The sequence below is a fragment of the Trachypithecus francoisi genome, unplaced genomic scaffold, assembly GCF_009764315.1.
Source record: "Trachypithecus francoisi isolate TF-2019V2 unplaced genomic scaffold, Tfra_2.0 Lachesis_group20, whole genome shotgun sequence".
Taxonomy (NCBI): domain Eukaryota; kingdom Metazoa; phylum Chordata; class Mammalia; order Primates; family Cercopithecidae; genus Trachypithecus; species Trachypithecus francoisi.
In genome coordinates this window covers 11617776-11901565 of record NW_022681466.1, presented here as the reverse complement: position 1 = coordinate 11901565, position 283790 = coordinate 11617776, and the positions used below count along the sequence as shown (strand labels likewise).

General features: G+C 52.1%; 5 protein-coding genes across 24 annotated transcripts; 1 reads left to right on the top strand and 4 right to left on the bottom strand.

The window, feature by feature from the left end:
- Window positions 1-10996: 10996 nt before the first annotated feature.
- ENDOV (endonuclease V) lies at window positions 10997-29650 on the bottom strand. 5 transcript variants are annotated; one of them, XM_033182525.1, is made up of 10 exons: window positions 29539-29650; window positions 28963-29134; window positions 24338-24472; window positions 24055-24094; window positions 22596-22708; window positions 21132-21200; window positions 20615-20743; window positions 17527-17591; window positions 16406-16461; window positions 10997-13155 (listed from the first exon to the last, which is right to left on the bottom strand). In XM_033182525.1, the coding sequence occupies exons 1-10, from the start codon at window positions 29592-29594 to the stop codon at window positions 13067-13069; spliced, it is 924 nt and encodes a 307-aa protein (XP_033038416.1). In that variant the 5' UTR covers window positions 29595-29650; the 3' UTR covers window positions 10997-13066. The 5 variants fall into 5 exon arrangements, with proteins under 5 accessions (XP_033038416.1, XP_033038415.1, XP_033038417.1 ...); XM_033182528.1 differs by lacking the exon at window positions 10997-13155 and adding an exon at window positions 15901-16196; XM_033182524.1 differs by lacking the exon at window positions 10997-13155 and having other exon boundaries at window positions 15863-16461.
- A 20239-nt stretch (window positions 29651-49889) lies between these two features.
- Window positions 49890-192142, bottom strand: RNF213 (ring finger protein 213). Of its 8 annotated transcripts, none has more exons than XM_033182516.1 (69): window positions 191943-192142; window positions 188679-188901; window positions 178230-178393; window positions 169191-169337; window positions 160083-160631; window positions 159701-159823; window positions 158609-158787; window positions 157503-157661; window positions 156377-156579; window positions 152758-153038; window positions 151944-152203; window positions 149200-149397; window positions 140748-140970; window positions 140035-140090; window positions 137392-137545; window positions 133770-133925; window positions 131230-131319; window positions 128909-129031; window positions 122031-122211; window positions 119219-119392; window positions 118728-118877; window positions 113949-114574; window positions 111972-112137; window positions 109868-110085; window positions 108514-108654; window positions 108243-108407; window positions 104995-106150; window positions 101904-102097; window positions 101233-101391; window positions 96969-100571; window positions 95322-95458; window positions 94838-94933; window positions 93428-93546; window positions 92208-92327; window positions 91612-91757; window positions 91110-91257; window positions 90704-90839; window positions 86981-87172; window positions 85378-85523; window positions 83758-83912; window positions 82332-82544; window positions 81860-82041; window positions 81092-81212; window positions 77823-77923; window positions 77531-77713; window positions 76008-76177; window positions 75812-75911; window positions 73409-73520; window positions 72754-72967; window positions 72323-72513; window positions 70987-71109; window positions 69661-69771; window positions 68989-69231; window positions 68570-68651; window positions 67753-67787; window positions 65847-65941; window positions 64600-64756; window positions 63836-64016; window positions 62500-62591; window positions 61657-61908; window positions 60404-60536; window positions 59913-59996; window positions 58726-58906; window positions 58263-58464; window positions 56467-56544; window positions 55710-55904; window positions 55171-55260; window positions 54898-55076; window positions 49890-51819 (listed from the first exon to the last, which is right to left on the bottom strand). In XM_033182516.1, the coding sequence occupies exons 2-69, from the start codon at window positions 188773-188775 to the stop codon at window positions 51666-51668; spliced, it is 15744 nt and encodes a 5247-aa protein (XP_033038407.1). In that variant the 5' UTR covers window positions 188776-188901; window positions 191943-192142; the 3' UTR covers window positions 49890-51665. The 8 variants fall into 8 exon arrangements, with proteins under 8 accessions (XP_033038407.1, XP_033038408.1, XP_033038409.1 ...); XM_033182517.1 differs by having other exon boundaries at window positions 188679-188813; XM_033182518.1 differs by lacking the exon at window positions 191943-192142 and adding an exon at window positions 191367-191876 and having other exon boundaries at window positions 188679-188813.
- Window positions 192143-201068: 8926 nt separating this feature from the next.
- On the bottom strand, window positions 201069-237693 carry SLC26A11 (solute carrier family 26 member 11). 4 transcript variants are annotated; one of them, XM_033182509.1, is made up of 18 exons: window positions 237559-237693; window positions 236941-237151; window positions 236263-236509; window positions 235329-235521; window positions 232935-233020; window positions 229623-229702; window positions 227595-227737; window positions 216353-216528; window positions 215870-215942; window positions 213086-213136; window positions 209535-209595; window positions 208600-208655; window positions 208163-208303; window positions 206954-207081; window positions 206526-206645; window positions 205932-206065; window positions 203184-203256; window positions 201069-201910 (listed from the first exon to the last, which is right to left on the bottom strand). In XM_033182509.1, the coding sequence occupies exons 3-17, from the start codon at window positions 236494-236496 to the stop codon at window positions 203220-203222; spliced, it is 1713 nt and encodes a 570-aa protein (XP_033038400.1). In that variant the 5' UTR covers window positions 236497-236509; window positions 236941-237151; window positions 237559-237693; the 3' UTR covers window positions 201069-201910; window positions 203184-203219. The 4 variants fall into 4 exon arrangements, with proteins under 4 accessions (XP_033038400.1, XP_033038399.1, XP_033038401.1 ...); XM_033182508.1 differs by having other exon boundaries at window positions 206546-206645; window positions 237559-237692; XM_033182510.1 differs by lacking the exons at window positions 215870-215942; window positions 216353-216528 and having other exon boundaries at window positions 206546-206645.
- Window positions 237661-247901, top strand: SGSH (N-sulfoglucosamine sulfohydrolase). Of its 2 annotated transcripts, none has more exons than XM_033182513.1 (8): window positions 237661-237822; window positions 240987-241147; window positions 242056-242161; window positions 242429-242579; window positions 242865-243021; window positions 243307-243388; window positions 244892-245095; window positions 246112-247901. In XM_033182513.1, exons 1-8 carry the CDS (start codon window positions 237735-237737, stop codon window positions 246669-246671), a joined length of 1509 nt encoding a protein of 502 aa, XP_033038404.1. In that variant the 5' UTR covers window positions 237661-237734; the 3' UTR covers window positions 246672-247901. The 2 variants fall into 2 exon arrangements, with proteins under 2 accessions (XP_033038404.1, XP_033038405.1); XM_033182514.1 differs by lacking the exon at window positions 246112-247901 and adding an exon at window positions 245241-245862.
- CARD14 (caspase recruitment domain family member 14) lies at window positions 247850-282019 on the bottom strand. Of its 5 annotated transcripts, none has more exons than XM_033182505.1 (21): window positions 281124-282016; window positions 277673-277903; window positions 276520-276657; window positions 275230-275555; window positions 270894-271061; window positions 269571-269690; window positions 268547-268672; window positions 267976-268125; window positions 266517-266633; window positions 263825-263967; window positions 263526-263620; window positions 260677-260740; window positions 260248-260440; window positions 255987-256113; window positions 255441-255678; window positions 254307-254373; window positions 253493-253607; window positions 252616-252786; window positions 252179-252300; window positions 250119-250234; window positions 247850-249035 (listed from the first exon to the last, which is right to left on the bottom strand). In XM_033182505.1, the coding sequence occupies exons 2-21, from the start codon at window positions 277881-277883 to the stop codon at window positions 248828-248830; spliced, it is 3015 nt and encodes a 1004-aa protein (XP_033038396.1). In that variant the 5' UTR covers window positions 277884-277903; window positions 281124-282016; the 3' UTR covers window positions 247850-248827. The 5 variants fall into 5 exon arrangements, 4 of the variants coding, with proteins under 4 accessions (XP_033038396.1, XP_033038395.1, XP_033038397.1 ...); XM_033182504.1 differs by having other exon boundaries at window positions 254307-254370; window positions 255438-255678; window positions 281124-282015; XM_033182506.1 differs by lacking the exons at window positions 247850-249035; window positions 250119-250234 and having other exon boundaries at window positions 253483-253607; window positions 254307-254370; window positions 255438-255678; window positions 281124-282018.
- Between the last annotated feature and the right edge of the window lie 1771 nt (window positions 282020-283790).

The window sequence follows — 283790 nt, the reverse complement described above, 5'->3', positions numbered from 1 at the left end:
GTCCCAGTACTCCTGAGGGGTCTTGGATAGTGTGATGGGCTTTGGGGGCAGCAGGGGCAGGGCAGGATCTTCTACCCCGACCAGCATCCTGCCCAGTCTGGCAGGTCCCCTCACCACGGGGCTCCTGCTGTGGCCAGGCAGGGCCTGGGGAAAGCTGGCAGGCTCCAAAGTGGCCTCACTTAACACACAGCATGGCCCCAGCCTTTCCGGGAGCCACAGTCTTGGAGCAAGGGGCGGAGGTGTAGCCCACGTGCCCCGGATCAGTCTGGCAGGGTGTGCTGGCGTCCCCTGAAAGGAGGCCCCTGCAGATGGCAGGCATCTGTGCGTGGAGGATGCCTTCATCCTGCCAAGGCACAGGGCTCCGGAGCGGGAAGGCACCCTCCAGACCATCCACACACACTCCTGGGGCCCGAGGCCTGGAGAAGGAAGGGACTTGCCCAGGGCCACCTGGCCAGGGGTGACAGGTCTCCCAGCTCTGATCAGGACCTCTAAGGCTCTGCATCCTCCGAGGCTGAGCCCAGGTCCCCTGAGCCTCTGGTCCAGGAACCCGCTGCACCGGCCTCTCCCCAACCCTGGAGCCCATGTGATCCCAGCCCCCCTCCCTCTGATGGCTCCCGGCTCCCCCACCGGCGGCGGGTGCCTGCCTGTCCCGCCCCCGCGCTCCCGGCGGGGAGGGGTTCCTATGGCACCCCTTCCCCCGCACACACTTAGCTCACTGGCAGCCCATCTGCCCCGAGACGGCAGCAGCAGATGCTTGGATGCACAGCGGTGCCTGCAACTTGGTCGGCCCAGCGCTTGTGGCGGGTGTGCACGCTGCCAGCCACGGTGGGGGCCTGGGCCCTGAAACGCCCACCCAGCTGGGGCAGAGGCCCCTCATCCAAGGCCAGGCTATAGAAAGATTAGGACACCCAGGTGCTTGCCAGTGCTGGGGACAGGGTGTCGGCAGAGCTGGAGGCAGAGCCGCCCTTGCAGCCCCTCCCCACCAGCTGCACCCTCACCTCCCTGACTCCCTGGGGAAGGCCCAAAGCATGCAGATTCTGCTCCCAGGCCTCAGCCACAAGGAGGAGGCTGGTGGGCACCACCCCACAGGGCCTGCCACTGCCCGAAGTGCATGCCAAGGTTGGTGGCGGAGGGTCTGGAGCTTCCCAGCAGCACAGAGAGTTAGACCCTTAGCTGGGGCTCAGGGAGCAGGCCCCTTACCCTTAGCCTGCCTGAGGTAGGTACCACCTCAGGCTCTGGTACCCCAGACCCACCCTCCAGGTTCTGTTCAGCGCCCTTCCTCTCTCTCCTGACTTCTCACTCCCACGAATGGGGGTGGGGGGGCAGAGCTGGGTGCTAGGAGGTGGTGGCCACAGCCCCTGGATGCACATGGCCAGTGGGCGGATAGGCCTGGTTTCCATGGCAGCAGCCTCCAGTCCTGGGTTGGAAGAGGAGGGTGCTGAGGCCCCCAGAGCCTGACCTTTGGCCGGACTCTCCCCACGCCCTCCCCTGCCGCAGCAGCAGGGCTTTTCATGCGTGGGTCCCCAGCTGGGCATAGGAGGGCGAGCCCAGCATGGGGCAGGGGCCTAGGGGGCCATGCACTGGTGGCTGCAGTGCCCCCAGTGATATGGGGGTGGCACCACCTCCAATAAAACAAGACTCTGGCTAAGCCTGGAGCCCTGGGGACTTGGGCTTGACACTGGGTGGAACGTCCTGATTCCAGAAAGAATGAGAGCATCGCCAGGATCTGCTCCCAGGGCTGTTCACAGCCTCCAGCCCAGAGTCCCGGGTAAGAGGTGTGGGGAGGTGAAAGAGGCCTCAAGACGGGAGAGGTACAGCCTGCGGGGCGGAGTGAGGGGGGCAGCTCGCCTCCTTAGGACCCCAGTAGCCGAGCCCCCAGAAGCGTCTGAAAGCCACAGACTCCCAAGGAGCGGGCAGCCTCCCCTCCTCCCGGCACCCCCGCGGTGTGAGCTGCAGACACACAGGCACACCCGCACACATGCGCACGCCCCCGGGCCGCCTCTGCTCCCCTCCCGGCTTGCGTTTGTTTTGCTCAGGCAGGGCTGGAATGGGGACACGCTGCACTCTCGCAATTGGCAGTTTCCTCCAAGCCCCCCATGGAGGTGCCATATGTCCGCATCATGAATAGGCTTGAGGATCCATGCCATGGCCTGGGGGGCTGGGAAGAGGCAGCTGCCAATCACCCACAAGTAGGCAAGGGGAGGGGGCTACCAGAGGGGCAGGGTGGGGGCACAGGCAAAGGCCAGGGGACAGGGTAGGGCCAGGGCTTGGTCACTGGTTCTCACCAGGGTGGGACACATCCCAGGTGACCCAAGGGCCTTTGCTGAAAACAAAGCAAAGCGCAAAAAGTCCTGGGCTTTGACCTTGATAAGTGACCAAAGTCCCCGAATCCTGCCCCTCAGCCTCTGGCCCGTCCATGTGCCAGCCATCAGCCCAAGCCACCTCCTCCAGGATGCCTCCCTCCTCCCTGCGCCTCTGCGCTGGCATGTGCACCCTGTGAGCCTTCACCAGTGAGGTGGATCCAAGGCCTCCCTTGTAGGGGGGAGGAGGAGGAACCGGGTTCAGCCAGCACCAAATGGGGGCCACACTGTTAATTCTCACAACACTCCGAGAACTGGGGATTATTATCTCCATTTTATAGATAAGAAAACAGAGGTTCAGCAAGGTTTTACTAAACTGTTTCAAGATCTCCCAGTGCAGCGATGGCAGAGCCGGATTCTGCTCAGGTCCTGACAGTGCGTGGTCAATGGTCCCTTGCCCCAAGCCTGGAGCAGCCCCGTCCCCTGCTGTGCCTGGGCACCCTCTGCCGGTGGCCATCCACCCTGCCCCTCGTCTAGGGGACCTGGTTCCTCCTCCTCCACCTCCCAGCTCGGTGATGCACTCTCTGTCCTGCCCCCACCCCCTCACACCCACTTAGAATGAACTCTTCTCTCCTCCCAGCTCTGTGATGCTGTCACAGTCTCTCTGTGTCTGTGTCCCCCTCCCTTAGAATGAACTCTTCTCTCCTCCTGGCTCTGAGACACACTCTGTCCCCCCATCTTAGAATGAACTCTTCTCCCAGCTCTGTGATGCTCTGTCCCCCTCTTAGAATGAACTCTTCTCCTAGCTCCGTGATGCTGTCCCACCCTTACCCCCTTAGAATGAACTCTTCTCTCCTCCCAGCTGTGATGCTCTCTCTGTCCCCCCACCATCTTTAGAATGAACTCTTCTCTCCTCCTCCCAGCTCTGCGACGCTGCACCCCACCCCCACCTTTAGAATAAACTCTCCTCCCTGTCCTGAGGGTGCTGTTACCCACCTTGCTCACTGCAGAGACCACATGAGACAGGGTCACCTGTCTGCAGTCTGCACGTGTGTCCCTCCCTAACCCCAGCCCGCAGTCACCTCTCCCACCTGTGCCCGGTCCAGGTCTGACATGCAGGTGACTGTGGAATGAATGAACAGACACAGGCAGGTACAGGCAAGAGTGGTGCGCCGAGCCTGAGAGGCACGACTGCAGAAGCCTCCATCAGTGTAGCCGCAGCCAGCGTCACACTGTCCCTGTGGGGTGGAGGGGCCGCCCCGCTCCGGACTCCACACGTCCTTTCTCTCATTCCTGGCCCTGCTGGACGCAGCGACGGTGGGTCGGACGAGCTGCTCTGGGTTAATTGGCTCTCTCTTCCTGCCAGCATGATGGATCCTGCTTGACATTTCCCCAGATAGTTACTTGATAACCAAGTAATTTGTCATGGAGACCTCGTTATATGCCAACTGGGTCCCCTAAGCCGTTAGCGTCTGTGCCCCAGAAACAAGATTGGCAAGTTAATAATGGAGCCTTAATCACGCTGTTCCCTGCTGGCACTGGAATAGAATTACCTGGAGACAAGATGGGACGCTGTTGCTCTCCTTGGGCCTTGCAGATGAAGCTTCATGAGAGATCCTGAAGCCACTGACCCTTCTTGAGAGGGTCCCCTGACCTCGGTGTTCTCAACCAGGTGTTCCTTCTCCTGGCAAGAGTGCCGTTCTACTGAGAAGTCCCCCTCCACAAGGTGCGCTGAGGCTGGTTCACGCTCTAGCTCTGCACTGGGCACTTGGCCCCCCGGCTCCAGGCCATAGTGAGGGGTTCAGGGGAAGGCATGTGACTCAAGCCTGGCCAGCCAACAAGTGTCAGTCTCGGGCCTTTGCTGGGGCTGCTGAGGCTGCTGGGACAGCAGGGCTCACTCTGCCGAGGATTGTTATGTGGGTGAGGAAGCAAGGTTGGGCTGATGAGGGAGCAGCCTCCCGGAGAGGAAGGGAGCCAGGGCCAGGCCGTGCAGGGCAGTGCTGCCTCCTGGAGTGAACTGACGAGGTCCCAGCTTTGCTTAAGTTGGTTTTTGTCACATGTAACCTGGAGAGTTCTGATTATACACAAGGGATCACTACTCAGACATCCACCTGCTGCAACTCCAGGATTCAAGCTGTCTGCCAGGGCTACATGGAGGAGCCCCCTGGGGAGGAAAACCACGTGGTACAGAGAGGCAAGGCCTGGGAGAGACGGCCTAGGCTGGGACGAGGGCTGGGATCGGCAATCTTGAGGAGGGCCTGAGGTCTGCTCCCCAGGTGGTCTTGGGCGGGAATGGAGGGGAAGCCTGGTGGAAGCTGAAGAGGAGTGAGGCTGGAGGAGAGGCTCCGGCCCCAGCCTTGACTTCAGCACCAAGGACAGCAGCAGCGCAGTCCCATACAGTGAGGCAGGCCTGGTGCAGCCCCCTACAGTGAGGCAGGCCCAGCGCAGCCCCCTACAGTGAGGCAGGCCCAGCGCAGCCCCCTACAGTGAGGGAAGCCCAGCGCAGCCTGGCCTGGATGTTTTTAATTTTAAAAATCTTTTATTTAAAAGTAAATAGTGATGGAGATGGGGTTTCACTATGTTGTCAAGTTGGTCTTGAACTACTGGGCTCAAGCAATTCTCCCACCTCGGCCTCCCAAAGTGTTGGGATTACAGCGTGAGCCACTGTGCCCAGATGGGCTGGATGTCTTTAATGAACCAAAAGGAGATTTATACTTCCATGGCAGGGTTTGGGATAAATAAGTAATGGGTACACAGAATATCAACCCAATCCCCTAAATGAGGCAGTTATTAAGTCCAGGAAAAATAAGAGGTTGTACAAGAAAGGAAATGTAATTACAATACATTACTCAGCTGGGAAGAGTGTATGCTGAGAAATAATAGTGCATACATTGAATTCTGATTCAATCAAAAGGAGAAGCTGGTGGGAGAGTGTTGGGGGGGCATGTGTGAGAGAACAAGCCTTCAGCCGCCATCGTGGGAAGGACATGGGTAAATTTCTCAATCTGAAAAGGAGAAAAAAAACAGCAGCAGCAGCAACATGAGCATGGCTATTCAGAAGTAAATACCAAAAAGAATCAGCTACAGTCACAGAAAAGTTTGCCTCTGAGAAGGGGGAATCAGGAAAGAGGTGCTGGTTTTTCATCAGAAGCTTTGCACTGTTCGATTATTCAAACTGTCAATTTATGATGTTGATTAAAAGCATACATGAAATGTAGGCTGGGAGCGGTGGTTCACGTCTGTAATCCCCACACTTTGGGAGGCTGAGGCGGGTGGATCATTGAAGTCAGGAGATTGAGAACAGCCTGGCCAACACGGTGAAACCCTATCTCTACTAAAAACACAAAAATTAGCTGGGTGTGGTGACACGCCTGTAATCCAAGCTATTCAGGAGGTTGAGGGAGAAGAATCACTCGAACCCAGGAGGCAGACATTGCAGTGAGCCGAGATTGCGCCACTGCACTCCAGCCTCAGTGACAGAGCAAGACTCCAACAAAAAATACATGAATGTAAGTAAAAAACCAAAAATTCTCAAGCTGCTCCCCGCTCCCAGCTCTCTGTCAGGCCCACACAACTCCAGGGTAGGGCCCCGAGGCCTGTCCTGTCTTCCTGGATTCTGCACCTCCTCCCCTGGCCCTCTCGGCTCTCCTGTGCTCCCTTCATACCCCTCTCTGGGCTGCTATGGGTCTATCTGCGGATCTGTCCTGCTCCTCCTCCCTCCTGCCTTAGCCTGCCTCCCACCTTGCCTGCCTCTTTCTGCACTTTACTCCCTTTTGGGTTCTACCCATGGCAATCGGAGGGCAAGGGGTGCCTGTCCTTGGGGGAGGGGCCCAGCCCTGTCTACAGGGCCTGTGGTACCCGCAATAGCTGTCAGCTGGCTACTTTAGCCGCACCCGCAACTGGCCCGACACCAGCCGCCCATGGTGGTAGGACGCGGAGAAGTTGCTCCTGCTTGCTGGGGAGGTGAATCGGGGATAGCAGGCGGCGCTCCATCATCTCCATGACACCTCGCCTAATTACACCGCGTGCTATTCATTTGGATGTCAGCGCTGCCGCATGGCTTTGCCCTTAATTAATAATTTGGTAAAACTCCACTCGGGGCCTGGCCAGGGAAGTTCAGCGGGGACTGCTAAGGCTGGGCTGCCGCCGGGGTTGGGGGCCAGGCTGGTGAGCACCTCCCCCACCAGCCAGTGTGGGCTCCCCCAAGCATTCCCAGGTAGCACCCCTCCACCCAGAGTTCCTGTTTGAAAGACCAGAGCCTGGGGGAGACAGGGATGGGTGAGGGGTGTCTGCAGCTTGGGCACTGTCCCTGGAGAGGGTGACTGAGGCCTCAGGGCACCTGTCGGATACACCTTCCTGCCCCAAACACCATGGCTTATTCTAAAAGCATTGGTCACAATCCATCCCACCGATAAGAGGCTCAGAGAGGTGAAGTGGCTTACCCAAGCACACACAGCACACAAGGACAGAGGCCTTGGTCTGGAACCCAGGGCCCTGGTTGCCTGTGCACAGCCACTTCCACCAGGACAAGGAGCCCCAGGCCAGGCCCTTCAGGGACTCTTCCGCAGAGGAGGCAGGACACAGGCCCTGGGGTGGGCGTGTACCAGCCACCGGGGTGTGAGGGGCAAGGCTGGCTCTCCTGGAGCCCATGCTGCCCTTGGCCCTGGAGGACAAGGTCCCCATGAGAGGTGCGTGGCTCAGGTCAGATGCTGTGCAAGGGGCCAAGACCCAGCTCAGATCCAGATTCAAACAGTCCAATGCCTGTGGCCAGAGTAGGGGTAGGGGTGGGGCTTGGGACAGCTAGGACCACCAGAGGGGCCCCTCCCTACGGCCTGACCTTGGCCAGATCCTAAAGGACCACTCCAGTCCTGGTGTGTCTTCTGATCCTGAGTGCCATAGGAGAGGGGACGCAGGACCGGCTGGGGTCTCAGAGGCTCCAAAGGCCAGGCCCATCCAATTCTTGGAGTGTCTCCCTCCCAGCCTCCAGGCAGGGTGGGGGCCTGGGAAAGGGACACAGAGGCCCACAAGTGAACAGGAAAATCTATTTGGATCCGACTTGAATTATTAAGTGGTTCAAGAATATTCTTAGCTCTGGGAAGGCTGTGGTCTGTAGAGACGGACTTTACCACGGCCCTATTTTTAAAGTTCTGTGGGTAGGAGTGGAGACGCCACTGCACTTAGAGCCCCCAGCACGCCCCTCTGCCTGCTGCCAGGGAGTAGGGTGGGGACCGGGCAGGGGGGCACATGCCAACCCTGCAGACCCCCACCCTGCAGGGGAAGGGCGTGTGACGCAGGGATGGGAAGTTGGGGTTCCCCCACGTACCAGGTGCCCAGGTCCACCCCTGCCCAGCCCCTGGCCCGTGAACCTGCTCCCCCAATTCTAGCCCCCCTTGACCCGCACACCCTGTTTCCCCTGCTTCAGTCCCCTGCACTCTACTCCCAGCCCTGGGCTGGGCCAGCTCAGGGCTGCCACTGTACATCCCCAAGGTGGGCTGGCGTCTCAGCAAGCTACTTTTGACTGAAGGAAAAAGAATCATGCTTTTCAAGAATTCAAGTTAGTTTTATTCAAATGTCTTACTGAGAATCCTAGACCCAGGCCCCAGCCCGGGAGCAGCCTTAGAGAGGTCCTGTCTGACTGCCCGGCTCAGTGTCCCAGCCCACTGCTTGGATGTGGGGGCCGGGGCTCAGGACCTGCACAGTCAAATCCATCCAGCTGGCTCTGAAGTTACATGACAGCAGAATCACACCAAGGCTTGGGCGTAACAGCACTTCTGGTTACAGATTACAGACGCATAATCGCTAACCTCAGCCAACATTTTCTCATGTGCAGGAAAAGCCAAGGACCAGGGTCCTTCATCTTTTAAGGAATACAGTGACTCAGGCAAAAGACGCGGGACCATATGTTCTTTCCTGTTTTGTTTTCAAAGCGTCCCTCTGGAGAGCCGCAGTGTCACCGAGTCAGGGCCCACAGAAATGAGCACACACTTACGGTTGTTGCTGACATGCCCTGCCTCTCCTCACGCGGTTCATGTGGCCATCAGCCGGGGCTGAGGACCCCTGGCACGCACCTGCACCCCAAATGGACTACAGATGCCACTTCCATTTCAACTCTCACCCCTTTAGGGTTCAGAGCTCCACACCCACTTAACCCCAAGCCAGTGGCAAAGCTTCCTGAGAGGCCCGGAACCGCCAGCCATGAGTTCCACACCACCTCCGCTATCCTCCTGAGACCCTGCTCCCCCAAAGACAGGCCTTACTGAAGACTTGGTGGGGTGCTGGTCAGGAACTGCCCAGTCTTTGGGGAGGAGGCGCTGGCTGTCTATATGGGGAGAGCCTGGGAAAGGCATGCAGGTGGATGTGGTTGGAGCCCTGACTCTCTGAATCTTGGGCTTAGGTGAGTCCTCAGCAGGTGCCCTGCACTCCCGGTCCTCTTTCCCAGCCAGGTCACTGCTCAGCATCTGCATGGTCAAGGAGGACTCCCCCAAAACCATGCACAGCCAGACGGCCCAAGCTAAAAGAAGATGCCAGTGACTAAAAGCAGGAGTGAAGGCAGAGATGTTCTCAGAGACCTCACACACATCAAGAACAACAGTATGCCAACAGATTAGATAACATGGACGAAATGGAAAAATTCCTAGAAACACACAAGCTAGCAACTGACTCAAGAATAGACAATCCGAACAATCTATAACAAATACATAGACGGACTCAGAATCAAACCTCTCCCAAAGACCCGAGACCAGATAGGCTCACTGGCAAATTCTACCAAAGGTTCTAACAAGAATTAACACCAATCTCTCTCTTCCAAAAAAACAGAGGAGGGAACACTTCTTAACCCAATCTATGAGGCTAATATTATCCTGATATCAAAACCAGAGGAAGACATCATAAGAAAACGCCAGACCAATATCCCTTATAAATACAGATGTAAACATCCGCACCAAAATACAAGTAAATCACATTCAGCAGCAGAGTCAATGGATTATGCACCATGACCGAGTTGGATGTAGTCCAGAAACGGAAACTGGCTCAACCTGTGAAAATCAATCAATGTAACACCTCACACTAACAGAAGAATACAGGATCTTTTCAACAGAGGCCAGAAAAGCATTTGACAACATCCAGTACCCTTTAAGGACAAAAACACCTAACGAATTAGAACTAGAAGGGAACGTCTTCAGCTGGATAAAGAGCATCCTTGAAAATCTAACAGTTCACATCATATATAGTGGTGAAAGGCTGAAAACTTTTCCTTAAGATCAGGAACAAGACAAAGATATGTGCTCTCACCACTGTGTTCAACAAAGTGCTAGAGGTTCCAGCCAGAGCAATTAGGTAAGAAAAAGAAAGAAAAGGCATTCAGATTGGAAAGCAGGAAGTAAAAACAGGCTGGGCACGGTGGCTCGTGCCTGTAATCTCAGCACTTTTGGAGGCCGAGGTAGGAAGAAAGCTTGAGCCCAGGAGTTGGAGACCAGCCTGGGTAACATGGTGAGACCCTGTCTTCACAAAAGAAATCTTAAAAAATTAGGCCTGGTGTGGGGGCTCACACCTGTAATCTCACCACTTTGGGAGGCTGAGGTGGGTGGATCACGAGGTCAGGAGATTGAGACCATCCTGGCTAACACAGTGAAACCCTGGCTCTACTGAAAAAAAAAAAATACAAAAAATTAACTGGGCATGGGGGCGGGCACCTGTAGTCTCAGCTACTCAGGAGGCTGAGGCAGGAGAATGGCGTGAACCTGAGAGGTGGAGCTTGCAGTAAGCCGAGATCGCGCCACTGCACTCCAGCCTGGGCGACAGAGCAAGACTCCATCTCAAAAAAACAGAATTAGCCAGGCATGGTGGTGCATGCTTGTAGTCCCGGCTACTTTGGAGGCTGAGCCAGGAGGATTGCTTGAGCCCACGAGGTCGAGCCTGCAGTGAGCCGTGATCACATCCCTGCACTCCAGCCTTGGCAACAGAGCAATATCCTGTCTCAACAACAACAAAGCAAAATGGTCTGGGACAACTGGCTACTCAGAGGTATGACATGGGACCTGCTCCTTCACACCATACACAAATTCAAGTCAAAATGGATCAAAGACGTAAAGGTAAGCACTAAAACTATACCTGTCTTAGAAGGAAATACAGGTGTAAATTTTCATGGCCTTGAATTAGTCAATGGCTTCTTAAATATAACATCAAAAGCATAAGCAACAAAATAGATAATGGACTTCATCACATTTCAAAACTTTCATGCATCAAAGGACACTATCAAGAAAATAATGACAATCCACAGGAGAAAGTATTTGTAAACTACAGAGGTGATCAATATCTAGGATTCAGAACATATAAAGAACTTCTGCAACTCAAGAAGACGACAACCCAATTTTAAAAATGGGCAAAGGATGCTTTGCTCATGAGGATATACAAATGGTGACTAAGACATGAGAAGGCGCTCATCATCGTGAGCCATTAGGAAATGCAAATCAAGCGCACGATGAAATATCACATTTTTATTTTATTTTATTTTTTTTGGAGACAGGGTCTCATTGTCACCCAGGCTGGAATGCAGTGGCGCAATCACGGTTCACTGCAACCTCGACCTCCTGGGCTTCAGTGATTCTCCCACCTCAACCTCCCGAGTAGCTGTGATCATAGCAGTGCATCACCATGCCTGGTTCATTTTTTAGTTTTCTGTAGAGATGAGGTCTCACTATGTTGCCCAGCCTGGTCTCAAACCTCAAACTCCTGGGCTTAAGTGATCCTCCTGCCACAGCCTTCCAAAGTGCTGGGATTACAGGCATGAACCACTGTGCCCAGCCGAAATACCAGCTTCTACTCCATGGAATGGCTGGAATCTAAGTGGCAGATAATAACAAGTGGTGGCAAGGGTGTGGAGAACCTGGAACCCTTGGGCATTGCTGGTGGGAATGTGAACTGATGGAGCTGCTATGGAAAAGTCTGGCAGTTTCTCAGAAAGTTAAACACAGGGTTACCACATGACCCAGAAATTCTACTCCTAAGTATATGCCCAAGGCAGCTGAATACATGTTTACACAAAAGCTTGTACATCAGTCTTCCCTGAAGCATTATTCACAACAGCTCTGAATAGAAAAAAACCCAAATATCCACCAAGATCAACAAAATGTTTATCCTGATCCATATGATGGAATATGACTCAGCCATAAAGAAGAAGGAGGTTCTGACACCTGGCACGATGCAGGAGCATCTTGAAAACATTATGCCAAGAGAAGGAAGCCAGACAGAAAAGACTACATGGTGATTCCACGTCCGCATGGCGCCCACAGCAGGCCTGTCCAGAGACACACAGTGATTCCACGTCCGCACGGAGCCCACAGCAGGTCTGTCCTGAGACACACGGTGATTCCACTCCTGCACGGAGCCCACAGCAGGTCTGTCCTGAGACACACGGTGATTCCACTCCTGCACGGCGCTCACAGCAGGTCTGTCTCCAGAGGCACAGTGATTCCATGCCCGCACGGTGCCCACAGCAGGCCTGTCCAGAGACACACAGTGATTCCACGTCCGCACGGCGCCCATAGCAGGCCTGTCCAGAGACACACGGTGATTCCACGTCCACACGGAGCCCACAGCAGGTCTGTCCTGAGACACATGGTGATTCCACTCCTGCACGGCGCTCACAGCAGGTCTGTCTCCAGAGACACAGTGATTCCATGTCCGCATGGTGCCCACAGCAGGTCTGTCCAGAGACACACAGTGATTCCACGTCCGCACAGCGCCCACAGCAGGTCTGTCCTGAGACACACGGTGATTCCACGTCTGCACCGCACCCACAGCAGGCCTGTCCTGAGACACACGGTGATTCCATGTCTGCACGGCGCCCACGGCAGGCCTGTCCTGAGACATGGTGATTCCATGTCTGCATGGCTGCAATGGAGAGTGACTGCTAATGGGCATGGGTTTCCCTTTGGGGTAAAAAACCGTTCTGGAACTAAACAGTAACGATGGTTGCACATGATTGTGAATATACCAAAAGCCAATGAGTTGTAGTGGAAATGGTGACTTTCATCTCAAAACAAACATAAACGACTCACATAAAAATTGTCTGCAAACTTACCTCCAGGCTCTGGCCTGCTCCTCCTTGCAAGGGGAGGGGAAAATGGGAGCACCCCCTGGCCAGGCCCTCAGCCGGGGAGGCCCACCTGGCACCCCTGGTCCTTGAGGAACCAACGGTTTGAAGCAGAGCCTGACCTCCAGTCTCAGAGGAGCCCAGAGCCATCTCTGCCCACTCTCACACAGGTGGGTCATTGGGTTGAAGCTGCGGCTCTTTGTGCGAAGCCTACCACGTGCCAGGCAGTTGTGGGCATTTCTTCTGAGTCCCCCGGCCCCCTGGGAAGCTCCCCTGTTGGAGTGAAGCCTCAGGGTGCAGGAGGCGTGGTCCTGTCTGGCTCCAGAGGAAGGGGGCAGCCAGGCCTCCCTTGGAAGGCCTGAGTTCTGATGGCTTGGGATGATGTGAGGAGCTGCCAGCCCAGGTGGAAGCCTGGTAGATGAGACCGCCCTGACCTGGCTTCACCCTCTCATCACGGGTTGGCACAGCATGGCAGACTGACGGCCTTGTGGGCCTCACCTCTCCAAACCAGCAGCCTTCCCTCATCAAGGACTCACTATGTGCCCAGGCTCCCTGCTGAGCCCCCTACACACTTCACCTGGTGGAATGTCCCCCACCACATGGGCAGGTATTGTCCCCTGTGGGACAGGGTTGGAGCTTTGCTCAAAGCCGGCCTGGAAGAGACAGTGGGATCTCAGCCAGTTCTGCCCAGCTTCCACGCTGTGCTTCCAATGCCTCTAATTCCCTGCCACCTGTGGTCCTGGAGCTCCAGATGGGGAAGCTCTAGAAGTCAGGAGGGAATGCCAGTGAGTGTGGAGAGGGGAGCAGCATTTGTTTGGGGCACGGGGTGCTGAGCCTCCCAAGGGTCCTACTGGCTTGGGACACACACATGGCATCCTGGACGCCAGGCTCTGCGTGTATCTGTGGGGGGTGGAGCCCTTTGACTCAGGAGGTAGGTGGAATGAGGCACCAGCTGGGTGCCACGTTTCCCTTTCCCGCGAGTGCCCTCGGGGAAGTGGAATGGGAGCGAGCAGAAACCTGGGGACTGCTGGGCCACCTGCAGTCAGCAGCTCCCCTGCCTGGATCCCCACCGCGCCCCCCATGACTCCGTCTCCCATGACTCCACTTGGGGCAAGGCCCCCCATCGCCAGCATCGGCTCTGTCCACTCTTTGCCTGAGGAGCCCCGTTTTTCCAAGGACCATGCAGTGGTCTCACCTATGCCTCAGTGGGCCTGGGGGCCGGCATGAGGGTCCCCAGAGCGATGCCTAAGCCCTGGACTCATGGGCAACAACGTAGGACCTCGGATTCCGTCCCCCAACCCGGGCGGCATGCCCTGGGACCACGGCTGTGCTCGGGTGGTGTTACCCCTGGGGGGACCCTGCCCGGCCTGCTGGTGCCGGTGACATTCAGAGACTTTAGGGGGACACCTCTGGAGGCTGTCCACGGCCCTGCTCTCCCTCCCATCCAGACAGGACTCCACAGGGGTGCTGGGAGGCAGATCCTTGCCAAAGATGCTAGTGGGCAGACGCCCTCCCCTCCGACCACTGATGCCTTGTTCCTGGGCCCAGCCTGGTGCTGGACTCCACACCCCATGCCTCATTTATCAGGAATGTACTGAGTGTCCACCGCTGGGCAAGAGACCTCACGCGTATCCCCACCTTTAAACCCCAACGCTTCTGAAGCAGGTGTTCACGTTCCTGGTGAGGAAACAGGTTCCAGGTGGACACGGCTGTGGCTCTCAGCTTATCAGGTGCTGCCCTGGACTCTCCCAAGGGGACCTTCAGCACCCACCAGACAGGCACATCTAGACCAGTCTGGACCCCACGCGTGGCTGTCCCTGGGGCCCACATGGCTCCACGGCTGACACCTCTCAACTTGAGCTAGAGGTAGACAGGGTCCACACAACCTCAAAGCCGGCCTCGCCCGCTGTCAACTCCACCCCTCTCCCACCTCAAGGACTCTCTGGGGACACTCTCCCCACACTGGCCCGAGTTCCAAGGCCCTTTCTGTCTGTCTCCCTTCCCAAGGCAGGTGGAAAGGGAGGGCCGTGAGCCGTCCCCATCCACTAGCTGCTGACCCTTTCGGTGCGAAGGGCAGAGATCCCTCTGCCACGGTGAGGGGAGCCTCGGTCCACTGGTGGGGTCCTCAACGAAAGCTAGATCCCCGACAGGCCCAAGTGCCTAGGGCTGGGTGAGGCCAGTCCGGGTCCACTGACGCCCTGAGGCATGGAGGGCCGGAGGGGCTGTGCTGGGGCTCCCTCTCGCCCCACACTGCTCATCTGGTCTGGCCAGCATTGCTGACAGACGGCAGCCAGAACAGTCCACCTAGTTCCTGCACTCTCCTGTGCTCCCCGTGACTTCAGGCACAACACCAAGGTGCCCGCAGAGCCCCTCGGCATCTGTGCCTCCCAGCCCCACTTGTCTTGGAGTGGGTCTACTTCTTATAGAAATTTCTAGACTGCAGTCTGCTCCATCAAGGAAGGGCAGCTCCACAGCCTGGGCCTCTTTTCCGGAGCCTCCGTCCCTGCAGCCCAGCCCTCCAAAGCAGCTTTCGAGTGAGAGCAAGCAGGTGGGGCTGGCACTTCCAGGCCCTGAGTGCTGCTGCCTGTGCACCTGTCCTCTCAACTGTGCACCTGTCCCAGGCCCAGGCTCGCACTGCTCCTCAGGAACACCAGGACAGCACCGTCTTGGAGGGGCATGGAGGGGCACCAGAGACCCGCCCTCCCTGGATTCTTGTCCCAAGCTGTCAAATCATGATCACCGGCCCCTTCTTGTAGAGCTCACGTGAATGGCAGGAAAGGATTCCAGGAACGTCTTCATGCTCTGTGGCAGATTCCAGCGTCCTCAGGGAGCCTGGGGTCTGGAGGCCAGCCGGCATGTCAAGGGCTGGGGGGTGCTCGGGAGGCGCCCAGGGGCTGGGGCCGGGCTGCAGGTGGGCCGTCCCCTTTGCCCCCACTCCTCAGCTGGCACCTCTAGCCCACACCAAGAGAAGAGGAAGTGGCCAGACAGGGGCCCAGGGCTGCTTTCCCACAATGGAGACAATTTTGAGGCTGTGCCTCTGGGGCAAGACAGGCAGGGACAGAGGACAGTGATCAACTCTCAGAGCCTGTGGGGGACGGGGCCACCCCCTGATCCTAGCCCTGCCGGGCGCAGAACCTGGCACCCAACCCCTCAGGCACCAGTGACGCCCTGTCTGGCCTCCCACCCCGCAGCCCAGACTGTCCCTGTGTGCTGCCCCCACCCTCAGCCCCCTCCAGGCTGAGACGAGGCTCTCTGCTCCCTCTTCCCAGGGCAGGCTGGAGGATGGCCAGGACTGGGGTCAGGGGTCATGGCAGGCAGTGGGCAGGTGCTAAAGCCCAGCTACCCCAGCTAGGACCCCTCCCATGCCAGGGTAGAGTATGGCTGGGGCTGGGGACCTGCTTTAAAAATGAACCCTGATTCTGCGAGTAAACCTTAGGGTAAAGAGATCAACGGAAATAAATAATCAAACAAATAAGTAAAATTAAAACACCCTGAGAAGAAAAAAAAAAAGAGCAAGCAAGTCCTATCTATTGAAAGGGGCGGGCAACGCAGAGGCTGCAGGGCTCGTGCAGGCTTTAGCTCTGAGTCCCCTTTGTGGGCTCCAGGAAAGCGTCTCGCGCACTCAGGGTCTGGCACTTTCCCCCATAGAGATCTGTCCTCTGAGCACCGTGACCACAGCTGAGCAGCCGATGACGGGGCGAAGAGGGGCTGTGGTCACCTCTACCCCGCCTGGCAGTGGGCTGTGCTGCGGCATCCCCCAGGGGCGGTGCGGTCAGCCTGTCTTTGGGGACTGGGTGCTCTACCTGCGGCTGAGGTGAGGTTCCCCTAAGTCCCTAGACCACCCCCAGGGGTGGTCAGTGTCCTGAGGCCAGAACGAGGTGGCCAGCGGCCTTCGTGTCTTCATGGTGCCCAGTTTCACCCTACTGCCAGTCCTTGCCCTCCTGCTCCTGGGAGCCTGGCCTTGGGGCTGTCCTGGGGCCTGGGCTGTGGTCCTGTGGGGGCCGGCCCTCACCTGAGGACTCTCCAGAGTCTCCTCTGGGGCATGCCACTGGCCTCTGCGTCAGGCTCCTGGTGATGACATTGAGAAAGGGACAGCATCAGACGCTAGCACCCACCTGACACTCCCTCACACCACAGATGGGGTCTGGAAACTGTGGCTGGCCTGGACACTCAGGGCCTGCTACAGCCCAGGGCATTGGGCTGGGTAGGGCATGCTGCTCAGACAGAGCTTGCATTCAAGCTGGCCGGTCCTCAACTCTGGGAGAGCTTGGGGGTCCCTGCCACCTGCTCTTTCAGTTCTCAAAGCAGCCTAGGGAGGCCTGGGAACAGTCCCTGGCTTAGAGGGAAAATGAGCACAGAGGAACCGCAGCCCTTCAGTAACTAATCGTGGGCGAGGGCATGGCGAATCCCAGGCCTGGGGCCTCTTGCGGTCTTTGTCCAGGGAGTGGGGGTGTCTTCTCAGCCTGGAGGCTCAGATGCAGGGCCTGGAATCCAAACTGCCCACTCCAAGAGGAGAAGAAATGGCCAGACTGAATTTGGCTTTACTCCTTATCAGCGCTCAGTGTCCCAGCTTCCTCATCTGTAAAGTGGGGTCACAGTACCTCTCTCACAGCAAGTTTGCTAGCAGGATCCAATCATCTGCAATAGTTTTAAGACAAAGCCTTGCACTGTTAGCTGTGACTGTGCCAGGCACACTGTCACTCTAACAAGAACCAGCGGGACAAGAATTACAGAGATGATCTCGACGATGAGGAAGCTGAGGCTTAAGGAGTGCAACCACCACAGCTGGCTATGCAGGGCTGGGTCATGTCTGACTCCGAGGCCACACCTTTTCTGCAGGACCCACATCCTGGTACCTCACAGGCTAAGTGGACCGAGGAAGGCTGAGGAGAGTCCCAGGACTTTGGGTGGAAGCAGTGGTGTTTCTGGAGAGTTCCCACGAGAATAGGAGTCCACCCCACTCCACTCTCCTCCCTCTCTGAAGACCTTTCCTGTGGCCCCTGCATGCCCTGGCCCTGCACTGTCTGTCCTGAGCCACAATATTGCAACAGGGAGAGGCTGAGCCACCAGAAACAGCCTATGCAGGTGTCTGTGAAATGCCCCTTTAGTGCCCCAGCCTCCTCTGGTGCTCACCTCGGTGTGGGTGGCCTGGGGAGTCCCAGCGACTTGCGGATGTGCTCTCGGGAGCAGATGTCAGCCTGGAGGAGACAGACATGCTGCTGGGTGCTGAGCTGGCCTGTGGACCAGTTTCCCACCAGGAGCTGCTGGTGGCAATGCCTCCCTCCCCCACAGAAGCCCATTCAGGACACACAGGTCACAGCCAGCTTTTCAGGCTCAGGAGCAGCGGCCCTGTTGGCGAGTGTGTGACAGGCATGCCTGGAACTTTGGGGTCAAAGTCCTGCAATGGCAGCTCTCACACCGAGCTGGGCAGTCCCTGACGGGCCTGAGTAGCTGGTGAGCGGACAGGCTGAGCGAGTGGGTCCTGGTCTCCTCCCCACCAGTGGCAGTTGGAGCTGCTCAGCCTTCACTGGTTTCCAGCCTGTGCTTCCCTGTAGGCTGTGTGCAAGCCGAGGCTTCCCTGCTAACACTTGCTTCTCTGGGGACTCCCAGCCCAGCTGCTCTGTTCCCTCCCTGACGAGATCAGCAGTGACCCCTGTCCCGCCTCCAGAATCACCAGGATAAAAGAGGGCGGTGGGCCACAGGCTGGGATGACGGCAGACCCCAGCAGGGTCTCACAGCAAGGTTGCCAGCAGGATCTAGCAACTTGAACAGGGGTAAGGTCTGAGTGGGAACCCCTGGGGGCATGGGGGGTCTGGCCCTGGGAAGTCCCCCTGATCCCAGCTCAGATGGGCTTAGATTAGCTTCAGGGCTGCACGACTCATGGAAAGCAAGGGCTAATCCCCCAGCCTGCTCCTGCTTCTATTCATGAGGGAAGAGGGGCAGCGGTAGGCGGGGCCAGCACCTCTCACCTTCCCCTGGAGCGGCCCAGCCTGGCCTGGCAGGAGAGCCTGGACCTGGCAACCAGGAGCACAGCAGCGCCTGTGACCATGGGGCCAGCAAGACGGCTCGGGGAGGAGCCAGGGGGAGAGCAGACCAACACTAACCCTGTCTGTGCTCTCCCAGAACCTTCTGGAACAGAGTCAGGAGGGGAACCTGTTGAGAGGTGAGTGACCTCAGTAAGAAAATGGACCCAGGGACAGAGCCAGCCCTGCAGGACTCGACCGTCGGCTCACGCCCAGCAGTGAGAAGCTGCGGGCTCCTGGTGTGGAACAGCTGCATATCCCATCTGGTTGCAGCTTTCCTTCCTCTGGAGGGTGGGCCCAGGATTTGGCAGGCTCTTGGCCAGTGCTAGACACAGATCCTTGTTCTGTTTCTAGATGGTCAAGGTACTCACAGGCCAGGTGTCCCCTCCCTTGCAAGGACGGGCCACTGTCCTACTCTGGGGCGTGCTGAGGTGGAAAAAGGTCTAGGAGCTCCAGGAACTGTGCTGTCTGCAGCAGCACGACCTAAAGTTCCTGGGGCTGAAGGCCTGGGAGACAGTTTCTTGGGTTCTCTCTCGGAAGACCACATGGCTGAGCTGGAATGGAGGAAGAAAGGCCTCTTTCCTGGGGGCTGGGGACACAGCTCACAGGCTTAGAGTCCACACACCTGTGCCTTGAGCAAAGCCCTGCAAGGCTGCGGAGCCCGCTCTCAGATGCCACCACTAGGCACGGCTCCCCAGGGCGAGAGCCATTGTGGTATGCGGGCTGCTGCTGCCCCCTGGAGGCCACACTGCGCGCCAGCAGCCAGAAGGCACCGGCCCCACGGTGTTGGCCTGGGGGTTTTCCACGGGTGCTGCCGCTGCCCCAGCTCAGGCTGCGGGGCAAGCAGTGGGGGTACGATGGGGAAGTGGCAGACACCAGGGAGGCTCCGGAGCTGGGCTGCTGGAAGCAGCGCGGCTGGTGCAGACCCGCGTCCCTACCTCCACCCCACAGCCTCCACAGCACGCACAGCGGCCACCTAAAAAGGCCAACCTGCGGGCATTCCGCTGCCAACTCAGCCATCCAAGTCCCTGCGGGTGACGTCTGAGACCCTGGAGCACCCCAAGATGCTCACGGGCTCCCACCCACTCTGTACTTCACTGCCCTGGCTCCAGCCACACCTTCCTGCTGAGTTTCTTTTTGTTTTTTTTTAACGTTTTTTGAGATAAGGTCTTGCTCTGTCACCCAGGCTGGAGCTCAGTGGCCCAATCAGGGCACACTGCAGCCTCGACCTCCTGGGCTGAGGTGATCCTCCCGCCTCAGCCTCCTGAGTAGCCGAGACCACAGGCGTGTGCCACCACACTTGGTTAATTTGTTTTTACATGTTTTTGTAGAGACGGGGTCTCACTATGTTGCCTAGGGTGCCCTCAAACTCCTGGGCTCAAGTGATCCTCCCACCTCTGTCTCCCAAAGTGTTGGGGTTACAGGCGTGAGCCACCCTCCGGGCCCCCCGTTTCTTGAGCACATCAAACTCCTTCCTGCCCAGGGCGGCCCTTCCCCTAGCGAGTCTCTTCTAAGACTGACTTTTCTTGAACCCTCACTCTGTGGGCTTCTCTGGGACAGCATCCACCCATGTCTTGTGGTCCCCTGGTCCTATCGAGGCTGGCTGTGGGCATCTCGTGCCAGCTGTCTCTCCCTTGGTCCGCAGGCTGAGTCCTTTCTCAGCTGAGCTGACCGTTTCAGCAGAGTTCTCCCCCGTCCTGGGGGACCGAACAGCAGTTCTGGTGCCGGGTTCTGGTGCGGGCCTACCCAAGGCTCCAGACCAGCATCTCTGGGGCCTGCACAGCTTTCCTGCAGAAGCCTCCTGGCTCAAGTTCAGCTGCTCCCTCTGGGACCTGAGGGGCTGGCTGGGAATTGGCAGGACACCTCACCACCGGAGCTAACATCACTGATTCTCCAAGCTGGCCTGTATCTGGGTGCAGGAGGCTCAGAGAGGCTGGGAGGCTGAGTGCATGGGGCACAGGGCCTGGGGATGAACTCTGGGGAGCCCTGCACCCTCCGGTCTATTGTTCTGACTGCAGGGCCCGGCGCAGGCCAACCAAGCTCTCCAGCAAGGTGTCTGTGACCTGTCCTTGGCCCAGGAACCCCTGTCCTCATGTCACTGCACTCTGACCCCAGCTGAGCTGCTGGGGAGCCCTGAACAGCAGGTGGTAGGAAGCAGAGGCGCCTGCGCTGCCTCCCCGCACCCCTGGCCCACCCACCTGGCGCACGGGCTCTGGGATCCGGAACCTGCAGCAGCAGCAAGTCAGGCGCACAGCTGCCTCCAGGCTCATCTTGTGGCCCACGGAGACGTAGAGGGGCCTGGTGCTGCGGTCGTGGCTCCTCAGGGCCTGTGACAAGGAAGGTGAGGGCTGTCCTGTGGGCCGGGCCACTGGGACCAGGGTCAGGACAGCCTCAGCGGCTGGAGCTCTGACAAAATGTCCTGGGGGCAGGAGGGAAGCTGAAGAGGGCAGTGCTCTCGGGGCCAGGGCCTGCCCATCCTCAGGGCGCCTTCCTACTGCTTGTCCCTGGGGCAGGGTGGGCTCCCTCAGCGCAGCTGGAGGAAATAAACACATATATCATGCCCCGGGCTCAGTCAGAGGCAGGAGGATGGACGGACGGGCAGGGGGGGTTGATGTGGCAAGTGTGAGTGCACACGTGTCTGCATGCACCTGTGTCTGCCTGCAAAAGATCCCCTACCCCGGGGCTTTGGAGGGGCTCAGGGTCCTGGCCACTCACCATTCCCAGGACAGTCCCAGAGTCTCCCAGCAGAGGGAACGAGTCTCCTCGAGTCTGCAGGAGTCGGATCTGGAAAATGGGAGAAAAAAAAATGGGGAAAAAAATCCTCTTTTCTTGATGAAGGGCTGAAGGCAAGTCTCTTTATTTTATTTTTTGAGACGGAGTCACGCACTGTTGCCCAGGCTGGAGTACAGTGGCGCGATCTTCGCTCACTGCAAGCTCTGCCTCCTGGGTTCAAGCGATTCTCCTGCCTCAGCCTCTCGAGTAGCTGGGACTACAGGTGCCCGACTAATTTTTTGTATTTTTAATAGAGATGGGGTTTCACCGTGTTCGCCAGGATGGTCTCGATCCCCTGACCTCGTGATCCACCCACCTCGGCCTCCCAAAGTGCTGGGATTACAGGTGTGAGCCACCGTGACAGGCCCAAGTCTCTTTATTTTAAAAACCCAAACAGTCACTGGGCCAGGACAGGAAGGGGACTGATTTTGGAGGTGAGCCACGGCCCAGGCAAAGCTGCACCACCTGAGATGACACTGAGCGTGCAGGCGGTGACGTGGTCTCACCCGAGCTGAGAGTGCTGCCCAAAAGACGCTTTCCAAACCTGATGACGCGGCTTAGAACAAGGGCAGCAATCTGCCCAGGGCCGCTGTGCCAGGCTGGCAGCCACACAGGTGCCACCGCTGCCCAGTGACCGGTGCTGAGCCCACTTCCTTCCTGTGGCTTGTCTCCTGCTTTGGGTACATCTGACTCAGCTCAACAGGCTGGTATATCTGGAGGCAGTGGACTGGCTCATTGAGTGGGTCTAAGGTCCCCATCAACTCAACAAATTTTTATTAAGCAACTGCTCCATGTAGGCACCTGAGAGCTGGGAGGAATGAAAGATGCAGTCTCTGTTCAGAGTCTGCCATCCAGTCAAACAGCTGGGGGTGTCACCAGCTGCCTCCACTGCGAGTGTCTCACTCCCAATGCCAACATGGGGTCCCAGAGGAGGAAGGTACAGGGGAAGGTGGGGTAGGAAGAGTGTGGGTGGCAGCTCCAGGCAGGCCTTGGTGGGAGGGGGGCCTGGAGGCTGGTGTACCTGAGCACACAGGGGAGGAGAGGGGGGCTGGGGCGAGGTGGGGTGGGAAAAGCACCAAGTGCGCCCGGGACAGCCTGGAAGCTCATCCTGTCCCCAGTAACTGGGGGACTCAGCCCTACATGATGTGCCACGGTGGCTCAGAGGCGAGGGGGACCAGAGAGGCAGGTACCCCCAAGAGGCGGAAGAGGAGCTGAGAGCGCCCTCGGCTGAGACAGGCAAGGCAGCGCCCAGAGGAAAGCAGGTCTTCCTTATTCCAGGCTACAAGCCAGGGACGAGGAGGGCAGCGTCAGCAGGCAAGGGCTGGTCCAGAAGCGTCCTTGTGCCCAGGGCCACTGCAGCCCCGCCACTGAGCTGCCCGGCATGGCCTGCAGCAGGCCCCTCCTCACCTTCTCCTTGTGCAGGGCGTTGTTCTCCAGCCCATCCACCTGCAGAAGTTTCTTGGCCACCCCAACGCAAGGCAGGTCTGTAAGGACGCCAAGGTGGCAGGCCACCCCAAAACCTGCCAGGGAGAAAGGAGGGTGGGGTTGGGGAGGTAGGGCTAGGGCCTGGCACAGGGATTCAGGACAAGCCAGAGTCTCACCAAAAGCTTCCCTAAGTGAGCAGAGGTCTGTGGATGGGCAGAGGGCTGGGGAAACCAGACCTAAGTCCCAAGCTGACCTGGGCCAAGGCTCCCTGTGCCCGATTTCCTGGGTGCGAGGCCAGGGAGGAAGCCTCCTTCCCTCTGACATGGCCAGCACCTCACTGGTGTGCTGGGATACTGCAGCTCAGCTCTCCGGTCATCTCCTGAACCTCCCGGCCTCCTCTTCCCTCGACAGTGGCCTGCCAGTGCTGGCACAAGGTCTCCAGTCATTTCCTGTGCCTCCCAGCCTCCTCTTCCCTTGACGGTAGCCTGCCAGCACTGATACTAGCATGTGGGTCGGCACATGACCACCCTTTGGCTCTGCACCCATATGCGAGGGCAGCAGCCCGGGCCCAATCACACTTGCTGGCCAGGAAGGTCCAACGTCACCCCTCCTGGGCCCTCTCTGGGTGCTGCTGTGCCGCCTTCAGCTCTGTATGTGGGGGGTAAAAGAGCCCATCTCCCCTGGCTGGGCACGGTGGCTCACGCCTGTAATCCCAACACTTTGGGAGGCCGAGGCAGGTGGATCATGAGGTCAGGAGATCGAGACCATCCTGGCTAACATGTGAAAAACCCCGTCTATCCTAAAAACACACAAAAAATTAGCCGGGTGTGGTGGCGGGCGCCTGTGGTCCCAGTTACCGGGAGGCTGAGGCAGGAGAACGGCATGAACCTGGGAGGCGGAGCTTGCAGTGAGTCGAGATCACTGCAAGTGCCACCACGCTCCAGCCTGGGTGACAGAGCGAGACTCTGTCTCAAAAAGAAAAAAAAGGGCCCATCTCCGTCAGTCGTGCTCCTTAGGCCAAGGTTCCCGGCATCAGTGGGGGCCTGGGTGCACCTGTCTAGCTGTGGATAAGGGCCTGACGGGCCATGCAGTGTGGGTGGCTGGCAGGGAAGGCCATGCTGAGCCCGGGCCCTGGGACATCTTTTGGTGATCAGGTCAGAACTGGATAGTGGCACCTGGAGATGAGCCAGCGCAGGGCACTGTAGGGAAGGCAGGGGCGGGCAGGAAACAGGTGAGGGGTGAAGCAAAGACAGTCCTTTTCTGGCAGGTTGGAGGAGGGGGGCAGAGCACACTGTGAGTCCCTGTTGCGCCCAGAAAGGAGCCGCTGGAGGGACTGGCGGCAGAGGCCGAGGGCCGGCGTTTTGTGTGGGGGGTGACAGAGGCATCCTCTCCCCATCTCTTCCCCACAGTGCCCTCCCGGGACCTCCGAGAGCAGGATTACCTCGGTGGTGGAGCACCCCGTTTCCATCCACAAGAAGGACCTGTGGAGCCATGGGGAGAGTCGCAGTCAGCTGAGCTGGCCCTCGGCCCTCAGGACAGGGCCATCCCTGAGGCAAGAAGGGGGCACTGTCTCTGGGGTCCAGCTTTTTAGAAACCCTCATTCCTCTCTTCCAGGAAGCTCACGAATCTCTCCCTGCCACTGCGGTGGTGCCGACCTGCAACCGCCTTCCCTCCCCCAGGGGGAAGGAGGGATCTTTCTCTTGTCCTAGGGATGAGACACCTGCCTGGGGCATGAGGCCCGGCTCCTTCTCCCGCAGCTGCTGCACCAGCTCCAGCAAGAAGGGCACCTCTCGGAAGGCCAGGAAGCCCGACACGTAGGGGGCTGTGAGGCTGACCATGCGGCTCTCCTCGTACACCACCTGCCACCAGGCACACAGCTCAGTGGGCAGCACAGCCCTCGGCCACCTGCCCCGCCGCCACTCCCTCCATGCTGCACCCCCGCCACCCCACTCTTCATCCTTCCCTCTCCCTTACCTCACCCTCATGGCTCCCCTTCTCTGCCTCACCTATGAGACAATGGGTTTGGAATAAAGAACTAGACGATGCACCCTGCAAATTGGTGGTGGGCAGTACCCCCTGTGACCTGGTCTGTAGCAGCAGCCTCCTGGGACCTGGTCCATATGAGAACCTCCCACCCTGGACCTGGTCAACTGGAGGAGCCCCTCCCACCCCCAGGACCTGGTCCATATGAGGAGCCCCAACTCCCAGACCTGGTGTGTTACAGTAGGAGCCCTGGGACATGGTCTGTAGGAGGATTCCTTGGTCCATATGAGCAGAGGAGCCCCCTGGAACCTGGTCCATATGAGAAATCCTGTCCCAAGACCTGGTCCATAGGAGGAGCCCCCTGGAACCTGGTCCATATAAGAAATCCTGTCCCGAGACCTGGTCCATAGGAGGAGCCCCTCCAACCCCGGACCTGGTCTGTAGGAGGATTCCCTGGGATCTGGTCTATACGAGGAGCCTCTGGGACCTGGTCTGTAAGAGGATTCCCTGGGATCTGGTCCTTAGGAGCCCCCCGGGACCTAGTCTCCATCAGAAGCAAGGCTAAGGTTGCTGGCTGCATCACCTCTGCCTGCCCCTTGCTTTCCTGGTGTCTCCTCCTTTGTGTATTGAAGCGGACGCCCCGCCCCACCCCTCCATGGCTTGTTGGAGGCTTAAAGAAGACACAGTGTTGGCCAAGAGTGGTGGCTCACACCTGTAATCCCAGCACTTTGGGAGGCCGAGGCAGATGGATCACCTGAGGTTGGGAGTTCGAGACCCACCTGACCAACTTGGAGTAGACCCCCATGTCTACTAAAAACACAAAATTAGTCGGGTGCGGTGGCACATGCCTGTAATCCCAGCTACTCGGGAGGCTAAGGCAGGAGAATCGCTTGAACCCAGGAGGCAGAGGCTGTAGTTTAGAGCACAACATGGCAGGCCTGAGTCTCCTAACCCTGTTTTCCTTAGTCACACTAGCCTTAATGTGGAGACGCGTTTCCCACTATATCACATTCTCCAGACCTGTCTACCTTCCTGCAATTTTGTTCCTGAATCCCCCAAATCTCTTGGTGACAGCTTTCAAATCACAACTTCCACTCCTCATTTGTGGCTGGATCAATAATTAAGCACATCAAAGAAAACGGAGTGCTCTGTATTAGCACGAGGGCTGGGGCTCCTTCTCTCAACATCTTTATCAACGACTCAATGGGGAAACTGATCAAATCTGCCCATGACCCAAAGTGGGGAGGGTCCATTCTGAGAACAGAATTTGGCTGGATCACTGACATCCCCACAGAGCAAAGTCATTTTGCACAGTGACACGCGGAATGAAAGTGTGGCCTGAGTTCCCACAGCAGGCGGGGCCTGCTTATGTCTCGATCTCTCCCGTAATTGCTGTAACTCAGGCGACGTTATGGGGTGACTATGACTTGTAATCAGCACAATAATGACACTGTGGCTGGGGAGGAGAATGTCATTCAGGACGGGCCTGCTGATGTCTTCTGAGCTGAGCTGTCAGAATCACGGGGATGTATGGTACACACACACAAACAGCACGCGCACGTGCGAGAGAGAATATTCCAGAGCGGCAACAGCTGCATGTAAGTAGAAGAAATACAGCTGTCTGATGCATCCTTTTTCAGTTTTTGGGGATGTATGTACATTTTCAAGTTAAAAATCTGGGAAAAGAAAAACCACTGTATGATTAGTGTGGGGGGCAGGTCTGGATGACCAGCAATCTCAACATAAGCCAGTGACCTGGTGCCCCTCAAAAGCTACCAGTGTTTCCAGCTGCACCGACGGAAATGGCGGTGCAGTGGAAGGTCTAGGAACTTGGGTAGACCACATCCGAGTTCCTGCGTTTGATTCTGAGTGCCAGACGGAAAGATGGACCCTGTGAACGGAGGGCATGACCAGAGGGCCACTGGCCAGTGAAGAAGCTGGACGTCATCACAGCCTCTTGGGACCATGTGGTCAAGGAGCATGCAGCTGTTTCCAGCAGCAGAAGGGCTGACAAGCAGAAGGCAGGGAAGAACTGTTCTGCTTTGCTACCTGAAGGCAGAACTGATCGATGGGAGTCACAGACAAGCAGGGGTCAGCTCCCTGCAGAGCCCGCGGAGCAGCACACACTAGCCATCACTCAGCGTCTGGCATGGAACAGGCTCCGCCAGGAGGCCTGTAGAGCAGCACACACCAGCCATGGCTCAGAGTCTGGCACAGAACGGGCTCCACCATCGTTTGTCAGGGATGCTAAGGACAGTGTTCTTCATGGTGGGAAAAACAGGCCAGTGGTTCTCCACTCCAGCTCTGCTTCAGAATCACAGGAAAGCTTATTTTAAAAAGCAGATTCCCAGGCCATACTCTGGGAGTTTTTCCCCCAGTAAGTGGGGTAGGGCTCTGGAATCTGTTTTTTTTTTTTTTTTAGACGGAGTCTTCCTCTGTCACTCTGGCCGGAGTGCAGTGCCGCAATCTCAGCTCACTGTAAGCTCCGCCTCCCGGGTTCATGCTATTCTCCTGCCTCAGCCTCCTGAGTGGCTGGGACTACAGGGGCCCGCCACCACGCCCGGCTAATTTGTTTGTATTTTTAGTAGAGACGGGGTTTCACCGTGTTAACCAGGATGGTCTCGATCTCCTGACCTTGTGATCCGCCTGCCTCAGTCTCCCAAAGTGCTGGGATTACGGGCCTGAGTGACTGCACTCGGACTTTTTTTTTTCTGACAGCTTTACTGAGATACAATTGACATACCATAAAGTTCACTTGTTTAAAACATACAATGAAATGGTTTTGGTGTTTACAGAGTTGTGCAATATTACTATAATCTAACTTTAGAACATTTTCCTTAACCCCTAAATAAACCTCACACCCATCAGCAGTCACTTCCCATCCATCCTACCCCAAGTTCAAGGCCCAGGGATCCACTTTCTGTCTTTGTGGATGTGCCTATGGAATCTGTTTCTCAACACACTTCCGGGTGATTCTGCTTCTGCAGGTCCACGGTTGGGCATTCAGGAACCAGTGGACCAGACTGTTCCAAGATCCCTTCCTAGTCTAAGCTTTCATAGCCGGAACAATGAATACCGACCAAGTAGCAGGTGCTTTGCTTGGTGCTGGGGTTATAAAAGAAACATGGTACAGCCCCACCCTTGAGAACCTACAGTCAGTGGGAAAAACGGAATCATAAATGACTAACTTGAATACAATGTGAGAAGTGCTACGATAGCATGGGCACTGAAAAGAGGCTCAGGATGCAGATAAAAGGGTGATTAATTCACAGCCAGGGAAAGTTGGAGGGGGAAGGGAATGCTGTGTTAATTGCTTTCCATGCATTTCATGTATGGCTCATCACAATTCTGTGGGCTGGATAGTAATACCACTATCATGTTTAAGTCAGAAAAAAGGAGACAGAGGCCTAGAGGGCAAAGTGGGGAGTGGCAGAGCTGGGTGTGAGCATGAGCAGTCAGGACCCTAAGACTGTGCCCCCACTCCCAATGCTAGCCTACAAAATGGCCAGGGGACCCCTGAGAGTACTTGTGTTTGGGAAAATCGGTCTGCTGGCAGTATGGAAAATGAACCACTGAGGAGGAACACTTGAGCCAGGGCACCCATGCAAATGCTGCTCAGGAACCCACGGGCGTGACAGTGGCACAGCCAGGGAAGAAGCAGAGGAGAAACAGACAAGGGGATAGATTCCAGCGCCATTTAAGAGGCAGAAAACAAGGGATCTAGTGTGCAACTGGACGTGAGAGGAAGGGAGGGACCCAGCAGGACACAGATCTCCACCTTGGGCAACTGAGGGTGTGGTGTCCAGGTCACTGAGATGAGGAACCCAAGATAACAATCAGACTTGGAGATAAAGCTCAGGAACTGATTCTTAACAGTCACAGAATTCCTTTAATTTTTGCCGTTTTTTTCCCCTTCCCAAACTCCCCGGAGTATTTTCTTTTTTTTTTTTGAGACGGAGTTTTGCTCTTGCTGCCCAGGCTGGAGTGCAATGGCATGATCTCGGGTCACCGCAACCTTCGCCTCCCCGGTTCAAGCGATTCTCCCGCCTCAGCCTCCCAAGTAGCTGGGATTACAGGCGTGCGCCACCACACCCGGCTAATTTTGTATTTTTAGTAGAGACGCGGTTTCTCCATGTTGGTCAGGCTGGTCTCGAACTCCCGACCTCAGGTGATTCGCCCGTCTCGGCCTCCCAAAGAGCTGGGATTACAGGCGTGAGCCACCGAGCCCGGCCCACTCCCCAGACTATTAATGACATCCTACAAAACGAGAAGCCGGGTTCTAGGCTTGCACTGCTCCCTGTCCCAGAGACTCCAGGCCCGAGCCCATCGAGGGTCCCGCCTCGAGCTCGGCGTCCTCCCAGGTTACCTCGAGCTCAGGGTAGCTGAGCACCACCAGGGAGGCACAAGCGCGGACACTGTCCCCTTTCACGAAGGACACGTCAACGCCCCCGACCCTCCGCAGACCCGAGAAGGCGGGGTCTCGCTGCCACGCCTCGGTGTCCCTGTCTACGACGCGGGCCTTCAGCCGAGCTTGCTCCCTAGGAGGACAGAAGCAGAAGCGTCAAACTTGGTCGGGGCCACACCCCCGACTCTGCCTCCTCCACTCGCGCGGCTGCAGCGGACAGAGCGTCTCCGCCGGGTCTTCTCTCGCTTCAGCGGAAAGCAAGGGACACACCGGCAAAGCCACAGTCCCTAGGAGCCCAGGCGGCGAAGACCCGGCAAAGCGCAGGCCAGACAAACTGGCAGGAAGCGAGAACCGCGCGCACCCGGCGGACTACAACTCCGAAGCCCCGCCCCTGCCGCGCCGGAAGCTGGGCCGTGCTTGGGCGACTCGGGCGGCGGCCGCCCTGACTCCATAGCCTGAAGACTACGAGCTCGGAGGGCCCGCGAAGGGCCGCGCGGCCTCGGCCCTCGCCTCCTGCGCGTCGCCCGACAGCATTACCGTTTCCACAGTGACAGCGTTTCCTCCGGCGGCCATCCCGCCGCCTCCTGGGCCATGGTTTCGTCCCGGGCACCCTTCTACACGTCACTTCCGGAGGTGGCTTGCGCAAGCGCCATCTGCCCTCGTTGCCATGGAGACGCTTGCGCTTTCCCTGGCCGCATTTCCCGCCCGGGTCCTCAGACGCTCCTGGCCGCTGGGTGAGCGCCTGCGTAACGCACACGCACGCTCACGGCTTCAAGTTGCCCCGCAGCGCCGCGCGCTATATCGACTCGGACCCCGAGAGGCCGTCCGCCCCGTTTTCAGCGGATAGCTGGGGCCAGGTAAGTGACCGCGCGAGGACCCGGGAACCCAGTGACGCCTGTCCCACCTCTGCTGTCCCCGCCGCGAGCGCTGCGCTCTGCACGGCACCTCTGCGCTTGGAAAAGGGTGGTCCAGCACTGCCGGTCCCACTCGGCCCGGTCAGCGTCCGCCTTTGCCGAACCCCGACGGGATTCACCAGGTCCAGGACGGCCCGGCGGTTGCCTCAGGAGCGCTTACTGGGCGCCTGTCGTTGACGCCCCCCACCTGGACGGCAGCTCAGGGGTGTTCTCAAGCTTTTGAGGGCAGCTGTCGTGTATTTAAATTCCCCACAGCCTAGCGGGCTGAACTCACGGGAGGGCTGCGAGCTTGTACTGGGTTTCATCTGGGTTGGACCTTGCTGGGCAGAAAACTTCCCCTACCAGACAAAGTACGGGCGACCTTGGGGGTCTTGGTTCGTACCTCGTGCTCCTCCATTGAACTAGTGTTGGTTCAGTGCTCTCGCTGTGCCAGGTGTTGTGCGAAGTACTGTAAGGGAGAATATTTATTTGCGGGGAGCCGACTTTAAACCGGTGGTTGGGAAAGGCCCGAGAGGCGATACTGGAGACACCTGAAGGGTGAGTGAAAGAGCGTGGCGGGTGAATGGAACAGCTTTTGCATGAAGGTCTAGGGGTGGGAACGAGGTTGGCGTATTTGAAGCACTGAAAGGCAGCCAGTGAAGTTGAAGTGTAGCAATTTATCCCGTGGTTTTATATTCTACTGGGAGGTTTCAGAAGGGTACGTGTGTATGTGTGTGTGTGTGTATATATATATGTCAAAGATGTTAGGTTTTGAAGGGAAGGTGAAGGTTAAAGGATGACGCACGGAGAGTGCGGGCGCGCGGGCGGCTCTGCAGCAACACAGGTATAGTGCAGACACCTGTGGGGGGCCCGCTTCACGCCAGAGCCCGGCAGCGATTACAGGCTGGGGTACTCATAGGCCTGCGGGAGGGACCTAGGCGGTATGGCTTGCTGTCCGGGAAGATGCTGATAACGTGTTCCCAGGATGAGGTGGTTCCGGCGGCATGTGGTGTTCCTTGCACTTTGTCCCAGCAGCATATGTTAAGAGGCAGGCTGTTTCTCATGGCTCCAACCCCCGTGGAATGGTTCCCTTTGACCAAGGTCTGCAAAATGGAAGGGGGCTTAGAAAATGGCGCAGTTTGGACTAACAAAGGGGAAAATACGGACGACGAAATTAGACTCTAATTAGAGTTTGAGGCTCAGGAAAGGCTTCATACAGCTTTAGGAATGACAAGGCTTTCGCAGGGTCAATTTTCAACGAATGAGCGTCGCCCACTGCACCCCGCGCACCCTGGTCTGCTGCTGCGACGACTTTCCCACCAGAGCACTGACAGATATTTCACAGACAAGGAAACTGAAGCTTAGAGAGGTCAAGCCGCTTGCCCACCGCCGTAGAGCTGGCAAATGGGAGAGCCGGGACCCACGCTCAGGCCCGTCTGAGCTGGGCTGTATGTGGGCTTTGTTGGCTTCCAGAGTGGTCGGGGGAAGGAGCCCTTGGATTTGGTAATTAGGAGTCACTTATGGACCCGTAGCGATGGGGCAAAGATCGTGGGTTCTGAGGAGGTGGCTGTCCTCTGGTTTGAGGTTCTTTTGCGCTTCAGGGCACAGGTGGTAGTTGGTCATGAAGGAATACTGGGGAAGGTAGTGTAGCAGGACGAGCCGCAGACAAAACTCCTCAGACACCGAGTTAAAGAAGGAAGGGCTTTATTCAGCTGGGAGCTTCGGCAAGACTTACGTCTCCAACAACTGAGCTCCCCGAGTGAGCAATTCCTGTCCCTTTTAAGGGCTCACAACTCTAAGGGGGTCCACGTGAGAGGGTCGTGATGGATTGAGCAAGCAGGGGGTACGTAACTGGGGGCTGCATGCACCGGTCATCAGATCGGAACAGAACAGGGCAGGGATTTTCACAGTGCTTTTCTATACAATGTCTGTCATCTATAGATAACGTAACCAGTTAGGTCAGGGGTCGATCTTTACCAGGCCCAGGGCGCAGTGCTGGGCTGTCTGCCTGTGGATTTCCTTTCTGCCTTTTAGTTTTTACTTCTTTCTTTGGAGGCAGACATTGGGCATAAGACAATATAAGGAGTGGTCTCCTCCCTTACTGCCCCCCTTTGAGAGTCTCACTCATTTTATTAGTGGGAGTTCTCACCTTCATTTTCACTGCCTGTGTCTTTCTGCGTGACAGATTGATAGTGATTCATGTAGCACACTTGTGCTGAAGCATTCTGGTGAACTAGAGTAGTGATGAAACCTTTTACCATTTGAATGAGTACAGGTAGTAAATAAGGGATTAGTAAGCAGGTTCCTATACTACTATAATTTTTATTACATGAGTTTTAAATCCTCTTAGCGCTGGGAACCATTTTTAAACATGGCCTCAGTGTCAAATCCGTGCCACACTTGTACAGGCACATGTGCCAGTTTCGTCATGTCTTTAACTATGTCTTTGACTACTTGCCCCGATCATCTATGTGCAGGCAGCAATTGGTAAGGTTAAATTTTCCACAGACTTCTCCTTCAGCTGCTAGCAAGTAGTGGAGAGCCAATCTGTTTTGATACATAGCATTTCTTGTCTGAGTTTCTTGCCAGGCCAGAATAGTCAAGGCTCTACTGGTCTTATTAGTGATTATTTCTAAGACAGCTTGTAACTGTATGATTCGGTTGAGCATGTAAATGGGGGTCCGGTATCCTCATGAGCCATCTTGTGCCTAAGTAGCAGGCCTATAATGTTGTATGATTTTCTCAAAGGGCCGTTTATTACTATTTTTTATATTTTTTAATAGCTATGCTTCTCTTTTCGCGGGAGGCATAGACAGAGAAGCTCAGGAGTTCGCCTGTCCTCATGGGCAGTAGGAAGAAAGATGGTTTAATAGTGCCAATACCATAACTACCTGCCCACTGGTCAAGTAATTTGGTGTAAGCTCTATGCCCACATATCTAGTATAATCCAGAGGGCTGTCCAGTCCCAGTGGGACTGCGGGTGGGTCCACACGGTTTGCAACTTTGGGCATTTACTAAATGGATTTTTCTTAGTGTGGTTTGAACTCCACTAGGTGGCTGTGTTTGTAGTACTATTACACAGTTTTTGCCCAAAGCAGCTGACTCTTCCCACAAGAAGGGTGGAGTCCTTTCCTACTCTTGCTATACAGTATTGTCTAATGATTGAGGCTTTTAGGACCTAGAAGTTATCAGGGTGATTTTTTTAAGCCAGGAATTCATTAGGAACTGGGTCTGTAGGTACTAATTCTCAGGCTTCCCATGGCCATTGATCTCCTATTACAGTTCCTCCACATACATAACATGAAGTGACATTGAGAGACTGGGCTATATGCTCGGCTAATTGCAAAAGCAAATTTCTGTTTTTCCTGCAATTTCTGGTACGGATACATTCAATTCATTGTAGAAGGTTTAAAATACTGGCTCAGGAGAGCGTTTATAAACTTCTCAAACCACGATATTTACTTGAAGATCCAGTCCAGCCTCATCAATTTTTAGGGTTACACGTTCCTCTTTTTTCTAGTGAGGATTAAAGAGGTTAGTTATTACTAGTTCTAAGGGGTTACACTGACCACTGGTATGGCTACTTTTCCCTTTCTGAAGGTGGACAGGAGTTTTAAAATTTTTTAATCAAGTAGCCTAAATGACACAAGATCAGTATCCACATTTATTTTTATACAGTCTTAATTTATCATAAATGTACTGATTTTCTGCCATATAGCCTCTTTTGTAATTAAGAGAACCACATCCTATTTTTAACTTATTACTATTAATGACAGCACAGGCATCAGATTTCAAGGTGACTTGTTTGGGCACCTCTTTTTTTTTGTTTGTTTTGGCTAACACTTTACTCGTATCATTTATGAGCCCCCACCAGTCTTCAGTTCTTAATCTTATTTTAAAAACTGTGGTCATGGGAGGCTCAGATGGGTCATAACACACATCAGGTTGGTCATTTCCTGGGCTACATATTATACAAATAAGTTCTTTTTAGAGTTCCAGTACACTTATAATAACCGTAAAATAATAGGACCATAGCAATCCTTTTGTCCTACCTCAGTGACTTGATGTATACACTGGGAACAGCCTTCAGTCTGAGGAAGGTCAGTTGAAGTCCTTATTGTACAAGTCCAAATTTTAAGGAAAATGAGTCCCGCGATGAGTTTCCTCATGCTTCGGCCTTGCGTGGACCAGTCAGCTTCCGGGTGTGACTGGAGCAGGGCTTGTCGTCTTCTTCAGAGTCACTTTGCAGGGGTTGGCGAAGCTGCTCCCGTCCACGTGCTGCTCACAGTCTACTGATGTTCAAGGATGGTCTCGGAGGCTGGGCCTGCTGGAATAAACTGAGTCCAACACCTACACAGTTATGTTCACCTGGGCTCTCTGATACCGGGAGCAAGGTGGTGGGGTTTAGGGTGTTGCAAACTTCAGTAGTTATGCGGGGATTTTCACACAGCAAGCTTTGGTACTTGGTTAATCTAGCATTTGTTAACCAGTGATGCCCTTTGGTAGTCATTAAAGTTACCACAGCATGGGGGGGCCTTTATATTCAGGTTTTGCCCAAGGGTTAGTTTATCTGCTTCTTGTGCTAACAGGGCCGTTGCTGCCAGGGCCCTTAGACATGGGGGACCAGCCTTTGGAAACCCCATCTAGTTGTTTGAGAGATGGGCCACTGGCCTTGGCCAGGGCCCCACAGTCTGGGTTAAAACTCCAACTGCCAATTTTTTTTTTTCTTTTTGACACGGAGTGTAAAAAGTTTTGTGAGGTGAGGTAGCCCCAGAGCTGGGGCCGACCTGAGTTTTTCTTTTAACTCATGAAAAGCTCGTTGCTGTTGGTTGTAATAGATGTAGTTTATCCAATCTACATTTTTATTGTCACTTACTAAAATATGACTTATATCCTGTAGCTGTTTGATTTCAAGCTTTAAATTAATCTGGTATTCCTTGTGGGGCTCCAATTGCATCTAAAGAGATGTGAGAGTCTAAAGACTCATAAGGGGCTTCTCTCGCTTTACAATGTCTTATTTTTTCTCCCTCTGGTTGATGAAATGCCAGGGTGAAAGGGATCGCCAAATGGACTAAAGCACAAGTGCCACTCCAGTTATTCGGCAGAGTGCCCAGTAAAGGTCCACCACAATATCACCACACATCCGCTCAGGGATGAACAAGGGCTGACTGATTGATAAGCTCTTGAAAATTCTTAAGCTCATCCCATCTCTTCAGGTCTCCAAGGAACGCTAAGTTTCCTCCCTGTTGTGAGAGACACAAAGTGAACTTAGTGTTGGGAGATGGAAGCTGGATGGCCCTCAGGGGCTGACCCGCAGGGTGCCAGACTTCCGGATATAGCAGAGAGAGCTTGGCATGACTTATTACTCCAGACTGTAGAATCCTGGAAAAGAACTATCATGCAGCCTACACCTGGTCGACTGGAGGACCACCTTCGTGGAAGGGGGACAGTCTGGGCCTCTGGCCTGCCACGTGCACAAGCATAACAATTGTTTTTGTTTAACATGCAGATGGAATATTTGATCCATTTTAACCAGGCATTTGCATCTTGCGCCTTAGTTGCTAAAGTCTAAGTCTTTAACTTCTGTGATTCTTTAGTAAAATGAATGTATGGTCTTAGGAAATTACAAAAAGTTGTAATTTTTGTAATTACAGAAATTACAAAATGGAGCAGTCCATCCTTGCTCTTCAGTGGTCCACAGAATGTTGGACCAACTATGGCATGAAAGCTCTACATCAGGGAACCAGACTCCTGGCTGACACTGGAGTCTTTATCGAAATTTCTCTGGATTAAATGGTCCTAATTTACTAATGCCCAATCTCAGGAGAGTCAGGAGGGACAGAAGTACTTTTCTGATGTAGAGAGCTGTCTTTGACTTGGTAAGTCCGCACAGCATTAAATGTGATAGTTTGAGGCAAAATTGACTTGGTTATGTTATTAACTAGATGGTCAGCAATAGAGTGCAGAAAGAAGAAGAGTAATAGAATAGACGAAAAGAGTTAGATTTGTCTTAGCTTTAGTTTGGTAGGGTTTTCCCCTGAGACTATGGCCCACGACTCTGGAGGGGTGGTGCTTTCTTGACTCAGGTGTGATGAGTCCATCCTTTTTTGGCTGTAGGAACAGCAGTCTTGGTCTTTAGTAGCACAAGGTAGGGTCCTTCCTAGGCTGGCTCGAGTTTCCTTTCTTTTCACCCTTTGATGAGAACACGATCTTCAGGCTGGTGCTGGTTTACCGGAAATTCTAGGGGTAGTACCTGTGCTAAAAGACTTTTAGTTTTGAGGGAAAGGAAAGTGGAAGATAAACCAAATATATAATTTCTAAGAAATTGACCTTTTGTTTTAAATGTGGGGACATCAACAGTGGACTTTATAGTCTTTGGTGCCTTCCTACTGAGAAATTTCCTTTAGCACCTATTTTTATTAGTTTTTGGACCAAAGAAGCCAAACACCTTTTTATATTTGACAATGATTCCTGTATGATTTTTATACCAGATAAGCTAAATTTTACCTTTATATTAGTGTGTTATTAACGTTAAACTTAGTTTTAATAAAATCTTGTAGACATATTTATGCAATTTTTAATGTTTGACTATAAGGTAAGATTTTATACTCTTTTTAACCTTTTCTAATTTTTGCTAAAGAGCAGGTTGGTGCTTTGAGAAAAATCCGTTATGCTTTTATTTCGATGTCCAGTTTACAGAAAAACTGGAGGATACCTTTTTTGCCATTGTTGACACACAGAATTTTCTTTCCAATTAACATTTTAAAACTTGATTAAACCTTTAAAACAAAACGTACATTTTTTAATCTTCTAATGTAGGTAAAAATTTATATTCTTATGCCTCCTCATAATCCTTTTACCAAAGGCATATTTTACTTTCCTTATGCACCTTGCACATAAACTGTGTGTGTTTTTTTTTAATAGTTTTACATTCAGGAGGACTAGTTACTTTTAAATTATACAACATTTCTTGCATAAATTATTTTCTATAACTTTTTTCTTTCACGACTTTCGCAGACAATTCTTCAACATGCCTCAACTTTTTGACTTATTAGAAACATTTCTTTCTTCCTTTCCTTCCTTCCTTCCTTCCTTCCTTCCTCCTCCCTTCCCTCCTCCCTTCCCTCCTCCCTTCCTCCCTTCCCTTCCCTCCTCCCTTCCCTCCCTTCCCTTCCCTTCCCTTCCCTTCCCTTCCTTCCCTTCCCTTTCTTCCTTTCTTCCTTCCTTTCTTTCTTGTCTTTCTGTCTTTTTGAGATGGAGTCTCACTCTGTCGCCCAGGCTGGAGTGCAGTGGCGCAATCTCGGCTCACTGCAAGCTCTGCCCCCTGGGTTCACACCATTCTCCTAGGAGCCTCAGCCTCCTGAGTAGCTGGGACTACAGATGCCCGCCACCACACCTGGCCAATTTTTTGTATTTTTAGTAGAGACAGGGCTTCACCATGTTAGCCAGGATGGTCTCGATCTCCTGACCTCGTGATCTGCCTGCCTTGGCCTCCCAAAGTGCTAGAAGCCACTGCAGCACATTACAGGCGTGAGCCACCACGCCTGGCCTAGAAACATTTCTTTAGACAACCAGTTAATGTCTCACATGTCCGTGTGAAGAGACCACCAAACAGGCTTTGTGTGAGCAACAGGGCTGTTTATTTCACCTGGGTGCAGGCAGGCTGAGTCCAAAAAGAGAGTCAGCAAAGGGTGGTGGGATTATCATTAGTTCTTGTAGGTTTTGGCATAGTCGGTGGAATTAGGAGCAATGTTTTTGTGGGCAGGGAATGGATCTCACAAAGTACATTCTCAAGGTGGGAAGAATTACAAAGAACCTTCTTAAGGGTTGGGGAGATTACAAAGTACATTGATCAGTTAGGGTGGGGCAGAAACAAATCATAATGGTGGAATGTCATCAGTTAAGGCTTTTTTCACTTCTTTTGTGGATCCTCAGTTGCTTCAGGCCATCTGGATGGATAGTGCAGGTCACTGGGGATATATGATGGCTTAGCTTGGGCTCAGAGGCCTGACATTCCTGTCTTCTTCTTATATTAATAAGAAAAATAAAATAGTGGTAAAGTGTTGGGGTGGCGAAATTTTTTGGGGGTGGTATGGAGAGATAATGGGTGATGTTTCTCAGGGCTGCTTCAGGTGGTATTAGGGCAGAGTGGGAACCTACAGTGGGAGCGATTCAACTGAAGAAAGATTTTGGGGTAAGGCATGATACTGTGGGGTTGTTAGAAGGAGCATTTGTCATATAGAATTTTTGGTGATGGCCTGGATGTGGTTTTGTATGAATTGAGAAACTAAATGAAAGACACAAGGTCCGAATAAAAGAAGGAGAAAAATAGGTATTCAAGGACTAAGAATTGGGAGTACCCAGGACGTCCAATTAGAGAGTGTCCTAGGGGTTCAATGTTATTGTTTGCTTGGTTGGCGAGTTTTTGGGCTCTATCCTTGAGTTTTTTTATGTTGTCATATACCAGGCCAGGTTGATTTAGGTAAAAACAACATTCTTCGGCCGGGCGCGGTGGCTCAAGCCTGTAATCCCAGCACTTTGGGAGGCCGAGACGGGCGGATCATGAGGTCAGGAGATCGAGACCATCCTGGCTAACATGGTGAAACCCCGTCTCTACTAAAAATACAAAAAACTAGCTGGGCGAGGTGGCGGGCGCCTGTAGTCCCAGTTACTCGGAAGGCTGAGGCAGGAGAATGGCGTGAACCCGGGAGGCGGAGCTTGCAGTGAGCTGAGATCCGGCCACTGCACTCCAGCCTGGGGGCAGAGCGAGACTCCGTCTCAAAAAAACAAAAAAAAAACAACATTCTTCATTTAAAAATATACAAAGTCCTCCTTTTTCAGCAGTGAGTAAATCGAGGCCTCAGTGGTTCTGGAGGACAACTGCAGCTAAAGAGTCCACTTGGGCTTGGAGAACAGACAAAGTTTGTGATATATCTGTAATGCTAGCAGAGAAGTCATTCGAGAGGCTGCGGAATGTTGTGGCAGTGGTTGAGACGCCTGCTGTTCCAGTTCCAAGTGCCCCTAGTGGAGGCACAAAGTCCTAGACCCACGAGTAAAAGGATTAATGGGATGACTCTTTTTTGTCATGTTGATGTCATGAGGGGGACAGGCAGTTCCCATCTGCAAACTGGGTTTTGGGGGTAAGGAAGACTACAGTACATGTGTCCGGCCAGTTGGCAGGCAGGCACATGTAGGTGGAAGAGCCACATAAAAAGAAGAGACCTTGTGCCAGGCAGAACTGGAAACGTAATGTGAAAAGGTAAGAGGGTGTGCTGAAAGAGGAGTCCTGCACCCCAAATCCTAGAGCTCCAGCAAGGGCAGCAGCTGTTAGAGGTTGTAGTGGGGATTGATGGTGCAACTGCGTAGAGGGAGAGGTTTGGTTCTCATGGTGTACAAGAAAGCATATAGTGTCTACGAGTAACCTTTCACTACTATTCATGGGGCTGGGTATCAGCCAGCAAGAGGAGGGGCCAGGAGGAGATTCAGACGAGCAGGGGGAGGGTAGCCAAGGATGGAGTGAGACGCAGGGTAGGTCTCTTCGTAAACAATAGTGACTGCCAGTGTTTTTGAGTTTGTCAGTAATGATAGAGGGCTTATCAGTCCCGTGAAGCTGGAATGCTCCCATCTGTTTGGTAATGTGTGTGGCTGGGTTCTGGAGATAAAGAGTAAAGGAACATTTGGACAGTGGAAGGTTACCTAAAGGGATTCCAGCAGGCTGTTGTCGGGAGATACATAAAGGAGCGGCAACAGGGATAGTTGTTTGTGTGGTTGGGGGCCAAATATGGAGGGGGTGGAACTGACATAAGGAGAAAGGTGCTGTAGGTAGGTGCGGAGAAGGATGGCAGCTTGTTGGTGTGAAATGTCTGGGGAGTTCTCACCAGATTTGTCTAGAAAGTAAAGAAGTTTCTCAGGCGGGTAAAGATGAGGGCTGTTAAAGGAGATTCGGAGGTGCAGGAAGACGGGAGAGGTAGCCCAGTCGGCCTGTAGAGTGGGGATGACTGTAAAAGCAGGAGGAAAGGGAAATGCATAGCCAACAATTCTTTGCTAGAGAAGGACTGGAGGCAGTGAGGAGAGTGGGCGAGATTGATAGGATGCTGGAGGTAACCAGGGAGAGGTACAGGGTGGCATAAGAATGGGAATGAGAATAAGAGTGAGTATAAAAGTAAGAATGGGACTTCATCAGGGTGAAAGTTTTGGAGTGTACTTTGTCACTGAAGATCTTCTATCCACTTAAAGAGAGACTTAAGGGTGGCAGTTTGAGGTAAAACCAGGCGCCACTGAATACAAGAGCCCGAGAAACTGCTTGGCTGATTTGACTAATAAAGGCCTGTCCATTATCGGATTGTATAGAGGTGGGAAGGCCAAATTGAGGAATTATGTCTGACAGAAGGGAAGAAATGACCACGGTGGCCTTCTTAGACCCTGTGGGAAAGGCCTCTACCCATCTGAAAGTGTGTACCCAGACCAAGAGGTATTTTAGTTTCCTGACTCGGGGCATGTGAGTAAAGTCAATTTGCCAGTCCTGGGCAGGGACAAATCCCCAAGCTTGATGTATGGGGTAGGGAGGGGGCCTGAACCATCCCTGAGGAGTAGTAGAATAGCAGATGGAACACTGAGAAGTGATTTCCTGGAGGACAGATTTCCACGATGGAAAGGAAATGAGAGGTTCTAAGAGGTGGGCTAGTGGCTTGTAACCTACATGGAAGAGGTTATGAAATGACGACAGAATAGAATGGGCCTGTGAGACTGGAAGGAGATATTTTCTTTGGTCCAAGAAGCATTTGCCTTGTGTGGGAAGAGATAGGTGGAAGTTTCAGCGGGGGAGTAGGTGGGAGTGGCCAGATGAGAAGGAGAAAAAGTGCCATGAGGGATAGAAGTTGGAATGCTAGCTGCTTTTTTAGCTCTCTTATCAGCATAAGCATTGTCCTGAGCAATGGGATCTGGAGCCTTTTGATGACCTTTGTAGTGAATGACTTCAGCTTTCTTTGGAAGTAAAGCAGCCTTGAGAAGAGTTTTTGTTAAAGAGGCATTAGTGATAAACGACCCTTGCATAGTGAGGAAACTTCTTTCTGCCTGTATAACAGCACGGTGGTGCAGGATATGGAAGGCATATTTAGAGTCACTATAAATATTGACACGTAGTCCCTTTGCAAGAGTGAGGGCCTGAGTTAAGGCAATGAGTTAGGCTTGCTGAGAGGTAGTGGAGGCGGCCAGAGCGGTAGCCTCAATGATCCATGTGGAAGATACTATAGCATAGCCTGCCTTTGCTGGTGAGTGGCGATTAGGCCTGGTGGAACTGCCATCAGTAAACCAAGTGTGATCAGGGTGAGGAACAAGAAAGAGGGAAATATGGGGAAATGGAGTGAGTGCCAGTTAGATTAGAGAGATACAGTCATGGGGGTCAGGTGTGGTGGCAAGAATAATGTGGGGGGCTAGCCTAAAACACTAAGGTCAAGTTGTTTGGGCAGAAAGGCGACAGGGCGCGATCCCGGCTCTTGTGTAAGAATTTTGACCGCACAGCCCTGCACTTCAGCTGTGTGTAATGAAAAGGGTTGGGATGAGTTAGGGAGAGCCAGTGTGGGGGCAGCTTCTAGGGCTGTTTTTAAGGAACAGAAAGAGGAGTGGCAAAAGGATTTGGGATCTATGGGGTCAGCTAGGTTTGCTTTTGGGAGTTTACATAATGGTTTAGTCAGGATGGTGAAACTAGGTATCCAAAGGCGGAAGTAACTAACCATGCCTAGGAAGGAAAGGAGTTGTTGTTTTGTAGAAGGGGTTTGGGTTTGGGAGATTAACCGGACACCATCAGCAGGGAGAGCACTTGTGTTTTCATGAAGAATTATGCCGAGATAGGTAACAGGTGAGGAAGAAATTTGGGCTTGGCTGAAATAATGGGGGCTGTCCGTGAAGCCTTGTGGCAGTACAGCCCAGGTAAGTTGCTGAGCCTTATGGGTGTCAGGGTCAGTCCAAGTGAAAGCAGAGAGAGGCTGGGATGAAGGGTATAAAGGAATAGTAAAGAAAGCATGTTTAAAATCCAGAACTTCTAGAATACTGGGTTGTGGAGAGGTTGTAGGGGGAGGTATTGAGGATAGGAGAGTAGATGGGTTTGGCACCATGGGGTGGATAGGCAAGACAATTTGGTTGATAAGGTGCAGATCCTGAACTAACCTGTAAGACCTGTCTGGTTTTAGGACAGGTAAAATGGGGGAATTGTAAGGAGAGTTTATAGGCTTTAAAAGGCTGTGGTGGCTCAAGCCTGTAATCCCAGCACTTTGGGAGGCCGAGACGGGCGGATCACGAGGTCAGGAGATGGAGACCATCCTGGCTAACACAGTGAAACCCCGTCTCTACTAAAAAAAATACAAAAAACTAGCCGGGCAAGGTGGCGGACGCCTTGTAGTCTCAGCTACTCAGGAGGCTGAGGCAGGAGAATGGCATAAACCCGGGAGGCGGAGCTTGCAGTGAGCTGAGATCTGGCCACTGCACTCCAGCCCGGGCAACAGAGAGAGACTCCATCTCAAAAAAAAACAAAAAAACAAAAAAAAGCCATGCTGTAACAGGTGAGTGATAACAGGCTTTAATCCTTTTAAAGCATGCTGTGGGATGGGATATTGGCATTGAGCGGGGGAAGGGTGATTAGGTTTTTTTTTTTTTTTTTTTTTTTGAGGCGGAGTCTCGCTCTGTCGCCCAGGCTGGAGTGCTGTGGCCGGATCTCGGCTCACTGCAAGCTCCGTCTCCCGGATTCACGCCATTCTCCTGCCTCAGCCTCCTGAGTAGCTGGGACTACAGGCGCCCGCAACGGCGCCCGGCCAATTTTTTTGTATTTTTAGTAGAGACGGGGTTTCACCATGGTCTGGATCTCCTGACCTTGTGATCCGCCCGCCTCGGCCTCCCAAAGTGCTGGGATTACAGGCGTGAGCCACCGCGCCCGGCTGTGATTAGGTTTTAATGGGATGGTAAGGGGTGACTGATCGGTCGCCAAGGAGGGAGTAGAGGTGCCCTATACTTGTGGTTTAAGGTGGGGAGATACAAGGGGAAGATGTGAAGGAGCCTTTGAACTGGGGCAAAAGGCAGCAATGAGGTGTGGCTGTAGCCCAGGAATAGTCAGGGAAGCAGATAATTTAGTTAAAATGTCTCGACTTAATAAGGGAGCTGGGCAGGCGGGGATAACTAAAAAGGAGTGCAGAAAAGAATGTTGTCCAAGTTGGCACTAGAGTTGGGGAGTTTTAAGAGATTTAGAAGCTTGGCCGTCAATACCCACAACAGTTATGGAGGCAAGGGAAACAGGGCTTGAAAAGAAGGTCATGTGGAGTGGGTAGCCTCCATATTAATTAACAAGGGGACGGACTTCCCCTCCACAGTGAGAGTTACCCGAAGCTCAGAGTCCATGATGGTCCAGGAGGCTTCCGAGGCGATGGGGCAGCGTCAGTCTTCAGCCGCTAAGCCGAGAAGATCCGGGAAGGAGTCAGTCAGAGCCTTGGGCCAGAGTTCCAGGGGCTCTGTGAGTGGCTGCCAGGTGAGTTGGACAGTCCAATTTCCGGTGGGGTCCCGCACAGATGGGACATGGCTTAGGAGGAATCCTGGGCTGTGGGCATTCCTTGGCCCAGTGGACAGATTTCCAGCACTTGTAGCAAGCTCCTGGGGAGGAGGTTCTGGAGGAATCCCTGGCAGCTGCAGTTCAGGCGTTTGGAGTTCTTGTGTGCTGGAGATGTGACTGGGGTTTGTCTCACAGTGGAGGCAAGGAACTACGACTGAGAAATACGTTGCTACTTGGCTGCCTCTACTTTGTTATTGTACACCTTCAAGGCGAGGTTAAGTCCTATTGTGGGGTTTGAGGGCTGGAATCTAATGTTTGGAGATTTTTTTCTATTGTCAGGAGCTGATTGGGTGATGAAATGCATATTAAGAATAAGGTGGCCTTCTGGCCCCTCTGGGTTTAGGGTGGTAAAGCGTCTTAAGGGTTGCTGCTAAGCAGGCCATGAACTGGGCTGGGTTTTCATCTTTACCTTTACCTAAAGAGGTAGTTTAAGTTTGTCATAGTTAACAGCTTTGTAAGCTGCCTTTTTAAGCCCTTCAACTAGGCAGGAAACCATGTAATCTCCCCTAGCTATACCTGGGGAATCTGCCTGATAGTTCCAGTGGGGATCCTCTCGGGGAACTGCTCTAATGCCTTCCTGGAGTCTGGCTCATGAAGCCGGTGGTTATCAGCGTGAGACTGGGCTAGAGAAAAAACTCTTTCCCATTTATCTGGGGAGAGGGTAGAAGTTAGGATGACATTTAAGTCACTCCAGGTTAAATTGTAGGACAGTTAGATATCGGATTTCCTGTATATATTTAGTGGGGTCTGATGAGAAAGAGCCTAAATGCTGGCTGATTTGGGAAAGGTCTGACAGAGAAAAAGGCACATGTACCCTGACTATGCCTTCAGCTCCAGCCACCTCTCTAAGAGGAAATTGTTGGGCAGATGGGGAAGGGCTAGTCGCAGAACGAAACTGTAAACCAGACCAGGTGTGAGGAGGGGAGGTGATAGAAAGATTATAGGGTGGGAGAGCAGAGGCTGAGGAAGAATTGAGACCTGGCTTGGCCTGGCGAGCAGCAGCCTGGGGAGAAGGGGAGAGGTCAGATGAGTCCGCAGAAAAGAAGGATTCAGAGGACTCAGAGCTTGGGGTGGAGACTAAAGGAACAGACAGGAGAGAAAGAATAAAGATTTGGGACAAGTCTCATTGGGGGCAGAGACTAGGGAGGGACCAGTGTGTAAAAGAATGCCTGGACGTCAGGCACCTCAGACCATTTGCCCATTTTTTGACAAAAATTATCCAGATCTTGTAGGATAGACAAGTCGAAAGTGCCGTTCTCTGGCCACTTGGAACTACTGTCGAGTTTGTATTGGGGCCAAGCGGTGTTGCAGAAGAAAATAAGACGCTTAGATTTTAGGTCAGGCGAGAGTTGAACAGGTTTTAAGTTATTGAGAACGCAGGCTAAGGGAGAAGAAGGAGGAATGGAGGATGGAAGGTTGCCCATAGTGAAGGAGGCAAGTTTAGAAAGGGTAGAGACACAGAGAAGGGAGGTGGGGAGCAGCCCTGGGCTGCAATGTGGGTAAACAGCCAAAGCAGGCGTCCCCACAATTGACTTGCCACCAAGGGAGTGTGGGTGAATGACCAAGGCAGGCGTCCCCATGGAGATCAGACACCATTGCAACGTGGGTGAATAATCAGAGAGGCATCCCCCGCAATGATTAAACACCAAGGGGAGGCTGCCTTCCCGAGTCCGTGACCGGCGCCGGAGTTTTGGGTCCACGGATAAAATGTGTCTCCTTTGTCTCTACCAGAAAATGAAAGGAATTGAAATTAAGGGAGAGATTGAAGGGTGGCGCCAAGATTGAAAGGAGGAAGAGGTTGAGGGATAGTGAGAGAGGTTGGAGAAGAGAGTAAAAAGAGGTTGCTTATCCGATTTAAAATTGGTGAGATGTTCCTTGGGCTGGTTGGTCAGAGGACCCAAGGTCGTGGGTAGATCTCTTCATGGAGTGAGGGTGAGGACAGGGGGCTGGTCTCCCGAAGAAGTCCCACTGACCAGGGTCTTCAGCACCAAATGTCTCACGCGGCCGTGTGAAGAGACCACCAAACAGGCTTTGTGTGAGCAACAAGGCGGTTTATTTCACCTGGGTGCAGGCAGGCTGAGTCCAAAAAGAGAGTCAGCAAAGGATGGTGGGATTATCACTAGTTCTTACAGGTTTTGGGGTGGGCGGTGGAGTTAGGAGGAATGTTTTTGTGGGCAGAGGGTGGATCTCACAAAGTACATTCTCAAGGGTGGGGAGAATTACAGAGAACCTTCTTAAGGGTGGGGGAGAAATACAAAGTACATTGATCAGTTAGAGTGGGGCAGAAACATATCACAAAGGTGGAATGTCATCAGTTAAGGCTATTTTCACTTCTTTTGTGGATCCTCAGTTGCTTCAGGCCATCTGGATGGATAGTGCAGGTCACTGGGGATGTGATGGCTCAGCTTGGGCTCAGAGGCCTGACAGTTAATTTATTTCAGGACAAGAATTTGCCATGTAATACTCTTTTTACATAAACTCTGATCCCCTTTTTTTCCTTTCTTTTTCCCGAAGATGATAATCATTCTTTTCCAAAGCTGACTTCTTTTACGTCTGTGAACTAGACTAAGGCCACAAGATTAGAAGTTACTATAATACATGTTACACTGTTCACTTTTAGCAAACTTTACTTTTGTTGAAAACCTTGTAAGTTTGAGATTTTAATTATCCTTTGCTATTAATAAGACTTTGTTTTATCCAAATTAACTTAGAATTGGTATAGATGGCTTTTTTTTTTTCGTTCAGTTACCTGGGTGGAACCATCAGTCGTCCTGTCCTGAAGGGAGTTCCTCCTAGGTCTGGTTGGACCTTTGTACGGTAATTAAGATTTAGATCCCCTGTTAGGAAACCTGCTGGGTTAAGGGAATTTTCAGTGATTAATGTTAAATCATCCTTTTTTTTTTTCCCCAACAGAAGAGCCCCATACTTTAAGATTTCTGACTTAGTAAGCTACTTTTTTCCTGTTTTGATCTAGGGTAGTTCTGAACTGAACCAGTGAGGTATGCTCACAATGAGGTTTCCTCTAAAAGTTATTTTTCTACTTTTTTGTTAGCAAAGCAGTTGCCGCTGCAGATTGAATGCATGTGGGCCATCCGCGGGTTACTGGGTGAAGGATTTTTGATAGGAAGGCTACGGGTTGTCAGTGGCCTCAGTGCTTTCGGGATACGCCCTTGTCTACACTGACAACGAAGTGGTATTGGAGTGTTACAGGGTGACAGCGAATACCTTCGATTATCAATGACAGGTTTTAAATTCACCTTGGCTTTTAAAGGAATAGGGTACACTGTATTTTCTTAACTACGTGTGCATCTGTCTCTATTCTTTTTCTCTTTGACTTTGTCTCTCTCTGACTTTCCTTTTGCCTCTGTCTCTTCCTCTCTGTCTCTGTCTCCTTGTCTCCCTCTGTCTCTCTGTCTCTTCCTCTCTCTCTTTGCCTCTTTTCCTCTCTCTCTCCTCTCTCTGTCTGCTCATCTTTCCTTGCCTCTGCCAGCTGCTTAGGCTGCTGTTCTCTCACCCTCTGTGGGAGGGGTCTAAAACCAGCTGTAACCAAGTGTCTCTGTACGGGAACTGGTCTGGGTGCCCTGGCTTGTAGGTTACCTTGTGTTGTACCTTTGAAACAAGGGACCTGTCCAGGCTTCCTTCTGATGGCCAACCCACCTGTGATGCTGGCCAGTCTATCTTACACAAAGTTTTAAGTTTTCCTGGTGTCATAGTACTCCATAGCCTCCCTTAAATCCTTTCTTGAAAATTTGCAACATAGTTCCTAGTGGGGTGGGCTTACTTTGTGCCTCACCCATGTCTCCTCGAGACAAAACACCATACTCACACCAGAAAACAAAGAACAGGTAAAAAGGGCACACACACACTTTTACAGTTTATGCCAAACCAGAATCAAAACCAAAATCAGAGTGTCAAGCAAACGAAGCTAGGTCAAAACCAAAACCAAAGTATCAAGCAATCCAAGTCAAGTCAAAAAGAAAAACCAAAGTGCCGGTACAGGCACACCATGGGTGATCAGGCCACGCTTCTACTCAAATGGAGTAGGCAAGTTCCCAAGACCAGTCTTACCAAGTTTTAGATGTCTAGACTCCAAGTGCCCGTTCCTTCCTGGTGTGCAGCCACTGCATTGATCCTCCATGGGGACCTGCCACACACTGCTCTGGCGAGGGGTCCCACCGGGGCAAATGCCTACCCGGGAGTGCTCTCAGGATCCGCATCGCTCGAGCTGGTTGGAGTCCCCCACAGGGATGTTCCACAGGGCAGGCTTAAGCCGCCTAAGGAGCTGCCTCGACCATGCGCCAATCACCTCGCTTCTCCGTCAGGGAACCAAGAAATGTAGCAGGACAAACTGCAGACAAAACTCCTCAGACACCGAGTTAAAGAAGGAAGGACTTTATTCAGCTGGGAGCTTCGGCAAGACTTACGTCTCCAACAACTGAGCTCCCCGAGTGAGCAATTCCTGTCCCTTTTAAGGGCTCACAACTCTAAGGGGGTCCATGTGAGAGGGTCGTGATGGATTGAGCAAGCAGGGGGTACGTAACTGGGGGCTGCATGCACCGGTCATCAGATCGGAACAGAACAGGCAGGGATTTTCACAGTGCTTTTCTATACAATGTCTGTCATCTATAGATAACGTAACCAGTTAGGTCAGGGGTCGATCTTTACCAGGCCCAGGGCGCAGTGCTGGGCTGTCTGCCTGTGGATTTCCTTTCTGCCTTTTAGTTTTTACTTCCTTCTTTGGAGGCAGAAATTGGGCATAAGACAGTATGAGGGGTGGTCTCTTCCCTTAGTAGGACCCTTTTAGTAAGTGTAGGTGTGAGGGGAAGTGCAGCAGGGCTGAAGGTGTTTTTATGGGCTGTGGAGCACCTGAGCAGGGGCAGCCTGCTGGAGCAGGTTGCCTTCCCATACACCCTCACCTGCCCAAAAGGGCTGTCCTGCGGAGAGGGTGATTAGGTGTGACCTTTGACCAAAGTTGCTCTCTTGGGGAAAATGCACTTTCCTGGTGCTTGTTTTTCCAGCTGGAAACAGGATTCATAATCTAATGGTTCAACTTAATGAATGAACGTGATGGGATGAGAATAATGCAGAATACAATATAAATGCTAATCAGGGCTTGTATTGTTATTCAGCTCGAGGCTCATGTTTTCTCTGGCCACCTCCTCAGTTATGTAACCTTATTACACTTCACACTTTATGTATCAAATCAGAGGTGTTTTCCTTAAGCACACTAGTGCGTGTGGGCATGGCTGGACTTGGGTGGCTTTACCTACCTGGCCCTGAGCTGACATTTTCTCCCCAGTGTTTATCACTGGAAGTTTGTTTCTCATTTGGAATTGCCTGAATATATAGGAATAACTGAAGTAGCTCATACCCGCCTCAGCTGACACACGACAAAGTCTTATAACTATTAATGAAAGGTAAATAATTTGCACACACAATAATGTCCTTATGTTATTTTATTTTATTCTTTTTTTGAGACAGGGTCTCACTCTGTCACTCAGGTTGGAGTGCAGTGGTACGATCATAGCTCACTGCAGCCTCGAACTCCCAGGCGCAAGTAATCCTCACACCTCAGCCTCTCAAGTAGCTGGGATTACAGGTGTGCACACTCTACTAATATTTTCACAGTCAGGTCTTGAAGAGGATATAATCAGTTGTGAAGATTTTTAGGTAAATCACCACCAAGGTAGGGCTGAAAGCAGAAAGAACTCTGCAGCAGGGAACTGTCCAGGGAAGCAGGTATAAGCAGGAGTGAGGATGAATAAAGGGTTGGGAGGGGGAAGGTCAGGGTTGGTGATGAGGCATCCATGGCGGAAACAGAAACTGCAGGGTGAGGTGAGGCTGGCGCAGGGCAGACAAAGCGAGTGTTCCCATGCAGGCCAGCATGCCTCTTCTTCTCGCCTGGAAGAGTCTTTCCTTTTTGGAAGAGAAAATGCAATTTTCCCCCTAAAGGGGCATTTTTAGCACTCAAACGTAAGTGGGCTCCTGGAAGGCTTACTGTTTCTCTCTCACCCCACAAGTGGACTCATGGGTGAAGTTAGTTAGCTCCTACCTGTACTCCTGTTAGCTGCAGCCCCGCTGTTGCCAGTGAAGTCATTTTAGGCAGGGCACGGGGGACTCCTCTCTGAGGCTGAGCTATAAGCATTTCAGTCCCAGACCGGCTGCAGGGAGTGGCGCTCAACTCCACTGTGGAGTCGCCGGGCTGCTCTCATTTTGTCCAGAGGAAAAGTTTACCATCTCACATTCGACGGCAGAGCATGTTTTCTGTCTGAACAGTCTGAACATACTTCTTCATGGGTGCTTCTAAAGGACGTTTCCACAAACAACAGAAACGATTCCCAAAAGCCTAGTTGATGTCTATGTGCCATAAATAGAAGCTCTGCCCCCAGAGAGGAGGGTTCTTTAGCAGCAAAACTCTGGTTTATTAAGACAGGTATGACAAGTAAAATAAAATTCACTTTGTTTTGCCTCTGCTAGGCCACTATATTTCTGTACAAACAAGATAATGCAAGATATGACAGTTAAGGCTTTGAAGCACAGCATACAAAATGAAACAGTTTAAAACCCTTCATAAAAATGGGGAAAAAAAAAGCCTTAACAGAAAGAGGCCGACAGTGGACTCCCCGCTGCTGAGGTGTGGCCAGTGAGTCTGGGTGTGAGCTGCCGCCTCACGGCCAGCCCTGAGGTATCAAAGGAGCTCTGAGTGCAAGTTGAAGACTTCAGCAGGCCAGCCCCCGGCCCCTACACCTACTCACAGGCAGTCGGAATGCAGATCTTGGTGGCAAGTGGCTCTGCACAGTCCAGAATGATAAAACAATCACGGATGACTAAATGCCAGGGACTGTGTAAGTCAGTTCCTGCCTGCAGTCTGGGTCACTCTGCCCTTCATCAGACACTGTGGCGGCACCATCACAGTGAGGAGAACGGAGCACAGCTCCTTCCGTGCCTCCTGCCAGCGCTGCTCAAGGTGTGCATGGCTGAGTCCTGGACATTTTGAATTTTTGTAGCTCTTACTCCTTGGGCCCAATTTCAATTTAAGTCGTTAACTCGTTTAGAATGAATATTAAGGATACTGCCTCTAACTTATCAACAGCTGGGCTGAGCTGTCTAGGAAGAGAAATTGTCCAGAGAGGTCCTAAGTATCAAAGCAGATTTTGGAAAGAAAAAAGGCAACACTGCAGTGAGAAAAGCAGCACAAGATCCGGGCCCGGGGACTCTTTTCCCTCTTTCGGAAACGTAGCTGATTTTGTACGCGCTGAGTCTTAGTTTTTATGCCTTGGCTGAGAACCACAGAAAGGACTTACATATTCATACAAGCGAGAGCACACGGCGACTGCATGTTTATTTGGCATAATGCTACAAAAAACTCCCCAAAGAACTGCCAGAACCAGGCCTGTGACCAAGTTTACAGTCATCTAGTTTTCTCTTATAATTTCAAAATATTAGATCAGAAGGGTCTTTGGCGGTGAATCCACTCAGCATTTTATGCTTGAGGAAACCAAGGCCCTGATGGTGTCCCTGGTCCAAGTCCAGTGCTTTTCACAATGAGGCTTTTGGCTCTGACCCTCTGAAATCGGTCTGGGACCCATTGGGAGGGCGTGGGTCAGATCTGGTTAGTTTGATCTTAAGGCACTCACAAAATGCTCTGATTTTTCTTGTCTTTGTGAGAAGACAAAAAACAGTCTGGCAGTTTTTCACATCATCTTGGAAACCCAGAAATATATGTACAATACTCAGAATTTAAGGGAATGGAAGAAAGAAGAAAATGAGATTCTCTTCTGTGAGTACAGAGTTAGAAAAAAAAAAAAAGGGGGGGGTGGGCAGTGCCAGAGGCAAGCGGGCACAGATCATTACTGCGAGTGTGGCTGAGCTACTTGTCTCCTGGAATGTAAACAATATTGGTTTATTTCCAATTTCATCTAATCTTCATTGTCATCTCCCAGTGAACAGTACTCATATGATGAGAAAGTTTCAGAACATGTACACACATGGTCCAGAAACAGCTCGGCCTTCAAAAAGCTGTCAGCTCACGTAGCACGCCTTGGTCTTGAATTCGGTACAATGCTGACAGCTTTCCTTCTGAATGCAAAAGCACCAGTCCGTGATGAAGTCCACACCGCAGGAGAGGAGAGGAGCCTTCTCTCCCAGGTCATCCAAAGACAGCTGAGGAAATAATTCTATCTCATTTGTCGATCCCGTTTCAGCACAGCAGCTGTTTTCCACACTGAGACACAGCTGGCGAGCAGTATCTTTTCTGGGAACTGAGATTCCATTTCCGGAAGAACTTCGTTTTCTTTAGTTTCCATGTAACTTACCAGAGTGTCTCTCAGGCTGAAAAATGAAAGAATAGGAGAGCATTTAAAACAGTCTCCTCAGCACAGTGGCTCACGTATTGTAAGCCCAGCACTGTGGGAGGCTGAGGTGGGTGGATCACTGGAGCTCAGGAGTTCAAGACCAGCCTGGGCAACATGGCGAAACCCTGTCTCTAGCAAAAATACAAAAATTAGCTGGGCACATGGTGGTGTATGCCTACAGTCCCAGCTACTCAGGAGGCTGAGGTGGGAGGATCACTTGAGCCCAGGAGGTAGAGGCTGCAGCGAGCCGAGATTGCACGACTGCACTCCGGCCTGGGCCACAGTGCGATCCTATCTCAAAAAAATAAAATAAAAAGTCTCTCATATAATATAAGGGGACCAGTCAGTCCCCTCATGTCACTTTTTCCTTTTGTCATCAGCAGAACCAAAATGCTCATTAAGACTTAAAATCCTAGGCTGGGCGCAGTGGCTCACGTCTGTAATCCTAACACTTCGGCGGGTGGATCACTTGAAGTCAGGAGTTCAAGACCAGCCTAGCCAACATGGAGAAACTAAAAATACAAAAATTAGCCAGGCATGGTGGCGGGTGCCTGTAATCCCAGCTACTTGGGAGGCTGAGACAAGAGAATCGCTTGAACCCGGGAGGTGGTGGTTGCAGTGAGCTGAGATTGCACCACTGCACTCCAGCCTGGGCGACAGAGCGAGACTCCGTCTCAAAAACAAAAACAACAACAACAACAAAAAAAACCCCAGAAATCCTGAGAAGCAGTTTAAGGTCAATCACCTGAGTTCCTGAACTGGGACTAGCATCCTGGGTTCAAGGCTCTGGTGCCTGACTGCTGCTTCCCACATGCCGTACACAAACATGACAAGCCCACGGAGCAAGCCCTGTGCCGGCCCCTTCCTGTGGCTTTAGGCCTCTAGCAAGGTGATGTTTATCCACAGCGTTGCTAAACAAGGCCTCACCATTCAAAAAATCTTGTATTATGTGTTTCACATTAACAAAAGATGGGAAGTTCTTTAGGGAAGGGATCTTTTTTATGTACATGAAAAGCACAGGCTAGTAAAGACTTGTTGAATAAGTTCAAAGAACATAATGTATATAGGTATATGCCACATAGCATAATGGAGGAAAATAGCAAATAGGAAACATATTGGTGAGGAAGACTGGCGTTTGATGATCTAGTCAGGAAAACGTCAAGTTAAATCCTTACTTCACACCTAAACTGGTGAACAAGTGTGTGAAAGCACAAAAAGAGAGAGGACAGGCCGGGTGCGGTGGCTCACACCTATAATCCCAGCACTTTGGGAGGCCGAGGCGGGCAGATCACTTGAGGTCAGGAGTTCGAGACCAGCCTAGTCAACATGGTGAAACCCGTCTCTACTAAAAATACAACGAAATTAGCTGGGCAGGCACATGCCTGTAGTCCCAGCTACTCGGGAGGCTGAGGCAGGAGAATCGCTTGAACCCAGGAGGCAGAGGTTGCAGTGAGCTGAGATCATACCATTGCATTCTAGCCTGGGTGACACAGCAAGATTCCGTCTCAAAAAAAAAAAAAAAGAAAATGAGAGGCTAGTTTATAATCCGGAGATAAGGAAGATCCTAGGGTTTTTGTATAGAGACCCTTTATAGAGGAAAATTGTGTGAGATTTGATTTCATAAAATGAAAGGCTGAGACAGAGCACTGTGGCACACGGCATAGAAGATGAACCCCTGTTTTATGCAGACAGCTCTTACAACCATTATGGAGACAAAGCGCAAAAGAAAAATAAAAATACTAAGAGGTAATTTAGGCTGGGTGTGGTGGCCAAAGCTGGTGGATCACTTGAGGTCAGGAGTTCGAGACCAGCCTGGCCAACATGGAGAAAGCCCGTCTCTATACTAAAATACAAAAAATTAGCTGGGCGTGGTGGTTGGCACCTGTAATCCCAGCTACTAGGGAGGCTGAGGCAGAAGAATCGATTGAATCCAAAAGGCAGAGGTCGCAGTGAGCTGAGATTGTGCCATTGCACTCCAGCCTGGGTGAGGGTGAGACACTGTCTCAAAAAATGAAAAATATATAAAGGCAATTCAGAGGATGATATACAAATGGGTGATGAATATAAAAAACGTGTTCAGCCTCACCGTAAATGGGGAAATACAAGTGAAAATGAGATAGCATTTTGGCCATTAGATTGGCAACACTGTAAAACATGGATAATATACAATGTTGAGTATTCTCATACACTCTTTATACATTGGTATAACTTTTTCTATTCTTTTTTTTTTTGAGACGAAGTCTCCCTCTGTTGCCCAGGCTGGATTGTGGAGTACAGTGGTGCGATCTTGGCTCACTGCAGTCTCCACCTCCCAGGTTAAAGCAATTCTCCTGCCTCAGCCTCCTGAGTAGGTGGGACTACAGGGGTGTGCCACCACGGCCTGCTAATTTTTGTGTTTTCACCATGTTGGCCAGGCTGGTCTTGAACTCCTGACCTCAGGTGATCCACCCACCTCAGCCTCCCAAAGTGCTGGGATTGCAGGGTAAGCCTACACGCCCGGCGTAGTATCAGATTTAAAATGTACCTCTCTTTGACATAGTCTACTTGTGAAAATTAGAATATATGACTTTTAGGCTGGGTGTGGTGGCTCACGCCTTTTCATTCTAGCACTTCGAGAGGCCGAGGCAGGCAGATCACTTGAGGCCAGGAGTTCGAGACCAGCCTGGTCAACATAGTGAAACTCTGTCTCTACTAAAAATATAAAAATTAGCCAGGCATGTTAGCACACACGTGTAGTCCCAGCTACTTAGGAGGCTGAGGCACGAAAATCGCTTGAACCCAGGAGGCGGAGGTTGCAGTGAGCCAAGGTTGCAGTGAGTTGAGATTGCTCCGCCACACTCCAGCCTGGGTAACAGAGCAAGACTCTTGTCTGCAAAACTTGTGTACTTGCTTAAAGAAAACCCAGCAGAGATTAAAACCAAAAAGCTAGTCCTAAGGTGCCCCGGTAATGGCAAAAAGCAGGAAATGGGATAACTACTTTTGTGTCTATGGAAGATCACAGGAGAGACAGCAGAACATTGTGTCGGCCCCGCCCCACAGGTGTGCAAATCCATACCTCCACTCAGGGTTGAAGCTCCCCTCGGCTTGGGGGTTCTTTAGTTTCAAGATGATCATTTCGTGCAGCTCTAGCAGGAAGGCGTCTAGGCCAATCTGATTTAGGAATGTGCTAAGGAGCTTAGTATCTTCTGGGCTCAGATCTGCTTTGTATCTTGAACTGATTTCCCCAAATGGCTCCTAAAACGACAGAAGAGCAAATGAAGCATTAAAGCCTGCAGGGAGAAGGGAGTGCAGTCCCTCTGTCCGGCGGAGAGGAAGAGACCAGACTTACTTTCTGCAGCCGCAGCAGCTGTTCAGACTTATGAGCAGACAGGAACTGCCAGAGGGCAATGGTGTGTTTTAACTGGCATCTGTTTAAGGCCTGCAGAAGGAACAGAATTCCTGAATGGGGGCTGAGGTCTCACACCCCGACTCATGCCATGCGCCAGGGAGCCTGAGTGCTCTCCACACAGGCATTCTTCTCTTCGTTCTGCCCTGTACTAATGTGATCTCCCTCCTTGTGAAGGCCATCTCTGTCCTATCTACCTTCCCTCCTGTGGCACCTCAGAGTCCACTAACATCACGCAGTTTGCAGGGGCCTCATGTACTCAGTCACATTTGGGCTCTATCTAGACTGCTGGCATTTCTAGCATGTGTCTGTCCCTGCTGTGTCCTGTTTATGCTGGGCTGACTGGGTGAGCGGTTGTTCTTGTCTCCCCGTCCTTTTCAGGAGCGCCTAGAGTGGCACTCCCTGAATGCCCCTATCCCTCGCAGGAAGCAGGAGACGAGGGTGAGGGGCTGTGCTGATTTCTTTTTCGGCGTGAGACCCACCTTTGACACGTGAGTCGTCTGATCACCCATGCGCAGGACGTCTTGAATGTAGATATTCAGGTGCATGTTTGGATCCCCACCAGCTGTGCTCAGAAACCCCAGAGTGACTTCTACGACGGACAGTGCTTCACAGGCATCGCTGTGGGACTGCAGCTGTCCACGGATGGCACTCATGACCGAGCTGGGGAGGGAGTCCTGGGAAATGAAAGCAGGGAGGGATGTCTGCGGGCTGGGTTTCTGGTGTCTCACCAGCTGGTAAGAGAGCTGAGCCCCTTCACTGCCCAAGCCACGTGTGGGGTCAGCTCTCTAACAGGTGACACTTGGGCGCGCTGTGTGCAGGCAGCTTTCCAGACTTTCCATAGAAATAGATATGAGGGCAGTGAATCTTCAAACAACCCTGGAGGCCGCGGAGACACACAGGTCTACCTATCAATAGGGGCCTGCCGAGAGCAGGAACAAACAGCTTCCACGGACTTTCCGCTTCCGCAGGCATGGCCATGACATCATTTCTGAGAATCGAACCCACAAGATGTCAATCTGCTTTTACTCTACAAGAAAACCTGCTGATTTGCTGTCTTGCTTGCCCTCTGCAAAGAGCACTGGGCTCTTAAGGAGCACCCTGGGGTCCTCAGGGAGGCCGCAGAAACTGTGGCTCACAGCAAACACCCGGGGCAAGGCTGGAGTAGGCCTAACATGGAGGAAAACACACTGAGAAGGCAGAAAGCCCCATGCAGAGGATAAGGTTTATCAGGATCACCTGCGCCATTTTGTTCTTGATGTCCATAAAGAGATGTTCGTAGTTCCAGTCATGTCTGTATACCAGAGTGGGTATTCCCTAAATTGAGAAAGAAAAAAGGTTTTTAAAAATTAAATCCATTGTGGACATTTCCATCAGATGACAAACAGAATCTGCAGCCGGAACTCCAGCGTAGTGCCGCACTGCCCAGTGTATCCCTCGGCAAAGAGCGCCCCTCTCTGTCATTAACCCACCATCTATGGAAACAGTAACACAACCGGGAATCCAGCGAGCCCCCACGGCCAATTACATGACAAGATATTGTCACGTGATCGTGGCCAGCTTCGCCACAGGAGGTGCTAGGGCAACAGGTATCTGTGCATATCCCATTCATTTATTCATTCAGTCACTAAAGGCACAGACCATGCACAGGCAATCACTCTGCCAGAGGACACGGCTGTGAGAATGAATTAAAAACAGCCATGGGAGGCCGGGCGCGTGGCTCAAGCCTGTAATCCAGCACTTTGGGAGGCCGAGACGGGCGGATCACGAGGTCAGGAGATCGAGACCATCCTGGCTAACACGGTGAAACCCCGTCTCTACAAAAAAATACAAAAATTAGCGGGCGAGATGGCGGGCGCCTGTAGTCCCAGCTACTTGGGAGGCTGAGGCGAGAGAATGGCGTAAACCCAGGAGGCGGAGCTTGCAGTGAGCTGAGATCCGGCCACTGCACTCCAGCCTGGGCGACAGAGCGAGACTCCGTCTCAAAAAAAAAAAAAAACAGCCATGGGCTCTCACAGTTCCTGGCCCAGTTGCGGGTGGTACCGTACATAAGTACAGTAGATTTGACTGTAGCTGGAAGGAACAAGTGCTGTCCAGGTGAAAGAGCAGAGATGGGAAAGTGCCTGCTGTGTGGCTCCAGTGCGTGAGGTCACGGGATGCAGTGCAGGGAAATGGGCTACTATGGCTGGAGGCAGGGCTGGAAGGTTGGGCTAGGCCGAGCTACAGGGCCTCCCATATCAGACAACAGTGTCTGCTTTATCCGGCATGCGGCAGGGCCATCCGGCACAGAAAGAAGAGAGGCAGATGTGGGTTTTAGGCCGTGGACTGAAGAACCTGGAGGTGGGGACCAGTTAGGAGTGGCTAGCAGTCCAACTTACAGGATGCTTTTAACTGCAGTGTGGGCTTTGGCAGTCAGGTGAGGACACACAGAAGGTACAGCTAATTGCACCTGCTGGCAGGTTACCCATGGAGGCTGAAGGAGGAGGGGCTGTGGGGGTGGTAGTGCCGTTAACTGGTAGAAAAACCTACATGATGAGGCCATCAACAGTCAGCCAGGTGCAGTGGCTCACACCTATAATCCCAGCACTTTGGGAGGCCAAGGTGGGTGGATACCTCGAGCCTAAGAGTTCAAGACAAGCTGGGCAACGTGATGAAGCCCCATCTCTACCAAAAAATACACAAATTAGCTGGGTGTATGGTGCACACCTGTGGTCTCAGCTACTTGGGAAGCCGAGGTGGGAGGATCGCTTGAGCCCAGAGGTGGAGGGGGGTTGCAGTGAGCCAAGACGGCACCACTGCCCTGCAGCCTGGGCAACACAGTGAGACCCTGTTTCAAAAAAAAAAAAAAAGAGACCTCAACAGTCCCTTGGGGGACTGAGGTGCAGATGGCCCTGCAGGAGAGGGCTCAGGAGAGCCCTGCAGACCAGACTGCGGGGTGAGGTGCTGCTTCCCCCTTGTGAGAAACACTCCAAGGGCTGCTTGTTCACAACAGACACGCCGACCAAATGAGCAGCAGTGGCGGGAGTCAGCCCTACCTTGAGGCTCAGCCGGGGCTTGCCCTGGAGGAAGCGGCTGACGATCTGCCGCTGAATCTTCTCCAGGTCGAACTCCTGTAGGGTCTCTCTGCCCTGCTCCACCTGGTACTGGCAGTTGGAGAGAATCAGTGGAGTCAGGTCCCGTTCTACTTCGTAACTGATGACGTGCAGGTCAGTGACATCGGCGGCATCCACGGAATAGCTGAGGGGCAGAAAGACAGCGTTCGGCGTCCAGGCCGGGCTTGTGGGCCGAGGGCTCCACGTGGCAGGGGCTGGCTCCTACGTGATTTCTCACAGTTGGAGCAGAGGAAACCCATACCCAAGTACAGGTGGGTCGCTGGTGGGGGCGGCTGAAGGAGTGAATGTCTGTTAGGGAAGGGGCTGAAGCTTGCTTAGGTCTGCCCACTGGGCTTAGGGACCCCAGGCTGAGCAGGCACCATTTCCTGTTGGCTCGTGCACACACCTGTTGTTTCCCTCGGAGAGTTTTTCCACCGCGTAGACAATTTCATTGTGTAGGCGAATCAAGTAGCTGACAAGAGCGGTAGCACAGAGGCCCAGGCCCCGTCGGCGTGGCAAGAGGATCTCAAAATCAGCCTCCAGATCCAAGTCAGTGCTGCAGTAGTCTTTGGGTAGGTTGATCTCACCTTTAAACGACACGGTTATTCTTAAGCAGAGAGGAGTTCCTACTCCTCACAGAATCTAGGCGTGGGGAGGAGGGTGCAGAAGCCATTAGCTCCACAGAGAGCTGGTCTCGGTTCTGCCCCTGGATACTGATAGAGTTTCAAATGCTTTCAGCTCCCTTTTGATGCCATATTTAGGGACTGAAGAGGACTGAGGGTTTATTTTCCTGACACGTTATTTTACTTATCCAGACACCACCATCAAAAGAGACACACATTAGGCCGGGCGCGGTGGCTCAAGCCTGTAATCCCAGCACTTTGGGAGGCCGAGACGGGCGGATCATGAGGTCAGGAGATCGAGACCATCCTGGCTAACACAGTGAAACCCCGTCTCTACTAAAAATACAAAAAAAAAAAAACTAGCCGGGCGAGGTGGCGGGCGCCTGTAGTCCCAGCTACTCGGGAGGCTGAGGCAGGAGAATGGCGTAAGCCCGGGAGGCGGAGCTTGCAGTGAGCTGAGATCCCGCCACTGCACTCCAGTCCGGGCGACAGAGCGAGACTCCGCCTCAAAAAAAAAAAAAAAAAAAAAAAGAGACACACATTAAGCATTAACACAGTGCTGGCTGGGCGTGGTGGCTCACGCTTGTAATCCTATCACTTTGGGAGGCCGAGGCAGGTGGACTGCCTGAGCTCAGGAGTTGGAGACCAGCCTGGGCAACATGGTGAAACCCCGTCTCTACTAAAATACAGAAAAAAGAAAAAAAAATTAGCTGGGCGTGTGCCTGTAATCCAGCTACTCCGGAGGCTGAGGCAGGAGAATTGCTTGAATCCGGGAGGCGGAGATTGCAGTGAGCCGAGATGGAGCCACTGCACTCCAGCCTGGCAACATAGTGAGACTCCATCTCAAAAGCAAAAAAAACAAACACAGTTCTGTGTGTTGACAGGGATGGGCCAAGTCAGGCTGATGAGAAGAGCCTTCAGACCAGCCTCTCCTGGAATGCTTAGTGGTACAGAGGGACAGGACACGAACCGTTCGTCTCAAGCGATCTCCTCAGTTTGTTCCATGTTGACAGGAAGATTGTGATTCTCTTCTGAAGTAGCTGCCTCAGCCCCTCTGTTGAACAGAATACTTTGTAAGAACCGTATGATAGCACCCCCTGCAAGGCCAAACCACCCTAGTTACATGCTCTGCTGAGAGCCCGTCTTTGCTGCTTTGTGCAGTCATGAGCATGGCTGAGGTGCTGTTTGAAGCCATGAGCCAAGTTTGAGGAGCTAAAGAGGGAGGTGCTTTTCAGCTCTGGTGAAGGCTTCTAATATGTTTTTGGGGTTCAAGCACCCTTCACCGCATGCTGAGAGCTTGGGCTGTAGAGCCCCCATCAGCACCTCTCTCCCCCCACCCAGCTTAGGCTGTAGATCCCCCATCAGCGCCTCCTCCCTCCTCCCCACCCTGTCCCCCATGCAGTGATCCTTTCGAACCACCAGACATGGGACAGTCCTGGTCTTGTCAGAGCAGAGCCACACCTGAGCTGTGGCTGCTCAGGAAGCCTCTGATGGAGCTGTATTCAACTTGCGGGACGTTCTGGAACCGCTTCACTAGACCTCTTTGCAGGGCCAAAATCTCAGGCAGGAACTTGACCAGCCTCAGCTCTGCTTCCTGGAGAAGGGAAGACCACCCGGTAACAATTTTTATTTACCTAAAAAATGTTATTGGGGATACAGACTTTGAGACTGGCTGGGAGACTTGTATTTGTAGTTTTATCTGGTCAGTGTCATTTCCTGTGATACAGCATGGAGCTTGAAAATGGGAAAAGGGCCCTCCTGTTCTTCCCACAAGTCTATGGACAGTGCAGTGTGTCAGAAATGGAGGACGGAGAAGAGGGAGCCCAGGCTCGATGGAGCTGACGCATCAGCAGCGTCCACCAAGGGCTGATGAAGGAAATCTGTCCCTTGGGCCCATGGTACGGAGAGAAGCAGCTGAAAGCAGAGACCCAGAGCTCAGGCAGTGAGGGCTGGCCTTACTCCTGGGTGTCCTTCCGAAGACCTAGGGTCTAAGCATCTTCGATGGAATGAAACTGCATCTCAGAGAGAGACCACAGCATTGATAGGAAGTCCTTCCTGTCATTGTGAACTAATACTCCTCAACTGACCAACAGAAGTTTCTAAATCATCTTCATCCTTGCGAGACAGCAAATACTAGTCCATGGAGAGAAATGATTAGACAGTCTATTGTAGAAAATGAAACTGCAAATGGATGAAAGTTAGAAAAGTACATTTCTAATTCCAGCAAATGCGACCAGTACACTTGACTGCTCCCCAGTACCCCACCACCGCCAGCGCACACCCACTCACTCCCATCTTCCATCTACGCCTTGATGCTTGGGCGCAGGGAGGAGTTTTGTTTGATCTGCCCATGCTCCGGCACTGCGGACAGAGAGGAACCCAGCGGCTGGGAAAGAACTGCATCCTTTTCTGTGTGGCTGAGTGATGAGGGGAGGTTCTCTCCTGGCCTCCAGCTTCCCCACAGCTCACTGCTAATCCCAACCTGGGTGTGTATTTCGTCTGTGACTTGGTGCTTCTGGCAATCGTATGGTTTGATGTGTATGAAAATCTCTAGCCCTGAGTCTTCTACATTCTATTCAAAATCAAATAATTGAAATAGTCTGTGAAGATGTTCTGTCTTTAGGAATGATTATACTACGTAAAAGCCCAGGGCCTTCAGGTCTCCCGGGGAGCTCTACCGAAAAAGGGAAGGAGCCACCGTGAGCCAGACGTACCTTCTGCAGGAAATGCCAGAGGATGGGCACTCTTTCTTTGCCATTTTTCTGTTCCACAATGTGCTGCAGGTACTCAACTGTAATTCTTTTTCTGCAGCTCCAAATCTTAGAGCAATGGACCACACTTTTCCGGGGCAGGTGGGGCAGGAAGGTCACTGGGTCGCCATAGATTATTTTGGCCACAGGGTTAGAGCTGATACGCTTATCTTGGCTGATGAGAATATTCATGGTGGGAAGGGTTTTATCTAGATGCTGGATGGAGAAAATGAAACAGAATTCTGGAAGTGAGCTATTGCTACAAACAGATTGGAACACCCAGTAACTCCACCGGTGGGCGTCTGCATATTAGGGCATTTATCCCCTGCTCTGAGCATGTAATCAGGTATTCCCTTTGATCTTCTAATTTCAGTGTTCTTTGTTTATAGATGTATGTCTCCCCAAACGGAATGAGATTCAGAACTCTCTATTACTCTTAGTAACATTCTGGCTGCGAGACGAGTAATTAATCTATGGTTGTCAGTTCATTTTTAGTGGGTATATGTGATAGTTTATTTCTCTGCCTTGTACATTACATTCTGCATGGAGAGAAAAGTACTGCCTGCACTTGCTGGATTCCCAGGAATTCCTCGGACTGACTTCATGACCAGCTGCAGGAGGGAAGAGCACTTGGGGACAGGAGGAGGACGGAGTGACTTGAGGTGGGGAGCATCAGCATCTGGGGCTCAGCCAAAGGTTCTTGCTGGCACCGCTATGAGGGGCAACAGGCAAGGAGCATTCAGCAGATGCCGGGACCCTTCCTTTCTGGTCAGAGGAGCAACACAGCTATCCCCACCTACTGCTTACCTCCAGTTCAGGAGAAAGCACAGCTGCGATTTCCTTTTCCCAGTTGTTCCTCATTTCTTTGGTTGACAATCTTGTGTCAGAATTTAAAAACCCTACAAGAAAACTCCAAATGTGTAGGTTACCCAAGGCACAAAGAACACAGCAGTCTGCATATAATAAACACTAAATAAGCGTTTAATAGAAATAACACTCATTTTGAGGTAATAGATTTCTAAATTAAGTATTTTGAAATAGTTCCTGCTGTTACCACCAACTTAATGACCTTTTGAAGATAACGTCAATCTCTAAAAATTCCTCTACCCTACATAATTGTAATCTTAGAACCATTTTGAAAAAAATTACTGAAAGAACAGAACTTAAGCTCCAAAACCCAGGGCATGGTAACAGTGGCCGGGCTACCACCAGCCATCTCGGCTGCTGCCACCCAAGCCCTGAGGCAGACCACACAGCTGCGGAGTGCTGCGGGAACCCTCCGCCTGCTTCCAGGATTCTGTCATTTCATCGATGTGACTGTGGGTGCGCTCACCTCGCTGAAATCCCACCAGAATAAGAGGCTTAAAATAAAATCAGACTGTTCAAAATGGAAAATAAATAGGAAGGCCAGTTTCGGGCAAAGAAGTAGCTGAGGTGGGAGCAGATTTTCTTGTCATGGGGCAGTACTTCTTATTGCTATTATTGTTGTTATTTTAAATTAATATTGTCCTCACAGTGGTAATTGTGATTTCTGCAGATTAGCAAAAGAAAATCACTTTTAATTCCACCACTCACAGATAACCATTTTACTAAGTTGTCTTATAGACCTTCTCTTTCTTTATGAATTTAAATTTTTAAAATAGAAAATTAGCTCGGTGAATACAATATTTTATAGCTTTCTTTTTTTTACATCACTGTGGACATATAAACATTTAATCAGCACACAACTGTGATGGTGATTGATCCTTTGACACACACGCTCTGTGTGGACAACACGCGCTCCCAGCGTGGCAGCGGGATGGCCTACGGGGCTGACTTCAGCACTGAAGACTCCCCATATATGCACACTGAACACCTGTGTGCAGACGCTCCCGAATACTGCAGGTCTTAGCCAGGCAGGGGTGAATGGAGAGAACAGAGCAGCTCCTTCAAGCCTCTGGGCAAGCAAAGTGCTTCCTTTTTTCAGCTCCAGGCATCGCCTTCCCTAGACACGATTTTATCTGTGTGTTCTCTCATTGTCTCCAGCAACAGCACAGACAGAGCTCAGACTGGCTGCATGTGGGGTGGCCCGCCAAGAGAGCAAGCCTGCTTCTGCTGTCGTTGTGCTGTGTGATCCCCGCCCAGCCCCTGCCCCTGCCCTCACTGTTGCCAGAGAGCTGGTGCTGCTCTTGGAGAAGCCTGCGCAAGACGAGGTGCACTACACTGATGGTCTCGTCGGCACTGTGTCCCAGCATCTTGGTCAACTGCTCCAGGTCCTTCAGGATGTGCTGCTGCAGAAAGCCTTTGGGATCCCTCACTGGAGGCTTAATGATGTTTATCAGAGCCTGTGGGGGCAACGGAACAGAGCATTTAGCAGGATCCCGTTTGGAGAGAAGATGGTGAGCCTGTAGAGGCCATGGGGAGTGGAGCACCAGCATAGAGGTGGAAGGCGGTTTCTAAAATGAAAACTGCGGAGTGATCCACGCGTGATTCAAACAGGTGAAAGGAAGGCTAGCAAGCGGAGCAGCTGCTGGCTTTTCTGTTATTACAGTGAGATAAAGAATCTTCAGACTGTACTGTTGGCCATCTTGGTTATGCAGTGTGTTCTTTCTTCCCTAGAGCTACAATGAAGACACAGGTAAAATAATGAAGAGGTCAGCCTCTCTACTCCCAGATGTGGACCAAAGACACAGAGTGTTAATTTGACGTGGATTTTATATAATCTGGGGAGTAGTTCCCCCATATACCGTCATGTGCCACAGGGGGAAACATGGAGATGTGTAACCTGGATATTTCTTTGTAGACTAACGAGCTTCAAAATGCATAGATGGCAGCTAGGACTTGAGACAAAAGGACTCCCTGGGAAGAAGCGAAAGCAGGTTCTTCCTAGAGTAACTCGGTACATCGTTTGGCAGCACCGGGTTATACCTGGGAACTCTGGGAAGCTCCCAGAAGCAGAGCCAAGTGAGTGAGTAGCCGGATAAGGATGAAGACCACTGGGGGCAGCCCTCGGTCACACGTCACCACGTCTCTCTGCTGCGGGTCGCCTAGCACATGGCCGGTCTGCGTTCTGTCTGTGCTGTTGCTGGAAAGAATGAGAGAACACAGGGTAGAGGCTGAGGCTGGCCACTTCGGCACGCTGCACATTCTCAGCACTCGGAGTGAGGCTCACAGCTGAGAAGAGAGTTATGTCAGAAGTACTTGCTGTTCCACTAAGCCTGGACCATGTTCCTAAGAGTCTCACGACAGACTCGCCTGTCCGGTGGACCAGACCCCACTGCGTTCTCAGCGCCAAGTGGCTGCGCTTGTGTGGTATTGATGCTGATCCCCAGGCAGGGTGTTAGGATGCAGGCCTGGACCCGTCTTTTCCACTGAAGTCTTTGTTGGGAGAGGAGTGGTTGGGCTAAGAACAGCTAGAGTGTGGGAGGACAGTCGGCATCCTATGGGTGTCCATATTGTTCTCATTTCCCCAAAGGAAAAACTAGGATCCAAAGTCCAGCAGACAGGAGATGCAGTGTGGCAGATACTTTCAATGGCAAAACTATTAGAGGTTGGAGGACACTGGGATAGTTTCTTAAGCTGTGACTGCAGGGAACAGTCAGAATATGAAGCCCCCATGCAGGTCCCACTCACTCTCTGAAAGGAGCAGTTAGAACCACACTCATCCCAGCATGGGATTGTGGGATCGGATTGTATCTGGATTCTGAAGTCTGGTATTTCATAAGACTATGTCTCCTTCATTTTTCTCAAAAAGTAAAAAATGGAGAAAGCTAAGATTGCTGGCAAGTGAGATAGCATCTGCTGAGACAGACGGATGCCCAGGTTTTGGTCCTGCAGACATAGGTGTCCCTGTGAATTAGATCATCTGTTCATTATGTCATGCATATTTCTACAGAGGCTGCACCCAAGGCCCAAAAGGAAGGCATCTGTATTCATATTAACAGATATGAATGTGTAGCCTGCTTTGCATTTCAGGGCCCAGGGAGCCAACAACAGATCAGAGGCCTCCCTGCCGTGTGACTGCTGGGACTTTGGCATTGCTCTTCAATATGACACAGGTCCACGTGTACTGGAGTAATTAGTACTATCTTGAGTATCACTTTATCAGCTGGAATAAAAACAGCCCAACGCCCCAAGGTTTGAGTACTTAGGAGATACAATCCTGACCCACATACCTGACCAGGTTAAAGCCGTCCTGAGGTCTGTGATTAATGCCTCCAATCGGCGCATGGCAGTCAATGCAGGTGCTCTGTTCCATCGGCCTGCCACACTACGGTGAAGACAGAGGGCACTCGGAACCACTTCTGGAGCAGTACCATTTTATGCACAAACGCCATCATGCAAATGAACACCTCCTTATCACTGGCGAACGTGAGCACCTTTGGATTGTCTGTTCCAGTGCGTGCTTGTTTCGGGTGGGTGGAGAGCCCATGGGGACAGGGTAGGTACTCACTAATGTTGCACATGGGCAATTGGAACTGTTTTTTTTTTTTTTAAATAAGTGGGACAATTTAAGCTTTATTCCCAGAGTGACACTTTATAGACAAATACATAAAATTCAACCTTCCTTTCTCATATTCAGCACTTTTTCTATTCCGCCATCTATCACACTAGCCTGTAGCACTTCATGATCTAATACCAAGAATACTAGAATAGCTTCCAAACTGACTTCCTTATATCCATTTGGACTTTTTCATATATTTATTTTTATGAGATGGAGCCTCACTCTGTCCTCCAGGCTGGAGTGCAGTGGCACCATCACAGTTCACTACAGCCTTGACCTCCTCAGGCTCAAGCAATCATCCTACCTTAGCCTCCCAAGTAGCCGGGACCGCATGCATGCATGCACCACCATGCCCTGCTGATGCTTTGTGTTTTTTGTAGAGACAGGGTTTCAACGTGTTGCCCAGGCCGGTCTGAAACTCCTGGGCTCTAGCAATCCACCTGCCTCAGCCTCCCGAAGTGCTGGGATTACAGGTGTGACCTACCACACCTGGGTTGGACTTTTTTATTTAAAAAAGTCCAATCATATAATCTACTTCCAAAGGCTCATTTTTCAAAATCAGATCTTGTGCTACTGTATACTGAGAGTCACAGCTGATAACACACCAAACCAGTCACAGAATTTCAGAGCTGGGATCATTCTTGGATAGAATCTATTTCAGTCTCATTTCTTGGACAAGGAAGTGGTTGAAGCTCAGAAAAGTGTATGTATCAGTTTTTCTCCCTCTGTGTCTCTCATATATGTTATTAAATGACATCTATCAGGCTGGGCACAGTGGCTCATAATCCCAACACTTTGGGGGGCCGAGACAGGAGGATCGCTCGAGCCCAGGAGTTCAGTGTTTATTGTGAGCAATGATCATGTCACTGCACTCCGGCTGGGCAAGAGAGCCAGACCTTGTCTCAACCAACTAACTAAACACGAATAACTACCACGTATCAGCTCAACCCACCAGCCTCTTGCTCTGCAAGTACAGATACCGTGTATGGAGGGCTCTGGGCTAGATGCTTGGGAATCCAGAGAGGAAGCATCAGCAGTTCTTCCCCATGGTGCACAGTCTACACGTGGCTGTTTCCTCTGGCATCTGGACCACACCTCCTCTGAGGGCTAATAATGCAGCCTGTGGTCCACGCAACACCTTGCCATTCTATCAAGAAGAGGCTCACTGACCCCATGCTGCAGTGGCTAGAACGAATGGCTAGCAGCAGTTCCCAACCAGTAGCAATTTTCTTTCCCAGGGGACCTTTGTCAGTATCTGGTTTTAGTTGTCACACGGGGAGGAGGGGGGTGCTCCCGGCATCCAGGGACTCAAGGTCAGGCATACTGCCAGACAGCCTGCAGTGCACAGGACAGCCCGCACCACAGAGCCATGTCCACAGTGCCGAGGCTGAGAAGCCCAGGGCTAGAAACCCTTAGCGCCATTGATGTTGCCCTGCTCAGAGCACCCTGGGCAGTCCTCGGCGAGCCTGTGCTCTCCTGGAAGGCCAAGAGCTTCACTCTCCTCACCTATGATCCCCTTCCTCTAACCCAGGAGTGCACGCCACCCCTCAAACCCTATCTTAAATACCAAGACTCACCTCTCCCACAGAGCAAGGATGGCCGTTGGGACAAGCTGTGAAGAGAACAGGACACACATTGGCTGATGAGGTTTCACTGAATGACCCACATTGAAAAGGGAAAGCTAACTCTACTCTCTGGCCCTGACCAAAATATGAGAATGAGTGTCCAGAGCACCCCACACTAATTTAAGTTATATGACACCTGCCTGAAGCTTAATAAGTGTATGTTGTCAGTGAAAAATGTCTCAGTCTAATTTTATGAAGTAAAAAGCAATTAGAATATAGGCCACACCAGCGGTACTTTTGGAGGCGAGGTGGACAGGATTCTAGACCTTTCTATCCTCTTTGGTTTTTTTTTTGTCATGAGCATATTTTATAACAACTTTAAAAACTAGGTTTAAAATATTTACTCAGGCAACAGCAAAATTTACATGTCATGGGTTATATGAGTCAGCCTCCCAGTTCTATATTTCATGTATTTCAGAAGAGCTATCTTTGTGTCAAAAACTTTGTTTTGTGATGGGCCTTTGAATATGTCTCTGATGTGGTTCCCAGGCCTCCCTACTCCCAAAATGGCCTATTCCAGAACACAGAAGTGCATCACAGAGCGCGTTTGCACACAACAAAGAAATGAAATGGTTTGGATCGTCCAGCCGGCAGAGTGCCAGCTCCTTCTAGCCTTTCATCTTCTGCAGATGCCACGGGTAGAATGCAGGTGGTTTTGAACCCTGAGTCACAAACCACAGGGACCCCAAGTCGAACCCAATGCTTCAAAGCATCTGGACACCTTTTGAAGCTGAGAGGAGCGTGGGGTCATCCAGACCCCAACACTTACTGTACCAGTGGACTCCCTCCAGACCCTTCCACCTCCGAGCTTGAGCCAGCAAGTCTTCAGGCATGGTTGGAAGAAAAGCATGCTGAAAAACAAGAAAACAGAGATAGCTCTAGATAAGTGAGCTTGTCGCCTGGGTGCTGCTGCTCAGCAGGAGGCCTAGAGGAAGAAAGGGAACTCTGCTTTCCTTCTACTGGACTTCTGAAGCGATCTGTGAAGAAAACAGAACAGCTCCCTGTGAAATAACAAAGGGCAAGCAAGTCTGTCACTGTCTTGTGTGCTCAAGAATCAAGTGACACAAAGGCAGAGAACTGAGGAGATAAAGATGCTCAAGGGTTCCCACGGCTGCAGCTCGGTCTCTACAGTGACAAGCTCTGGGGGGTGTTCCGGTGAAGGCTGATGGAATTGTGGCCTACTCTTACCGCCATGTTGGCTGGGGAGAAGGCCAGATTCTTTAGGGGTTCCAAGACTTTATTCTGTCCACACAGAAGGACAGCTGCAGCATGAATGGCCATTTCTGTCACTGTTCCCTGAAGGTGGTTGTCACTGGGGCCTGCCCTCAACAATGGCAGAGAATTGTCCATGAGCGATGTTGCAAAATGGCTGATCTCAGGAGGTGAAAGGATCTTGCATTCGCCAATGAATTTGCTCACAGCTTCACATTGCTGACAGGAAAAAAAACTTAACATTAAGATGTATCAAACAATATTGTGTGAACTGCTCTTAGGCATACACTGACACCAAATATACATCAAATATCGAGGTAAATAGGGAGAAATCACCACCATTTGAGGGGGAAATTTTTCAGAGAAGAGAATTGTGCATATACAAACACAGCATCCACATACGTAAGCATTAATTTTGATATTCTGTTTTGTTTTACATTATCTGTTGTTCTTGGCTTTAGTTTTCATTATAATTCTACAAGCTTTGGGTTAAACAGAAAATAGTTCCTCCACATAACGAGGTTGAAAGCCTCTATCCTAGATTAAAAAAGAATTATGGCATGATTTGTGTTGATAAGTTTCATTCTATTGAATAAAGTCCCTCCAAATACTGAGACTTTGAACACAGCCCTGCAGGTGGTTACTCACCTCTGGTGTAGGGTGGAGGCTTGCATTGTGGGATCTATACAAAATAGCCACCTCTCTGAACAGTGTTAACAGGAAGTAGGCTGACTGCTGGCTTTGGGGGGTCTTGCAGGCCTGCAAAATCAAGGGTATCAAGTGAGAATTTAAAAGCTCATCAGATTTTTTTTTTTTGAGATGGAGTCTTGCTCTGTAACCCAGGCTGGAGTGTAGTGGCACGATCTCAGCTCACTGCAACCTCTGCCTCTCGGGTTCAAGCGATTCTCCTAACTCAGTCTCCCGAGTAGCTGGGATTACAGGCGCACACCACCATGCCCAGCGAATTTTTTTTTCTTTTCTTTTAGTAGAGATGGGGTTTCACCATGTTTGCCAGGCTGGTCTCAAACTCCTGACCTTGTGATCTGCCCACTTAGCTTCCCAAAGTGCTGGGATTATAGGATTGAGGCCCGCCCCCCGCCCCAGTCCACCAGATCTACCTAAGGGCCAGAGGCCTGCGAAGGTTGCATGTGAAAAGAAAAGTGTCTCATCCCTCAACCCACTCCTCGGGGAAGGCGCCTTTTCAACCCACCCACCAGGGAAGGAGCCTGTTCAACCGACCCCTTGGGGAAGGAGCCTTTTCCAGGCCTGGACACCCGGGGTCATGCCCCACATGGGCCATCTTTTGGTGAGCAACTTTTGGGCTACAAAGTTCCTAAAATACTCTCAGATTAAACTCAATGCATATTTAGCAGCCAGCTTAATGACAGAAGCAACGGAATCACCATCTGTTCTTCTGACTCCTTCACTGGTCTTAGAAACTTCTCCTGAGCAGAAAGAGTATTTTCTATTTCCTCTTTTCCTGGCACAGGGACTCAAAAAGGAAGCAAGACCAGACCAATTTAAAGGTTAGATTCTAAAAACATCTTTATATTTTTTAACTTCCCACACTACACCAACATATGTATTTTTATTAAACACACAAGCATATCTGAACTATGAATACATATAGATATGAATTTGCTATTAATAGTTGTCTCAGCATCTTTGTTTTCCAGCAGGGTCTCAAAGGAAGTAATGGACATAAATCAAAAGACGCTGCTGATGGCCTTGGCAGATCAGCAAGACACAGCAAATTGTCAGCTCAGCTGCCGCAGCTGTCCTGTTCCAGCCACTGGTTCACGCACACCGGCCAGGTGCACCCTGGAGGCCGTGGGCACGTGACTTCCAATACAGTGTCACATGATGGGCCGCGTCAGTGGTCCACCACCCTGCATCATTTGACATAAACCAGGGAACACGCAGGCCCCAAGGGATGCCACCTGGTATCAGAGAGAAGCCAGGGGCCCACCCTACCTTCAGAGCAGTCTCAATGCCCAGCGGCTTGCACTCGAGGACAGCTTTGGCCACAGCATCACGGAGAGCCTTGTATTCATCGCCGTATACCAGGTACCTATCCATCTGGCCTGGGTGGTCCTTCTGCAGCCCCAGGAATACAGGGGTTAGTTGGGGGTGAACGATGGGAGGAATGTTTTGCAAAGAACCGTATTAATGGGTGCAGGAACCTAGTGATCGATCATTCGAGGTTTAAAGGCAGCCGAGCTGGGATTCCCCAACCTGGTCTGAGGCAGGACAGTCTGGTGCCGTCTTCACAGGGAGCTTCCTCTGCAGTAGAGGAAGAGGTGCGAGTGCAGGGAACGCCTGCCGATGGCAGTGCTACCTGGGGAGGTGCTTGCTTCTTCCATTCATGGCATCGCACCACACACCTGAGGCCGGGTGGCTCAAGTCATGTCAACTCTAAACCCCAGGTGGTCAAACAATGCCGGGGTTCTTAGTACCATTTTTGTATCCCCAGGACAATAAGAATTTGTTAATTTCTGGGCATCTGGAAAGGACCACTGAGAGGCTTTGAAGCCTTTTTTGTTTGTGTTTGTTTGTTTGGGACAGAGTCTCACTCTGTCACCCAGGCTGGAGTGCAGTGGTGCAGTCTCAGCTCACTGCAACCTCTGCCTCCCAGATTCAAGCAATTATCCTGCCTCAGCCTCCCAAGTAGCTGGGATTACAAGCACCCACCACCACATCCAGCTCTTTTTTTTTTTTTAAGTAGAGACGAAGTTTCACCATGTTGGCCAGGCTGGTCTTGACGAACTCCTGACCTCAAGTGATCTGCCCACTTTGGCCTCCCAGAGTGCTGGAATTTCAGGTGTAAGCCACTGCGCCCAGCCTAGCCTTGAAGCCTCTTATGCAATTATATTCCTTGTTCTTGCTCTTGCCTGTCTCTTGCCTGCCAGAGGTAAAAAGGTCGCACCTTGCAAGCTGAACTACATTTCATTTGCTGAAAGCAAAGGCCACAAAAATGTTCTACTTTCCTTGAGTGAAGTTCAATGAGAAGTGATGCCTAATTCAAGAAGCTCTGAGGTGAGCGTCCTTACCTTGGCCCTACAGCAGGTGGTGTAACATGGTCATAAGCTGGGGCGAATCAGCTGAAGCACAGACACAAAGGGCCAGACAGACAAGCGCAGGTTTCCCTCCTGGCTCTGGGGATGCTGAGGGCAGGCGGACGCAGAAGCAGTGGCACCATCCCTGGGTGTGGGGGGCGGTGTGGGGGTGTGTTGGTGGGTGGTGTGTGGGATTTGGGGTGTATGAGGCTGTGGGGGTGCATGTTTGTGGGCTCCCGGGCCCCACTTCTCACCTGCTGCTCAATGACTTCCTTGGGGAACACCCACTGGCACGGATGGCCGGGCTTGGAGAGGCCCTGCACGAACTCCATCCCCCGCTGGCTGCTGAGCTTCCGCACCAGGTACACCCGGTGCCAGTCGTTCTCCCCCCGGGTGCAGAAGTGCTTGACTTGCCGCAGGTAGCACTGCTTCTCCTCGGCCATCTCTGAGAGGCCAACGAGAAAGTGGGTGAGCAGCTGGTGACTTAGGGCATTTATTGTAGGACACTAGGTCAACCAGAGGGCACAGGACCTACCCACAGGCATTCACAGAAACACGTCCAGAGGAGAGGGGACGTGGAAAAGCCCAGTCATAGTCTGTTCTAGGAACCAGTTTCCCATACTTCCTGAATTTCTAAATGACAGAGTCTTTACACCCAAAGTAAAGCAAGGCAGAGAAGACTTGCCTGGGCCTCCCTCAGGCTCCGAGAGGAAATCTGAAGCTCTGTCCAGGCAGAGGCGGATCCGGGCCACCTCTTGCAGGTATTCAACTGAGGCCTCGTTGGCCGGCTCTCGGCCACGTCTTACTGGAGAATACGTGTTAAGGAAACGACCTTCCTCTCTTAGGTGGTTCAGTTCATCATTTCTGGAGCAAGCACTGGTCTTCTCATGTATTGAATCCTAAGGAACAAGAAAGAAAAGGATATTATTCTTTTCAAGCTTCTACAGTTGCCAGTGTGACTGTAGAAAAGAAGGATAAAGAATGTTGTTGTAGGTTTCAGTGTAAATTTCTTGACTCATGGAAACCTAATATCCCTTTTTATTTATATTTATTTTATCTTCATATAAAAATATGAAGATAATAAAAAAAATCCATAATGTCCCCACTCAGTGATAACCACTGTTAACTTTGGTGGTATATTCTCCTAGACTTCAATTTTGTATGTATATGCACATAAATGCCAATATATACATGGCTGAAGGCAGAAGCAGTGTCTTGGAAACCTTTTCTGCAAGGAACAGAGCATTTGTTAATTATACTGACTAAAATTATATTCTGTAAATTTTAAACCATTGTGGTTCAGTTTCCCAAAGAAATTCAGGGAAGGAGAGTTCGCTTACCTCCAGGCAGTTGATGAAGAGCATGTACAGTTCAGTTTTATCTTCAATTATGAATGCTTTCTTTTTTAACAGGGTCAAGTAGTCCTGAATATAATCTTTTACATCATCGAAGCTGCAGAAAGAGAAATATTATTCCTGGCTTTCTCAGATCTGGAGACACACCTTACTAAAAAAGCATCTATCTATCGGTCATCTGTCCTCTGTGTGTGTGTATAAACATACATACATACATATATGTAGTTTCTAAGATTTTATAGAAAACCTTTTAGCATAATACTGGAGGAGTATAAAACTCACATTTTAGACCAGCTGTCCTCAAGCTTTGGTTTCAGGACCCTTTTATAGTCTTAAAAATTGAGAACCTCGAAGAGCTTTTATGTGGGTTATATTATCAATATTTTTTTTTTTTTTTGAGGCGGAGTCTCGCTCTGTCGCCCAGGCTGGAGTGCAGTGGCCGGATCTCAGCTCACTGCAAGCTCCGCCTCCCGGGTTTTACGCCATTCTCCTGCCTCAGCCTCCCAAGTAGCTGGGACTACAGGCGCCGCCACCACCTCGCCCGGCTAGTTTTTTGTATTTTTTTAGTAGAGATGGGGTTTCACCGTGTTAGCCAGGATGGTCTCGATCTTCTGACCTCGTGATCCGCCCGTCTCGGCCTCCCAAAGTGCTGGGATTACAGGCTTGAGCCACCGTGCCCGGCCATATTATCAATATTTATGATAGGAATTATGAGACATTAAAAACAGGTTTCAAAAATATACATTCATTTAAAATAATAAAGCTGTTACATGTTAAGTAACATTTAAAATATGTTTCCAAAACATGAATCAGTGAAAAGAGTGGCTTGGCTTGGTCTTCCATTCCTGCACTGGCCCTGAGGCCTGGCTCCTGGAAGTCAGCGGCCTGCCTGCCCTGCTTCTGCTCCCCCTCGCTGCGCCATATCGGAGAATATGAGGAAAATCTGTCCTCATACACTCAGAATAGTGAGGAACATTTTAATAGTTTTTGCAGATCATTGTGGATATATTCCTTAATGCTGTGCCAACAGTGATAAATGGTCATGTCTAAAGGTTAATTGCAATGTGGAGCCTAAAACTGTATCAATGCATTTTTCAGTCAATTATGTTAAAAGGTCTGCCCATACTTTAAATAGAATTTTTTTCTTTTTTGACCCACAGATTTCGTGACATCAAGCATTGGTCATTTGGAAAATATTGGTTCACTGGGCTGTGCAAGTCTTGTAAAGGTGGACACATTTTTATTCTGCGTTTTAAAAAAAAATTCATATTCATTAATATCACCACAAATTGCCCCGAAATGTCTTTAAGTATTCGAAAGCTCACAGGCTCGTAGTGAAGAATATAAGCTTTTCAGAATTTTAATTTCAGCTTAAAAGCTTGAATGTTATCATCACCAACCAACATTGTCAGTTGTTTGGCTGAGGCCGGCTCACTTTGCTTATTTCCAGGAGAGGCCTGCCCAGCCCTGGACACCTGTATCGGGTGCATCCTTCCTCCCGGCACGAGTGGCGGTCCATGAACACAGCAGCCGGCTGATAACTCAGGGCTTGTCATGAGTGATTTTCTGCGAGGCAGCTGTCCAGCGTGTAGTGGGAGTGTTTTGTGTGTGCTTCCCATTTCCACAAAACATTAAGAAATTAAATCCTTAAGAGCCAAGATTTAGTAAAACTAATGAAACTGGCATGAAGAAAACCACGTGTGCATGGCGGTGAAGAAAACAATGTCTACAGCTACTGCGTCTTCACGTGAGGGGCCAGCAGTTTCACTCATCACCGCTTTTGTAACATCATAAGCATCAACATGTTTTTTAAAAGGCAAATTTATCTTAGTAATCTAATTTTTAAAATAGTTTTAACCTCAGAGACCCACCTCACACCCAAGGGTCCATACCAACACTTTGAGAACTGCAATATGAGATCAATACAAGTACCACAGGTGATACTATTCTTGGATGTCAGCATCCTTTCACAAGGAAATAGAGCCCATGATCAGGGGAACAGAAACTTAGAAGACGTCTAGGCCATTCAGGGTGAGCAGGATTCTAAGCTACCATCCGAAAAATCAGAAAGCTGGACCACTGTGGAACCAGGCTCAGCCCACAGATTCCGCCCTCTTGAGTTCTGTGTCCTTCACACCACCGTGGTCCCTTCACAGCACTGTTGGCTTCTTGCTAGATGTGTGCTTGTGGGAATACTAAACTCATGTGCCTACATGTGACAATGTCAGAATACATAGCCAGTACAAGTAACCAGGTCATGTCTCACCGAAAAAGCTCCCCAAGATCATGTACTACCTACTAGTCACGACAAGGAGACTTGGTAACAAAGAGAACGCCGCAATGAAAAGGCCAGGGCTTTCTAGAAGCAAGTCTCCATGTTGTTCTTACCTGTACTTCAAAAGCAGTTTCAGTATCACTGAGCGGATGACAGGAGTCTTATCCACAACATCATTGAATGGAGAGAGAGATTTTGTGTGTTCACGGCGTCCTTAAACCAGAAAGAGAAAGGCAGCTCACTGCATGAGACGTGCAGAAGTGAGATGAAGAAATGAGCTGCTAGGTTTACAGGAAGAAAGCAACCTACTCTGGGGAGCGTCTCTTAAGAGCTCCTTTTGGACGAAGAGGAGAGAGAGCAGGCTCTCAATCACTTCCTTCTCAGGCGGAGCGTTGTCCTTGAAGCACATGGCGGACACCAGGTCTACGAAGAAGCTGTTGCACATCTGCCGGAAGCGGGCGTGCTTTTCAATGGCTTCCCTTAGAACACGAGAAAGAGAAGACAGGTGGACGGTGTTTCCCAAATGCCTCCTTACAGAAGGACTTGAGATTTGACAGCATTTCATTTTTTTTTTTTTTTTTTTTTTGAGATGGAGTTTCACTCGTTGCCCAGGCTGGAGTGCAGTGGCGTGATCTTGGCCCACTGCAACCTCTACCTCCCAGGTTCAAATGATTCTCCTGCCTTAGCCTCCCAAGTAGCTGGGATTACAGGCATGCACCACCACGCCTGATTAATTTTGTATTTTTAGTAGAGATGGGTTTCACCATGTTGGCCAGGCTGGTTTTGAACTCCTGACCTCAGGTGATCCACATGCCTCGGCCTCCCAGAGTGTTGAGATTACAGGTGTGAGCCACCACGCCTGGCCAGCATTTCACTTTTAAACGGAAAGATTCAAGTCACTCCTCTCACCTATTAGAGCTAGTCTTCAGCATTTCAACAGATGATATTTAGATGCATCCCTTTCTAGAAACACTTTGATCATTTGGACCAGCCAACAGTACTCTTCAACATCCCAAAGTATGTCAACCCACCCACTGGGCTTGCCTGGTGCTCCACTTTTAGGAGGCCTGAGAAGGGAGGGAAGGGGAAGGAAAGAAAACCAACCACTCACAGAGCAGGGCTGAGGCCTGCTGAGTCCAGAGAGCTAGAGCTGCTTTTAACCACCTCCAAAAAGCTAGACAAGGAGTGGGTTGGTTCTCAGGTCAGTAACTGTGAATAATACTGATGCATTAAGACCAGTGGTGTCGGCCAGGTGTGGTGGCTCATGCCTGTAATCCCAGCACTTTGGGAGGCCAAGGCGGGTGGATCACCTGAGGTCAGGAGTTCAAGACCAGCCTGGCCAACATGGTGAAACCCCGTCTCTACTAAAAATGCAAAAATTAGCTGGGCATGGTGGTGCATGCCTGTAATCCCAGCTACTTGGGAGGCTGAGGCAGGAGAATTGCCTGAACCCAGGAGGTAAAGGTAGCAGTGAGCCGAGATCATGCCACTGCACTCCAGCCTGGGCAAGAGAGTGAGACTCTATCTCCAAAAAAAAGAGTGGCATCTAAATTCCTTGGGCCTCTGGTGGGGACCTTTGTTATGACTTTCTGGCTTAGTTCCTCCGTATTTGCGCTCTCTCAAATCTATATGTATATGTCTTGGGGAAGAATAATCTTGAGATACTAGATATTTATGAAAGTACATACAGTGGCATCTCTTTTGATAGTTCTCTGAGGTCAGGTTTTCTACCAAATGAAGGTTAATAGAGTTTATATTTCTGAATATTGTGTTTGCCAAAAAAGGAAAAAAAAAAAAAAAAGAATGCTTTCTTGAGAGAAGGGGTGTTTTACCTGTGCCCTTGGGAAACAGTTGGCGAGAATTTGTCTGGCAAGTCGGTTAAACAGTAGGGGCACATCATCTGCCCTGGGGCAAACCAGGCCCTGAGGCAGCGCAGGCAGTACACGTGGTCACAGGGCAGACAGACGGGGTCCTGTGCGTCTCCCAGGCAGATGGGGCACGGCTGGACCCCAAACCTAGAATCCAAGAAGGGCAGTCAGTTCTGAAGCAGAGAAACTGGCCAGAAGTGAGAACCACGAAAGGTTCAGAATTCTCGCCTTCATGGATCCAAACCTAAGGTCTCACCTGCTGAGGGTCTTGCTGGCTCTATCCTTGCATTCACAGAGGGTGCTCATCACGGCCTCAAAAGGCCTGTGCGTCTTGACGTCGGAGTTCTCTCGAAGACACTGAAGAAAGGCGGTGACAGGGGTCATTAGCAGTGGGGAGGGCTGAGGGCAGCCAGGGGCCAGGTCAGGCAACAGAGGGAACACCACATTCAGAGTCAGGGCTGCGACGCATGCGCGTGAGGTGCGAGGCCTTTGTGATTCTGTGTTTAGCACTTGAACTCTGAATGCCCTTTTTGTGATTATGCTGCTTGTCAGGGGACTACATTCTCAAGTTACGATTTTCCCTCTTCTTTCTCTTTTAAGGTCTCCTCCCCTCCCACTATTAAGAGATTTCATACTCTAAGTAATAATAATGACCATCTGTATACCCCCCACCAAGCTTTAAGAAATCTCAGCATTTTTGGAATATTTGCTTTAGATCATTTTGTAAACATTTTTAATTTTTTTAAGTTTTCTTTCAGCCTCCCAAGCTGCTGGGATAATTTTTTTTTTAGAGAAACTTACAATTTCACATCCCTCCCTCCCTCCCCAGAGGTAACTACATTTCTAGATTTCTAGGATATGTTAGGATAACTGTAAGCATGTCTCAACATGGGGTTGAATGTTATTTTGAATGTTTTAAAACTTGATATCAATGATATCACACTGTATTGAGGCTTCTGAAACTCATTCTCTTCATGATACCTTAGGTCCAGATCACTCCTGTACCCACGGATGAAGATACCAGTTACCCATCTGCTGGTTAATGGGCATTTAGATTTTTTCCAATTCCTGACAGTCCTGTATTCAACATTCTCGCATATGTCTGAGAGCAAATGAGTTTATCTAGGATATAGTTGGAAGTGGAAACACCGTTTTTTAGGCAATATACATCTTCAAAGGCAATACACATTATCACTGTACAAGACAGTTTAATGGCTGTGCTTACGGAATTTGATGGGCAGGCATGATGTTGGTATAGACATCTTAATATTATGTCTACCTTGGGCATTGTGAGCTCAAGGAGAGCACCTTTCTGTACCAAGTTTGACAAGGGTATTTCTTTCTAAATAATTTTATCAAATGCTTTCTCTACATTTTGAAATGATCATTTAGAGTTTATCTTTTAATTTATATAACTGATAACATTTACAGATTTTTTTCTTTATTTTGAGCCATCCTTGAATTCCTGGGATTAATCTTAACTTGGAAGTGATGTGTGTATTTTAAGTATCCTAATAACTTTGTCAGTCAACAACCCAATTCAAAAATAGGCAAAGGACTTGAATGGACGTTTCTCCAGAGAAGACAGCAAATGCCCAACAAGCATATGAAGGATGCTCACTATAACTAGTCATTAGGGAAATGCAAATAAAAACCACAATGAGTTATCACTGTGGCCATTATGAAAAAATCAGATAGGTGTTGGCCATGATGTGGAGAAATTCAGACCCTGGTGCTTGGCTGGTGGGGATGTAAGATGCTGCAGTCACTGTGGAAAATAATACAGTGCTTCTTCATAAAGTTAAACATAGAGTTATCAAATGATCCAGGAATTCCTCTTCAAGGTATATATCCAAAAGAACTAAAAACCAGGCATGCCTGCAGTCCCACCCATGCCATCCTGCAGCAGTTCCATCAACAACTTCCTGCCCGGCTGAGGGAGCCAGCCTCACGGTGAAGGGCAGGGCTTTCCCCCAAGCCTCTTGTTTCAGACGGTCCCAAGGGGCTGCCTTTCAGCTGGGGCTGGGGAGGGATACAAGTCAGGCTTCCAGCATGAAAACTAATGAGGTAAGGTCTTTGGCTGTGGTTACTTGCACAGAGAGCTGACTGGAAGGAAATAAACCAGAAACCCAGTAAGTTTCTGAGGCCATTTTATCACCAAAAAAACCTCCCCATGGTCCTAACCTCCTAAATCCTGTGAGCATGTGAGCAGGCAGGGGTCAGCTCCTTTACCTTCGGGTTTATGGGCACCTGGCCCTTAGGACCCACGCTGAACCTGGCTGAAAGCCCTGTGCATCTCCCAGAGGTCCGGGACGTGATGAGGAGACTCAGGCTACATGCTGTGTGGGTGTGGGGAAAGGGCAGCATGGGGGGCACCGGCTGTGTCCTACCCTCTCTCCACCTTTTCCTTTATCAAAGGAACTCCAAGTTCCACCTGGCACATGACCACGCCACGAAAAACTCCTCAGCTTCTTACAGCTCGGTAAGGCCGAGTGCCCAAGTTGAGGATCATGAGACACTAGCTGGCGTGGTGTGTGCGTGTCCGGGATTGGGCTCTTAAGGAAAATGGCCTGTCCTCCATCTCCCCTGCTTTTTGTCCCACAGGCTGTGACGCCAGGCCACAGGGTGGAAGCTGAACATCAGGGACACCAAAGGGACAAGACAGAAGGAGCTGGGGCACCTGACTCTGTGCCAGCCTCCGGGAACTGGTACCTTAGCCTTGGGCTGCTCACACCCGTCCTGGGTGGGAAATCAGCTGATACTGTGTCTCAGTCACTGATGTCCTGATAGGTCAGGGTCGACACATCCAGCATCTGTGCTGGCCTCCTTTTAGTAAACCTTCCTGTGCTCCAAATGTCGGACAGCCAGCGCTGCCTCTTCCAGACCCCCTGGCAGTGAGGGCTCTGGATGCGCTCACGTGAAGGTCACGGGTGCGGGTGAAGCAGAGGCCGTGTTTGGCTGAGTGGCTGTTGGTGCTGGACACCACTGCATGGCCACAGAGGTCCATCACTGTAGGGTCACAGGCTTTTTTCTGCAGGAGACCACCCCACATTAGTAGCTTTATGAAGGGCATGGTGGTTTCCCGTTCCTTGGTTCTGCTGACAGCACTGTTTTGAAGACCCCAACCCCAGTGGCATTCTCCGACATCCCTGTCTCCATGACTGTGACAATGTAACAGCTCCCACAGGCGGCCGGGTAGTGGTCTGTTCTGGGATCACTCTGAAGGCCAGGTTATCCCTCCCAAAGGTTTCACAAGCATGTTCCCTGTGTCAGCCCCTTTCTGCACACAGTTCCTGGAATCGCTTCTAAATGACACACTCTGACTTAGCAATCAGCAGAGGGTAAATAATTAATTAAACATGGAAAATATAATGGCTTAGGGATGAAATCACCTTCCTTTGCACATCTAGACAAAACGGTCAGAGCCAAAAGAGCATCTCCCGGCTGCGGGTCAGTGTCAGCGCTGTTCTTCCTTCTGGAAAAGGGTGGATCCATGCGTGTGCTGAGGCCAGCCCAGGTACTCACCTTGTCTAGTAAGAAGACGTGCTCGGTCACCAGCCTGCATAATTCGGGGACCCGGCTCTCGGTTCCTAGGAGCACATGCTCCACAAAGAGTGCGGTGGAGAAAATCCGACTCCACTGGGCTCTGTCAAAAGAGGGCGTCACTCACTCACTCAGCTCCCACCAAGGAACCCAAAGGTAAAATGAGGAGTGAGACGGAAGAGATGAGGACCCGGGGTCCAGGCCCGGCAGCTAGGATTACAAGCAAGCCCTATGTGACACTTCCTGGCCCGCCCCCAGCTCATGCCCTCAGACGCTCAGCTGGGACTCGGTGTCCCACTCGAGTCCCTCTGCATGGGGTACTGCCACAACCTGCTCACGGCACGATCCTGCGCCTGCCAGGTCCCACCTCGCCTTGACAGCCCCTCAAAGGAACTGTCTCCTTAGGGAAGTGGACTCTGGCCCCGAGGGCCTGTCCTGCTCCGTGCGCCTCCCTGCGCTGGGTGTCCTTTCTATCACAGCATTCCTCACACGGTGTCACAATATCCCACTTGTCTTTCTACGGCCTCAGTACACAGTGAGCTCCCTGAATGCACAGCTGCCGCTCGTGTCTCCAGCACCCTAATGGGATGCCTGGCACTCACTGAGGGTTCAGCAAACGTGAAGTGAGGACAGAGCCCCTCCCATGGCCGGAGCACCTGCCAGTCTTCCTCACGGACGTGCCTGGCACTTGGCAGGCTCCTGGTGAGCACGTGCCAGATGAAGCAGCGGGTGATGGCTCCTGGGTCTCACCTGACTTCCCTGATGACAGCCTGGGCCAGGCTCCCACTGCCTTGCATGTGCCCATCGGAGCAGATGAGCTCCAGTGGCATAGAAAGATTCTTCACCAACTGTAGCCACGCCTGGGGACTGGGCTTCAGGGTGTCTCTCGTCAGCATCTCCGTGCAGGCCATCGCGGCAAATGCGTCCAGGGTCTGGGGAGACAGAGCAAGGCGTGGCTGAGCGTTGCCCCTCCCACCCGCCCACCAGAGGCCCTGGCGGTTAGCTGCGTGTATACTTGTGTCCCAGGCTTGTGACCTAATCTTTCATTGTCTAGGATGTGGGAAGCGTCAGCGAGATGTGTTCTTAACATCTCTGAATTAAGCCGAGGTATGTGCCTTGTGAAGAAGTCTCCCACTAGGAACACAGCTCCCAAAGCTCTCCATTCCGAGTGGAGTTGGAAGCACCCCACGGCTTGCTCAGGGCAGGCGGAGGAGGGCCGTACCATCTCACATGCAGCCAGCTCATGGTTCTGAGGGGCTTCCATCAGGCTGTGGAGAACCTGAGGGTAGATGGTCAGGATCCTGGAGAAGTTCTGCAGCCGGCTTCTGAAACGCTGGTAGGCAAGGTGCACCCACGGTAAGGAAACCTCTTCCTCGGGCGCTTCTGACGCCGCTTTCAGTTCCCTAATGCAGGACCACAGAGCCATCTGCAGAAACTGGGATTCAAAAAGCTTTTAGAATATATTTTTAAATTCAAAAATGGTATGTTTTCCCCGTGGAAAATCAGAACTATTGGAAAACCATACAAGAGGATATTAGAAACCATGCATGCTATTCTGTCTCGTTTGCTTCTGTCTAGTTTTCTATCTGCCTCTCCTCCCACGTTAAGGTCACTGTGTCTTCTGGGCTTTTTGCCACTGAACATGACATCATGAATTCCTCTATGACTGAGTATACTTGTATACTTGAAAAACATGGTTTTAACGGCAGCTCAATAACCCATCCTATGGCCATACTTTAATTTGCCCATCCTGTATTTCTGGACAATTAATTATTTTTAGAAGCAAAGCTGAAAAGGACATCCCTGTAACCAAATATTTGTCCACGTCTCCAGGAGTTTCCTCAGGACAGAGTCAGCAGTTCAGATCAGATGAGGTTCTCGACTGCTCTGCTAGGCAGCCCTGCAGGGCGCCCGCTGTGCACACCACTGTCAGCCGCGTGGCCTGGCCCTTTCTTTGCAGCACTGGCCAGCAGCTGTCCTTTTTTAAAAAGAGCTTTGCAAAATGAATACATAAACATGGTATCTAAAAACTGTTGTGTTGATTTGCTGCTATTAGTAAGGCTAAGCAATTTTTCAAATGTTTCCTGGATGTTGATATGCTTAATGATATGATTATAAAATTGTTGTTTTATAAGGTTTACCCATTTTTTAAAACTTAGGGTATTTTCTTATTGATTCCTAAGAATATTAACCTGTAGTCATATTGGCTGTAAGGATGTTCTTCAATTTATCACTTTCCTTTTTTATGTACTGAAGTTTAAAATTTTTAGGTAGTCAAAAGTATGACTTTCTATTGAATTTCACTTATTTGTTCTTACCCTATAGAGTTAATTACACATTTACCTTAATTTTTTCAAGAGAAATTTAACATTTAAAAAGAAGATATGTCAGGGAAATTGGAGGTCTTCTCATGTTTCCGGAGAGCTCTGTGTTTTAGGAGCCCCTGGGTGGTGGGCTGAGGGTGCAGCACTGAACATTGAGAGGAGACCGGATGGCCCCTTCACCCACCAGCACCCTTCGCAGACCATGTTCTGTTCCCAGACTTCACAGCACCAGCCCCAGGCAGCTGAAGAAACGTCCTGTGTCTGCATCCAGTCCCCATTGTGCAAGCTCTACACCTGACCCTTAGCCAGTATCTAAACATCTACCTTTAACTCCTCCTCCGTTGCCACACGCATGGTCAAGAGAATGAAGTCCTTCGAGTAACACTGAAGAAGTTCCTGCTGCGGCTCTCCATGGAGCTGGGCGAGAAACCTGCCCAGAGGAGTCTGCTGAAAGATGTCCACGAACTTCTTTGGCAGTCCTGCAGAGAGGAAACCAAGGAGTGGCCTGGGGTGCGTCTAAGTCATGACACTCCCCCGCCTCCAGGGTGCTCTGGAGTGAAGGAAAATAGGGGACTTCTTGTCGAATGGGAGCTCGTAGACAAAGGGGCACCAACTGCCTGATTTTGTAGGGAACTGAAGGAATAGTCACTGTCTAGACTTTTAGGATATTTTTCTTTTTCTTTCTTTTTGGAGATGGAGTTTCACTCTGTTGCCCAGGCTGGAGTGCAGTAGGTAGCATGATCTCGGCTCACTGCAACCTCCGCCTCCCAGGTTCAAGTGATTCTCCTGCCTCAGCCTACCAAGTAGCTGGGGTTACAGGCGCGCACCACCACACCCAGCTAAATTTTTGTATTTTTAGTAGACGCGGTCTTTCGCCATATTGGTCAGGCTGGTCTCCAACTCCTGACCTCGGGTGATCCGCCAGCCTTGGCCTCCCAAAGTATTGTGAACCACTGCGTCTGGCCTGGGATATTTTTCCAGTGGAATAAAATAAAAGAAGGTGGAAGCCGTGTCAAATTTAAGTCAGAAACAGCCAAAGAGAAAAACCTGAGATAAGACTGAGTTGTATGTTGCATGGCTATAGGTCACAGCATGTTTCAGGAACCCCCAGGTCCATCCAAGTAAATCAGGAATAAGTGGGCTGCTCTTCAGGGGCTGGCGTCACAGACCATGCAAGCTGGAAAGATCTGGCTTCTAGTGGGCGGGCTATGGCCCCTAATTCGCATGCTGTCATAGAAAAGCAGGGTCAGTGGGGTACTGTCCTGAGAAAAGAATATGCTCATGAGGAGAGAGACTGCTTTGAGTTTGTTCAGAAAAAGTGGCAGAATGGTAACCTAGAAAAAAGGCCACCTGGAGTCTTCCAAGTGGTGGATAAGTAAACATGGAAGATGATTGCATGTATGAAAGATAGCTTTTGCAAAAGTGTTGCGTTGTCCTTGGTTTTTCTGGACTATGGCAAACCCTCTGGCATCCGGCAGCAGAGTCCAGCACTGTGTCTGGGCTGTGACTCCTGATGGGGCAGCTGGGAGTAGGGGATACTCCAGGCGCTCGTGCCTTCTGAGAACGCCTCCCCTGGGGGCATCTCCTGAGTCCAGTGCCCCAGTCTGAGAAGGCCCAGAATGGGAGTGACCAGCTGGTAGAGATGACAGTCCTCTTGCCAGAACACACCCCATTTCACTATATACCTGGCCATCACGGCACTATAAACCATTTCACGGGCTCCTGCTGCCATAGGACCGAAGGGTTCTGGTCCTGCTGGGGCCTCTCCTTCAACAGAAACTTTAAAATGACACAGTGACATAAATTGGATGCTACTGTACAAAGTGTGAAAACTAAAATGCAAAATTCACCTTGTGATGGTAGCCACCCACCTGCTTTTCACTGTCAGGCAATCCCTTTGTGATTGACCTGTGCTGAATCTGACCTGTCTTGAGGTAGCCTCACCTTCTGCGTCTGTGATGTACTGAGCCTGGACCCACAGCTCCTCCAGATAGTCCTTGATTCTCCAGCTGAAAGGTACGTTGTTGGAAGCGTTCTCGGAAAGGTTCATGTAGTTCTGCACCATGATGTAGGCCATCTCACCTTTATGTCTGCAGTAAGGTGAGTGACAGTACAAAGAGGGTTTGTGAGACGTCACTCAAAACACAAGACCCGCCACTGATGCCAGCTCCTCTCAGGCCTCAAAAACAAGGGGCCAACAGGCCAGGCAGACAGCGCTGATCTATTTCACAGTCCGGGGTTTCTGTTAAGACAGAACTAGGGAACTAGTTTATGCAATCTTTGTTTTACAGGCAAAACAAAAACAAACCAGGGCTGGCAGGGGTCAAGGGTGTTGCCCAAAATCTCCAGCAGAACCAAGTCTTCTGGTTCCTGAACCTGTCTTTCTTTGCTAACTTGTAACGGAGCACAACTTGTTCGACAGTCTGTTTCATGAACACAGCAGCGCCTTGTCTTTTAAATAAGTGTTTCCACTGGAATTCAAATTCCATTTCTTTCTCTCTTTCTTTTCTTTCTCTCTCCCTCCTTCTCCTTTTTTTTTTTTTTTGAGATAGGGTCTCTGTCACCCAGGCTGGAGTGCAGTGAGTGGTGTGATCATATCTCACCTCAAACTTCTGGGTTCAAGCAATCCTCCCGCCTCAGCTTCTACAGTAGCTAGGACTACAGGTGCGCACCACGTTATGCCTAATTTTTAAGTTTTTTGTAGTGACGGGGTCTCACTATGTTGTCCAAGCTGGTCTTGAACCCCGCAGGCTCAAGCAACTTTCCTGCCTCAGCCTACTAAATTGCTGGGGTTATTTCTATATTCTTTATTAATCTATATCCAGAATTGAAGCCCCTGAAAGCCGAAGTGGAAGCTGTTGGGAGCTGAGCCTCGGCCCCACAGCATCAGACCTGGGGAAGGGGGTGGGGGCTGTGCAGCTCCACCAGGGAATGAGGGACGGGGGAGGGAGCATAGATCACAGCGGGAAGCAGCACAGATCGCCGGGCTGTTCTAAGTGCAGCTTCTCCATGCCATACCACACTGGGTCTGGCTAGAACCAGTGCTCTGAAAGCAGGGGAATGAGGAGGGTGGAGATAAAAATGTCCTGGAGCTTCATAAACTTCCTATTCTTTTTTTTTGAGACAGAGTCTTGCTCTGTCACCAGGCTGGAGTACAGTGGTGCAATCTCAGCTCACTGCAACCTCCGCCTCCCAGGTTCAAGTGATTCTCCTGCCTCAGCCTCTCAAATAGCTGGGACTACAGGCACGCACCACCACGCCCAGCTAATTTTTGTATTTTTAGTAGAGACTGGGTTTCACCATGTTGGCCAGGATGGTCTCGATCTCTTGACCTTGTGATCCACCTGCCTTGGCCTCCCAAAGTGCTGGGATTACAGGCGTGGGCCACCACGCCCGGCCAAACTTCCTATTGTCACTGCAGAAAGCGCCCACATCAGCGTTGCTCTGAAGTTGAGGGCTGCGTTTCACCCAGCACTTGGGAGAGCATATTAGGGTCCTGCGGTGTTCTGATACTTTCTCTCCCCAGGGAAAGAAGCCTTCCACTCACCTTGCATTATTCATCACAAGAGGAACGTTCAGAAGCTTCGTGTCACTGAAAATAAACATCCAAAGGTCTCTTGCCCAGGGCGGAGTATCTGGCCTAGTCAGTAGCTCAAGGTTGCCGTCTCTGTCGATGAACGATATCATGCTCGCCAGCAGAGGGGTGACAGCACCTTGGACCCGCTTCCAGAGGGTGTGCCTGCAGCACAGGAGAGAGACTGGCCACCACGGCTCGGAGGAACCATAATGGCGGTCGGCCATCTTTTGACATTGTGTTCCTTCTTGAGCATGAACAAAATAACTAGTCTACTAATGACCACACTACAGCGATGGCAGGAACTTGACATTTTCATCATTTTTAAGTCCTAGAAAACAGACTCATACAAATGTCTAAGATGAGAGGCAGAACTGGAATGGAACTTAATTCTGCATCTAATCAACTGTCATCAGGTGACTGGAAGGGTGAGGCAGTGTTTATTTTTATTTTTAAAACATATATGTGAGACAGGGTCTCAGTCTGTCACCCAGACTGCAGTGCAGTGGCACAATCATAGATCGTTGTAACCTTGAATACCTGGGCTCAAACGATCCTCCCATCTCAGCCGTGCAAGTAGACAGGGCCACCACGCCCAGCACCACCACCTCCAGCTAATTTTTAATTTTATTTTTTGTTGGGATGGGGTCTCACTATGTTGCCCTGGCTGGCTGGTCTGAAACTCCTGGCCCAAGTAATCCTCCCATCTCAGGCTTCCAAAGTATTGGGATTACAGGTGTGAGCCACCACCCCTATCTGCTTTATTTTTTGCAAGGCTGCATAATTTTTGTATGTAACTATTTTTCAGAACAAGTCATCGAGGTTCTCTAAATAAATAAAATTATGATAATCCATTTGGAAAAAAAATATTTTACAAATCTGATGTGGATAGACTATAATATAGATGAAGAGACCAAAATAAATTTGTCCCAGATCAAACTAAACAAGAAGGCACATGTTTATCTGGAACTAAGTATTTGTTCCTGTTGATGTTTTTGTACACTAGATCTGGGTATCTGATAGACAGACAGGTGGATGAATAGATGGGCGGATGGACTGATGGGTGGATGGACAGGCAGGCGGATGGATAGGTGAATGCACAGACAGACAGAAAGATAATTGGTTAACTACAAGACATTTTGTTGTTATATATATTTTGTTGTATATATTTACATGTAACAATAAAAACTCTTTCAAAATTCTTGTGTAAAGGATAAGAATTAAAAGGTGGCCAGGCGCGGTGGCTCACATCTAATCCCAGCACGTTGGGAGGCCAAGGTGGGTGGATCACCTGAGGTCAGGAGTTCGAGACCAGCCTGGCCAACATGGTGAAATCCCATCTCTACTAAAAATATAAACATTACAGGCATGGTGGCAGGTGACTGTAATCCCAGCTACTCAGGAGGCTGAGGCAGGAGAATCACTTGAACCCAGGAGGCAGAAGTTGCAGTGAACCAAGATCGCAACACTGCACTCCAGCCTGAGGGACAAGACTGAGACTCCATCTCAAAAAAACAAAAAACAAAAAAAACCCACAAGGTAAATAATGTTGGGGGAAAATCAAAGCCTCTCTTTTGAAGAGAATAAAAAGAAGTACTTATATTTTAAAAATATATAGTACACAGGAAACTGGCAAGAATTTTTAAATGTCTACTGAGAAAACAAAGCATCCCAGTGACCAGAAGGAGAAAACAGCCAACTGAGAAAAGTCGCAGAACACAAAAGGCAGAAGGAAAACCCAAGCGCTGGGAGAGGCGGGAGCAGCTGAGCCTGGTTCCTGTATCTGGAGTCGCTGAGCCTGATTCTGCTGTATCTGGACAGGCAGGCAGAGTTCGGGACACAAAGGACTCTCAGGATTTGTGCTGTTTAATCCCAAGAGGACAAATGACTCTAGTCCTCCAGAACACAGGGGAGGTGAACTGAGGTAGTCAGGGCGCTGCTGGCCCTGGGGCAGCTGAGCTGAGGGTGCAGGTCTGGTCACCACTCAGCGGCTACGCAGGCCTCACGGTGACCACGGAATGTGACGAAGCCAGACCTAGTGCTGCATGAACAGCGAGCTGGGAAGAGCAGACTGAGGAGGTTCAGTGACTCAGGGCTGGTCCCGGGAAGTGGAGTCAGGGATTAAAAGCATCAACAGGCCGGGCGCTGTGGCTCACGCCTGTAATCCCAGCACTTTGGGAGGCTGAGGCGAGTGGATCACCTGAGGTCAGGAGTTTGAGACCAGCCTGGCCAACATGGTGAAATCCCGCCTCTACTAAATATACCAAAATAAGCTGGGTGTGGTGGGTGCCGGTAGTCTCAGCTACTCAGGAGGCTGAGGCAGGAGAATCGCCTGAACCCAGGAGGTGGAAGTTGCAGCAAGCTGAGATCACATCACTGCACTCCAGCCTGGGTGACAGAGTGAGACTCTGTCTCCCAAAAAAAAAAAAATAAAAAAAAATGTACATCAATAAGAGTACACAAGGAGGAACCAAGGGAAATGAAAATATTTCTGATCTAAAATCCCTTCAGAAGGCGTGACAAGAAAAGAAACGAAGGATAACTAGAGAAAAAGTAGAATCAGCCGGGCGCGGTGGCTCAAGCCTGTAATCCCAGCACTTTGGGAGGCCGAGACGGGCGGATCACGAGGTCAGGAGATCGAGACCATCCTGGCTAATACGGTGAAACCCCGTCTCTACTAAAAATACAAAAACTAGCCGGGCGAGGTGGCGGGCGCCTGTAGTCCCAGCTACTCGGGAGGCTGAGGCAGGAGAATGGCGTAAACCCGGGCGGCGGAGCTTGCAGTGAGCTGAGATCTGGCCACTGCACTCCAGTCCGGGTGACAGAGCGAGACTCCGCCTCAAAAAAAAAAAAGAGAAAAAGTAGAATCAGAAAATCTCTGGTCATAAGGAAGGCGTACGTAAGCCCTCATTCCCATTCACCCCATTTCTTCCTCCCTAAGCCCCCATTCCTGTTCACCCCGCTTCTTCCTCACGTTCCCTCCTGCAGATCACACCTGGCCGTAGGCCCAAAGCGAACCCATCACTGGCGCAGAAGCTTGAACCTGGAAGGGACTCATGGAGGAGGTCCGCTGTCTTTTAGAGATGAGAAAGCTGGGCCCAAGTAACAAAGTCACTGGTTTCTTAGGCTGTCAGGCAGGAAGTCTGAGAGTCTGTCTCAGAGGCCCTCCGTCTGGGGCCCAGAGCACCCCTCCTTCCTCCACAACACACGGCCGCATCCAAGATAATCAAGGTTAGTCCCATGGGTGACAGAAAAATAACCATGGCAGTGAATGGTGCTGCTGGGTCCTGGTTCTGCTGTTACCATTCTTCAAACAGCAGGACTGGGAAAATACTGCCTGTCCCCTGCCTGCTCTGCACATCATTTTAACTTCATAACTGAAAACAGCAGCCCTTTCTATGGTTAACAACATAAATGTTAGTAAATGTTCTATTCTAAGAACAGATACGCTTTTTAAAAGTTTTTAGTATGCAAAACTGTAAACACAGAAAAGTAGAGGAAGAGTCCAGCACCTGCCATTTGGCCACTGTCCAGACCTACTGTGTGCTTCTTGGGGAAAAAAATTACAGCTTTGAATGGCTGAGAAGTTGAGAAAGAAACAGTCCCCATGGCTCGGATGGAGAGACGATGCCTGCAGGCAGGTCCCCATGCTGCCACCAGATTGGAGTCACTCCCTCCTTCCTTTAGTCACAGTACCTGAATGTGCCCGCCTCCTGGAGGGCGTCCTGGTTGCAGGCTTCTCTCGCCACCCACTCCAGAGTGTGCAACTGGCTCTCTTCTTGCGTCTTTAAAAGGACGTTGAGGCGCATCTTGGATACCCGCAAGAAAGAGGCTGTACAAAGGCAGAGACAGACATTCAGCATGACGTGGCTGGGCTGTTGGCTCTGGAGTGCTTCTGACCCACCCCCGCAGGAAGGGAAGTCCTTTGGCCAGGCCAATTCTAGAGCAAAATCTGAGAGATGCTCTTAGATTCCCACTGTGTCACTGCTTCTGCTGAGCCATGGAAACCTGAGAGGGTCCCCCAACACGCAGTGAAATGATGCCCACTCCTCAGGAAGAGCTCACGTTGGGGCAGGGGCAAGAAGGGTGGGGAGGCTCCTACCGTGGCACGCGCTGTCCTCGTTTAAGAGGTCCAGGAGGAGCACCACCCTCCGCATATTGCGCGTGCAGCTCTCGTTCTGGTCTCTGAGCATGCCCACGGCGCTCTGCACGCAGCTCCTCAGCAGCCTGGTGGTGTCCAGGATCGACACCTATTGGTGGAGACGGTTAGGTCGCCCGTTTCTGCCACTTACACAGTGGGTAAAAGCCAAACCACCCATATGCAATGAGGGTCTCGATGCAGCAAACAGCACAGGGCGGCGGTCCTCATGGACAAAGAAGGACGCCAACCCCCACCCCCCACCAAACTGCGGGTGCAGATGCCCTTGACCCCCAGTAACCCCCAGTAACCAGCAACAAGACCGTCGCTGTGTGAGGAAAGTGGGGCGCCATCCTCAGCCCCGTGCAGTGGTGGCGGCTCCTCCAGTTCCCAGTGCAAAAGCATAAAGAGGCAGCTCGGAAGCATCATCAGCAGCACAAGGGAGGTCCCAAGAATCAGAACTTACATCACTGCCTCCGAGTTCAGAGGTTTCCTTTTCCACCTTCTCAGAACTTTCTGTTTCCATGGCCTCCTCTGCCACCTCCCCTGACGTGCTGGCCTCCGTTTCCATCGCCTCCTCATGGCCGTCTTCCACCCGGTGTTCCAAGCCCACTGCAGTCGAAGAAAACGTGATTGCGTTACCGCTCAGAAAGTGGCATGGGGACTGGCAGCGGCGCCCGTCTGGGAGTCTGTGTGCTTAGCTCCGAGTGCAGGCTTCCCCGGCCCCTGCTCTGGTGATGGGTCCGCAGATGAGAAATCACGGTCATGAAGATCAGCCCCCAAGGCAGCCCCTTCCTTCCAGCCTGGGCTCTGGCGTGTTCTAGGCACTCACTTCCATGGCTGGCCTGCTCACAGAGCTCTACCTCAGCCTGTGGTAAGCGCACCTGCTCGGCCCTGGTGCTCTATGATGAGCTACCAGTCAGTTCTGCACGTGTCCCCGAGTTCCTGCTGAGGGACGACACATGGTGGCCCTGCTCCTAGTGCCATGTGTACGTCATGCTCCACACCTACCATCTGCCCTTCCACCACTCGCTTCCCCAGAGGCTCCGCCTCATGACTCACACTCAGGCAAGTCTCCGGGCGCGAACAGCTGGCTGATGGTGACACTCTGCAGCCTGGTCATATCTGAAACCATGAGGGTGGATCTCCGGAGGTCATCAATGTGGACAGACTGCCACAGCCCTGTGAAGAGTGAAGCCACCCACAACCGTCTCGTGTCTTTCCCGGCTGCTGCTCAGCCCTAAGCAGGAACACTGCACACCTTGGCTTGTCATTACCTTGCTGCAAAATGAGTAACTGGCACCCTGAAGCTGAAACCCTGGAATGGGCCTGCACAGAAACCACCCGATCCTATACTATACAAGACCCGATGCTGCGCACATCAACGACTTCAACATAAACAGCAACGGTAAGACCTGCAATGGCAGGTGTGGGAAGCACGCGTGGGTAAGGCCTGTGGTTCTTTCACCCGTGCATTGTTGTATTTGCTGTATCACAGTTAGTGAGGGGTGGGGGACACTGGCAAGGTCTGCCTTCCATTCTCCAGGAAATGATTCGAGTAAACTTCCTTTCCTGTTTCTGGAATACCAACTTTTCTATGTCATAAATAGCTGATGACCATTCCTTGGGAAAAAAGAGATCTGAAGATAGCCCGACGCCCGCCACTCTCCCTCCCCGCCAAACAGGCGTATCGGTGAGTTCCTGACAGTGTACATCGGGAGTCAGGGGTCTCCGCTCTGTGTGACCCACATGCTAAGAGGTGAGGAGCTTGCCTACAGTCAGTCCAGGACAGGCTGCACGCAGCCTCCCGTCCCAGGATTCACATTTTCGCAGTAATCAGTGGTAAGAAATCTAATTGCATCTGGAAAGAATCCTCTTGAAGTTAACAATAATATTCTAATTTCAGACTTGTACAACGCAGAACCAAATGAGAAACAGTTCCAACATTACTTAAATAAATATGCTCACTGGGCTGGGTGCGGTGCCTCACGCCGGTAATCCCGGCACTTTGGAAGGCTGAGGTGAGCGGATCACGAGGTCAACAGATCGAGACCATCTAGGTCAACATGGTGAATCCCTGTCACTACTAAAAATACAAAAATTAGCCGGGCGTGGTGGTGCATGCCTGTAATCCCAGCTACTTGGGAGGCTGAGGCAGGAGAATCGCTTGAACACGGGAGGTGGAGGTTGTAGTGGCTGGAGCCACTGCACTCCAGCCTGGCAACAGAGCAAGACTCCATCTCAAAAAATAAATAAATAAATTGACGATGTTCTGATCTCACCTCCATGGAAACCCACATAGGCTGTTCCTCTTCCCATCCGGGACAGTTTTGTGACGAAATAGACGAAGATACGGTCCTCGTTTTCCTGTATTTTGTTGATTTCATTTATAGCTGAATACCTATTTAAAGAGAGAAAAAAAGAATACCTATTTTAAAAACAAACACACACAAAAAAACAAGCAAATAAACAAAGCAAAGCTGTGCAGCTGCAGAAGGCTTTGAGCTGTTGGTTCAGTCTCACAGCCACCCATTCCGAGGAGTTTTACATAAACTGTGATCGTGGTTTCTTCTCTCACAGGGGGATGAGAAATCTTCTCTTAGCAGGCTCGCTTTCTTCCCCGTTCCTGTGTCCTCTGCTTTGAAGTGGCATTCCTTTATTGACCAGAAACCCCATCTTGTGCTCCTCAATGGGCCTGCCCCAGTGCAACTAAGGGTGAGGCCAGCTGAACTGTCCATTCCTTCTTTTCTCTTAAGCCATGGGGGTCTTGCTGCGTTGCCCAGGCTGGTCTCAAACCCCTGGCCTCAAACGATCGTCCTGCCTGCCTCTGCTTCCCAAGTAGCTGGGATTACAGGAAACAGCCCCTGTACCCAGTAGGCCTTTCCATTTCAACGAAGAGTCCTGTGCGCAATGCCCTTCCCTCCAGATGACCAGTGGCCAAAGCCAGCTTCTTGTTGAGATCTGGGCCACGAAATGAAATATGGCTTCCAATGCTTCAAAAAGGCCCAGAAATCACTTTTACTTTAAGTGAGAAAGGCACATAGTTAACGCCAAGAGCGTCAGACTCCCCTACCAATACTATAAAAACATCCGATAAATAGGAATAAAAGCCTTTACCTACTGTTATTTCCCTCGAACTTGAAATAAATTCAAGTTTTATAATTCAGAATTAATGATGACTAAAACATGTCTACAAACACAGGCTTCAAAGGCGTCCTTCTATAGCTTGTTCACGCTCCATTATTTACACTTCTCGCATTTCACTTTTTTTGGGGGGAGGACAGGCTCTCGCTCTGGCCCCCGGGCCGGACTGCAGTGGTGGGACCCTAGTTCACTGCAGCCCTGACTTCCCAGGCTCAAGTGATCCTCCCACCGCAGCCTTTTGAGCAGCTGGGACTAGAGGTGCGCTGTGGAAGGCTGATTATTTTATTTTATTTTTTTAGTAATGAGGTCTTGCTCTGTTGCCCGGGCCCATTCCGCTAGTTTCGTCATGTTATTCGCCTTTTCGCTTTGTCTCTCTTCAGTTTCCCTAATCCCCACTTCAGGGAATAAGGCGGGGGAAGACTTGTTTTTATTTTTATTTCTATATTGATTATGATACTATACTGTTTTCAAGGAAGAAATGCTCTATCTAGGACCTCCTATGTTTTGAGTTTTTTACATAGTTTCTGAGAAAAATACTAAAAACATACTTAGCTGAGGCAATGAGCTGGGCACTATGGATTCCATCTTCAAAATCTGTCTGAATAATGAGGATTTTACATTTGGCTGTATTCGTTAAACAGTTTCTGAAAGAAAAGGGAAGTTATTCAAGCGAGTTCTCTGTCTTAAAAAATGGATAACAAAATTCCCCCAAGTGATGAGAAACATAAAGGCTACAAAGAAACAGCGACTCAGGTGGGATTTTCTCGTGTAAGAACAGATAGTCCAGGGGAGAAAACCCAATGGATGTCTCCTAATGAGGTCCGAAGACGGTGCTTTTGGAGGAGGATGTCAGGCCAAACACCACATTGCAGAAGATGACGCAGATGAGAGGGACGCCGGGAGAAATTGAACAGGATCCATTTCACAGTCACGTGACTGTGGCATCATTAACCAGCGCTGGCACCACTGCCAGGCAGAAGCCACACAGCCGCGGCTGGGGAGGGAGAGGGCAGGGAAGGCAGGGAACCTCACCGGACTTCTTTGAGGAATGAGAACTCCGTGTCAAACTGCTGCAGCCACAGGAGTGTGAGTTTCGAAGCGCTGCCTGTGACCTCCGATTCTAAAATTTCACAGTCGTGACTTGTTAGCAGCCTGGAGAAAGTGGTGATCTACAAAGTTAGGAAATGCAAATTACTTGCCAGAATTCAAGGAAAGGTTGCAAGTCTGCTGCTAGGTTTAGACAGATCCCAAAAACTTGCAGATGTTCAGCGCAGTGCAGTTGCCACACAACGGCACAGAATCCAAACCCAAAGGAGTTTCCCAAAACAAGGCAGCACTGGGGCTGGGAGGCCCTACAGGGCCAAAGGCTTTGGAGAGACGACCCCACCCTGCCCTGAGGGTGCCTTCTTCTCCTCCCCAGAGGCCCGTGCCTCTGCCTGCTTGGTCCCTACTTGAGATTCTCATGATCCCTTAGGGCTCAGCACAAATGCCATTTCCTGTTATAATCCGACTTCATGCTTTCAGATGGAGTTCATGGTTGGTACCGCCCCCTTCCCCCAGATGTCAGCAATTCTCCTGCCCCACAGGTCACTCCCCCATCACAGTGCAAGCCGAAAAGTTCCTCAAGACCTGCTGCTCTAGCCCAGGAATCCCTGCCTCCCAGCCCAGCCTCACCACTGAGCTCAGATTCCTACGTCCAACTGCACAATGCATCAAAACCTGTCCCCAGCGGACGTCATCACTGGCCCCCCAAAACCTGCTGTCCGTTCCTGGGTTGTCTGTAATGATGCAGCAATGTCCACTCATCTAAGAATGAGTCCAGGAAGCCGCCGTGGACCCCTCCGCCCCCCACACCCTCGCTGGGTGGTAGTGTTGGCCCTGCCAAATGGCCTCCTAAGTACCTCTCGGTTCCATCTGCTCCTCTCCTTTGTACCGTTCCAGCAGCCTCCCCACTGGCCTGTCTTTTCCACAACAGCCTTTCATCAGACTCCCTTCACCCAGCTAGGGAGACACACGTGCCTCCAGCGCCCGCTCCGTAGGGCTGAGATGCGGCTCCGCAGGGCCACTGAGGCCCTCCAGCAGTTCTCTCTGACTGCACCGCGTCGCCCCATCTCAGCACTCACAGCCTGGAACCCTAAGCGCTGTCAGCGGCCCTGCCCACAGAAGGCCCTCAGCCTACAGTCCCTTCCCATTCTTCCCCATCCGCGAGGGGCCTCTCCTAGGGAACATCTCATCTGAGCTGGCATCCTGGTCTGCAGTGCTCCCTGCTGCCTCTAAGCACAGCATTTATCATATGATATTGATGGCATCTGATCATGTACTGGTCTCTCCACACTCCCTAATGCTAACAAAGGACAAGAGCTGCAGAGTCATCTCTGCATCCCCAGTGCCCTCGGCCCGGTCCTGGCACATGGTACTTCATTTGTTGGTGTGAACATCGTGTATGGTGCTGTTACCAGCGTGGCGCACTGCACAGACCCAGGCACTCAGCACCCGGTTAACTGGACCTACATAGATACTTGGCTCTCCCCACACTTACCACGGAGGAGAGCCCAGCGTCTCAGCATCTGCCTGCAGGATCCCTAGCCACTGCCGGGGGAGGAATCTTGAATCCTGACGCCAGGGATTTAGGACTCTTGGGTGACAGAGGATAGGGTACGAGTGCAGAAAGACAATCACCTCTGTGAAGACGGCGTGGCGCTCCAGGTCTGTCGCGTGCAGGTGCGTCTGAAGGAAATCTGCAAAGGAGTTGTGCCTCTGTCTGTAGAAGTACTCCTGCGACAGCGACTTCGCTGGGAACGAGGAGGCGCTCAGCCGGACCACGGCATCGGGCGTAGCACAGTTCAGCAGGATCAGTCTGGCCTCCTCAGACACCTTCTGGTAAAGTTCCTCCGTCAAGGCCTGTCTGTGACCCTGCCTCTCTATGACCTGCAGCACCACAGAGGCGCAGGCGTCCGAGTGGTAGCCGATGAAGACGTCAGAGGGGCTGTATTTGTGCCTGTTCAGGAAATGCTCTGCTTTGACGTCGATGAACTTCTCCACCCACGCACGGAGCTCCTCCACGACGCTCTTCTGCCATTTCTCCAGCACCGTGTTGATGTCCACATAGTGCTTCTCCAGCCGGTTAATGAGGGGGATGGGAAAGTGTCTGTACACGATGTCTTTCTCTTCGATGACGATCAGGCGGAAGTTGGGGTGAACCCGACATTTGACGCGGTGGGTCCCCAGACCGAGGTCCACGTACTTCTGGCCGCCGAGGTGGACGTAGTACTGGTTGAGGGCGTCGTAGAGGCTCTCATAGAGGTTCTGCAGGTTGAGGAGCACCACCATCTTGCCCGTTTCCATGCAGATCTTCACACGATTGATGTTTCTGCAGACCTGGGTGTACTCCTGGTCCTTGGGGAAACCAGAACCAAAAATGATCTCCGGCTGCTGGTCCTCCTTGAAGAACGTCTGCTGCAGGATCTGCAGTGCCACGTAGTTTTTGGTCAGCAAGAGTAAGTAGCGGGACTCAGCATCTTCCAGCTGTCCACCTGGCTCCTTCTGAGAAGGCCCAAAGATGTTCTGTTTGATCAGCTGCAGGGGACTGACTTCCTCTGAGCACTTGGCCTCAGGCAAATTGGCCAGAAAGATGTCTAAAGCGTGGATGTCATCCTTGCCACTGAAGTTCCTAAGGACAGCCTGTGCAATGTCTTGCGGGGAAGGCTTTCTATTTGAAGCCTTCGCTGCAGCAAAGACCATTTTGATGAGGCTGTAGTAGTCACGAAGCCCAAAGAATTCCTTGTCCTGCTTCTCACACACCGTTTCGTAGGCTTTGGCAAAGGACGCAAAGTACCCTTGGACTCGGTCCTGGACGAGGCTGTCTGAGGAGCAGATGCCCTTGGCGCTGTCTATGAGCTCTCGCTTGTTGGGGCTGCCACGTGACACGAAAATGCCCCGGTTCATCTTGGCAGGGTCAAGGGCCCAGTTGGAGATGCCCACAAAGCCAACCTTTTTGTGGGGGGCGGGATCGTCTTCAATGCACCCGTCTTCCAGCAGCGGGTGCAGAGTCTTCAGGGGCATTTTGGGTGAGTCTTCCGCCAGCCCCACCTCATCTAATACCACCACGGAGACATACTGCTGCAGGTCCTTCCCCTGCTGAAAGCGGGCACACTGCCGGAAGGTGCCAATGATGCCCTGTGGGGTGGAGTGCGGGCTGCACTGGAAGGACACCAGGTGGACCTGCTTCAGCCTGCGGAAGAGATCCGAGTAGGCGGCCGGGCCCTGCATGGCGTCGGCCACGATGGTCTTGGCGAGGGACTTGGAGCTGCCAGGCTTCCCCACCAGGAAGAGGGGGATCTTCAGCTCGATGCAGATGACCATCATGAAGACGTTCTCCTTCAAGGCCAAGTTCTTGGCGATGGTTTTCCTCAGAGGCACGCCGTCCAGAAAAAGATCCTGTGCCCGCATTATTTCATCCAGAAGCAGCCTGCTGTTGTCATACGGTTTTGGAAAGAACCTGGCGATGGCTTCCCGATATGAGTCTTTCTTTTCTAAAGAGGCGTGGTAACACACCCCGACGGCCAGCACCAAGGACCAGAGGACGGGATCTCTCTCGAGGTGATTTTTGCTGACGCTGGACTTGGAGAGAAAGGAATTCAGCTGCGCTAAGAGCATCGCGCTGTGCTCGTGGAACCATCTGAAAACTTTCACACAGCGCTCCACGTCCCTGAGGCTGACAAAGCCACACTCATCTTCTCTTTTCCTCATGAAACCCTGAGAGGCACAGAGGACTTCTGTGATCACGCGAGTCCCGTTTTCATCTAGGCTGATGGAGTCAACCAGTCTCTGGACAATCTGCTGGATGTAGAGCTTTTCAGCAGCGTCACTCAGTTGTCCAAAGTCCCACACCAGAGGAATCAGGCTCGGGGGCAGAGCGTGGACTCGGTACACCAGCTGCCTCAGAGGAATGGAGCCCAGCTTGTCGGCCGTCTCCTCCGCACTCACCCTGTAGCCCAAACCAGCTGACTCCAAACGGCAGATCATCTCCTCAGAGTGCTTCCGGTACGGGTTGCAGGCGGCTATAATATGCAGGCCAGAGTCCTCAGCCAGGGGCTGGCCATCCACCGTATGATCACACAGGACTTCTTTGATACAGCTTATAGCTTCCGTTGTGTTGGCTTCATCAAAAAACAAGATGGTGTCCAACTGATGTTGGTCCTTATTGGCGAAGGCCACGTTTTCAGCCTCCCTGACTCTGGAGTAGATCATGTCTGCGGTTGTTCCTCCGTGCACCTTGACCAGCTTTATGGTGTCAGCATCAGCACCAGCACGCCGCAGGTCGCTAAGGAATTTAATAAGCCTGGTTTTGCCACAGCCAGTTTCTCCCATGATGACAACCGGGATCCCACACCGGAACCGCATCTCAATGGCAAGGATCTTAAGCATATTGTCTGTCGTGAGCTCATACGTTTCGTCCGGATCAATGACCCAGCGGATCCCTAAGGTCAGGCAGAGCTTCTCAAGTTTCTCATCTCTGGGCAGTTTATCAAAGTCAACATTGAAGGGCACCCTCTGGAGCAGCAGCCCCTCATACAGGTCCATGGTCATGACGTCTCTCTTGATGACCTTCCTAGTCAAGTGATTGATGGCGTCGACACTGCCCCTGCTGTTGGGCTGCAGATAGAAGCCGATGAACGTCATAGTGGTGCGGTCGTCATTGAAGAAAACGTATGGGTGAGGCTCCGACTCCCACCTCTTCCGGAGAGAGAAGGGTGCTAGATCTTCTTCCTTAACCCCATCCATGGTGACCATGTGCTTCCCCGGGCTTTGGTCAGAGGTGTGGAGTGTTGGTGTGGCAAAATCTCTTGCCATAAAGATCATGAAGGTCACCACAAAGTTCTTGAAGCCTCTCAGTGTGTCGCCAATAAAACTTGGATTGCAGAAGAGAGAGGCCTCACAATCTCTGAGCTGATAATTCAGGAACCGAGCAAAGTTCCGAAGCTCTGACCAGGATGGGTTTATTACCCCGCAGTAAATCAGGAAATGCTGGAGGCATTCCTCTGGGGTGCCTTCGACGGAGCCTTCTTGATACTCAAACGTGTCTAGGTTTTGGTTTTGATGGAATCGTCTTAAATATTGGTAAGGTCTTTGGAAAGTTTCGCTGCAGAACTCCCAGTGATCCATCCCAGGCTCTGTGTCACTCCTCCAGGGACTCAGCTCCATGTCTATCACCTCTTTGGGAGGCCTGCAGGTGACTTTTGGGAAGATGTCAAGAAAACTGAACTGCGGGACATGTGTACGCTGGAAAGGAGAGACATGAATGAAATGACTACAAGAAAACTTTCTAAGAAATGCTTTTGTGTCTCAGCCCTCCACGTTATCTATATTGGATGGACTTTTATGAAAAATGCACTGAAAATATGTAGTTTTCTGTATACTCGTTTTTTACACAGAATATCTTTCGCACATTAAGTAAGGCATTGTTGTGGGAGCTGCATTCTGAGCCAGGAAATCACTTTCTAGCCCAACTTCCTACAGCTAAGTTTCTCCACTAAGCATACATGTATATGTATGGGAGTGAACATAAAACCCTCTTTTGCTAAGACATTTTTATGACAAACGTCTCTTTCCCATCTTAGCTGGCATTAGGAAAGATGACTTCTTTCAGCAGATGGATTTACCACATTCAGAGCGCAGCTGGGATTCAGACTGGGCATACAGCATGAAGCTTGAATTGAATAGACAAATTGAAGACACTGCTAATTAATAGAAGAGTACTTTTATCCCAGACATGATTAAAACGTGAGTTTAAAGATAGGCTTTTCTTTACTAACACCGCACTCAGCTGCTGCACTACGTAAGGCAAAGCTGTGGAGTCACCTAAACACATCGCTACACTTCAGTAAGACCAGAAGGAACCCAGGACCCCCAACACCAGGTGAAAATGCCCCACATTACAGACCAGCTTTGAAGACCTCCTCGACGGCACTGACGTCCTCCTTTCCAGGATTTCAATGATATACAAATGGCAGGGGTTCCGAAGCCACATTTTCCCGTTTATATCCATTAAGTATTGTAAAATGAGGAGCTTGAAAAGAAACACCCAAATTCCAGTCTGCACCTGAGGACGGAATAGCACGAGGTGTAAACACACGACACGATGGCGAGTTCTCCCAACTCCAAGGACCCCCCTCATTTTGCTCTTTGTCACGATGATCTTGATGGTCGACATCAACAGTTCAGCCAGCAACAGCCCACGTCTCCGAGGGCAGCCCCGTAAGATCCTAATACTGTATTTCCCTGTTCCCTTTCTATGTTTAGACACACAAACACGCCATTTTACAACTGGCTTCAGGATTCAGAACAGCCATATGCAGCCTAGGAGCAGCAGTGTGTCCCATGAAGCCTGTGTGTGCAGTGGGCTCTACGTCTCGGTTTGTGTAAGCGCACACCATGACGCTCACACAGGAGGAAATTGCCTGACAACACACTTCTCAGAGGGTGTTCTCGCTGCTGAGCTTCATAGGACTGTGTGTGTGGAAACGAGGAATTCTGTACATGGGGAGGAGTCATGCAGGGACGTGGGGACCACGTTACTGATGTGGCCATCAGCTGACGCTGGAGGGCACTTACTGAGGAGGTCACGTCCAAATGAAAGAGCATGGGGACCTTCTGATACTGCGTGTCCAGGAAGGGCAGCAGGGCACCCAGGACTTGGCTCTCATCCACCTGAGGGTCGATCAGTCGAATCGTTTTCAGAGGCACCTTTTTCCTGTTTAACTGCGTCTTTAGCTTGTCGTGCAACCTCTTCACGTAGAGAGACTTTCCTGTAACATTAAAGTATAGAAATTAGGGCTGGGCGCGGTGGCTCACACCTGTAACCTGGCACTTTGGGAGGCTGAGGCAGGGGACTCACTTGAGGTCAGGAGTTCGAAACCAGCCTGGCCAACATAGTGAAATCCCGTCCCTACTAAAAAAGCAAAAAAATTAGCCAGGTGTGGTGGCAGGCACCTGTAATCCCAGCTACTCAGGAGGCTGAGGTGGGAGAATAGCTTGAACCCAGGAGGCAGAGGCTGTAGTGAGCAGAGATCGCGCCACTGCACTCCAGCCTGGGCGACAGAGTGAGACTCTGTCTAAAAAGAAAAATAAATTATATATATAAAATATAAATGTATATAAATTTATATAATATATATCATATATAAATATATGTATATTATATATACATATATAAAGATTTATATATATATATATATATATAAATTAGGTCCCAGGGCTAGGACAAAGAGTAAGAGAATCTAGAAAGATCCACTAGAAGTTAACTTCTCTTTGTATAAAATTCAAAACTGATGCAACATCACATCAGATTGAAGAATACGCTCTCGAATCTTCACACTTCCCAGCCGTTACCTACTCATTCTCCTGACCACCTCCTGCCTCCACATGACAGCAGGCAAAGCACCGTCCTGCACCACTTAACACTAGGAACACATTCTGAAAAACGCACTGTGAAATGACTCTGTCACTGTGAACATCACACAGTGCGTGCAGAAACCCAGACGCTAGAGCCGACCACACACCTGAGCTAGGTGGAATTTGCCCCTGGGCTGCAAACCATGACAGCATAGAGGCGTCCTACGTACAGTGGGGAGCTGTGACACAGAGGCAAATATCTGAATATCTGAACATATCCAGGCCAAGCATGGTGGCTCGAGCCTGTAATGCCAGCACTGTGGGAGGCCGAGGCGGTTGATCACTCAAGGTCAGGAGTTTGAGACCAGCCCGGTCAACATGGCAAAACCCCATCTCGACTAAAAACTAGTCAAGCGTGGTGGCAGGTGCCTGTAATCCCAGCTACTTGGGAGGTTGAGGCAGGAGAATCGCTTGAACCCAGGAGGCAGAGGCCGCAGTGAGCCAAGATCATGCCACCGCACTCCAGCCTGAGAGTGAGACTCCATCTCAAAAATAAAAATAAAAACATCTAAATGTAGAAAAGGTACAGTAAAAATATGGTATTATAATCTTTTGTTCTTTCTTTCTTTCTCTTTTTTTTTAAAAGACCAAGGTCTTGCCCTGTTGCCTAGGCTGGAGTGCAGTGGCACAACTGCAGCTCACCACAGCCTCGACCTCTTGGGCTCAAGTGATCCTTCCGCCTCGGCCTTCCTAGTAGCTGGGATCACAGGCACGCACCACCATGCCTGGTTAATTTTTGAAGTACAGTTTTATAATTTTATGGGATTGTGGCCATATATGTGGTCTGCTGTTGACTGAAATGTCATTATGCATTGCATGACTAGCTAATGAAAGTCACAGCAAAAGCAGAGGCTTCATCAGGGAGGGGAGGAGTAATGTTTATCCCAACAGGATGGGGTACTGCTGATAGGACAAAGTGAACAGAACAGAAGCTACTATTTCTTTTTAAGGGAAACAATATGGCAAACGAAGGGTGGGTCAAGAGACACGGCTTTCTCTTCAAGTAGAGCAATTCTACCCCCCTCGCTCATACGACCAACATCAACCCCAAAGAGGCCAGTGGCATTTAAGGGGAGAAGAAGTAAATTTCAGGCCGGGCGTGGTGGCTCACACCTGTAATCCCAGCACTTTGGGAGGCTGAGGCGGATGGATCACCTGAGGTCAGGAGTTTGAGACCAGAGAGGCCAACATGGTAAAATCCTGTCTCGGCCGGGCGCAGTGGCTCAAGCCTGTAATCCCAGCACTTTGGGAGGCCGAGACGGGCGGATCACAAGGTCAGGAGATCGAGACCATCCTGGCTAACACAGTGAAACCCCGTCTCTACTGAAAAATACAAAAAACTAGCCGGGCGAGGTGGCGGGCACCTGTAGTCCCGGCTACTCGGGAGGCTGAGGCAGGAGAATGGCGTGAACCCGGGAGGCGGAGCTTGCAGTGAGCTGAGATCCGCCACTGCACTCCAGTCCGGGCGAGGCGACAGAGCGAGACTCCGCCTCAAAAAAAAAAAAAAAAAATCCTGTCTCTACTAAAAATACAAAAATTAGGCTGGGCATGGTGGCTCATGCCTGTAATCCCAGCACTTTGGGAGGCTGAGGAGGGCGGATCATGAGGTCAAGAGATCGAGACCATCCTGGCTAACACGGTGAAGCCCCATATTTACTAAAAATAAAAAAATTAGCTAGATGAACTGGTATGTGCCTGTAGTACCCAGCTACTCGGGAGGCTGAGGCAGGAAAATCACTTGAATCTGGGAGGTGCAGATCACGCCACTGTACTCCAGCCTGGGTGACAGAGTGAGACTCTGTCTCAAAAAAAAAAAAAAAAGCAAAAATTAGCCAGGCATGGTGGTGGGCACCTGTAATCCTAGATACTCAGAAGGCTGAGGCAGGGTAATCGCTTGAACCCAGAAAACGGAGGTTGCAGTGAGCTGAGATCATGCCACTGCACTCCAGCCCGGGTGACAGAGCAAGACTCCGTCTCAAAAAGAAAAAAAAAAAAACAAAAAAACAGTACACTGCAGAGATGTTTGCTGAGAGGAGGAAGGGAATGGGGCTCCCAGGGAATGCCCACTGTGGGAGACCAGGTGACCAGGGTGCCTGGTTCTGGCACAGACCCTGATTGACACCCACAGATGAATCACACCCTCCCTGAGCCTCAGTTTCTCCACCCTCAGACAGGCTTCATGTGCTGGAGGGGGAAGGGCCCCGGGCAGTCCCTGGGAGACGGGGCCCGCCCACCCTGCCACTCTCCTTACCAACACCTGCTCGCTCCGAGGCCACAATCCCAACACACAGGCGGTCCTTGAACACGGCTGCTGCTGACAGGGTCTGCTTTGGGACCCGGTAGTGATCTGCCAGGTAGGCTTGGATGGCCTCGAGGGGTGCCTGGGGGGTGACAAAGACCTTGTGCTGGCTGAAGGCAGAGGGGAGGTAGCAGTGCTCCCAGTCCCCATCGCAGACCATCACGAGCTGGTAGTCTTCCCGGTGCTGCTGTGTGCACAGTTTCTGGAAGAGCTCCTCGGCTTGGCGCGCCACCTCGTAGCTCAGCTGATCTGCGAACAGCAGGCTATAGACCTTGTGCCCCGGGGAGCCCAGGGTCAGGCAGCGGTGCAGCAGCAGTGCCACCTCCTCAAAGGTGGTTGCCGGGGTGCAGAGCAGCACCTCATCGTAGGTGGGCAGGGGCTGGCTCGGGGTTTGCATGTAGACAGCCAGGGCGGCTGGCAACACCTCCGAGTGACCACACACAATCAGGTTGGGCTGGCCGACTTGCAGGCCTCTCGGGAGATGCCGCGCCACGGGAGACCCACGCATCCCTGCCAGGTGAGCCAGACAGCGGCCAAGGGTCTCCAGGTCGAGGCAGTCGGGCAGGAAGGCAGGAAGGCACCCCATGGACTGCTCCATGATAACCCTTAGCTTGTCCACCAGGCTGAACTCCGAGAAGAGCATCAGCGGGAGCTCTTCCGTGACTGTCCTCACGCGGTACCTGGCGGCCTCACTCTCGCACCCCACGGAGGCCCTTAAGACATCCATTAGGGTGCAGTTGCTTTTGATGAAGGACAGCATCGTTAGGGCGGCGTCACTGGGCGGCTGCTTCCTGAGCTCAGTGCTCAGGTAAACCAGCTGCTCTGCCGTGTAGAAGTTCAGGTAAAAGTGCTCCATCCGCTTCTGGGACACAAATTCCTTCCAGCTGTCAAGGAAGTGCTCCATCTGCCTGCAGAGGGCTGCCAGCAGCTCAGTGACATCTCCACCCTCCACCAGCTGCGGCACCAGCTCCAAGCCAAAGTTCATTCGGATGGACACACCCTGCTTGGGGGAGCAGTAGACCATGGCGACCCAGGTCCTGAACAGCATATTCCCAGCAGAACACAGGTCGATGAAGGCCTGGCTGAGCCTCTGCACGCTGCAGAAGACCTGGAGACGAAGAACCACAAGGTTGGCTCACAGAGCCATGCGAGAGGGCGGCACACTACTCTGCAACAGCACACAGGCCTGCCTGTCCACGGGCCCACTGCATGATCTGCGCTCACAAGGCCGCCCTCCTCATCTACACAACCCACCCGAGAAGATGGCTCTCTTATGAGGAAAAGAGTCATTGTAGAGATAAACAGTATCATTTTTAAAAATGTTTTTAAATTTTTTTTTTTTTTGAGATGGAGTCTAGCACTGTCGCCCAGTGGAGTGCAGTGACGCGATCTCAGCTCCCTGCCTGCTCTGCCTCCTGGGTTCACGCCATTCTCCTGCCTCAGCCTCCCAAGTAACTGGGACACCCGCCACCACACCCAGCTAATTTTTTTGTATTTTTAGTAGAGACGGGGTTTCACCCTGTTAGCCAGGATGGTCTCAATCTCCTGACCTTGTGATCTGCCCGTCTTGGCCTCCCAAAGTGCTGGGATTATAGGCGTGAGCCACGCGCCCGGCCTAATTATTATTTTTATTAAGACGGAGTCTCACTCTGTCGCCCAGGCTGGAGTGCAATGGCACGATCTCGGCCCCCTGCAAGCTGCTGTGCCTTCCGGGTTCACGCCATTCTCCTGCCTCAGCCTCCCGAGTAGCTGGGACTACAGGCGCCCGCCACCACGCCCGGCTAATTTTTTGTATTTTAGTAGAGACAGGGTTTCACCATGTTAGCCAGGATGGTCTCGATCTCCTGACCTCGTGATCCACCGCCCTTGGCCTCCCAAAGTTGTTGGGATTACAGGCGTGAGCCACTGCGCCTGGCCTTGTTTTAATTTTTTATTTTTTTTGAGATGAAGTCTCGCATTGTTGCCCAGGCTGGAGGGCAGTGGTGCAATCTCGGCTCACTACAACCTCCGCCTCCCAGGTTCAAGCAGTTTTCCTGCCTCAGTCTCCTGAGCAGCTGGGATTACTGGCACCTGTCACCATGCATTTTTGTATTTTTGGTAGAGACAGGGTTTCACCATATCAGCCAGGCTGGTCTCAAACTCCTGACCTCAAGTGATAGGCCCACCTCGGGCTCCCAAAGTGCTGGGATTACAGGTGTGAGCCATGGTGCCCAGGCTGTTTTAATTTTTTTTAATTATCTTTTTTTAATTGGGAAAAAAAAATTCATACTTTTTGAGACAGGGTCTCACTATGTTGCCCAGGCTGGTCATGAACTCCTGGGCTGAAATGATCCTCCCACTTTGGCCTCCCAAAGTGCTGGGATTACAGGTGTGAGCCACCGCGCCCAGCAGAGATAAAGGATACCATTTGTAAAGTACAAATCAACTTTAAAGAAAGCACCCATAATAAAATTGAGAGACTGTTACGTAAACCAGTACACCATTGTCCATATGATTCCTTCTGTTCTGTCCATCTAAATCTCAGTTATTTGGATTCTTTTTTTTTTTTTTGAGACGGAGTCTCGCTCTGTCACCCGGGCTGGAGTGCAGTGGCTGGATCTCAGCTCACTGCAAGCTCCGCCTCCCGGGTTTACGCCATTCTCCTGCCTCAGCCTCCCGAGTAGCCGGGACTACAGGCGCCCGCCACCTCACCCAGCTAGATTTTTGTATTTTTTAGTAGAGACGGGTTTCACCATGTTAGCCAGGATGGTCTCGATCTCCTGACCTCGTGATCCGCCCGTCTCGGCCTCCCAAAGTGCTGGGATTACAGGCTTGAGCCACCGCGCCCGGCCAGTTATTTGGATTCTTGCCGATTTACAGAGTGAGAGAGGCAATTCAAGTGTCTTAAGTGCTATCTGCTGGGTGACCGAGCTCCTTCTCAGCGCAGTGGACAGGCTGCCAGCTTGCAGTGTTCATCCTACAGGTCATAAGGAGGGACTAACCCAGGGTCCTGCCCGCCTTAAGACCTCTCTCTGGCGCCACAGACTGGAGTTCCATGCACCCTACAAATGTGCCAACTCTACTCTCCGTGGGCCTAAGAGCAGAGCCCTTCTTATCAGGCAAATCCCAAGTCAAACCCTTTCCGTTTTCTTGGGGGTACCCAGCCCTCACGGATGAGATGACGCCACCAGCTTAGCGCTGCTGCAAAGATGCGCCCTCACCTCTGAAAACGTCTCCACTTCCGTGTTGTTATGATCCTTCTTGCCAGACATCAGCATCAACTTGTTCAAAAGCTCCTTCAGCTCCTCTAAAGAGTACTCCCGTGGCTCCTCGTGGCTGCCAGGGCTCCCAGGAAGGAGCAAGTGCAGAACCGTGTCTGGGGAAATCTGTGAAGAGCACAGGTGAGAAGTCACTTTCCTGGGGGCAGAGGCCCTGGACTGGCAGCAGCCTGCAGACAGTCCGCAGCTGCACCGAGGGTTGGGGACCGCTCACCTTTTGGCCACCTTTGGGTACGTGGATCACATAGATGCCTCTTTGGTTGATGGCCGTGGCCAGGGTCAGGGATGAGAGTTCCACAGACCCATGACTCTCCTTCACAGTCTTCAGCCACTCCAAGTTCCTGGCAGAGTCACACTGTGGGGACAAAAGGAGAGAACACGGGCCACAGTTGGAGACAGCATCTTGCCCCTCTCCCTCCTGCGGTCGGCCTCCCGCCTCTGCCTCGCTGCACAGCCTTTTCCCCACGCTTCCCCAGGGCTCAGGATGCACTCGCCCACCCAGCGCCCTGGCTGGACCAGGTGCCATCCTGACAACGTGATGTGTCACTCAGTGCTGCTTTGTACTCGCTGTTCACCCACATTTCCTCTAGTGCCTGGTGTCCTGGCTGGCACGTGGGGGCACTTGGCTTATATTTGTGGAGGAGTAGAAGGGAATGAGCAGCTGCCCGCGTGCCTCTCCACCAGACGCCATCATTCTGCCAGGTCCCCAGTGCAGAGAGCCCTCAGGGAGTGACGCTGGAAGCAATGGCTGTGGGAGTCCCAAGTCCTCAGTGTCCTTCTGTGGCCCCCAATTACAGTAAGAGGAGCTCAGGAAAAACGACAACAGAGGGTTTTGTTTGGAAACTCTCCTGAGTTTCTAGCAGAAAAATGAAGACAGCTTTACCTGCCCTTCCATATGACACTTTTTCCTCCACCCACGTGCAGAGCAGCCGTCCCGAGGCTGGCCCAGATATCTAGTTAAGCTGCATAAGTCAATTCAGACCCTGCTACAGGTAGTTTACTTAAATTTAAATGTTTACTTTTTTCTTTCCTTTTCTTGTTTTTTGAGACACAGTCTCACTTTGTCGCTCAGGCTGGAGTGCAGGGGTGCGATCTCAGCTCACTGCTATCTCCGCCTCCAGGTTCAAGCAATTCTCCTGTCTCAGCCTCCAGAGTAGCTAGGATTACAGGCGCACACCATCACGCCGGGCTAATTGTAAATGTTTACTTTTTTCTGATAAAATATTATATCAATTATAGAAAATAACAAAAAGTAACAGAATAAAATGACAATTACAACCATTCAGAGAAAACTCCTGGCAACATTCAGCATATTTCCTTTCTGTCTTTTTTCCACGTGTGTTTTGCGCCTTAGAGATTACTATGTGTCATGTAATTTTGTATCCTGCTTTCTAAGTAACAAGATGGTGAATTTCCATTTAGGAAGAAAAGCTTTTCAAATATCATTGAAATGGCTGTGTACAAACCTACCACTCAGGTGTACCACCGTTTGCAGTCACTCCCCTAATGTTGCTAAGCCACCCTGTATTCAATGTAATCTGCATTAGAGCCAGAATAAGACTCCTCACCAGTTTCCTGGGCAGGTACTGGTCATTGTCCAGAGCCTTCCACAGTTTTTTCAGATGCTTCATGAATGCATCGAAGTCCACCCTGGGGTTCCGCTTAAACAGCAGGGATGCGTAGCCCTGCACGGCGTCATGGAAGCAGGCCACCCGGTCCACGTCAATGTCATTCTCCCCCGCTGAGATGGAGGCCAGGTCCACAAACACCTTCAGCTCGTTGATGCCTGGGGAAGAGAAGAGGGGAGGTCAGCGTGGGACTATTCCGTGATAGCACAAGACTCAGTCTTGGGCAGTAATCCTTACTGAAGCTGAAATGGATATTTCATAAATTTTTAAGGTTCTGTCCACTTTCTGCTTTCAGTAAGAATCCAGAACACCTAATCTTTTGTAGTGTTGTTTTTTGTTTTTGAGACAGCGTCTCACTCTGTCACCCAGGCTGGAGTGCAGTGACACGATCTCAGCTCACTGCAACCTCTGCCTTCCAGGTTCAAGTGATTTTCCTGCCTCAGCCTCCCGTGTAGCTGGGATGACGGGCGCCCACCACCACGCCTGGCTAATTTTTTGTATTTTTAGTAGAGACGGGGTTTCGCCGTGTTGGTCAGCCTGGTCTCCAACTCCTGACCTCAGGTGATTCACCCGCCTTGGCCTCCCAAAGTGCTGGGATTACAGGTGTGAGCCACCACGCCCAGCCTCTAGTGTTTGTTAATACCACTAAACAATCTCTCGCCATTCCTCAGCAACTTCAGTGTCCCAGGCACTGTACTGCGCTTTTTGTGTACCCTGTTTCCTTCAATCCACACAACAGTACCATTTAAACAAAAAGAAACCAAGGCTCAGCTGTAAATAACATGTCCACAATTAACTATGAAACACTCAGATCATTCCCCTCAGATAAATCACTAATTGAAGGATGTGCATCAGCGTGGACCAAAGAGTCCACCGTTGAAAGCGGCAGCTCTCCCAAGAGAACCAGACCCTGCAATCCAGCAGGTGGTGGCCCCCAGACCCCCCAGCACACCTGCACTGCCGCCTATGTCCCTCCTGCCTCCTCTGCCTCTTCCTCTCTCCTCTGCCAACATCTGAGCCACAGAACTGAAGAGGCTGCCAAGAAATGCACAGCCTCGACGGAGAGATTGTGAGAAAAATCTGTGGGGCTGGGCGCGGTGGCTCACACCTGCACTTTGGGAGGCCGAGATGGGTGGATCACCTTAGGTCAGGAGTTCGAGATCAGCCTGGCCAACACGGTGAAACCCCATCTCTACTAAAAATACAAAAAATTAGCTGGGTGTTGTGGCGGGCGCCTGTAATCCCAGCTACTCAGGAGGCTGAGGCAGGAAAATCGCTTGAATCCAGGAGGTGGAGGTTGCATGAGCCGAGATCGCACCACTGAACTCCATTCTGGGCAACAAGAGCGAAACTCCGTCTCAAAAAAAAAAAAAAAAGGCCGGGCGCAGTGGCTCATGCTCGTAATCCCAGCACTTAGGAGGCCGAGGCAGGCAGATTACAAGGTCAGGAGATCGAGACCATCCTGGCTAACACAGTGAAACCCTGTCTCTACTAAAAATACAAAAAATTAGCCGAGCGTGATGGCGGACGCCTGTAGTCCCAGCTGCTCGGGAGGCTGAGACGGGAAAATGGTGTGAATCCGGGAGGCGGAGGTTGCAGTGAGCCGAGATCACGCCACTGCACTCCAGCCTGGACAACAGAGCGAGACTCCGTCTCAAAAAAAAAACAAAAAAAACAAAAAAAAAAACAAAAAAACAACTCTCTGTGGGCAGGAGCTCCCCTTGTCCTCCAGTAAAAAATCTACTGGAAGAAAAAGATGAAGGGGGGCAAGATTTTAAGGAAAAGGAATCTGAGTCATTTACAGCATCCGAAGTGGTGGGTTGTGGCCAGGTGAGTGGCTTTTACACCAGCACAAGGAGATACTGTACCGATGTGAACTCTGTGAGCAATGCCCATCTCCCTAAAGCATGCAGGCAACGTCTTTCTGGCCTTCACATAGCCCTTGGCCAAAGGGAGGTATTTCCGAAGAGTTTAGGAACGCCACACAGTGTGCCATCTGAAAACTTTCTCCAGACTTCCAGGCAACCCCAAAGGCTGATTTTACCTCCAAGAGCCTCCCGGACCCAGCGAATGAACTCCTTCCTCAGGGACAGAGCCTTCAGCCCCTCGCACCGGGCCTCGCTGATGTCCTGGAGCAGCTTTTTGGCCTGGATGAGCTCCTGGTTGATTTGGTCCAGGGTTTCATGGCGAAAATTGTCAAAGTCATCAGTCTGCAAGAAAAAGCTCTACTGTGGACTGGAACTCATGAACCAGAACCCCAGAATCTGTGAGCTGCAAGCACCGACCATCACAGCAGCCCCACCCTCCCTCAATGCCTAGACTTGCCACTGCTGTGACAACAGGCACACGAGCTCTTACCCTTGAATTGGATGATCTAACCCCCACGGCTGTTTCTCCCTCATCAAGAGTAACTATGAGTCCTGGGAACCTGACATTCCACTTAGCATTTTATGTGGACTATAAAATCAGTTCCTCACATAACCCCGCCAGGTAACTACTGTTGCTTTTTCTGCTTTATCAGTAAAGGCCCAGAGCAGCTGCTTCCTCAAGGACATGCACTAGGGTTCAAGTGTAAATGGGTGTCATTCCAGATTTTTTTTTTTTTTTTGAGATGGAGTCTCGCTCTGTTGTCCAGGCTGGAGTGCAATGGCACCATCTCGGCTCACTGCAACCTCTGCCGCCCCGGTTCATGCGATTGTCCTGCCTCAGCCTTTCCAGTAGCTGAGGTTACAGGCGCCTGACAGCACGCCTGGCTAATTTTTGTATTTTTAGTAGAGACGGGGTTTCACCATGTTGGTCAGGCTGGTCTCAAACTCCTGACCTCAGGTGATCTGCCCACCTCAGCCTCCCAAAGTGCTGGATTACAGGCGTGAGCCACTGTGCCCGGCTGTGATTCCAGCTTTTATGCTAAATTCTAATCGTTATCTCATTCTACCTAAAAACACAAGCAGCAAAAGACTCAGCTGGGTGCGGTGGCTCACACCTGTAATCCCAGCACTTTGGGAGGCCGAGGCGGACGGATCACGAGGTCAGGAGACCGAGACCATCCTGGCTAACACGGTGAAACCCCATCTCTACTAAAAAAAAAAAAATACCAAAAAAAAATTAGCCTGGCGAGGTGGCGGGCACCTGTGGCCCCAGCTACTCAGAAGGCAGAGGCAGGAGAATGGTGTGAACCCAGGAGGCGGAGCTTGCAGTGAGCTGAGATCGCGCCACTGCACTCCAGCCTGGGGGACAGAGTGAGACTCTGTCTCAAAAAATAAAAAAAAATAAAAAAAAGAAGGAAAAGACTCACCTCTTATAAGACTCTAACAGAGGCCGGGCACGGTGGCTCAAGCCTGTAATCCCAGCACTTTGGGAGGCCGAGACGGGCGGATCACAAGGTCAGGAGATTGAGACCATCCTGGCTAACACAGTGAAACTCCGTCTCTACTAAAAAAAAAAATACAAAAAACAAGCCAGGCGAGGTGGCGGGCGCCTGTAGTCCCAGCTACTCGGGAGGCTGAGGCAGGAGAATGGCATAAACCCAGGAGGCGGAGCTTGCAGTGAGCTGAGATCCGGCCACTGCACTCCAGCCTGGGTGACAGAGCGAGACTCCATCTCAAAAAAAAAAAAAAGACTCTAATAGAAACAACTGATTTACGGCTTTTGGGTGGAACTGGGAGATGCAGCTGGGCAGTTGACAGTGTTTTTCTTTTTGGCTTCTGTAACCTGAAGAGAGCCTATGACCCTTTACAAATGCCTGGTTATGAAAAGAGGAATGTTGCCCTTTCCTGAGTTCTTGATCTTCATACTGACCCAAGAAAACTCCCTCTGGCTAAGGGAGGGAGTTTATTTATAAACAAAGGTAAAAAACAAAGCCCTTGGGATATTCAGGCCTCAAGTACCACACACACAGGAACCCCTGACGGAAGCTCTAAGTCATCCACCCCGCTTTTCAAAGCCACAAAGCCCAAGCTTCCTGAAGAGCCTGAGGCAGGATGCCCCTCCAAACCCCCACAGTCCCTAGCAAATAACTTACAAAATTTAGTAAAGTGCTGAGAACACTGAAGTCACCGGTCAGTCCCAAGCTCTCTTTGACCTGCAAGATGACCTTGGCTGCGTGGACAGCCTGGTGCAGGTGATGGTATTCCTTGATCTGTTCGACTCGCTCCTGGATCCAATCACGTTGGCCCTGGTGGTCCACAGTGCACATGATCTTAAGTTCTGAAACCAGGTCCGTGTATTTATTCACAAAGTCCTTGAAGATGACATCAATCTCTGCAAGGGTGACCTTTCCTGACTTTAGATCCCGGTACAGTTTAATGAACTTTCTGTAAGAAGGCTGGTACAAATAGTCATACACCTCTTCAAGCTCAAGGATGTGCCTTTCTGACTCTTCGTCGGGCTCGCTCAGCAACTCTGCCGCTTCCTGTTCTTCCCGAGGCTCACTCAGCGGCTCTGCGGCTTTCCGCCAAAAGATCTGGAAGATGTGGCTGTCTCTGAGCAAGTCTATCGTCCCAGCCATTTCTCGGACCTGAGGGCTCAGGTGGTAATGCGTTTCCCTCTCTGAGTTCGAGGAGGTGGGCAGTCTCACTGTCACGGCTTCGTCTAATCTTTTACTGCTGAGGTCTTGTGAGTGTCTTCTTGCAAGCTCTCCAAAGTCCACTTTAGAAACCAAAAGAAAATGTCAGAAGTCAAAGCTCTAATCATGATTCCATTTGATTTCACCTTCCTAAGACTTACTCTCCTCACTTCTCTGAGTGAACTCAAGAGCACACAGCTGCTAGGATTTCTTTCTTGGGAAGAATTCACAGGTCTTTCCCTCCCCGCTTGGCCTTGTTAACCAATATTCACGATAAAGAAAGCATCATAACTTCTGGATAAAGATGGCAATGTGAAAACACACATCTATTTACTCTCTTTGCCAAACCCCACTCCGATGACAGAATATAAATTGTATTTAAAAAGTCATAAACTAGTTGGGCGCAGTGGCTCACACCTGTAATCCCAGCATGTTGGGACGCTGAGGCAGGAGGATCACCTGAGGTCAGGAGTTCATGACCAGCCTAGCCAACGTGGCGAAACCGAGTCTCTACTAAAAATACAAAAATTAGCCAGGTGTGGTGGAGTGCACCTATAATCCCAGCTACTCAGGAGGCTGAGGCAGGAGAATCACTTGAACCTGGGAGGCGGAGGTTGCAGAGATTGCGCCACTGCACTCCAGCCTGGGTGACAGAGTGAGACTCCATCTCAGAAAAAAATAAAAAAAATAAGAAGTCATAAACTGACAAGGACAGGAGGAGGAATAGTGAACAGGATAACAGGAACAAAATTTTAGAAGTTGAAAACGAGCTGCACCAGTGGTAAATGACATATGAGGCCTGACAACATGGCGTCCTGGGGTCACAGTGGGCAACGCTGAGAGCTGAGCGTTTTATGTCACAGGATTCCCAAAAAGCAGACACACGTTGTGCAGGTCACTGCAAACTGGGAGGTGGTGATGAAACAAGGAAGACTGGGTTCAAAGTCTGTTTAAGACACGGTCCAGGCCGGGCACAGTGGCTCACGCCTGTAATCCCAGCACTTTGGGAGGCTGAGGCGGGTGGATAACTTGAGGCCAGGAGTTCGAGACCAGCCTGGCCAACATGGCAAAATCCCATCTCCACTAAAAATACAAAAAATTAGCCGGACATGGTGGTGGATGCCTGTAATCCCAGCTACTAGGGAGGCTGAGACACAAGAATCACTTGAACCCAGGAAGCGGAGATTGCAAGTGAGCCGAGACTGCGCCACTGTACTCCAGCCTGGACAACAGGGCAAGACTCTGTCTCAAAAAAGAGAAAAAAAGACAGGGTCCATCCAGCACACTGTCACCCCAACGCCCTGACACAGCAGGTGGACCCCCTCCTTCATCCCAGCAGCCAACAGATGCTTTATTGTCTAGAAAGGATAATGCAGAGGGGCGTGTGGACTGGAGGCCACAGATACATGTCAGAAAAAGGGCATTTCTAGACACATCCCCGTTCTCAGGAAGCTAACAGAAGACATCAATTATCCAACCTCAGGGGTAAGGAGGAGGGAGCGTAAAGCACAGGGGACAGAGGAAGGTGGCGGAGAACCACACTGAGAACACAGGCCACGGGAGGACTGCACATAGGATGCTGAGGTCTGCCAGCCCGCTTCTCTCTCTTGACTCCCAGAAAGCTGGCAGCCAGGCTCACACCCTCCAGACAGGAGACAGAAGACCTCAGGAGACAGGCCAACTTCCAGGCCGAACCACGGCACCCCACGGCAGCACCCCACAGAGGGCCAACCCACTTTTGAGGGCTTTCTCTTACAGACAAACAAGAATGTCCAGACATAGGAGGAAAATCAAAATAAATCAACAAGTGAAAGGAACCTGGAGGAAGCAGCACATGATGCAAGGAAAAGCAAAACCTCCAAAACAAAACTGTGAATAACCCAGAAGGGAAGATACTGCAACGTGAACAAGAGCAGGATAGAATTTAAAAAGGATCATTCTGAGAAAAAGAATTCCTTTACATTAAATATATATACAGGAAAGATGACATGAAAATGTTAGCAGAAAGTTTGGTTCTGAATAAATCTCTCAAGACCAGAGTGAAAAACAGATGGAAAACTGGAGCGAGAAATGATGAGTTAGATGACCATCCAGGAGGTCCTGTATCCAATTAACAGGAATTCCAGCAAGAGAAGAAAAAATTAAATCATTCAAAGGAATTTCCCAGAACTCAAGGATTTTGACGTCTAGATTTGAAAGGCCTACCTATTAATACCCAATAGAGGGGACTGAAAATATTTTATTTTTTGGGGATAGAGGCCCACTCTGTCACCCAAGCTGGAGTGTAGTGGCATGATTTTGGCTCACTGCAGCCTTGACCTCCCAGGTTCAAATGATCCTCCTGCCTCAGCCTCCCGAGTAGTTGGGACTACAGGCATGCGCCACTGTGTCTGGCTAAATTTTTTTTTTTTTTTTTTTTTTTTTTTTAGAGATGGGGTCTTGCTGGTCAAGACCTTGCCCAGGCTGGTCTCAAACTCCTGGGCTCAAGCAATCCTCCTGCCTTGGCCTGCCGAAGTGCTGAGATTACAGGTGGGAGCCAACAGACCCAGCCTCGACGGAACACAGATCCAGGCCCAGACACGTTATTATTTCAGAATATGAGTAACAGGAAGAGTTCAAGAGCTTCAAGAAAGAGAAAATGGGTCACACACGAAGGATGTGTAATGGGCACCGCATTGGGCTTCTCCATACATAGCCACGCTGTGGACGCAGTGACGGCACAGCACATTGAAACTTCAGAAGGAAAATGACTTCCAGTCTGTAATTCTAGACCTAGCCGAGTGACTGACCTAAGGAAGACGACAGACATCTTTTTTTTTTTTTTTTTTTTTGAGACGGAGTCTGGCTGTATCTCCCAGGCTGGAGTGTAGTGGCGCGATCTGAGCTTGGCTCACTGCAAGCTCCGCCTCCTGGGTTCACGCCATTCTCCTGCCTCAGCCTCCCGCATAGCTGGGACTACAGGCGCCTGCCACCATGCCCGGCTAATTTTTTGTGTGTTTTTAGTAGAGACGGGGTTTCACCGTGTTAGCCAGGATGGTCTCCATCTCCTGACCTCGTGATCCACCAGCCTCAGCCTCCCAGAGTGCTGGGATTACAGGCGTGAGCCACCATGCCCGGCCGAGGACAGACATCTTTAGGCATGCAAGGATTCGAGGGTTTAACCTCTTACACCCCCTTTTCTCAGGAAGCCAGTGAGGGTGTGCTCTGCCAACAGAGGAAGAGCGCGTGGGGGCGGGGTCGCGGGAACCCCGTCTAACCCAGGCCTGAGGCGAAGGCTCCCTAGGAGGTAGAGGGAGACTCCACCCTACGTCTGCAGCCCAGGGTTGGCAGGTTCCTTCTCAAAGGTCAAACCGATGATCTTCAAGGAAATTCAGACACTCGGCAGAGATTAGGATGAATTAGAAATGAATACAATGAAAACAGCATATGATTAACACGATGAAGGCCGGGCGCGGTGGCTCAAGCCTGTAATCCCAGCACTTTGGGAGGCCGAGACGGGCGGATCACGAGGTCAGGAGATCGAGACCATCCTGGCTAACACGGTGAAACCCCGTCTCTACTAAAAAACACAAAAAAAGATTAGCCGGGCGAGGTGGCGGGCGCCTGTAGTCCCAGCTACTCGGGAGGCTGAGGCGAGAGAATGGCGTGAACCCGGGAGGCGGAGCTTGCAGTGAGCTGAGATCCGGCCACTGCACTCCAGCCTGGGCGGCAGAGCGAGACTCCGTCTCAAAAAAAAAAAAAAACGATGAAAACGGCATTTGACAGGAAATGTAATTCTGCGGAAAACAGAGAGTTTGTGCAAAACGTGGAAAAGGATCACGGTTTCTTTCGTGGTTCACTTCTGATCCGTATGGGTCCTGATGACTTAACCCCAAACAATGATGCGACTTCGCTGTGCGAAAACAGGGAGCAACAGGAGGTGGAAAGGTGATGTGTGCAGAGCACAGGCCAGAAATGCGTGGCTCTAAGCCCTCATCTTCCGCAGCGGGCGTCAGCAGCTCGTGCTGATGCCAGAAAAATCAAGGAGACATTTAAGCATGTTATTTGGAAATGTGGACATAAATACCAAAAAGAAGAATCTAAAAGAGTTGAAAGCGATCCCCCAGCAAATGCAAATTTAAAAAAAAATTTTAAAGCCTTCTCTCCAAAATAAAGATCTGCTACTGTGATCCATTCCTACTGTGTTCTCCAACCCTGTGAGAGCCCTCCACTTTGTCCACTTCTCAGGAATACCACCTTGTATTAGGTGTTTCACATTCCCACACATCTTCAGGAGACTATCCACACATCTTTTCTCTTTCTCTAGAAATAACAGTTCCTCCATTCTCCAATCCAGTGCTTCCTCCATAGCACATTTTTCATCCTGGGGTGAAAGACTTTTTTCCTCTGGAAAACAAGAACAACAACAAAGTAACCCAGTACAGCAAACAGATGCCATTTTCCATGGCAACGCTTTGAATGTGCCCCACCTTCCCCACCACCAGGACAAGGACTAGGACAGTTTTACGCATAGCCACTTTTTCCAGATGCCCATTATTTTATCACTTTCCCGTGATGTTCTTGAGAATTATAAACCACCCCTATCAACTCACGAGCAAGAAGAGATACTCATTATCAAGGCTAAGATGATCATCTCCTTTACAAAAATGCACACGCAAACACAAACGTATCTTCAAGCTACTTAATGCCTCAGGAGCCTGAAGGGCGTATCTCGACTTGATGCTTACTCAGTTGCCAGATGTCAAGAAACTGATTCTTGTGCTTTATAATCAGCTCCAGTTGTCCAACTAAAATCGTTCCATTTTGGAGGTCACCAGCAATTTTCGTGAACACAGAGTCAGCAGCACCCATCAACTTCTTGCCATCCTTTGTAATATTTGCTAGTATTTCCTCATTGGTTCCTGAACAGATGAACAACATAGTTACAACAGTGGGCTCCCCACCTTCCACCTCATTGCCGATACCATGGGAATTCCAAATAACCTCTTGTTCGGGCCCCACTTCCTCAAACACAGGCAACGACTGGCCAGTGTCTCCAGATGCGCCAGTCACTCCACTCCCCTCTGCTTTCCCCCACGACGGTTAGGTCTCGCCCAGATTCATCCCCTGAACAACTTCTTTGTCCATGAAGCGGATTCTCTCAATGGCCAAAATCAGCTGGGAGACACATTTCTCAGGTTAAAACCCACGTCCCCTTCAGCGTATGGACGGACTGACTTCCTTTTTTTCTTTTTTTTTGACAGGGTCTCACTCTATCACCCAGGCTTGAGTGCAGTGGCACAACCACAGCCCACTGTAACCTCAGTCTCTGACTTTCCTGCCTCAGCCTCCCGAGTAGCTAGGAACACAGGTGCACATCACAAAGGCTGGTAAACTTTCAAAAAGTTTTGTAGCGACAATGTGAGACAATTTTTTGTCTCACTTTGTCGCCCAGGCTGGTCTCAAACTCCTGGGCTCAAGACATCCTCCCGCCTTGGCCTCCCAAAGCATTAGGATTATATGCATGAACCACTTCACCTGGCCTGAATATATTTTTTAAATAGAATACGCAGAATCTTCTTTAAAAAGCCCCCACCCTAGGAATACCTACAGCAAAAGAAACTGTACCAGGGATGCAGACATACCTAGCAAAGCATATCACGATGGTCTTAGGGAGACTTTTCATAGCATATGCAAAGAGAGAAACAGCCATGTGATAACTTTATACTCTGTACATCTTCATTATCTTGTAAAATCTTGGAATTGATTTCATGATAAATTTAGAGGGCAGAATTTTTATATATGTTTACTTTAACCACAGAGGATTTCTCTCCCAGTAATATTAGAGCCATATAGTATTAGGAGAAGAAGCTTATCTGCACCATAACATACCAACATAGTAGCTTTATTAATCATTGCAGAAACTTGGAAGCAACCAAGATGCCTTTCATTAGGTGAACGGGTAAGCAAACTGTAGCACATTCATACAATGGAATATTATTCAGTAGTAAAAGGAAGTTAGCTCCCAAGCCATGAAAAGACACGGAGGAAACGTAAATACATATTACTAAGTGAAGGAAGCCAGTCTAAAGGCGACATCCTATAAGATTCTGACTATAGGACGTTCCGGAAAAGACTAAAGGAAATGGCGGGGCGGGTGCTGGAGCACAGAGGATTTTGTAGGGCAGCGAAACTATTCTGTACGATACTGGAATGGAGGACACAGTCCATGGTTTATCCAAACCCCAGAGAATGGACAACACCAGGAATGAACACTACTGTAAACTATGGACTTTAGTTAATAACAATGTATCAATATTGGCTTGTCAGCTGTAACAAAAGCACCACGCTAATGTTGCATGTTAATACCAGGGTACTGCCTGTGTGATGGTGGGGGAGACTGATGAGAACTCTGTAGTTTCTGCTCAATTTTTCTGTACACATAAAAGTGCTCTAAAAAATTTTATCCAACTTATAAACAGGCTGAGCATGGTGGTGCATGCCTGGAGTAGCAGCCACTTGGGAGGCTGAGGCAGGAGGATCACTTGAGCCTGGGAAGTCAGGGCTTACAGTGAGCGGTGATGGCATCACTGCACTACATGTAACTTGGCAACAGAGAAGACCTTGTTTTAAAAATAAATAAATTGCCGGGCACAGTGGCTCACCTCTGTAATCCCAGCTACTTGGGAGGCTGAGGCAGGAGAATCGCTTGAACCCGGGAGGCAGAGGTTGCAGTGAGCTGAGATCCACCACTGCACTCCAGCCCGGGTGAGAGAGCGAGACTCCGTCTCAAAAATAAATAAATAAATAAGCAAACAAACATACACAAATAACACAAAAATGATCTTTTCAAGAGAGCAGCTTTCACTTATGCACTCCCATATCAATTCAGTTATTTGACCCCCACAACTTCCCGGATCCGTAGGAAGCTCAGCATTGATTTTGGCTGATCCACATCCAGTGCCCTCTCGCTAAAAGAGAGGAATCTAAGGTCTCGCACATCAACTGGACTCTAACATGTTTAGGATGCAATGTCTCTCTCCCTCCTTGATCACAAAACACCTGGGGCAGCGGGGGCTGGGTGGGAAATCAGACAGCCCAGTACTTCACTTTCTGTTCAGGTCATCAATGTTGGCTTGGACATTCTACATTGATCTCCAAATAAGCAAGACATACCTGGGTCTGGATTTTAGTTTTTACTACTTATAATCTTTGAGACCTTAGGGAAGTCACAATGCATTCTCCAGTTGTTTCCTGATCTGAAAATTGGGGACCTTAAAGGGGACTTTCAGAAGGGCTGTTTCAAGGGCACTGGACCAGTACAGTCACTAGGGTGCAGCAAGCATTCAATAAATAGTGGCTGTTAGCATTAGTCATTATTTACAACACAAGACACTCTGAGCCTTCCAAAGTCTCTCTGTCCAAACTGCAGCCTTTGTCTAACGTCAGCCCATCCCAATTCAGTATCATCATGTCAAATCTTCTGCCTCCCACCTTTCCCAGAGTCAGAAAGGCACCACCTTCACTGAGCTGATGTTCCCAGCACTCCCGCAAACATACCACACAATTTGAAGAGATGCTTGACATCTGCCCACGTGAGCAGATGTTTTAAAATGTCATCCAAGTTGTCCACGGCTTCCCCATTTTTCCTAGGCCAGGACTTAGTGATCACAGCAGACAAGAGGGTACCAAATTTCTGCAGATTACAGCAAGAGAGCCCCCGAAGGATACTGGTCTGAGACTATAAGAAAATTCATAAAAGAGGGACATTTAGAAGTTTTTCATTAGTTTGTTTTGAAATAACAAAAGCAAATTACCTACTCAATAGCATTTCAGAAATCTACTGTAACTTGTTTTATAAGGCCACAAAAAGAGCAAGACAGTGAAACACTTCACATTTCTTAGAAGATTTTCATTTCCTTGTATACTGCCTCCTTAAGTGTCCAGCACCAGAGATTTGAAGACACACACACAACCACACACCAACACAACCAGTCACCCTCCTTCCTTCTGGCTAACTGCCAGTTTCTATATGTTTTTTGCACTCTCATATCATGAAAAACACCAAAAGTGAATAAACCCTTAATATAGCATATATTTTATGTTCCTAAATGTAATTCTTTTAAAAAGCTGCCTACAAACAACATATACATTTTCATTCTCTTTTTAATTCTCCTCCGAGAAATAATATTTTTCTTCCTTAGGTTCAAAGTCTCTGCAAAACGTTTCAGTAATTAGTAAAAACCACAAGGTTCATTTATAATAGATACTTTCTGACATTTAAAAGGATGAAAGAAAACCTTATCCAGCCGCATGTTAAAGACACTATGCACCATGATCAAGTACAATTTATCTCAGGGATGAAAGGTTGATTTAACATCACATATCAGTTAATAAGAATAGGAAAATATCACGTGATCATTTCAGTAGATACGGAAAAAGCATTTGACAAAATCCAACTCTCTTCTATGATTAAAGGGAAAATAAAAAAACCATTCAACAAATGAGGAACAGAAAGGAACTTCCACAAAGGGCATCTATGAAAAGCTCACGCTGACATCACACCTGGTGACAAAAGACTGAAAGCTTCTCCTAAGATCAGGAACAAGACAAGGATGTCCACTTTCACCACTTTCATTCAAAGTTGTACTGGAGGTTCTAGCCAGGACAGTTATGCAAGAGAAAGAAAAAGGCATCCAGATTGGAAGACGTGAAACTCTATTCACAGATAATTATGATCTTATGTATAGAAAATTTAATTCTCTTTCTCTCACGTGCACACACACACACACACACACGCACGCAATTTGAGCTACCAAATGAGCTCAGCAATGTTGCAGGATACAAGACACATGGAGCACTGTGTGTCTAGACACCAGCAAGGAACAATCTGGAAATGGAATTCAGAAAACAATTCCAATTACAATAGCACCCCCCCAAAAAAAAGTACTTAGAAATTTAACAAGTGCAAAATTTAAACTATGAAAAATACAAAACGTTGTTAAAAGAAATTGGCCAGGCATGGTGGCTCATGCCTCTAATCCCAGGACTCTGGGAGGCCAAGCGGGGTGGATCACCTGAGGTCAGGAGTTCGAGACCAGCCTGACCAATATGGTGAAACCCTGTCTCTACTAAAAATCCAAAAATTAGCTGGGCGTGGTGGTGGGCACCTGTAGTCCCAGTTACTTGGGCACTCCAGCCTGGGCGACAGAGCAAGACTCCATCTAAACAGGAACAAAAAAAGATCTAATTGAATGAAATAAATCTGACTTAACCTTGTTAAAATGGCAATGCTGGCTGGGTACAGTGGCTCACACCTGTAATCCCAGCACTTTGAGAGGCAGAGGCTGGTGGATCACGAGGTCAGATCGAGACCATCTTGGCTAACACGGTGAAACCCCATCTCTACTAAAAATACAAAAAAAAAGTTAGCTGGGCATGGCAGCAGGCACCTGTAGTCCCAGCTACTCAGGAGGCTGAGGCAGGAGAATAGCACGAACCCGGGAGGCAGAGATTGCAGTGAGCCAATATCATGCCACTGCACTCCAGCCTGGGCGACAGAGTAAGACTCTGTCTCAAAAAAAAAAAAAAAAAAAAAGATGGCAATGCTCTCCAAAGTGATCTATACTTTGAATACCAGCCCTATCAGAATCCCAGCTGACTTCCTTGTCAATGGAAACTGACATACTGATTCTAAAATTCTTATGAAATTGCAAGGGACCCAAAAAAGCCAAAACAATCTTGAAAAATAAGAACAAAAAAAAAAAAAAAAAAAGAACTCACATGTTCCAATTTCAAAACTTACTAGAAAGCAATGATAGTCCAAACGGTGTGGTACTGACACAAGGATAGGCAAGCAGATCAGTACATAGAATTGAAAATCTAGAAATAAATCCATACATGTATGGTCAACAGATTTTTGACAAGAATGCCAACATCACTCAACAGGGAATGTAGAGTCCTTTCAACAAACACTGGAACAACTGGATGTCCACATGCAAAAGAGTGAAACAGAACCCTTACCTCACACCATATACAGCACATACAAAAAAGAACTCAAAATGGATCAAAGGCCTAAATGTAAGAGCTAAAACTATAAAACATTGAGAGATAAATAAACATAGGAGTAAATCTTCACGACCTAGGATTTGGCAAAGGATTCTTTGACACCAACGGTACAAGCAACAAAAGAAAACACAGATATGCCCAAATTCTTCAAAATTAAAGACTCTGTGCTTCAAAAGAAACCATCAAGAACATGAAAAAACAACACATAGAATGGGAGAAAATACTTGCTATCAGATATCTGACAAGGGACTTGTATACAGAATAAAGACTCCCAACTCTATAATAAAAAGACAACCCAATTAAAAAATGAGCAAAAGAGGTGAGGTGCAGTGGCTCATGGCTTCAATCCCAACACTTTGGGAGGCCAAGGAGGGAGGATCATGTGAGCCCAGGAGTTCAAGACCAGCCTGGGCAACATCTCAAGACCCTGTCTCTACAAAAAAAAAAGAGACAGAGTCTCACTGTCTCGCCCAGGCTGGAGTGCAGTGGCACAATCTCAGCTCACTGCAACCTCTGCCTCATAGGTTCAAGCGATTCTCTGGCCTCAGCCTCCCAAGCAGCTGGGACTACAGGCACATGCCACCACGCCCGGTTAATTTTTTGCATTTTTAGTAGAGACGGGGTTTCACCGTGTTAGCCAGGATGGTCTTGATCTCCTGACTTCATGACCCGCCTGCCTCAGTCTCCCAAAGTGCTGGGATTACAGGCGTGAGCCACCGCGCCTGGCCCACAAATTTTTTTTTTAATTAGCTGAATATGATGGCACATGCCTGTAGTCCCAGCTACTTGGGAGGCTGAAGTGGGAGGACCACTTCAGCCCAGGAGGTTGAGGCTGTAATGAACCACGATCGTGCCATTGCGTTCCAGCCTGGGGGACATACCAAGACCTTTCCTCCAAAAAAAAAAAAAAATTAAAAAAAATTGGGGATGGGGTTGCAAAAGATCTCAATAAACATTTCTCCAAAGAAGATACAGACATTCCAATAAGCATATGAAAAGATGCTTGATATCATTAGTTGTCAGAGAAATGCAGTTAAAAACCACCATGAGGCTGGGCATGGTGGCTCACACCTGTAATTCCATCACTTTGGGAGGTCAAGGCAGGTGGATCACGAGGTCAAGAGATCGAGACCATCCTGGCCCACATGGTGAAACCCTGTCTCTAACAAAAATACAAAAATTAGCTGGGCATGGTGGTATACGCCTGTAGTCCCAGCTACTCGGGAGGCTGAGGCAGGAGAATTGCTTGAACCCAGGAGGTGGAGGGGTTGCAGTGAGCCAAGATCACGGCACTGCATTCCAGCCTGGGTAACAGAGCAAGACTCCACCTCAAAAAAACAAACAAAAACTACAAGGAGATATCACTTGGTACCCACTAGGATGGCTAGAATCAAAAAGTTAGATAATACATGTTGGTGAGGATGTGGAGAACCTGGAAGCCTCCTATGCTGCTGGAGGGATTGAAAATGGTCCAGCTGCTGTGGGACTCGGCCCGACAGTTCTTTAAACAATTCAACAGGGAGTTACCATATGATTCAGCAATTCCACATGGAGGCATACACCCAGGAGACATGAAGACATATACCCACACATAAACATGTACACTAACATTTGTATCAACAGATTTATAATAGCCAAAGAAGCAACCTAGATGGCCATCGATGGACACGTGGATAAACAGGGAATAGTATTTGGCCATGGAAAGAAACGAAATACAGGTTGAGCATTCCTTTTTGAGACGGAGTCTTGCTCTGCCGCCCAGGCTGGAGTGCAGTGGCCGGCTCTCAGCTCACTGCAAGCTCCGCCTCCCGGGTTCACGCCATTCTCCTGTCTCAGCCTCCCGAGTAGCTGGGACTACAGGCGCCCGCCTCGTCGCCGGGCTAGTTTTTGTATTTTTAGTAGAGACGGGGTTTCACCGTATTAGCCAGGATGGTCTCGATCTCCTGACCTCGTGATCCGCCCGTCTCGGCCTCCCAAAGTGCTGGGATTACAGGCTTGAGCCACCGCGCCCGGCCAGGTTGAGCATTCCTAATCCCAAAATTCAAACTACTCTAAAATCCAAATTTTTTTTTTTTTTTTTTTTTTTTTTTTGAGGCGGAGTCTCGCTCTGTCGCTGGGACTGGAGTGCAGTGGCCAGATCTCAGCTCACTGCAAGCTCCGCCTCTCAGGTTTACGCCATTCTCCTGCCTCAGCCTCCCGAGTAGCTGGGACTACAGGCGCCCGCCACCTCGCCCGGCTAGTTTTTGTATTTTTAGTAGAGACGGGGTTTCACCGTGTTAGCCAGGATGGTCTCGATCTCCTGACCTCGTGATCCGCCCGTCTCGGCCTCCCAAAGTGCTGGGATTACAGGCTTGAGCCACCGCGCCCGGCCTAAAATCCAAACTTTTTGAGTATAATGATGCCACAAATGAAAAATTCAACATACAAATACTTAACACAAACTTTGTTTCATGCACAAAATTGTTAAAAATACTGTATAAAATTACCTTCAGACTATGTGCATAAGATGTATATGAAACCAGTGAATTTTGTGATTAGACTCTGTGTCCCATCTGGAAGACGTCTCATTATGTAAATACAAATATTCCAAAATTTGAAAACATCTGAAATCCAAAACACTTCTGGTCTCAAGCATTTTGGGCAAGGAATACTTAACGTATACTGACACATGCTACAATATAGATGGACTTTGTTGTTATTGCTTTTTGAGACAGGGTCTTGCTCTGTCCCCCAGGTTGAAGTGCAAGTGTGATCATGGCTCACTGCTGCCTTAACCTTGTGGGCCTAAAGGAGCCTCCCACCTCAGCCTCCGAAGTAGCTGGGACCATAGGTGAGCACTGCCATGCCTGGCTAATTTTTTTTTGTTTTTTAGTTTTTATAGAGACAGGGTCTTACTCTGTCACCCAGGCTTGTCTTGAACTCCTGGGCTCCCAAAGTGCTGTGATTACAGGTGTGAGCAACCGTGTCCAGCCTGGATGGACTTTTAAAACATTATGCTCAGCCGGGTGCGGTGGCTCACGCCTGTAATCCCAGCACTTTGGGAGGCCAAGGCGGGTAGATCACCTGAGGTCGGGAGTTCAAGACCAGCCTGACCAACGTGGAGAAACCCTGTCTCTTCTAAAAATACAAAATTAGCCAAGTGTGGTGGCACACTGTTCTTTAAACAATTAAAAGACTCTTTAAACAAAAAGTAGCTGTAATTACAGCTACTTGGGAGGCTGAGGCAGGAGAAGCACTTGAACCCGGGAGGCAGAGGTTGTGGTGAGCCAAGATCGCACCATTGTATTCTAGCCTGAGCAAAAAGAGTGAAACTCTGTCTCAAAAAAAAAACCAACCAAACAACAACAACAAAAACCATTATGCTCAGTGAAATAAGCCATACCCAAAAGGCCACATACATGATTCCATTCATATTACAGTCCAGAACAGAGAAAGCCACAGACGCCATTGTTTATGCTCAGCGATTGTTTATGGCTGCAGAGGGGAGTGGGTGGCTGGAGGGGAGGAGGATGATGGCTAAAGGGGACAGGGTTTCTTTTTGAAGTGATGAAAATGCTCTGTCGTTGACTGTGGTGATGACTGTACATATCCATGACTACCCCAAAACCTGCTGAACTGGAACTTTTCACGGATGAACCGTGTGGCATTATGAACGATTTCTCAACTGTGTTAACAAAAAAGGGAAAGGAAAACCTTATCAAAGGTATCACTCACTTAAAAAATTAGAACCCCTTGGTCCCCGGAATTCAATGACCTCAATGTTTCCGGACTCCCCCTGCAGAAGCAAGGCTATGCTTGTGCGGGGGTTAAGTGTCCAGTTAGGAAATGTGAGCGGGGAGCCGTGGCCAGCAGGGAGCTTCTTTGTGTGGCATTGCCTGGGAGACTGTTCCTGGGAGACAGGGGGGCACAATCTCTTCCCCTTTGCAGAAAATAGCTAAATAAATTGATACAATTTTCCATTTCACATATTTTGCTTCCATAAATGTTCTGTCAACCTTTGGAGTCTTTTCCCACATACCCACTGAGCAAGTGTTAACAATCAAGCAACCCAGCAGCCACAACGATAACAGGGCCATCTGAGGAGCGGCTGCAAGCCCATTTGACTTGTGCCACCCGCGCCCGGCTGTGATTCCGTACGGAACACATGCAGGATGGCATGAGCAGCAGGGACCGTGCAGCACACCGAGGAACTCAGAGAGAACTGGACTTTAGCGCCATTGCCCTGGGCGAGGGAGGAAGGTGCCCACTTCCCAATCTCTGAGTTAGCAAAGGAGCTGAGACCCAGCAGACGCTTCATAGCCCTTAGCTGGGTCATGGCAGAACACAGCTGTGAGCCCGAATCCCTTTCCCTGGGAGGAGAGGTTATTCACCTGGCAGGCTGAGCTCACGGCTTCAATGATGCATTTCTCGAAGGTCTTGGCCACACTGTCCTCTAAGCCTTCGCTGTCCCAGTGACTACTGCAGTAGGCAGTGATCTGGGAGAGGGGCTTCTCCTGCAAAAATCGAAGGGGGGTTTCAGAGCTTTCGGATGCAGCGCTCCAGTACTCTATGGGACCAAAGTGCTTTCATCATCTTTACTTTCCCACTGTTTTACCGTTTCCCCCAATTTTAAGCTTCTCCCCACCCATGCAAAGCATGTCCTTCCTGCCCCCCACCAGTGGACCAAAGGCTAAAATTTTAAAAAGAGTCTCTTTTCCCAGTCTGCAGAAAAAGCACCTGGCTTGCAAAAACAGGTAAGTTATGAGAAATAGGTCATTTTTCCTGGTTTCTGTTTTCCCTCCAAAGATCCACTTAACAGTTACATATAGGCTGGGCACGGTGGCTCACGCCTGTAATTCCAGCACTTTGGGAGGCCGAGGTGGGTGCATCACGAGGTCAGGAGATCGAGACCATCCTGGCTAACACGGTGAAACCCCATCTCTACAAAAAATACAAAAAATTAGCCGGGCGTGGTGGCGGGCACCTGTAGTCCCAGCTACTCAGGAGACTGAGGCAGGAAAATGGTGTGAACCCGGGAGGCAGAGCTTGCAGTGAGCCGAGATTCGGCTACTGCCCTCCAGCCTGGGTGACAGAGCGAGACTCTGTCTCAAATAAATAAATAAATAAATAACAACAAAAAAAGTTACATCTAAAACTTTCACATCACAGAAAAGCTAATTTTCCTTGAGCCTCAGGCCTTAATTCAGCATGAGGGGCATGTCTGCATGTTCTCCACTTGCGTTTCATGAGGCTCCTGTCACCAATAGGCCACTCAGACTTGCTGCCTATGGGCAGGCTTGGCCCCTCCTATGCTCGGGACCCCATTGATGGAGGCAGGAGGCAGATAAATCCCATGCAGACAGGGGTGGGTCCCTGGCAAAACCCCACCTTTGAATCGAAAAGCCTGAAACCCATGGCTCAAAATGAGAACCTCTCTCCCTGTGTGCCTGCTCTCTCCCCATCGGTTCTTTCAGAGAAATGTCTTTTTTTTTTTGAGACGGAGTCTCGCTCTGTCGTCCAGGCTGGAGTGCAGTGGCCGGATCTCAGCTCACTGCAAGCTCCGCCTCCCGAGTTCACTCCATTCTCCTGCCTCAGCCTCCCGAGTAGCTGGGACTACAGGCGCCCGCCACTTCGCCCGGCTAGTTTTTTGTATTTTTTTTAGTAGAGACGGGGTTTCACAGTGTTAGCCAGGATGGTCTCGATCTCCTGACCTCGTGATCCACCCATCTCGGCCTCCCGAGAAATGTCTTTTTACCAGTAGAATGCTGCTTTTTCCAAAACTACCTATGGCCCACCCTGCCCCCTATCTTGTGCCTATAAAGACCCCAGACTTGGTAGCGAGAGAGAAGTAGCTTGACTGGAGACAGTGACTTGACTTCAGCAGGATGGCTGGACTTCGGAGGAGAGACGGTTTAACTGTGGAAAGACGTCCTGACTTCAGGAAAGAGCCAGCCAGAGTTAGCTGGACCAGAGGAAGATTCCCCACCTGACCCATCCCCTCTCCAGCTCCCCTCTCCACTGAGAGTCATTTCCATTGCTTAATAAAATTCTTTGCCTTCACCATCCTCCAAGTGTCCAGGTGACCTCATTTTTCTTGGATGCTGGACAAGAGCTCAGGGACCACCGAGTAGGGTCCCTAAAACAGGCTGTCACATTGGCCCTTTGCCCTTGATGGCAGAGGGCAGCCACCCTAGGCAACACGGCAAGGGGCCCACTGAGCTGATAACACACCACTGTCCATAGATGGCAGAGCTAAGAGAGCACCTGCCCTCTGGAGCTTCGGGGGTTGCAGGCGCCTCAACCTGGGCACTGCTGCAGGGCCTGCACGGAGCTTGCATTGCCAGCTCCCAAAGCAGCTGGTCAGATGCCACACTCGCTCACGTGCTCCCTCCCACAAGGGGTTGAGCACGGCAGGCCAAGTAAACACAGCATCTCCATCACAAGTCCAATGAAGGGGTCAGGAAAAATCCTGCACCCCCATGATGGTGAGATCCTGGGCCCTTGTTCCTCTCTGTCCTCTCAGTAAGACCCCGAAGCGCTCTTCTGGGGACAGCCTGTAAGGGCTGGATCAGAAACAGAAACACGGAGCTGTGATTCGCCCCATCCCTGCCCACAGAGAGGCAGCACTGAGATCTCTTGGCTGTCGCTAATGGTCTGGGGTTCTCCAGCTTGCCTTCACGCCCTGAAAAGAATGTCCCCCAACTTCTGGTACCTGTTTGAGCCTCCATTCCATGTCTCCCAGCAACGACTCCTTCCAGCCATGCTCCACGGGGAAGTGGATTTCCACCAGCCGCCTCCAGATCTGCAAAACCCAAACACAGGTCACACCCACTGTCACGACTAAATGCCACAGCACGCTCCCATGAAGGGAGAAAGACAGCATTACAGCAATACAGAGAGCGCGGGACTACGCGAACACCAGGGCTCTCCCCAACCTTCGTCAACAGTGAGCCATGCTAGTGGCAGGTCACAGCAGCCCAGGCTGGCTTTCTAGAATCCGAGACTCAACCAGGGGCCACTGCTGGTCTTCCTACTGCACAACTGGCTTTTTATTCTGAAAGGATTTATCTCTAACATTATACTTTGAAAATTTTTGAACTTTCAAAAAGGTCACAATAGCACACCACCACCTACATTCATTCAACTCCAGACCTGAGCCGTTCACGTTTCACACAGCTGCTTTCCCTTTTCTTCTCCCCTCCTTGCTCTCTCTTCAGACTGTCTGCATAAATTAGCATTTTCTCTCCCAATCCGTTGGAAAGCAAGTTGCAGGCATCATGGCGCCTTGCCACTACATACCTGGGCAGGGGCTCACAAGACTCTAGCCCTTCTCTGCACGACTCTAGTGCAGGTTTCCCACTCAGGACGTGCAACGTGGAGAGGAGGACACTTCCCCCAGGAAGTGGTCTCCACCCCAGTTCCTCTCGTGCTCCAGCTCCTGTCCTGACTGGATCCTAGATCCTCCTGGGACACATACTATACTTACTTATCACATCTCTTTTCTAGAAGAGTTCCCTGATCATTTTTTTTTTTCTTTTTCTTTTAACAGGTTGACAGTTGTGAAAAGATCAGGCCAACTGTTTTGTAGACTGTCTTTTGACCTGATTTGTCTCGTAATTTCCCCACGATTTGATTCAGATTAAAGTATTTTTGGCAGGGACACTATGAGGTTGAACCACATGAAAATGCAGTGTAAAAAAATACTTTAAGAGACAGGGTCTCGCTCCGTCACCTGGGTTGGAGTGCAGTGGTGCAGTCATAGCTCACTGCAACCCTGACCTCCTGGGTTCAAGCCATCCTTCCACCTAGGCTTTCTAAAGAGCTGGGGTTACAGGCATCAGCCATCGTGCCCAGCCAAAAATGAAAATGAACTTTTCTCAGGTCAGGCATGCTCGAATATCCATCACCTCCAGCACCATCATTATCTCCATAATCTCCACCACCTCCATCATCTTTACCGTCACCTCCACCACCGCCACCACAATCACCACCATCACCATCACCTCCACCACCACTATCACCTCCATTACCACCACCATCACCTCCACCACCACCATCACCTCCACCACCACCATCACCTCCACCACCACCATCACCTCCACCATCACCTCCACCACCTCCACCACCATCACCTCCACCACCATCACCTCCACCACCATCACCTCCACCACCACCATCACCTCCACCACCATCACCTCCACCACCACCATCACCACTATCACCTCCACCACCATCACCACCATCACCATCACCTCCACCACCACCATCACCTCCATTACCACCACCATCACCTCCACCACCATCATTATCTCCATAATCTCCACCACCTCCATCATCTTTACCGTCACCTCCACCACCGCCACCACAATCACCACCATCACCATCACCTCCACCACCATCACCTCCACCACCATCACCTCCACCACCATCACCATCAACTCCACCACCACAATCACCACCTCCACCACCATCACCTCCATCACCACCACAATCACCACCATCACCATCACCTCCACCACCACTATCACCTCCATTACCACCACCATCACCTCCACCACCACCATCACCTCCACCACCACCATCACGTCCACCACCATCACCTCCACCACCATCATTATCTCCATAATCTCCACCACCTCCATCATCTTTACCGTCACCTCCACCACCGCCACCACAATCACCACCATCACCTCCACCACCACCATCACCTCCATTACCACCACCATCACCTCCACACCACCATCACCTCCACCACCATCACCTCCACCACCATCACCATCAACTCCACCACCACTATCACCTCCACCACTATCACCTCCACCACCACCGCCCTCCATTACCACCACCATCACCTCCACCACCACCATCACCACTATCACCTCCACCACCGCCCTCCATTACCACTATCATCACTATCACCTCCCCTTCACCATCTCCATGACCATCATCACCACCATCACCTTCACCATCATCATCTCTGTCATCACCATCACCTCCACACCTCCATCACCACAGCGACGGTGCCCAGCCAGCGGACACCAGGCAGTGCAGCAGCACTTTGCACCCGACATCTGTCTGCCTTAGAGTCACCCTGCCAGGTAAGACCAGAGCAACTCCATTTTGTAGATGAAGAACTGAGGCTCAGGTGAAGGCCAGCTGCCCCTGGCCAGCAGCCTATACCCCATGGTTTGAGGCCACAAGGAATCACGATCACTCACATCCCTACCCAGAAGCCTTTGGCCAAACGCTTACCTCAATTTCCTTGGGGTATGTGAATAAGACACCTGAATATACAAGCATGTTATTTGTAAAAACTTCTCGGAGCCACCTTTTCGTAGCAGCAAGGGTCCCTTGGAAGACCGTTTGGACTGAATTATTTCCAGTTTCATCTCCCTGTCCTGCAGAATCCTGTTGTCACACAGAGGGAGAATCAGTCATCCTCGGCTGTGGACTCAGGTTCCCGGCGAGACGCTGCACCCCCTCCTCTGCTCCCTGCTGGCACAGGCCGCTCAAGGAGTGGCTGTGATGGAGGGACCACAGACCTTGGCAGAAGCCCACATTCCCAAAGCACTTCCCTTCCCCCGGGTTTTCTGGGTTCGCCCTGAACGTGGGTGATACAGGAGAAAAGAGGGAGGGAGGGAACGGCATCTGGGTGTTCCCCTGAAAGCCCAGGCAGCCTCTGTCCTGCCAATGAGCAGGTTCCCAGGCTGTGACTAGGAGACTGAGGAGGAAAAGCACACCCCAGAGAGGGTCCCTGCAGACTCCCAGGCCTGCTCCTTAGACACAGGAGACAGCCAGGCTCCTGACCCAGAGGTAAACCTGGGTCCCCTTCCCACTGTGCTCCCACACACCCTCCCACTACCTCCACGCCAGACCCACCAGACCCAAGGGAAAACCCCTCTTCCCCGGGCTCAAAGCCTCCTGTAATGCCTCCCTTCTCTCCCCTGCCTTCCTCTTCCTCCCTCTTCCTCCTCCCTCCCTCCCCCTCCTCCCCCGTCCTCCCCAGAAGCACATTTCCCAGGAAGCATACAGGTCAGGGGTCGGGGCCCCCTCCTGGGAGGAGCCCCATAGTCCTGGACTAACGCATGGTCTTTTTCTTTTTCTTCTTTTGAGACAGAGCCTCGCTCTGTCACCCAGGCTGGAGTACAGTGCCGCAATCTCAGCTCACTGCAACCTCCACCTCCTGGGTCCAAGTGATTCTCCTGCTTCAGCCTCCCAAGTAGCTGGGATTACAAGTGCATGCCACCACACCTCGCTAATTTTTGTATTTTTTAGTAGAGACGGTTTCACCATGTTGGCCAGGCTGGTCTCGAACGCCTGACCTCTGGTGATCCACCTGCTTTGGCCTTCCAAAGTGTTGGGATTACAGGTGTGAGCTACCACACCTGGCCAAGCATGTGATCTTTGTTTTAAGCACAGCCCTGCACATTGTGCAGCTATCAGGAGCCACAGAACCTGGATGCGCTCAGGCACTCACTGGAAGCACTGAGAGGCCCACGTCTCGAGACAGCAGAGATGTGCTGGGCAAGTGGACAGGGCTGCTGCTGGGCGGGGCTGCCCGAGAGTGGGAGAGAGGAAGAGCCCACAGCAGGCAGGGGAACACAGCGTCACTAGCCCTGGGAAGGGCCAGGACGGGAAGATATAGGCAGGAGCTTTCAAAGCATGAAAGAGGGGCCAGGATGCAGGTGCTGCTGTGAAAGAGAAAGAGCCTGCAGAGGCGGCTGCGTGCGGGGATGACTACAGCACAGCACGCAGGGGGAGGGGTCTGGCAGAAAACGAAACAGGCACTGCTGAAGGTTCCCCCAATGGCACAGCTCCTTCTAGAACAATCCCCCAATGGCACAGCTCCTTCTCGAACAATCCCCTAATGGCACAGCTCCTTCTAGAACAATCCAGCAGCACAGGGCTGGGTAGCGATGGCCAATAACAACAAACTTAACGATTGCCCAGAGGCTGCACACCCAATCCAGAGCCTGACGTGGGCACCTTGTTCTCCCAAGTGTCTGTCAACCCTGGAGCCTTCACAGCAGCACTCACCCAAAAGTGTCTTCAGCGCACATCATGTATTTTTGCTTTGTTTAATTTTAGTATTTGCAAAGGTTTTTTTGTTTGTTTGTTTGCTTTTATGGCACAAGTAGAGAGTATTTTGTCCATAATATGGATTCAACTTATCTGAGATACCAGCCAACATTCAAGATAGTTATTTCTGTAGAAAATATACCCTAAGTAACTGACAAATTCCTTAAACACAGTTTATGTGGAAGTTGGCAGCTGCAACTGGTGGTTTAAATAGCAGCCACTCCGGAGAACGTGATCATCTCACCAATAATATTTATTCTTAAACTGTGTCTGTGGTACTTTAACACAAGAAAACTGAAAGGAAGAAAGTTAAAATATACACTTAATTGTTTTCTCTCACTAACATCACAGTTCTAACTTGAAGTAAGATTAAAAAAAATGATCAGCCGGCTGCGGTGGCTCACGCCTGTAATCCCAGCACTTTGGGAGGCTGAGGCAGGCGGATCACCTGAGGTCAGGAGTTCGAGGCCAGCCTGACCAACATAGAGAAATCCCGTTTCGACTAAAAATACAGAATTAGCCGGGTATAGTGGCCCATGTCTGTAATCCCAGCTACTTGAGAGGCTGAGGCAGGAGAATCGCTTGAACCCGGGAGGCGGAGGCTGTAGTGAGCCGAGATCGCACCATTGCACTACAGCCTGGGCAACAAGAGCGAAACTCCATCTCAAAAAGAAAAAAAAAAAAAGATTGTGCCGGGCGCAGTGGCTCAGGTCTGCAATCCCAGCACTTTGGGAGGCCAAGGCAGGCAGATCACGTGAGGTCAGGCGTTCAAGACCAGCCTGGCCAACATGGTGAAAGCCCATCTCTACTAAAAATACAAAAATTAGCTGGGTGTGGTGGTGGGTGCCTGTAGTCCCAGCCACTTGGGAGGTGGAGGCAGGAGAATCACTTGAACCCAGGAGGCAGAGATTGTAGTGAGCCAAGATCACGCCACTGCACTCCCACCTGGGCAACAAGAGTGAAACTCCATCTCAAAAAAACAAACAAAAACAAACAAATGACCAGTCTAAACATTAAATCTTACATCGCTTTCGAATTGAAGCTTATGAACTCAAGTGGGTGAAAGCTGCACAGAGACGAGAAAGAAGGAATTGCTGATCCCTGCAACCACAAAGAGCTCAGAGACACGACTCTGGTCCCTGCGACCACACAGACAGAGCTCAGAGACACAGGGCTGAGTGGGGAAAGTCGGAGACAGAAGGGTCAAAGCTGGAAGACAGGTAAAACTGATCGATGGGAGGTCACAACAGTGGCTTTCTTCGGGAGGGAGGAGCTGGGTCATTCTGCTGTTGGACCTGGGACGCGGCATGCAGCGGGGGACAGATGTGTGGCGCTATGGCCTTTGTTACCATATTCAAGCTACAATGTAAAGAAGGTGGGAAAGACCATGTTTGGACACGTATTTTTTGGGAGGAAAATGGTCCGCATAGTTGTCTGCAAACAATGGAATCAAGAAAAAAGAAAAGTCGTCTTCTCTGCATGGCGTTGCCTGATCTCCAGCCCCTACGCCAGCTCTCTGGTTTCCCCATGGCCAGCTGGTGGCCACACGTTAACTCCCTGCCTCCCTCCCATGAGAGCCCAAGGAGGCAAAAGGGCAGACCCTGGCCCACTGACAGCCCCAAACCCAGAACAGAACCCAGCATCAAGCAGGTGCACAAGAAATGTCCACTGCTGGAATCCACCGCTCCATCTCATCCCAGAACCTCAGAATCAGACTGCTTCCTTTCCAAATTGAGGCTGCTTGAAATTCCGCACCTATCCCCGGTGTGATACTTTGTGTGTTGACTCCACTTACCACCAGAGATAGAAGTATAATCATTCTGCAGACAATCTCAGCAGATAAGGCTGGCAGCTCATAAAACTCATGTGTCTTTGTGCTGCTGCAGACGGCTTCATGCAGTTTCAGACACACAGTCAGGTAGCATGGTGACAAGGCCTCCTCGGGAATCCTGCCCCGCAAAGAGTTAAGAGAAATCCCGGCCAGGATTTAGGAGAAGTCAGAAAACGGTAACCATTGATGACGAGCCCCTTCCTTTAAAATAACTAACAACAGGGCATTTGTTTGACCTTATCTAGGTTAACGTCTGAAAAACCACAATCAGTCCTGAACTCGTGACTAAGATAAAAACAGAAGGAAAGTCTCCTTGTTTTGTCTCTGTGGTCTCAACTGTTCTAACCCAAGCAAGTCCAAACACTCCTCAGGGTGCTCTGGGATGTGAAAAAAGCAAAGAGATGTGTATTGCTAGACATTAAAATACGACATAAATTTGAAAAAATATTCAGAAAGAAACAGAAAGGAGGGAGGAAGCGAAAGAAATAGAAGAAGAGCGTGCAGCCTGTGTGAAATTGGCCCCAGCTCTGCCGGACCTGGGTTTTGTGTTTTCTGAGGGACACATGGACAGAGCAGGGACAGCGCAGGGACTGAGGAGAAGCCTTAGGAGGGACTCAGGAGGGACTTGGGAGGAGACTTAGGAGGGACTCAGGAGGAGCCTCAGGAGGGACTCAGGAGGAGCCTCGGGAGGGACTCGGGAGGAGCCTCAGGAAGACCCTTAGCAGGGACTCGGGAGGGACTTGGGAGGGACTCGGGAGGGGACTTGGGAGGGACTCAGGAGGGACTTGGGAGGGACTCAGGAGGAGCCGTAGGAGGGGACTCGGGAGGGACTTAGAAGGAGCGTTAAGAGGGACTCGGGAGGAGCCTTAGGAGGGACTCAGGAGGGACTCAGGAGGGACTTAAGAGGACACTTAGGAGGAGCTTAAGAGGAGAGTTGATGGAGGGGGCTGGAAAGGCGGTGTAAGAAAGGACTCCCTGGGCTGAGGCTGTGACACACAGCGGTGGGGAGGTAGGGAGCTTGTGGGGTGGGATCCTGAAGTCACAGGTGCTGGATCAACATCAGCAGAGACGTGAACAAAGGAGGTGAACGAAGACTGGAAGTGCCCAAACCGCTCAGAGAACAGCTCAGACAACACGCATCCCATTGCTCGCTGGGGCATTTCAGTGGTCCTGCATTCTGTCTGCTGACCCCTCACGGTATCAGAGGTCACAAATTTGCAGGAGCAAATGATTTTGGATAATTAAATAAAGCTACCTTTGATTTTTATCTTTTTATTTTATTTATTTATTTATTTTATTTTATTTTTTTGAGACGGAGTCTCACTCTGTCGCCCAGGCTGGAGTGCAGTGGCCGGATCTCAGCTCACTGCAAGCTCCGCCTCCTGGGTTTACGCCATTCTCCTGCCTCAGCCTCCCGAGTAACTGGGACTACAGGCGCCCGCCACCTCGCCCGGCTAGTTTTTTGTATTTTTAGTAGAGACGGGGTTTCACCGTGTTAGCCAGGATGGTCTCGATCTCCTGACCTTGTGATCCACCTGTCTCGGCCTCCCAAAGTGCTGGGATTACAGGCTTGAGCCACCGCGCCCAGCCTTGATTTTTATCTTAAACTGACTAAGTATTAAAAAAGTGCAGAACACCCACCATGCATATGCAGTACCATGACGGTTTACAAGTAAGGGAAAAATGTATAGGAAAAAAGACCGGAGGGAGATAAACCCAAATCTTAGCAGCTGATATCTGTTATTTCTCTTAAAAACAAAACAAAACAACAACAACAAAAAAAAAACAGAGGGCCGGGCATGGTGGCTCATGCCTGTAATCCCAGCACTTTCGGAGGCTGAGACAGGTGGATCACATGAGGTCAGGAGTTCGAGACCAGCCTGGCCAACAGGGTGAAACTCTGTCTCTACTAAAAATACAAAAATTAGCTGGGCGTGGTGGCACGTGCCTGTAATCCCAGCTACTCAGGAGGCTGAGGAAGGAGAATCACTTGAACCCGGGAAGCAGAGGTTGCAGTGAGCCAAGATCACGCCATTGCACTCCAGCTTGGGCAACAAGAGTGAGACTCCATCTCAAACAAACAAACAAACAAACAAAAATTAGCTGGGCGTGGTGGCACGTGCCTGTAATCCCAGCTACTCAGGAGGCTGAGGAAGGAGAATCACTTGAACCCGGGAAGCAGAGGTTGCAGTGAGCCAAGATCACGCCATTGCACTCCAGCTTGGGCAACAAGAGTGAGACTCCATCTCAAACAAACAAACAAACAAACAAAAATTAGCTGGGCGTGGTGGGTGTGTCTGTAATCCCAGCTACTCAGGAGGCTGAGTTGGGAGAATCACTTGAACCAGGAGACAGAGGTTATAGTGAGGTGAGATCACATCACTACCCTCCAGCCTGGGCAACAGAGTGAGACTCTGTCTAAAAAACAAAACAAAACAAAACAAAAAAGATGACTACATTAATAACCTGAGAAGAGAAGTGGATCCCGTATTAATTTATGACGCTGCTGTTACAACAGCAAAGGTGGGGCGCGGCCAATCGTAAGGGTCACAGGAAGCCCCTGGGGGTCGCATGTGAGGGAGAGACGGCATTGTGGTTCCCACTTACTTGTCCTGGTAAGTGTCCAGGAGGTGCAACAGCATGTTTAAAATGTTCAGAACATCCTAAGGCAGAGAAAAAAAACAACGGGACAGAAGATTGAATCACAATGCCATTGTCATTGCTAAAACAGAGCTGAAAAAAATCCAACATCAGGATGGTATACATTGTTTCCTTCCTACAAACAAATTTTAAGGTGCTCACATACTAATCTTACCTTTTTTATAGATAAAACTCAGGATTTAAACTTATACCATTTTCTCCACCAAAAAATGTGAAAGGAAAAACGGCAGCTATGAAGTGCATCACATGAGACCTTCTTTTTTTTTTTTTTTTTTTGAGATGGAGTCTCGCTCTGTCACCCAGGCTGGAGTGCAGTGGCGCAATCTGGGCTCACTGTAAGCTCCGCCTCCCGGGTTCACACCATTCTCCTGCCTCAGCCTCCCGAGTAGCTGGGACTACAGCCATCCACCACCACACCCGGCTAATTTTTTTGTATTTTTAGTAGAGATGGGGTTTCACTGTGTTAGCCAGGATGGTCTCGGTCTCCTGACCTTGTCATCTGCCCGCCTCGGCCTCCCAAAGTGCTGGGATTACAGGTGTGAGCCACCGTACCCAGTCCACTGTCTGTTTTTTAGGAAAAAGAATCCTGACCTCTCCATGTTTAGTATCTAGTCTGCTTTCGCTAAGCCAGGACTCCAGAGCCAACTTCAGAAACCAACCTGCATATTCCGGGAGGAGATTTTCTGAAGTCCTCGCAGGCGGTAGTAAGTTCCTAGAAAACAGTCCAGGACATGAGCAGGAAAATGACCCAGGTGCTCAATGAAGTTTTCCATATATGAAACCAGGTGACTCAGAGGTAGCAGACTAAACCAGGATCGGAAGAGAGGCTCATCTACGCTCAGCAAATGCTTATTCTGGCTCATAAACGAAAGTAAGACGCTCCTGCACGAGAGAAATCAGGACGGAGAAAAGAGACGCCGTGAGATCAGTGAGGGAAGATGGAGGAAACTAACGCTGGAGGGACAGAAACAGTCCCAATTTCAAAACTGATTTCAATACTCCTAGGAGCCGGGCGTGGTGGCTCACACCTGAATCCCAAGGCCGACTCGGGAGGATCACTTGAGCCCAGGAGCTCGAAACCAGCCTGGGGAACCTAGTGAGGCCCTGTCTCTACTTTAATAAATAAAATAAAGGCTATGTGGAAAACAAAAATATGCAGTGAATCAAATGAAAAGTACAGAACATCCTATTGAGAATTAATGGCTGGGCGCGGTGGCTCACGCCTGAATCCCAGCACTTTGTGAGGCCGAGGCGGGTGGATCAGTTGAGGTTAGGAGTTTGTGACCAGCCTGGCCGACATGGTGAAACTGCGTCTCTACTGAAAATACAAAAATTAGCCAGGCGTGGTGGCGGGAGCCTATAATCCCAGCCACTCAGGAGGCTGAGGCAGAAGAATCGCTTGAGCCCTAGAGGCGGAGATTGCAGTAAACCAAGATCACGGCACTGCACTCCAGCCTGGGCAACAGCGTGAGACTCTGTCTCAAAAAAAAAGAGAGAGAGGAAAGAATTAACTTCATCTATAATTCAGAATACAGAATAAGAATTCACTGCTGGCTATTCTGGGCACACTCCTATGGGGTAGCCTTGTTCCACAAGAAGCAGTAATATTAAAAAAAAATAGTAATAAAATCAGGCCGGGCGCAGTGGCTCATATCTGTAATCCCAGCACTTTGGGAGGCTGAGGCAGGCAGATCACCTGAGGTTGGGAGTTCAAGACCAGCCTGACCAACATGGAGAAATCCCATCTCTGCTAAAAATCCTAAATTAGGTGTGGTGGCATACACCTGCAATCCCAGCTACTTGGGAGGCTGAGGCAGAAGAATCACTTGAACCCGGGAGGTGGAGGTTGTGGTGAGCCGAGATCATGCCATTGCACTCCAGCCTGGGCAACAAGAGCAAAACTCTGTCTCAAAAAAAAGAAAAAAAAAAAAAAGTAATAAAATCAAAAAGAAAAAAAAAAAAAAAGAGTTTGCTGCTGGCTGCAGTGGCTCATGCCTATAATCACCACAATTTGGGAGGCCAAAGCAGGAGGATGGATAGCTTGAGGCCAGCAGTTTGAGATCAACCTGGGCAACATAGCAAGATTCCATCTCTATAAATAAATAAATAAATAAATAAAAAGAATTCACTGAGATGGATGAACCTTGACAACATTATGCTCAGTGAAATAAGCCAGACACAAAAGGACAAATCCTGTGTGATTCCATTCACATGAGGCCCCCAGAGAAGTCAAAATCCTAGAGAGAGACAGGAGAACGGTGGTTACCAGGGGGAGGGGGAGTGGGGAGGTTGTTCATGGGGATGGAGTTTCAGCTGGGGAAGCTGAGTTCTGGAGGTGGACGGTGCTGACGGCTGCACGACGGTGTGAATGTACTTAGTGCCGGGGAACTGTGCCCTGAAAAGGAGTTAACATGGTAAACTGGAGATTATGTATATTTTACAATAAAAAGGTAATATCCCAATAATTAAGCCTCTTTATTATTATTAAGTTTTTTTGAAATGGAGTCTCGCTCGGTCGCCCAGGCTGGAGTGCAGTGGCGCGATCTCGGCTCACTGCAAGCTCTGCCTCCCGAGTTCACGCCATTCTCCTGCCTCAGCCCCCCGAGCAGCTGGGACTACAGGTGCCGCCACCACACCCGGCTAATTTTTTGTATTTTTAGTAGAGACAGGGTTTCACCGTGTTAGCCAGGATGGTCTTGATCTCCCGACCTCATGATCCACCCACCTCGGCCTCCCAAAGTGCTGGGATTACAGGCATGAGCCACCGTGCCCGATCAAAACTCTAAATTATTATTAACGAGTACCCAGGATCAAACAGCCCAAGTGTGCTCAGCGAAGGCCCTTAAATAATGCTGCTTCTGGAACACAGTACTGGAGACCCAAAATGTTGACAACAGGAAAGAAATAAAGCAAAGTTCCCCAGAAGTAACAGAAGTTATGAAAAACATAGCAATAAAGGTTCACTGCATACTAAAGGCCACTTTTACCTGAAAGACTGGATCTTTAGGAACAATGCTACTGTAGACTTTTCAAGAGATTTAAAGATAAGTACATAACAATAGCAATAATAATCAAAGGCACTCTATATGTCTACTATATCTAGCCTTTCTAGATAAATATGGACCATCCATGGGTCTGACTATATTGATTGTTTTCTCTCTTGATCGTCTAGTGGCCTCTTCTGTTATCAGGGGCTGAGTTAATAGTTTAGATGAACTACAGCTTTGTTGTAGCTTTAATTAGAATTGGTTCCCAAGGGCTGGCCAGGCACAGTGGGTGGCTCACGCCTGTAATCCCAGCACTTTGGGAGGCTGAGGCAGGCAGATCACTTGAGGCCAGGAGTTCAAGACCAGCCTGGCCAACATGGCAAAACCCATCTCCACTAAAAATACAAAAATTAGCCACATGTGATATGTGATTACATGCACCTGTAGTCCCAGCCACTTGGGAGGCTGAGGCACAAGAATCACCTGAACCTGGGAGGCGGAGGTTGCAGTGACCAGCGATCATGCCACTGCACTCCAGCCTGGGCAACACAGCAGAATTGTGAAAGAAGAAAGAAAGAAAGAGAGAGAGAGAAAGAAAAGGAAAAGAATTGGTTTCCAAAGGCTTTTACATCTTCCAAAGGCAAGACCATAACACTGCCTTTAGCAGAAGTTGGGATCCAGGGGCGCAGAGCAACTGTCTCATTTTTTCTGCTGTCCCCAGTCTTTGGCATTCGGCAGGCTCTGAGCACCATGCTTTACAAGGTGGCGTCTCTTTCAGTTCTCCAGCCACTTTCCCAACTGCATGGTCACTGTCTTGTTCTCACTGCAAGGCCCAGAATGCTGCAGTCATTACCTCTGCTCTCCTGCCCTATCTTCAGACCTTAGCAGATTCTGCGGCCTGCACCTCCAGGCTGGGGAAGGAGGAATTTCCAGAGCTCTATCATCAATAGGACTTACTAATGTGTTAACTGCCTGCCTCTCCAGCTAGAATGCAAGTTCCATGAGGCCAGGAGCCGCTGTCTGTTTTGAGCAGTGCTGTACACCCTGTGCCTTGAGTAGTACTTCCTGGCACAAGGAAGGTGCTCTTCAAGTATTCGTCCAGTGAGTGAATGAATACATTCTAGCACGTTAATAAGAGAAAGACCATTTCAAGGCCAAAATAAATTAATCTATTTTGCTTAGAAGGGTTAATCTGTGGTCATTATGACAGTTCTATTAAATAACCCAGTATTCAGTATTTCATAGAGATTATATTTAAAGAGAAAGTTTGTGGTTACCTGTCAGGAATCTGAAAATAAAGATGCTTTTATTTCAACTTCTAGGGAATCTGGACTTCTACCACTGCAGCCTTGACCTCCCCGGCTCAGGTGATCCTCCCATGTAAGCCTCCCAAGTGGCTAGGAGTACAGGTATACCAGAACATGCCTAACTCTTTTGTTTGTTTTTTGTAAAGATGGGGTTCTACTACGTTGCCCAGACTGGTCTTAAACTCCTGGCCTCAAGCGATCCTCCTGTCTGGGCCTCCCAAACTACTGGAATTATAGGCATGAGCCACCAAGCCCAGCTGCTTTTATTATTTTTAAACTGACATATAATAATGGTACATATTTATGGGGAACAGTGTTATATTTCCATATATGTATATAATACGTACTGTATACAAATGTTTGTATACATTATGCAGTGTATGCATATAGAGAATACACTTTGTGCACTGTATATACATATAAATGTCTACAATGTATACTATGTACAATGTATAATCTGTACAAATATGTGTATATAACATATATGCATACAATGTGTAATGTGTAAAAATCAGGGTAATTAGCATATCTATCTCAAACACTTATTTGTGTTGGAAACATTCAAACTCCACTCTTCTAGCTATTTGAAAAACATAACAAATTGTAAATTACAGTCATTCCATACTACTCTAGGACCCTAGAACTTATTCGTCCTATCTAGCCATATTTTTGTATCCACTAGCCAACCTTTGGCTAGCCCTCTCGCCATCGTTCCTCGCCTCTCATAACTACTATTCTACTCTCTCCTTCTAGAAGATCAACTCTTTTCACATCCACGTATGAGTGGGAACATGCAGTATTTATCTTTCTGTGCCTGGCTTCTTTCACTTAACATAATCTCCTCCAAGCTCATCCATGTTGCCGCGAAAGACAGAATTTCATTATTTTTGGTGGCCAAATAGTATTCTCTTGGGTAAATAGAAAACACTTTCTTCATCCATTCATCTGCAGGTGGACACTCAGGTGGATTCTAGATCATGGCTATTGAGTGTTACGATAAATATAGGAGTGCAGCTATCTCTTCAACATACTGATTTCCTTTACTTTGGATATATCCCCAGCAGTACGATTGCTGGATCATACGGTAGTTCTATTTGTGGTTTTTTGAGGAACCTTTATACTGTTCTCCATAGTGGCAGTACTAATTTACATTCCTATATTGTGTAAGTTTCTCTTTCCCACATACTCACAGGCATTTATTTTTTGTCTTTTTGATCACAGCTATTCTAACTTGGGTAAGAGCATATCTCATTGGGGTTTTGATTTGCATTTCCCTAATTAATGATGCTGATCATTTTTTCATATACCTGTTGGTCATTTGTGTGTCTTCTTTGGAGATGACTACTCATTTGTCCATTTTAAAATCTAACTTTTTCTGTTCACTTGTTTCAGTTCCTTAAATTCCCCTCTATTTTCTCCCATTCCGTAGACTGTCTCTTCACTCTGTTGATAGTTTCCTTTGCTGTGCAGAAGCTTTTTGATTTGATGTAATCCCATTTATCTCACTTCACTTTGTTGCCTGTACTTTTAAGGACTTCTCCATAATTTTTCTCCAATCTTTGCCCAGACCTAGGCAATACTATTCTAGACACGGGAACGGGCAAAGATTTCATGACAAAGACACCAAAAGCAATCACAAGAAAGGCGGCCGGGCGCGGTGGCTCAAGCCTGTAATCCCAGCACTTTGGGAGGCCGAGACGGGCGGATCACGAGGTCAGGAGATCGAGACCATCCTGGCTAACACGGTGAAACCCCGTCTCTACCAAAAAAATACAAAAACTAGCCGGGCGAGATGGCGGGCGCCTGTAGTCCCAGCTACTGGGGAGGCTGAGGCAGGAGAATGGCGTAAACCCGGGAGGCGGAGCTTGCAGTGAGCTGAGATCCGGCCACTGCACTCCAGCCTGGGCGACAGAGTGAGACTCCGCCTCAAAAATAAAAAAAAAAAAAAAAAAATAAAAAAATAAAAAAAAAAAAAAAAAAAAAGAAAGGCAAAAATTGACAAATGGGAACTAATTAAACTGAGGAGCTTTTGCACAGCAAAAGAAACTATCCACAGAGTAAACAGATGACCCACAGAATGGGAGAAAATTTTTGCAAAATATGCGTCTGACACAGGCGTCATATCCCGCATCTGTAAGGAACATACACACATTTACAAGAAAAAAAAAAAACCATTAAAAAGTGGGCAAAGGACAGGAACAGACACTTTTCACAAGACATACATATGGCTAACAGGCATACGAAAAAAAGTTCAGCCGGGCGCGGTGGCTCACGCCTGTAATCCAGGCACTTTGGCAGGTCAAGGCGGGTGGATCATGAGGTCAGGAGATCAAGACCATCCAGGCTAACACGGTGAAACGCCGTCTCTACTAAAAATACAAAAAAATTAGCCAGGCGTGGTGGCGGGCACCTGTAGTCCCAGCTACTCGGGTGGGAGAATGGCGTGAACCCAGGAGGCGGCGCTTGCAGTGAGGCGAGATCACGCCACTGCACTCCCTCCTGGGCGACAGAGCAAGACTCCATCTCAAGACCAAAAAAAAAAATAAAAATAAAAATAAAAAGCTCAACATCACTGATCATTAGATAAATGCAAATCAAAATCACAATGAGGATGGACGCAGTGGCTCACACCTGCAATCCCAGCACTTTGGGAGGCCAAAGTAGGTGGATCACTTGAGGTCCGGAGTTTGAGACCAGCCTGGCCAACATGGTGAAACCCCGTCTGTACTAAAAATACAAAAATTAGCCAGGCAAGGTGGGGCGCCTGTGGTGCCAGCTACCCAGGAGACTGAGGCAGGAGAATCACTTGAACCTGGCAGGTAGAGGTTACAGCAAGCCAAGATTGTGCCACTGCAACCTAGCCTGGGTGATGAAGCGAGACTCCATCTCAAACAAAACAAAACAAAAAAAACCACAATGAGGCCAGGCGTGGTGGCTCATGCCTATAATCCTAGTACTTTGGGAGGCCGAGGCAGGTGGATCACTTGAGGTCAGGAGTTCAAGATCAGCCTGGCCAACATGGTGAAACCCCGTCTCTACTAAAAATACAAAAATTAGCTGGGTATGGTGGCGCACACCTCTAATCCCAGCAGAATCGCTTGTGCCCAGGAGGCACAGGCTGCAGAGAGCTGAGATCACGCCACTGCACTCCAGCCTGGGTAACAGAGCCAGACTCTGTCTCTTAAAAAATACAGTGAGATACCATCTTAACACCAGTCAGAATGGCTACTATTAAAAGGTCAAAAATTGAAAGATGCTGGAGAAGTTGCAGAGCAAAAGGAATGCTTATGCACTGTTGGTGGGAGTGTAAATTAGTTCAACCATTGTGGAAACAATGTGGTAATTCCACAAATGCCATTCACTCCGGCAATCCCATGACTGAGTATATACCAAAAACAATGTAAATCGCTCACTTATAAACAAACATGTTCATGTATGTTCACTGCAGCACAACTCACAGTAGCAAAGACATGGAATCAAACTAAATGCCCATCAATGGTAGACTGGATAAAGAAAATGTGGTACACACACACCATGGAATACTATGCAGCCCTGAAAAAGAATGAGTTCAGCTCCTTTGCAGGAACATGGATGGAGTTGGAGGCCATTATCCTTAGCAAACTAACTCAGGAACAGAAAATCAAATACCACATGTTCTTGCTTATAAGTGGGGGCTAAATGATGAGAACACAGGGACACAGAGAGGGGAACAACACACACTGGGGCTTATCGGAGGGGAGGATGGGAAGAGGGAGAGGATCAGGAAAAATAACTAATGGGTACTAGGCTTAATATTTGGGTCACGAGGCCAGGCGCGGTGGCTCAAGCCTGTAATCCCAGCACTTTGGGAGGCCGAGACGGGGGGATCACAAGGTCAGGGGATCAAGACTATCCTGGCTAACACGGTGAAACCCCGTCTCTACTAAAAAATACAAAAAAAAAAACTAGCCGGGCGAGGTGGCGGGCGCCTGTAGTCCCAGCTACTCGGGAGGCTGAGGCAGGAGAATAGCGTGAACCCGGGAGGCGGAGCTTGCAGTGAGCTGAGATCCGGCCACTGCACTCCAGCCTGGGTGACAGAGCGAGACTCCGTCTCAAAAAAAAACAAACCTGCACATGTACTCCTGAACTTAAAAATTGAAAAATAAATAAATAAATAAACTTTTTCTGGTAATATTTTCTTGGGCTAAAGGGGAGGTCATTATGTTTGGATCAGAGGTCAGGATTATATATATTGCCAATATTCCTCTCCTATAGGCCTGCATTATGCAAAGGTATAAATGACTTAGAGTTCACAAAGCCTTTGACCTAGCAGTTCCACTTATAGGGATCTATCTCAATGAAGTCATTGGACAGAGAAAGCTAAGGATGCTTACGAAAGCACGTGGCTACAGTGCAGTGGCACCATCCCAGCTCACTGCAACCTCCAACTCCCGGGTTCAAGCGATTCTCCTGCCTCAGGCTCCTGAGTAGCTGGGATTACAAGCACATGACACCATGCCTGGCTAATTTTTTTTTTTTTTTTTTTGTATTTTTAGTAGAGACGGCTTTTCACCATGTTGGCCAGGCTGGTCTTGAACTCCTGACCTCAGGTGATCCAACCGCCTCGGCCTCCCAAAGTGCTGGGACTACAGGCGTGAGCCACTGTGCCCCGCCTATTCTTGATAGTTTTGATGTTTTAAAATGTTAAAAGAACGTGTGTTACTTTTGTCATTAGAAACAGGAATGGAGTCACTACAGAGCCCACCAGGACTCCGGGCGCTCGGCATAGGAGCCGCTCTTCCCAGATTCATGTAGATAAGCACAACTCTACCACTTACGTATCTTGCGTTTGTTCCCGGAACTGTGAGAAAGAGATTCCCTCCAGAGCGGCCCAGGTGTCCTCAGACTGGCTCCAGGCGTCCTTGTGCCGCGGGGCCAGTTCCATACAGCAGTGCAGGACAGGCAGGGTGCCCAGCCAGTGGTACATACTTTTGTCCATGCACCTTTGGCACAGGTTCACCAGGTACAGCTGCCAGCTGGAAGGGAATAAAGATCCCGCAGTGAGCTGGGTTGGCTAGGGAGTCGTCTCCCTGGGGATCTGGAGTCCCAACGGGAAGCAAACACCAGGTGCACAGAGCAGGAGGAGCAACACACGTGGCAGAGCAGAGTTTAACTCGCACAGGAGCCACAGAGTAACTCGCACAGGAGACAGGGCTTCCCTCAGCCCCCAGCCTAGGGCGTCAGGTCCTTCGCGGGCTCTTGCCGAATCCCCACAACAAACTCCCAGGACGGGGAGCGATCTCAGAGGCAGAGGTCCTGGCTAAGTAGTCAACGCAGGGTCCTGCCTGACAGAGCCGGGATTTGAACCCAGGCCATCTGGCAACAGTAAATCTAAATATAAAGCAACTTGTAAAATTTATTTTCATTGTTTAGAGACAGTCTCACTCTGTCATCAAGGCAGTGTGGTGGTGCGATCGTTACAACCTCGAACTCTTGGGCTCGAGGGATCCTCCTGCCTCAGTCTCTCAAGTGCTGAAATTACAGGTGCACCACCACACCCAGCTACTTTTTTTTTTTTTTTTTTTGAAACAGAGTCTCACTCTGTTGGCCAGGCTGGAGTGCAATGGCACAATCTCGGCTTGCTGCAACCCCCACCTCCCGGGTTCAAGCAATTCTCCTGTCTCAGCCTCCCGAGTAAGTGGGACTACAGGTGCCTGCCAACACGCCTGGCTAATTTTTTGTATTTGTATTTTTAGTAGAGATAGGGTTTCACCATGTTGGCCGGTTAAATTTTTTATTTTAATTTTTGTTTCCCAGGCTGATCCAGAACTCCTGGGCTCAAGTAATCCCTCCTGCCTCAGCCTCCCAAAGCACTGGGATTACAGGTGTGAGCCATAATGCCCGGCCAAAACAATTTTTTTTTTTTTTTTGAGATGAAGTCTTGCTCTGTCGCCTAGGCTGGAGTGCAGTGGCATGATCTCGGCTCACTGCAACCTCTGCCTCCTGATTCAAGCAATTCTCCTACCTCGGTCTCCTGAGAAGCTGAGATTACAGGCATGCATCACCACGCCCAGCTAATTTTTGCATTTTTAGTAGAGACAGGGTTTCACCATGTTGGTCAGGCTGGTCTCCAACTCCTGACCTCGTGATCCGCCTGCCTCAACCTCCCAAAGTGCTGGGATTTCAGGCATGAGCCACCACACCCGGCCCCAAAACAACTTTTTAAATGTAAGGGGTGGGCCCATGAACAATACATGGTGAATCTGCTACAGTCAAAATATATTAATGATTCCTCATACTTTAAACACCGGCACTAACTTTGTGCCTTGCCACCATTCCTCCTGTTTGTCAAAATGTGCAGCGTTTATCTGGGTGTTTTATATTTGTAAAACCATGCCAGGCACAGTGGCTCATGCCTATAATCCCAACACTTTGGGAGGCCAAGGCAGGTAGATCACTTCAACTCGGCAGCTCAAGACCACCGGGCAACATGGCGAAACCCCATCTCTACAATAAATAGAAAAATTAGCTGCAAGTGGTGGTGTGCATCTGTAGTCCCAGCTATTCAGGAGGCTGAGGTGGGAGAACCACCTGAGTCTGTGAGGTTGAAGCTGTAGTGAGCCGTGACTGCTCCACTGCAGCCCAGCCTGGGGGGACAGAGTAAGACGCTGTCTCAAAACAACAAATAAATAAATGTATAAAACCAAGAGGCAGATGTCGTGATAAGACATGCTGGTCAGGAAAGGCTACCTCATGTCATTCTCAAGTTCAAATCAACACACACAGAATGCTGGGAGAGTGTGACCATCAGAGCTCAGTGGGATCTGAGCAGGTCTTCCCATCAAGTCAAAGGCCATCACCTTCTCACCACCAAACATTTCAGGCCCGGGACAGTCACACTGTGTTTCCTGAACTAGACACGGCACAGGCAGGGGCATCGGAGGAACATTCACGCTGCTTCTGCAGATGTCCTCGAGGGAATGTGTTCAGGCCGGCATCGTGCCACAACCTCCTAAATGCGTGCACACAGAGGCTGCTCGTGGTATGACACTAAGCTTCAAAAAGCAGGGTATTCAGTCCGGGCGCGGTGGCTCACGCCTACAATCCTAGCACTTTGGGAGGCCAAGGTGAGTGGACCACTTGAGGTCAGGAGTTCGAGACCAGCCTGGCCAAAATGGCGAAAACCCTTCTCTACTAAAAATACAAAAATTAGCCATGTGTGGTAGTGTGCACCTGTAGTCCCTGCTACTAAGGAGGCTGAAGCAGGAGAATTGCCTGAACCTGGGAGGCGGAGGCTGCAGTGAGCCAAGATTGCGCCACTGTACTCCAGCCTGGGTCACAGAGTGAGACACCGTCTAGGGAAAACAAACAAAGCAGGGTATTCAACAGAAGACAGAATATAATAAAAATAAGATAGATGCTAGGAAAAACTACTAGCCATGACTACAATGAGTGGTAAAATCACGGGTGGTTTTATTTCTTCCCTGTGTGCTTTCAGTCACTCTAGTCAACCACTTATTTTTGCAATCAGAGAAAATCATTATAATAGCTATAAAAACATTTTAACAAAAAATAATAATACCTCTGAGATGTCCCAAGGATGTGGCTTAGGTCACTGTGAAGCTCATCTGGTGAGCTGGCATCCGAGGACAGGAGGTGACACACCGAGGTCAGGTCGTCTTCTAATAACAAAAACTGAAATTTTTCCACTACAAAAAGGACAATCAGGCCCATTTTCAGTTTACTCCTCACTGGGCAGTCTTTAGGGAAAAGGTCCGCGCTTTTTCTCTCCAGAAATGGTGCCATGTGCTTTTGCAGATATTCCCACAGGTCCTTCTTCACCTGATGGTGGGAGAAGAGGAAGATGCATGAACCGTGAACTTGAATTCATCAGAGGTGTCCAGAACCGCCCCAGCACCACAGCTAGGGCAGCAGACCCCATCCGTGCCCCCCACCACACCTGCGCAAGCTACAGGAGCAGCCGCGGTGCAGCCAAGACCCTGGCATGAGGGCTCAGGCAGGGCCCCTGAGGCTCACCAGCACTCAGCTTCACCTCAGAAACAGCTCCAGGCTGGCCTGAAACCCACCCAGGCTGCACCGCAGTGTGGGAAAAGATGCAGTGAGGGAGGGTTCCCCGTTCCTTCCACTCTCCCTCCAAGGCCAGGGGAGGACTCAGGACTGGTGCTGGGGTGGGGTTCAGATTACAACAACCAGGAAAAGGAGGAAAATGGGGAGGGCAGGGAAATTACAAGACACGGTGGTAGGAGAAAAGGTCAGAAACTTCTACACACGCCCATCTGCAACCTGGCCCCCAGAGTCAAGGGGTCATCTGGCCACTAGCAGGTCAGGTGAGGCTCCTTCCCAGAAGGTAGAGCAGCTGGTGGGAAGCCTGATACCTCTTTCTCCCCATACTGCAAAGCGGTCCACCGCTGTGCCTGTCCTTCATAAATCATAGGCTCTCGCACAACAAAATAAAACTGCTGGAACTGGGTGAAGAAGTTGTTGAGGTTGATGGGGTCCCAGGTCTGCAGGATGCTGAAGATGCCGTCCAGCATGACCGTGGCGGCAATCTGCTTCCCCTTCACCAGGTCCTTCCTCATGAAGTCTGTGATATGGCTCATGACTTTCTGTAATTTCCCAGGCCTCATACAAACTATGTCATCGTACTGATGCCAGTCTGAGAGGGACAGAAAGAACGAGAGTCTACCTAAGACCATCAAAACCCCTGGAGACCCAGTCGTTGGCCTAGAAGGCTGATCATGACTGGCACAGAGATGGAGTCAACGGGCCAGAGGAAGGGAGGAAGGGAAAAGTAAAAACCTGCACACTGACGACAGCCAGACTCACTCCATCTGGCTTCTTATCTGAGGCCGGCCCCGTGCAAACAGACATCCTAGACGTCCCACAGTGATGAGTGGAAAGCCCAGGGTCGTGAAAGGCAGCGGGCCTGAGACTTGCAATGGATCTCTAAGTGTGTAGCTCAGCAAACTTGATAAACAACTTCCTTAAACATCATCACAAGGAGGTGGAACGTGTCATACAGAAACCACATCCCTCACTAGCAACTGAGCACTGTCCCGGTCAATCACTGAGTTGGTTTCCTCTGTACTAGGAATGGGACACAGCCCCTGGAGGAAGGTACAGGCTCCCCAGCAGGCACAGATGGCCTTTGGCATGGTGGCTGGCACAGGGCAAGGGCTGAATTCATGACTGTTCTTAAGCTCCATTGCAAATGATGTGAGTGCAGACCTCATTACAGAGAACCCAGTGAGGTCGACTGCAAAATAATTAGAAAACACAAGAGGTCGGCCGGGTGCGGTGGCTCAAGCCTGTAATCCCAGCACTTTGGGAGGCCGAGACGGGCGGATCACGAGGTCAGGAGATCGAGACCATCCTGGCTAACACGGTGAAACCCCGTCTCTACTAAAAATACAAAAAGTAGCCGGGCGAGGTGGCGGGCGCCTGTAGTCCCAGCTACTCGGGAGGCTGAGGCAGGAGAATGGCGTAAACCCGGAGGCAGAGCTTGCAGTGAGCTGAGATCTGGCCACTGCACTCCAGTCCGGGCCACAGAGCGAGACACTGCCTCAAAAAAAAAAAAAAAAAAAAAAAACCACAAGAGGTCAATGAGATAGTCAGAGGCCACGTGAAGACATACAAAGAGACGTAAAAATCAGGCAGAAACGGGAAGCACCCTGACAGGATTCCTGCGCCCCCTACTGTGCTCTGGCTCCCCATCTGACAGTTGTCTAAACTGGCAGGCCCACCCACCCCAGCTCTGCATCCCGGGCTCAGCAGGGCTTGCAACTGTTTAGTTCACCTCAGTCATCACCTCCTTGTGGAAGCTTCTGCCGACCTCCGGCTCAAATCCTCTACCACGTGCCTTTTTTTTGTTTTTGTTTTTGTTTTGAGACGGAGTCTCACTCTGTCGCCCAGGCTGGAGTGCAGTGGCCAATCCTGGCTCACTGCAAGCCCCGCCTCCCAGGTTCACGCCATTCTCCTCCCTCAGTCTCCTGAGGAGCTGGGACTACAGGCGCCCGCCACCTCGCCCGGCTAATCTTTTTGTATTTTTTTTTTTTTTTTTGAGACGGAGTCTCGCTCTGTCACCCAGGCTGGAGTGCAGTGGCCAGATCTCAGCTCACTGCAAGTTCCGCCTCCCGGGTTTACGCCATTCTCCTGCCTCAGCCTCCCGAGGAGCTGGGACTACAGGCGCCCGCCACCTCGCCCGGCTAGTTTTTTGTATTTTTAGTAGAGATGGGGTTTCACCCTGTTAGCCAGGATGGTCTCGATCTCCTGACCTCGTGATCCGCCCGTCTGGGCCTCCCAAAGTGCAGGGATTACAGGCATGAGCCACCACGCCCGGCCACCACACGCCCTTTTAACTGAGCCATCAAAGCCACGGCATTTATCAGAGAAGGAATTCCATATTTATATATATAGAATTCCATATTTAAATATATTTATATATGGAATTACTGGACTAAGGCCTATTCTCTCAAAGCTTAAGTTCTCAGAGTACACTCTCTAGCTAGCAAAAATCATGTCTGGCTGGGCACGGTGGCTCACGTCTTAATTCCAGCACTTTGGGAGGCCAGGATGGGCGGATTGCTTGAGCCCACGAGTTTGAGATCAGACTGGGCAACATAGCAAGACCAGTCTCTCCAAAAAAAGTATGAAAAATTAGCCAGGCATGGTGGCACACGCCTGTAGGCCCAGATACTTGGGGGACTGAGGGGTAGGATCAGTTGAGCCCTGGTGGTTGAGGCTGTAATGAGCTGAGATCGTGCCATTGCACTCTAGCCTGGGTGACAGAGCGAGATCCTGTCTCAAAAAAAAAAATATGTTTACAAAAACGGAAAAATAAATACTTTATAAAGTTCTTAGGACTTCTGTCTTTGTCCAAGGTGGAATGACAGGGACTAAATTTACATTCTCCCGTATCTGCCTAAAACAACATATGAACAACATAAACAGTAAAACAACCGTTTTCAAGACACCGGACACCGCGGGGCAGGGAGCGGAAAGCAATAACCAGTTGACCCCAGCTCACTTCCTTGAGTTTCAGTGTCACTGTGCAGGGAGGGGAGTCAGGGGAAGCACAGGACGCCCCAGCTGAGGAGGCAGTGCTGGGAGTCCAGGTGATCAAGAGAGCCCAGGTTTGTAGACAGAGAACTCAGGTGGTGGACCCCTGAGAGAGGCATGGAGGGGCACAGAGGGCTCTGCGAGAAGGGGAGCACCCGCCTCTATCGACAGGTGGGCACAACGGCTGACACGCTGGGGATGGCAGCCAGCAGGAGCCTGCAGATGGGGCTCTGGGCGTCATCTCCAGTCAACCATCTGAAAATCGAGAGAAGGGACAAGTCCCAGTAGCCTCCTGGTCACTGCACTTGTCCCTGACCCAGCTTCCAGGCCTTTGCTGCCCCTCTGTTCCCAGTCGCAGCCCTTCTTCTGGCTTCGTGTTCTCTCCTTTCCCTTAATTAAAAATCCTTTCTGGCTGGGCGCAGTGGCTCACACCTGTAATCTCAACACTTTGGGAGGCCGAGACGGGCAGATCACCTGAGCTCAAGACCAGTTGGCCAACATGGTGAACCCCCGTCTCTACTAAAAATGCAAAAGTTAGCTGGGGGTGGTGGCAGGCTCCTGTAATCCCAGCTACTCGGGAGGCTGAGGCAGGAGAATTGCTTGACCCCAGGAAGCGGAGGTTGCAGTGAGCCGAGATTGCACCACTGCACTCCAGCCTGAGCGACAGACTCCGTCTCAAAAAACAAACAAAAAAATCTGCAAGTGAGTGGGTAAGTCACACTGAGCTCAAAGGAGAAGCCAACACATCTTTAACCAACCAGGGACACAACCCAAAGTCAGTGTCACTGAACCTCGAGGCTGGGGAGGGGCCACTGTGGAGCAAAGAGGCCCTCACTGCCCAGGCAAAGTCTGTGGTCTCCAGAGACGCATCCAGTACCAAAGGGCTGGCATCCGCACTCCGGAAGGGTGAGCAGACAGCCTCCTGCCACGACTTACCTCCCGAGCCCAAAAGTGAAGATTTTATGAACAGACAGCGGTTGACGTGCTCGCCCTCTTTCTGCTGGCGCTTGTAGATGAACTCAAACTCAGCAGGGCCCTTGTTATTACAAATGACATACTTGTAAGGAATGTGTTTATTTAGGTATTTCTTGGAAATGACAACGCTGCCTTCAACAAGAACGCCATCATGATGTAAGTCTCTGGGAATGAACAGGATATAGTTGGTTATCCAAAATTCCCATCCTGGAAATTTTAGTTCTTCTCAAACACAGCATGGAGTGCAAAGCTACAAATTGATGTAGACCAAGAGGAGGCTTCTAGAACAAGAAAAGAAACCCTGGCAAGGCTGGGTTCAGTGGCCCATGCCTGAAATCCCAACACCATGGGAGGCTGAGGTGGGAGGACTTCTCGAGTTCAGAAGTCAAGGCTGCATTGACCTGTGATCCCACCACTGCACTCCAGCCTGGGTGACAGAGCAAGATTCTGTCTTGGATAAACAAAGCTGGGCACGGTGGCCCAGGAGACTGAGGCTGCAGTGAGTCACGATTGTACTCCCGCCTAGGCAACAGAGCAAGATCCCCTCTCTAAAAAAACAGTGTAATAAAGAAAGATTACTTTAAAAAAAAAAAAAAAAGGTCCATGATGAAATGTGACACAGAAATGCATGGCCAGGAAGAGCTGTCTGAAATATTCATCTTCCAAAAGCCAAAGAATGTCATCAACTCACTTGATAAAAATTATTTAAAGCCTGGACGCAGTGGCTCATGCCTGTAATCCCAGCACTTTGGGAGGCCTAGGCAGGCGGATCACCTGAGGTCAGGAGTTTGAGACTAGCCTGGCCAGCATTTAGCAGAAACTCCACCTCTACTAAAAATACAAAAATTAGCCGGGCATGGTGGTGGGCACCTGTAATCCCAGCTACTTGGGAGGCTGAGGCATGAGAATCGCTTGAACCCAGGAGGCGGAGGCTGCAGTGAGCCGAGATCGCGCCACTGCACTCCAGCCTGGGTAACACAGCAAGACTCTGTCTCAAAAAAAAAATTTTTTTTTTAAATACATGTCACAGGCTAGGCATCATATGCCTTGCCTGAGGGATTCCTCCCAAGCCTACAGACATGCCCACCTGGTGCAGTGCAGCTCGCAGACATTCCTGCTCCATTTCGGCTCTCCGAGTTCTTCTCCCCCTCTGATGAAGACTTTATGGTGGTCGGGATTGAAGGAGAAATGATGAGAGATGATGGCGTGGAAGTACACGGTGACTCCTCTGCCCGGGCTCAGCGTCCTGGTGGAAAACCAAAACAGAAATCTGATTCCCACGAGATCTGTCCACCTGCCATGTACATGCACGCACATGCACACACACACGTGCACACAGGTACACGCAGTTACACACAAGCACATGCACACGCGCGCACATATCCGCGCACGTGCACAAGCACGAACACATGCACACGCACACACAGGCACATGGTCCTTGTGTTCCTAATGCACACTATCACACCCTAGCAAAAATGCAAGCACAGGCCGGGCGCAGTTGCTCAAGCCTGTAATCCCAGCACTTTGGGAGGCCGAGACGGGCGGATCACGAGGTCAGGAGATCGAGACCATCCTGGCTAACACGGTGAAACCCCGTCTCTACTAAAAAAATACAAAAAACTAGCCGGGCGAGGTGGCGGGCGCCTGTAGTCCCAGCTACTCGGGAGGCTGAGGCAGGAGAATGGCGTAAACCCGGGAGGCGGAGCTTGCAGTGAGCTGAGATCTGGCCACTGCACTCCAGTCCGGGCAACAGAGCGAGACTCCGCCTCAAAAAAAAAAAAAAAAAAAAAAATGCAAGCACATCCATGTCTGACACACGACCCCCTGGGGGGGTCGTCTCTTCCCTGTCTCCAAAATGGAGGAAGAACAGGTGGCCAATCCCTGCCCATCTCTGAAGTGCTGCAGGCAGTGGCAGGAGGCACCAGCAGGTGTCTGAGCCAGAACAGCCCCTCTCCTGAGTTCCAAAAGGCCCATGCTGGCTCCAGGACCCCAGGGGCTATTAGGAAACAAGAAACTGGCACAGGTGCCCGCCCCCATCCACCTCCTAAGTGGTTCCCTTTTCCCCCAAAGTTAAACTTGCCAAAATGGTTGACTAGAAGGACAGCCTGGATATGCCCTGGGAGTTGTGCAGGGAGACGGTGTGCTGGGCTCTCAGGCAGGGTCTCCTTTGCTCCCCTGTGGGGTCATCCCTACCTTGCCTTCACTTCCTGGACACCCGCTTTCTGGTTTTTTTGCTCCTTCTCCTTTTTCGCACCAGCTGCACTTTCGTTCTTCCCCTCTGGCTTCTTGGGGTCTTCAGGCTCCCCTTGCTTATTTTTACCGACTTTTTCTCCAGCAGTAGCCGTCTCGTCCTTGGTCTTGGTCTCAGCTTCCTGGAACAAGGAACCAAATCCCGATCTTCAAGGCTGGTCTCCACATTTTCTTTTTTTTTTTTTTGAGATGGAGTCTCGCTCTTATTCCCCAGGCTGGAGGGCAGTGGCGCAATCTCAGCTCACTGCAACCTCCGCCTCCCAGGTTCAAGCAATTCTCCTGCCGCAGCCTCAAGAGTAGCTGGGATGACAGGCACACAACACCATGGCTGGCTAATTTTTGTATTTTTAGTAGAGACGGGGCCAGACTGGTCTTAAACTCCTGACCTCAGGTGCTGCACCTGCCTGGGCCTCCCAAGTGCTGGGATTACAGGTGTGAGCCGCCGCGCCCATCCCAGCCTCCACATTGACCCCTGCAGGGGATGCTTCTCACAGCAGACTGAGTGACCACAACTCTTCCCTGCTTGGGACCTTCCAGTGCCATTGGGGTCACTAATCACAGCCTCCAGGGGCGCCGCTCTCCATCCTCATTGGTGGCCTCTCCTCCCCCAACTCCTCCTGGGAGCACTGGTGTCCCTGCTGCTCTGGGAACAGGCCCACCCCACACTACCCCAGGGCCCCTGCACATGACCTTCCCATTGTCTGGGACACATCCCAGACACCTCCGGGACCATCCCTCACCACCTCCTCAGAGAGGCCTTGCCCAGCCACTTGGGCTGTGGGGGGCCACAGTACCGCGGGGCCCACCCCAGTGCCCTCTCCCCTCCCTCCCTCCCTCCACGCTCTTCTCACTGCTGAGGTCGGTTTCCTGATTCTCTCTCTCCTCCAGAATGTGAGCACCCCGAAGGCCAGGGCTTTGTCTGAACCACAGCTATATCCTCAGCACTTAAATATTCACTGAATAATTAACTGAAAGAGGGGCAGCCGTGGGCAGGACGAGGGCCTCCTGGAGCCGGCAGGCAGGAAGGAGACGCACCTGGCAGTGTGTTTTGGCAGCAGGAGTGGTTGTTGGCGGCTGTTTCATTCCCTGGATCTTCTCTTTCATTTCCTTCCCGGCCCCTTTAACTGCACTGGCTGGCTCAGCTGCAGCATCAACTGCCTGCAAGACCCCAAACACCAAAGTCAAGGTGACAAAATGGACCAGGGTGACTCTGACATGGTTTAAGGGTCAGGATCTACCACAAGCCTAGGGACAGGATGGGCCGGCATCCCGGGTGGAGGGGCAGCCCTCCCACCCCACGCAGGGAGAAGGGCCCAGAGGACACCCTCCCTGGCAGAGAAGCAACGCCAGCACCTTGCAGCAGAGCCCAGGTGCCGAGGGCTCAGTGCCACTCCCGGCCATCTCTCGGATGACTCACCGTAGAGGCTGGGGTCCCCGCCTGCTGCCTGGTGGTCTGCGGTTCTGTCCCGGGCTCAGAGCTGCCCCCTTTTGACTCAGGCAACAGGAGCTCCTGGGCAGCATCTTCAGTCCCAGAACAGCCTTCACCAGCAGAGGTGGGGGAACCGGCCCCCTCCTGGGACAGGCCTCTGCCCCGAGAGGGGAAGGAAGCGTCCTTGTCCTCCCCTTCTGTGCGGTCCTGGGGTTGGGAGCTGCTCTGAGCCTCACCTCCTGTGGCCACTCCTGCTTCTCCCAAGGCCTGAGCCTGCAGGGGGCTGTCACCAACCTTGGTGGGCATGGAGGGACTGTCACCCTCCAGTGGTGTGGTGGCTGTGCCTGGGGGCTGGCTCGGCTGGCCAGTCGGGCCACTCTGCTGGGCGTGGCTGTGGGGCAGGGCTGTGTCCTGAGGCTCCGGGTTTGAAAGCAAAGTCAGATGACAGGGGCTGGCAGGAGACAGGGGCAAGGAATCCAGCCCTGAGGAAGCGGAGTTGTTCAGATTCTTTTTCTTCTTCCTTTTCTTCTTTTTGCTCTAAACAGAAAGAGAGACACTCACTTTATTTCTTAGATTTAGTGTACTCTAGCCCACGTTTCCCTCCAACTTTCTCTTCCATTTCTCAACTACATCAAGCTTCGCTTAACCAAAGTACCTAACACCTGTTAGATCTGCAGTTACCTGGAAAGAATGAAATTAAGAAACAGAAGTTGGGGATGGGCAGGGTCAGGGGCAAGTGGCCTTGAAGTGCTTTTACCACACTCAGCACGGTCATGGCCAGGCAGAGACCCTCACACAGGCTCACTGCTTATTGGGCATCCACAGACATGGATATTTATTTATAAATTTGAGACAAGGTCTCCCTCTGTCGCCCAGGCTGGAGTGCAGTGGTGCAATCCTGGCTCACTGTAGCCTCGACCTCCTGGGCTCAAGTGATCCTCCCACCTCAGCCTCCTGAGTAGCTGGGACTACAGGTGAGCATCACTGCGCCCAGCTAATTTTTCGTTTGTTTGTTTGTTTTGTGTAGAAACAGGGTTTCGTCATGTTGCCCAAGCTGGTTTTGAACTCTGGGACTCAGGCGATCTGCCCTCCTCGGCCTCCCGAAATCCTGGAGTTACAGGCGTGAACCACCATTCCCAGCTGGTTTTTAAAAATGCTTTGTAGAGACAGAGTCTCACTATGTTGCTCAGGCTGATCTCCAACACCCAGGCTCAGGCAATCCTCCCATCTTGGCCTCCCGAAGTGTGGGATTACACACGTGAGCCACCGTGCCAGGCCTGGTTTTGAACATTAGAAAGCACATACAGGCTTTCCACATTTTATGCACCTCTATAAAATATTTCATGGCCGGGCGCGGTGGCTCAAGCCTGTAATCCCAGCACTTTGGGAGGCCGAGACGGGTGGATCACGAGGTCAGGAGTTCGAGACCATCCTGGCTAACACGGTGAAACCCCGTCTCTACTAAAAAATACAAAAAGCTAGCCGGGCGAGGTGGCGGGCGCCTGTAGTCCCAGCTACTCGGGAGGCTGAGGCAGGAGAATGGCATAAACCTGGGAGGCGGAGCTTGCAGTGAGCTGAGATCCGGCCACTGCACTCCAGCCCGGGCGATAGAGCGAGACTCCGTCTCAAAAAATAAATAAATAAATAAATAAATAAAATATTTCGTACACAAAATTTGAAATGAGAAAGAGGAGACTAAAAAATGAGTAGCAGCTGCCTCCACACCCTCAGCAGGCACAGCCAGGCTCAAAGGCACATCCAGGTTCAGGGGTACCATCCCCACCTTGGAACCAGGACTGCACCTGGTGGGAGGAGGCTGCCAGGACCCTGGGACCCCACAGGCATCTCCCAGGGGATGGTGCTCAGGGGTGCGTGCTGATCGGGTCACTACAGGAAAGTGACTTGTAGATCCCCTGAAACCTGGTGGTGTGTGATGAGGGCCCTGAACTGCCAGGCAGCAGGTGTGAACCTGTGCCCACTCCACGCCCCCCACCTCCTGCACCCACATACCCGGGAAGACCCGCACACACTGAGGTGCAGCCCAGGGGCTAATCTACCCTCTCCTCAGCAACTGGTAGCGAGGGGACTAGGAAAGACCACAGGGTCCCATCACTGCCACTTCAGGAGCCCCTCGGCTGACGGCTGGCCCCTGTGTGGCCCCAGGAGGAGGCTCCATTCCCACCCGCCCAGGGCACGGCGAAGCGGCAGCCGGACAGGGCTGCGCCCCAGGGCTTCCAGGAGGCCAGGCCGACACTGCAAGCCCTTCTCTCTCACACACGACTGCACTTCCTGCCAGAACCAGGGCCAGAAATTCCGATTTTCTCCTCCTTTTTAAATTCAGAGGAAACGCATGCTCAGTGTACACAAAGCACAGCAGGCCCCCGACCCATAACATCTCCCCAGGCCACAGTTCGGCTCTAGTCTCCCACTCGGCCTGTGTCCCTGATGCCGACCCCAGGCCACCAACCCACCACACCACTGAGAGCACCTGGTCCCGTTCCTGGGAGCAAGCACCACCCCTGAAATGGCACACTTGGCGCGTTTGGGTGCAGACAGGGAAGGCTCACTCCCAGCACAGGGTGACTCTAAAACGGCGCTTCATTGAGATCTGGCCACTGCACTCCAAGCTGGGTGACAGAGTGAGACTCCATCTCAAATATTAAAAAAAAAAATAGGTTGGGCATGTTGGCTCAGGCCTGTAATCCCAGCACTTTGGGAGGCCGAGGCAGGCAGATCACTGGAGGTCAAGAGATTGCAACCAGCCTGGCCAACATGGTGAAATCCCCCGTCTTTACTAAAAATACAAAAAATTAGCTGGACGTGGTGGCAGGCGCCTGTAATCCCAGCTACTTGGGAGGCTGAGGCAGGAGAATTGCTTGAACCTGGGAGGCGGAGTTTGCAGTGAGCCGAGATTAAGCCACTGCACTCCAGCCTGAGCAATAGAGCAAGACTCCATCTCAAAAAAAAAAAAAAAAGCAACTGCAGAAGCAACCGCAGAAGAAGCGTCTGGGGCTGGGGCCCAGCACTGGAGAGTGGCGTCATCAGGGCAGGTGTCAGCCTCTGAATGACGGGCTGGTCAGCTGCTGGGGACCTGCTGAAAGGGGGAAGCAAGAGGCCGTCAAGAAACAGGCAGGTGCCACACAACCCTTCACTGCAGGCACCCATCGGCCTCAGTGTGCTGAGAAGACCTGGCAGGTGGGGTCTGAGCCCTGAAGACAGCCTAGCCTCAGAGAGGCGATGACACCGTCCCTGCCCGGCCAGCTGCCTGGTGCTTCTGGTGCTGCCCTGCAGTGGCGTCTGGGCTGGGTTTAGAGGGCCTGCTTGAGTTCCCATCCAGCTCACCCCATGGTGCACTGGCTGGGCAACCCCAGGTGGGTCACTGAGCCACCGTGGGCCTCAGTTTCCCCATCTTTAAAGTGGAGACAGCAGATGTCTCCACATCAGAGCATCACTGAGGGTGACCAAATGGGACGAAGCACACAGAGTTGTAGGACACTGCCTGGCACACGCAAGGCCCCCATCGGTGATGCTGTGGTCATGGTCACTGTCCACACACAGCAGGTGTTTGTGGCCACCTGGTGACAGCACAGGATGGCCTATCCTGGGAGATGGTCCCTTGGCTCTCCCTGTTCTCGGCCGTATGGTTTCAGTAACATCAGCTTTACTCCAGCCCCAGGGGCAGCTCTTGTGCGTGGGCTGATGTCAACCACTGCTGTCTATCATCCTGGCCTTAGGGACCCACTGGGGGATTGGCCCGTGAGCCAATCAGAGCCAATGAGATTTGAGGAAACGCTTCCTCTCTCCAGAGGAATCAATCACCAGAGGAGGCGCTCTCTTGTCCCCTGAATGACAGAGTAGCAGGTGGATCACGGGGAAGCCACTGTGTGGCACGAGGGAGTGACGGGAAACAGCTGGTGAGAGGCTCGGTGGGGAAGCCATGTCCGGAAGGCAGAGCAGACAGGGCCAGAGACACCTGCACCAAGCCTCGCCTGCAGCCTCAGGGCTCATCAGGTGTGTCCATAATAAACTCCCTTAATGGGATCAGCCAGGTGGAGCTGGGCTTTCCATTATTTGAAATGGGGTCTTGCTCTGTCACCCAGGCTGGAGCATAGTGGCATAATCTCAGCTTGCTGCAACCTCTGTTTCCTGGATTCACGCAATTCTCCTGCCTCAGCCTCCTGAATAGCTGGGATTACAGGCTCAGGCCACCACGCCCAGCTAATTTTTGTTCTGTTTTTGGTTTCTGTTTTGTTTTGTTTTTTTGAGATGAAGTTTGGCTCTTGTTGCCCAGGCTGGAGTGCAATGGCATGATCTGAGCCCATTGCACCCTCCGCCTCCCAGGTACAAGGGATTATCCTGCCTCAGCCTCCCGAGTAGCTGGGATTACAGGCACCTGCCATCATGCCTAGCTAATTTTTTTATTTTTTATTTTTGTATTTTTGTACAGACGGGGTTTCACCATGTTGGCCAGGCTGGTCTTAAACTGACCTCAGGTGATCCACCCTCTTCGGCCTCCCAAAGTGTTGGGATTACGGGCATGAGCTACCATGCCTGGCCGTAATTTTCGTATTTTTAGTACAGATGGGGTTTCACCATGTTGGTCAGCTGGTCTTGAACTCTGACCTCAGGTGATCCACCCACCTCGGCCTCCCAAAGTGCTGCGAGTACACGTGTAAGCCACTGTGCCGGGCCATAACCCAAAGATTTCTAATGGTTAAAATAATCAAACCTCAAATTAAGTTATTCCCTAATTATGAAAGTTGAAAATAAGCCAAGGTCACGGATGCTCTAGCAGCTTCAACAACAGCCTCAGGCTCTGGCAGAAACAGAATCCTCAGGCTCTGGACTGCTGAGTCACAGCCCGGAACAGGAGGAGCCCACTGAGGCAGGCCCCTGACCACCCCCCACCTCCCACCGGCATGGAAGACGCAGGCCCCCTACTGCTTCTTTCCTTGATGTAGCAAAGGGCTCAGACCTTAGGAGCAGCTGCCAGCAGCCCTCCCCAGGGCCTGCCTTGCAGGAGGAGTGGCCAGCCAGGAATAAACAGCAGCAGCAGCACATGGAGGTTGGGCAGGGCCCAGGGAGGCTGGAGGCAGGGGCCAGGCCTGGCCTTACTCCCTCTGCCCACAACATGGGGCTGTGGAAAAACTGCAGTAAACGCAGAGGCAACTGCAGGAGAGACCCTTGGAGGGACCATGATCCAGTTCCTGGAAGACCACTGCCCTCAAGCCGCCAGCCCAGACCCTCTTTTCCATAGAAACAAAATCGACCATCTGACATCATCGCACCTGCAGGGCTGAGGTCTCGGAGGAGCAGCCCCAGGTTCACGCCTCTCAGCTGTTCCCGTGTGAACTGCTGCCTGGCCCTGAACTGGGGACAGCTTACTTCTCGGTGAGGACTGGCCAAGTGCCCCGGTAGGGGCCCTGTGCTGCCGGTGCCTCCTGCTGTCTGCTTTTCCACCGAACAGTTTCACGGTCTTCTTTGACCCAGAACCTCCAACTATATAAACCATAGTGGTATTTATAATTTTAGCAGGGGGTGAGGCTTAGAAGTATTTACAGAATTGGCTGGGCGCGGTGGCTCAAGCCTGTAATCCCAGCACTTTGGGAGGCCGAGACGGGCGGATCACGAGGTCAGGAGATCGAGACCATCCTGGCTAACACTGTGAAACCCCATCTCTACTAAAAAATACAAAAAACTAGCCAGGCAACGTGGCGGGCGCCTGTAGTCCCAGCTCCTCGGGAGGCTGAGGCAGGAGAATGGCGTAAACCCGGGAGGCGGAGCTTGCAGTGAGCTGAGATCCGGCCACTGCACTCCAGCCTGGGCGACAGAGTGAGACTCCGTCTCAAAAAAAAAAAAAAAAAAAAAAAGAAGTATTTACAGAATTTTATAAATATCCCCCTATATTTTCTAGACCTTTTAGGATGCTGTTTTACATTAAAATATTGAATCAGGCCAGGCGCAGTGGCTCACACCTGTAATCCCAGCACTTTAAGAGGACAAGGCAGGCAGATCACCTGAGGTCAGGAGTTTGAGACCAGCCTGGCCAGCGTGGAGAAACCCCATCTCTATTAAAAATACAAAAATTAGCCGGGCGTGGTGGCGCATGCCTGTAATCCCAGCTACTCTAGAGGCTGAGGCAGGAGAATCGCTTGAACCCAGGAGGCGGAGGTTGCAGGGAGCCGAGATCATGCCACTGCACTCCAGCCTGGGCAACAGAGGGAGAATCTGTCTCAAAAATAAATAAATAAAAAATAAAGTGCACAGGGGGACGCTGTGGGTTACGTGCCGACGCCACGCCGTTTCATATCTAGGACTGGGCATCCTCAGATTTTGGTGTCCTCCGGGGTCCTGGACCGATCCCCTGTGGGCAACAAGGGACCACTGTGTATTTCAGTGTGAGCACGAGATGAGTATGAGTGGGACATGTGTGTGTTGGCGGGTATGTGAGTGGGGTGAGTGGGGGGTGTGTGTGTGTTGGGGCGTGTGAGTGGTGTGTGTTGGGTGTGTGTGGTGTGAGTGGGGTGTGTGTGTCTTGGGGTGTGTGAGTGGTGTGAGTGGGGTATGTATGTGTTGGGGTGTGTGTGTGTTGGGTGTGTGTGTTCGGGGTGAGTGGGATGTGTGTGTGTGTGTTGGGGTGTGAGTGGTGTGAGTGGGATGTGTGTGTGTTTGGGGGTGTGTGGTGTGAGTGGGGTGTGTGTGTGTTGGGGGTGAGTAGTGTGAGTGGGATATGTGTGCGGTGGGTATGTGAGTGGTGTGAGTGGGGTGTGTGTGTTGGGGGTGTGTGAGTGGTGTGAGTGGGGTGTGTGTTAGGTGTGTGAGTGGTGTGTGTTGGGGTGTGTTGGGGGTGTGTGAGTGGGGTTAGTGGGGTGTGTGTGTGTTGGGGGTGTGTGAGTGGTGTGAGTGGGGTGTGTGTGTGGTGTGAGTGGGGTGTGTGTGTTGGGGGGGTGTGTGTGGGGGTTTGTGAGTGGGGTGAGTGGAGTGTGTGTGTTGTACCCAAATGCTGAGCCCATGGTTCAGACACCCCACTTTCCACACCCGTGTGTACACCCTGACCAACGCTCCGGCCCGCACATGCCGTGCATCACTCCAGCTCACAACTCATGCTCCGTGCGCATCCCCAGGTTGTGCCTGTTACTCCATGGGAATGTTTCCACCAGTGCACGTTGACAGCTTTACTGTAAATTTCCCATCCATTTCTCCTCCTTCTCACATCCATTAAGTATCTTCTCCAATTTATAGTTTAAAGTCTTTCTGTCAGCTTCCAAAAATACAAAACCAGGCTGGGGTGGTGGTTGATGCCTGTAATCCCTGCACTTTGCGAGGCTGAGGTGGGAGAACCGCTTGAGCCCAGGGGTTTGAGCCCAGCCTGGGCAACAGAGCAAGACCCCATCTCTACCAAAAATTTAAAAAATTAATTGGGCATGGTGGTGCACGCCTGTAGTCCCAGCTACTCGGGAGGCTGAGGCAGGAGGACTGCTTGAGCCCAGGAAGTCAAGGCTGCAGTGAGCTATGATTTTGCCACAGCACTCCAGCCTGGGACACAGGGCGAGACCCTGTCTCAAAACAAAAACAAAAACCACCACACCCATTCAGAGCTATACTACTGTCACACATTAATTAGTTGGTTACGTTCCTGTGTCACTCTGGGTGACAGCAGACATCTCTGCAGTGCTAAACCTTCCATGTTCTGTCTAGGGAAGGGTCCACCTCTCCAGGAGCTTCACTGTCTGCTGAGCCCCAGCGCCTTCTCCTCGCCAGGCCTATGAATCCGTCCTTTATTTTACAAGCTGCTTCTCATATTTTTGTTGCTATTGAGAATAAGCTCTCCACCCACACCGTGCCTTATGTCTGGGTAAGTCCAGCCCCGTGTGGACGCTGCCTGCATTTCCCAAGAGCTGCAGGAGCGGGCTCACGGCCAAGCCCCGGGCCACAGAGGAAGGAGCACACCTGCCTCGAACGTTTCTGCGTACACCTAAGACCTAGGACCCACCGCAGGTGGTGGATGCTCAGTAAATCTCTGTTCAATGAACACGTGACCATCTCGATGGGCCGGGGGGAACGGCGCAGGGAAGGCGGGGAGGCTGTCAGCCTCTGTCAAACAGTAATAAACTTCACCAACATCATTCTTCAAGGTATGAAGCTCCCTTGCTTTTCCCCAAAAGCAAAAGTTTCATTATATGTGTTAGCTAATTTCATTTTCGATATTATTAGCGAGTCCTGTAATACTTCTAAATGCTATAGAAAAAGTCAGGATTTTGGACAGGCACAGTGGCTCACGTCTGTAATCCCAGCACTTTGGAAGGCCGAGGCGGATGGATAATTTGAGGCCAGGAGTTCAAGACCAGCCTGGCCAACATGGTGAAACCCCATCTCTACTAAAAATACACAAAAAAAGTAGCCGGGCGTGGTGGCAGGTGCCTGTAGTCCCAGTTACTCAGGAGGGAGAGGCAGGAGAATCGCTTGAACCCAGGAGGCAGAGGTTGCAGTGAGCTGAGATCGTGCCACTGCACTCCAGCCTGGGCAACAGAGCGAGACTCCGTCTCAAAAAAAGAAAAGAAAGAAAATAAAAAGTCAGGATTTCAACTTCCAGAAACCAGAGACTAAACTGAACAGGGTTTCCACTATACCCCCATGTGGCGAGTGCCATCCAAGACCTTGTGTTCAGGCAGAGCCCTGGTCCGGCCCCCACCTGCCTGGGCCTGGCCCTCTCAGCCCCTCAGGCTCCCCTCCTGCTGTCTGTGGTGAAGCCTGTGTTGCCAGTGGACCTTTAGCCAGGTGAGTGCAACCAGGTTAAGTTTCTCCAGGTGTCCAAGGGGACAGCTGCATGGAGTAAAAAGGCGAGTGGAAGGATGGGGGCCAGAAGGGCAAGCACAACAAAGTGGAAATTCACCGCTAGCAAAATGTCCTCCGAGTCACAAGAGCCAAGCTTGAATCAGCGTTGCTCTGTCACAGCCCAAGGGCAACCTGAGAATGCCAGTCCTGGGCAGCCTTCCTCGGCTGGCAGGGACTCAAGGGCCGGAAGTGCGAGGTGGCTGTGCCGGCATGCACGGGTGGGGGCGGGGAGCGTTCTGCCCAACTGTTGACTCAGACTACCTGCTCACAGTCTGCAGAAGGCACGCCGGCGGCCTCAAGCGGGGCTGTGTCCTGCTTCCTTCTCTTGCGGGGTATGGTATTAGCAGCTTCCCACTCATCGGATATGAGGTCTACAGTAGCATCTACCAAAACCTCTGACGCAGCTCCCTGTTGAAACAGGACCCCCTTCAGACAGGGCAGGGCTGTGCACCCCACGCACAGCTCTAGCAGACTTGCAAAGACCCCACCTCAGGGGTCACCTCCTCTCAGAAAGGCCCAGGCAGGGACATCCACGTGTGGGCACTGACCAGCTCCCCAGCACCCTCTGCATCCAGGGCTCACGGGCAGGAGGGTGTGGGGAGACCAAGAAGCAGCTCCTGCAGACATGCAGGGCAAACCCACATAAGAGAAGAACTGCCCACACCAGAGGCAGCACCCTGCCAGGCTCCAGGGACCCTGCCAGGCTCACAGCACCCTGCCAAGCTCCCAGCACCCTACCAGGCTCCTGGCGCCCCTGGGCCTCCACACGAATGCCTTGGCTTGTGTTCAGAGCACAGATGCACTGCAGAGACCAACCCAGAAGGTACAGGCAGGCCCGGGCACCCCAGGTCCAGCCAGGCCAGGCCTCCTGAACCCCTAGAGCCGGAGGCGGGTAGTCTGGCCCCACAGCAGGCATGCTCATCCAGTACTTCCCTCCCACACCGGGCATCACCAGGAGACCTCACAGCAAGACGCCCAGCAGGAAGCTGAGGAAGGGAAGCTCCACCAGGAGCTTCGAACCCAAATGGCCCCTGGCTGCAGCGGAGTCTCCTCCTCCCTCACCACAGGAAGTACAACCCAGCAGCCAAGCCCAGTAGCCTCTCCAGAGGAAGAATCCACAAAGGGCACCCGGTTAGTCGGCAACCAGCGGCCACCAAAGGAGAGACCAAGTGGAGAACAGCTGTGCCAAGGGACGGGCGTGGGCGTGGGCCCCTCTCTGCACCCTCTCCCTCTCCACCCACCCCATGACTGCGGGTAAAGACTGACCACCTGACTCTGCTGCGGGGTGAGGCTGGCCACGCAGCTCGCTGGGGCCACCTCCCTTGGCTCCGGGCACCCTCCTCACCATGGTTAGAATGCAGCGTTGGTGCTTAGAGAACCGTTCTCTAGAACGCGTACACCGCTCTCAGCTTCAGAATTCAACAGGTTCCCCGTGGGATTGGGAAAACGCACAAAAGCCCTTGTAAGCTCGTTACCAGAGGCACCCCATCAGCGTTCACCTGTGCATTCACTCTGAACTTCTCTCATGTGTGGGTATGTGGACATTTAGCCTTTTTTTTTTTTTTTTTTTGAGACAGAGTCTCACTGTCACCCAGGCTGGAGTGCAGTGGCTCAATCTCGGCTCACTGCAACCTCTGCGTCCTGGGTTCAAGCGATTGCCCTGCCTCAACCTCCCAAGTAGCTGGGCTTACCGGCAAGCACCAGCACACTCAGCTAATTTTTGTATTTTTAGTAGAGAGGGGGTTTCCCCATGTTGGTCAGGCTGGTCTCAAACTCCTGACCTCAAGAGATCCACACGCCTCAGCCTCCCAAAGTGCTGGGATTACAGGTGAGAAGCCACCACACCCGGCCCTAGTTCCCATTTTCTTCACCCCAGAAGGAAACCCCACAGCAATGCTCCCTAATCCCCACTCCTCCCAGCCAACCACTAATCTGTGTTCTGTCTCCATGGTGAGTCTATCGCGGACATTTCGTATCAATGGAATCATACATGGCCTCTTGTATCTGGCTTCTTTCACTTAGCATGTTTTTGAGGTCCATCCACACTGCAGCACAGATCCATATCGTATTCTTTTTTTTTTTTTTTTTTTTGAGACTGAGTCTCGCTCTGTTGACAGGCTGGAGCGAAGTGGTGCGATCTCGGCTCACTGCAACCTCCACCTCCCAGGTTCAAGTGATTCTCCTGCCTCAGCCTCCTGAGTAGCTGGGACTACAGGCATGTGCCCCCATGCCTGGCTAAATTTTTTTTGTATTTTTAGTAGAGACGGGGTTTCATCATGTTGGCCAGGATGTTCTCGATCTCCTGACCTCATGATCCACCCACCTCAGCCTCCCAAAGGGCTGGGATGACAGGTGTGAGCCACCGCGCCCAGCCTAGGATAATTTTATGTGTAACTTTTGGATCAACTGCCTTGCTGTTTCCTTAGTGGCTGCAGCATCTGACATTCCCACCAACACTGTACAACACTTCCAATTTCTCCACATCCTCATCAACACTTCTTACTTTCCTTCCTTCCTTCTCTCTCTCTCTCTCTCTTTTTGAGGCAGGATCTCACAGTCACCCAGTGAGCCACTGTGCCCGGCCTCTTTTTTTGTTCCCTTGTTCATATTGGTTTTCTCTTGTTCAAGATTCCCTAGTAAATGTCTTCATTCTTTTCACATCTTCAGTGTCAACTCTACATTTTACAAATTCAAGCAGATTCCACTAATACAACATTTTAAAACATGAAAACATAAATAAATAAAAAATAGGCCAGGCACGGTGGCTCACACCTCTAATCCCAGCATTTTGGGAGGCTGAGGCGGGCAGATCACCTGAAGTCAGGGGTTCAAGACCAGCCTGACCAACATGGAGAAACCCTGTCTCTACTAAAAATACAAAATCAGCAGGGTGTGGTGGTGCACACCTGTAATCCCAGCTACTTGGGAGGCTGATGCAGGAGCATCGCTTGAACTCGGGAAGTGGAGGTGGCTGTGAGCCGAGATCACGCCATTGTACTCCAGCCTGGGCAACAGGAGCGAAACTCTTCTTAAAAATAAATAAATAAATAAATAAATAAATAAAACAAAAATTAAAGGAAAAATAAATAAATAATAAAGTCTCTGTTCCTTTAGCTTGTTGCCAATTAGTGGTTTGATAGTGATTTCCTTAAACACCTACAACCAAAACATGGAAGAAAAAAAAAAAAAAAACTGGCCAGGCGCAGTGGCTCACACCTGTAATCCCAGCACTTTGGGAGGCTGAGGCGGGTGGATCACAAGGTCAGGAGATCGAGACCATCCTGGCTAACACGGTGAAACCCCGTCTCTACTAAAAATACAAAAAATTAGCAGAGCGTTGTGGCTCACGCCTGTAGTCCCAGCTACTCGGGAGGCTGAGGTAGGAGAATCGCTTGAACCCGGGAGGCAGAGCTTGCAGTAAGCCGAGATCGCGCCACTGCACTCCAGCCTGGGCAACAGAGTGAGACTCCGTCTCAAAAAAAAAAAAAAATACTCTCTCAGTTTTTGTAGACTGGCCCTGAGTTGGGGCACCCCTCCCACACTTAGCCTTCCTTCTGGCCTGCCCTGAGGTCTTCTCAGGTCTTTTTTGAGCACGTGTCCTGCTTGAGCATTTGTGTGGCTTTCTAGATTTCTCATTATTCATAGGAACTTTTCAAAATTTTATTCCCCCAAGTAACTCAATTCTTAGCTTTTCCTCTGTCTTTAGACGGGTTTATTGTTTGCCCCAGATGGCAAATGTTTATTCATTTGTCTTCAATGTTTTCAAGGACACCGTCCATATTGCCACTTCTCCACTCCCACGGAGTTCCAAATTAGGTATAAAAAAGGAGTTACCCAAACTTTCTGCATCCCATGTGGTCCAGGCTTGGGGGTGGCCTTGGCCACTCTGGAAGGGATTACTCTCCAAGGGAATGACGCAAGCACACACACACCCCAACACACACACACCCCACTCACACACACCAACACACACACACCCCAACACACCCCAACACACACACCCCAACACACACACACCCCATTCACACACCCCAACACACACACACCCCAACACACACACACCCCAACACACACACCCCAACACACACACACCCCACTCACACACCCCAACACACAACACTCCACTCCACACCACCAACCACACATACCCCAACACAACACCCCAACCACACACCCCACTCACACACACCAACACCACACCCCAACACACACACACCCCAACACACCACCCCAACACACACACACCCCTCACACACACCAACAACACACACCCCCAACACCACACACCCCACTCACACACACCAACACACACACCCAACACCACAACACACACCCCCACACACACACACCCCACACACACACACCCCACTCACACACACCAACACAACACCCCAACACCACACACCCCACTCACACACACCAACACAACACACCCCAACACACACACACCCCACTCACACACACCCCAACACACACACACCCCAACACACACACCCCAACACACACACACCCCACTCACACACACCAACACACACACACCCCAACACACACACACCCCACTCACACACACCAACACACACACACACCAACACACACACACCCCAACACACACACACCCCACTCACACACACCAACACACACACACCCCACTCACCCACCCAACACACACACACAACCCAACACACACCACCCAACACACCCACCCCCACACACACCCACCCCACACACCACACACCCACAACACACACACCACACCCCACTCACACACCCCAACACACACACCCCACTCACACACCCAACACACCACACCCCAACACACACACCCCAACACACACACACACACCCCACCACACACACCAACACACACACACCCCAACACCACACACCCACAACCCCAACACACACACACCCCACTCACACACACCCCAACACACACACACACCCCACTCACACACACCAACACACACCCCACCACACACACCCCAACACACACACACCCCACTCACACGCACCAACACACACACACCCCAACACACACACCCCAACACACACACACCCCACTCACACACACCAACGCACGCACACCCCAACACACACACCCCAACACACACACACCCCCTACTCACACACCCCCAACACACACACATATCCCACTCACCCCACTCACACACACCAACACACACACACCCCAACACACACACACACCCCAACACACACACAAACCCCAACACACACACCCCAACACACACACACCCCAACACACACACATATCCCACTCACCCCACTCACACACACCAACACACACACACCCCACTCACACACCCCCCAACACAACACCCCCAACACACACACACCCCAACACACACACATATCCCTCACCCCACTCACACACACCAACACACACACCCCCCCCACTCACACACCCCCAATTCACGTACCCCAACACAGTCACCCCACTCACACACACCCCAACACACACCCCCAACACACACACACCGCACTCACACACATCCCAACACACACACACCCCCAATTCACATACCCCAACACACACACACCAACACACACACACCGCACTCACACACACCCCAACACACACACATATCCCACTCACCCCACTCACACACACCAACACACACACACCCCCCACTCACACACCACCAATTCACATACCCCAACACACACACACCGCACTCACACACACCCCAACACACACACATATCCCACTCACCCCACTCACACACACCAACACACACACACCCCAACACACACACACATATCCCACTCACCCCACTCACACACACCAACACACACACACCCCAACACACACACATATCCCACTCACCCCACTCACACACACCAACACACACACACCGCACTCACACACACCCCAACACACACACATATCCCACTCACCCCACTCACACACACCAACACACACACACCCCCCACTCACACACCAATTCACATACCCCAACACACTCACCCCACTCACACACACACACCCCCAACACACACACACCGCACTCACACACATCCCAACACACACACACCCCCAATTCACATACCCCAACACACACACACCGCACTCACACACATCCCAACACACACACATATCCCACTCACCCCACTCACACACACCAACACACCCCCCCCACTCACACACCCCCAATTCACATACCCCAACACACACACACCCCAACACACACACATCCCACTCACCCCACTCACACACACCAACACACACACACCGCACTCACACACACCCCAACACACACATATCCCACTCACCCCACTCACACACACCAACACACACACACCCCCCACTCACACACCCCCAATTCACATACCCCAACACGCTCACCCCACTCACACACACCCCAACACACACCCCCAACACACACCCCCACTCACACACACCCCAACACACACATATCCCACTCACTCCACTGACACACCCCAACACACATACCCCAACACACACACCGCACTCACACACACCCCAACACACACACCCCCAACACTACACACACCCCACTCACACCCCAACACACACACCCCACTCACACACACCCCAACACACACATATCCCACTCACCCCACACACCCCAACACACACACATGCCACTCACCTCGCTCACACACATCCCCAACACACACACACCCCACTCACATACCCCAACAAACACACACCCCCAAGACACAAACAGCCCACTCACACACCCCAACACTCACACACCCAACTCACATACCCCAACACACACACTCAACACACACACCCCAACACACACACATATCCCACTCACCCCACTCACACACACCCCAACATGAACACACATCCCACTCACCCCACTCATACACCCCCAACTCACATACCCCAACACACACACACCCCAACATACACACCCCACTCACAAACACACACCAACATACACACTCCACTCACACCACTTACACACCCCAACACACACCCCACTCACATCACTCACCCCCAACACATACACACCCCCAACACACACACCCCCAACACACACACACCACTCACACACCCCCAACACACACACACCCCACTCACACACCCCCAACACATACACACCCCCAATACACATACCACTCACACATCCCCAACACACACGTGTGAGCAATAAAGCTTTTTAATCACCTGGGTGCAGGCGGGCTGAGTCCGAAAACAGAGTCAGCGAAGGGAGATAGGGGTGGGGCTATTTTATAAGATTTGGGTGGGTAGTGGAAAATTACACTCAAAGGGGTTTGTTGTTCTCTGATGGGCAGGGGTGGGGGTCACAAGGGGCTCAGTGAGGGAGCTTTTGAGCCAGGACGAGCCAGGAGAAGGAATTTCACAAGGTAATGTCATCAGTTAAGGCAGGAACTGGCCATTTTCACTTCTTTTGTGATTCTTCACTTGCTTCAGGCCCTCTGGATGTGTACATGCAGGTCACAGGGGATAGGATGGCTTAGCTTGGGCTCAGAGGCCTGACAACACACATACCCCACTCACACACCCCCAACACACACACACCCCACTCACCCCACTCACATACCCCCAACACACACACATTCCACTTATCCCTCTCACACACCCCCAACACACACACATTCCACTCACCCCACTCACACACCCCAACACACACACACATTCCACTCACCCCACTCACACACCCCCAACACACACACATTCCACTCACACCGCTCACACACCCCCAACACACACATACCTAACATACACACCCCTCACACACCCTCAACACACACCTCTCACAAACCCCAACACACACACATTCCACTCACACCGCTCACACACACCCAACACACACAAACCCCTCACACACCCCCAACACACACCCTTCACACAACCCCAACACACACACATTCCACTCACACCCCTCACATACCCTCAACACACATATTCCACTCACACCGCTCACACACACCCAACACACACACCCCTCACATACCCCCAACACACATATTCCACTCACACTGCTCACACACACCCAATACACACACCCCTCACACACCCCCAACACACACGTCCCATTCACACCACTCACACCCCCCCAACACACACCCCACTCACACCCCACAGACCACAGCACTGTAGCTGCATCACTTCCTACCACAGCCCAATCATGGAGTGCCACCTACAAGCAACAACAGACAGAAAGCCAACCCCAGCGCCGACACAGAAAGACTGCTTAGCTTCCCCTTCTCAGTGCCCAGCAAGAAACCTGGGAGCTGACACTGCCCTCTGGGTCTTCCCAGGCTGCGCTAGAGCCCAGGAGAATGGTTCTCTTCCAACCATTCTCCTTGAACATGTCCAGGACGCTCCCCTCGAAAGCCTGCCCTAGCGGCTCCAACTGGGGATCTTACCAAGGACGCTTTCTCTTGGTGTCTAACACGCCTAAGGGGCTGTTGGAGGCCATACGGAGCTGAAAGATGGCTCAGCCACACCCTTCCAAGAAGGGCAACCTGCCAGCCAGCACATTTCCAGAGCACCTGCCCCACACCCAAAGCTTCAAAGCCCCTCTGGGCATGCATCCTCAATGCAGAGGCCTACAGAAGCACAAGACATGCACCCGGCAATGCTCAGGTCCCTGCCCTGAAGCTGCAAGGCAACTCTGAGCTTGCACCCTCAATGCAAAGAGACCCACAGAAGCTTGGGACACAGATACACACAGCAGAAGCTCAGGCCCCAACCCCAGTCACAGCTTCTGAGAGACACATGCGTATTGGGTCTGGTAGAAAGAGAAAGAAGGTGGAGGCCAGGCGCAGTGGCTCATGTCTATAATCCCAGCACTTTGGGAGGCTGAGGTGGGCGGATCACCTGAGGTCAGGAGTTTGAGACCAGCCTGACCAACACGGTGAAACCCTGTCTCTACTAAATACAAAAAATTAGCTGGGCATGGTGGTGCGTGCCTGTAGTCCCAGCTACTTGGGAGGCTGAGGCAGGAGAATCGCTTGAACCCGGGAAGTGGAGGCTGCAGTGAGCTGAGATCGCACCACTGAACTCCAGCCTGGGCGACAAGAGTGAAACTCTGTCTCAAAAAAAAAAAAAAGAAAAGAAAAGAAAAAGAAAAAGAAGGTGGAGGCCCTAAGGGGTCTGGAACCCACAGACTCCAGCCAGAGACAAATCAGGTGCAGAAGGGGCGACTCTGCTGCTGCCCTGTGGGCAGGTTCAATGGGCTGGGCTGTGGTGGCATTTTCGGGGGCCAGCTGGGCAGCTGTGCAGTGAGATTATCCTGGGCAGAGTGAGCAGTGGGGAGCCAGGGGCGGTGCACTCACTTCTTGGACGGTCCAGGAGGCATCGGAACCGGACTCGTCGGGGTTTTCTTGCCAACTGTCTGAGCCCGGGGACAAGCACGGGCCCCCTTCCTCCTCCAGCTCCTGCCCACACTCCATTTCACCCTCCGGGGCTGACGCCATTGTGGAGTTATTGTTCTCAGAATCTGTAATGGCAGACGAAGGAAGGGTCAAACCTCAGAGAGAAGCCAGTGAATGTTAGCAAGGAAAAACTGGCATCCTTCCCGCGAGTGCAGAGGTTCACCCCGTTCTCCCTCCGAGGTCCTGCACCGGGCCTGCTGACGTGAGCAGGGTAGGGGTTCTGCTCCAGGTGGGGAGGAGGGAACCAGGGACCCCAGTCTCAGCACAACACGGCGTGTACCGGACAGAAAGACCGCATGGTCCTAGCATCCAGCCCCTCCCTCCCAATGTCCAGATCAGTGGCTTCACCTGACTCTGTACTAGGATGTCAGCACACCTCGGGCACCTCTAAAATAGAGCCTGTTATGCTTTCCTCCCCTACTGTAGACATTCCTCCTGTCTCCCCAGGGTGGGCACTCTCCCAGTGGTGGCCCAGGGGTCTCCCACTGCTTCCCTTGTCCTGGCACTAAGGCATCTGCCTGCCCAGCTGCTCTGCCTCCAGATTCTCACCCATGCAGAGCTGCCACGCAGACAGCATGGAGCACCCGCACCGCCAGCCCCACGCTCACTCTAGCCTTTGCTGTGGTGTAGACGTGCCTCGTCCGTCTCTACCAAAACTCATGTTGACATCTGATTGCCAGTATGCCAGTGCTGGGAGGCAGGGCCAGGGGGAGGTCAGTGGGTCATGAGGGCGAATCCCTCACGAATGGCTTGATGCTGTTTGCGGTCAAGGGTTCTCACTCTCTCCCGAGACTGGTTTACTCCCCTTGGGAATGGATTAGCACCCGCCAGAGTGGGTTGTTACGAAGCCAAGATGCTTCGTCAGCATGCCCGTCGGCCTACTCTGCCATGTTGTGACATGGCACAAAAGCCCGTACCAGAAGCCAGGGCGAGGCCCTGAACTTCTCAGTCTGCAGAACTGTGAGCTAAATAAACCTCTTTTTTCTTTTTCTTTTTAAATTTAATTTTAATTTTTTTGAGACAGGGTCTTGCTCTGTCACCCAGGCTGGCGTGCAGTGGTGCAATCTCAGCTCACTGCAACCTCCGCCTCCTGGGTTCAAGCGATTCTCCTGCCTCAGCCTCCCAAGTAGCTGAGATTACAGGTGCGTGCCACCACACCCAGCTAATTTTTGTGTTTTTAGTAGAGACAGGGTTTCAGCACCTTGGCCAGGATGGTCTTGAACTCCTGACCTCATGATCCACCCATCTTGGTCTCTCAAAGTGCTGGGATTACAGGCAGGCGTGAGCCACTTTGCCCGGCCTCTTTTCTTTTTCTTTTCATTTTTTTTTTTGAGACAGAGTCTCGCTCTGTCGTCCCAAGCTGGAGTGCAATGGCACAATCTCGGCTCACTGCAACCTCCTCCTCCCGGGTTCAAGCGATTCTCCTGCCTCAGCCTCTGGAGTAGCTGGGATTACAGGCATCTACATCCAGCTAATTTTTTTTATTTTTAACAGAGACGGGGTTTCACCATGTTGGTCAGGCTGGTCTTGAACTCCTGACCTCGTGATCCATCCACCTCGGCCTCCCGAAGTGCTGGGATTACAGGCGTGAGCCACGGCACCCCGCCTTTTCTTTTTCAATTACCCAGGCAACAGAAAATGGACGAAAACACCCTTCAAGGAGTCCCTGTTTTCTTTTCTTCTTCTTCTTCTTCTTTTTTTTTTTTTTTGAGGTAGAGTCTCACTCTGTCGCCCAGGCTGGAGTGCAGTGGCCGGATCTCAGCTCACTGCAAGCTCCACCTCCCGTGTTCACGCCATTCTCCTGCCTCAGTCTCCCGAGTAGCTGGGACTACAGGCGCCGCCACCTCGCCCGGCTAATTTTTTGTATTTTTAGTAGAGACAGGGTTTCACGGTGTTAGCCAGGATGGTCTCGATCTCCTGACCTCGTGATCTGCCCGTCTCGGCCTCCCAAAGTGCTGGGATTACAGGCGCCAGCCACCGTGCCTGGCCTGGAGTCCCTGTTTTCAATCCTGGGTCTGGACGACCCCACCACTCCCTGACACACACTCCAGATGGTGCCGGGCCAAGCCTACTTTTCTGTACAGAACCTTCTCTCTGCCTGATCCCCCCAGACCCTTCTCCAAAGCCCCAGGCCTGCCCCAGCTGCGCCCCTTTCTGGACACTTCCTCCCCCTGCCCGTTTCCAGCACACGGTTTCGTCACTGCCCTCCCTTCCTCTGAGATCTGGAGGGCAGGGACCACACAGACCTTTTTCCCTTTGAGTACTCAGTGTTGGCATAGCTAAGAGCTCAAGAATTCGTAGGCCGGGCGCGGTGGCTCAAGCCTGTAATCCCTTGAGGCCGAGACGGGCGGATCACGAGGTCAGGAGATCGAGACCATCCTGGCTAACACGGTGAAACCCCGTCTCTACTAAAAAATACAAAAAAACTAGCCGGGCGAGGTGGCGGGCGCCTGTAGCCCCAGCTACTCAGGAGGCTGAGGCAGGAGAATGGCGTAAACCCGGGAGGCGGAGCTTGCAGTGAGCTGAGATCCGGCCACTGCACTCCGGCCTGGGCGACAGAGCGAGACTCCATCTCAAAAAAAAAAAAAAAAAGAATTCGTGAAGTTCCTTAGCAGGACTCAAAATTGATAACAAATCCTCTAAACGTCTACATACACAGACACACATGAAACATCAGAGCCAGCCCAAGGCCCCATCCTTTGAGAACAGATATTTCACCCATGCCAAGGATTCTGAGCCTGCACCTCCCACCAACCTGCCTTCCCACCAGGGGCGGGCCCTGACTAGCCTAACCCAATCAGGGCCTCACTCAATCACTGGCACCAGTGACTGACTGAGGGAGGGGCCAACCAGCAAGAAGTATGGAAGCATCCATACTTCCGGACCGTTACTGGAGTTTCTGCCACTCAGTGCATCGTGGAAAGACCATGAGGCGGTACTGGGAAACCACTGTTCTCCACCTGCAGACAAAGTTGGCAGTGGAGAAGGGCAGAGCTGTCAGGATCAGAGAAAAGGAGCAGAGCCCTAGTACACTTGAACCCCTCAAGCCTGGACTTGGGCAGAGATGGCCCAGCACATTTCTCTTGCTGAGAAAGCCTAGGAGAGCTGGTTTTCAGGCCGTGCCCAGTACAAACAGTCCCAACAACCACAAGTACCAACCAAAGCAAAACGAGCTTCCCTAAAGAAAGGCCGTTCAAGGAAATGCACACACAAGTGGTCTCTTAACTTCCATAGAGATGCCCGCCATGCCTCCTGATGAAGGAAATCAGAACAGAGCCCCTACAATGCCATTCCCCCCCAACGACTGGCACAGATTGACAAGATCAATCATTCTGAATGCTGGAGAGAATGAGTAGAAATCTAGAAGGCAGGGACCAGAGACACAGTCGGTCAGTGGCCCTTTTGTGCAGGGGATTTGAAGATATTTGCATTGTAAATGTGCCAGCCTGAGGCCAGCAGGCTAGTGGCTGGGAATCTGTCCTCCAGATGGCCAGCCTGGCTCAGAGGGCAAGGTCTCCATGCAAGCATGCAGCCCAGCAGCCTGTGTCATGGCAAACCAGCGGGACAAGGGAAGCGCCCAGGACAGGCCTGTTGCTGAGTCAGGCCTTGCTGGGTGGCAGAGCCAGGGAGGCTGCTGAGGTCCATCCTCCACTAGAGGCCTCAGTCACTGTACATGAAAATAGCAAGGCATGGGCAGGGCATGAGCTGCCACTCACATAAACATGTGTGTGTGTGTGCACACGTTCACACAGAGGAGATGTCTAGAAGAGGACACACCAGTTTACAGTGTTGCTCTGGGGAATGTGACAGGCCTGGCCCAGGGTGAGGAAACTTCATGCTATTTTATGTCCTCCTATAACATGTGGATCATTTGCCAACCACCATTTACATTTTTGTAATCATAAAAATAAGTAGCTGGATTCAGAAATAAGAGACATAGTTAACTAGCACTTTCTAAACAATGTACATGTTAACTCATTAATTACTCACAGGCACTTGTATAGAACAGGGTTATCCAGAGAGAAGAACTAATAGGATATGTAGGTAGGTAGGCAGGCAGGTAGATAGGTAGATACATGGATGGACGGATGAATAGATAGGATGGGATAGATGAATGGATAGATACATAGAATAGATGAATGGATGGATGGATGGATGGATAGATGGATCCATGAATAGACAGATAAGCTAGATGAATGGATAGACAGATGATAGATAGATAGATAGATAGATAGAGAGAGAGATGGACAGATAGGATAGATGGACAGATAGATAGTATAGATGGATGGACAGATAGGATAGATGGATAGATGAATGGATGGATAGAAAGATTGGATGGATGGATGGATGGATGGATGGATGGATAGAATGGATGGACAGATAGAATACATGAATGGATGGATGGATAGAATAGATGGATGGATAGATAGAATAGATGGATGGATAGACAGATAGATAGGATAGATGGATAGGTGGATAGATAGGGTAGGTGTACAGATAGGGTAGATGGATGGATAGATGGTGTGATGGTTAATATCAGGTGTCAATTTCATTGGGTTGAAGGATGCCTAGATAGTTGGTAAAGTATTGCCCTGGGTGTGTCAGTGAGGGTGTTGTCACAGGAGACTGACATTTGAGTCAATGGACTGGGAGAGGAAGATCCACCCTCAATGTGGGCGGACACCATCCAGTCAGCTGCCAGTGTGGCTAAAACAAAGCAGGCAGAAGGTGGGGAAAGCTGGCTCGCTGAGTCTTCTGGCTTTCATCTTCCTCCTATGCTGGATGCTTCCTCACGTTCCTCCTGTCCTTGGACATCAGACTCCAGGTTCTTTGGCCTTTGGACTCTTGGACTTACGCCAGTGGTTTGCCAGGGGGATCTCGGGTCTTCAGCCACAGACTGAAAGCTGCACTGTCGGCTTCCCTGCTTTTGAAGCTTTTGGACTCAGACTGAGCAACTACTGGCTTCTTTCTTTCCCAGCTTGCAGATGGCCTATCACGGGACTTCACCTTGTGATTGTGTGAGCTAATTCTCCATAATACACTCCCTTTCATATAGACATAGATCCTATTAGTTCTGTCCCTCTGGAGAACCCTAATACAGACTTGTAGACAGATGGATAGATAGGATAGATAGAAAAGATGGATGGATAGGTACCTGGATGAATGGATGGATGGATCATTGATAGTAGATGATAGACAGATGGACAGACAGACAGACAGACGGATGGATGGACAAACAGATGGATGAGAGAGGATGTATTAAGAGAATTGGCTCACACGACTATGAAGGCTGAGAAGTCACCATTTGGTTAAGCTTACATTCATTTTCATTCCCAAGATCCACCTGTCTTCCACAAAGGCCAAATAGGGGAGGTGAATGGGAATCCCCACCCCTGCCTCTTTGGAGTGCTTGGAGGTGGCACTAATCCCTGCAATCCCTCCAGGGATGCAGTACTGCTTTTTTTTTTTCCTGAGTCAGGGTCTCACTGTCACCCAGGCTGGAGTGCAGTTGTATGATCACGGCTCACTGCAGCCTTGACCTCCTGGGCTCCAGTGATCCTGCCATGCACGCCCATGTTCACCGTAGCACTATTCACCATAGCCAAGATACGGAATCCACCAACTATCCAACAATGGATGATGAAGAAAATGTGGTATATATACATAATGGAATACTACTTGGCGTTAAAAAAGAATGAAATTGGCCAGGTGCAATGGTTCATGCCTATAGTCCCAGCACTTTGGGAGGCAGAGGCAGGGGGATCACTTGAGGTCAGGAGTTGGAGACCAACAATGCTAATATGGAGAAAACCTGTCTCTAATAAAAAATACAAAATTAGCCAGATGTGGTGGCACACACCTGTAATCCCAGCTACTTGGGAGGCTGAGGCAGGAGAATTGCTTGAACCTGGGAGGCGGAGGTTGCAGTGAGCCAAGGACCAGCCACTGCACTCCAGCCTGGGAGACAGACTAAGACTCTGTCTCAAAAAAAAAAAAAAAAAGAAAGAAAGAAAGAAAAAAGAAAATCTGCTATTGAGTAGGGCCACCTCCATCAATAACCTTAGCCAGATCTTCTAGAGAACTTACTGCAGCTTCTCCACCAGCACTCGCTGCTTCACCTTGCACTTTTATGTTATGGAGATGACTGCTTTCCTAAGACCTCATAAACCAATCTCTGCTGGCTGCAAACTCTTCTCTGCAGCTTCCTCAACTCTGTCAGCCTGTGTGGAATTGAAGAGTTAAGGCTTTGCTGTGGATTAGGCTGCGGTTTAAGGAAATGTTGTGGCTAGTTTGAGCTCTCCAGACATCGCAAACTCTCTCCGTATCAGCAATAAGGCTGCTTCACTCTCGTATCATTTGTGTGTTCACTGGAGTAGCACTTTTTTTTTTTTTTTGAGATGGAGTCTCACTCTGTCATCAGGCTGGAGTGCAGTGGCGTGATCTCGGCTCACTGCAATCTCTACCTCCTGAGTTCAAGTGATTCTCCTGCCTCAGCCTCCCGAGTAGCTGGGACTACAGGTACATGCCACCACACCTAGCTAAGTTTTGGATTTTTTTTTTTTTTTTTTTTGAGGCGGAGTCTCGCTCTGTCGCCCGGACTGGAGTGCAGTGGCCGGATCTCAGCTCACTGCAAGCTCCGCCTCCCGGGTTTACGCCATTCTCCTGCCTCAGCCTCCCGAGTAGCTGGGACTACAGGCGCCCGCCACCTCGCCCGGCTAGTTTTTGTATTTTTAGTAGAGACGGGGTTTCACCGTGTTAGCCAGGATGGTCTCGATCTCCTGACCTTGTGATCCGCCCGTCTCGGCCTCCCAAAGTGCTGGGATTACAGGCTTGAGCCACCGCTCCCAGTTTTAGATTTTTAGTAGACATGGGTTTTCACCATATTGGCCAGGATGGTCTCTCTCTTTTTTTTTTTTTTTTTTTTTGAGATGGAGTCTCATTCTTGTCTCCAGGCTGGAGTGCAGTGGCATGATCTCGGCTCACCGCAACCTCCGTCTCCTGGGTTCAAGCAATTCTTGTGCCTCAGCCTCCCAAGAAGCTGGGATTATGGGCATAAGCCACCACACCCAGCTAATTTTTGCATTTTTAGTAGAGACGGGGTTTCACCACGTTGGCCAGGCTGGTCTCAAACTCCTAACCTCAGGTGATCCACCCACCTCAGCCTCCCAAAGTGCTGGAAGCACTTTTAATTTCTTTCAAAAACTTTTCCTTTGCATTTACAACTTGGCTAACCATTTGGTGCAAGAGGCCTAGCTATCAGCCTATCTCAGCTTTCAACATGCCTTCCTCAAGAAGTTTAATCATGTCTAACTCTTGATTTAAAGTGAGAGGCATGAGGCCAGGTGCGGTGTGGGTGGCTCACACCTGTAATCCCAGCACTTTGAGAGGCCAAGGTGGGCAGATCACTTGAGGTCAGGAGTTTGAGACCAACCTGGCCAACTTGGTGAAACGTCATCTCTACTAAAAATATAAAAAATAGCTGAGGGTGGTGCTTCACGCCTGTAATCCCAGCTACTTGGGAGGCTGGGGTAGGAACATCGCTTGAACCTGGGAGATGGAGGTTGCCGTGAGCTGAAATGGTACCACTGCACTCCAGCCTGGGTGACAGAGCAAGACTCTGTCTCAAAACAATGAAACAGAATTTAAAAAAATAAAGTGAGATGCGTGAGACTCTTTTTTTCACTTGTGCACTTAGAGGCCACTGTAAGGCTATTTTTTTCTTTTCTTTTCTTTTGAGACAGGGTCTCACTCTGTCACTCAGGCTGGAATGTAGTGGGACAATCGTGGCTTACTGCAGCCTCGACTTCCCAGGCTCAAGTGATCCTCCTGCTCCGGCTAATTCTTATATATTTTTTTTTTTGAGATGCGGCTTCACCATGTTGCCCAGGCTGGTCTCAAACTCTTGGTCTCAAGCAATCCACTCACCTTGGCCTCCCAAAGTGCTGGGATTACAGGCGTGAGCCACGATGCCTAGCAAGGTGGGCCACCTCTTGATCTACCTTTCGATCCACGTTTCAGCAACCAAACAAAGACTCAGAGCCCTTCCTAACTCTACCAGCTGCAACGTGAAATGCATCATCTCTGCTAGTGGGCCCACACTAATAAACTCAACCGATCCAACTTTATATCATTTGGAACTCAATTGTCTCCAGCCTGGCCAGGGGCTTCCCATGTCCCCATCCCAACACTGAAGGATCCCATCCTTTGCCACCCAATGTCCTCACTTTTTTTTTTCTTTTTATGCAGAGATACAGTCTTTCTACATCGCCCAGGCTGGTCTCAAACTCCTGGGCTCAAGCGATCCTTCCACCTCGGCCTGTAAAAATGCTGCGGTTATAGGTGTGAACCGTGGCATCTGGCTTAAGTGCCCCCGCTTTAACAGTAGACACCCTGCATGGCTGAGAGCTCAGCTTTCCTTGTAACTCAGCTAATCGCATGAGAGCTTGTGCTCGATTTTCTACAATTTCAACCCCGTGACTACAGGAGAGAAGATTCTGACCCAGGGCACGCTCACAAACTCTCAGATCATTTACGCAGAGCTGCAGCCCAGACGTGGAATCCCTGAGTTCATCCTTTCACCACTTTCTCAGTGATGCTGGGGGGTAACCAGCCAGCATCATTGCATTTCTTCGTTTTCAATAAACGTTCAAAAGCATCATGTAGAGAGTCACCAAATTCCTGGCCTCTTACGAGTGGTGAGTTAGGAGTCTGAAGTGCATTTGCTTTGCATGCCTCTAGAAACAGTTCATGCTGCGTACTACCAGTCCTCGCAGCACTATTATTAACAGAAGTGGAGCCCTCAGGCCACGCGGTGGCTCACACCTATAATCCCAGCACTTTGCAAGGCTGAGGCAGGTGGATCACCTGAGGTCAAGAGTTCGAGACTAGCCTGGCCAACATGGTGAAACCCCGTCTCTACTAAAAATACAAAAATTAGCCAGGCGTGGTGGTGGGTGCCTGTAGTCCCAGCTACTCGGGAGGCTGAGGCAGAAGAATCACTAGAACCTGGGAGGCAGAGGTTGCAGTGAGCCAAGATCATGCCACTGCACTCTAGCCAGATCAACAAGAGCAAAAAAACTCCCTCTAAAAACAAAAAAAGAATGTGGAAGGACTGGGGTTCACACCCTGACCCCTAAACTTGAAAGACAACATCAGAGAGACCCCATGGCAAGCAGCTGGGCAAAGACTGAAAGAGGGGAAGGGTGGTGCAAAGGTCTTGCAGTGGAAGCACACCTAGTGTATCCAGGAAGGGCCAGGAGGCAGTGGGCTCTGGGCGCAGGAGAGGGAGCCAAGAGGAATGGGGTGAGCAGCCGTCTATGTAGGACCTTGTGGCCACCATAAGGGCTCCTGCTGCTAGTGGTGGTGGGGGCGGATCTTGGAAGGGGGTCTGTGGTTTGACTGCTGTGCTGAGCGTAAGCAGGAAGGCAGCGTGGAGGCGGGGAGACCAGCAGGGCCCTCTGCATGTGGGGCATGGAGGAAGGAGAGGGCCCAAGGGTGGTGGGTCCCACAGAAGCAGCTGGAATACAGAGGTGCCCTCACCAGTGGAGGTAGGGCTGGGCTTTGGACACAGAAAGGCTGAACGTCTGGGGCTGCCAGTTATAGGGTTGGTATTTAAGGCCTCAGAGGAGGGGAACCAGTCTGAGGCCCCAGAAGCCAACAAAATTGAGGATGGACTCAAGACGGTCAGCAGGCAAGGCCCGCCTGACACTGCCCTGTTCCTGCCTGTCCATCGGCCTCCCGAGTCAGGGAGGTGCCTGGGCAGGTCCTGGGGCCCCCTCACAGCCCTTCAAAAACTAACCCAGACAGAGCTCTCAACCCCTGCAAAGCCTCGAACTCTGCTTCCCTGCAGCATCCTCTGAAACCCTCTACCAAGCCTTCAGCTCAGCCCGACACTTCTTGTTTCCAAGGGGAAGAAGAACCGTGAACTCTCTCCAGGAAATGAAACTGAAACTTTTCAAAAGCACCAGGAACCTCTAGCAAAGACACCAACAAAACTTCTTGAGAGTTCTGTAGCCACAGAGGATCTTGGCCCCACCTGGGCTGCCTGCTGCCCAGGGTTTTCATTTCCTGGAAGTGACACATCTCCGAGGGTCCCCACTGCCCCACATCCACCAGCACCCCCGGGGGTCCCCACTGCCCCACATCCACCAGCACCCCCGGGGGTCCCCACTGCCCCACATCCACCAGCACCCCCGGGGGTCCCCACTGCCTCACATCCACCAGCACCCCCGGGGGTCCCCACTGCCCCACATCCACCAGCACCCCCGGGGGTCCCCACTGCCCCACATCCACCAGCACCCCCGGGGGTCCCCACTGCCCCAGCATCCACCAGCACCCCCGGGGCCTCACCTGCTATGGGGGCTGCAGGAGGCAGCCTCTCTCCGCACTGGCTGCAGAACCTGGGGGCTTCCTCCTTGGAGACATGCTGGCACGAAGGACACTCCATGCGTTCTGCTGGGACAACTCAACACCAGCGCAGGTGCCCTGCAGATCCAGAAGCAAGAGCAGGAGTTGCTGGCAGCCCGCTATATACCAGCCTCCTGTCACGTGACCACAGCTTCGGTTTCATTTTCTGGGAAAGTGAAATCACAGCAGCCCAGCTGGTCCCCTGGTTAATCGAAACCCAACAGGAGCCGAGGCCAAGCCCAGCCCCTCCCTGCTCTCTGCTGCCCTCTTGGCTCTCAAGCTTTTGCAGTCTCTTTTTTTTTTTTTGAGACGGAGTCTTGCTCTGTCGCCCAGGCTGGAGTGCAGTGATCTCAGCTCACTGCAAGCTCCGCCTCCCGGGTTTACGCCATTCTCCTGCCTCAGCCTCCCGAGTAGCTGGGACTACAGGCGCCCGCCACCTCGCCCGGCTAGTTTTTGTATTTTTAGTAGAGACGGGGTTTCACCGTGTTAGCCAGGATGGTCTCGATCTCCTGACCTCGTGATCCGCCCGTCTCGGCCTCCCAAAGTGCTGGGATTACAGGCTTGAGCCACCGCGCCCGGCCAGCTTTTGTAGTCTCTGCCCTGGTCCCTCACTCTGTCAGCCTAGAACCGTTCCTGCTGCTGAGGACATGGGTTGGGCCAGGTGGGGATAGGGGATGCTCCAGACAGGCTGGGCAGCCATGTGCTATTCAGCAGGGTACCACGGCCTGCCCTGAGCAATGCGCTCAGCCTCCTGATGCTTCACCCTCCTCATCCTCTAAAGAGGACTAGAGCACCTGCCCCACAAGTGATGGGGCCTGAGCAGGCAGCCCAGAGCTACTGGGCTGGCAGTCAGATTCCTAGTAATGGGGGGAGGCTGCCGTCCACGAAGCTCCCCACTCTGCACTGACCACCTGCCCTTAGAACAGCCTCTGTGGTAGATGGCATCAAACCAAGGTGATGGTTACAGCGAGTCCAGACCAAGACTCAGGCCAGCATCCCCGGCCTCCAGGGTCACTTCTTGCATCCAGGGTGAGAGTAGAGATGGCATTTGGGCTCTTGGCCACCTAATAGTGGAGGACCTGACTCTCTCCCTCCCCAGTAAGAGGCCCCAGGGCACACTGGCCCACCCACCCCCTTCTTCTGATGGCTTCGAACTAAAGAACTCCACTGGGGCACTGGCTGGAGCAGCAGCTGAGTGGTGCCTTCAGCAGTGGGAGGACACTCAGGCCACCTCCCTGCCCTGGCCCTGCCCTCTCCTTCCACTGGGTCTCCATCACAGGGTGGGCTGATTCAGGCTGGGCCTGAACGAGGGACGGAGGCACTGGGTGTTGGTTCCCTGGCTTCACCTGTGTGGGAGACTAATCTATGCCACTCCAAAACAGACTCTGTGGTCAATTTTGAGATGGCTATTCAGAGAAACCACATAGTCAGGAGCAGTTCTGGGAAGCTGTCCTTTTGTAAAAGGCTATAAAGGAAATCCACATCACGAAACAGCAGACTGGAGCAGAAGATCTCTCTGAGGCCCCATTACCTGCCTAGAGGGATCTCAGAACGGTCCCAGGGACACACAAGAGGAGTGCCTGCGGCCTCATCAGTTCCTCTGAGAGCAGCTCCGAGATCACTTGAGTGATTATCTGCACAAGACAACTCTCTACACCTCCCCTCTCCAGCCCCAAGCTCCCGTCCCAATGTCATAAATAAAACATCAATCATCTGTCGTCTTCAGTCTTCCCTTTGATGAGGTTGCCAATAAGTGTATGGGACAATTTGCATCTCTTTTCTCCAGGTCTGCTGCCCTTTTATTCCAGGGACTAAAATTATCTCTCCTTCAGAGGAGAAGGAAAGTTTAAAACTCCCCTTCCCCTGCCACAGCCAAGCCCTGGCCCCCACCGAACCTCCTCCCCTCCACACTCCACCGGAAGCAACCACCACTGAGCACTCCCTCCCTCAAACACCTTCAATGACTCCCACCGCCCAGGCCTCTTTCTTCCCACCCGAACTGTTTCCTTCTCCAATGCTACACTGGGGAACCATAGACCAGAAAACTCGAAAAATCCTCCATTAAGCATCTTCTTTTTTTTTTTTTTTTTTACAGTTTCAGTCCTCACCCAGGCTGGAGTGCAGTGGACAATCTCAAATCACTGCAACCTCCGCCTCCGGGTTCTATTGATTCTCCCGCCACAGTCTCCCAAGTCCCAAGTAGATGGAATTACAGCCATGCGCCACCACACCTGGCTCATTTTTTGTGTTTTCAGTAGAGAAGGGGTTTCAGGTTGGCCAAGCTGGTCTGGAACTCCTGACCTCAGGTGATCCGCCCGCCTTGGCCTCCCAAAGTTTTGGTATTACAAGCATGAGCCACCGCGCCCGGCCCCCTAAAGCATCTAATTGTTCCGTCTGCCCTAGGGGCCGAAAGACACCAGAGAGCGCCCCAGGCACCCAATACTGCTGCATTCAATACGCTTCCTGTCGTTTCTCTGCCATTTTTCCCCAAGCACAGACACTGCCACCCAAATCAAAGCCCATCCCCCCAACCACAACCAAAGTCAACAAGGTGGGGGCAGGGAAAGGTCACCACCATGTTTGCACAACTCCTTCCCCTCCCAGCCTGGACTCCCCCAGGACCCGGCCCACTGGCTTGCAGGCAGCCATCCGGGAGGGGTGCCCACCCCGGCCTTGAACCCCGCGCTCGGGCGACTTCGCCAAGTCGGGAGGATGCTGCGCGGTGCGGTCCGGAAGGGGCGATGCCTCCCTCGTAAAAGTTAGGCGTCTGTTTTTGCAACTTCACTTTTCCGTTGTTGCAATTCGTGCAGGCGCAGGATTCCCGGGCGGAGCTGCAGGCCCCGGTCCGGCTGTCCCCGTCCACTACCAGCCCGTGCCCCGGCCACTTCCCGGGGGCAGCACTGCCGGGATGGGCGGGTCGGGGGCTCTCTGCGCTCCGGGGATGTCGCCGGGGTCCCATGGATGCCCGCTGCCCCCACCCCGGCCCCTCCCGCAGCCGGGAAACAGGGTCGGTGGGCGCCGCGGGCGGGGCTGGACCTGGCACCCCGGCGGAGAAACCGAAACTTGGAGCCGGCAGGAAGAGGCGGCCGGGAGGGGCATCCGGACTCAGGCGCCGCTCCCCGGGACCCGGCCAGCCCGCCCACCCGCGGGGCCCACTGCACCCTAGCCCGCTCCCCGCCCCGGGAGACTCTCCGCGTCCGCTCGCACCTGCGGCCCCCGAGCTCGCCGCCTGCCGCGCTGTCGCCCCTCGGGTCACGGGGCCCTGGGCCCGCCCTGCCCGCCGCCGCTGGACCCGCGCAGGCGTGTGCGGAATTCCCCGCCAGTGGCGCCTCCCAATGACTCCGCGCCCCCAGCCCCCGGGAGGCGCCTCGGGCCGCTGCGCGCCGGGTACAGGCGCAGGAGGGGCCTCGGTTCCCGCCAGGCGTGGGGCGCATGCGGGTCTCCCGGAAGCCCAGACCCCAGGCGGGCCTGAGCAGTGGGGTGGGGCCGGATAGGTGCGCCCCCTGCCCCGGCGCCCAGCACCTCGGACAGTGTCCGTGGCCTTGCAGAGCGGGCGGCCAGCCTGGGAGCCGCCCAGAGGGCGCCCGGGAGGTGCAGTGGAGGTCGTCAGCGCGCCGCGTGGGGGCCTTTGCGGATTAAGAGACCTCCGCGGCCCTGCGCAGAGCGCTCTGTCACTGATGACGGAGGGGCCACACCGGCCCGCGCCATCCTCCGTGCCTCAGTTTCCCCTTCTGTGAGGCTCACGGTGTAACCAGGGACCTCCGTTTTAAAATCACCCTTCCTTCCCCTCTCACCCCTTCATCCCGTCCCTCTCTGGACACTGCGTCTCTGCGCATTCCAGAGGAGATCCTCATCCTGAAACAATCTCCGGCGCAGAGCCCCAGCTGGATCCTCCTGCTTAGGGGGGGTCGCCAACAATTAGTCCAACATCCTCGCCAGCCACCCCTCCTAACCGACAACTGCCCACGACAGCCATGGGAACAAGACACAGACCCTGCCCCTACCCCACTCCCCACGGCGCCCATGGCAAGTTTCCCTAGAAGAACCCGATGGCAGCCTGGGCAACATAGAGCGACCCCATCTCTACAAAAAATCATTTTAAAAAATTAGCTGGCTGTGGTGGTGCACCTGTAGAGGCTGAGGCAAGAGGATCGTTTGAGCTCCAGGCTGCAGTGAGCCGTGATCATACTGCACTCCAGCCTGGACGACAAAGTGAGATCTTGCCTCAAAAATGAACCAACACAAAAACCTGAGGGTAAATTTTTAATTTTAAGATGGCATTTTTTATTTGTTTGTTTTTTGGAGATAGAGTCTCACTCTATACTCCAGGCTGGAGTGCAGTGGTGCGATCTTGGCTCACTGCAACCTCCACCTCCCAGTTCAAGTGATTCTCATGCCTCAGCCTCCAGTAGCTGGGATTACAAGCACCCGCCACCACGCCTGGCTCATTTTTGTAATTTTAGTAGAGATGGGGTTTCTCCATGTTGGCCAGGCTGGTCTCAGACTCCTGACCTCAGGTGATCCACCTGCCTTGGCCTCCCAAAGTGCTGGAATTACAGGCATGAGCCACCGCACCCAGCCAAGGTGACACTTTAGAACGCTAGTTGGGCATCTTCTCACTTTGCTGGGTCTCCGATTAAAACCTGCTTTTTCCTCCACCAATCCTGACTGCACCACTGCACTCCAGCTGGACGACAAAGTGAGATCTTGCCTCAAAAATGAACCAACACAAAAACCTGAGGGTAAATTTTTAATTTTAAGATGGCATTTTTTATTTGTTTGTTTTTTGGAGATAGAGTCTCACTCTATACTCCAGGCTGGAGTGCAGTGGTGCGATCTTGGTCACTGCAACCTCCACCTCCCAGTTCAAGTGATTCTCATGCCTCAGCCTCCAGTAGCTGGGATTACAAGCACCCGCCACCACGCCTGGCTCATTTTTGTAATTTTAGTAGAGATGGGGTTTCTCCATGTTGGCCAGGCTGGTCTCAGACTCCTGACCTCAGGTGATCCACCTGCCTTGGCCTCCCAAAGTGCTGGAATTACAGGCATGAGCCACCGCACCCAGCCAAGGTGACACTTTAGAACGCTAGTTGGGCATCTTCTCACTTTGCTGGGTCTCCGATTAAAACCTGCTTTTTCCTCCCACCAATCCTGACTGCACCACTGCACTCCAGCCTGGGCGAAAGAATGGGACTTTGTCTCTAAACAGTTAATTTCAACTGTTTCTTCTGACTTTTTCAATATGACTAGTCGAAATGTTTAAATAACTTGCATGGCTCACATTGGTGGCTTGCATGATTTTTCTGTGGGACAGTGCTGTCTCCGTGATCACAGTCTGTCTCTACCAGCTGCTGCAGCAGGTACACGTAAGCCCTTGGAGCTTTGCCTCTTGCCCATGTAACAGTGCTGGGCCGGAGTGCTGCTCAGCAGGGTGCCCTCCTCCGCTCTGCCATTTTCACCCCATGGCTTTGGAGGGCACCCAAAGAATCATCTCCATCCCAGGCATCAGAAAGCGGGAAGGAGCCTGGAGGGAGAGGTTGTTATTGGTTGGGCTTAGAAATGGCACACAAGCTTCTCACACTTCATATGCTGTGTGTGTTTGCCAGGCTATTGAGACATAGGACCCCAGACCAGAGGGGTTAAACATGTGGATGAAAAGAGTCAAACTCTGTAAAATATTTGAAGAGATTTATTCTGAGCCAAATATGAGTGGCCATGGTTTCACTTACGTCCGTGTGAAGAGACCATCAAACAGACTTTGTGTGAGCAATAAAGCTTTTTAATCACCTGGGTGCAGCCGGGAGGAGTCCGAAAAGACAGTGAAGAGAGATAGCGGTGGGGCCGTTTCACAGGATTTGGGTAGGGAGTTGAAAATTACGGTCAAAGGGGGTTGTTCTCTGGCGGGCAGGGGCAGGGTCACAAGGTGCTCAGTGAGCCAGGATGAGCCAGGAGAAGGAATTTCACAGGGTAATGTCATCAGTTAAGGCAGGAACAGGCCATTTTCACTTCTTTGGTGATTCTTCAGTTACTTCAGGCCATCTGGATGTATATGTGAAGGTCACAGGGGATAAGATGGCTTAGCTTGGGCTCCGAGGCCTGACCCATAGCCTGTGGCACAGCCCTCAGGCAGTCCTGAGAACATGTGCCCAAGGTGGTTAGGTGCAGCTTGGTTTGTACATTTTAGGGAAGCCTAAGACATCAATCAAATGCATTTGAGAAATACACTGATTTGGTCCAGAAAGGCAGGAAAATTTGAAGCGGTGGGGGCAGGAGACTTCCAGGCTGTAGGTAAATTTAAACATTTTCTGGTTTACAATTGGTTGAGTTTATCTAAAGACCCGGGATTAATAGCAAGGAAATGTTCAGGTTAAGATAAAACATTGTGCAGACCCAAGTTTTTTTGAAGTCTCATAGTGCCTGCCTTTAGAGACAAATAGATGACAAATGTAATGTTTCCTATTCAAACCTTTAAAGGTGCGAGAGTCTCAGTTAATTTCTGCAGGATTCGGAGGGCCTGGACGAAAAAGATCTAGCTATGTTCACAGAGATTCTTTACAGATGCAAATTTTCCCCCCGCAAAGGACAGCTCTGCAGGGCCATTTCAGAATATGGTAAAGAAACATGTTTCAGGGTAAAACATTTGGATTTTCTTCTTTGTCACATAATGTTATGCCAGAGTCAGATTGGAAAGTAAGTCCGGAGGTTGCCTCCTTTGGAGAGAGGCTAGTCAGAAACTCGAAAGAATGCTCCCGTTTGTCTCTCACTTATCTATGACCTGGAAGACTTTCCAAAGTTGTTCGGCCTATGCATCTTACATAGATTGATGTCTCATGTCTCCCTAAAATGTATAAAACCAAGCTGTGCCCTGACCACCTTGGACACAGGTCGGCAGGACCTCCTGGGGCTGTGTCACGGGCAGGTGTCCTCAACCTTGGCCAAATAAACTTTCTAAATTAACTGAGACTTGTCTCAGGTATTTGGGGTTCACACGAAATATAGGATTAAATGAAATCCATCTGAGAATGTTTGGTTTGTAAGGCATGACTCTCTGATGCCTTAGACAGGAATTTGGGCAAGATAAAAAAATTCAGAATTTAGTCTTCAAACAGCAGAAATGCACCATCTCACAGCTCTGGAGGCCAGAAGCCCAAGATCAGGGTGTTGGCAGCACTGGGTCCTGCTGAGGCTATAAGGGAGTATCTGTTCCAGGCCTCACTCCTGGTTCCTGGTGATCACTGGTACGGGCTGAATTAAAAGTCCTGAACCTCTTTGACAGAAACTAACAGACCCTCTTTTGGCTATAAAACAACAACAATTTTTTTTTTTTTTTTTTTTTTTTTGAGACAGAGTCCCGCTCTGTCGCCCGGGCTGGAGCGCAGAGGCGCGATATCGGCTCACTGCAAGCTCCACCTTCAGGGTTCACGCCATTATCCTACCTCAGTCTCCCAAGTAGCTGGGACTACAGGCACCCGCCACCACGCCCGGCTAATTTTTTTGTATTTTTTACCAGAGACAGGGTTTCACCATGTTAGCCACGATGGTCTCGATCTCCTGACCTCATGATCCGCCCGCCTCGGCCTCCCAAAGTGCTGGGATTACAGGCAGGAGCCACCACACCCAGCCAACAACAAAATTTTTAAGTCTCAGCCACAGCAGGACAGAGGCTGGCCGTGTCCCACCTGCTTCCCAGCCCCAGCCCTCTTACTGTCATCACCAGTGTCAGGCCTCTGAGCCCAAGCCTGCAGGCATTCATCCAGATGGCCTGAAGCAAACGAAGAATCACACAAAAGAAGTGAAAATGGCCAGTTCCTGTCTTAACTGATGACATTACCTTGTGAAATTCCTTCTCCTGGCTCATCCTGGCTCAAAAGCTCCCCCACTGAGTACCTTGTGACTCCCAATCCTGCCAGCCGGAGAGCAACCCCTTTTGACTGTAATTTTCCACTCCCTACCCAAATCCTATAAAACAGCCCCACCCCATCTCCCTGCGCTGACTCTCTTTTTGGACTCAGCCCGCCTGCACCCAGGTAAAATAAACAGCCTTGTTGCTCACACAAAGCCTGTTTGGTGGTCTCTTCACACGGACGCGCGGAAAAACCAGGTCCTATCAAAGACTGAGGATGCCTCCACTAACGGTACCCACCCGGCACCTGGTCTTGTTTCTGTGGTTCTGACTGGCCTCCTGAGGATATGCACTTCGGGGACTTGTACCCTACATGTCACCTTTTTATGTATAAGGCCTGATTATAATGCATTTAAATGTTAAGTCTTTTTCCCAAAGTGAACATTTGTCATACATTGCTGCATTTTTCACACATGTAAAGCCTAATGCCCATGCATATGCGACTCCTTCATGAATACTCATAGCCCCTCCTGTAACCTATGAGCACGTATACTTGGCCAACCCTTTCAGAGTAAATTCCTGTCTTACTCGTCCCTTCCTCAAAGTGCCGGCCATGCTTCCCAGGCTACAAGAAGAGCCTCCGGCCAGGCGCGGTGGCTTATGCCTGTAATCCCAGCACTTTGGGAGGCCGAGGGGGGCGGATCACGAGGTCAGGAGATCGAGACCATCCTGGCTAATACGGTGAAACCCGTCTCTACTAAAAAAAAAAAAAAAAATACAAAAAAATTAGCCGGGCATGGTGGCGGGCGCCTGTAGTCCCAGCCACTGGGGAGGCTGAGGCAGGAGAATGGCGTGAACCTGGGAGGCGGAGGTTGCAGTGAGCCGAGATTGTGCCACTACACTCCAGCCTGGGCAACAGAGCAAGACTCCATCTCAAAAAAAAAAAAAAAAAAGCCTCTGGCTGGGCTCAGTGGCTGACGCCTGTAATCCCAGCACTTTGGGACGCCAAAGCAGATGGATCACAAGGTCAGGAGTTTGAGACCAGCCTGGCCAACATGGTAAAACCCCGTCTCTACTAAAAATACAAAAAAATTAGCTGAGCATGGTGGTGTGTGCCTGTAATCCGAGCTACTCGGGAGGCTGAGGCAGAATTGCTTGAACTGGGACCCGGGAGGTAGAGCTTGCAGTGAACCGAGATCATGCCACTGCATTCCAGTCTGGGCTACAGAGTGAGACTCCATCTCAAAAAAATAAATAAATGGTCGGGCGCGGTGGCTCAAGCCTGTAATCCCAGCACTTTGGGAGGCCGAGACAGGCGGATCACGAGGTCAGGAGATCAAGACTATCTGGCTAACACGGTGAAACCCCGTCTCTACTAAAAATACAAAAAACTAGCGGGCGAGGTGGCGGGCGCTGTAGTCCCAGCTACTCAGGAGGCTGAGGCGAGAGAATGGCGTAAACCCGGGAGGCGGAGCTTGCAGTGAGCTGAGATCCGGCCACTGCACTCCAGCCCGGGCGACAGAGCGAGACTCCGCCTCAAAAAAAAAAAAAAATAAATAAATAAATAAACAAACCTCCTTGCAGGCTGCAACCCTTTATGAGAAACAAGTTCTCCTTTATTAATGTTTGAACCTTGGCGTTCTTCAGCTGACAGTCGCTAGAGTTCCTTGGCTTGTTCTTGTGACATGAAATCTCTGCCTTCATGTTCACAGCACATGCTCCATGTGTACCGATTAACAAATTTCCCTTTATAAAAACACCATTTCCAGCCTGGGCAACATGGCAAAACCCTATCTCTACACGAAATTTAAAAATTTGGCTGGGCGCAGTGGCTCACCCCCACAATCTCAACACTTTGGGAGGCCGAGGCGGGCAGATCACTTGCGATCAGGAGTTTGAGACCAGCCTGGTCAACATGGTGAAACCCCATGTCTACTAAAAATACAAAAATTGGCTGGGCATGATGGTGCACGCCTGCAATCCCAGCTATTCTGGAGGCTGAGGCAGGAGAATTGCTTGAGCCCGGGAGGCAGAGGTTGCAGTGAGCCAAGATCACACCACTACACTCCTGCCTGAGCCACAGAGTGAGATTCTGTATCAAAAATGAATAAATACATAAATAATAAAAATAAAAATTTGCCCTGCATGGTGGCTCATGCCTGTGGTCCCAGCTACTTGGGAGGCTGAGGCAGGAGGATCACTTGAGCCAGAAAGCCGACTGCAGCGGTCAAGCCACCACAATCCGGCCTGGGCAAGAGTGAGATCCTGTCTCAAAACCAAAAACAAGAAGTCACCGTTTACATGGGATTAGGCCCACCCTACTCCAGTACGGCCTCATTTTAACTTGAACTAATGACATCTACAACAACTCTATTTTTTTTCTCTCTCTTTTTGAGATGGGGTCTCACTCTATTGCCCAGGCTGGAGCGCAGTGACACAATCATGGCTCACTGCAGCCTCGACCCCCCCAGGCTCAAGTGATTCTCCTGCCTCAGCCTCCAGAGTAGCTGGGACTACAGGCCTCCCAAAGAGCAGATAACTCTTTTTTAAACTTGTACACAACATACAATTGTTTGGTCTTTGTGTTCACTCAAATAGCATCTTAAGATGGTATCATTCTGCAACTTGGTTTTTTCCACCCCAAATTCAGTGTTACAACTTAAACCTTCATCTCATTTCACTTTTTTTTTTTTTTTTTTTGAGACAGAGTCTCACTCTGTCACAGAGGTCGACTAATTTTTGTATTTTTAGTAGACAGCGTTTCGCCATGTTGGCCAGGCTGGTCTTGAACTCCGGACCTTAAGTGATCCACCCGCCTCGGCCTCCCAAAGTGCTGGGATTACAGGTGTGAGCCGCCACACCCGGCCTTCACCTCATTTCTTTTAATTGCTGCGCAATATTCCATGGTATTATTCCAGTGTCCTACAGTCAAGACGTTACTGAATTCAGAGACACCCAGTTTTCTTCCTACTTCTTCTTGCTTCCTGGAAGGCTGACTCAAGCATGTTTGAGTAGATTCTGAGAAGCATAAGTGTTGAGTCATAGGTGGTGTGCAGATTTATGAAGCCGATAGTGCCTAGTGCCCGCCACAGTCTGTTTACCTTCACCCATCCCTGTGAATGAACCATGTCTAGGTTCAAGCATGGATGCCCTTGGTATGTGGGTGCAAGCCAAACGTGGACTGCTGCCCCTTTCAGCCCCGGGAGGGAGGCCCAGTGAGCACAGCTTTGGGACAGGTTCACTTTATGTAGAAAGAGAAGCTGCCTGAAGTCACAAATGACATGGATTGGAAGGCAGGGGTGAACAGTTCACTTGTGGATGAGAGAGGGCCAGGCATGGTGGCTCACACCTTAATTCCAGCACTCCAGGTTGAAGCTGGAGTATCGCTTGAGCCCAGGAGTTTGAGACCAGCCTGGGAAACAAAGTGAGACCCTGTCTCTATAAAAAAAATTAATAAATTAGCCTGGCGTGGTGGCATGTGTCTGTGGTCCCAGCCACACCAGAGGTTGAGGCAAGAGGATTGCTTGAGCCCAGGAGCTGAAGACCAGCCTGGGGAACACAGTGAGAAGAAAGGGAGGGAGGGAGGAAGAAAGGGAGAAAGGGAAGAAAAAAAGGAAAGGAAGGAAGAAAGAAAAGTAAAAGAAGGAAAGAAAGAAGGAAGAAAAGGAAGGGAGCAAGAGAGGAAAGGAAAGGAAAGAAAGAGGAAGGAAGGAAGGGAGAGAGGGAGGGAGAGAGGGAAAGGAAAGAAAGGAAAGGAAGGAAGGAAAATGGGAGGCAAGGGACCTGGAAGAGTCATGTGGATGAACACACTCCAGCGTCTGCTCCAGTGTCCAGTGGGGAGCCCCGCAGCCAGCAGCCCTGGTTACAGAGGCTCTCTCCTTGCTGTGCTGACACTGGCCGGGACTGCCTGGGCAGAACGAGGCTCAGCAGGGCAGGCACATTCTTCTTGAAGAAAGTGCAGGGAGAACACACCTCCGAGGCCGCCACAGGCCTCCAGGGATTTACCCCTAGACTCAATCAAAGCATTCATAAAAATACAAACATGCAGGCAGTCCTCATCTGCTCAGGCTGCTGTGACAGATCACCCCAGCCTGCGGGGCTTAACACGGAGATTCATTTTGTCCTGGTTCTGGAGGCTGGGGTCCTCATGAGGCCTTTCTTCCTGGCAGGCACGTGGCCTGGCTCTTGCTGTGTCCCCTCATGGCGTTCCCTGGGGCGTGAGGGTGCAGAGAACGAGCTCTCTGGCATCTCTTCTCATAAGGACACTAAAGCTATCAGTTCAGGGTCCACCTCTCTGACCTTCATTAAACCCTAGTTACCCCTAAAAGCCCTATTTCCAAACACAGTCACATAGAGGACGAAGCCTTCAACGTAAGGGTCTTAAGGGGGCACGATCCCGTCTCTAACCCAAGCACACATTGAACAGCGGGCTCAGTAAGTTAATTATGATGCATATAGAGACCAGAATACCACGCAGACATTAAAAACCATGTGTTCTAATGCTATTTATTATCACAATAACTCACTGCAAACGACTGCATGAAATATGTGGGTTCCAGAGCCCCATGTATAAAATGATCCCATTTATGTAAACTGTAAACATACATCCACATGCTGACGGACAGGCACGTTTGGGGAGGGGTCTGGAGTGATCACCCAAGTGGATGGGGTTGGGGGGTGGTTTCCTGTATTTTTTACAATAAGCATTTATGACTTTTACAAAATCACCGAAGCTATCACTTTCTCCATTCACAAAACAAAATTATTTTTACATAGAGACTTGACGTCATTTGGCACACCTTGGTTTTCTCTTGGAGAGCGCAGATGCTGCAAACAGGAGCAGACCCGCCTCCCAGACTCCCGCCTGCCCCGTCCCTCCCCTGCAGGTGGCACTGGTGAGCTGGGAAGGTGCTGCGGGCCCCAGGACGCCTCGCACAGCCCAGGCCTTCCCGCCTGGCCCTGCTTCCTCGCACAGTCTGTCATTCTAGAAGACTCTCTCCAAACCACTCTTCCAAAGACGGTCATGCCAGGGAACAGCAGCGAGGTCATTTTCCAGTCATCCCACAGGAAGCCACTGAGCCGACCCCACCCCCGCCGTAGACCTCCAGGCCTGGCTTCCTTCTCCCCCGCAGGTTACCTGCTCAGGGCCAGCATGTCTGTCAGGCGGCATCCAGCATCCAAGCACAGTGGCAAGAACCTTCCGGAACACCCTGCAAACTGGATGCCCACGGGTGGCCCCATTACGCCTTGAGCAGGGTGACCTTGGGGTCCGGAATGGCGTCTTCTCTGATGTTGTAGGGCTGGGCCCCTGGCTCCTGCCTCAGGTGTTTCTCTGCAGAAAAAACAAGCAATTTTTCAAGCACTGAAAGCTCAGAAGTGAGGATGGGTCAGTTCACGCGAAGAGATTAAGGGGGGTCTTTCAGGGTTCTAGAAGGTGCGCTGGAAGGAGCTATGGGCCCCCCAGGTCAGTGTCACTAACTCTGTCAGGGGCTCGGCGGAGTCTCTGTAAGCATATTTTTCAGGTGACGAACGGCCCTTTCTTACCGCTCAGGGTACCCTCCCATCCCACGGCCAGCCCACAGTCTGCTCATCCACCTCCAGTGCACTGCATCTGAGCTGCTTCCTTTTAGCAACAACATGGGTGAGTCTCCCTGACATCACATTGAGCCAACGAGGCTGGTACAACATCCGCCCCCTCACTCTCACAGAGCTGACCCTGCTTCAGCTGTGGCCTCAGTGGAAGAGGAAGAGGCCTGGCACTGGGGCCTGGGACCCTCTGGCCCCTGCTGTGTGGGCTGGGGTGGACGCTCTGCATCACTGGCCCATCCTCTTGTTGACACCTGCTGCAGCTCAGACCTCCAGCGATTGCTGTCTCAGGGCTCAGCGCCTACCCTGCTCCTGTCCCTCCCGTCCCTTCTGTCCCGGGGCTTCTGGATCTCCTGACCCGGCCCTGCTCTGTCCTGGTCCTGATCCCTCGCGGTGTGGACTTCGGCTGGAAGGACATTCTTCCAACCTTCTGCACGAAAAACGTGGGTTCCAGAGCACCAGGTGTGAAATGATCTCATTTATGTAAAACCACAAACACATATCCACACACTGACAGGCAGGTACATATGCATGTTTAGGGGAGGGGTCTGGAGGGATCACCAAAGTGGAATATGCATGTTTAGGGGAGGGGTCTGGAGTGATCACCAAAGTGGACTGGGGTGGAGGTGGTTTCCCGTTTTTGTTTTTGTGTTTTTTTGAGACAGAGTCTCGCTCTCTCACGCAGGCTGGAGTGCAGCGGCATGATCTCGGCTTACTGCAACCTCTGCCTCCTGGGTTCAAGCAATTCTCTTGCTTCAGCCTCCAGAATAGCTGGGACTACAGGTGCCCACCACCACACTCAGCTAATATTTGTATTTTTAGTACTGATGGGGTTTCACCATGTTGGCCAGGCTGGTCTCAAACTCCTGACCTCAGGTGATCTGCCCACCTCGGCCTCCCAAACTGCTGGGATTACAGGCATGAGCCACTGCACCCAGCTGGTTTCCTGTAGTTTTTACAATAAGCATTTACGATTTTTATAAAATCACCAAAGTCGCAGGATGTCTGACTGTGCCCACCTGCTTCTTCCAGGGTGGAGAAGTACTGGAACCCCTTCAGGTCAGCGGACAGCAGGACACGGAGAACAGGGACCTGAGGGACAGACAGACTTTAGCCAGGGCAGGATGTCCCTCTCTAGCACACGGGCAGGCAGCCTGGTGGACACGCAATCTCAGAGTCTCCCGGAGAGGTACAGCTTCAACTCCACACCAGCAAACGGTGAGAAGAAACGCAGCCCAGGGGAAAGCTGTCAGAGGGGGATTTTTTTAAAAATTTTTTTGTTTTTCGAGACAGGGTCTTGCTCATCGCTCAGGTTGGAATGCAGTGGCGTGATCATGGCTCACTGCAGCCTCAACCTCCCAGACTCAAGTGATCCTCCCACCTCAGCCTCCAGAGTAGCTACAGGTGCACGCCACCATGTCCAGCTAATTTTTCCTATTTTTTTGATGGGGTTTCATCATGTTGCCAAGGCTGGTCTCAAAATCCCGGCCTCAAGTGATTCTCCTGCCTCGGCCTCCCAAAGTGCTGGGGTTACAGATGTAATCCTGTGATCCGCCTGGCCCAGAGAAGTGTTTTGTTTTGTTTTGTTTTTGTTTTGTTTTGTTTTAGAGACAGAGTTTTGCTCTTGTTACCCAGGCTGGAGTGCAATGGCGAGATCTCAGCTCACTGCAACCTCCGCCTCCCAGGTTCAAGCAATTCTCCTGCTTCAGCCTCCCGAGTAGCTGGGATTACAGGCATGTGCCACCACACCCATCTAATTTTTGTATTTTTAGTAGGGACAGAGTTTCACTATATTGGCCAGGCTGGCCTCAAACCCCTGACTTCTCACCTTGGCCTCTCAAAGTGCTGGGATTACAGGCATGAACCACCATGTCTGGGCCAGAGGAGTTTTTTTTAAGTGAATCATCTCCAAAGACCATGAAGACATGTGCTCTGCAAATATGACATAGGATGTAACACTTATGAGCAAAGCTCTGAAGGCACATGCCCAAATCTGAAGCCCTGTCCACCATCCTGTGTGACCGTGGGCAGGTTACCTGGCTTCTCTGGGCCTCAGTGACCTCTTCTGGACACAGGGATGAAGACAACACTAGCCGGCCAGGCGTGGTAGCTCACGCCTGTAATCCTAGCACTTTGAGAGGCCGAGGCGGGTGGATCACGAGGTCAGGAGATCAAGACCATCCTGGTTAACAAGATGAAAACCTATCTCTACTAAAAAATACAAAAAATTAGTGGGCGTGGTGGCAGCGCCTGTAGTCCCAGCTACTTGGGAGGCTGAGCAGGAGAATGGCGTGAACTCGGGAGGCGGAGCTTGCAGTGAGCTGAGATCGCGCCACTGTACCTCCAGCCTGGGCAGCAGAGCCAGACTCCATCTAAAAAAAAAAAAAAAGATAGCACTAGCCTCAGGGGCCAGGTTGAAGAGGAATAAAACCCTGACAAGTACCAGCTGTGGCCCACACAGTGGGTATACGGTTCAGTTAGCCTCCTGTTTCATGGCTAGTTCATGAACGTTTCCTCTCAGTGCCTGGGGACACGCCCTAGTCCCCCATGTTCTGCCATCTAGGACTTGGCAGGGAGCACACATTTAATCACAGCAACAGAGACCCCTGCCTCTCTGCAAACACCGGCCACATTCCTGGGATGTTGACCCTGCAGCGTTTGGAAGGCTCCCAGGTGAGGCCTAAGATGCAGGGCCCGGAATCTGGCCCCTACACTTTACCTGCAGCTCTGAACAGGACGGCCTCCATAGAAACCTGTCTTCAGCCTCTGGAAGCCCTGACAGTACGTTTTTCACGAAATTCTATGCGCACCTGTTTTTGTTTTGTTTTGAGATGGAGTCTCACTCTGTTGCCCAGGCTAGAGTACAGTAGTGGGATCTCGGCTCACTGTTACCTCCGCCTCCTGGGTTCAAGCAACTCTCCCAGCCTCCCGTGTAGCTGGAATTATAAGTGCTCACCACCACACCTGGCTCGTTTTTTTTATTTATTTATTTATTTTTTTTTTTTTGAGACGGAGTCTCGCTCTGTCGCCCGGACTGGAGTGCAGTGGCTGGATCTCAGCTCACTGCAAGCTCCGCCTCCCGGGTTCACGCCATTCTCCTGCCTCAGCCTCCCGAGTAGCTGGGACTACAGGCGCCCGCCACCTCGCCCGGCTAGTTTTTGTATTTTTAGCAGAGACGGGGTTTCACCGTGTTAGCCAGGATGGTCTCGATCTCCTGACCTCGTGATCCGCCCGTCTCGGCCTCCCAAAGCGCTGGGATTACAGGCCTGAGCCACCGCGCCCGGCCTTTTTTTGTATTTTTTAGTAGAGACGGGGTTTCACCATGTTGGCCAGGCTGATTTTGAACTCCTGACCTCAGGTGATCTGCCCACCTCGGCCTCCCAAAGTGCTGGATTCCAGGTGTGAGGCACCGCGCCCGGCCTCACCTGTCTCTTTTTGTTTCCTAAAACACAATTCCTCTGAGAGCAGGGACTGACCCTCATTCACCGTGTGTCCCCAGCACTGAGGACAGTGTAGCAGTGCCCACCAGGGAAATGAAGCCATAATGTGACCCCTCAGAGGACTGGGGGCCACCGCTCCCCATTCCACAGGGAGGGACGAGGAAGGCCAGATGGGAACGAGAACTGTTTAAATCAGAGGCAGAGCCAGCACTGGCCAAAGGGCCGTCCAGTATCATAGCCCAGAAATGTCAGATTCACCACGGGAGGCAGGCACAGGAAGGACTTGAGGCAGCTGCTAACCCCTAAGGCAGCCCAGCGCACACCCACCTGCAGGCCCACGAAGGCCAGGACGACGCCCTGCTTCTGGAAGTCCTGGAGGAGCTCGCCAAGCCCCAGCACCACGGTGTAGTCGATGCTGCAGACATGGGTGCACTCCAGGACCAGGCAGCGTGGCGGGGAGACTGGGGAGACAGGTCCGAGCCAGGTCATGCCACGCAGAGCAGCCCAAAGCCGCTCCGCAGAGGCCAAAGGAGGCTCTGGCCGGGGCAGGGGACAGAGAGGCCAGAGTGCTCCATCTCGTGGGGACTGAGTCACCCAGTTGGGGGATTCAGGTGGCAGGACCAGACACACAACTGTTTGATGACAGCAGCAGCTGTTTCCCCCCTAGGACTCGCAGGCCCTTGGCTCCCCTAAAATCAACCCCCCAGAAACAGGAAGGGGACTTGAGGGGCAGGGAAGGAGTGATATGTGGGAAGCCACCACCCTTGCTGCAGCAGTCACTGGCTGAGGCCCACAGGGGACAGTCCTGTCCACTCAGAGACGCCTGAATCCTTGTGGACTGGAGAGTGTCGGGGACAGGGCCTTGGGGTCCTGAACAGCTGGGAGTGGGGGGCAGAGGACAGGGGAGTGACCTCAGACCACCTTGGCCCCCGCCCATGCACCTTCCAGGGCCCGGCTTAGGATCTCCTCCCGCAGAGCCTCCATGGCGGGGAAGGACAGGCCGCTGGCCGGCTGCAGGACCAGAACCGGCCCCTCTGACACCTGCAGGGAGGAGTGAGTCCTGGAGACCGGGCAGCCTCCACCAGGCTTGGCCTGTCCCAAGCAGGAAGCCCCCACCCAACCTAGCGCACTGGAGGGAACTGGGAGTGGGGTGCTAAGGGGAGACCCCCACGGACCCCACACAGTGGGAGAACACCATGGTTTATAGCAGGGTGGCTGCCCGCCTGCCAGCAAGCGGTCCCCTTCAGCAGCGCCCACGACCACCATCACCCCAGACCCTCAACACATAAGACCGTGCCCAGGAGTCCTGCCCCCAGCACACTCCCCACTCAGAGGCCACAGCAGGGTACCTTGGTCTCGGGCCTGGCTGCGGAGTGCAGGAGCATGAGCAGAGACACCAAGGCCCCGGCCAGGATGCCGTACTGCACCTCCCAGAAGCACAGCAGGAAGGTCACGCACAGGGGCAGCAGGTCCAGCCCTAGGAGACGGGCGCTGCTGAGGGACGCCTGGCAGCCACCCAAGCCCCCAACATGGCCCTGCTGACCAGTGAGAGCTTTCTACCCCCCACATATGAGTAAAGGTGCTCATGGACCCAAAGCAGCCCCTGAGGGGACTCCTGAGGACTTGGGGACAACAGCTGCTGACCAGGCCAGGCTTCAAGTCAAAGGCAGGAAATGCCCTCCTCATCCGAGCTGAGCGCAGCTGAGACCTGACCGCTCGGTCCCTGGCCTCCCACCTCAGGGAGGGGAGTGGCAGCGGCTTGTCAGGGCACAGAGCTGGCCTGGGGAGTGGGGCAGGGACCACGTGAACTCTTGAGATCTGGCCGAGAAGGTGCCCTGGGGACAAAGTGCATGGGCTCAGGCCTGGCGGGGATTCCACCTCACATAGGTCAGGCCCGCCCCACCCTGGCTAAGCCTCGGTTTCTAGTGGTAGCGACCATCCCATTCCACGTGGGCATATTAACATGTTTCAGGGCTGTTCAAAAGCCCCAGTGCACTGGCATGCGAAAGGCCCTGGCATGCTACAGGCGTGCAAGAAAATTATCCATCCTTTCACCTGGCAACTTGCTGGGGCTGACCAGAAAATGCCAAGTCAGCTAGGTGAACCCACTCCGTGCTTCTTCCACAAACAAAAGAAAACAACACATGTTAAGTTAAAGGACCTGGCAGTCAGGGCCCGAGTGCAAGGCTGCTCCACTGCCCCTGCTGGTTACCAGGCACGTCTCCCGTCCCTCCCCCAGCTGGGCCGGGCAGAGCGGTGGCTAGAGGCAGCAGGGAGGGTGGAAATGAGGGCAGGGGGATCAGGAGGGGACCCTCCCCCGGGTCAGTGCTCCCCTCAGGACCCCAGGTGTCAGGACAAGGAGCTCCAGCTCTTCCCACTGAGCCTCTGGACCATCTCTGGGGCCATCTCCTGGCCACCCACTCCTCTGTTCCAGGACTGCCCTAACTTCCCAGCCCCAGCCCCGCAGCGGTGGCTGCAGGAAAATGGTGTAGCACAAATGACATTCTCCGCGTTCGGACACTGCATCACAGTGCTCTCCCCGTAGGACGAGAACGTACTCTTAACGCGCCAGAGCGTCCTGAAGATCTTGGTGTCGAACAGCGGGGCCACAGCCATGATGATAACGGCGGCCAGGGCGGACTTGGGGATGTAGTAGAAGAGTGAGGTCAGGTAGTCCAGAGACAGCAGCACCAGCACTCCTGCGGGGTGCAGCAACACGGGGACCTCAGGTCGCAGGGTCCCCCCAGCACGCAGCATAGCAGCTTCCTGTTCAGTGGAGCCCACTGGGGATGGGGGCAGGGGTAGGGCGACGAGTGCCAAGGCCCCTAGCCCCTGCTCAGTCTCCTGCGGTCCCCCTACTCCTCTGTGGCCCCCCAAGTCCCTGTGCAGTCCCGGGGCACACGGCCCATGAGCCAAAGGGACATCTCTTGGGCCCCCTCCTCCCTTTCTCCCACTCTCAGGGCTGGGGGCACAAGGGGAAGATGGAGGGCCTCACCTGTCACCAGGCCCCCCGCCGGGGTGCACACCCCCGACTGAGCGTTCACGGCTGTCCTGGAAGGCAACATAGAGACTGTCAGTCACCAGGGGCCGGGAAAGGGGAGACCTCAGTTCACGCCCTGTGGCTGTTCTTCTGAGGGGACGTCAGCTCCCAGCATGGCTTAGGAAGCAGGCGGGGACTGCAAGAGGGGCAAGGCAGAGAGACTTAGGGTGCAGTCACAGACCGCTGTGCTCAGGCCACCCTGACTATAAGAAGCAGTTCAGGAAGCACACGTCCTTTTGGGTTCCTGCCCCCATCCAGGTGGGGGCCCCACACCCTGCAGGGTGAGCGTCAGCAGCTGGGGGACTGGGCACTGCCAAGCGGTGCCTCCTTCTCTCCTTTAAGCCACAGATCACCCCCATCCTGCTGTCCTGACTGAGGAGGGGCCCTAGGGCGTCTGTGCTAAGCCTCACGCCTGGCTTCTTCAGGGCAGAGCTGCAGCCCTTCCTGTCTCCACGTCCTTTTAGGAATTGACTCTGGCACCAGGAGCTAGAAGGGCTTTGGCGTGCTGGGAACTTTCCAGTATTTGTTTTAGAGACGGAGTCTTGCTCTGTTGCCCAGGCTGGAGTGCAGCGGCGCAGTCACAACTCACTGCAGCCTCAACCTGCTGGGCTCAAGCGATCCTCCCGCTTCCGCCTCCAGAGTAAATGGGATAACAAGGGTATACCACAATGCCCGGTGGAAGTTTCTAGTATTAAACTGCAGGACCATCTATGAGAGTAAAGAAACAGAACACCCTGGAGGGCAGCGGGGTGACCCCCAGCCCTGCCCCTCCACGGAGAGTTCACAGCGGAGGACGGGGCGCCAGGATCAGGGCAGGCAGACTCCTCATCAGGATAACAATGTAAAGGCATCCAACGTGGGCAAACAGAAGTGGAAGACAGGTCACTCACCGTCCAAAGCTGCCTGTGACTGGGTAGGAGGAGACGAAGGAGCCCAACACATTGGTGAGACCTGGGGAGGAGGCAAGACAGGCTGATCAGGAAGGGTAGGCACACAGGATGGAGGGAAAGATGGGGAGGGGATAAAAACCCAGAAGGAAGGCAGAGCTCGCGAGAATTATCCTGGGGGCCTGAGCCTGTGCACTCTTCCAGGGAAGAAAACAGGCCACACTCTTGCAGATGTAGAGCCTAGCCTTTTTTTTTTTTTTCTTTTTGAGACAGAGTCTGGCTCTGTTGCCCAAGCTGGAGTGCAGTAGCACAATCTCAGCTCACTGCAGCCTCCGCCTCCCAGTTCAAGCGATTCTCCTGCCTCAGCTTCCTGAGTAGCTGGGATTACAGGCACGTACCACCACGCCCGGCTTATTTTTGTATTTTTAGTAGAGACAGAGTTTTGCCATGTTGGCCAGGTTGATCTCAAACTCCTGACCTCCGTGATCCACCTGCTTTGGCCTCCCAAAGTGCTGGGACTACAGACAGACATGTGCCACCACACCTGGCTAATTTTTGTATTTTTAGTAGAGATGGGGTTTCACCATGTTGGTCAGGCTGATCTCAAACTCCTGACCTCAGGTGATCCACCTGCCTTGGCCTCCAAAGTGCTGGGACTACAGGCATGAGCCACCACACCCAGTTAATTGTATTTTTAGTAGAGACAGGGTTTTGCCATGTCGGCCAGGCTGGTCTCAAACGCCCGACCTCAGGTGATAAATCCACCTGAGCCTCTCAAAGTGCTGGGATGACAGGTGTGAGCCACCGCGCCCAGTCAGATCCTAGCTTTCAAACACTTCTCAACCAGCCTCTCCTGTGTGACTAGGACATGCCTTCCCCACACAGAACAGAGGGGAGCATCTCACCGCCCAGGAGGGGGTGACAGCTGAGATGAAAGCGCCCGTCAGACAAACTCTAAGTGCTCGGGAGGTCAGTGGCTGCCCACAGTTCTCCACCCAGTTCCTTTCAAACCCAGCACTCCTTCTCATGAGACGACAGCCACAGTGAGGCCAAGATCATGGCTGGCATGCTGCCTCCCCAGGTGATGCTGGCTGCCGGCAACAGACAAAGCCCACGCCTGCAGCATCGCTGAGGCCCAAGAACGGGGATCACTGCTCAGGTAGACCCCACGCTCCCACCAGCATCTGTCTCACCACTAAAACCAGAATCCCTCCTGCTCGCTAAGACCCACAGGGGGTTCTCAGGTCTCAAAGGTGCAGGGCCTGCTCTCAAGGTAGCTTGGGCTGGGGCCAACTCAGTATCAGGGCATCCCAGATGACACAGCCCAGCTCACAGCCCTGAGAGAGAGGGGATAAGGCAAGGAAATGCAGGCGTGGGAGGTCTCAGCAGAGGCCTGCGGTGACCACAGGCTGCACGGGATCATCCTCACTCTGCGACAGCTTGGGCTGGGGACGCAACTCTGTAAGCCAAAGCTGACCAGGGCGACCCCTCCCAGCTTGGCCTTTATGGGCTCACATCAGCCAGCTTCTTGCTGTGCAGCTGCTGAAGCCTATCTGGCCTATCTGAGATGAAGGAATCCCATGGCTGTCACAGTAACCTTGACCTTTGCACTGTCTGCGTTGTATCCCTGGAACTCAGCGTGCCATCAGAATAGTTCTGTGGTATTTTTAAAGTAATGGGAATAGGGCCAGGGGCTGTGACTCAGGCCTGTAATCCTAGCACTTTGGGAGGCCAAAGCAGGCAGATCACCAGAGGTCAGCAGCTCAAGACCAGCCTGGCCAACATGGCAAAACCCCGTCCTACTAAAAATACAAAAATCAGTCGGGCTTGGGGGCAGGCGCCCGTAATCCCAGCTACTCAGGAGGGTGAGGCAGAATTGCTTGAACCCAGGAGACGGAGGTTGCAGTGAGCCGAGACCGTGCCACTGCACTCCAGCCTGGGCGACACAGCAAGACTCCGTCTCAAGTAACAATTATAATAAGTAAAGTAATGGGAATGGGATGCTGTGGGAAATCACATTTGGAAGATTTACTGGGGGACTTCGGGGAGGCCGTGGATTTTCTCGGCCTGAGAGTGTGTGAGTCCTAGGAAGCCCGAGCTCCACCACTCAACTAATGCCTCGCTCTCCATGGCTCGGAGAGGAGCCCGGGCAACGTCCCTTTGTGACCCGACCTGGGTCACTCACTTTGCTGTCAAGAAGCCAAATGGCCCTCACGAAATTGTCAGGGTGGACACCCCTTGGGAAGAAGCCCATGGTGCTTCCTGGGTTACCCTGCGCCAGTCTCATGAGGGGAGAGAAGGAAAGGCAGGAAGGCCTGGGACCCACGATTCAGTCACGATAACTGAATTTAAGATTCACACTGGACTGGGTGCGGTGGCAGGTGCCTGTAATCCCAGCACTTTGGGAGGCCGAGGTGGGTGGATCACGAGGTCAGGAGTTTGAGACCAGCCTGACCAATATGGTGAAACCCCATCCCTACTAAAAATACAAAAAGTAGCCAGGCATGGTGGCACGCGCCTGTAGTCTCAGCTGCTCAGGAGGCTGAGGCAGGAGAATCAGATGAACCCAGAAGGCAGAGGTTGCAGTGAGCTGAGATTGCACCACTGCCCTCTAGCCCAGGCAATAAAGCAAGATTCAATCTGACACACAAAAATATATATATATATATTCACACTGTAGTCTCAAAATATACCACTAAGAAGTCAGCCTGCAGAAATATAACAAGAGGAAACTAAATGGTGAAAGCAGGCACGACCCCCCATCCACAGGCAGGCAACTTAGGGCCCCCGAGTCTTCATGAATCCACCTGCCCCTGCCTGGAGGGAGGCACAGGGCAGGGTGCGGGTACAATCAGAAGACTGCTCTGGACTCCCCCGGCCACAGCCTTCAGCTCTCGACCCTGTCCCTGGCCGCTCCCTCCTCGACGTGGGACATTCCAGGTGCTCCTGGATCTAGACCAAGGCTACAGACCTCAGAGCCGTGTACACAGCACAGATGCTCAGCAAGTGGTCAGACAGATAACAGAGGTCAGCTCCTTATTCTTAGGGGTTAAACTGAGCAGTGTGGAGGTCTGGCAATGAGTTCTTATTAATATTCCAGAAGAGCCAGGTGCGGTAGCTTACGCCTGTAACCTCAGCACTTTGGGAGGCCGAGGCAGGCAGATCACCTGAGGTCAGGAGTTCGAGACCAGCCTGGGCAACATGGTAAAACCCCGTCTCTGCTAAAAATACAAAAATTAGCCAGGCATGGTGGCACACGCCTGTAATCCCAGCTACTCAGGAGGCTGAGGCAGGAGAAACGCTTGAACCTGGGAGGCGGAGGTTGTAGTGAACCGAGATCGCGCCCCTGCACTCCTGCCTGGGTAACAGAGCGAGACTCTGTCTCAAAAACCCAAAACAAAACAAAATATTCCCGAAGAGCCCATTCGGGGCCACCTTTGCCCTCCCAGTTCATCACCACCATCACGGTCTTCCTACGAAGCAGGAGACACAGAGGGGCAGGCCTGGGTCCCTGGAGGCCCACGGGGGGGTCTTCCCCACAGCTGGGGTCTTACCAATGGCCAGCAGCTCCTGGTTGGCATCGATGCGGTAATTATTCTGAGACGCTAAAGGGAACCAACAGTAAAGACATGGTCACTGATATTCAACATCACTCAAAAAGTATTCACAAAATGTAAAACAGATTATGAATTTCTACGTATGGCAATAAGTTTTGTAAATATAACTATATGAATACACATCTAAAATATTCACATACATGCGCATGTAAACATGTGCTTGAATGTATCACAGAGTGGAAAGAGGTACCATACCACGTAATCAGGCCAGGTACGGTGGCTCACAGCTGTAATAGCAGCACTTTGGGAGGCCAAGGCAGGAGGATCGCTCGAGCCCAGGAGTTCGAGACCAGCCTGGGCAACATGGCAAAACCCCATCTCTACAAAAAAATACAAAAGTTAGCCGGGCATGGTGGTGTGTGCCTATAGTCCCAGATATTCAGGACGCTGAGGTGGGAAGGATGGTTTGAGACTAGGAGGTTGAGGCTGCAGTGAGATGAGATCGTGCCACTGCACTCCAGTCCGGGCGACAGAGACCGTCTCAAACAACAAGAAGAAAACATGTAAACAGTAGTTAATTGTGGTAGTAAAACAGATTACGGGTGATTTGTCTCTCCTTTACTCATTTCTGCACTTTTGACATTTTCTACAATCAATGTATATTAATAAACATAGCCATTATTAACAAATTAAAACTTTCAATTAAACAGATAATACAGGATCTTGTTCTGCAGCCCAGGCTGGAGTGCAGTGGCACTATCCCAGCTCAATGCCACCTCGACCTCCTGGGCTCAAGTGATCCTCCTGCCTTAGGATTCCGAGCAGCTGGTACCACAGGTGTGCTCCAGGCCCGGCTAATTTTATTTTTAATAGAAACGAGGTCTCGTTATGTTGCCTAGGTGGGTTTCAAACTCCTGAGCTCAAGCGATCCTCCTGCCTAGGCCTCCCAAAGTGTTGGGATTACAATACTTTTTATAATAAGAAAAACATTTTATTTTATTGTTTTTATTTTTTTAGATGGAGTCTTGTTCTGTCACCCAGGCTGGAGTGCAGTGGAGTGATCTTGGCTCACCATAACCTCTGCCTCCCAGGTTCAAGAGATACTCCTGCCTTAGCCTCCTGAGTAGCTGGGACTACAGGTGCATGCCACCATGCCTGGCTAATTTTTGCATTTTTAGTAGAAATCGGGTCTCACCATGTTGGTCAGGCTTGTATCGAACTCCTGACCTCAGGTGATCCGCCTACCTCGGCCTCCCAAACTGCTGGGATTACAGATGTGAGCCAACGCGCCCACCGAGAAAAACATTTTAAACTGGAAACCTCTCTGATGACCAGTTGAGACGACTGGAAAGTCTAAGATGGGCCATCTCAGAGAGGTGAGCAGGCCAAGATTTGAGGGGAAGGCACAGGAGCATGGATCTAAGACAGAGGTTGGCAAACTTTTCTTTTCTTTCTTTTTTTTTTTTTTTTTTTTTTTTTTTTTTTGTTGAGACGGAGTCTCGCTCTGTCGCCCAGGCTGGAGTGCAGTGGCCGGATCTCAGCTCACTGCAAGCTCCGCCTCCTGGGTTTACGCCATTCTCTCGCCTCAGCCTCCCGAGTAGCTGGGACTACAGGCGCCCGCCATCTCGCCCGGCTAATTTTTTGTATTTTTTTAGTAGAGACGGGGTTTCACCGTGTTAGCCAGGATGGTCTCGATCTCCTGACCTCGTGATCCGCCTGTCTCGGCCTCCCAAGAGTCCCGTTCTGTCGTCCAGGCTGGAGTGCAGTGGTATGATCTCGGCTCACTGCAAGCTCCACCTCCTGGGTTCACGCCATTCTTCTGCCTCAGCCTGCAGAGTAGCTGGGACTACAGGCGCCCGCCACCACGCCTGGCTAATTTTTTTGTATTTTTAGTAGAGACGGGGTTTCACCATGTTAGTCAGGATGGTCTTGATCTCCTGACCTCGTGATCCACCCGCCTCAGCCTCCCAAAGTGCTAGGATTACAGGCATGAGCCACCACGCCTGGCCAAAACTTTCAACTAAACAGATAATACAGGATCTTGTTCTGCTGCCCAGGCTGGAGAGCAATGGCACTATCACAGCTCAATGCCACCTCGACCTCCTGGGCTCAAGTGATCCTCCTGCCTCAGTCTCCCGAGCAGCTGGTACCACAGGTGTGCTCCATGCCCGGCTAATTTTTATTTTTAATAGAAACGAGGTCTCATTATGTTGCCTGGGTGGGTTTCAAACTCCTGAACTCAAGCGAGCCTCCCGTCTTGGCCTCCCAAAGTGTTGGGATTACAGGCCTGAGCCACCATGCCTGGCCCAAAGATAATACTTAAATCTCATCACTTCCTAATGTATTTGGCATTTGGCTACTGCTGATGAGGTTATTTGCACCCACTGTATCTACATGGTGGAGATGCCATAGAATATGGTTGTTCATGCAGATCTCAACCCAGCTCCATGTGCAAACTCCCTGTTCAGCGATGTGACCTGAAAATCAGACAGCAGCATTTACACCATGGACATCGGCAAGGGCCACGAAGCAAAACCTTTTATTTCCACAAAGAGCAGAGGCTGTTACGACACTCACCAGCACACCATGGGGTGGGAGGGCGATGTCTCGTTATAGATCCAGTTTTATCATATGTACATAATACGTATATATCTATCATGAGCATGTATTACGAATTCAAATTTCTAACACTAGTAACAGATAAAAGCAAGCTAGAAAGCAGGCAGGCCTAGCCCAGCCGGCACACTGGGAGGCCTGGGGCATGGATGACAGGTGTCTTACCGAAGGCTTTGGCCACCGCAATGCTCTCCAGGAGGCCCACCAGGGACACCACGGCCAGCCCGGCCCCCATGTCCTGAGAGAGGAGAGAGGGATGGTGAGTGGCCTTCCTAAGGGATAGGACCCGGCAGTGACCCATGAAGGCAGCAAGGAGCCACACCTTCCCACAGGTAACAGGAACAAGTTCCTGTCAGCTGCAGGATGCACCTCCTTGTTTGAAGAGGCGCCAGGTGCTGGGAGGAACACAGTAAATTTATCTCAGCTGGAGTCCAAAACGGGAGAAGCACCCCGGAACGTGACATCCCTGAGCTCGTTGAGCCTGCGTCCAACCTGGGATTCTTTAATGACGGAGATGTCCCTTCCTGAGGACTCAGCTGTCCCAACTGACCTCAGACCCCCGGCACCCAGCAGACGCACCAGGGTAGGGGCCAGGCCAGGGGCCACTGCAGCCTCGGCCACGCCATCCTGGCTCCCGGCTCTGCCCACCTGCACCATCTCGGTGAAGGAGATCGTCCCGTTGGCTGTGGTCACTGAGAAGGGTGGGGTTCGGACTGGCGGGAGCCCGTCAGCTGTCTCCCCTGTTAGGATGAAGGGCTGGTATCCAGTCACCTCAAAGGAGTATGCAACCAGGGCCGCGAAGGAGACCACCAGGGCGTTGCGAGCTAGGAGAGAAGGAGAGGTGCATTCAGGACCCCGCTCCTGGCGAGCGTGGGGTAGCGCGGCTGCCTCCAGATTATTGGGGCAGACACCCCAGGGGCAGAAGAGGCCCCCGCTGGGCCACAGTCCTCACTCTGCACTCTGGGAAACATAGCACAGGCACAAGTGCTATGTGGCAGCGTGAACAGGTGGGATGGCAGAGCTGCATGCTGCAGACAGGTGCACATGCCACCTGCCACCTAGCTCCAGGTGACTGGACGTCGTGTACCCCAGCAAAGACTCTCTGAAATCAGGTGCCCAGGGCACATCCACCTCAAAGCACAAGGGAGGAAGAAGCCAGATGTATCCCCTTCCCCGAACAACAGAAACAATGGCCTCCAAAATGCGGGACAGCGGGCATGATGGCCACTAAGACGCGGGACAGCGGGCATGACGGCCACAGGGAAACGAGGGAGGTGAGTCTGTCACTGCCCTGCTGGCTGCTTGCAGTTTCCCCGATGGTCCCCACGTGTATGGAGGGGACCCCTAGCAGAGCCCTGAGTTCAGGGGGCAATGCTGGGAGGGAGTCTGAGGAGGCCTCCAGCTGGAGCTGACAGCAAGGTCACAGGAGCAGAGAGGGTGGCCGGAGACAGAGCTCAGAGATCTGCAGAGGTGCCCTCGGGTGTGCAGCAGAGAACTGGTCGAGGCAAAGTGGGGCGAAAAAGACCCACATCCACAGTGGGGAAGAGGGTTACAAGGGACAATCCCAGGGACTCACACCAGAGTGAAAAGCCCCCACAATTCATGGAGTATCAGGGACTCCTGAGGGTTTCACCTCAGCAGTGGAGAAGATTAGCCCAAGGCCTGGGGTTGGCAAATTTTTTCTGTAAAGGACTAAATACTAAAAACCTCCTGCTTTGTGGGCCATAAAGTCTCTGGTGCAACTACTCAAGTCTGTTATTACTGCATAAAAGTTGACACTGACAAAGTAAATGAATGGGAGTTACTTTCCAATAAAACTTTATTTACAAAATCAAGTGGTGGGCCAGATTAGGCTTGCCCTAGAATGAACACAGCTCTGGTCCAGCTCACAAAGCTTAAAAGTAAGATCCTGGCCGGGCGCAGTGGCTCAAGCCTGTAATCCCAACACTTTGGGAGGCCGAGACAGGCGGATCACAAGGTCAGGAGATCGAGACCATCCCGGCTAATACGGTGAAACCCTGTCTCTACTAAAAAAATACAAAAAACTAGCCGGGAGAGGTGGCGGGCGCCTGTAGTCCCAGCTACTTGGGAGGCTGAGGCAGGAGAATGGCGTAAACCCGGGGGGGCGGAGCTTGCAGTGAGCTGAGATCTGGCCACTGCACTCCAGCCTGGGCGACAGAGTGAGACTCCATCTCAAAAAAAAAAAAAAAAAAAAAGGCGGGCACGGTGGCTCAAGCCTGTAATCCCAGCACTCTGGGAGGCCGAGACGGGTGGATCACGAGGTCAGGAGATCGAGACCATTCTGGCTAACACGGTGAAACCCCGACTCTACTAAAAAAAAAAAAATACAGGCCGGGCGCGGTGGCTCAAGCCTGTAATCCCAGCACTTTGGGAGGCCGAGATGGGCGGATCACGAGGTCAGGAGATCGAGACCATCCTGGCTAACACGGTGAAACCCCGTCTCTACTAAAAAATACAAAAAACTAGCCGGGCGAGGTGGCGGGCGCCTGTAGTCCCAGCTACTCGGGAGGCTGAGGCAGGAGAATGGCGTAAACCCGGGAGGCGGAGCTTGCAGTGAGCTGAGATCCGGCCACTGTACTCCAGCCTGGGCGACAGAGCGAGACTCCGTCTCAAAAAAAAGAAAAAAAAAAAAAAAATACAAAAAATTAGCCGGGCGAGATGGCGGGCGCCTGTAGTCCCAGATACTCGGGAGGCTGAGGCAGGAGAATGGCGTAAACCCGGGAGGCGGAGCTTGCAGTGAGCCAAGATCGCGCCACTGCACTCCAGCCTGGGTGACAGAGCGACTCCGTCTCAAAAAAAAAAAAAAAAAAAGTAAGATCCTAAATGGATCAAACTGTTCTAAGAAACTTAACTGTATCCCAGAACAAAGCTCAAGAAGATTTATAGAATACAAAAATATCCAGCATGCAGTAACCTCAAACTCACAAAATCTAGCATCCATGCAAACAAAAATAGGCATACAAAGAAGCAGGAAAATATGGCTGGCTGCAGTGGCCCATGCTTGTAATCCCAACACTTTGGGAGGCCAAGACAGGAGGATCGCTGAAGTCCAGGAGTTTGAGGACAGCCTCAGCAAATTAGTGAGACACTATCTCTACAAAAAATAAAAAATTAGTTGAGCACGGTGGCATATGCCTGTAGTCCCAGCTACTTGGGGGGCTGAGGTAGGATGATCACTTGAGCCTGGGAGGTTGAGGCTGCAGTGAACCATGATCATGCCACTGTACTCTAGCCCTGGTGACACAGTGAGACCCCGTCTCAAAAAATAAAAATAAAAAAAAGACCCAAAAGTAACATAAAGATGACAGAATTAACTGGACATTAAAAGAGTAACTGTAACCAAATGTAATTTAATAGGACATTAAAAGAATTAAAATAGTTAATAGGACATTAAAAGAATAACTGTAACCAAATTCCATATACTTAAAAAAAAAACGAGAGAAAAGACTGCAACTGTTAAGTGAAGATGTACAAAATACATTTTAAAAGATTCAAATTGAGGCTGGGCCTGGTAGCTCATGCCTGTAATCCCAGCAGTTTGGGAGGCCGAGGCAGGTGGATCACCTGAGGTCAGGAATTCGAGACCAGCCCAGCTAACAAGGTGAAGCTCTGTCTCTACCAAAGATACAAAAATTAGCCAGGTGTGGTGGCGGGTGCCTGTAATCCCAGCTACTTGGGAGGCTGAGGCAGGAGAAACACTTGAACCCGGGAGGTAGAGGTTGCACTGAGCCGAGATTGCGCCATTGCACTCCAGCCTGGGTGATAGAGTGAAACTCCATCTTAAAAAAAAAAAAAAAAAAAGGCCAGGCACGGTGGCTCATGCCTGTAATCTCAGCACTTTGGGAGACCGAGGCGGGCGGATCACGAGGTCAGGAGATCAAGATCATCCTGGCTAACATGGTGAAACCCCGTCTCTACTAAAACAATACAAAAAAATTAGCCAGGCGTGGTGGCAGGCGCCTGTAGTCCCAGCTACTCGGGAGGCTGAGGCAGGAGAATGGCGTGAACCTGGGAGGCGGAGCTTGCAGTGAGCCGAGATCGCGCCACTGTACTCCAGCCCTGGGTGACAGAGCAAGACTCCATCTCAAAAAAAAAAAAAAAAAGAAAGAAAAGAAAAAGAAAAAAAAGATTCACATTGGATTTCTAGAAGTGAAAAACCACAGTGTCTGAGATGGAAGAAGCACTTGATACAATTAACAACAGTGGAGACATTACAGAAAAAAAAGACTAAAATGTAGCAGTAGAAACTATCCAACATGAAACACACAATGGAAAAGACTGAAAATCACAAGTGAGCTGTGGGAACAGCTTCGAGGTGCCTGAAATACAGGTATGGGCGTCTGCAAAAAATTCTGTGGAATCGTATCATAGGGGGACACTGCAAAGATTTCAAGAAAAGATGGGTATATTTTCCAAATGTGATGAAACTGCAAACCCACATATCTAAGAAGTTCAATGAATCCTAAGCATAAACACAGAAAAAAACAAACAAAAAACACTACATCAAGCCACATTATGAAACTGCCTAAAACCAGTGATAAAGAATATCTTAAAAGCAGTGGAGGCCGGGCGCGGTGGCTCAAGCCTGTAATCCCAGCACTTTGGGAGGCCGAGACGGGTGGATCACGCGGTCAGGAGTTCGAGACCATCCTGGCTAACACGGTGAAACCCCGTCTCTACTAAAAAAAATACAAAAAGCTAGCCGGGCGAGGTGGCTGGCGCCTGTAGTCCCAGCTACTCGGGAGGCTGAGGCAGGAGAATGGCGTAAACCCGGGAGGCAGAGCTTGCAGTGAGCTGAGATCTGGCCACTGCACTCCAGCCTGGGTGACAGAGCGAGACTCCGTCTCAAAAACAAAAAGCAGTGGAGAAAAAGATACATACAAAGAACAAAAATAGGAATGACAGCACACTTCTTGAAACGAAGTGGGCCAGAAGACAGCAGAATAGCATCTTTAAAGTCCTGAGGCCAGGCACAGTGGCTCACGCCTGTAATCCTAGCACTGTGGGAGGCCAAGGAAGGTGGATCACCTGAGGTCAGGAGTTCGAAACCAGCCTGGCCAACATGGTGAAACCCTGTCTCTGCTAAAAATACAAAAATTAGCCAGGCATGGTGGCATGTGCCTGTAATTCCATCTACTTAGGAGGCTGAGACAGGAAAATCGCTTGAACCCAGGAGGCAGAGAATGCAGTGAGCCAAGATCGTGCCACTGCACTCCAGCCTGGGTGACACAGAGAGACACTGTCTCAAAATAAAAAAAATAAATAAATTTTTTTTTTTAGAAAGTACTGAAAAAAAAGTCGAGAATTATATCACCAGCAAAACTATCTTTGAAAAATGAGGCAAAATAGACTTTCAGACACACAAACGTCAAAAGTTGAAAGAAGACCAGGAGTAGTGGCTCACACTTGTAATTCCAACATTCTGGAAGCCAAGGTGGGAGGATCCCTTGAGCCCAGGAGTTAGAGACCAGCCTGGACAACGTAGGAAGACACCATCTCTACAAAAAGTAAAAATAAAAAAGCATCCAGGCATGGTGATGCACACCTATAGTCCCAGCTACTCAGGAGGCTGAGGCAGGAGGATTGCTTGAATCTAGGAGTTTAAGGCTGCAGTGAACTGTAATTGCGCCACTGCATTCCAGCCTGGGTGACAGAGAGAATCCTCTCTCTTAAAAAAAAAAAGAAAGAAAGAAAGCTGAAAGAATTAATCACCAACGGGCCTGCAACAGAAGAAAAACTAAAGTCCTTCAGGTAGAAGGAAAATGACACCAGATGGAAATTTGGATTTGTACAAAGGAATTAAGAGCACCAGAAACAGTTACTACGTGCATAAATATAAAAGACTTTGTTCCTGCAGGGAATGGTGGCTCACGCCTGCAATCTCAGCACTTTGGTTGGCTGAGGCAGGAGCATCACTTGAGGCCTAGAATATTCGACCAGCCTGAGCAACACAGCCCGTTTCTACAAAAAAATTTTAAAAATTAGCCACATGTGGTGACGCATGCCTGTAGACCAAGCTACTCAGGAGGCTGAGGCAGGAGGATTGCTTGAGTCCAGGAGTTTGCAGCTTCAGTGATGGATCTTGGCTCACTGCAATCTCTGCCTCCCAGATTCAAGTGATTCTCCCACCTCAGCCTCCCCAGCAGCTGGGATTACAGTCATGCACCACCATGCCTGGCTAACTTTTTGTATTTTGGGTAGAGATGGGGTTTTGCCATGTTCCCCAGGCTGGTCTTGAACTCCTGAGCTCAGACAATCTGCCTCCCTCAGCCTCCCAAAGTGCTGGGATTACAGGTGTGAGCCACTGCGCCTGGCCTGCTATACGGTTCTAATGTCACATGAAATTGAAGTTTAATGTATACCGTAGCAAGATAAAGATGTTTACCACAAACCTTAAAGCAGCCACTTAGAAACAAAAACTAAATACAGCAGTTACAGCTAATCAGCCAATAAAGGACATAAAATGGAATCATAAAAAATAATCAATAGAGGTAGAAGGAGGGGGAAAAGGGAACAAAGAACAAATGAGACAAACAGGAAACAGACAGCAATATGGTAGATCTAAAGTCAAACATACCAATAATGACATTAAATATAAATGGCATAACCTTCCAATTAAAAGGCAGAGATTATCAGATTAAAAACAAATCCCATCTATATGCTGCCTACAAAACATACCATTAAACACAAGAACACAGATCGATTAAATACGTTAAAAGTAAAAAGATAGGAGGCTGGGTGTGGTGGCCCAGCACTTTGGGAGGCCATGGCAGGTGGATCACTTGAGGCCAAGAATTTGAGACCAGGCTGGCCAACATGGCAAAACTTCATCGCTACTAAAAATACAAAAATTAGCTGGGCTTGGTGGTGCAAGCCTGTAATCCCAGCTACTTGGGAGGCTGAGGCACAAGAATTGCTTGAACCTGGGAGGTGGAAGTTGCAGTGAGCCCAGATCACGCCATTGCACTCCAGCGTGGGCAACAGAGAGAGATTCTGTCTCAAAAAAAAAAAAAATGGAAGGCCGAGACGGGCGAATCACGAGGTCAGGAGATCGAGACCATCCTGGCTAACATGGTAAAACCCCGTCTCTACTAAAAAATACAAAAAACTAGCCGGGTGAGGTGGCGGGCGCCTGTAGTCCCAGCTACTCGGGAGGCTGAGGCAGGAGAATGGCGTAAACCTGGGAGGCGGAGCTTGCAGTGAGCTGAGATCCAGCCACTGCACTCCAGCCTGGGCGAACAGAGCGAGGAAAAAAAAAAAAAAGTAAAAAGATGGGAAAAGATATGCTAATACTAATCAAAAGAAAGCTAGAGTAGCTCTCTGAGTATCAAAGTAGATTTCAGGGCAGAGAATATTGCCCAGAAAAAAGAGTAACATTCCAAGAGAAAATTATACTTCTATATGTTTCTATACTAAAAAACAGAGCTTCAAAGTATATGAAACAATAACTGATAACTAAGAAAGGAAAATAGACAAAGTAATAGCTATAGCTGAAGTTATTTCAACATTCTTCTTTTAAGAATCAACAGAACAAATAGAAAGAAAATCAGCAAGAATACAGTAGCCTGAGATAACCAACCAGATCTGACATTTACAGAACATTCCACCCAACAATGGCAGAAAACATGTTCTCAAGTGCACACAGAACATTCACTAAGATAGACCATATTCAGGGCCATAATACAACTCTCAATAAAGGAAAACAATATAAATCACAAAATACGTTTTCTTATCACAATGGAACTCAATTAGAAATCAATGGCAAAGTACTAATTGGAAAATCCCCAACTATTTGGAAACTAAATAACTGCCATGGTTCACAGGAAAAATCATATAATCTACTTCTAAATAATCCACAGGTCAAAGGAGAAGACAAAATGGAAATCAGAAAGTATTTAGAACTGAATGAAAATTGAAAAACAGCAGATATATCAAAATTGTGGGATGCAAATGAAGTAGTGCTAGGAGTGAAATTTATAGCATTTAAACAACTGTATTAGAAAAGAAGAAAGGTCTCAAATCAAAGACCTAGGCTTCCACCTTAAGAATTTGAAAAAGAGGCCAGGCACAGTGGCTCATGCCTGTAATCCCAGCACTTGGGAGGCCGAGGCGGGTGGATCACCTGAGGTCAGGAGTACGAGACCAGCCTGGCCAACATGGTGAAACCCCATCTCTACTAAAAATACAAAAAATTAGCCAGGAATAGTGGCATATGCCTGTAATCCCAGCTACTCAGGAGGCTGAGGCAGGAGAATCACTTGAACCTGGGAGGCGGAGGTTGCAGTGAGCTGAGATCACGCCACTGCACTCCAGCCTGGGGGCCAAGAGCAAAACTCTGTCTCAAAAAAAAAAAATTTTTTTGAAAAAAAAAAGTTAACTCAAAATAAATAGAAGAAAGGAAAGGAAATAATAAAGCCCCAAGCAAAAACCAATGAACTAGAAAACAAAAGCAAAAGGGAGATCAATAAAACCAAAAGTTAGTTATCTGAGAGGATCACTAAAATTGATACACTTCAGACAGACCATTCAGAAAAAAAGGCAGATGACTCGGGTGAAGTCCTTGTTCTGCCTCTTCCCAGCCACGTGGCCTTGAGAAGTTCTGTTTTATTTTTCGTCTTTCAGAGGCTCACTTTCTTCATTGACAAAATGGAGAAAATAAATTCATCCTCAAAGCTGTTAATAAGAATCAAAAGCTTTGGCCGGGCGCGGTGGCTCAAGCCTGTAATCCCAGCACTTTGGGAGGCCGAGACGGGTGGATCACGAGGTCAGGAGATCGAGACCATCCTGGCGAACACGGTGAAACCCCGTCTCTACTAAAAAATACAAAAATCTAGCTGGGCGAGGTGGCGGGCGCCTGTAGTCCCAGCTACTCGGGAGGCTGACGCAGGAGAATGGCAGGAACCCGGGAGGCGAGCTTGCAGTGAGCTGAGATCTGGCCACTGCGCTCCAGCTCTGGGCGACAGAGCGAGACTCTGTCTCAAAAAAAAAAAAAAAAAAAAAAAAAGAATCAAAAGCTTTTTAAGTAGTTTCCCCAGGACAATGCTACACACGCTGGGAGAAAGGAGACGGCAGCCCTACACTGTAAATGTTTCTCAAGTTTCTGTACATTACGACGTTTTGACATCTTACAAGACTTTTCTGGCTGTGGAGAGACTGCCTTCAGGGTTAGGCAAGTCTTAAAGACAAAAGCAGCCCTAAGTATGTCTCTGATATGCCAGCTAACCTCTCTGGAGCCATCCTTCCTCCACCAGCCTGGCCTGCACCCCAGGAGGCAAGATTTTTCTGCCTTACGCCTTAAGCCCACCAAAATTCCTCCAACTGCCAGTCCTAAGCTGGTCACCTTTCTTCACCTCGCCTTTATCGTGAAACCTCAGTAAAGGCTGTGGCCTAAACCACAGCTTTGGCTTCTCCTCCTGGCCACCCTGGTGTCCTCTGACATGGCGCTACATGGCATGGTGTGCCTCCTGTCTCTAGGACCTGGGAGTACAATAAACTGGTTTTCTTCCTGAGCCTTTCTCGGTCTCCCCTTGTGGCCGCACCTGACTCACCATCGCATAAAGTAATACGAAACAAGTCTCTAAGAAACATGGAGTCTCTAAGCAGTTCCCAAACTTTGACTTCTTTTTTTTTTTTGAGACGGTGTCTCGCTCTGTTGCCAGGCTAGAGTGCAGTGGTGCAATCTTGGCTCACTATAACCTCTGCCTCCCGGTTCAAGCGATTCTCCTGCCTCAACCTCCCAAGTAGCTGGGATCACAGGCACAGGCCACCACATCCAGCTAATTTTTGTATTTTTAGTAGAGACGGGTTTCACCATGTTGGCCAAGCTGGTTTCAAACTCCTGACCTCAGGTGATCTGCCTCCCTCAGCCTCCCAAAGTGCTGGGATTATAGGCGTGAGCCACCGTGCCCGGCTTCCAAACTCGGACTTCTAAGGGGATCCCATGAATCCCCTGGGCATGCGCTGAAGAATACAGATTCTGATTCGGACATCTGGGGTGGGGCCTGAGATCCTGCCTTTCCAGTAAGCTCCCAGGAGATGCCTAGTGCCCAGGCTGCTGGGCCCAGGCCACACTCTGAGTCTCAAGGTTTAAGACAACAAAGCACAGGCCGGGAGCAGTGGCTTAGGCCTGTAATCTCAGCATTTTGGGAGGCCGAGGCGGGCAGATCACTTGAGGTCAGGAGTTCGAGACCAGCCTGGCCAACATAGTGAAACCCCGTCTCTACTAAAAATACAAAAATTAGCCTGGTAAGATGGTGGTGCACGCCTGCTGTCCCGGCTAATCACGAGGCTAAGGGGGGACAATTGCTTGAAACCAGGAGGCAGGTTGCAGTGAGCCAAGATCACACCATTGCACTCCAGCCTGGGCAACAGAGTGAGACACCAGCTCCAAAAATATAATAATAATAATAAGATAACAAAGCGTTTTCACTATTTCACGGACAACTGAACTAAAGCTCAGGAACTTCGGAAGCTACTTTGCAAGTCTAAGCCCAGGCCAGGCTGGGACTGGAAGCTGGACATCTCCACTCTAAACCCAGCATCCTCTGCACCCTACGAGGCTCTCAGTGTTCACTACGGCCTCAGGTGTGCTGAACAGGATCCAGGGAGAGACCACAGGGAACAGACCAGCCTGGGTAGGAGGAAGTGACTCAAGAACTAAATCCAGCCACCCTCTCTCTCCTACGGCTGTTGGATTTTGCAGCCCCTCAATAGCAAGGCCAAGCTCGGGCTGTTCTGAGCTTAATCTGTCCCCTCAGCTCTGAGAAGGTTCGGAGTTACCTAGGCTTCCTGACTTTCCTGGGTGTCCCTTCCTCTCCGGGCCTCCCAGTGCTCAGCCAGGGGACCTGTGCCCATCTCGGATGTACTGAGAAGAGCCTTCCACCTCCCCTAGGGCGGTCCTTCACCTGCTGACAGCCCTGCTGCTCCTCCCACAATGCAGCCCTTACCACCCCTTTCTCAGAGGACCCTTGGTTATCTGTGGCTCAGCCTGCGGCCTCCCCCCAAAAGCTGAAGTTGGATCCCAGCAAGTTGCACAATTCAAACAGAGCCTGTTGGTCTCTGTGGAATTTGCTTTCTCTCCCCAGGACCGGCCAGTAGACTGGGTTTCTCCACCTCAGCACCACGGACATTTTGGGCCAGATCACTGTTTGCTGTGGAAGCCTGTGTACCGTCAGGGGTTTAGTGGCATTCCTGGCCTCTCCTCACTAGTTGCCAGCAACTGCCTTGCCCAGTGGTATCCACCAAAAATGTTTCCCAACATTCCCAAATGTCACCAGGAGGCAAAACTGCTTCAGGGTGAGAACTACCAGAGCCGGCCAGTTCTCAGCTCTGGCTGTGCGTCAGTTTTCAGCTCTGGCTGCATCAGAACCCACCGAGTTTGGTTCGGAGTTTTAAATGTCCCAGAGTTTGGGTCAGGGGCAGTGGCTCATGCCTGTAATCCCAGCACTTTGGGAGGCCGAGGCGGGCAGATCACTTCAGGTCGGGAGTTTGAGACCAGCGTGGTCAACATGGTAAAACCCTGTCTCTACTAAAAATACAAACATCAGTTGGGCGTGGTGGCATGCGCCTGTAATCCCAGCTACTCAGGAGGCTGAGGCAGGAGAATCACAAGAACCTGGGAGGTGGAGGTTGCAGTGAGCCAACATCACACCATTGTACTCCAGCCTGGGCGACAGAGCGAAACTCCGTCTCAATCAATCAATCAATCAATCACACGTCCCAGAGTTTGCTGTGGTGTTTTCTATGTCCCAATGCTCAAGTTACACCCAGACCAATGACATGAGATTCTCTGGCAGTGGGACTCAGGACTCCCCAAGTGACCCCAACCTGCAGCCAAGGTTGCATACGAGGTCAGCCAGAGGTCCCTCACCTGTCGTAGCAGACCAGACCAGCCCGTGGCTGAGCCGCACACCAAGGGGCATCTCGGGGTGGACGGGAGGCACGTGGTCCCGCATCAGCTTCAGCACCAGCAGCAGCAGCATGCAGACCAGCCCCAGGATGGCATCACCTACCCTGTGGACAGGCAGAGGACTGGTCACCACCCAGCTTGGCCCAGGCCTCCTGTTGACTCCAGCGTCCTGCTGCTGCTTAAGCTGGGAGGCGCCAAGAGGCTCCCAGGAGAGGCCCAATGCCCAGGCTGGCCCCAGATGACAGCGAGTTCTAAGGCTTAAGGAAATAAATCATTTTCAATATTTTCCTGTTTCACAGACACTTCACTAAAGCTCAGGAACCTTAGCAAGCTACTCTGCAAGACTAAGCACAGGTTAGGCCGAGATGTTTTCTCCTAAGCCATATACATCCCTGTTCTACTTCAAAATTCAATTTAAAATTCAAGGTACACAGGCTTGTGCAGGACGGGCAGTGGAGAGGCCTGGGTCATGATGGCGGCGGGGCGACGTGCTCACATTTTCACTCCCGTAGCTCTCTGGGACTCAAGTCTATGGCCCAGGATCTGCTGAGTGACCACAAGGAACGGGACCAGCCTGAGCGCTCTCTGCAGGTGGCTCTAGGACAAGTCTGCCAAACCCACAGCCTGTGGGCCATGCGCAGCCTGGGAGAGTTTCGAATGTGGCCCAACACAAATTTGTAAACTTTCTTAAAATATGATGAGTTCTTTAGGTGGTTTTTTTTTTCTAGCTTATCAGCTATCGTTAGTGTATTTTATCTACAGCCCAAGACAATTCTTCCTGTGTGGCCCAGGGAAGCCAAAAGATTGGACAGCCTGCTCTAGACATTCTAGAAGGCTTAGGACTAAACAGTAAGGCCCCTTTTACCTCTGACAGTCCGTGATGTTCTCTAACTGGTCAGGCTCCATAATCACTGCTCCCCCATCAGGCCAACCCCGGCCCACTGGTGCCTCTGAAGGGTAAGGAACCCACTGGCTTCCAGCTGGGTTCAGCTGCTGGGAAGCTTTGGCAGCAGGTCAGAGGGGAGCGGAAGATGGTCCAGGATCGCCCCCACTCCCTCCAGGCCACAGCACTGGGCAGCCATCTCTACAGCTCCCCCAGATCACTTCCTCCTCCAGTCCCTTCCAGCCAGAGAGGTAGAGAGGTATCCTGCCTTCCTGCTGGATGGTCTGGCAGGGAGGTACCCCTCATCAGAGGGTTTTTTTTTTTTTGAGATGGAGTCTCGCTCTATCACCTGGGCTGGAGTGCAGTAGCGTGATCTCAGCTCACTGCAACCTCCACCTCCTGGGTTCAAGCAATCCTCCTGCCTCAGCCTCCCGAGTAGCTGGGACTACAGGCACGCACCACCACACTCAACTCATTTTTGTATTTTTAGTAGAGATGGAGTTTCACCATGTTGACCAGGCTGGTCTTACACTCCTGACCTAAGGTGATCTGCCCGCCTGGGCTTCCCAAAGTGCTGGGATTACAGGCATGAGCCACCGTGCCCGGCCATCAGAGGTTCTTTAAACCACCTGAGGGAAGTGCTTGGGTCTCCTCATCTCTCATCACAGCCTCACCTGCCGTCCCTGCGGCAACTGCATTCTGTCTGTGTTAGCTGCCCCATGCCGTGTTCTCTTCCTTCACAAATCACAACCCGGGAGAGACACACTGCCTTCTTTTTCTTTACCCAGTCTCTTCCCATTCCTGTTCCCCAAGAAAGCTTTCTGGAGACAGAAACACTGCCCTGCCCTGGCTCCCCAGAGCAGAGCTTCTCGAATTCTCCCCTGTGCACAGACCACAGGCCTCCTATTAAAACACTGGCTCTGATAGGGCAGGTCTGGAAAGGGCTGAGAGTCTCATTTCTTGCCAGCTTGCAGGTGCTGCTGAGAGGTTGCTCTGGGGACCCCTGTCTGAGCAGCCACCAGGCGTGGAAACTGAGGTGGGGGCTGGCAGAGGAGGTGTGGGAGGAGGAGCTTCCTTATAGGAGGGAGGAACAAAGCCCGGGGTACCTGGTCTCTGCGATCCTGAGGAAGGTGTGGTACACCTGCAGAAAGAACTGCCTGGGGATGTTCTGTAGTCCCAGCAGGTTCTGTCCAAACACAGAGATGCTGATCAGAGGCCCTGCCCTCAAACCAAGGCCATCTGTCCACAGCTCCCCGCCCACCTGCCCCCAGGCTGAGGCAGTGTCCCCTGCCCCACAACCCCCATCCCAAACCCTCATTCCCGGGACCCATCTTAGGGGCTCAGGGGCCCATCGGCCCACTCCCAACGCCCCCTAGGGCAGGAGATCAAAGCTACCCTCGGGGGAGACAGTACTTCACAACTACTGGGTCAGTGATATGTTTCTCTAAATTACTTTTCTCATAAAAAACAGTGTAGGTGACACCATAGCAGGGAGCCGGGTTCTACAGCTCGATGGCCAGGGGCCATGGGCTGCCCAGCCCCGCCCCCCATTGGCTCGAGGCAGCTCGGTGGCCAGGCCCCCTGCAATGTAGACCCTTGCTGCCACTGGCTTGAGAATGCCTCCGTCACTAGGTGCCCTGCCACCCCCCAGCCCTGCCGCTGCGGAATCTTCCCGGCACGCAGATGTGGAGGGCTCCGAGAGGCTTCAAGAAGCTGGGCTGGGGAATCCTCAGCCAGGCAGGAATCTCCCACCATGATGCCAGCTCTCAGGGATCCTGGGCAGGGGAAGGCACTCCATCCTGTGTTTCAGTTTCGTTTTTTTTCTTTGGGTGGGCAGGGGTGGGTCTTGCTTGCTCTATGGCCCAGGCTGAATTTGAACTCCTGGGCTCCGGTGATCCTCCCACCTCGGCCTCCCACGTAGCTGGGATCTACAGTGCAGGCACAGCTTGTGCTTTAGTTTTTTTTTTTTTTTTTTTTGAGGCGGAGTCTCGCTCTGTCGCCCAGACTGGAGTGCAGTGGCGCAATCTCGGCTCACTGCAAGCTCCGCCTCCGGGGTTCCCGCCATTCTCCTGCCTCAGCCTCCCGAGTAGCTGGGACTACAGGCGCCCGCCACCTCGCCCGGCTAGTTTTTTGTATTTTTAGTAGAGACGGGGTTTCACCGTGTTAGCTAGGATGGTCTCGATCTCCTGACCTCATGATCCGCCCGTCTCGGCCTCCCAAAGTGCTGGGATTACAGGCTTGAGCCACCACGCCCGGCTGTGCTTTAGTTCTTGACGTCGCCTGAGACTCGACAGGAGTCAGAGGGGAAAGTCAAGGCCCAGGCTCGCAGGGCCACAGGCTCAAGGACCCTGCCCTAAAACGGCTGCGCACGGAGTGGGTGGGGTTAGGACATCCTGGTGGGCGGGCGGACTCTGGGACTCCTGGGATAGGGGCTTCTGTCACGAGCATGTCAGGGGGAGCCCTCCCCCCAGATGGCTGCAGAGTCCCTGGGCAGGGCTAGAGTTGCCAAGCATGAAGGCAGGAACAAGGCACTCTCCACTCTCACTGCGATCCTAAAAAGAACATTCTTGATACCAAAAACGATGTTTCCAGAATAAAGAGCCAACCATGCCCTGAAACAGCATTTCCCAAACTAACCCTGAGAGAGGTGTGTAGATAACGTAACATACAAATCAGACTCACCCACACCTAAGCTGGTCCCTCCTCTCTAAAATGGAAATGACACACCCACCTCCCAGGGGTGTGCTGAGAATCACACATGGAGTCTTGCCCTGTGCCTCGCACGCAGCAAGAGTGCAAAAAGTGTCTACTGATACACACACTCTCACATATGCACACTCTCTCACATTCACACACTCACATACTTTCACACACACACCCTCTCACATACACTCTCACACTCACACAGACACACACACTTTCACACACTCACACACTCACACTCATCACACACTCACACACAGACACACACACTCATCACACACAGACACACACTCACACACACTCACACACTCACACACTCATCACACACACAGACACACACACTCACACTCATCACACACACACAGACACACACACTGATCACACACACTCACACACACTCTCACACACACACTCTCACACTCTCTCTCACATACACTCACACTCACACAGACACACACACTGTCACACACACACACTCACACACACACACACACACTCATCACACACACTCATCACACTCATCACACACACTCATCACACACAGACACACACACACTCACACACTCATCACACACACATCACACACACACTACACACTCATCACACACACACACTCATCACACACACTCATCACACACTACACTCACACTCATCACACACACACACTCACACTCACACACTCATCACACACACACACTCACCACACACACACTCACACTCATCACACACACACTCATCACACACACACACTCATCACACACTCACACACACTCACACACTGATCACACACACTGATCACACACACACTCACACTCACACACACACTCACACACACACACTGATCACACACTCACACACTCTCTCTCACACTCTCTCACACACTCACACACACACACACACACATTCTCCTGTCCTTGGTCTTCTCATGGTCCCTCCATCAGGGAAGACGGTCTCAGGCTAGCCTGGAGCAGAGCCTGGCGGTGACACAGGGTCAGGAGGCAGCATGTGACCCTAGTCTGTCATGAGGGCCACACAGCCCCATCCGCGGAATTGGGCTTACTTCACACACACCCAACTGAGCACCCCCTACTGCAGCAGCCCAGTGCTGCGTGGCCATGGCTGGGAGAAGGACAGTTCCTGCCCTCGAGGAACTTACAACCCAGCAAAAACAGAATAAATGACACCCTCAGCTGATGACTGACTTCAGAGCTTCTTATAGATGTTTTAAAAGGAAATACAAAATGCATGGCATTTAAGAAATATTAAACAGAAACCAGGGGGAAAAAAGGCACAGAACGAAACCATCTAGCTAAATTAGCATGGGGAAGTAATATGCTTGTAGAAATTCTCGCAGCGTGCTCGTGACTGGTGGGGCCTGCTGGATGTGCCCAGTGCGGGGAGAACAGAGCCACGTCACAGAGCCAGCCAAGCACACTGGAACAGAAACTCGGGCAAGAGCAGGGAGATGGAATTACCGGCCCCCAAGTTACCCGCTATAAAATCCAACCATCACACAACATCCCTCCCAGGAAGGTCATTTATTAACAGGGGACCCGTGAGAGCACCACGTGCTTCTTAACCCACGGAGGGCAACCTGAAACAGCAAGACGTCCACTGGCCACAGGAGTCAGGACTAGCCTCGGTCCTGCTCCCGCTATCCCTGAGCCAATAAGCAGCAGCCGAAGAGCAGTGTCCTGGGTGGGCACTGTGCCTACCTTGATCTGTCCAAAGCCGATGGTGACTGTAGCAGCAGAGGTGAAGCCGTTGATGACGGGGCAGGAAATGAAGTCCAGCAGGAACCCTGGCCGGCCAAGAGGGAACACCAAGCTGGTCCCAGCCCCACCCAGTCCCAGAGGATGAGGGGAGATGTGAGCTGGGGACACTGAGCTGGTCCCAGCTCACATCTCCCCCAGTCCCAGAGGATGAGGGGAGATGTGAGCTGGGGGAGGCGGCACGGGTGGGATTGGAGAGCAGATAGTGCAGCTAAGGACTGGGGGTAACACACCCTGCTTGGCTGTTCTTGGAGAGCAGAAAAGGGAAACTGGGGTCTGAGGCCACAGGCACTTATCCAAAGTGTCCTGGCCTCTAAGCAGAAAAGAGTAGACTAAAGGCCAAGCGTCCTACCCCCTCTACCACCCACCCACCTACACATCAAAGCACACACCCACACCCCCACCACATGCACACATACATACCCACACCCCCATGACACACACACACACACCCCCATGACACACACACACACACATACCACACCCCGACACACACACACACTCCCACGACACACACACACACCCACACCCCCATGACACACACACACATACATACCCACACCATGACACACACACACCCACACCCCCACGACACACACACACACCACACCCCCACGACACACAATACATACCCACACCCCCATGACACACACCACATACCCACACCCACGACACACACACATGCCCACACCCCACGACACACACACCCCCACACCCCCACCACATGCACACATACATACCCACACACCATGACACACACACCACACACCCCCACGACACACACCACACACCCACACCCACAACACACACACACACCCACACCCACACACACCCACACACACACACCCACACCCCCACACCCCCACACACACACACACACCACACCCACGACACACCACACCCCCACACCCCCACACATGCACACATACATACCCACACCCCCAGGACACACACACACACACCCACACCCCGACACACACACACACACACACCCACGAACACACACACATACACCACACCCCGACACACACACCCCCATGACACACATACACACCCACACCCACGACACACACATACATACCCACACCCACGACACACACACATACATACCCACACCCCGACACACACACACCCACACCCCGACACACACACACCCACACCCCCACGACACACACACACACCCACACCCCGACACACACACACCCACACCCCCACGACACACACACATACATACCCACACCCCCACGACACACACACACATACATACCCACACCATGACACACACATACATACCCACACCCACGACACACACACACACCCCCACACCCCGACACACACACACACACACCCCCACGACACACACACATACCCACCCCCCCAGGACACACACACACACAACCCCCCAGGACACACACACACCACACCCCACGACACACACACACATACCCACACCCCCACGACACACACACACACCCCGACACACACACACCCCCACCCCCAAGACACACACACACCACACCCCACGACACACAACACCCACACCCCCACGACACACACACACACACACCCCACGACACACACACCCCCCCACACCCCCACGACAATACATACCCACACCCCCATGACACACACATACATACCACACCCACGACACACATACCCACACCCCCATGACACACACACCCACACCCACGACACACACATACATACCCACACCCCCATGACACACACACATACCCACACCCACGACACACATACATACATACCCACACCCCCACGACACACACACACATACATACCCACACCCACGACACACACACACCCACACCATGACACACACATACATACCACACCCCACGACACACCACACATACATACCCACACCCCGACACACACACACACATACCCACACCCCACGACACATACATACCCACACCCCCAGGACACACACAACACACACCCACACCCCGACACACACCCACACCCCCACGACACACACACACACACCCACACCCCGACCACACAACCCACACCCCCACACACCACACACCCACACCCCGACACACACACACCCACACCCCACGACACACACCCACACACACCCCCACGACACCACACACACCCCCCCACACCCCCACGACACACAACACATACATACCCACCCCCCATGACACACACATACATACCCACACCCACGACATACACATACATACCCACACCCCCATGACGCACACACACCCCCACACCCCCACGACACACACGGGGATAGACCTTGAAATGCAAACAAGGAAATGCTGAGGTCAAGGGCATTCCCTTGACAAGAAGGTAGAGCCTCACCCAAATGCAGGACCCCCATGGCCAGCTGGATGCAGCCAGACAGGAAGGCCAGCAGCACAGCATAGGCAGGCTCGTGGAAGGTGTAGAAGGAGACCAGGAGGGACATAATGGCGGTAGGTCCCAGAGTCACATCCCGGGAGGTGCCCAGGAAGAAATACACGAAGCAGCCCATGAAGGCAGAGTAGAGGCCATACTGTGGGGAGAGACAGCGGTGAGCACTCATGAGGCCGAGGCCTGTCCACCAGGTCCCTAGTGTGTGTGTCCAAGCACGGGATCTGTGGGTGTCAGCTGTGTCCCAGGCACCCAAGCACGCACAGGTGAGAGGTGCACCACCCTGCCCTGTGGGTGGACCTGGAGTGATCAGGAGGCCACTTCTTTAGCAGCACCCAACTGGGGGCTCAGGGTGCAGACAGCAAGGCAGAGGGGTTGGTGCAGGCCCGTGTGCTGTGTCCAAGTCTGAGGAAACATTTTTTTTTTTTTTTCCTGAGACAGAGTCTTGCTCTGTCACCCAGGTTGGAGTGCAGTGGCACGATCTCGGCTCACCGCAACCTCTGCCTCCCGGTTTCAAGCAATTCTCCTGCCTCAGCCTTCCCAGTAGCTGGGATTACAGGTGCCCGCCACTGCGCCTGGCTAATTTTTGTATTTTTAGTGGAGACAGGGTTTCACCATTTTGGTCAGGCTGGTCTTGAACTCCTGAGGCCTCCATGAGTCATCTCACCGGCCTCTTCATAACCAGCTCAGTGTCTGTGTGTGCCAAACAGGCATACGAGCCTGGATCAGCCCAGAGACAGTCACGTGTCACACACACTGTAAACCAAAGGTTCCCTGGGGCCCAGGGGCTGGAAACCTGGAATCTCTGCTGGCGTCTGGGATTGATACTGTGTATTCTGCACTGCTTCTGAGATGTGGCTGGCAGCAGGGTCAGACACCTCACCTGGGGTGGGAGTCCAGCCACTTCAGCATAGGCCAGCGCCTGGGGAATGGCAGTGAGGCCAACTGAGAGACCAGCGATGAAATCCATCTTCAGCCACTGCAGGGAGTAGCTCGGCAGCCACGCCAGGATGGGCAGTCTCCTCTGCACGGCCGCAGGGCAGCAGCAGCAGGCGCTGGAGGCCATCCTGGGGCCGGAGGACCTGCCCTGACCCAGAGCCATCACCGAAGAAGGCATCTCTACGGTAGGGCTAGGGGGTGCAGGTGACAGAGACCAGCAGTGAGAGCGTGGCCTTTAAAGAACCCGGCAACACTGGTCGGGGCAGTGGGTGTCAGGAGGGGTCACTATGGGTCTCCCCTTCCCAGGGGGACTGAACCAGACGGCTCTGAGAGGAAGCCAACAACGTGCACAAGACGGGGACTGGGCCAAGACTGGAGGGCCCACCCCGTCCCTCATCACTCTCTCTCCCTGAATCCCCCCTGTGCAAATCCTGGGTGCCTTCCGTCCCTTCATCCTCAACTCTCCCAAGTAAGAAACTGATAAGTGATTTCTTATTGAGAAGTCTGAAGACTAATTAATTAAGCTCAATACTTCTGGCCCCTGGAGAACCGGCTTCCTTCGCCTTTTTTCCCCTCTCCCCAGGGAATTTAACGGGGAGAGAAGCAGGGCCCGCGGGCGCACCCTAAGCTGGTGGGGGGTGCGGGTGACAGCCGGGAGATGCGGAGGGGTTCCGGAGAGGTTCCGAGGTTTTCCAACCGCGCACCAAGACGGGCTCCACCCACTACGGTGGACTGCGGCGCTCGTGGGGGGCTGGGGGCGTCCCCCGCTCCTGAGGCCAGGCCTCGCTCAGTCCCCACCTGTGGCCTTCACAGTCCTGGAGTTCTAGTTGCTCCTGGAAGGACATCAGAGGCGCCCGGTTAATTCAGGTGCGCAGCATCTTCCAGGACCCCGGCGCCCGCGCACAGAGCTGCCACCCCCACCCCGCCACGCCCCCGGCCGCTCCGGGCAAAATCCACTGCCCAGCCCCCGGCCCCGCCCACGAGGCCGCTGGCTCCGGATCCTGGGGTCTCCGGAGGAGACCCCGCGCCACCTGGCCGTCCGCGGTCCCTGGGCCCCGAGCAAGGCCGAGGGCCGCGGCGACCCGGGTGGGGACGCGGCGGGGGAGTGGTCCCCACGGAGGCCCCCGCACTTTCGGACTCTGCGCTGGGCCCCGCGTCGGCTGCCCCGGGCGACCCCGGCCACTGTCCGCACCCCCCGCCCCTGGTCCCCGCTCGCCGCCCTTGCGGGCCACAGACTCACCCACTTGGCGTTGCAGCTTGGGGTCTGCTGGCGCCGCCGCAGCCGGGTCCGCAGGAATCGCCCGGGACAGGCCCGGGCGGGGTCTGGCGCGCACGTGACCGGGGGCGGGGCGGGGGCGGGGCGGGGGCGGGGCCGAGCGAGAGACGGGAGCCGGAGCCGGAGCCGCCGCCGCCGCCATGCGCCGGCCTGGGCCCACCTGCTGCGCGCTGCTGCTAGTCCTGGGGCTCTGCCGGGCGCGCCCCCGGAACGCACTGCTGCTCCTCGGTGAGTGCCGGCCCCGCCCCCCACGCCCACCTGCTGGGGCCCGCGGAAGTGGCCACTGGTCTCCTCCCCACCCGTGGTCAATGCTGACCCTAGTGTGCCCTGCCCGCCCTTGTATTCCCCACTACCATTCCCTCTCGTCCTCCTCTCTGTGTTGCCCCCAGACTCTTCATGGGTGTCTCCCCAGAGAGGGCAGCAAGGGCTGGAGGGGTGAGCCCCAGCATCCAGCACCCCGACATTTACCTCCTGCCGCCTGTCCCCACCCTTCTCTGACCCTGCCCAGCCAGGGCTCAGGGGTCCACGGATCCCAGATCGCTCTCGGGAGGGGATTCCAGAGGAGGGGCTGGTGCTCAGGTCCCCAGAGACTGCAGACAGACCCCTGGCCCTCATCTCCTCCCCGCTGCAATCTTTTCCGACCCCATAGGCTGTGGCTCAGCTGTCTTTTCCCTTGTCCCAAGGACACAGCCCTCCACCACCCACCCACCACCGTCTCCCCCAATCCCAGTCCCTCTCAGAAACCCCAGGTTCCTCCAGCGCAAGCATTGTGCTGCTCACAAGACTTCCGGTTTGGGTAATCAAGGCTCTGGCCCATGACAAGTGACGAGGCCAAACCCAAGGCCTGCGATTCTTTCCCCTTCTGAGGTCTGGCGCCCTGCCAGGTGCCCTCTTTCTGATTGATTCTGTGGTCTCTGGGCGGTGGTTCGGCTCACTGTAACATGAACAGCTCTCCTGCCAGCTCCTCGCCTCCCAGAAACTCAGCGGAGAACCTGCATGGATCCTCATCTGTGTATGGGGATTCCCACAGGAGGCTTTCAGAGCCCAGGCTATGCGGCCGCTGGGCTAGGGCCTGTCTTAGCACGGACTGCCTGGATTGGCTTCAACAGAACTGTATTTCTCACAATTCTGTGGGCTGAAAATCGAAGGTCAGGGTGCCAGCTTGGTTGGGTGCCAGTGAGGGTCCGCTTTCGGCTTACAGGTGGTCACTGCTTCCTCACGTGACAAGCGGGTGGGGGTGGCCTCACTTCCTTTTCCTTTCTTTTTTCTTTCTTTCTTTTTTTTTTTTTTTCGTGAGACAGGGTCTCACTCTGTCACCTAGGATGGAGTGCAGTAGCACAATCACAGCTTACTACAGCCTCAACCTCCCAGGCTCAAGTGATCCTCCTGCCTCAGCCTCCCAGGTAGCTGGGACCTCAGGTGCACATCACCATGCCCGGCTAATTTTTGTATTTTTTGTAGAGACAAGGTCTCACTGTGTTGCCCAGGCTGGTCTCGAACTCCTGGGCTCAAGTGATCTTCCTGCCTCGGCCTCCAGGGTTCTGGGATTACAGGTATGAGACACTGCACCTGGCTCTCTCTTTATTTTCGTATAAGGCCGCAGTCCTGTCAGATCAGGGTCTCATCCTTATGAATCATTTAACCTTAATTAAGGACCCTGTCTCCAGATACAGTGATGTTGGCGTCAGGGCTTCAGCATATGAATTCCGGGAGGACACAGTTCAGTCCGTAGCAGGCCCACAGCCAAGTGCCGAGAAACTCTGGGTTTGGAGAAGGGCAGCTTTCCTCCTGGCCTGTGGGGAGGTGGGTAGGGAGCACAGCCCATCCCGCTCTCCCTCCGGGTTTACCTGGCTGCCATGCGCTCACACCCCCGGGTCCTGTGGGGTGGAAGATGGGAGCCCAACTGGAAGGTGCCCAGCCTCCTCTGCCCGTGGACCGCACTGCCTCTGAGGGAACTGGGGAAAGTGTTGGTCCTGGGGGCTCCCACCAGCCTCTCCTGTGGTGCCCGCAGTGTCCTCTACTCCAGAGCAGGGGGAAGAAGCTTGGTGTGGTTGTGGGAGTTCAGCGGCCCGTCCCCTTTTCCCGCTGCTCAGCGTGTGGCCTTGGGCACGGCACCTCACCTTTCTGGGCCTCCGCTGCTTTGTGGAGAGTGAAAGCGTTGAAATAGATAACTGCAAGGTCACTAGGCCTTTGAGATGGCATCAGTGAGAAGCAGCGCTGGGACGCACACACACAGATCTTTAGACGGGCCCTGGGTGAAGCTCTCCTGCCCTCTGCCCCACGCAGTTTCTGCAGAGCCCAGAATTGCCCAGCAGTTCGGTGGCCATGCACGGCTGTGGAATGCACGGCTGTGGCTATGCATTCAGCCGCTGTCTGCCTAAATGCCTAGCCAGCTAACATGCCCACCCAGGTGGCATGCCTACTGGGGTATCATCAAGCTTGTTGGGATATCATGCCTGCATGAGTATCTTGCCCACTCGGGTACCATGCCTGCCTGCTAACATACCTCCGCAGGTACCAGGCCTGCCTGGGTACCATGCCCATCTGCTTATACCCCCCAGCTGTCAGTTCAGCCTGTGTACCGTGCCCAACTGCCAACATACCCACTGGGTATCAGGCCTGCTTAGGATATCAAGCTTATTGTGGTATGATGCCCACTTAAATACCATGCCTGCCTGCTAACATACCACCCAGGCATCATCCCTGCTGGGTACCAGTCCACCTGCTAACATACCCACTGGGTATCAGGCCTGCTTAGGATATCAAGCTTATTGTGGTATGATGCCCACTTAAATACCATGCCTGCCTGCTAACATACCACCCAGGCATCATCCCTGCTGGGTACCAGTCCACCTGCTAACATACCCACTGGGTATCAGGCCTGCTTAGGATATCAAGCTTATTGTGGTATGATGCCCACTTAAATACCATGCCTGCCTGCTAACATACCACCCAGGCATCATCCCTGCTGGGTACCAGTCCACCTGCTAACATACCCACCATGTTTCATGCCTACTGCCACCATGCCTGCTTGCTGATATACCCACCAGATATTGTGCCCACTAGGTACCGTGCCTTCTTGCTAACTTACCCAGTGGGTCTGGGGTCTTCTGGGTACATGCCTGCCTGCTAACATACCCACCAAGTGTCAGACCTGCTAACATGCCCTCTGATATCATGCTTGTCTGATGTAGCCACGCGGGTGTCATGCCTCCTAGGTAGTGAAGTGCTCTGTCAGAATAGCGTTTCACAATGAGAGTTCACGCTGAGCCAGTACCATGCCCACCTGGGTATCTTGCCTCCTGGCATCACAGCCCCAGCCTCCCTCACTCCCAGTGCTGTTTCTCATGACCGCAGCCCACCATGTGCTCTCTGTCTCCTACCTTACGCAGCGGATGACGGAGGCTTTGAGAGTGGTGCATACAACAACAGCGCCATCGCCACCCCGCACCTGGACGCCTTGGCCCGCCGCAGTCTCCTCTTCCGCAACGCCTTCACCTCGGTCAGCAGCTGCTCTCCCAGCCGCGCCAGCCTCCTCACTGGCCTGCCCCAGGTGAGGTGCAAGGGGCAGGAGGAGGGGATGGGCAGGGAGTAGACAGGCTGCGTCCGGGGCCCAGGCCTCTGCCACGTCTCCTATCCCCGGGCTCCCGGGGGGTGTTGCCCACTTTCCCTCCCACCTCCAAGAGGAGACAAGAACAGCCTATGGCCGTAAGTGCAGACTAGGGGCTCCAACTCACCTACCTGCCCTGGCTCCACTGCTGTGTGTGACCTTGAGCAAGTCACCTACCTCCCTGTGCCTCAGTTTCCTCATCTGTAAGATGGTGGGTATAATGAGATGCAGCTCACTGCAACCTCTGCCTCCTGGGTTGAAACGGTTCTCCTGCCTCAGCCTCCCGAGCAGCTGGGACTACAGGCGCCCACCACCACACCCAGCTAATTTTTGTATTTTTAGTAGAGACAAGGTTTCATCATGTTGGCCAGGCTGGTTTCGATCTCCTGACCTCGTGATCCACCCGCCTCAGCCTCCCAAAGTGCTGGGATGACAGGCGTGAGCCACCGTGCCTGGCCGGCAGTCTGAGTTTTTAAAATGTACAATATCTTTTACAATATAAAAAACTAGGTAATAAAACAAGGCCTGGCCGTTTTTCACTCTGTAACATGTGATTGTAATAGAAAAGTTCAAAAGTACAGACGTGCGGAAAGAACATCAAGGCCGCCCTCGTGCCAGTGCACGCCCTCCAGGTCCCCTCTTTCTTGCGAAGTCCTCCTTTCAGAAGAGGGACCCATGGGCCTCCTGGGCAGGGAGGGGGAGGGGAGCCAGTCTCTCTGGGTGCTGGTCACTCGAAGTCTAAATCAGGGCCCCGAGAAGGCCCCGGGGATGGGAGGACCGTGGGAGAACAGGTGCGGCAGGCGGGCCCAGGCTGCCTGGGGGCCCTGGATCTCATGCACCTTTGCTGGCAGCATCAGAATGGGATGTACGGGCTGCACCAGGATGTGCACCACTTCAACTCCTTCGACAAGGTGCGGAGCCTGCCGCTGCTGCTCAGCCAAGCTGGCGTGCGCACAGGTGAGGACCCTGTGCCAAGGACAGGGCGTGGGGTGAGGCACCGAGGCCAGGCCAGAGCCCAGGAGGTTTGGCACCTTGTCCCAAGGCACCCTCAGCCCCTGTGGCCTGCCCTTAGCTCTTGTCCCAAAAGACCTGGGCCCGGGTCTCCTGGCTAGGCTGTGAGTCCACAAGAACCCACAGTGCGCTTAGGGCTGAGGGGGGCAGAGAAGGGAGCAGAGGGGGTTGGGAGGCAGAAGGGACTCTGGACAGGCCTCTCTTCCCATCCAGGCATCATCGGGAAGAAGCATGTAGGGCCGGAGGCCGTGTACCCGTTTGACTTTGCTTACACGGAGGAGAACGGCTCCGTCCTCCAGGTGGGACGGAACATCACCAGAATTAAGCTGCTCGTCCGGAAATTCCTGCAGACTCAGGACGACCGGTATGAGTCGGGGCCCCTGCCCCTTCCCCCTGGCGGCTGGTCCCAGAGCACAGTCTGGAGTCTTCAGGCGGGATGCATGGGCCCTCACGTGGCTGGAATGGGGGCGGGGAGAAGGTTCCAGGTACTCGAACTAGCCTGGTCAGAGGGAGAAGAGACCTGGGGAAACTGAGGCAGTGAGGGTCACAGGTTGACTTCCAGATACAGAGGAGGAGGCAGAGCTGAGGGGCTTCCTGTGCCAGGCGGCACTGGCCCCACAGCCTTGGCAATGAGCCTCCTCCCGTGCAGGCCTTTCTTCCTCTACGTCGCCTTCCATGATCCCCACCGCTGTGGGCACTCCCAGCCCCAGTACGGAACCTTCTGTGAGAAGTTTGGCAACGGAGAGAGCGGCATGGGTCGTATCCCAGACTGGACCCCCCAGGCCTATGGCCCACTGGACGTGCTGGTAGGAGGGCTCCTCTCGCGTTTCAGGATGCCCGTCAGCCCTGGGTCAGGACCTGGGCCTCCTGCGAGCTTGCAGCCTTGGCCCTAGGTGATGAAGAAAGATGCGCTGACCAAATTGGATTCAGGTTCCCATCCTTGGGACCACAGAGAGAACCGTAGAGGGACGGGGTGGTCCAGAGTGAGGCTGTTCTGGGTTCATCCATTTGTAGGAGGCCCCGGGGAGAAGGCTGGACGCCGCTCCCCCAGTCTGTCTGTTCTAAGCCTGGCTCCCCACCGCCTGCCCCAGGTGCCTTACTTCATCCCCAACACCCCGGCAGCCCGAGCCGACCTTGCCGCTCAGTACACCACCATCGGCCGCATGGACCAAGGTGGGCTTGCAGAATGGGGCACTGAGAGGGGTGCCATGGCCTGGGTCCCCAGCCTGGGCCAGCGCCCTCTCAGTCAGATCACAGCAGGGTGTGGGTGAGGGTCCCAGTGTGGCAGGCCCTGTGCTGCAGCCGGCAGAGCCCACATTGAGAGGTGGGGCCTGTGGGTGGCATCAGGACCCACCCCTGGGACTGCCCTGATGTGGAACTGCTCCTGGGCTGGGGCCTTAGGGTGCCCAGAGGTTGGCTGAAGACTTCAGTACTTCCAGCCACAGGACCTGGGTCGGATTGGGGTTTGGAGTTCCCTAGCGTATGCAGATGGAGAACTTGAGGTGTGTGAGTTTTTGTGGTTGTCCGAGAAAGCCCCGTGAACCGGATGGCTTATAGCAACCAAAATTTGTCCTCTCACAGTTCTGGAGGCCGGAAGTTTGAAATCAAGGTGTCAGCAGGGTCACGTTCCCCTGAAGGTGTAGGGGAGACCCTGCCTTCTCTCTTCCAGCTTCTGGGGGCTGCGCCAGTGCTCAGTGTTCCTGGGCTGGCGGTAGCATCACCCCCATCCCCGCTGAAGCCTTCACACGGCCTTTTGTCCTGTGTCTCCTCTTCCGTCTGTGTCTCCACTTCTTCTTTTTTTTTTTTTTTCTGAGACTGAGTCTCGCTCTGTTGCCCGGGCTGGAGTGCAGTGGCACGATCTCAGCTCACTACAACCACCACCTCCCGGGTTCAAGCGATTCTTCTGTCTCAGCCTCCAGAGTAGCTGGGACTGCAGTTGCCCACCACCATGCCCAGCTACTTTTTATATTTTTAGTAGAGACAGGGTTTCACCATATTGGCTAAGCTGGTCTTGAACTCCTGACCTCGTGATCCGCCTGCCTCAGCCTCCCAAAGTGTTGGGACCACAGGCGTGAGGCACCACGCCCAGCCTGTTTCTGCTTCTTATAAGGACCCCGTCGTTTTTAGGGCCTGCCTGAGTACTTCAGGATGATTTTGTCCTAGGATCTTTACCTGCAGTTCCCTTTCCAAACAAGGCCCCCTTCACAGATTCCAGCACACATGTCTTTTGGGGTCGGGGATCACCGTTTAACCCACAACAGGAGGTCGGGAGCTTTGCCATTTCCCTGTTGGTGCCGTTAATTCTTAGTGACCTGGGAAAGAGTGGGTACAGAGGAAACCTTGTCTTCTGGCCCCTGCCCTATTTGCTCCATGGGACAGACACAAGATTCCAGAGAACTCAGAAGCCGGCGGGCCCCAGGGAGCAGCTGCCTGGCGGTGACACAGAAGTGCCAAGGGATGACTGGAGTCCCTGGAGGCCTATTCGAGGCCTGCTCAGGGAATGGGAGCTGGGCAGAGCCGGGCAAGAGCCAGGGCTAGTGGGAAGAACTACAGGATGCTTTCAAATCCAGAAAGCGCCGAGCCCAGCGGCCGGATGAAGCAGTGGGTGGGTCTGCACACACCCCTGCCTCCGTGCGTGTCTGCAGCTGAGCTCTGCTTCCCGGCCCCTTACCACAGGAGTTGGACTTGTGCTCCAGGAGCTGCGTGACGCGGGTGTCCTGAACGACACACTGGTGATCTTCACGTCCGACAACGGGATCCCCTTCCCCAGCGGCAGGACCAACCTGTACTGGCCGGGCACTGCTGAACCCTTACTGGTGTCATCCCCGGAGCACCCAAAACGCTGGGGCCAAGTCAGCGAGGCCTACGTGAGCCTCCTAGGTACGCCTGTCTGTCTCCATCAGGGAAGGGGTGGGCGTGGATCTGGGACGGAGCCATGACCTGTCAGATGCTGCTCCACACCCATCACCTAACGTGGCTCTCAGGTCATCTGGGTGAGGAAGGGACTGTCGCTCCCACTCTGCAGAGGAAAAGAGTGAGGCTCAGAGAGGTGAAGTAAGCTGCTCAAGACTGCACAGCTGATAAGCACTAAGCTAGGATTCTCGCCTGGATCCCACTGCTTTCAAAACCATTGCCTTTTCTCGCCTACCTCCGATGAGCTTCAGAATCATCTGGAATGCTTGTTCCTATCCAAATTGCAACTCCCAGAGTGTCCCATTCAGTAGATTTTGGCAGGCTCAAGCATTTGCATGTCTGACAAGTTCCCAGGTGATGCCGATACTGTGGGCTTGGGGACCCCCCTTTGAGCATCTATGCACCCCATCCTGCCTTCCTGGGGGACCCAAAGCATCTCATGACCCTGCTCATTTCTAAAAAGGCCTGGGACATCTAGTCCCATGTTATGGATGTGCAGACAAAGATGGGGTGCAGGAAGACCTTGTGAGGGCCTTGGGGTGAGCCCCTCGGCACAGGGCAGAGGCTCGCGGGTCCTGGCCACGGCCTGGCAGAGCCTCCAGGTGGGGTGGGCCCGGGGCAGCAGCAAAGTCAGGTTCCCTTTCCCTCTGAGCTCGGGCCCACATCTCTCTCTGGCCCTAGATTATGAGCCACACCCACCACAGGGCTGGAGTAGATGAGCTGCTGAAAAGTAGACTTCTTTTCTGGTCCATAGGATTTTAGAAGGATCCTAAACATCACCGAATCCGGGCCTCTTGTTACACCATTCAAGGCGCCATGGCCCAGAGAGAGGACATGGCAGTGAGAGGTGCTCGACAAGGCGCCTCCCGCTGCTGATTGGATTGGAGAGGGCAGCCGCCCAGGGTGGCATAGGTTCGGCCCTCCGGAGGGCAGCTCCTGTGTGCTGAGGGCCCTGCTGCTCTGAGATGCCGCTTCCCTTCCAGACCTCACGCCCACCATCTTGGATTGGTTCTCCGTCCCGTACCCCAGCTACGCCATCTTTGGCGCGAAGACCATCCACCTCACTGGCCGGTCCCTCCTGCCAGCGCTGGAGGCCGAGCCCCTCTGGGCCACCGTCTTTGGCAGCCAGAGCCACCATGAGGTCACCATGTCCTACCCGATGCGCTCCGTGCAGCACCGCAACTTCCGCCTCGTGCACAACCTCAACTTCAAGATGCCCTTTCCCATCGACCAGGATTTCTACGTCTCACCCACCTTCCAGGACCTCCTGAACCGCACCACAGCTGGCCAGCCCACAGGCTGGTACAAGGACCTCCGTCATTACTACTACCGGGCGCGCTGGGAGCTCTACGACCGGAGCCGGGACCCCCACGAGACCCAGAACCTGGCCGCCGACCCGCGCTTTGCACAGGTGCTGGAGATGCTTCGGGCCCAGCTGACCAAGTGGCAGTGGGAGACCCACGACCCCTGGGTGTGTGCCCCCGACGGCGTCCTGGAGGAGAAGCTCTCTCCCCAGTGCCAGCCCCTCCACAACGAGCTGTGACCATCCCAGGAGGCCTGTGCACACATCCCAGACATGTCCCTGTGGCCGGCCAGCCTGGGGAGCACTGAAAACAGCCCTTCCGTCCACACTCCCGTCCAAGGAGGGTTTTTCCTTCCTGTGGGGTCACTCCTGCCAGGGCCTGGAGGGGGACCAGAGCATGTGCCCAGCCCCTCCACCACCAGGGGCACTGCCATCACGGCAGACGACACGGCCATCCTCGTGTCTGAACCATGTCCCGGCATGGGAATTCTAGACGTGTGTGATCTGTGGACAGGGCAGCACCCCCAGCCCATGACAAGGGAGTCTTGTTTTCTGGCTTGCTTTGGGGACCTGCAAATGGGAGGCTTGAGGCCCTCTTTAGGCTTTGGCAGCCACAGATACGTACGAGCCCTTCACGGAGAGTAGGCAAGGACTTCGGTGCCGCGTGGGCAGTACACAGGTCCCACCCACACTCACCTGGGAGCACGGCGCCTGGCTCTTACCAGCATCTGGCCTAGAGGAAGCCATTCAACCACCTTTGGGCAGGTTTCTGCTTCTGTTTTGCCCCACGGTCAAGAACCTGGTCCCCAGGCAGGTTTCAGCTGAATGGCCGCCGGCTCCCTGAGTGATGAGCTTGAACCTGTGGTGTTTCTGGGCAGAAGCTTATCTTTTTTGAGAGTGTCCAAAGATGAAGGTATGGCAGTGCCTGTCCTCTGACTTGGCTTAATTCTTGGGTGGCACTGGCATTGCTGGGTGGCGATGCCCATCCTCTGACTTGGCTTAATTCTTGGGTGGCACTGGCATTGCTGGGTGGCGATGCCCATCCTCTGACTTGGGTTAATTCTTGGGTGGCACTGGTATTGCTAGGTGGTGATGCCCATCCTCTGGCTTGGGTTAATTCTTGGGTGGCACTGGTATTGCTGGGTGGCGATGCCCGTCCTCTGGCTTGGGTTAATTCTTGGGTGGCACTGGCATTGCTGGGTGGCGATGCCCGTCCTCTGGCTTGGGTTAATTCTTGGGTGACGTGGGCATTGCTGGGAGAAGGCGCCGTTCCTGCCGTGCCTCCACCCACCTCAGGAGCAGAAGCCCGGCCTGGACACCCTCGAAGGAGAGGGCACTTCCTTGAGTGGGTGGCTCCCCTCGCCCTTCTCTCCCCATCACTCCATGCTGGGGTGGGCTGGGGGAAGCCATAGGCCAGCTATTGTAAAAGCTTTTTATTTTAGTAAAATATGCAGAAGTTCTTTTTCTGAACTCGTTTATGATGCTTCCAACCTGAATTCTAGAACAGCTTCCTGATTCTTGGACACTGCTGTCAAAATGACCTTCAGTCTGCAACAGCCCCAGGAGGCGGAGGCAAGGCCAGGCGCTGGAGGACCTGGGTCCTCCCTGAGCCCTGCAGGTGCAGTGAAGATGTTTGGCCCAAGAAGGGCTGGGGTGCAAAGCCAGGTCGGGGGAAGGCAGAGTCTGCCGGGCCTCGTACAGGGACACTGGTGCCCGGCTTCTCTGGGACACCCCCGCCGAACGGGCATGGAGACCACGGGGCACAGACCCACTGAAAGCACCATCTCCACCAGCCAAGGCTTTATTTACAAGTAAACACACTGGTCTCTGTAAACTGGAGTTCCTGAGGCATCGCAGCCTCAGAAGCTGAGAACAGGTGACCAGGGCCACCGCACGTGTGGGCTCGTGCCTCTGCCCCAGGCAAGGGCGGCCGCAAGCTTGGGGGCCACCCCGAATCCCCACCCGCCGCCTCTGTGCTTTTGGAGTGAGCCTTTGACACTTCACAATTTTAAAGGGAAGTGCAGCCCCCACAGATCTGAAGCGGGCCTGCAGACAGGCGGTTTTTCAGAGAGGTCCGGGGCCTCCGGTTCTAGGGAAGGCACGGGAGGGTGTCCCTCCTGTCCCACTGCAGAAACATTCTCAGGGTCTCCAGTCCAGACCATGCCAAGCCTGGTGAAAGGTGAAGATGTTTCCACAGAAAAGTGTGCAGTTACAAGTGGCTTCACCGTGTGTGACCTGCACGTGGTGAGGGTTCAAGGTTAGACCTCAGCCAGAGGGGACAGCTGGCCTCATGTGCCAAGAGCCCACAGCTGTGCCAATAAGGTCTGGGCTCAGGAACAGGACTGCATTACCAGGCACGCAGAGGTCCCCACAGTCCCAGGAAGGGGCACGGTACATCATCGGGGATTTTGCTCCGTCCACACCACCTTCTTCTGCTCGTCGGCGATGGCCTGGCGGACACAGCTGACTAGGCCATCCAGGTCGCTCCAGCTGTCAGGAGCCAGGCTGCTATATAGACAGGGCGCCCGGTCCAGGTGTCCCTCCTCCTGCCTGGCGGCCTCCAGGAGCTGCTCCTCTGAGGTGCCCAGCCGCTGTAGGCCCTTCCTGCACAGGCCAGAGATGGGGAATGGGGCGGGCTCAGGGGAGAGCAAGGCGCCCAGGAGCCCCGGCTACAGTAGTAATGACATGCACCCAAACACCCCTGAACACAGATGGCCTCGCTTTGAGGGGACCTTGTAAAGTAAATAGGACCCAGGCCCCAGTGGTGGGAGGCAGGTTGTCTAGAACACAGCCTTGGTTCCAGGAGTAGAAAGGGCACAGTAGCAGGACATCTCGGTCTGTCCCAAGGAAACCAGTCATTTTTTTACTTTTTTTTTTCTGTCCTTAGCTAACAAGGATTAGATTGTGCTAGCTGAGCCCCAGTAAGTGCGGAGTGTCAGTGGAGCTGAGGCCGGGTGGGGGTCTGGCCTCACAGTGCTGCTCTGGGCTGCTCTTGGGGGAGGGAGTGCCAATTTGTTAATTTACAACTTTAAATGTCAATTACAAAATGTCATTTTCCATTGACTAGGCTATCTTTGCCCACTGTAAAAGTCACCCTCATCCTGGTATCAAGATCCTGGAGAGGCCAGATGTGAAATAGAGTTTGTTTGGTAAGCATGAAATCAGAGTAGTTTTTGTTGTTGTTGTTGTTTTGTTTTGTTTTTTGAGACAGAGTCTCGCTCTGTCATCCAGACTTGAGTGCAGTGGTGTGATCTTGGCTCACCGCAAACTCCACCTCCTGGGTTCAATTGATTCTCCTGCCTCAGCCCCCTGAGCAGCTGGGATTACAGGCACCTGCCACCACACCTGGCTAGTTTTTGTATTTTTAATAGAGACAGGGTTTCTCCGTGTTGGCTAGGCTGGTCTTGAACTGCTGACCTCAGGCGATCCGCCCGCCTTGGCCTCCCAAAGTACTGGGATTACAGGTGTGAGTCACTGCGCCCAGCCAAAATCAGAGGAATTTCGTCCCAAAGTTGTGCAGAAACGGCCCTGTCAGCTCTTCAGATTCCTGAAAGCCGCAGAGCACACTCTGCGGCTGTCATGGCACCTGCCATGGGCTTCAGGGGAGCCCAGGAGCCACTTCAAAGCCCCTGCCCAGCTCCCAGGAGCCACTTCAAAGCCCCTGCCTAACTCCCAGCGTGCACCTACTTGAGCTTCTTTGCCATCTTGTCGTTGACAGAGACGTGGATGACAATGGGGAAGATGTCCATCCTGTGCAGGGCGCAGACACTGTCCAGCCGCACGTCCAGGAGGGCATGGGTGTTCTTTGTGGGAGGGAGAGGGAGAAGTGAGTCAAGATCACCAGCCTCTGAGGAAGCAAAGGGAGCCCACGCCCAGGTCTGAAGGGCCCTCCGGACAGGCTGAGGGCAGGGCAGGAGCTGGGGAGAGCTGAATTTTGTAGAGAAGATGGGGGAAGAGAGCTTGTCACTTTCTTTTCTTTTTTCTTTTTTTTTTTTTTTTTGAGACAGAGTCTCGCTCTGTCGCCTAGGCTGTAGTGCAGTGGCGCAATCTCAGCTCACTACAGGCTCCGCCTCCCAGGTTCACACCATTCTCCTGCCTCAGCCTCCTGAGTAGCTGGGACTACAGGCACCTGCCACTACACCCGGCTAATTTTTTGTATTTTTAGTAGAGACAGGGTTTCACAGTGTTAGCCAGGATGGTCTCGATCTCGATCTCATGAGGTGATCCGCCCGCCTCAGCCTCCCAAAGTGCTGGGATTACAGGTGTGAGCCACTGCGCCCGGCCCACTTTTAATTTTTTTAGGTTTTAAATTTTTTGTAGAGACGGGTGTCTCACTGTGCTGCTCAGGCTGGTCTCAAACTCCTGGGCTCAAGCAGTCTTCCCGCCTAGGCCTCCCAAAGTGTGGGGATTACAGGCATGAGCCACTGTGCCCAGCCACTTTCTTCTCTTTTATTTTTTAATTTTTTTTTTTTTTTTTTGTTGAGATGGAGTCTTGCTCTGTCGCCCAGGCTGGAGTGCAGTGGCCGGATCTCAGCTCACTGCAAGCTCCGCCTCCCGGGTTTACGCCATTCTCCTGCCTCAGCCTCCCGAGTAGCTGGGACTACAGGCGCCCGCCACCTCGCCCGGCTAGTTTTTTGTATTTTTAGTAGAGACGGGGTTTCACTGTGTTCGCCAGGATGGTCTCGATCTCCTGACCTCGTGATCCGCCCGTCTCGGCCTCCCAAAGTGCTGGGATTACAGGCTTGAGCCACCGCGCCCGGCCTATTTTTTAATTTTTTTTTAGAGACAGGGGTCTCACTGTGTTGCTCAGGCTGGTCTTGAACTCCTGGGCTCAAGCGATCCTCTCACCTCGGCTTCCCAAAGTGCTGGGATGACAGGTGTGAGCCCCAGGCCCAGATGAGTTTGCCACTTTCTAAATGAGGCTGCTTGCTGTGCAGTCTTAAGAGTTTCCATCCCGGCCGGGCGCGGTGGCTCAAGCCTGTAATCCCAGCACTTTGGGAGGCCGAGACGGGTGGATCACGAGGTCAGGAGATCGAGACCATCCTGGTCTACACGGTGAAACCCCGTCTCTACTAAAAAAATACAAAAAACTAGCCGGGTGAGGTGGCGGGCGCCTGTAGTCCCAGCTACTCGGGAGGCTGAGGCAGGAGAATGGCGTAAACCCAGGAGGCGGAGCTTGCAGTGAGCCGAGATCGCGCCACTGCACTCCAGCCTGGGCGACAGAGCTAGACTCCGTCTCAAAAAAAAAAAAAAAAAAAAAAAGAGTTTCCATCCCTTTGATTTTTCACTGTGAAAATCTAGAAATTGTGAGCTCTGGGGACTGAGGCGAACTTGGCATGGAGCCCTGCCAACCCCTACAGGAGGCACCCTGATGCCAGACTCTGCTTCCCATGCCTGTGCAGACACAAAGCTATGGTTCACGGGGAGCTGCTTTTCCTGCGTGTGCGTCTTCAAACATGGAGAGTGTCGTTATCTGAGATTTATTCATTCTTGAACAAATATCTATTAAACATCCCCCAAGCTGAGAAAACAGAGACTCAAGGAGCTGGGAGACCTCACCCATGGTCCCGTGGATCCTAACTGGCTGAGACGAGGTTTGGGCTCCTCCTGGGGTGTTGGGGCCCAGAGGTCAGCGACAAGGTCACCCAGGTCCAGGTCGGTCCCTGCACCTTTATCTCATCCCACTCCTCTGCATTCCCGAAACCCTTCCCAGGACAGCTCCCCTGCCACCCCGCCCTTGCCCTCACCTTTTCCATGAGGGACTCCACAGCATGGCGGGTCACCCAGCAGCGGCCCCCAGACACCTCTCCCTCCTGGACGATGTCCCCTCTTTGGCTCCAGGCCTCATACTCCTCCTGGCTCAAGTACTCTACAGGTGACATTGGGCAGGGCTGTCATACACCAGCTGCCTGGGGGTCCGAGGGAGCCCCATGGTAAACGCCCCTGTCCCCGTGGACCCCGCCAGCCCTGGGAGAAGCTCTTCTTAGGGCATCCACTCAACAAACCTGACCCTGCACCCCCCCTTGTGCCCTGCACCTCCATCCTGAACTATCTGGACACAGCAGGTGAGTGTGGGAATGCACGTAGTGGGCGAGGGAAGGAGAGAGGGAAGGAGGAGGGAGGAAGAGGAGAAGGGAGGAAGGGGTGGAGGGAGGGGTAGAGGGATTCCCAGGCAACAGCACACCTGCCAGGCACTTCTTAAACCCTTGGAGGAGGCAGAGCTTCTCGCTCAGGATCTTCCCAACCACTCTGGGCACGAAGAGCACAGGCCGGGGCCGGGCAGGTCGATGGGGCCGCACCAGGGTGTAGGGCACCAGGGTGAAGCAGCTCTCGGCCCAGAAGCACGCGCTGGAGCCTGTGGAGGAGAGGACCCTGAGGGTGGGTGAGGCTGCGGCAGCCCCCCGCCAGCCCACCCTGCCCTGGGAGGGACTGGGTCTGCTTTGCTCACTGCAGCAGCCCCAACACCTAGAATTCCAAGCGCACAGGCTCAGCGGACACAGGACTCACTCCGAGTTCCACAGCCCCTGGCCGAGCGGCTCCTTTGCACGTGGGTTACACAGCTTTGTGGCTCTCCAGGCACCGCTTTGCAGCCTGCAACTTAATCCTGTTTTCCTCTAGGCCCAAGGGAGGATGGCGGAAGCCAGGATCTTCTTCCTTCCAAAGGATCTGGGAGAGCGGCACCCTTCTCCTCAGCCATCCTCCCAGGGTGCAGCGTCCCAGCCCTCCCTCTGTCCTGGGCCCCTGTACTCCTCTCCTGAACTTTTTTTTTTTTTTTCCTGAGACGGAGTTTTGCTTTTATCACCCAGGCTGGAGTGCAGTGGCGCCATCTCGGCTCACTGCCACCTCTGCCTCCCGGGTTCAAGCAATTCTTCTGCCTCAGCCTCCCGAGTAGCTGGGACTACAAGTGTGAGCCACCACGCCCAGCCCCATGATTCTTGAAGAGCAGATCTTGGCCTAAATGGGTGGCATCCCCCGGCCCCAGCTGACCAACTAGCAGCAGCTCCGAAAGCCCCTCATCCGCTCGGAGCCAGCGGCCCCTGTGCCAGCTCACCAGGCCTCACCCTCCATCGTGCTGGGGTCCAGCTGGCCCCTGTCAAAGGACGAACACAGAGGGCTGGCCTTGGCTTTGTCCATACTGACGATGCGGACCAGCTTCTGTGGTCCCCCAGAAGACGGCTGAAAGAGGGACGGAGAAGGGATGAGGAGAAGCTGTTGAAGCCATCAACACGGGCCCAGCACCCCCTGTCTTCACACCCTACCCCATCAAATCCAGTGTGGTCTCTGCACTATCAGACTGTGCCCACTGAACAGCCAGGATGCCCAGGGCCCGTGCCAGGGGGTGGGAGTGGGGAGGGGGTCCTCAGGTCAACAGCCACAAAGCAGGGCCCTACAGTGAGGGGCAGGCTGCAAAGGCAGGTGGAAGGGCAGAGGTCTCCCCCGTGCCCAGCCCTGCATCATCGGTGGGGGACTGGCTGAGCACTGTCCTGTGGTTCTTAGCATGGAACCACTGCATGGACAGGCAGGTGCTTAGCAACCTGCCAAGCGTCCCGTGTCTGAAGAGCACAAAGGTGTCTGATGCAGAGGAATGGGAATTCAGGGGAGATGATTGGCACTGGGGTGACCTGGGAGTGATGCAGAGACTCAGATACTCTGAGAGCAGCATGAGGTGTGTCTACACTGTGCAAGAGCCTGTAGGCTGGGCGGGGGCTGCAGACCCTACCCTGATTTGAAGGGGCCCAGAGGAGAGACAGGTGGGGTCACCCTCCTCCAATCAGCAGCCCACACTCTCCACACGGTGCCCCCTGCCTCCCTGCCAGCACTGAGCCCCTCCTCCAGCCCACCCCAGTGGGGGCCAGGCCCCTCCTGGAGCCTCACCTTGCGGGTGACGGCGCACTGCTGAGTCATGTCCTGGATGAGGGCTATGAGCTGCTGCTGAGCCCTGCGGAGAATAGGAGAGGCCCTGACCCAGCTGCCTCCTGCCAGGAGAGCGGGGCAGGGGAGAGCCAAGCAGGGGAGAATGGGGGAGATGGCTGAGTGGGAGAGGAGGCCCTCTACCTAGAGCTCCACACACCCCTTTGCTGCAGGCCAGAGCGCTCCACCCTGGCGGCCATCCCAGTCTCCAGAGCTTTCAAAAGACTCCAGGGCCTCAGTCCACCTCTGGAGATGCTGATTGACTTGTCCCGGGGCGGGACCCAGGGGGTGCTGTTGAGCAGCCAGTGTACAAGGCCCCCCCCTCCAGAACCTCAATATTCATGGTGGGTCTGTGACCTGCAGCCTGGAGTCACCAAGAGAGCTGTTAGAAATGCAGAGTGCCAGGCCTCTCCCTAGACCTGCTGGCTCCGATCCCCAGGGGACTTGAGTTTGCAATAAGTGATGGGGGTGCTGAGCTCAACACCTGTGCTTTCTAGCACTGTGCGTTCCGTGCACTTGAACCTTGGAGCCTCCCATAGGCTGATCTAGAGCAATGGTTTTCAACGGAGCAAGGCAGGGGGCAGTGTCACTCCTCAGGGAGGGTGACCAGCTGTCCCAGCTTGCCCAGGACCAAGGGGCTTCCCTGCAAGTGGGGCTTTCAGTGCTAAGACCAAGACTGTCCTAGGAGAACCAGGGGACCCTTGGCAACATATGGAGACATTTCTGGTTGTCACAACTGGGGCACGGGAGTGCTCCCGGCATCCTGGGTAGGGAGGCCAGGGATGCTGCTCAACATCCTGCAGTGCCCAGGACGGCCCCACCACAAACAGAGATCCAGCCCCAAATGTCCATGGTACTAGAGCTGAGAAACCCAGATCTAGAATGTTCTAGAATGAACATTTCATTTGCAAGATATAAAGCATCCATCACAAAGAAACAACATCTTCAGCAGTGATCTTGGCAGGCTTCCCTCCTTAGGGGGTCTCACCACGCCTACCCGCTATTGCTGGGCAGGAGGAGGAAGCCGAGGCAGGCTGGGTGCCATTTCCCCGTGGGCCTCTCTGGGGACACACGGAGCTCGCGGCAGCTGCTCACCCAGAGTAGTTGGGGATGGTACCGTGCACAGCAGCATCCTTCATGGTGTAAGGGTTCACGCGGTGGGCGTGCCAGCAGCCGCAGCCCTGGAACATGGTGTCGGTGACGTGGAGGACCTCGTTGCAATGCACTTGCAGCTCCTCCTTGGCCCTCCCCTCCATGGCCAGGTTGACCCGGATGTAGAATGAGTCCCCCGAGGTCGCCACTTTGGCCTCCAGGTCCTGGAGTAGCCTCTTATAACCTGATAAAAGGGGACACGAGCCACAGATGAGCTGCAAATATGAGCCCGCGCGAGGAAGGTTGCAGAAAATTAAAGTAGGAGAGAAGAAAGGACCCTCCGCAGTCTCAGAAGCCGCTCTGGCACTGGAGTCCGCGGGTGGGAGGTTTCCAGCTGGCTTGGGGGCCTCCCGGGGACCTGGGGCACAGCCTGGCTGATCCTCTCCTGGCTCTGGGGGGACCCTGGCTGCTGGGCGTATAGAGCCACCAGGGACCTAAGGGTCCCGGAGACTGGCCAGGCAGCTGTGCACGCGAGAGGAGTGGTGTGCGTACCATCCATGTTGACCTTCACAGACAGGCAGCAGAAGCCGTCCACCCTCCTGAGAAGCCCCACGGCCTGTTCCAGGGTCGTGTCCTCCAGGACTGCCTTGAACAAGGGCTCTGAGGCTTCGTAATCAACCTGAAGGCAAGTGGAGAAGGTCAGTCTCTTTCCCCGGGACGCTGAATCCAGCCAGGATGCAGAGGGCACTGAGGCAAGGCGTGGGCCAGGCCTGGAGTAGGACCACTGCCTGCACGCCTTGGCCAAAACAAAGCTGCACCACCAGAGCCTCTGTGCGGCCTTCAGACCTCTAGTGATGCATGCTACACATGGTCCTGGCCAAAGAGTCAACTGCCAACCCTTCCCCAACCCGTCCACTGTCGAGGTTGCGGGTTCTTTGTGATAAGCACTTTCCTCTCTTGAAGAAAAGAAAAGAAAGGACCTTGGTTCTAGAACATTCAAGAGCATTCTAGATAGGTAGATAGGGGTTTCTTTCTTTTTCTTTGAGATGGAGTCTCGCTCTGTTGCCCAGGCTGGAGTGCAGTGGCGCGATCTCTACTCACTGCAAGCTCCGCCTCCCAGTTCACGCCATTCTCCTGCCTCAGCCTCCCAAGTAGCTGGGGCTACAGGCGACCACCACCTTGCCCGGCTAATTTTTGTATTTTTAGTAGAGACGGGGTTTCACTGTGTTAGCCAGGATGGTCTCGATCTCCTGACCTCGTGATCTGCCCGTCTCGGCCTCCCAAAGTGCTGGGATTACAGGCGTGAGCCACCGCGCCCGGCCGATAGGGGTTTCTTAGCTTTGGGATCATTCTGTGCTGCTGCGGGCTGTCCCGGGCCCTATAGGATGCAGAGTGGCATCCCCAGCCTTCACCCACCCGCTGCCCTGGCTCTCCACCCACAGCCTTCCCCACTGTGAAGGCCCACCCCCCGCAGGGCTTCCACCATCCACTTCATTTCTTCTTGATATTGTTCTAAGCTTAGGAGAGTAAATCTTTTTACGATACAAAATTAGGATGTGTTTTAACACCATTAGAATTGAATTGGCCCCCTTAGGATATCGGGACTGTCTCCCTGAACACTGTCAAGGGGCTCTGTTGCTTGAACTGCCTCAGAGCTGATCATTGGAACCTTAAGAGCAGGGTCCCCTGCCCCTGGGCCACAGACTGGTCCTGGTCCCTGGTCTGTTAGGACCCGGGCCACACAGCAGGAGGGCGTGGTGGGCAAGTGAGCATTACGGCCTCAGCTCCGCCTCCTGTCAGCTCAGCACAGCAGTAGATTCTCACAGGAGTGTGAGCCCTGCTGTGAACTGCACGTGCGCGGGATCTGGGTTTCACGCTCCTTATGAGAATCTAATGCCTGATGATCTGTCGCTGTCTCCTGTTACCCCAGATGGGACCGTCTTGTTGCAGGAAAACCAGCTCAGGGCTCCCACTGATTCTGAATTATGGTTCAGGGTATAATTCTTTCATTACATATTACAGTGTAATAAGAATAGAAAAGTGTACAATCAATGTAACGTGCTTGAATCATCCCAAAACCATCCCCCGCAACCCAGTCTGTGGAAAAGCTGTCTTCCATGAAGCCAGTCCCTGGTGCCAGAAAGTTTGGGGACTGCCGCTTAAGAGGACAATTAGAAATGTAAAGAAGGGGCATGGTGGCTGACGCCTGTAATCCCAGCACTTTGGGAGGCCGAGGTGGGTGGATCACTCGAGGTCAGGAGTTCGAGATCAGCCTGGCCAACATGGTGAAACCTCGTCTCTACTAAAAATATAAAAATTAGCCGGGTGTGGTGGCGCACGCCTGTAATCCCAGCTACTCGGGAGGCTGAGGCAAGAGAATTGCTTGAACCAAGGAGGTGGAGGCTGCAGTGAGCCAAGATCACACCACTGCACTCCAGTCTGGGCAACAGAGCAAGACTCCGTCTCGAAAAAAAAAAAAAAAAAAAAAGAAAGAAATGTAAAACAGGGTTTCTGGGGTCATGTGGAGGACACGAAGGACACTTGGATTAGGAGCTCCATGTGCTATCATTCGAGCCCTGGGGAAGCTCAGCATTTGGACAGCCTGTTCCAAGGGGGCAGTGAGGGGTGCATGGAACACTCCTGTTGAAGGGATTCAGCCACATCCTCTCCCCTCCTCTGTGCTCACCGTCCCACCCCAGAGCCCCCATCCCCAGTCCCCTCCTGGGGGCCGCAGGGTGAGCCTGTGGGATGAGGTGAAGCCCATCTTGCACATTTCTTGGTTTAAAAAGTTTTTCATATTAAGAAAGCACTGTGCGGCCGGGCGCGGTGGCTCAGGCCTGTAATCCCAGCACTTTGGGAGGCCGGGACGGGCGGATCACGAGGTCAGGAGATCGAGACCATCCTGGCTAACCCGGTGAAACCCCGTCTTTACTAAAAAATACAAAAAACTAGCCGGGCGACGTGGCAGGCGCCTGTAGTCCCAGCTACTCGGGAGGCTGAGGCAGGAGGAGAATGGCGTGAACCCGGGAGGCGGAGCTTGCAGTGAGCTGAGATCCGGCCACTGCACTCCAGCCTGGGCGACAGAGCGAGACTCCGTCTCAAAAAAAAAAAAAAGAAAGAAAGAAAGCACTGTGCTTTTCTTTTCCTTTTTCTTTTTTTTTTTTTTTTTTGAGACCGAGTCTCACTCTGTCGCCCAGGCTGGAGTGCAGTGGCACGATCTCAGCTCACTGCAACCTCCACCTCCCAGGTTCAAGTGATTCTCCTGCCTCAGCCTCCTGAGTAGCTGGGATTATAGATATCAGCCACCGTGCCTGGCTTTTTTTTTTTTTTTTTTTTTTGAGACAAGGTCTTGCTCTGTCACCCAGGCTCGAGTGCAGTGGTGCAATCATAGCTCACTGCAGCCTCAATCTCCTGGGCTCAGGTATCTGAGTAGCTAGGACTACAGGCATGCACCACTGTGCCCAGAAGTATTTTTTTTCCTAAAGTTTAATAATTCTGCTTCTGCTTTTAGGCCACATCAAAGTCACCCTCTCCCCATGTATTCACTTAATAATAATTAGTTAGATTGTACTTTTTTTTGAAACAGAGTCTGACTCTGTCACGCAGACTGGAGTACAGTGGTGCAATCTTGGCTTACTGCAACCTCTGCTTCCCGTGCTCAAGAGATTCTCCTGCCTCAGCCTCCCAAGTAGTTGGGACTACTTGGCGCCCACCACCACGCCTGGCTAATTTTTGTATTTTTAGTAGAGATGGGGTTTTGCCATGTTGGCCAGGCTGGTCTCGAACTCCTGACCTCAAGTGATCTGCCTGCCTCAGCCTCCTGCTGGGATTACAGGCGTGAGTCACTGCGCCCGGCCAGGTTGTACATTTGTGTCCATTTATCTTCTCAGCAGTTTTGTGCATTTTATAACAACAAAAAAAAAGTTTTAGAAAATGTCCCCAAATTAGCCGGGCATGGTAGCACATGCTTGTGGTCTGGTCTCAGCTACTTAAGAGGCTGAGGTGGGAGGATCAATTGAGCCTGGGGAGGTCGAGCTGTGATTGCACCACTGCACTCGAGCCTGGGTGACAGAGCGAGACCCTGTTTCAAAAGAACAAAACAAAAAAAAGAAAAGATCGATGGCTCACGCCTGTAATCCCAGCACTTTGGGAGGCCGAGGCGGGTGGATCACAAGGTCAGGAGATCAAGATCATTCTAGCTAACACGGTGAAACCCCGTCTCTACTAAAAACACACAAACACAAATTAGCCGGGCGCGGTGGCGGGCGCCTGTAGTCTCAGCTACTCAGGAGGCTGAGGCAGGAGAATGGCGTGAACCCCGGAGGCGGAGCTTGCAGTGAGCGGAGATTGCGCCACTGCACTCCAGCCTGGGTGACAGAGCGAGACTCCATCCCCCTCCCCAAAAAAAAGAAAAGAAAAGAAAAGAAATGCCCCAGTGGTTAAAATAGTGAATTATATGTCATGTGTATTTGAAATGCCCCAATGGTTAAAATAGTGAATTATATGTCACGTGTATTTTACTGCACACACCAAAGTGACCGCCACCAGCCCTGTCAAAGGGCCTCAAGCAAAGACCCCTGGTCAGAAGTGCTGCATGGCAGCGGCCACCGCGGGTGGTGTGCTGGGTTCCCCACGGCACGACTCTCATTTATAAATGAGCGGAACGCTTTACATCAGCCCAGGAAAGAGCAGGGGCCTAGCCCAGAGTGGATCTGCATGGTCTGGGGGATCTGAAGTCTGTCTGGGTCGCCCCACCCACTGCCGCTGCCCCCATGAAGAGCCCGGGGGACAGGAGGGGCCTCGTGCGACTCACCATCACGATCTGGGTGCCCGGGCGCAAGGCCATCTGGTCCGCTGCCGAGCCCGGGGTGACCCGGTGGATGAAGATGCCTGTGAGGTTCCCACCGATGACGCTGATCTGCTCCAGCAACGCATCCCCCTGGAACGCCAGCACCGTGATCTGGCTCAGGATCCTGCGGGCTGGCCTCCGCCGCATGAGGACGCTGCTGCAGGCCGGGAGATGACCGGCTTATGCACTGCCCAGAGTAGGAGAGCCGGCAAGGCCACCTCTCCATTGCTTCCCTCTGGCCCCAGTGTTCTGGAATTCTCTTCCCCCTCCATGGCCCCATGTGCTGGGAAATGCTGTCACCTCCCAGTGGTGATAGGACACTCAGCCTCTGCTCTGCCACCCCCTGGCCCTGGTTCCCCAGCCAGCCTCAGAGGGCTCCCCCCTGCTGCTCACCTCTCTGAGACATCAAGGCTTCCAGGTGAGAATGGCTGCAGGCTGCTTTCCAGCTGGGGAAGGTCTGGGAGGAAGCCAAGAGCTCACAGATCTTGGTCACCGCACTGCTGATGGGGCTTCCTGTAACCTCAGCCCCTTCTCCCTCAGCCTCAGGCACCCCGTGCCTGTTCCATCGTCTGTGCTGAGGCTGAACTTTCTCTTCCTCCACCCCTTCCTCAATGCTTGGACACTGATTTCATCTTTCCTAAAATCACTGTAACTAGTGAGGAGCTGCAACTGGGAGGGTCTGAGCACCACATGCTATTTTGTGATATTTGAATGGGTTGCCAACATTTTTTTTTTTTTTTTTTTTTGAGACGAGTCTTGCTCTGTTGCCCAAGCTGGAGTGCAGTGGCGCTATCTTGACTCACTGCAAGCTCGGCCTCCTGGGTTCACGCCATTCTCCTGCCTCAGCCTCCCAAGTAGCTGGGACTACAGACGCTGCCACCTCACCCGGCTAGTTTTTTGTATTTTTTAGTAGAGACGGGGTCTCACCGTGTTCGCCAGGATGGTCTCAATCTCCTGACCTTGTGATCCGCCCGTCTCGGCCTCCCAAAGTGCTGGGATTACAGGCTTGAGCCACCGCGCCCGGCAGGTTGCCAACATTTGAAAGACAGGAAGATTTCACCTAAAATCTGGATTTCTGGCTTCACTTGAAAAAATATCTGCTGTAACCCTGGGGCTGCATTTCTGCACTGACCTGTATTTCTGCATGGACCTGCATTTCAGGACTGGCCTGCATTTCTGCACTGACCTGTATTTCTGCATGGACCTGCATTTCAGGACTGGCCTGCATTACTGCACTGACCTGTATTTCTGTATGGACCTGCATTTCAGGACTGGCCTGCATTACTGCACTGACCTGTATTTCTGCATGGACCTGCATTTCAGGACTGGCCTGCATTTCTGCACTGACCTCCATGTCTGCATGGACCTGCACTGGCCTGCCTTTCTTTCTTTTTTTTTTTTTTTGAGACAGTCTCGCTCTGTCCCCCAGGCTGGAGTACAGTGGCGTGATCTCGGCTTACTGCAACCTCCGCCTCCCGGGTTCAAGCAATTCTTCTGCCTTAGCCTCCTGAGTAGCTGGGACTACAGGCATGCACCACCACACCTGGATAATTTTTCATATTTTTAGTAGAGACGGGATTTCACCATGTTGACCAGGCTGGTCTTGAACTCCTGACCTCGTGATCCACCTGCTTTGGCCTCCCAAAGTGCTGGGATTACAGGTGGGAGCCACTGCGCCCAGCCCTGGCCTGCCTTTCTACATGGATCTGCATTTCTTTTGTTGTTGTTAGTGTTCTTGAGATGGAGTCTCGCTCTCTTGCTAGGCTGGAGTACAGTAGCGCGATCTTGGCTCACTGCAACCTCCGCCTCCCAGGTTTGAGTGATTCTCCTGCCTCAGCCTCCCGAGTAGCTGGAACTATAGGTGTTCACCACCACTCCCAGCTAACTTTTGTATTTTTAGTAGAGACGAGGTTTCACCATGTTGGCCAGGATGGTCTCGATCTCTTGACCTCGTGATCCACCCGCCTTGGCCTCCCAAACATGGACCTGCATTTCTACGCAGACCTGCGCTACTGTACTTCACTGCATTTCCACGCTGGCCTGCTTTTCTATGTGGCAGCAATCACTGGCACTGGCCAGCGGCTGCTTGCTCCTTACCCCAGACCCCTCTGCTTCCCAGCTGGTGGTGGCAGGTCTCTGAGTTGTCAATCCTAGGACTAGAGGCTCCCCAGGGTCTCCCAAGCTCTAGCATTTTACTGTACAGCCTGTGAGCACCCGAGCCAGGGAGCAGCCTGCCAGGGTCCACGGCTGCAAGTCTCACTCTGTGAACCACACAGGAGAACCAGGGCCAGCACAGACCTAAGAGTTCCCTAGGCCTGGCTCACAGGCAAAAACCCACTGGGATCACATTCAAAGCCAGTGAAATGAGGTGTGTACTCTGGATGTATTTGAGGTCAATGCCACTAAAAGTATATGCAACCAGGGCATTACGCAGAATCCTCACAGAGGAAAAATCAAGATGAATAAGCTCTCCCTTCTTATCTCACATCTAATTTAGATATGCCTTGGGTGGACTCTCTCAATTTATCACTGTTATACATAAAAACGTGTATGAGTCCCCAGAGATGAAGGTTTCTTGTCATGCCACCCACAGAAGGCACCTGGGCAGTGTGGGGCACTTTCGCCCCCTGGTGGCCATGAGGTGAATTCCAGATGGGGAGCAAAGCACCTACTGTGTGTAAGGCCAAAGGCTGGGCGCCAGTTGCGCTGAGGTGGAAAAGCTAAGGCACCCACCCGCGATGGGCCCATGGACTTTGGAAGGAGAGAGGGCTGGTCCAATCACAAACAGAAATGAGCCACAAGAGAAGCACGAGGCCTTAGGGCCAGCGCCTGAGAGGAGAGATGCTCCCTTCAGGTAGATGTCACGCTGTGCCTGGCCTCAGCCTGGCACCACTAAGCGACCCTGCCTGCTGCCGTCTGAAACCACTAGGAAGCCCAAGCGTTACAGATCAGAGCAAGGGGCTGGGTGCTGAGCGGGGCGTGGATGAAACACAACGTCCCTGGCTCTAGGGAAAAACACAAGGACGCCAGCAAACAGAGCGCAGCTGGCCTTTGGCTGATGCTGGCTGGCAGGCAGGACTTTCCCAAAGTGCAAGATCGAGGCCAACGTCAAGGCCCAGGGCAGAAGCTGAGCTCTGCTTCTATCTGCTCTTTCCCTGGAGAGAGGCCCCGGCCTTCTCATCAGCTCCCTGCTCTGCCCAGGGAGGTGGGCTGCTGTGGAGTTCAGGGTTGGGCACGCTCACCTGCTCTGTCTAGGGGCTCATCATCCAGGTGTGGGTCGCCCGCCTTAGCTCCCGGCGGGGCTCCTGGATCTCCCTCCAGGATTTCCAGGCAGCTGCTGCAAAGCGCAAGAAGCAGCAGGCTCAAACTGCATCACCTGCTCCCTCTGAGTCCCCACGCCCCAAGCACTGGCCCCCAGCACCTGCCAGCTCCGGGGCTTTGAGGGCAGGAGCTGCTGCCTGCAACCCCCAGATGCCCTGAGGTCTAGGTGGGTGTCTCTGGTGAGTTGCCAGGAAGGACCCCAGTGCCACACGTGCTCTACCTGAAAGACCAGGGTTCTTCCCCGAAGTCCTCGGCCACCCGCTTGTACAGGGACTGCTGGCTGGGGGGCGCGGGGCTGCTGGAGCGGAAGCTGTCTGCCAGCTCGCGGCTGGATGTGTTGCTTAGGTCCGACCAGAGCTGAGACTGGAGGAGGGAGAACAGAGGTCAGCGGGGCACGCATGAGGACACCCCGAGACTCCTCCCACGGTGTAGAGAGAGTGAGCCACAGTGAGAACTGAGTGGAGAGGAGGCAGCAGGAGGGGAAGGAAATGTGACCCCACGTGACATGGGGTCACATACACTGAGCGCCTGCTGTATGCCAGGCACTGGGGTCACATACACTGAGCGCCTGCTGTATGCCAGACACTGGGGTGACATGCAGTGAGCGCCTGCTGTATGTCAGGCACTCTATTAGCTGCTTGGCTTAGTTCTCAGGGTAAATCTGTAAGGCAGTGCTGCTGTCCCATTTGACATATAAAGTGATGTAGTTTGGCCATGTGTTCCCACCCAAATCTCACCTTGAATTGTAATAATTCCCTCATGTCAAGGGTGGGACCAGGTGGAGATAACTGAATCATGGGGTCCGTTTCTCCCATGCTGTTCTCGTGATAGTGAGTGAGTTCTTACAAGATCTGATGGTTTTATAAAGGGCTTCCCCCTTTCCTGAGCACTCATTCTCTCTCCTGCCGCTCTGTGAAGAGGTGCCTTCTGCCGTGATTGTAAGTTTCCTGAGGCCTCTCTAGTCATGCTGAACTGAGTCAATTAAACTTCTTTCTTTATAAATTACCCAATCTCGGGTATGTCTTTACCATCAGCATGAGAACAAACTAATGCACAAAGCAACTGAGGCCCAGAGAGGTTGAGTTAGCGGCTAGGGAGGGCAGGCTGCATTCAGAATGAACACTGACGAGTGTGACGTGCGAGACACTGAGGCCACCCGGTGTGTGGGGTAGGTCTGAGTCCGGCCCCTTCTTTCACTAATAAGTATTCCTGGAGCAGCTACTATGTGCAAGGTCCTTTGATGGTGTCAGATGTATGTCTGAGGACAGGCACCATCCTTGGTGTGGGGGAACCAATGGGTGCCCATGGACCAGTGAGGTGGAGTGAGGCATTCCAGGGCTGTGGGCGACATGGGCAGGGCAGGGAGGCCAGGGTGGACTCTTTGGAGAAAGTGGCACAGACAGAGGAGTGAGGTGGAGTGTGTGTGGGGGGCACATTCCAGACAGAGAGAGCAACAGAGCAGTGGCACACAGAGAGCCCAGGAAGTAGGAGGCAGTCCCCCTAGAGCGGCCAGATTAGAAAGCCAGGGCAGGAGGAGCATGGCTGGAGGGAAGCTGATCGGTCAGTTGCCCACGAGGTCGGTGAATGAGGACGGTCTGTCCTGGTGAGCAGAGCTGCTGGGAGCCAGTTCTGAGCACCTGAGTTCCCTTCCCTTCCCTCCCCGATCCGACCCACCCCCAGGGAAGGGAAACATGGCTGGACTCTGTCCTGTGGGGAATGGGGGGCACAGAGGGGCATTAAGGCAGATGCGAGAGTCAATTCAGTTCAGGGTTTGGGCTGCCCTGGCCCAGGGAGTCCCAGCACTGACAGTGACATCTTCCCCTTGTGTGCACTCAGTGTTCTGGGGAAGATCCTGGCCTCCCCCGACTCTTTGAGTGGCCGGGGGCAAGTGAGCCTGGGCCTGATGCGCTTGGGGTGCTGCTGGGATGGTCCAGGAAGGTCCACCCCAAGGCATGGCAAAGGGATGTCAGGCTCACCTGCCTCTCACCCTCCCTCCCTCCCGGCTCCCAGCATCCTGCGGCACTGGGACTTTGACCCCAGCATCCTCATGCCACATGCCCACTGTGGTGGGACCGCCTCTTTACTTTGCCAAAGGGTGAGGGCAGATGCCAGAGACCTGAGGCTCCAGAAACCACAGTGAGGCTGGCATCCCAGGAACTGTCTGTACCAGGTTGAATCGGGTCCCCTGGAAACTCGTGTCCGGGGACCGTCTGTGCCAGGTTGAATTGGGTCCCTTGGAAACTCATGTCCGGGGACTGTCTGTGCCAGGTTGAATCGGGTCCCCTGGAAACTCATATCTGGGGACCGTCTGTGCCAGGTTGAATTGGGTCCCCTGGAAACTCATGTCCACCCTGCAAACTGTGAATGTGACCTTCTTTAGGAACAGGACTTTCAGACGGGTACCCTGTCAGCACTTTGACTTTGGACTTCTGGCCTCCAGGACTGTGACAGAATCAACCTCTGATGTTTAAAACTCTCGCAATAGGGCCAGGTGCAGTGGCTCATGCCTGTAATCTCAGCACTTTGGGAGGCTGAGGCCGGCAGATCATTTGAGGTCAGGAGTTCAAGACCAGCCTGGCCAATATGTTGAAACCCCATCTCTACTAAAAATACAAAAATTAGCTGGACATGGTGGCGGGTGTCTGTAATCCCAGCTACTTGGGCAGCTGAGGCAACAGAATCGCTTGAACCTGGGAGGTGGAGGTTGCAGTGAGCCGAAGTCACATCACTGCACTCCAGCCTGGGTCACAGACAGACTCCGTCTCCAAAAGCTAAAATGAACTGTCACAATCACACCAACCTCTTCCCTGTGGGGACAGGGTGGAAGGAGGCCCACTTTTGTCCTGACAGAGCAGCCCCTGGGCTGGCCCAGAGGGTCAAGGCAGTGAGGGAGGTGGGAGGAGCGGCTGTACCTCCGTGGAGCTGGCGAGGCTGCCGTCGCTGTCGCCTCTGGGGCAGATAGCGTGCATCCGCACCAGCCGCTGCTTCTCCCGTGGACAGGGCTCCCTGGTCCTGGCTTCCTGCTTGAGCTGCCAAAGACAGGCCAGACAGGCTGGTTAATTCAGGAAAGGCTCTCGTTCGAGGCCCGTGGGGTTTCTACCAGGTCAGCACCGCCCGCTCCACCCTCCCCAGCAGTTTCCTCTCTCAGCTTCCAGGGAAAAAATCATGTCCCTGTCCTCTGAGCCCGGGACCCCAGCGTCACAGGATCACAGGTGCTGCCAATCAACGGGACTGAAAGAAACCAGCTGGACACACAGCATTTCATTTCTTTTAGAATATGTGTGATTTACCAGTTCTACGAATAATATATAATACACACACACACACACACACAGAAAATTGAAGGTAGGGAAGCAGAACCAGTTAGAGAAGAAAATAAAGGCCGGGCGCGGTGGCTCAAGCCTGTAATCCCAGCACTTTGGGAGGCCAAGACGGGCGGATCACGAGGTCAGAAGATCAAGACCATCCTGGCTAACACTGTGAAACCCCGTCTCTACTAAAAAAAAAATGCAAAAAAACTAGCCGGGCGAGGTGGCGGGCGCCTGTAGTCCCAGCTACTCGGGAGGCTGAGGCAGGAGAATGGTGGGAACCCGGGAGGCGGAGCTTGCAGTGAGCTGAGATCCGGCCACTGCACTCCAGCCTGGGCGACAGAGCCAGACTCCGTCTCAAAAAAAAGAAAAGAAAAGAAAATCCACCCGTCATCTCACACTCAGAATGAGCACAGCCTGCGTGTTGGCGCCTGCCCCAGGGTTTCTGTCTGCGTGCACACGTGTGTTTTCACCATCGATGTGGGACGCTGGCCGTGTAGGGGGTGAGGCCGGAAGGTACGGTGGATTCTGCATGCGGAGGGAGGAGCTCCTGTGCCTCCCTGGGGGCCTGGAGCTGGAGCTGCCCGCCAGCCCAGAGCGAGAGGCTTTCTAAGAATCCCGGCCGTCTGGGAACACGCTCCCTCTGTTACACGTAGGTCTGTCTTTCCGCTCTCAGACGCTGGGCTTTTAAGCATTTCAGGAACACAGCATCTGCACTGCAAATGGCTGCCTGTGGACAGCTTCGAACGCCGCCTGCCACATCCATCACCACACTCGACAGGTTCCAGAACCTTCCACTAAGCTCCCCATTCTATGACACGGAAGCAGACTCTACTTGTCTACTGAGCACCTTCAAGATTTCACGGCGTCATTCACGCGTGGGAGCCGGTGTGTCAGTCAACACAGTGACACTGGGCCATCTCTGCAGGTGCAGCGTGTGACCCAGCCTGGGACCCTGCCAGTCCTCCCAGTGCCTCCCTGGGCCACCCTGGGGCCCAGCTCTGTCCCGCTGTCCCCGCAGCCCCTGCCTGGCCTCCAGCTCGGGTCAGCCAGGAGCACTCACCACACCCGGAGGCTCTGCCTGCAGCTGGCGGAGCTGTGTGCGCAGCTCACAGACCTGGTCTGTCAGCTCAAACACCTGCCTGCGGAGGGAATCCTTCTCCACCAGACTCTGGGAAATCTCTCTCTGAGCACTGTCCCTTGCGGAGTACGCCTGTGGGCCAAGACGGGAGTAAACGGGCCAAGCCATCACCTCGGGGGAGCCTCAGCTAGAGGAGAGCTCTGTTTCTAGCCTGTGTGCATCTGACATCCACTAAATGGCCCACGCTGAGCTGTGCAAACTTAGGATTCATTTCAATTCATGTTTCACGTGTGCAGTTTCAACAAAACCCAATATGTGGGGTGCACTTTCTCAGGGCCATGTGCCAGGAATAAAAGCAAGAAGGATGATAGAGACAGCATGTGGACAATAGGCATGGGGGAGTGAAGAAACTTCGTGTGGACCGGGGAAAGAGACCCTGAAATCTGGGACCAGCTGCCATCAAGGACAGGGAGCCATGAGACTGTCCCCGGAACCAGCCCTCACCTGGGGAAGCAAGCACTGGGTGACGGGGTGGGCCTGGCCTCTTAGGTACCTGGTCTCGCTCCTTCTGCAGCTCGCACACCTGGGCCTGCAGCGCGTTCACCTTCTCCCTGTAGAGCTGGCAGGCCATCTTACTCTTCTGGAACTGCAGCAGGGTCTGTTCTTTCTCTTCCCAGTACTGGACAGAGTGGGACACATGGCCCGTGGAGCTCAGCAGCTCTAAGGGTCTGGGCTGAGGAGGGGGTCGGGGACCCCAGGGGTGGAGGGAAGGAGGTAGCTCTAGGGATGAAATAAGGTCAGTTCTCACTCGTCTCTTTTTTTTTTTTTTTGAGATGGAGACTTGCTGCAATGCCAAGGCTAGAGTGCAGCAGCATGATCTCGGCTCACTGCAACCACTGCTTCCAGGGTTCAAGTGATTCTCGTACCTCAGCCTCCCTAGTAGCTGGGATTATAGGCACACACCACCAGGCCCTCTACTAAAAAAAATATAGCTAATTTTTGTAATTTTAGTAGGGACAGGGTTTCACTGTATTGGCCAGACTGGTCTCGAACTCCTGGCCTCAAGTGATCTGCCTGCCTCAGCCTCCCAAAGTGCTGATTATACGCGTGGGCCACTGTGCCTGGCCTCACTCGTCTCTTAAGTGCTAGATTTCGAGGCACATCAAGACAGTTGCTTAGGCTGATTATATCTGAATTAAAACAATGAGTGGATGTTACATGCATAGTTGTGTTTTGCTTTTTTAATGTCCCAAAAAAACAATTCCCCCTCCCTGTCCTCTTCTCTTCCACCGTCTCCTTTCCTCCCCGTTCCCTGCTCACCTAAGTCCCTGGCTCTCCCTGGGGCCCCAGGCCCTGCAATCCCCTGTGTTTGAATCACACATCTGCCTGACCATGGTCTTAGCTGTGGGGTGTGAGTCGGTGCTCAGGGTGGCGCTGACAAAGCAGGCCGACAGTTTCGTTCAGCAAAATTATGTGAGCTCGGTGTGGATGAAGGAATCTGGCTTCCCCACAGACCTGTCCGCGCCCCTGAGACCAGCCCCAGGAGGGTCACAGGAGAGGAAGGGGTCACACGGCACCTGCTCTCGCTGCCTCTCAGCGGCCACGGCCCGCTCCCGCAGTGAGTGGATGCGCTCCACCAGCTCCTGTCGGCTCCCCCGCGCCTCGTCCAGGCTCTGCTCCAGAATGTCCTTCTCCGCCTGGGGCAGAGAGAGCTCATTTTGGGGTGCTGGCTTCCCCAGAGGCCTGCCCTAGGCAAGCAGAATCCCAAGAAGACGGCGGCAACTTCACAGTCAGTTGTGTGGACGGATGCAGTCTTACTACTGTACACTGGGCAGGAGAGAAGCCACGGAAAAGCCACCCACCACGCCTGGAAAAAGTGCACATTCACGTCCAAGGAGAAGGGAACACAGGAAACTGGTGACCTCTTAGGACACCAGTTCCTCCCTTTACCGGGTCAGCCTTCTCCTTCAGCAGACCTACCGGCAGTTTCGGAGCGAGGAAGAAACCAGCAGACAGGTGGTTCCCTCTGACACTCACTTCCCAGGAAGCAGCTTATAAACAGGGACACAATCCAGGCTGCAGGAGGGCCGGTGCCCCGGGCCCAGTGAATGCTTATGGAAGGAATATCTCAATACTAATCTACTGAGCGGGGCAAGGAGGAGAAGCTAAGGGTCATTGCTCACTCACTGCTCTGCTTCAGAACCCCCTTCTCTCCAGTGCACATGAGGCCCAGAGGGCGGAATCTTTCCAGGCAGAAAGGTTTCCTTCCCCCATCTTTAACACGAGTCCCATGCTTTACAACGGGCCAAGTCCACTCCAAAACACAATGGCTGCAGCAAACCCACCGAGTGGGGCATTGTGATGCACCTCCAGCGGCTTTCGCTTTTATTTGTTTGAAACAGGGTCTCCCTCTGTCGCCCAGGCTGGAGTGCAGTGGCGTGATCTCAGCTCCCTGCAGCCTGAAACTCCCAGGGTCAAGCGATCCTCCCATCTCAGCCTCCTGGGTAGCTGGGACCACAGGTGTGCACCACCATGCCCGGCTACTTCTTGTATTTTTTGTAGAGATGGGGTCTCGCCACGTTGCTCAGGCTGGTCTTGAACTCCTGAGCTCAAGCTATCCGCCCATCTCGGCCTCCCAAGTGCTGGGATTATAGGAATGAGCCACTATGCCCAGTTCCAGCTTTAATACTGGTTCCAACAGCTTTTAATTGTGCCAATTTTGGGGTCTGGGGAAGAGCAGGAAGGAAGGAGGTAAAGAGAAAGTGGGTGAGAAGAGTCCCCGAATTTCACCTCCTGTCCTTCGCCTCACCTTAGTTAAACCATCTGCCAGAAACCCCACAGCCTGGGGACCAAGCCCCCAAGGCAGGAGGCTGCTCTCTACTGGGGGGACTGGAACCTACCAGGCTGAAAGTCAGCGAGCGCAGTTTCTCATTCTCCTCCTTCAGGCGGTTCAGCTCCTCGTCCCCGGACTCCTGGTCGCTGGCCGTCCTCAGGGACTGCTCTTGCAGTTCCAGCTCGCGGGAGGAAACCATGCTGACTCGCTGCAGCTCCTGCCTCAGTAGATACAGCTGTGCAGGGGGAGGCGACAGGAAGGCGATGGAAACAGCTTCTCCCCTGACCAGGAGCTGGGTGGATTTCTCACCCTTCCTCCTAATGATGCTTTTCACACTCGGGGGCTTCCTGCCTTAAGACTGAAAAGCCCACAAAAGGATTCACCTAATGAATAGTCCCAAATATTCGTCTGGGGCTGGGAGGACAGAGGACTTTCAGCTCTGTGGTGTAGATGAGGCACCATGGTTGAACTCCATCCAGGGTTAGGGCCCCAGGACTAGACCAAGAGGCCTTGATAACCAGCTCCTGGATCTCTACAGCTGAGCAGCTGGCAGTGATGGCCAGCATGCTCCCCGGCTCCCCTGCTTGTCCATATTCTTCTAAACACAGCAATAAAGGGAATTTGGAGTCACGGAAATCAGTAAGAAGTAAGAGAGAGGAAAGTCAGGTCGGATGGGGTAGATGTGCCTGGGGACGTGAGACTGGGGCTATTCAGACAGCAAAGCCCCTGTACTGATTTGCAATCTGTGTGCAGGGCCCTGGCCTTCCAGGGACTGTCCCACCAGGTCCTGCTGGCCTCCTTCCTCTGGACAGCAGAAACTTGGAGCTTGAGCAATGGGTCCGGCCTCTTCCCATCCTGGGTGTGGCAGCCCTGGGGAGGCGGGACTTTTCCCATGAGGCAAGCCCGGGGAGTCTATATGTCAGGGTGGGTGCTGGTGCTCACCCCTGGGCTGTGGCCAAGAAGGACCTTTCCACCTGGACTTTCCCCTCCCGACACCCGCTTAGCACATTCTCAATTCGCAAGTACCCAGCTCCTGCAATGGTCCAGCTGGGCCGGGCACGTCACAGTCTACAGATTCAAAAAGTAAAATCAAGTCAGAGTTGGAAGGGAACAGGAAAACATGAGACTGAAAGTGAACCAGAACAAATGAACCGAATTCTATTTCCCACAGACGCCATAACCACAATGAAGAGAGAGACAGACAGACAAGGACAGAGAGCGCGAAGCTACAGTGACTCACAAACACAGCGTTTGATTACAAACCCTCAGCCTTGAGCAAGACTGGGTGGTGGGGGGAGGTGAATTACAACCAAATCCAGTGCTCATCTGAGTGGGGTTGTTAATGGCAGTGGTATGGGCAGAGCGATTCTGAAGCGATGTGAGATGTCCTGCAGGACTGAGCATGGCGGAATGTGCTGGTGACTCTGGGAGCAGGGTTCCCACTGAGGAAGGAGCACACACGTACGGAACGGGAGGAGGCAAGAAGAAGCCGCGGGGCATGGGTTGGAATTAGAGGTATGGGTGAGAACACAAGATTTCTGAAGTATGCATGTGAACTGTATGTATACTTCCATGCATATGAGTATGTGTGTGGACACAGACAAGCATGTATGTGCGTATGTATATGTATATTTCCAAACGTGTATCTGTGTTTCCTAGCTCTGTTCCCTGAAAGGGCTGAGAAGCAGACACCCCAGTAGTGATGGGCACACCTACGACCAGATCTTGTTTTCTAAAAGGAGACAGGAGTCCAGGCGCTGTGGCTCATGCCTGTAATCCCAGCACTTTGGGAGACCGAGGAGGGCAGATCGCCTGAGGTCAGGAGTTTGAGACCAGCCTAGCCAACATGGCAAAACCCCGTCTCTATTAAAAATACAAAAAATTAGCCAGGCGTGGTGGTGCTCACCTATAATCCCAGCTGCTCAGGAGGCTGAGGCAGGAGAATTGATTGAACCCGGGAGACAGAGGTTGCAGTGGGCTGAGATGGCACCACTGCACTCCAGCTTGGGCGGCAGAGCGAGACTCCGTCTCAAAAAAACAAACCAACAAATGAAAAAAAGGAAGTGGGGCCCTCAGAGAATGGGCTGAGGCTGGATTTGGGGTAGGCTGGGTACAAGATGATCCTGTAATATCTCGTGAGGCCAGATAGGAAGTTGGTGCTCCAAAAACAAGGGACCTGTCTCAGGACATGGAGCTGGTTGAAGGGCTCCATGGGTCACATCTGGGTCCATTTGAGACCAAAATCATTAAGGACAGTGAGAGGTCAGACCCTGCAGAGTAGGAACCCATGAACTGCGCCAAGAACAGAGTCAGCCACGGGAGAAGGGAAGGCAGAGGCCGTGGGCAGCAGCAAAGTGGGGCACTGGCACGGTCATTATTCACAGCCCCCAGGGTAGAGACCAGCTCCCGCCAGAGTCCCCACAGCAACGTCCCAGGAAATGTCCACCAGGAGCATGGCGCTTGCTGGTCTCAGTGCCCCACACCTGAGATGCTTCTCAGTTGCAGGGAAGAAAAGAAAGAGCGATTCTGCGGTAGAGCAATTGGGCTGCACCTTGGCAAGTGGTGGAGGGTGACGCCCCCTGTGAGGGGCAACAGGACCTCGAGAGCTCTCAGGGGATGCCCTGAGTCAGGCCAGCAGCCCCTGTGCAGGGTCCTGGCCAAAGAACATAACTTCTGTCTACACGTGGGAAACACAAGACAAACCCCAAATGAGAGGCCGTCTATCATCAAAGGGAAGGGGTGAGGGCTTTAAAGGGGGCCACCTCGTAATAGACAAAGAAAGGCTGTGGGCTGTTGCCAAACGAAGGCAAGGCGGATAAAGAGAGGAACAGTGGAATGCAGGGCCTGACCCTGAGCTGGGGGGAAGGCTATGAAGGGGTCACTGGGACAGATGATAAAACCGGAACACAGAAGGACTGGATAAAAACAGGGTGTCCATACCAAAAAGACTGAAGTTAAGAATGGCACTGTGGCTATACAGGAGCATGTGGTTATTTTCAGGAAGCAGACATTGAAGGGTTTGGTGGGGGTAAAGGGCCATGAGACAGTAAAAGTACAAATGATAAAGCAAGGGCAGGTGGGTATTTTTTGTACTGTTTTCATTTGTGTGATTTAAAAATATATATTTGAAATAATTTCTAAATGAGAAGTAACAAATTAAAAACAAACAACAAATGCCATGATTAAAGGCAAAGTGCTGGCTGGCGCGGTGGCTCACGCCTGTAATCCCAGCACTTTGGGAGGCCGAGGTGGGTGGATCACGAGGTCAGGAGATGGCGACCATCCTGGCTAATATGGTGAAACCCCGTCTCTGTTAAAAATACAAAAAATTAGCCGGGCTTGGTGGTGGGCGCCTGTAGTCCCAGCTACTCGGGAGGCTGAGGCAGGAGGATGGCGTGAACCTGGGAGGCGGAGCTTGCAGTGAGTCGAGATCGCGCCACTGCACTCCAGCCTTGGCGATGAGCAAGACTCCATCTCAAAAAAAAAAAAATCAAAAAAAATTAAAACAAAGGCAAAGTGCTGGCTGGCGCAGGGGCTCACACCTGTAATCCCAGCACTTTGGGAGGCCGGGGTGGGAGGATCACTTGAGCCCAAGAGTTGGAGACCAGCCTGGGCAACATAGTGAGAGCCCCATTTCAAAAAAAATTTTTTTTTAATTAGCTGGGTGGGTGGCACAGTCTGCAGTCCCAGCTACTCAGGAGGCTGGGTTTGGGATCCCTTGAGCTCCGCAGTTTGAGGCTGTAGTGAGCTAGGACTGCACCACTGTACTCTGGCCTTGGTGACAGAGTGAGATACTGTCTCTAAAAAATTAAAAATAATAGTAATAAAAATAAAGGTAAAAAGAAAATGCCAAAATGACAAGGAGTGCACATCCTCCATATTTTGAGAAGCCTTTTACCCAACAGTCAGGTCATTAGCCCCAAAGAAGAATGAGTGAAACACATGGAGTTTCAGAGGCCTGAGTTGAGAACCCTCCTGCCCTCCCCGCCTGAGTCCAGGACCAGCTGAGAAGGACAAAGGAGGCTGACAGAGACTGACTATCCCGTGTCACTGCCACAGCTGGGCAGTGGGACACAGGTGGCTCTACAAATATGGAGCCCAGGGTGTCCAGATCTGCCCAGACGTCGGCAGGATGGGCAGTTCATAGACAAGCAGGCCAGGCCATGGGCAGCTACTGGACAAGGCACACCTCGCCGCCATGCAGGCTATACAGAGGGGCCTGGGTGGCCTCCCAGGGAGGGGAAGGATCAGCTTCCCAGAGGGGTCTCAGCCAAGGGTCTTGGGGCAGGGAAGTGTTAGACAAGGAAGAGGGGAAAGGAGTTCCAGGCAGATGGACCAGCTAGTACAAAGGCCTGGGGGCAGACAGCAGCAGGGTCCCGCTGGGGTGCAGGGTGTCTCCTTACCTCCTCCTGCAGGCTGCGGCAGCGTGAGGCGGCCAGCTCCTTCTCCTGCAGTGCGCTGCTGTAGTGCAGCGAGAGGCTGAGCATCTCATCCTTCAGCCTCAGCACCTCATGGAAGTGGGTGCTAACCTCATGCTTCATGCGGCTGTGGTCAGCCTCCAGCTGGTGCAGGCCCTCAGCACGGGTCTCGGCCAGGCCCAGGCGCTCCTGCAGCTGCTGGCACCGCCGCAGCAGCACCTCCTTCTGCCCCTTCTCCTGATTCAGCTCTTCTTGCAGGCTGCCGATGGCCCCAGCCAGGCACTCGGTCAGCTTGGATGTCTCCATGAGACCTGTGGGAAGACGGGCAGGTGGGCAAGTGAGCAGGTGGGAAGCTGAGCATGTGGGCAGATGGGCATGTGGCAGGTGTGCAGGTGGGCCGGTGGGCCAAGGCATTGCTCTCATGCCCCCACAGCCTTGCCCAGACTCCCCAGCAGGCCCCCAGCTTTAACCTGCTGGTCTCCTTAAAAGCTCCTGGGCCTCAAGCAGACTTGGTCCTTTGGTTGAATAAACAGCGTGACTCCCGATTTTAACATGAGGGTTACCCACTCTGACCTTCCCCATGAGACCCCACTGTTCAGATTTAATGACCCTCCTTGGTAGCTGAGATGTGCTCAGTGCTAACTCATTTTAATGTTATCCCGAGAAAAAAATAAAACAAGAATATGAATCCATGTACTAGAACTCTAAAGAACATAAACACACACTGTGCGGGAATACAGGGAAAATGGTCTGTTCTCCACCGTTTTGGGTCATGTGAGTCCTGCTCCTTTCAATACATAAATCTTTCAACAGTTCCTCCAGGGAAACCTAGAATTACTCCCCGAAGGAAAATGGTGAGCAGTGCACAGAAGGCTCTGCAGCCCTGTATCCTCTGTCGCCTCCTAGGAGCTGGGGCTGGGCTGTTCTGGCCCCTCCAGCAAAGCCGCAAGGTTAAAGGCAGACTCCAGGAGACATTCCCTTGCCCTTTGCTTGTGTCTCTCCAAGCAGATCTCCCTACCCCATCCCTCAGGGGTCTCCTCTTGGCGCTGGGTAATTAAGGACCAACCCTTTAGAGTCAAGGCGCAGGGGCTCCTTATCCTACCCAGCCCCAATACAGGGAGGGGGTTCCTCACCCTCAGAGTGCTGGGGCTGGGACAGGGACTGCAGCCTGGAGGGAAGAGGGAGAAGGGCGAATCGGCAGGTAAGTGGGGACCTGGGGTTACCAGGAGCCTGAGGCTCCTAGGAAGTGCCTGCGATCAGAGTCGGAGCTCTCACCGCTGAAGTTGCTGAAGTCAACATCAGGCTGCAGCCCAGTGACCAGGGTATAGACGTCAGGGTTGTGGAACTTCAGGCTCTCCAGGAAGGCGATGGCCCCATTCTTCCCTCGAGTCTTCAGCAAATCCAGCAAGTGCCCTTGGGAGGCAGAACCGTCTGTTAGCCACCAAAGGGGCTGGGCTCCCCGGCTGGCTTCCCCACGGGGGAGGGGCCTGGGGCTGCGGAAACCCCCCGCACATCTAAGGATTGGGAGGTAAAAGCAGTTTTCCGGGATCTGCTGGGTGGGATGCGCCCTCACTACTCTCACAGGCTCCCTTCACCCACATGACCTCAGTCAGACTTGAGAAGGGTAAAGCTGACATTTATTGAGCAAAAACTGCAACCCAAGTGCTCTGGCAAGCGTGGGGGGACGGGGACAGGGTGAGGAGGTCGGTTCCTGTTTGCAAGCACCTCCCTGGCAAGCCAGTGGGTGGTGCAGACGCCGGGTCCCACCACAGCGCCATCAGCTTTGGAGCCATGCACAGAAAGAAGCAGAGTGGCACCCCAGGGCTATGGGGGACAGGTCCCAGGGAGCCTCAGGGCCTTCCACACCCAGGGCCCAGAGCCCATCTCTCTCAGCCAGAATGACTAGCGTGGATTAATCCTCCTGTGTTTGGGGTTCATATGCCAACATGCATGAATATTACCATGTTGACAGCTACCACCTGCTGCCTGTTTTCTATAGCCCCAGCTTTGCAGTATTTTATAAACTAACTCACTTGCTTCTCCTAACAACTTTATATGGTAAAGCCATTAGCATTCTCATTTTTTAATGAATAAACACAGCTAGTGGGACCATCAGAATGGATTCCAAAGACATCGGTAGTGGTGTGAATGGTGGTTCCCCTTCAAAGACATGTCCATCTGGAACCTGTCCAGGTGACCTTTTATGGGAAAAGGACCTTTGCAGATATAAGTTAATGATTTCAGGATCAGATCATCCTGGTTATCTAGGTGGGCCCTAAATGCAAGAGCAAGTGTTTTTATAAGAGATACGATGAGAAGAGAACCCCTGAAGATAGAAGCAGACAGTGGAGCCGTGTGGACTGAAAGCCAAGGAACACCTCGGGCTGCAGGAAGCTGGAAGAGGTGGGGAAGAGGGAGCTGCTCTCACCGGCCCTCATGGCGCTGTTGGTGAGCCGGGGGCTGTGCAGCACCTCCTCCTCGTCCAGCTGGCACAGCACCTTGGCCTGGCGCAGGTAGGGAGTGAGGCGGCTGGGGCAGATGCAGCGCACGATCCTGTGGCGGTGGCTCTCCATCATGTCCCACAGCGTTTCCTCGTCCAGCGCTGTGAGCGCAGAGTCCTTGCGGCACAGTTCCCCCATGGCTGGGCGCTGGAAGGACCCTAGGAGGGGCGGCCATGGGGGTGGAGCTGTCAGGGAAGCAGGAGCCCAGGAGAGCCAGGGTGACACCATTTTAAAATCAACCCCATCGTAAAATTTGCAAGGTGCACTCTTTGCCAGTCAGAACCCACGGTCCTGGGATGTTTACAGCAGGGGAAGCAGCATGGTAACGCCTGCAAGGACAAACTCTCATGACAACAAAATGTCCAGATGCCCATCACAGGATAAGATCTGCTTTGAAAATGATTGTACTCATCACCATGGTGTTGCAACGACCTTGACGGTCTTTGCCATGCTGGTTTCTCCCTCTGCGTAAGACTGAGTGCTATGGCCCCACCTGCTCTACCCCAATCCTAAGCAATAACGTCGCTAATTCACACTTTGTTGTGTCAGTTACAGCTTTTTCTAAAAAATTAAAGTAAATAAATACTTATTTTTTTTGGCCGGGTGAGGTGGCTCACGTCTGGCCGAGGTGGGCAGATCATGAGGTCAGGAGATCGAGACCATCCTGGCTAACATGGTGCAAGCCCGTCTGTACTAAAAATACAAAAAAAATTAGTCGGGCGTGGTGGTGGGAGCCTGTTGTCCCAGCTACTGGGGAGGCTGAGGCAGGAGAATGGCGTGAACCCGGGAGGCACAGCGTGCAGTGAACCGAGATCATGCCACTGCATTCCAGCCTGGGTGACACAGCGATACTCCGTCTCAAAAAAAAAAAAAAAAAAAAAAAAAAAAAACAGAAAGAAAGAAAGTAAGAAATCCATCTAAAATAATGGTAGTAGGCTAGGCATATTGGCTCATGCCTATAATCCCAGCACTTTGAGAGGCCAAGGCGGAAGGATTGCTCAAACCTAGGAGTTCGAGACCAGCCTGGCCAACATGGTGAAACCCTGTCTCTACTAAAAATACAAAAATTAGCCAGGCATGGTGGTATGCACCTGCAATCCCAGCTACTCAGGAGGATCATTTGAGCCTGGGAGGCAGAGGTTGTGGTGAGCTGAGATTGTGCCACTGCACTCCAGCCTGGGTGACACAGGGAGACCCTGTCCCAGTAAACAAACACACACACACACAAACAAATAACAGTAGGGGTGCTACACTTTGGAAATGCTGCTTTATATGTTCTTCATGAAAGGTAATTTTCATTAGAAGCAAGACTGTTGGCTTCTCTAGAGCCGAGATCGTGCCACTGCACTCCAGCCTGGGTGACATAGCGAGACTCTGTCTAAAAAAACAACAAGAAAGTTCCCATTGTTTTCAGCTACCTAGCAGGTGGTCCCTTGTTTGCAGTGGCCCAGGACACTGATACAGAGGACTGCACAGAGGACTGCATGTGAGGGAATGTGCTGGGGAACGACACCGGGCACAAGCGCCTTGGGGAAGATGTTTCAGGGCCGTAACGGCCAGCACGGCTCGGCTGCGGAGAGTATGGGCTTACAAAGGTGGCCAGGCAGACAGAGGGTGGACAGGTCCCCGAAAGGGCTGAGCTGCAGCTGGTCTGGGGCTGCCACTAGGGCTGAAGTCCCAAGCCCAGGTCTGTCTGGACAGAGTACATAGAGCATGTTGCTGTTACAGCCCGGAACGCCTGCTCTTCAGGGGATATGCTGCCTAGGGCAGACTGGAAGAGCTGTTGGAGGTCCTCAACGGTCACCTGCCCAGCCTCCCGTCCTAGCAAGAGGCCCAGGCGCCCTAGCGTTGGAGATGAGCTGTGTCCTCTGCTGTGCCCCTGTCTGAGCCCCTATGTGGCATCAACATAAGGCCATTAGCTCATGAATCCATCTAAATACTTTTAAAACGTTTTAAAACTGTGCACTGTTTCCAGCATATTAAAAAAATCCTCCAAATAACAAATATCCTGCAAATAACAAATATCCACGTACCCACCATGTGGATTCAACCGTCTTGACATTCTGCACTTCAGGTTTCTTTTTAAGGAAACGAGAGGCAAATGGCGCCTTTTGTTCTCTTCAGTCCCTCTTCCCTTCCTCTCTGGCCAGACATTCTAAAAATCATTTAAAAATGTTTTTTTTGAGGTAGGGTCTTGCTCTGTTGCCCAGGCTGGAATGCAGTGAGGTGATCGTGGCTCACTGCAGCCTTGAGCTCCCAGACCCAAGCAGTCCTCCCACCTCAGTCTCTCAAGTACCTGAGGCCACAGGCATGCGCCACCATGCCTGGCTTATTTTTTAATTTTTGTACAGATGGAATCTCCCTATGTTGCCCAGGCTGGTCTCGAACTCCTAGGCTCAAGTGATCTGTCTACCTCAGCCTCTGAAAGTGCTGGGATTATAGCCCAGCCTAAAAATGATATTTTAAAACTCATTTCCTATAAGTGGAAGTGTGTATGAACAGTATATAGTATCTTTGCATGACACTTCAAGCAGACAGCAGGTTTACATCAACAGCGTCTTCAGTGGTACCTGGAACTTCACAGAAACTATGCTTCTGTGCAAGGCTGTACGGCTTCTGAGGTTTCTCATACTGATACATGCAGCTTGATACGTGCACGATCCTTCAAACTGTGCACCGGATTCAATGATATGAATAACCACATGGACTTATCATGCTCCTGTGTGAGGATCTCAGGTTGTGCCTAATTTTTCTCCACTGTCCACAGAGCTGCAGCCACCGCCTTTGTTAATCTCTTGGGCACAGGTGGGAGCGATTCCTCACAGACCCATGAATTCCCGTGACTTGATTCTTTTCATTTGGAATGAGAGGCTGGACCACGGGAGACAGATGCCTCTTGAAGGGGTCTGTATGCTAAAAATACTTGAGAATCAGAGCAAATCAACACCTGCCATCTAAAAAATGGAAAATGGGCCAGGCGCAGTGGCTCATGCCTGTAATCCCAGCACTTTGGGAGGCCAAGGCAGGCGGATCACCTGAGGTCAGGAGTTCGAGACCAGCCTGACCAATATGGTGGAACCCCATCTCTACTAAAAATACAAAAATTAGCCAGGCATGGTGACGGGTGCCTATAGTCCCAGCTACTTGAGAAGCTGAGGCAGGAGAATCGCTTGAACCTGGGAGGCAGAGGTTGCAGTAAGCCGAGATCGCGTCATTGCACTTCAGCCTGAGTGACAATGCGAGATTCCATCTCAAAAATTAAAAATACATATATATTTAAAAATTTAAATAAAACATGGGAAATGATCGTTGGAGAGTCGTGTGTGCAGGAGCAGCGCCGCAAGCCCGCCGAGGAGCCGGGTCTCTGGAAGTACTCACCAGGGGCCTCAGGGTCGCTTTCGCAGGAGCTCCGTGCAGCAGGGTGGGGTCCTCGGTCCCCGCAACGTCTCCAAAGCCCCGTGTGGTGCCGGCTGCCTCCTCTCTGCAGGCTGCTGGGCAGGACAGAGCTGGGCAGAAGGAAGAGCCTGAAGCCAAAGCAGCACCAGGTGAATTGACGGTGATTTCAAGCCATGTGACCTGTTCCAGAACTCAAAGTTCGGTCACAACAACCGCAAGCGGCGGGGAAAAGACGTTAAACTCGGATCCGGGAAATAACTCGACCGACCTTTGACCCCTGTGGTTTTCCCAGTAACTATTGAAGCTTCCTCAGTGCTTGGAAGCAGACTCCTAGAATGCACCTGGGCTTTGAACCCTAGACTACCAAGGAGAGTTGACAGGCGCAGCAGTTACCCAAAGCGTCCACAGGCCTGTCTGGGGCTCCCCACAGGGCCAGGCCACTCACATCCTTCTGCTGAGTCTCCTTGCCCGGAAGGAAGAACAGCGGGAGAGGACAGCGACGGGCCCAGAGGCTGGGGCCGGCAGGTGAGGAGGAGAGGAAAACCAGCCTAGGGCAGCTCTGCCCCACTCCTTCTGATCTCAGTCCTGTTTCTCACTGGAACAGGTGATTGAGGCTTGTGAGTCACTGATTGTGGCCCCCCCAAAAGAATGCTGAGTCTTGACCCCCAGTACCTGTAAATAGGACCTCATTTGGGAATAGGTCCCTGCCAACATAATCAAGTTGAGGTCATTAGGGTGGGCCCTCGTCCAGAGATGGGTGCCCTTATAACAAGAGGAGAAGGGCTGGGTGCAGTGGCTCATGCCCGTAATCCCACATTTTGAAAGGCCGAGGCGGGCAGATTGGTTGAGCTCTGGAGTTTGAGACCAGCCCGGGCTACCCAGTAAGACCTTGTCTCTGCTAAATTTTTTTTTTTTTTTTTTTTTTTTAGACAGAGTCTTGCTCTTGTCGCCCATGCTGGAGTGCAATGGCACAATCTCGGCTCACTGCAACCTCTACCTCCCGGATTCAAGCAATTCTCCTGCCTCAGCCTCCTGAGTAGCTGGGATTACAAGTGCGTGCCACCACGCCCAGCTACTTTTTGTATTTTTAGTAGAGACGGGGTTTCACCATGTTGGCCAGGCTGGTCTCGATCTCCTGACCTCAAGTGATCCGCCTGCCTCGGCCTACCAAAGTGCTGAGATTACAGGCGTGAACCACGGCACCTGGCCTAAAAAAAAATTTTTTTTTAATTAGCCAGGTGTGGTGGTGCACACCTGTAGTCATAGCTACTGAGGAGGCTGAGGTGGGAGGATCGCTTGAGCCTGGGAGGTATAGGTTGCAGAGCTGAGAGAGTGCCACTCCACTCCAGCCTGGACAACACAGCAAGACCCTGTCTCAAAAAAAAAAAAAAAGAAGAGGAGAAGGGCCCTAGACCTAGATACCCTGTGACCACCCTGTGTTGGCAGAGGCCAAGACTGGAGTGACACGCTGAGGGTCGGTGGTAACACTAGAAACTCAAGAGAAGGCATGAAGCAGACCCTCCCTGGAGCCTTCATGGGGTTGCGGCCCTGCTGACCCCTGGAGTGTGGACTTCTGGCCTCCAGAACCAGGAGCAAATACATTTCTGTTGTTTTAAGCCACCCAGTTTGTGGTAATTTATGATGGCAGCCAGAGGAAGCGTGCACAGGGGCAAAGGGGATGTGGAAATTGTCCATCCATCTCCAGGGATGCGCTGCCAATGGGCACGCTCCCACGGAAGGCTCCTGAGTTCCCGGGCCTCCACCCAGTAGAAGCTTGCATCGCTGGAGTCTGACTCCAGGTCAGAATGATCCTCTGTCCCACTTCAGGACCAGCTGTATCATCTGCGGAGCTCAGTGCAAAATGAAAGTATGGTGCGCTTGTTTTAAAAACGTATTCAGAATTTCAAGGCAGCAATAGCAGAGCAATAAAGTCAGCCCAGGGCCCCTGACTCCAGCCCTGCCTTGCATAACTGAGGGGTCCTCAGGCCCATTGTCTATCAGGGCGGTAGCTAAAGGTAGGGGATGGTTTCCTTCACAGATGATGGAATGTCCTAAAGTTAACGGTGGTGTTGTTTGCACGTATCTGTGAATACACTAAAAGCATCATAAACGGGTGAATTGTGTGCCATGTGGGTTATAGCTCTTCCTTTTTTTTTTTTTTTTTTTGTGAGACAAGGTCTTGCTCTGTTGCTCAGGCTGGAGTGCAATGGTGCAATCTCTGCTCACCGCAATATCCGTCTCCTGGGCTTAAGTGATCCTCTACCTTAGCCTCCTGAGTATCTGGGACTATAGATATGTGCCACCACGCCAGGCTCATTGTTTTTTTTGTTTGTTTGTTTGTTTTTGAGGCGGAGTCTCGCTCTGTCGCCCGGACTGGAGTGCAGTGGCCGGATCTCAGCTCACTGCAAGCTCCGCCTCCCGGGTTTACGCCATTCTCCTGCCTCAGCCTCCCGAGTAGCTGGGACTACAGGCGCCCGCCACCTTGCCCGGCTAGTTTTTGTATTTTTAGTAGAGACGGGGTTTCACCGTGTTCGCCAGGATGGTCTCGATCTCCTGACCTCGTGATCCGCCCGTCTCGGCCTCCCAAAGTGCTGGGATTACAGGCTTGAGCCACCGCGCCCGGCTTTTTTTTTTTGGAGAGATGGCGGT

Coding starts and splice junctions, on each gene's coding strand:
- RNF213 (XM_033182516.1), bottom strand. CDS start 188,775: ATGGAGTGTCCTTCGTGCCAGCATGTCTCCAAGGAGGAAGCCCCCAGG. Junction 82,042..82,331: donor AGCTGGCTGCATGTGAGATG/GTACGGCCCTCC, acceptor CTGTCTCCCCAG/ACCCTGGACGCATTTGCCGC. Junction 68,652..68,988: donor TCTCCCCAGCCAACATGGCG/GTAAGAGTAGGC, acceptor CTTGTTTTTCAG/CATGCTTTTCTTCCAACCAT.
- SLC26A11 (XM_033182508.1), bottom strand. CDS start 236,496: ATGCCTTCTTCGGTGATGGCTCTGGGTCAGGGCAGGTCCTCCGGCCCC. Junction 216,529..227,594: donor GGTCTGGTCTGCTACGACAG/GTGAGGGACCTC, acceptor CTTCTCTCCTAG/CTCGCAACGCCCTGGTGGTC. Junction 206,646..206,953: donor CAGCCAGGCCCGAGACCAAG/GTACCCTGCTGT, acceptor TCCTCCCTGCAG/GTGTCAGAGGGGCCGGTTCT.
- ENDOV (XM_033182524.1), bottom strand. CDS start 29,594: ATGGCCCAGGAGGCGGCGGGATGGCCGCCGGAGGAAACGCTGTCACTG. Junction 22,709..24,054: donor CGGGGTGCTCCACCACCGAG/GTAATCCTGCTC, acceptor TCTCCCTGGCAG/GTTTTGGGGTGGCCTGCCAC. Junction 17,592..20,614: donor TCCCAGAGCCCGTGCGCCAG/GTGGGTGGGCCA, acceptor TGTCTCCTCCAG/GCTGACATCTGCTCCCGAGA.
- CARD14 (XM_033182505.1), bottom strand. CDS start 277,883: ATGGGGGAACTGTGCCGCAAGGACTCTGCGCTCACAGCGCTGGACGAG. Junction 275,556..276,519: donor TGACTTCAGCAACTTCAGCG/GTGAGAGCTCCG, acceptor GTCTTCCCACAG/GTCTCATGGAGACATCCAAG. Junction 260,741..263,525: donor TGAGCCCCTAGACAGAGCAG/GTGAGCGTGCCC, acceptor GCTTCCTCCCAG/ACCTTCCCCAGCTGGAAAGC.
- SGSH (XM_033182513.1), top strand. CDS start 237,735: ATGCGCCGGCCTGGGCCCACCTGCTGCGCGCTGCTGCTAGTCCTGGGG. Junction 241,148..242,055: donor TCCTCACTGGCCTGCCCCAG/GTGAGGTGCAAG, acceptor CTTTGCTGGCAG/CATCAGAATGGGATGTACGG. Junction 243,022..243,306: donor ATGGCCCACTGGACGTGCTG/GTAGGAGGGCTC, acceptor CGCCTGCCCCAG/GTGCCTTACTTCATCCCCAA.